At 46.0% G+C, this 288,358-nt stretch overlaps 2 protein-coding genes across 2 annotated transcripts; one reads left to right on the forward strand and one right to left on the reverse strand.

Moving 5' to 3' along the window:
* The first annotated feature begins 18,239 nt into the window (after positions 1-18,239).
* On the forward strand, positions 18,240-220,559 carry LOC146830415 (nmrA-like family domain-containing protein 1). Its single transcript, XM_085604637.1, has 5 exons — positions 18,240-18,452; positions 140,299-140,537; positions 200,033-200,282; positions 201,937-202,127; positions 219,348-220,559. The coding sequence occupies exons 1-5, from the start codon at positions 18,413-18,415 to the stop codon at positions 219,525-219,527; spliced, it is 900 nt and encodes a 299-aa protein (XP_085460763.1). The 5' UTR covers positions 18,240-18,412; the 3' UTR covers positions 219,528-220,559.
* Positions 220,560-246,323: 25,764 nt separating this feature from the next.
* LOC146830416 (fucolectin-like) lies at positions 246,324-262,702 on the reverse strand. The gene is made up of 3 exons (XM_085604043.1): positions 262,618-262,702; positions 252,912-253,188; positions 246,324-246,615 (listed from the first exon to the last, which is right to left on the reverse strand). Exons 1-3 carry the CDS (start codon positions 262,700-262,702, stop codon positions 246,456-246,458), a joined length of 522 nt encoding a protein of 173 aa, XP_085460169.1. The 3' UTR covers positions 246,324-246,455.
* Between the last annotated feature and the right edge of the window lie 25,656 nt (positions 262,703-288,358).

The raw sequence follows: 288,358 nt of genomic DNA on the forward strand, positions 1-288,358 counted from the left end.
ATGTCAGGTTGACTCCTATTGGACCAATAGTCCCGCTCTTAGATCAGGGTTCTGGTTGGTTCACAGTGTAAGAGGGGCATGATTTTGGAGCAGAGAGGTCTGGTTGTTCCAGTGTGGTTGAAGAACGCTTGTGTACTACTGTATAGCTGCAGAGCATTTTGGCATCTACGCATTTACTAAAATCCAGCGGAGAGCTTTTACTACTGATATGCTGTGGTCAACTTTAATTATCACCACCATTAAGTTTTGATATTTTTTCTAAGTTTTTCTGTTGTCTTTTGGTTTATGCGTTTTTGCTGTTTTAAGTTGGGATTGGACTTTTGTTCTCACTAGACCAACCTTTTTTTGGGGCACAAAGAAGGAGCACAGTATCTCAAACCACCACAGTTGATGGTGCACTCAAAAGCACACTGCATTCATTTTTGCAAGTAAATATGATATAGAATTAAAAACAATCTGATTTCTTCTGGTGGTGACTTGCTCATCATGGCATAGGGCCACATAAATGACGAAGCACTGATGGCTTCGGAGCCTATAAGTAAGATCTGGGATTTGTCAGCATTTGTGTAGAGCCAGCTTTGGGTGGGTCTTGGAGATGCAATATAATTAAGTTTTTGTTCAGGTGTTTGCTTATTCATAGCATCTTAGTATGTGCTGGCAGGATGTGCGCAGCACATATTCTTGACATACTTAAAATGACAGAAATGTAAGGGACATCTTTGTACCTTAATGTGTTGTTTTCCTGGTGAGGAATGATTTATCTGTGCTAAGGCTGCTTTTGCTGTGGCGGTGTGAAATACCTAGGCAGCCCTAGAGTATTGTGTGTTCAGCTTTTTGAAATATAACAGGTATAGCAGGATTAGGGCTTCATTGCCCCATTGGTCTGTACCTTTCAGTACTCCCTTTTGTATGCAATAACATGTAGGATTCTGTACTGCGCCCTGCACAGATTGCGGAGTAGACTTTGTTCAGCAGTGGAGTGCCTTCTGCTCTATCTGTACATTTTGCTAAGAATGAAAGTTGGATCTAGGTTAATGGTTTGCTGTGGCGGTGTGGCCAGCTGAGATTATGTCTGATGACTGGTGCATGTTTGTTTTGTTGATTGAGGTGTCTCCTTAAAGAAGTATTTATGTGTTTCATGGTCTACTGAGAGATGCTGGGCAACGGTCAGATGGTGAAGATGATCCTTTGAATAACATGACCAGTTTATCCCTGCACAGTTCATCAAAGTGATAGACTATTGCTCAGACTAGCTGGTTGACTGATCAGTTCTAAAGTTGATTTATTGTCCCTATCCTATACAATTGAGTTCAAGGTCATGTATATAATTCTGCATGATATGAAAGGTATGTGGTGGGCATGTTGGTGATTCCAATTCCTATACTCTGATTGAGCTCTTGAGATGTATTTTTAGATGCTGAGATTAAACCTATGTAACATGTCTTTCTCTAATTTGGCGCTTACTTTCTGGCATCTCATAGCTTTTGCATGAAGTTTACCTGTTTCCTTTTGTGATTATATTTTTTTTCTTCAGCAATATCCCCTGCGGTGCCATAAGTAGATCTGTGGGTTCACATGTGATCAAGTTTTTTTGCTAACTCAATTTGAGAGGATGTTTCAAGGTTATTAATTTTAATACTTTCTTAGTCAGTCCTTTGGTTTCTCCGCTGGATCCTCGTCAAAGAGAGATTCAAATCCAAGACTCTCTGCATAGTTTGCATGTCCTCTCCGCTGCCTCCCCATAGTTCACCATTAAAACCTTTCGGGCCTACGAATCAATTCCCCCCCCCGAATAGACTCTATTACCCTATCAGCTTGTGTAGGTTCAAAGGAACTCACCTAATTTGTCCAGTGTGTTGGGCCTAGAGACATCCGAGTAGGCAGAGAATGACCAAAACCTGGCCAGCATGTTGGTCTCCCGCAAATGTTTTCCCATTAATTGTGGAACGAAAAGTATGTATCCTGGATTTGCAGATTTTCAAACATCTGCACAATTCAGTTTCACGAAGAACCCCCATCAATGCTAATAGACTGTGCATCACTTTTTGACATCTTTCTTAAACTTCTCTCCCTCCTAGTATTCTGAGGAAGCAGAAGTAATCATGTAGTGCTTCACAAACACTCTCAATACATACATTAAATAAATACAGATGTGTCTCAATGCAGACCAGAATCTACTGGTAGTTTGGGTGTGCGGTTAATTGTTTGGGAGCTGGTAATGGGTAGGAAGTGGTTTAGGTGAGACTGACTTTGTTATTTATGAATGGGACTGCTCTTGATATATCCACTCTAGGCACTTTTTGTTTATCGTCACGTCTGAAATTGGATAATTACAGCAGAAGGATGATGGTTTTTAGTTAATAAAACACTTGTTGTACCATAGTTATGTAAATTAATCTACTAACTTGATTTGCTGCCATAGATTTTCCTTCATATATACAACTCCTTGAAATCTTATCCTTTTCCACCCCTGCTTGAATACAAGACCAAACATTCCCCCAAAAAATTACAAACAAATGTGCTGACCAGGGCAATGTTGGTTTTGGTGAAATAGTAGTTATTTATAAGTATGAGGGCAAGAGTTTTGCCCACATTGCCAATTGAGAATTATCCTTGAAGGGTGAACTATCATCCAAGCCTTGAATACAGTCTTTCATTATTTTAGGTCGAGCCTACAGCAGCGCATGCACAGTTGCTCGACTTTTAGTAAGTGGGTTTTAAAAGTGCTTCCCACCGGCTTTTGCTGGCCTAATGCTTGCGTTCACGCGAGCGTGAACGTGCACAGCTGCCAGCTTTCTGATTACTTTCGCTTTGTGCGCTGCTGCGCGCGCACCACTTGCATGTTTGCTGGAGCGCGCATGCGTGCACACAACTCCCTCTGTCTCTCTCCCGCTGCAGCCCCCATGTTTGCATTCCCCACCACCAATGCTTGTTACATTTATTTGCAGAACAATCAGTCCTTTGTTCGCCTTATTAGAGCACCGACTACTTACTTGCTGTATGTGAAATAGAAAGCAAGTAAGTAGTCGTGTACTCCTACACATGGCCTAGATTCTTATTATAGATGGAGTCACATTACAGTCTATTAAACCTAATATAAGAGGTGCTTGTGCAGCACACATCCTGAACTCAAATATTAAAAAATTAAAAAAGAAAAAGGGTCTCGATGAAATTAACATTTTTAAACATGAGCTTAGAAACGTGAATGGCTTGCACCCCCTCCAATGCCATTAGTGAACTAAGAGGTGAGTCCGTAGTCATGTGGAAACATTTTTTAGACTATTAACTCAAACATAATAGGTGCTTGCACAGTGCTCATCCTGAATTCAAGTTTTTAAAAGTGCTTTTGTGTGTGATAAAGGTAAAGGATGCTCTGTAAAATAAAATGTTTGCCTTTGTCACACAGTTTGGACAAGCAGGAACGCCAGTATTGATTCCATGTAATCTGGTTTCACATTTGCAATTTAGCCACCAAATTAATGTCTGTCTCTCTTCTGTTTTGCATCAAAGGAGACTTGTCTGGCTTTTATTCTGGAAAACAACAAGGAAAAATAACAGACTTAGCAGATCCGACTCAGGCCCAACTACGAAGCCAAGAATACATTTTTTGGGGGATTGTCACACCCCAAAAACCCCCTTTGAATCTACGCCCCTGCAGCGGTGCCATTCTTATCATTGCTCATGGTGAATGGTCAGTAAATCTCAGCTATATGGAAATTTACAAGAAACAGTGCAGTCACTAAACTTGAATTGCTAATTCTCAACTATAACATCTAGATCTGAAGCACAAGATGCAGAGGATAACACATGCAGATGCAGAGGACTACACATCATCACATTGCGTCGTTACTTTGGGTTGGTTTGCTTGATTAGGTTGTGTTGTGTTATGCGGTGACATCAGGTTATTTTGTTACTATATTTAAAGATTGGAGTGTTTTCTATCTAGTGTTTGTCTTCTGATCTCTTTTGTTCCTCCTTTGGCTTCATGCTGTACTGTGTCATGATGGGGCAGATAATGACAGGAAGTTCCACCTGAATATTTGGGGTGTGCCAATTGGAACCTGGCAAGAGCCATCAAGAGATAGACCTCTGGCTACCTATTTATTGACTTTGCAAGAAGGTTGCTTTGCTATAGTGTCCTTAATTATGATTAGAACATTGGAATGTTGGGAGCTCCACTGAAGACAATGGAGTGCTCCATGCTTCTACAGGCTGGTAAAGGCCAGCAGAGCAACATTCCAATGTGTTACATAGGCTTCTTGGAGATCGAGGGGATTTAAATCCCCTAGAGCTTCGAGAAGCCTTTATTTAATTTGTTAGAACATTCTGCCCGCTAGTAGCCTCCTGAAGGTCAGCAGGTCTTGGGTCTGTCGTAGGTTCAGTGGGAGGGTGTTCCAGGTCTTGGCGGCGAGGTGGGAGAAGGAACTCCCGCCGGTGGTTGTTCTTCGGATGCGCGGGACGGTGACGAGTGCGAGGTCGGCGGAGCTGGTGGTTGGGGGTGTAGAAGGAAAGTCGTTTGTTGATGTAGGCTGGGCCGGTCTTGTGGAGTGCCTTGTGTGCGTGGGTGAGGACCTTGAAGGTGATCCTCTTGTTGACGGGCAGCCAGTGCAGGTTTCTCAGGTGGGGGGTGATGTGGCCGTGGTGTGGTACATCGAGGATTAGTCGTGCCAAGGTGTTTTGGATGCGTTGCAGTCGTTTGATGAGCTTGGTCGGGGCTCCCGCGTAGAGGGCGTTTCCGTAGTCGAGTCTGCTGCTGACGAGGGCCTGGGTGACTGTTCTTCTTGTATCTGTCAGGATTGAGTCGAGGATGATTCCCAGGTTGCGTGTGTGGTCGGTGGGTGTCGGGGCTGTCCCCAGTGCCGTCGGCCACCAGGAGTCGTCCCAGGCTGAAGGGTTGGAGCCGAGGATGAGGACCTCCGTTTTGTCCGAGTTCAGCTTCAGTCGGCTGGTCTTCATCCAGTCGGCGATGGCCTTCATTCCTTCGTGGAGGTTGGCTTTGTTGGTGATGGGGTCCTTGGTGAGGGAGAGGATCAGTTGAGTGTCGTCGGTGTAGGAGATTATGTTGAGGTCGTGCCATCGGAGGAACCCTGGGGTACACCACAGATTATCTCAGAGGCATCGGATCGGAATGGGGGGAGGCGGACGCTCTGGGTTCTGCCGGATATGAAGGAGGTGGTCCATTCCAGGGCTTTGTCTCGGATCCCTACGGCATTGAGGCGTGCGCATAGTGTGCGGTGGCAGACGGTGTCGAAGGCGGCGGAGAGGTCCAGGAGGATGAGGGCTGCGGTCTCACCATTGTCCAGCAGTATCCTGATGTCGTCGGTGGCGACGATGAGGGCGGTCTCGGTGCTGTGGAACCCTGACTGGGAAGGGTCCAGGATTCTGTTTTCTTCAAGGTATCGGGTTAGCTGTCTGTTGACGATCTTCTCGATGACCTTGGCCAGGAACGGGAGCAGAGAGATGGGCCGGAAGTTCTTGAGGTCTCTAGGGTCTGCCTTGGGTTTTTTGAGTAGGGCGTTGATCTCGGCGTGTTTCCAGCTCTCTGGGAATGTCGCAGTCTCGAGGGAGAGATTGATGACGTTGCGCAGGTGGGATGCGATGGAGCTGCTGGCTTTGTTGAAGATGTGGTGCAGGAATGGGTCTGACGGGGAGCCGGAGTGGATTGTGCTCATGGTCTTGATGGTGTCATCGACACTCACGCAGGTCCAGGCTAGCAGGAGGTTGTGGTCGATGGTGTGCGGGGAGACTGTTGTGTTGCTGTCTGTTGAAGCTGTTGTGGATGTCTGCTATCTTGCGGTGGTAGAAAGTGGCGAGGGAGTCGCACAGGACTTGCGACGGCAGGATGTCGCTGGTGTTGGACCTGGGGTTGGAGAGTTCCTTCACGATGTTGAAGAGCTCCTTGCTTATGTGTGCATTGTTGTCGAGGCGGTTTTTGAAGGAGGTCCTCTTGGCAGTCCTGATGAGGTGAGGGTGGTTGCGGGTGGCGTCCTTGTGGGCTGCGTGGCTGTCCGGAGTCTGTTCGCTGCGCCATTTCTTCTCTAGCTTCCGGCAGGCTCGCTTTGAGGTTAGGAGTTCTGGGGTGAACCAGCTGGCCCTCTTGCTGGTGTCTCTGTGGGGGGGTTTCTTCAGTGTGGCGAGGGTGTTGGCACAGTCATCGATCCAGCGTCTGAGGTTGCGGGCAGCGTCGTCGGTGTTGGAGGGTTCGGTGGGTGGGCTGAGAGCGAGGTTTGCATGTAGTTGGTCTTCGGTGATTTTTCTCCAGCAGCGGCAAGGGATCTGTTGGGTGTGGTGGTGTATGGTGGGTTTCGGGAAGGAGAAGTGGATGCAGCAGTGGTTGGTCCAGAGGAGTTCGGTGGTGTGGCTGAAGGCGACGTGGGGGCTTGTGGAGAAGATGGGGTCAAGCGTGTGGCCTGCGGAGTGGGTAGACGTTGTGACGAGTTGCCTCAGTCTGAGATTGGCGAGGTTATCGATCAGGGTTGTCGAGTTGCTGTCGTTGTTTTCCAGGTGAAAGTTCAGGTCTCCGAGGAGGATGTAGTCAGTGGAGGTCAGGGCGTGCGTGCTGATGAAGTCGGCGATGGAGTCGCTGAACTGGGGTCGGTGTCCGGGGGGGTCTGTTGACAAGGGTGCCTCTGAGGGTGGAGTTGGGGTCTATGTGGATCTGGAAATGCATGTGTTCGGTGGTGCTGAGAGTGTCGTCGGTGCTGGTCGAGACCCTGATGCTGTTCTTGTGGACGATGGCAATTCCTCCTCCGACTCCGTTGGTGCGGTCTCTGCGGGTGATCTTGTAGCCGTCTGGGATGGCTACGTGGATGTCGGGTGCGGAAGAGTCGTTCATCCAGATCTCTGTTAGGAAGGCGATGTCCGGGGATGATGTGTCGAGCAGGTCCCAGAGCTTGACGGCATGTTTGCGTGCGGAGCGTGTGTTCAGTAGTATGCATCGGAGGTAGTTGAGGTCTTTCTTGGCGGGTTGTTCGGCGGCTCTGAGGCTGGTGTAGCTGCAGTTCCGGCAGGTGAAGGGGCCGTGTGTGCGTTTCGGGGCGACTTGAAGCAGGTGTGGGTCCGTCCGGGGTTGAGAGCGTGGATTGTGCTGGCATCGTAGCGGCGGCGGTCGTTGTGGCGGGGACCAGGGGTTCCGACGCTGGGCGCGGTCCAGGCGCGGACGGGCGCAGACAGGCTTGCCTTAGGCGCGGCCGCACAGCGGCCGCCATATATGGGGATGTGGGAGGGAGGAGCAGCTGGGAGGCAGGAGGCAGGGGCAGCGAATGGGCAGTGAGGGGGGCGGGGCTTTAGTGGACACAGCGGCGGGAACGGGAGCGGTGGGGGCACCTGAAGGCAACTGAGCACAACAGGGGCAGCGAGGGGGAAACAGAAGGCAAAACGGCACAGATCCGGGCAGCGAGGGGGAGAAAAAAGGCAAAAGGGCACAGATCAGGGCAGCGAGGGGGAGACAGAAGGCCAAAAAATGGGCACAAATCAAGGACAGCGAGGGGGAGACAGAAGGCAAAAAACGGGCACAAACCAAGAGCAGCGAGGGGGAGACAGAAGGCAAAAGGGCACAGATCATGGCAGCGAGGGGGAGACAGAAGGCAAAAGGGCACAAATCAGGGCAGCGAGGGGGAGACAGAAGGCAAAAACCGGGCACAATCAAGGGCAGCGAGGGGGAGACAGAAGGAAAAGCGGGCACAAGGATACAAACCTAGGGCCTACCACTGGCCACCAGGGATGAGGCGCAGGTGGAGGCCTGCGGGTGGAGGAGGGCCTCGACTTCAACAGCAGCGTCAGGGCACACAGGCGGAGCTGTGTGGTGGGGGAGCGACCTACCAGCAAGGTCAAGGGTCGCTCTCCTCACCGCGCAGCGGCTGCCATACATGGGGATGTGGGAGGGAGGAGCAGCTGGGAGGTGGGAGGCGGGAGGCTGGGGCAGTGAATGGGCAGTGAGGGGGCGGGGCCGCAGGGGACGCAGGGGCGGGAGCGGGAGCGGTGGGGCACCTGAAGGCAACCGGGCACAACAGGGTCAGCGAGGGGGAAACAGAAGGCAAAAGGGCACAGATCAGGGCAGCGAGGGGGAGACAGAAGGCAAAAGGGCACAGATCAGGGCAGCGAGGGAGAGACAGAAGGCAAAAAAACAGGCACAAATCAAGGGCAGCGACGGGGAGACAGAAGGCAAAAAACGGGCACAAATCAAGGGCAGCGATGGGGAGACAGAAGGCAAAAGGGCACAGATCAGGGCAGCGAGGGGGAGACAGAAGGCAAAAAACGGGCACAAATCAAGGGCAGCGAGGGGGAGACAAAAGGCAAAAGGGCACAGATCAGGGCAGCGAGGGGGAGAGAGAAGGCAAAAGGGCACAAATCAGGGTAGCAAGGGGGAGACAGAAGGCAAAAAACAAGCACAAATCTAGGGCAGTGAAGGGGAGACGGAAGGCAAAAAAACGGGCACAAATCAAGGGCAGCGACGGGGAGACGGAAGGCAAAAAACGGGCACAAATCAAGGGCAGCGATGGGGAGACAGAAGGCAAAAGCGCACAGATCAGGGCAGCGAGGGGGAGACAGAAGGCAAAAAACGGGCACAAATCAAGGGCAGCGAGGGGGAGACAAAAGGCAAAAGGGCACAGATCAGGGCAGCGAGGGGGAGAGAGAAGGCAAAAGGGCACAAATCAGGGTAGCGAGGGGGAGACAGAAGGCAAAAAACAAGCACAAATCTAGGGCAGTGAAGGGGAGACAGAAGGCAAAAACCGGGCACAATCAAGGGCAACGAGGGGGAGACAGAAGGAAAAGCGGGCACAAGGATACAAACCTAGGGCCTACCACTGGCCACCAGGGATGAGGCGCAGGTGGAGGCCTGCGGGTGGAGGAGGGCCTCGACTTCAACACCAGCGGCAGCGTCGGGGCACACAGGCGGAGCTGCGTGGTGGGGGAGCGACCTACCAGGAAGGTCAAGGGTCGCTCTTTAATAGCTTGTATAGCCCTCTACGGCGGGCTATAAGGCTATATTAGAACATTGGAATGTTGGGAGCTCCATTGAAAACAATGGAGTAGCTCTGGGCTTATAATGGCTGGCATAAGCCCGAAGCTCCAACATTCCAATGTTTCTTTGTTCACAGCTGTGGCTGTGAACAAAAGCTTCAGGGAGCCTGAGGGGATTTCAATCCCCTCGCGCTCCCTGAAGCCTTTGTTTTATTTGTTAGAACATTCTGCCCTCTAGTGGCAGAATGTTCTAATAGCCTTCTAGCCCTTTGTAGCTGGGCTATACCGGCTATTGTAGTCCCGCTCCCTTGTTAAAGGCCCATGTCTTCGGCTTGGGCCTTTAACGCTGGAGTGGGCCTTTAATAGCCAGTATAGCCCGCTACGGCGGGCTATAAGGCTATATTAAAAGGACATGTATGTATGGAATAAAGTGCACCCTGTTGTAAACTATAAGGGTATCGCAAGTCAACAAGAGTTGTATGACCATATAGAGGGACGAGGCCAAAGGCCAAATTTCTTTATAAGGTTATGGAACTCTGAGGTGACTTGCAATATCTTGACCATGTACACAGGGGCTACTTTATTCCTTATAATTAGAGCTCCCTGTTTTCCATTTTCACCGATTTTTACAGATAATACAGACAGAAAACATTTATTTTCATGTCTGTAGTTATTTTTAAATGGGGATAAAAACGGAAATTGGGTTTTTTGAGTGATTCTAAATTCTGTCTGCCTTTACTGCCAGGCCAATAGCTGTGTGGGTTGATAGGTTAGCGGGTTAATAAAGAAAAGGGATTTTAGTAAAGATAAGTAAAGAAGTAGATATATATACAAGGCTGATACTGAAATTTGCACGATTTCATATAAATACATTGATTTAACTTCAGCTGGTGTTCAAGGCACTGAAATCTGACAGGCATTCAAGCATGACTGCATATTTATCGGTTAAATAAATGTGAAAATACCCTTCATTTCAGCTTCATTTTTTCACTTACACCAAAATAAATATGGATAAATACAGATAAAATTAGCAAAAAATAAATATGGATAAATACAGACGGAAATGTCAAAAAAAGAAATACCATAAAACCGGAAGCCCTACTTATAATACATAGTCTTACCGTTACCTTTCCCACAAACCAATTAATCTCTTAGTGCACAGCTCTTTCATATGAAAGAGAGAGCACGTTTGCAAACCAGAAGAATAAAAATAGACTCTCTAGTGCAAAATTAAACACATCAAAATTCTGTTAGAAATTTATAGCAAAAAGATATTGGAGTCTGTTTATTTCAGGTCAGTAAAAAAGAAAAAAAAGGTGCTGAAGCTTTGACTGTGTGGAAACATGCAGAAAGAGTCTAACTTTTCTATAATTACCTAAGGGGTGAAAAAAAATAAACATGTCGCCATAGATAGCTACTTTCTGCTTGTCACTATACAGCTTAACAACAGAGCAGAAGAAAGAATAGCAACGTTTTGTTTTAGTTCCTCAAACAGCTGCTTTAACCGTGGTCTGTGGTCTGACCTGCCATGCCACTCGGCTGCTGGCTCTGGCAGCGGGCATGGCGACATCAGAAGCCGATTTTATGAAGCTATGACAGTGAATTAGGCAACTAGTTGCGTCACAAGTTTCCACTTGCGAAAGAAAGCCGAGACAGGTTTTTGATACAGGGATTGCAAAATCCCATTTATGATAGGGCTCTTAATGCACCAGTCATTTGTAACACCAACAGAGTCTAGAAAGGATGGTTCTCCAGGCCCTTTAACTTCACCAAGTTTGTTTCCCGTTTAATAATGTCTGAGGGTTATTCCATCAATGGACCCCACTTCCACCCTCGGCACCATGGTCTTTCTCCTCCCAGGATGCTCTATTTTTTTTAACTTGGCCCCTGATGATTGCGTTCGGGTGGGCTTGGAAGGGCTGATTTTCTGAATGATAAAATGTGGAGCAAGGGGCCCTCTTTGTGTTTAAATAGAGCTCGAAGGCATTTGGTTGTCACCCTTGCTTCGACAGGATGCCAATGGAGAGTTCCTCTTTCTCATGTCCCATATTTTCTTCTCTTAAGGGTTGCTGACAGTCACACCCCTATGTTTTGTACTTTTGGAGAAGAACTGACTTATCTATAGTCATTTCTGACACACAGCATGAATAAAATAGAGACCTGCCAATTCACATTGTGCAATACACAATATTGTCTCTTTCACTGCAGTCTGCTGGTAAAGAGCCGATATCGCACGGTGGAAGCACAGAGAGCTGGAAACCTCTCAATATTTGTTGTATGCTTCAGTGGGATGCCCTGAGTGTGACACATATGCCCACACGTGGCTCTTGTGCTCACTGTGCCACTGGAACTAAGCTGCACCGGACTGAGGATCCACAATCTGGGCACAACCGGTCCTGGGTTGCTTGTGTTATGGTTCAGGGAGGACCTGGCCTGGCATTTGGGGCTGGACTGTTCCCCTTGGTTCAGGGTCGATAATGATTTGTATACGGCTGGGTTCCCACTGCGGTGGCACGGTGTGTGCAAAGTAACGATGGACTGGGATGCCGCTCAAGTAATTGCCAGTAACTGAGATTAATTCAAGGATTCCATCCATCACTCTTTGTATATTTTAATGCAAGGCCCTAAGGGTGGCAAGTATGCCCAGACATGGGTCTGGTACTCACTAAGCTCCTAGAGCCATCATCCGTTGGTCTGCTTTAGAATTTGGAATGTTACTCTCACCCAACATAGCATACACTAGTGGGCACAGGGTGCACCCACTTCAGCCATTGGCCTACCAGGCTGTGGATTATGCCCTTGCGCCAGTGCACATACGGGCCCAAGTACAGAGGGAGAGGGTGTGAGCATGGACCAGAGCTGTCGACTCGGAAGCAGGGGTTCCGAGTTCGAGTCTCGACAAGTCGGCTCAACATCCTGTGATTCCGGACAAATCACTTCATCTCCTCCTGCCCATGCCCAGCACCTGTACATCCTTATGGGGGGGTGGGGTGAGGGAGGGATAAGCTGCACCAAATAAATATGCTAATTTATTTATTTATTTAGATAGCCCCCTTCAGTGCCCTACAAAAAATAATATTAGCCGTGGCTTTTAGACCATGCTCGTTTCACCGCAATGAAAATTAGCATTCGCAAAGTCGGCCAGCAGTCAACGCCAGACCTACTGGTTTTGCCAATGTTTGTTGCTTTTATCCCTGCAATTTGCCGGGAGATTAGAATCTGTAATAACCTCTGGGTGTAAATTGAAATATGTCGGAGGCCCGAGTGATCAGACCATATGAAAGTCCTAGATTCGAGGTTCCCTGTTCTGGAATGTGAACACAGTGTGTGTAAACCTGAACCAGGCCATGAGTTTTGGGGAATAACAACTGCTGAATAAAAGCGCCGTGCCTTTTTTTCAAGAAGACGATACACATAGGCTTGCTATGGCAGAGCAGTGTATGCTTTGCTCAATTTACTTTGACTCTGGCTGGTAGAAAGGACACTGTAATACAGTGATATTTCCAAACTTCTGTGCAAGACAAAATCACTAATTACCAGAGGATAACATTTCGTCTGGGATATGATAGCTGTAAATAATTTATTTTCGTAAGACACCTTTGTATATTATATTTGGTCCCGTCTGCATCCATTTGTGGTAAAATATCTTGATAATAAGGCCACAGAACATGTCTCATAATTGCCCCGTCATTGGTAAATATGTCCCTTTTTTAGGTCTCGCCTAGGCAGCGCGCATGCGCTGCCCTAGGAGGGCCTTTAGCCATCGGTCTTCACTTTTCAAGCACTGTACTCGTGGCAGCATCCACCTGTGGGAGCGAGCAGCGGCACGCCACAAGCACGAGTGCAGTACTTGAAAAGTGAAGACAGCTCTCCCAAGCGCGCGCGCACCACTTTATAATTAGGGACACGCGCGCACTGATATTTCAAGCGCCCCATTCCGCGCTTTAACTTGCATTCGCTGTCCGTTATTAAACTTCTCACGAAGTATACTAACTTGTCATCGGCCGCTTCGTCAGTGCTTGTTTGATGTAGCTGAACAAAATGTGTCTCAATCTTGATTTCTAGTAACTGATACAATCCTTGGTCACATTAATGAGCGTTATGTCCCTGTTGTGTGATTTAATGTTTTTTGCTAACCCGGCGCTCCCTTCCACGGTGCCATTTTGTCAACTCTGCAGTCAAGAACAGTTGTGCTACCCTACTGCGTCATTACCTGGCCCAGGCGATCGCACCGTGAAGCAGGGGACGGAGTCCATCAAGGACCTACAGCTCATGCAGATCACACCAGATGTCCCTCACTGGAAGGGCATATAGACGCAGCCGAGTAGGCAGCGCCCACTTCGTTAAAAAAATGTGCTTCTGACCGAGGCCCTGGACAGCGAACAGCCTCAGTAAGTAGCAGACATAATGATGCCTGCAGATGGCGCTCCATGGGCTTCTCAACAGGAGGCGCTGTTTTCAAAAGATCATCTCATATTACAACATAGACTTAGAATAGGTTCGAAATCTTAAATGCACTTTGACAGAAATTGAAACATTTCTTGTTTTATTTTCTTAGGCCTGCTTTCTGTCGGTTAAAAATAGATAATGATAAAATGTGTGACCAGTCAACAAGCGTTCCAGAGTCCTCAAAATATTACTAGTTGTTTAATTAATAATGACTACGTAGAATTTACTCTAGCCTAGAAGTACTTCTTTTAGTGAGAAATCATCTGTAGTATCTTAATGTCCTTTATTGAGTTTGGGATACTGTTTGTAAAACTTCTAACTTTTGACACTTAAAAATTCTGTAAATTGCAACTCATGCACAAAGTGACGTAAATGTGTCAACAAACCTCAAGAAATACGGTGAAACTGCGGAGCTTTTCTCCTCCTTTGCATTTTAATTCTCCAAACGACGAGGCGGGGGCATGCAGTGAGTTCAGTGTTTACCCCGGGCGAGCAGCCAGTGACCTGCGTTTCAATGCCTTTTGCAGTATCTGGACACACATTATACCATAGGGAGCGGTAACAATATCATAACCATGCAAATAAAAGAGATCGTTTTGATCGCTTAAAACCCAGCAAAGGATTCCTCCGCATTAACCTTGATTTTAATGGCTCTAGCTGAGTGGGAAAATCACAATTTGGATGGGTCTGATTATTTACTAAATACAATGCTTTAATGCGAGGGGGTTTAACACCCTTTGCTCTCTGGCGTTATCGCATTGCTGCCAGCCTTTGTTGCCTTGCAAACAGGAATATGAAAGCAATCTGTCCTGTAGTGAGACTGGCTCCAGAAGCATTTCTCTGATAAGAAGACCCCCTGCCCTTTGGTAGTGTCTCGTCCAGCAGGCGTAGCCATGTGCCTAATCCCCAGAAAGTGCTTCGATTATTGCTGACCAGCAATGGCGAGATATATATTTATATATATTTTTTCCCCTTGGCTATCAACCTCTCGCTAATTCCTTCAGCAGGAATGCGCTGCAATCTATATTTTGCAGTGGCAAGTGTCACCCAGATGGCGCTGCTCATGTTTTCAAATTACCACATTCCAAAAGCATATACTTTGAATGATACATTCTGCAAATCCATCCCAAGCAGGAGAGGCGCACTTTTGTACAACTGCTTAAATGCGCATGATGCATTTGCTCATCCATATTAACCAAAATGAGAAAATAGTCCACTACAATGTGCAAATTTCTGTCTGCGAGTAACCAAGTTAGCAAGCAAAATAAACACATTGACCAGCGGTGGTAAATGTGCTTTGCCATGTTTTTTTAATATCCGGTTCTTTGTTTCAGGTGGTGGGGTTTCTGTAGCTGCTTGATGTTGCCTGACATTTAATGTGTCTGGTCTTAAAGCCCGTACATGGGTCACTGCTGTCAGGAAAGCATGACTGTACATGTTGATATTGATAGCAATCATTGAAGCAAGCCCTTATTAAAAAGAGAAAATAATCTTTTTCTCTTTGCCCATTCCGTTAGGCACTGTGCTTGGGTGTTTTCGAGAGCCAGGGAGCCCAGGTGGAAATGTATTCATCTGTGGCACTGACCTGACAACCCATGCTTGCTAGTAAAGCTATCAAATACCAATTGTGTGTGTCGTGATATGAATTTTGTATGAACTATTGATTTTGCACCTTGTTTTAAGGTGGTTTAGTGGGTTATGGTGTCTCCTATGAGATCTGTTTAACTTAAAGTCGCCTGTTTGAGCCAATAAAGGAACGCGATTGAGTTGGGTAAAAGTAAACGCTGTTAATTACGGCCGCATGAAACAGCAGACTCCAAGTTAGCAAACTGTAATTTAAAAGAGCAAGATAGTGATATTGAGTTAGATGTATCCACCTGATAACCGTTTACCGTACAATTACAACATCACAATCATATTGACATCAGAGCAGTACTGTTCTGTGACACCACAGCAACAAGCATTGGCATAGCCAATAGGTCTCGCGTTTGGGACCTTATAATTGTTTAGCCATGCAACAGTTGATGTTTTTGCATCAAGGATATTGTGCTGCATAACTAAACACTTATAAGGTCCCAAAGGCGAGACCCATTGGCTATGTAAAAGATTGTTTCTTTTGATACAGTGCTGCCACATAATTTAGACCTCCATTACCGCATCATTCCAGCGGCTCTCCATTTTTATTGCACAGTGCGGACAGAATTACTTCTAGGCACTCTCGTTTTTAGGTCGAGACTAGAGCAGCGCGCATGCGCTCCTTGCAAAACTTTTAGTAAGGGGCTTTAGAAAGCTCACCAAGCTCACCACACGCTCGTGCGTGTGTGTTTTTTCCGCACAGGCTATTGGGCTTTGCGTGCGTCCTTCTAAGAAAGACAGCACGCAATTGGGAAAAGGCGGGTGCATGTCCCGCCTTTGCTCCACCCACAGCCTATTGCTTGCAGTTACCTGCATAGGCCACATCTGTTTTCAATTATCGTGCACAGCACACACCGCCAAAGCAAACGCAATCTCCAGATGATGATGTGACCCATAACCGAAGCAAACCCCCAGCTCCCAGAGAAGCCCTTTATTAGACTACAGTGAGTGCGTACAAACAAAGGGCTGTACTCCGCACAAAATCACCACAAAGGCGGGCATAGCCCCAAAATCAGAATTGTGCCACACAACACAAGGCGGGGAACAAGGTGGCACTTGCAGGTACACACCTGGCCCCACATATGCTTCTTTTGACAGCAAATACTGCCCAAATAAAGTGAAGACAGTGCAATCTAAACGTGGAGGTCTGAATCATGCCTCCTGAAGCAACGACAACATTGTAATGTGACCTTTGTCCTTCCGGGACCCTTAATGAAAGAAGCAGATTCCGCAACGCGGATCCAGCGCACACCTCATTTGAGAATCATAATGTGCATGCGTTTTGTAGGGTTCCTACTATCCCATAGATGCTCACAGTTTCTTTGATCTCATCATAATTTATTGTATCTACGCCTTAATCCCATGATTTGGTTTCTCCTTCTCTTGTTTCACTAAAATAATCCCACCTATGACCCCGGCGCAAAACGCTCATTGGGTTCAAAGGGCTTCAGCCCCCCCCCCCCCCCCCCCCCCCCCTCCACGTCATGTGTGGGTCAGCCCGGGCTGAAACAGCTTCCCGGGCACACACACAGCCGCACCCGAGTACTTCACAGGTCTTTAAAAGACCATTTAATTGTTAACAAGGCTTTGTTCTTCACCCCTTCTTAAAGCCCCAGCATCTCCACTCTGCCTAATGCTGGAAGAATCAGCCCCCCCGAAAATTGGCTTTAGTTGCGCCTCTGCGTATGACCCCACCAGTGTTCGAAACGCTCGCCGTTATGCAGGTTTCCAGGATGAGCTTTTCACGTTTCGGTGCAGCGTGCTGACACGAATCATGTTCTAAGTAGGCGTCAGTTGTCTGTACTTAAAGTTGGATGGGTAAACCCTGGGAGCAAGCTGCCTGTACTGCAAAGAGCCCTCCATTAAATTCAATATCTGTTTGTTGCACAAAACTCCATTAGAAGCAGTGTCAAGAAGTGCCAATTTCCAATCTAGCGCCATAAGAAGGTTGCAGCCAGTACTTGGCGCATTGCTTCATCCAAAGTATTTGCTGTCTTTTGTGAAGCAAGCAGTCTGCATTATGAGAATCCATACACCCAAAGCAGGCATATGGAAGTGCACTAGTTCCCCTCGCGCCAGCAAGATATTGGTATAGTGCACCTGGCTTCATCAGAAGCAAGTGGCCTGCACAGGGCTCCATCTGCGCCAAGAAGCCTGTTATATTGTACGTCACTCTAGTCCAAGCAAGAGGCCTGCATTGTGCACATCATTCCCCTCCACTAGAGGCCTGCATTGTGCACATCATTCCCCTCCACTAGAGGTCTGCATTATGCACATCATTCCCCTCCACTAGAGGCCTGCATTGTGCACATCATTCCCCTCCACTAGAGGCCTGCATTGTGCACATCATTCCCCTCCACTAGAGGCCTGCATTGTGCACATCATTCCCCTCCACTAGAGGTCTGCATTATGCACATCATTCCCCTCCACCAGAGGCCTGCATTGTGCACAATGCTCTATCTCGTGCAAGTTGTCTGCGCTATGTAATAGGAACAACCTGCCTCCTTCACACACAATTTGTGGCAACTTGCCCCACTGCCACTAGGGTGTTTGTAATGTGGACTCCTCAGAGTGACCATCTTCTGTCAGTCACCTGTTCATCTCTCTCCCCGCTGAGGCGTGTGAAGAAGAACCAACAATGGGTCAGGGCCCTTTCTTGCAGGAGTTGGAGGAGGCCAGGGAGGAGGCGGCTAACAGTATCCATTTGCACATTATAATAGTGTGACGTGTCCTTGAACACAATTACAAATGCATAGCATGTGTCTAGTGGATCACAGCACAACATAAAAACAAGCATTGGCATAGCCAATAGGTCTTGTCTTTGGGACCTTATAAGTGTTTATAGCCATGAAACAGTTGATGTTGTTGCACCAAGGATGTTGTGCTGGATAACCAAACACTTATAAGGTCCCAAAGGCGAGACCTATTGGCTATGCCAATGCTTGTTTGGTTTATAATGTAAAGTAACCAAGGTAGGGGGACATAAAATCTGCCAAGGAGCAGACAGCTTGCTCCTGAGGAAAAGCCAGGATTTGAATCCCCGGTGCACGGTGTCTGAAACCTGCGGATTATGCGCCGCCGCATAATCTCAGCAGATGCTTTTTACAGATATATCCAGCAAGCATGATTCTAGGCAGTGGTCCAGGAGCGGGGAGGGGCTGGGCTCAGTTAAATACACACACGCTGCTGCCAGAGTCCGCGGTGACGGTGCTTCGCCAGGGTGATAACATTGAATCCGAGCCTCGCAGGCGGGAGGGAGCAGGGCAGCTCGCTTTGGAAAATACATGACCAAGGCAGCTCCGACCGCAGCACCCATCTCTGCCCTTCCTGAATTTGGGGGCTCGGTCAGGGTCGAACAGGCAGGATGGCGAGCAGGAAGCTGATTACAGTGTTTGGGGCGACAGGTAAGCAGCCGAGAGGGGCTGACAGCGGAGCAGAGGCACCTACAAGTTTTATAGCAGAGACGCGTCGGACACTTCTATGCAAACAATACTTGGCGGCGGGAGAGGGGGTGCGTAGCAGAGACGTCAATCCACCAAAATGTTAGGGGTAGCGGAAGTGACAGCACACGCTGTATGACCTTTACTTTCACTCAAACACATGCTTATACATACACACGATCACACACACACACACACACACACACACCCTCTTTAACATGTGGACACTCACCCTCAAGCACACACACAACATACATTTAAAAGCATTGTTTATGACCTCCGCTGCCAGATAGGGTCACATTCCAGCTCACTGTGCTCCATTTTTTTTACTACACTAATAGTAAATAATGTGCTATTATTCACTATTAGTGTAATACATTTTTTTACTGAAAATAAGGAATGTGCGGCTTCGACCAACATCCATAAGGCCGATCTGCCTCTGAGGTCAGGGGTCGCAAAGGCGGTGGCAGAGGGAAGCCAGGGGTCGCAGATGCAACCCTTAGCGACCGCTAAATGACGTCCATGGGGCGTAGGGCTGTATCCGAGAGTATATCTTTTGGGGAGTCTGGCCCCAGCAATACCATTATAAAGACGAGTTTCATTGCTTAGTTTTTGATCCTTTTAATGAAGCTTTAGATTAATCGGAAATGCAATTGGACGCCAGTAGCCAGATTTTAAACACAATCTCGTTTGTCCTTCCCTCGTTACTCATTGCTCTGTCCTGCATTTCAAGCGCTGTATATTTCCAGCACTTGGAGGTGAGCAGTCGCTTATATTTAAGCGCTATACACGGTACACTATAATACACATCTCCGCAGACCGTTTGGAAAAGAGATGCTGAACATTTTGTGAGATTTTACATCACCCACTCCATTTTCTTTGGCATTATTCCTGCGATGACATTTTTCAACTGCGGACTTTTGAGGAAAATCTGTGCCAAATAGCAGATTGTGAAACCCATAGACTGAAAATCCATATGCTTTAAATATAATGCACGGGGGCCTCTTCAGCAGGAATTTTTGCAAAAATGAGTGTCCGGTTGTGCTTATTGGGTTCTAAACTTGGGTCTAAATTCAGCAGTGGATAAAAATAGCTTAAAAGAGAATTAGCGGATTTCCCCCATTTAATACATGAAATTTCTGGATTCCCCTATGGAAGGATTGAGAAAATTCACAGTAACTGCTACTTCTGAAACTATAGTGGAGAACGAATGGTAATAATTGTATGGGAACGAAATACAGGCCATAGGAGGCGTCTGGTGGTTCTGACCCAGAGGGATGTGTGGGGAAATACTGGAAAGCAAGGCCTTTTGAAGTCTGTTTAGCAACAAGCACTGATCAAACTGGTGCAGGCTTCAACATCAATTGTGAAGGGGGCTTGGCCTTGAAAAAGAACTATTTTTGTAAATGGTGCGCATTAGTAATAGCCAGGCCCACTGAAATGATGCGATTATACGTCCGCCGCATTTTTAGCATAATCATAGACTTGCCGCATTTGCCACATATTCCACCATCTGCTGAATAATCTGCAGAGTTTAACAACAAAAAAGAATTTTCTAGCTTAAATGGTTCAAAAGTTACTAAAAGTGCAGTGCTATTTCCAAACACATACACTGCCTGCACACACACTTACCATGTGCATGCTGCACAACGCTTCACCCTTCATGTATTGTACTTCATGCAAGCACACATACACTCAGCACACGCCACAGAATTCCGATAAGTCTAACCACTGGCAATGGCTCAGGCAGCGTTCCAACCCATTTTTTGTTATTGCACAAAACCAAGCAAAATGTTGTAGCGTCACTCCATGTACGCCCTACATCTCCATGGAAACAACCTCTGGTATGACTCCTGGGGCTGATGTGTCATATATGTTTGGCTCTTGCTTTCATACTTACCCCAACCACCCTGCTACTGCCTAATCCTTTGCTTTCCCCCTCCCAGGTGACACCTTTGTAATCCTTCATTTTATGGACTGGCTTGACAGCGTAGCCGTCACCAGACAATCATGTGAGCATCACTGCACGGGACTGGCCCCGCGCACATGTGGGGAGCCAGGGGTACATGTTTTGATTGGGCAGACGTGGGCTTCCACATTAAAAGCTTTCCCTACACGCATCTGTGATCATTTTGTTTATTATCGAGCTACCTGAGCTTCAACTTTTAGCACACGCATGACATTGTAAAGCTATTAAAGTGTCTTAGATAACTAGAAAATTAATGTTTGTTTCTCCGGCAGCAGCACAGATGGGAGTTGGGCAGTCATGAACCTATACAGATGTTTACGTCTGGCTTGAAAGTTCAACTGTCACCTGACCTTTTAACCTTAACCAATATTATTCTACAGTTCTTTGCTTCTACACATATCAATTCCCATGTTATTTACTTGTAATGCTTCACACTACCATAAAACAGCCAGCCCTAGTGGCATTGCCAATGCTTGTCTTTCTTCCACCTCTGGGACTGCAGATTTCTCTATTTTCTACAGAGTCCGCTCCTTTGTGATTTTATTTTAAGCCACTGAAATGCAGCGCTCCTTGCCTTGAGCCCTCAGCAAATGTTTATCTTAGTGTGTTCCCTTCCCCCCAGTTTGTTAACTCCCCTCTTCCATGAACTCGTTTTCTGGGACTTTTTAAAAACTATCTGTGGCACGCCCCTTATGGCCTTTTTGCCTTGTTGTTGTCACATGCTGGCGCTGAACCGCTCTTAGAATTGGCTGCACTCACTGCTCACAAAGGCGCTCGCCAAGCCTGTCCCAAACTGTCAATTCCCTAATCCTCCCTCACCCCTTAAATTGACCATGGCTGCCAAGATTTCAGATGACTTATGTGTGACATTTCTGTGTGTTCGTCGTGCTCATGTGTGACAGTTCATTGGCTCTGAGTGCAGTCGCGTAATACAGGCCCCCGCAGGAGCGGTGGGTGGGAGGGGGCAAGCTCCAGGATCCTCCCTGAGTACAGAACTCTGTCCGAAGAGCTCCCGATTTAGTCCTGAGGGGGCGCCTCTACGTACCTTTCAAAGGGTCCCTTCAAGTTTCATCATGCCCAGGGCTTTAAGTGGGATGAAAATCTGGGGGGGGGGGGGGTCTCAAAAAGGCGTGGCCAATGTAATTAAGGGCGTGGCTTAAAACACGTAAGCTAAAAATCTGTGTTTAGCATAGTGGGCCGTCCGACTTGTATTTTGCTGTTTTGGTCATTGCATCCAGATATATGATACAACAAGTAACATCATACCTACAACAAGTCAGGACTATTGGCTTTGTCAATGGTTGTTAGTTGCATAAGATAAATAAGCAGCAACTATGGCTTGTGGTATATAATATTGAAATAGCTTCCACTTAAAGCCCTGGTGACACCACCACAATGTTGCTGTTCCTGACTTTCAAAAAGAGAAGGGGAACCCAGAGCGAAAATGACTGTCTTTAAAGGATTTCCCTTCCCATATAACGCTCACCTGACATAACGTCATGCCGTAACGTCTCCACTAGTGAGAAGTGAGCAGTGTGAGCAGGTGCACATCGATGTGCCTGATGTCACTACAGTCCGGAAAAAAACGGACCTCCTGTGCCAGGGCACAAAACAGAACCTTATAGGGACCCGTTTCGAGGCCTTCTTAAAACAAGCATTTGCAATGCAATAGGTCTCGCATTTACGTGAGTTTGAGCTATTGGCATTGTAAATGACAATGCCTTTATTTATGTTTTGGTTTTTAAAACATAAATAAAAGGCATTGTCATTTACAATGCTAATAGCTTAAACTCGCATAAATGCGAGACCTATTGCATTGTAAATGCTTTTTCTAAACAGCTGTGGTTTCCCTTATCAGGTGTTGTGGACCCAGGAATCACTGTGCAACATATAAAATACCTTACATTAATTCGCCCTGACCAACCACCCTGTAGCAAGGCAACTAAGGGCTGAAGAACATATAGCTGGAACCTGCGCGACAGTTGCACAGACCGTCCAGGCAGGTCCTGACCAACAGAGCACTCTCAACCAATCTTCGACATCCCAGAGACACATGAAGGGTGACTGTAACGCAGATCATCTAGGTAGAGCCAACCAGCAGAGCGTTGTGGACCAATCTTAGATATCGCATAGCCACATGAAGGGTGACTGTAACGCAGTCCATCTAGATAGAGCCGACCAGCAGAGCATTCTGGACCAATCTAAGACATCTCATAGCCACATAAAGGGTGATGTCATGCAGTCTGTCCTGGCAGGTCCAAACCAGCACAGAGCTCTCAACCTATTTTATGTAACTCATAAATAATCCCATGAAGGATGAGTGTCATACAGACCACCAAGTAGGTACCCACCAACACAGCACTTTCAACCAATCTAGGACCTCCCATAGTCACATGATGGATGACTGTAACACAGTCCATCCAGGTAGGTCCCGACCAGCAGAGCGCTCCCAACCAATCTTAGATCTGCATAGTCACATGATGGACAATTTCACACTTCTAAGCCCTGTGTACCCAAGACAAGGTAAAAACACCTCTCTGGTCACTCCCACACGATACCATGAGATAGGATCACAACAAATACAACACTTTGAAAACCACGTGCTACTCCAGGGTGTAGCCTGCTACACACACACATCAGCACCCTGTAATGGGATACGAAGTGAGATTTTATTATATATATATACACCACTATACAATGTAATAATTGCTAGTACCTGGAGTGTTATGAAGCCCTACTTTTCCTACAGAAAAGCAGAAATCTTATCGTTGGGGAAATGAAACTACAGGATCGAAAATGGCCTGTCCTAGCATTTTACGCCTACAGGAACACGTCTAAAACTATTGTTTTCTCCACTGCTTAAAGCAATACGTTAATTCAGATTGGTGCAAGCAATGATCTAGAAAATGTCTTTGGAGAGACACGTATGGACTGTCCTCATCTAAGGTAGCTAAATTCAAGCAGCCCTTCTTTAATTGGGAGACATTTTGTAATGGTTTGAGAGCCTTTTCTTTCAGATGCTAAAAGCTGAGCAAAGCTCCGTTTAATACTTATCGAGGAAGGGGCCGAATGCCCAGATTCCTGGTTAGATGGGCACTTTAATGCACAATTTGGCAATGTAATGTTGGTGAAACATCCAACTCTATAATATTTCATCACCAGTTAAAACCAATATACGTCTTAGTCCTAAACAAAGCCTCCTAAAAGTCAACATTCAGGCGTATTAAACATACAAGGAAAGCAAATATCTCTGGATCTCACCTGCGGCCGCTTGGGACTAAGTGAATTTGTGGCATAATTCTCACCAACTGGTGCAGAAGAATGATTGTTAGGGTTATTTTCCATATAATGTACTTTTTTTTCAGTCTTTCTCAGTTTTGGTCCCATAGAGCCCGCAGTGGTGCAAGACTGGATTCTAGAAGCATTTACTCATCGGTTTGAGAGATCCCAACAGGAAGCCCGCCCCTGAAACACACAAACAAGAAAATACATAGTTTAAGTGTCCACCCTGTCCCTGTGATGTCACCACTCTCCTGCTGCCACACATCAACAATAAGCTGGGATGCCACAAGGTCTGAGGACAAAGCACGTGGCAGCTTCACCCTTTAGCTATGTTATGTGTATCTGTAAAGTGCATTGTCATCCGTGAAAACTAGGAGGCCGCTCCAGGCTGTAGGAACAATGCAAGGGAATGCCCATCCTCCTGATCTGGTTCTGTTTATGCTTTGGATGTGTGCAATTAGGAGTCCTGCGAAGTGGAGGTGCCTGGGAGGTTGGTGGAATTAAATGCAACTGTTCAGATGGGTGGGGCCCAAGGTGCGTGTTGAAGGGCCGTAGCACAGGCCCCCGCAGCCCCCACGGTGCAGGGGGGCCCCCAGGTACCCTAGTTCTGGAGGGGGCCCCCTATTCTCGCAAAGGCTGCAAGAAAAAACAGACAGCTGCTGCCTGGCTGAAGCGGTGAAGCCTGCTGTACGGGATGGGATATCCCAGCACAGTGAAACACAAAAAACAAACTTGCAAAATGAATTAATGTTGGCAGAGGAGGCCCCCCCGGGAAAACGCCCCTCCATGTCTCTGTGTCAGTGAGGAGGGAAATATCTGCAGAGCCCAGGGTGAGAGAGGGTAAAAACAACACAGGAAAGGAGAAAGACAAACAAAAATTAGTGGACACTAAAAAGGCACAGGTGAGAGGGGGAAGAGAGAGAAGTGCGAGAAGTAGTGTGAGGTAACAAAGAACAGATTTCATACAGAGAGAGGTGGAGACGTGAGAGAGGTGAGAAAAAGGCAGATGAGAGACGAGACAGGTGTGAGACAGAAATAGGCGAGAGACAGCTGCCAGAGAATTAGAGTAGAGAGGTGATAAATAAGGAGGCAGGTGAGAAATGAACAGGGTATAGAGACAGAGAAGAGACAGGTGTGTGAGCGATAGAGAGGTGAAACACCATGGGGATCGATAGAGGAGAGGCCAGTTAAAAAGGTACAAAAGAGACTGCGGGAAGAAAAGAAATAGTTGAGAGAAAGAAAGAGAGACAGAGAGTGAGTGAGTGAGATGGCGGATGGTAAACAGACAGCAATGTTATAAAGGACAACTGAGGATAACAGTGTGGAGGAGACAAATGTGAGAGAGATAGCAGACAAGTGAGAGACAGATATAGATAGAATGGGAGAGAAGTAATAGGGCCAGAACAGTAACAAAGAAAGACAATTGAGAAAGAGACAGGTCGTTTTTGGAGGGAGATAAGTTAAACACAGGTGAGAGATATGGAAGGAGAGATTTGTGTGAGAGAGGTGATAAAGACAGAGGAATATGAGAAATAGACAGCTTAAAGGACACACAGGGGGGCATGGGAGAGGAAGAAAGGTGAGCGAGGTAGAGTGGGTAATTAAGAGAGAGAAGTGAAAAAGGGCTGCACAGTAAAGAGCCAGAGATAGGGAAGAGACAGGCGTTTTAGAGAGATGAAGAAAGGTGAAAGACAATTGAGAGAGGTAAAAAGGGTGGCAGGTGAGAGAGGTTATAAAGAGACAGCCAAGAAAGCTATTGCCTTGAAAGAGCATAAGAAGTCACAAAAGAGAGGGATGAGAAAAAGACATACAGGTTAGAGAGAGAGGTAAGAAAGGGACAAGCTAAAAGAAGTGATTAAGCTGCAAATAGGTGAGAGTGGAGCAGCGCAGAGAGAGAAACAGGGGAGAAGTGATGGTGGACATGATCAAGAGACAGGTGACAGACAGTGGGTAGAAAGAGTAGGGTAAATCAAGAGACAGATACAGATGAGAAAGAACTGCGAGAGGCAGAGAGAGTGTGGAGATAAGAGAGAGCCTGGTGATACAGAGACAGGTTAGAAAGAGAGCAGAGGGTGTGGGGAGAGATAGCGAGTTGAAAAAGGGACAGGCATGATATGAAGAGACAGGTATGGAGAATATATAGAAAAGATGTAATTAAATGATAATTATGTGAGTGAGAGATAGCTGAGCAAGAGTGGGGAGAAGGGTGGAAGAGGTAATAAAGAGACATACATGTAATCAAGAAACAACTGATAGGAAAAAGTAGCGGTGATAAAGAGACATGAAAAGGGGGGTTGAGAGAGGAAAACAGGTGGCACAGAGATGAGCAATATGGAATGGGTAAAAGACAGACGACCCAGTGGAGGGGAGATGACAAAAAAAAGCATGGAAGAGAAGGCAGAGGAGAGAAGTGAGATAACAGACAGAGAAAGGGAGGGGCGAACCATAGGGCAGGGAAGATGTGAAGGAGAGAGTAAAAAGAGAAGGCCACATGAGGTAGAATATTAGTAGGAGAAGACACAGGTGGGTAGAATAGCTACGGGAAGGGGAAACTTGCAGAGGAGTACAACACAAAGGAGAAAAGTAACCGTGTCCTATTACAAATATAGATTAACATTCTAGTGTTATATCATGGAGAATATGTATGTATTTAGAGTGTTGGCCACTGTACAAAGAACAGCATCACCCAGTAGAGCAGTAACTAGCTATACATGTTCTAGAAATAGTTGCTTTTTAACAGTTTCTCAGTTGCCTGGTTATTGTAACATAGGGAAACCACAAAGATGACAAAGAAGGCTCCACTGGAATGACCTTTATAGTATCTCAGAGAGATAGGTCTCATTGGAGCTGAATATCTCAAATGTCTTCCGGGGCAGTATATTCTAATGACTTTTTAAGGCACAAATCGCCTTTGTTATAAATAGCTCTATGGGCTGGACATTGTACCTTTAATTCTATGGAGAGCAACAAATGTGGTTTCTTCACTCTGTAAATCAATCACATAGCTTGGTCTTGTGCCATCTGGAACATGTAAATCTGTCTAGCAGTTATATTGACATGAAGGACGTTGTTATAGGCCATACAAAATAAAATGATAACCCTCATAAATGTAGCCCTTTTCATTGAGCCCAAGAATGGAAGAAGATTTCTGGCCAGTCTGGACTAAACCAGTGGCGTAGCTAGGGTGGGGCGGTGGGGGCGGTCCGCCCCAGGCGGCACTATTTTGGGGGCGGACAAAGGCATTCAGATAAGGCTCGGCTTGCTTTCGTGGACGTTCGGGGACGGGCAGAGAAGGAATAGGACTCGGGCAATGACCTCTTCTCTTTTGTGCTGGCAGCTGCCCCCCCCCCTCTCTTTCTATTATTCCCTCTCTTTCTGTCTTGCTCCTCACTTACTGAAAACCGTGACTTGAAGAAACGGGTCACAACCTCTCTTTCCTTCTTTCATTTAGTTACTTCCCTGTGAAATGGATGCAAATAAAGAAAAACACTCTTGTGAGAAATGCCCTTTTTCTAACATTTTTCTATTCCAAAGTGCAGCGGGATGGAGAGAAATAGAAGGTTTTAAATATGAAAAATAAAAACATAACTAAATAAAGCAAGACAGAGTGGTTGCAAAGTGGCCAGATTGGTTTGATTCACATCCAAATACATCAGCCTCACTTTACAGAGTTTGCCAGTGAAGTGCTACTTTTGTTTTCTCGTCTTTCTTTGAACAGCATTGTTGTTCCCAGGTGGGAAAGTGCACCATTCCTGGAGGTACTGCAATACCTTGTTGATGGGTGGATTGGAAAACAAAATGTGTACCATGGCTCTGTGTTTATGGATGTGGTCTTTTTAGACCATACTGCTTATTTTGTAAGGATATAAGCAATGGCCATTGAAACGGTTCCCTTCAGGGCCCTCTAGTCATGTCCTTAACTTTTCAGGTAAAACCACTCGCTGATTTCTGAATAGTGAGTGAGAGATCGTTAAGGTAACCATGTTGTTTCTGCTTACATTTCACATGCTTTACTTAATCTTGCATTCCTTATAAGTGGTTGCTTTTACTTTTTTTTTTAGGCAGCATATTACTCTTATCAAGTGTATAATTTGAATTGAGCCACATCCAAGTGTTTATAGCGGGCACAATTAGGTTATAGCTGAAGGCAGTGCGAGTTTCTCTCAGTGGGGACGTATAGTGTTCAGTGGGGGAGAGGATGTGGCACTATGGCCAGAGCTGTTGAATTTGGAACTGAGGAACCGGGTTCAGCCTTCATGACCAGTCCACCAGACCACTCTACTGAGAGAGCACATTCCCATGCCCCACTAAACCTTAGAAGGCTTGATGTCTTAGCACAAGCAGGTGTACCCTAGTGGTGTCAATTGTGGGTTAACCTTGAAGGCCTGTCCACCATAATCCATACTGAAGTTCATCTCCAGTCTTGGGGCAGGCCTACGAAGCAGCACACCCAGGGCCGGACGGGCCATAGCGTGCACCGGGCAATCCCCCGGTGCGCTGCATGGGCGTGGGCCGGTTTTGGGCCCCTGGGGGCCGATTTTGTTACAGGGCCGTTTTTGCAGCATAGCTGCAAAATCGGCCCTGTAACAAAATCGGCCGAAAACCGGCCCTCGCAAAGAGCTCGGCGGCACCCCCAAGGCCCAGGGAACCGGCCGAGCACTTTGCCAGGGCCGGTTTTGGTTCCCAGTCCGGCCCTGAGCACACCCTAAAGCAACAGTGATCCAGTCGCTGTGACTCTGTCACTGAGGTCACATGAACCTTGAGCTGCTTAGGGCGATGCGAACGGTGTGACCGCACTAGTTACCTATTTCGGGTGGGTGCGTAGTGTTTGCAAGTATATTATGGTTTAAAAAAAACTTGCTGCCTCCAGTAATTTTCAGAAACAATAAAAATGTCATGATAACTTCGGTGATTAATGCTCTTCCTAGAGAGAGATCGGAGTTTTGTCTAGTGGAAGGGTTGACTCCTGGAAAGGTAGCACAGAGGGTTAATGTGCCTGCTGCAAAGAACATGTACCATGCAGATCACAAAGTGTACTGCTTTAATGGGGGGACCATGATGAATAGTCATTTAATGTCGGCTGTAGACGATGGATCCCTGAACAGTGTCATGTATGTGCATGTTTGCATTGTGCTGAGGGGATTACCAGGTAATTATTCACGCAGCTCTCTGATGGATGTCACATGCGGTTTTTCTGAGTCCCCAGATAGATCATGCAGTCTGTGTGTTGTCTTTTGTACTGCCAGTCACTGCCAGTCACCGGTGTATTCAACTGTATAGCCTTGGACCGTGTCATGTATGTGCATGTAACTTGCATGATCGAGGTAACTATTAGTGGCGATACTACGTGTCTCTCGGACCTCTTTCAAGTGCTCGCCGTCCTTTTTCCCCAGCAACCCCCCCTCCCCAGGGGCGGCAATCCGAGGGATAGCCCTGGGCGCCACAAGCTCTAGCTACGCCTCTGGACTAAACCTTTCACTTCTGTCCTAATGATGGGAACTAAAGAGCGTTGATGGACAGCATAGACTCTCAGGTTCTTAACGGTAGAGCTGGTTCATGGTGCTGCCGTAAGGAACTCTGGCCAAGAAAACAGAGATTACAATGGATTAGCCACTCCATTTTGTGATAATTCATTTTTTCCACCACTGAAAGTTGATTCACTTGCTCTTATCCCCACAAGAAGCTGTTATTAGGTCTCTTTCTATTGTCAGACATGAGGGGGTAGAATACAACTATCACCCTAAAATGGTGCACGCCTCCTGATTTGAAAGAAGAGGCAGAACCAAGCCTCAGGATTATCGCAGTCTAAATTCTCCTTTCAAGATTGTGTCTTCGAACTTGCCACTACAAATGGTTCTGGAGTGAAATGGTAATCAGCAGTAGAGTTGACCAGCTGTACACTTGACAGAGATGGCAAAGAAACCAGAAGCCTGGAGTGATGCACTGCTAGTTGAAATTCTGATCTGAAAATAAAGGTATCTGTCTGACCCGAGCTAAATATAGTAGGCAAGTAGAAAAGTTGCACAGTGGCACTGAAAAGGCAAAGAGGATCATTTGGAACTGGAAGACTGTAGGAAATCTGGAAGAGTGAGAGAGTACATGCTAAGGGGTAGGGAAGGAGAAGAACGTGGAGCAGTGGTGAGCAGGAGGATGCATAGATGAGCTGGCGAGGTTCTGTACTGCAACGAAACGCTGCGGAAAACTGACAGTTGGAGCTAAACTCCTTTTTAAGTGTACCGATACTTGAGCATGTTCAAGTGATCAGAGTTTTCTTAAAGACATTTGCTGTATTCCGTTTACTGACAAGAAGGCATGTGCAAAACAACAGCTAATTCTGTGCTTGGTGTGGTTGCTGATGAAGGCACTTGGATGAAGGTAATGATTCTGTGATTAAATGTTGCCATCAAGAGGCCACAATCTCTGTGAGCCAGAAAGAATGTGGGAACAGAGAACTACCTTTCCTCCAGATGAACCCTTATTTGGGTGTCATCTATTTAGTGCTGAAAGTCCAGTCCAGTTGAAAGGACAGCCATATATCCTTTAAATAACAATGGATAAACTGGAGAACCCTGTGGAAGCTCAAGAACAAAGCTCCCTTGCCATGGAATAATTATCTTAATCACAAAACCCAGTCTAAAGCTGATTACAGCCAAGCTATGTACCTCAAATCTGTCGGGAACAGTTTTCCCTTTCCAGAAGAACAGATGGATCTATTGGAGCATAGGACACGGACAGGTTCAATCAAAAAAATGACTGTCTCTTTACCATGCCCCAGTTGAAACCCTAATTAACATTTACTGTGTAAGTAAAACTTACAAACATGCTGTTGGATCATTTCATATACCACTCCCTCTGACACTTGGTCAATAACGGCAAATAAGAACTTGGTCTAAAATTGGCAGTCATCCTTGGGAAGACCTCCTTTTTAGGTCTCGCCTACGCAGCGGGCATGCGCTGCGTAGGCAAAAGACCTTTAGCAATCGCTTCAGCTTTTCAGCCAAAAACGTGCACGCGTTCCATTGCCTTCAATGGCAACGCCTGCACTTTGGCGATTCACTTGCGGGAGCGAGCGGCGCCATATGGTAGCAATTATCGCTCCTGGCGCCGCTCGCTCCCGCAAGTGAAACGCTTTCACTTTTGGCGACACTTTTTTTTACCTTTAGCGCGCGCGCTTGTTCTTCAAAAGCAAGAGAAAATTCACTTGTTTTACTGTGTGCTGTGTAAATGTTTATCAGTAGTAATAATATGCTGCTGTTTACTTGTTTGTGCCTAGCTTTAATTTTTCGTGGCTCTAGATTTTCTGCTAAAGAGACAAAATTGCAATGCCTTCTCTCGAAAACAATTCCCTCCCTGTGGAGAAAACCTGGAGTCGCGAATTGTATTTATAACAGGCTCATGAGCCGATTTGGAGGTCAGAGGCACACAATTATATTGCAGTGTGGCTTTCATTGACCTGATCATTAATAGAGGCACAAGCAGAAATTGATCCCGGGCTAAAATGTCAGCCACGTGCGAGACTACCAAAAGCAGATCAAAGTGTATTACAATCAAGGCCTGATCAGGAAGGGACATGTCTCGCTTCTTCCTATGACCTTTTCAAGCTCCTGCCTCGTGTTTCTCAACAGTGTTGTTGTCCTGGAGGGCTGCGTTAATAGGGTGCATTCAGAAACGGGGGCTGTGGGCGATGCGTTCCGGGGGAGGGGGGTACAAATAGCTACAAATCCATCACCATAAATATAGGCTCAAGGTGTCGGAAAGGAAAAATGGCTACTAAATTGTGAAAAATTTCGCCTGGTTACAAATGACAAGGAAGTGGCTCATTCTGTCGAATGATGCGTGGGCACTGTGCGTGATGGAGTGATGAAGAGGACCAGAGTATTAATCACGCAAACACCTTTGCTTATAGGCTCAAGGAGACACTAACTGCGCATGCGTACAAGAGGCCCAGAGCTGCTGCTATTACGCACATATGCCTGATGCAGGGCCGGCTTTAGCGCTGGTTGCGCAATTGGCAACAATCTCTTTTGATCCCGCCCTCCCCAATTTCCGTCTCCTCGTGTTCCCTTACTACCACTCTTCAACTTGCAGGCTTGTCACTTTGCCGCCATTTATTATCTGCTGGTGGAGATGCTGAATCCACACTGGAGCAGCTTCCCCATGGAGGTACGACTCGATGGCCGCCAACTTCAGCCCAGCTCAGTGGCGGAACAACGGTTGCCAAGGTAACGCACCATTAGCCCACTAATCCCATAATATCTCGCTGCCCCCACAGCCACTTCTGAGCTACACCGCTGTAGCATTCCAGCGTAACAACATGTTTGGCCTCCTATTAGCGGGTGGGGTGGTCTTTTTAAAGAATATAACCTTTACAGAATGCCCTGAAATGGAAAGCAGTGTTTTGGGAGGCGGTTGAAGTGCGTGTTCTCGGAATCCGGCGAACACTGCTCGTTCCTGCTTCATGCAGGCACCAGCAGGAGGCAAGCATACTTTTCTCTTTTTCCCGATCTGTTCTGCTATTTTCATAAAACCAAAGAATTTGACCATTTATGAAATCCTTCAATTTTCGTCAACAGAAATAAACACATTTAAAAAAAATATCAACTTGTCCGTCAAGCAAAGCAATCAAATGCATGACTTCAACACCTGATGATGACAGTTTTTTTTAGTGTGCACCTTCTGTCGACGGTTAATTGTAAAACAGAGTAGTTAAAATTGTGAGTGTCTAAAAGAAGCAAATAGGCCCACATAGCGTCCGTTTACCGTGATGTAAAGAGACATAGTGTATCTAATCAAATTAATGCACCAGCGGTTAGAAGATTATGAAGTTGAATTCTTGAGTGTCGTGGAGTTCTGTCACTAAACCGTGGCCATGGTCACTCTGCCCAATAGTGGATCTTGTTGTCATTACGACATTAGTACTTTTTACTTTTCTCTCTCCTTCCTTTCATACACCTCCTTCGTGTTGCCCCCTGTCTGTTGTTGCAGCTTCCAGCCTCCTTGGGCTGCTCTTATGTTTTGGCTTTGTTTTTAAAATTTTGGTGGGGTTTGTTTATTTATATAGTGCCATTTCGACTCCGAGGTATTGGAGCTCTTTACCTAAGCAGCTTCCTTTGCAGCCTTGTTACTAGACAGGTGTGATCCGTCTATTATTGCAGCTCTCAGCCTCTTTCGGCCTCTCTTGTGTATTGGCTTTTTTTGTTTTTATTTTGGGGGGGGGGGGGGGGGGGATTCGTTAATTTATATAGTACCAATTCGACTCAGAGGTATTGGCGCGCTTTACCTAAGCATCTCCATTTGCAGCATTGCTACTACAGCTGGCGTGATCTGGTGCTAGGGATGGGGGAGGAGGTTAAGGGCAGGCGCGATCTGGTGCTAGGGATGGGGGAGGGAGTTAAGGGAAGTTCTGCCCTTCACTAAAGAGCCCGTCAGCTCAGCTGGCTTATCGACTGTCTTTGCCAGAGCACTTTGATAACATCTTTATTTAATCACACTAGAGCCCGACGCCAAGTAAGGGGAGGAATCTTCCTCAGCTTGTTTTTGTCTCACCTCACTGAAAACACAAGCAGCTTGATTTTCTTTAGTCCATTGGCAATTAGTTGGCTTAAACTATATCGAGATGTTCTCTGTTTGTTGTACCGTTAAGGCAGGTAGACGGTTTACATCTGAATTTTCAAGATATTTTTTTGTTCATGCCCCTCTCTCCCTCCTTCCTACCCCGCGTCTCCCTCGTGGTACCCCCTATCCTCTCCCCCCCCATCTGTTGTTGCTGCTCCCAGCTTCCCCAGGCCTCTCTTGCGTTTTGGCGTCGTGTTTTTTTTAATGTTGGGGTGTTTGTTAATTATATAGTGCAAATTCGTCACAGAGTTATATTGGAGCACTTTACCTAACCCCCCACATTTGCAACCTCATTACTACAATATTATTTCAAAATCACAAATAATCATATTGTAATTAATAAAAGTGGAAAGTGGCACCCAGTGTAATGTGAGGAAAAAACAAGCTACTCTCTGTAACACTTTGTGTGGCTCTTGGCAAGGAGCTTTCATCCCACGGTCATTGCTTAGGTTGCAGTGTGTAGAATGACAAAGTTCATGTTGCACGCCCACTCTCCCAGATGCCTCCCAACCCACCATCCCACCAACAATTTAAGAAACAAGCACTGGCATAGCCAATAGGTCTCGCTTTTGGGACCTTATGAGTATTTAGTTATGCAGCACAATATCCTTGGTGCAACAACATCAACTGTTGCATGGCTGAACACTTATATGTTCCCAAAATGCGAGACCTATTGGCTATGCCAATGCTTGTTTAAGATGGGGAGTCACAGCAGCTGTTTTAATCTATTGTGAGACCACACCCTCTTGCCATAACAGGGACAGATACCACAACATGCTGCTGTGCAGGGACCCAACAGTGCCTCACCCAGTGAGATATGGAGAAGAAATTAGAATTCCTAACTAGAGAATATTCATATTTTGTGCTGGATAATAATGATCTTGTGTTGAAAGGCAAGAGTCCCAGTTCGTCATCAAACTCTGTGAAGGCAATGCCATCAGGAAGAGGCCTGAAGAATGAGTAAGCTAACTGAACCCCCCTAGAAGCTTGATGTTATGGCTTCCATCATTGTAGTTATATAATACATATGTTCGCCTTTTCCAGTTCCTAATGGAGCTGCAGGTGCTTCCTACAGCAAGCCTTCTCTTCCTCAAATTCTCTTTTCCTCCACCTTCTTTCTGCTGTTCTACACATCTGCCTTTGGTGATAAATGGACAAACTAGACCAGGGTTTAAACTAAGGGTGGGCGTAGTTCGCGAAGTAGCACTTCGCGAAGCTACGCAAAGTGAAGTTCGCACTACGCGAGCTACGCGTAGCACTTCGCGAACTGCGTAGTAACATGTTCGCACTGTGCAAGATGTTGTTTTCAATGATTGCACAGTGCGGACAAGCAACCGGCACTGTGCAATCATTGAAAATGGCATCTTGCACAGTGCGAGCTGTAGTTTTCTGCTGCTCGAGTAGATTTTTACTCGAGCGGCAGCTTTCTCAACGCGAACTGGTAGTTTCTCATCGCGAGCGGTCGCGAGCATACGCGACCCCTCGCAATGAGAAACCTGACCTCCTCGCGTTGGGAATCTCGCCGGGAGGTTTATTTTCCATGCTCGCGATCGCGAACAAGGAAAAAGTCTCGCCAGGATGTCATTTTGCTTGCTCGCGGTCGCCAACTTGATGTTGAGGACCGCGAGCAAGCAAAAAATGACCGCAGCACTACGCAACACTACGCTACGCGTGTTCGCACTGTGCTACGTGCAGTTCGCGTAGTGCGAAGTAGCGCGAACTTCGCAAACTACGCGAGCGTAGCGTAGTGCTTCGCTCAGGCCTAGTTTAAACCTATGCCTACTAGATAGACTGGCTGCCTCAGACAAATGCACCAACATCTTCAAATGTGTGTTTATTGCTTAATAAAAGCCTCAAGGCGTCTGCCTACCATGTCCCCAAATCCTGAAACAAAGTATTGAGCTCATCAGTGCTCAGTGCTTAGTGCTTTTGGCGTTTGCACTGCATAAGGCTCCCGATTGATTGATTTTCATTCTTGTCTAAAGTTGTTTGCAGTCCGGCACTGCCATTTCCTCACTTAAATAAAAGATCGTTTTAGAGCTTCTAATTTCCTCTCTGCCAGCACAAGCATTGCATGCACTAAGAACAATAGTAATTTGTCGAAGATGCCTCTCTTTCTTGTATCAGTAACATACCTACTCACCCATCTGGTTGATGCCATTTAGTGTGTGCAGCCTATAAGCCTTCTTTCACTTGAGGTACATAACAGTCTCAATCCACAGCCTGCAGATGTGTGTAATCTGGGAATAGTTCTGCTGAAAGTGTCTGTATGTTGTGTGGTTCTGAAAGGCCTTGCACAGGTGATAGGTGAGGGACATAGATTGCATGTAGGTGAGCAGGGCCCCTTCATCACACCTTGCAGGGGGACCTCCTAAGGTTTTGTTACGCCACTGGCGTGGTGCATTAAAATGCTTTTAAGTGAGTGTGTTTTTGTGTGTCTCGGGAGCTTCCGGATCCGGGATCAGCTGATCCCCCTCGTCTACAGCACCGAGCAGCTTGAAGCGCAGCGCACAGCCTCGAGGGATGAGAGGGCCCTGTACAGAGCTTCCGAGCAGAACAGAACACATGCCAGTGAAGGCTGCCTCAGCCGTCCATCCTTACGAGGCCGGGACACTGAGCACCATCCCATTGTGTGCCCGTACAAGAATCCTTCAGAGCACTTGGAGAGGCAGAGCGAGGGCAGGAAGTGCTGTGTAAACACATTATTATATGGTCCTTGTGTGCAGGCCTTCTGCCCCGTCACTCAGCCCTCATCACAGATGCCATCTCCACTCCTTCACTCTTCTGAGAATTCTACAGGACCTGCCCGGAGTGGGGGAGAGAGGCTGAGCTAGGCTGCCTAGGAACCCCGAAAATTAACAAAGAGAGGGAGTGTAGAGGATTCCTAGTAGAACCTACCTCCTATATCAGACTTTAAATAAACAATGTGGTTCTACTTAATGTGATGTAAAAAATATTTTTCTATGTTTTGTTGTTTTTCAATCGTGAATAAACAAGGCAGTGCCTTATTTGAATAAAGGCACTAAGTGTTTTTAAAATACCCCTCACACACTATGAATTCCCATAGTGTCATGCTTCATCATGGGGGTCTTCCCGTCCCTCTACGGGGCGGGGCGTGCTTCGACCAATATATATATATGGGAGCACTGTTGTTAGATGATGGAAGAAGACTATGTGTAAGGTGATGGTGAGTGTGATAGGGTAAGTGAGTGAATACAAAATACTAAAAATCCCCTGGCTAGTGGAAAAAACAGACTTTATTCTATTCCCTAGCTGAGAATGTTAAAAATTGGGGTTGCGTAGGGGGTGTATGTCAATTAAATACTCCCTACTGGGTCAACATGTTTCGTAAGCAGTCCCCACTGCTTTACTCATCAGGACCTAAAAAATATATATGTCCCTACTACACTCAAAATTATGATAGGATTGTATGCCTATTCAAAATCTTCCAAAAATTGGGGAATAATTAAAGGTACATTGACCTTTGTTGATTGAAAATAGCATTTCCATTGGTATCTGTAAAGATAAAAGTGTTAATGAAAAAGACATCCGTGAATTTTTCATGTCACCACAACTTCATACTGTGAAATTTTTTTGGCTGAAAGGAAAAATAGTGATATATTTTTCTATTATCCAATGTTTCAATATTCATTGGTTATTCTGACTTTTTGTGTGGCCAGCATACGTGTTTACACATTTGCATTCCTTTCCTTCTTTTACACAAAGAGTGATATATTATTCGTGGATAAATACTGGATATATTTCACCAGCAAATTATCATTGACCAAATAACGATGTGCAAAAATATACTCGTTTTTTTCTTATTCGCAGCCAACCCTCTCATTCATTCATCTACTTGTGGCAAAGCTTGTCGTCATGCTGTCTACTGGTAACCATGTGATTCAATTGTGGTAAAGATGACGGTTACCTTGGAAACTGTTAGACTATACGAGCACACATAGAGACCCATCTGGACATTTATGCAGTACTTGATAAAACTTGTAATAGCCTGTTACGTGTGATCTATTAACGTAGCAAAAAAGTATACATACTTCCTTCGGGATGATTATCCAAATCCATGAGCTGGTATCAGAGAAAGGGGGCTTTCTACCAATTAATTTTGGTGATTCAAGTCTCACCTCAGCTTTCTGCCGATCCGCTCCGTTACGCGCCTTCTGGCTACCGAGATGTATTTCAACTAAACTCGTTGCCGGAAGCGAGGCGAGGAACAGCAAAATAAGCTAGTGCGCGTTATATTTTCAAAATGGCTACTTGTATTGGAATGCTTGTTTTTCCAAAGGTATACTCACTTCCTGGTCTATTTCATTCACTGGAACTTGGTTCAATAACCCGTTCCTTCATGTCACATCCACACAAACTGATGTTATATGTGAATATTGGTGGGTGAAGATATATTCCTACAGATAATTCGATTACCTTAGCTGTAAATCTTCTCAGATAGTTCATTTATAGAAAAAAACTGGCTTTTGCGAATGTGACCGAATTGTTGTCATCCGGCTGAGAAATCTTTGGAATGAGAAACCAGCCGATTATGATGAGGTAGTAAATTGTGAATCTTACTTTTGTGTTCATTTGATGTGATGATTTTACAACGATAGTAATTGTGAATTCATTCTTTCGTATTTATGTTATTCATGTGAAGAAGTCATAGCTGGATTGGAGAAATCACTTAGGGGTTAAATTCTTTTTACAGTTGGCCCCAGGGGATATCATCATTCAATCCTTTGACGTTAGTTTTAAGGCGGAACACCCATCTTTGTTCTTTTTCTAGAAGGTATTTTTCATTTGTTATCTGTTCAATTACTGTCCAGGTTATGTCATCTGGTGTATGACCCAGTTCCAGGAAATGTGATGCCATTTTCGTTGTTCCTCTCTTGCACTTTATATTACTCTTGTGTTCACCAATCCTTACTTTAATTGGTCTGGTTGTCATGCCTATGTATTCAAGCATGCATGGACATGAAATGAGATACACTACATTGTTACTATTACATGTAGTAAATTTTCTCTGTTCCCATTTAGTTCCATTTTGAAAAATGATTTCTTTGCTTTTTTTGGTGAGAGGGCATACCTTGCATTTACCACATGGATGGTGTCCGTGTATATTAGCCACATCAAATATGGATAAATTCTTGTTATGCAAAGAGATACAAGAATTTATAAGGAGATTAAAATTACAAATCTTCTTCAAAAACAAAGAGACTTCCACCATACAAGAAGGAGATACAGGCTTGAAACTAAAATCCAGCTTTACACCACCAAACTGTACCCTTCCAATCGAATTACTTGCTTTTGAAAAAGCAGTTATGAAAGATCTCGATAATCTTGACACCACTACAAATAAAACCTTTCAAAACATAACAAAAGAAGAAAGACATGCAATACGAGAATTTAGTAACAACGACAATCTGGTGATAAAACCTGCGGATAAGGGAGGAGCCATTGTCATACAATCCACGGAACAATACGATAAAGAATGCAGACGTCTCCTTCAAGATAGGAGAAATTACGAGGTCCTAAACCAGGATCCCACCGAAAAAATCAAAACCAAAATAATGAATATGGTAGAAGAGGCTCTCACACACGGATGGATAACGAAAAAAGAGGGGGATTTTTTAGTTCAAGAATCACCTATAACACCATACTTTTATACCATCCCTAAGATACATAAGAAATTGGAGAACCCCCCAGGTCGTCCAATTGTATCGGGAATCGGATCAATTCTGGAACCAGTTTCCAAATTTGCAGATGCATTCCTAAGACCCATGGTACAGAAAACATCCACCTACTTGAGAGACACTAAAGATGTGCTGATATTATTGGAAAATCTCACATTTGATCCACAACAACAACTACTTATTAGTTGTGATGTTGAAAGTCTATACACCAGTCTCCCCCACACCGAAACTTTGGACATCATTGAAGAAGTCCTTTTTGAGGTAGATTGGGAATATCAAACACCTAGAAATGTCATCATGGAGTGCTGCAGTTTAGCACTGAGAGAAAACTTCTTTGAGTATAAGGGTACTCTCTACCTTCAGAAGCACGGGACCAGCATGGGGAGCGTTTTTGCTCCCAGCATAGCTGGTCTCTATGTGCACCATCTCGAGACCACTAAGATCTTACATCAAAGTAACCCCTTTTGCAAACAAATTAATACCTGGAAGCGATATATCGACGACATCCTTATCATTTGGGAAGGTGACGAAAGCACAGCAAAAAGTTTCATTACATGGTTAAATCTCCAAGATGATTTCTTGAAGTTCACGAGCACCATCTCCAACAATGAACTAGTATTCCTGGATCTCAACATATCACCAAAGGATGGCAGACTTATGACCACCACGCATTTCAAAACGACATCTAAAAATGGTCTCCTTTTGTACAAGAGCTTCCACCCTAGACATCTACGTGACAATCTTCCGTATGGTCAGTTCCTGCGACTCCGACGAAATTGCACAGAAATCGGCGATTTTAAAACCCAATCAAAGGCTCTAACTGACAAACTTGAGAAAAGACAGTATCCGGAAAAAATTATACAAAATGCCTATAAAAGAGCACGTAATAACTGCAGGGAAAGCCTTCTTGAACCCATCCATCCTAAATCTGAAGAACAAGAAAAAAGACCTTTTTGTATTACAACATACAATACCAACTCCAATCAGGTCACCAAGATCATCAATAAACATTGGCGTATCTTGAATAGTGCAGATCTGAACCTACCAAAACCAATGTTCTCGCATAGAAGAGGAAAGAGCATTCGAGACATGATCGTCCACACTAGACCCCGCAGAATCGAGAATATACAACAATCCACTGCAATGGCTAATATACACGGACACCATCCATGTGGTAAATGCAAGGTATGCCCTCTCACCAAAAAAAGCAAAGAAATCATTTTTCAAAATGGAACTAAATGGGAACAGAGAAAATTTACTACATGTAATAGTAACAATGTAGTGTATCTCATTTCATGTCCATGCATGCTTGAATACATAGGCATGACAACCAGACCAATTAAAGTAAGGATTGGTGAACACAAGAGTAATATAAAGTGCAAGAGAGGAACAACGAAAATGGCATCACATTTCCTGGAACTGGGTCATACACCAGATGACATAACCTGGACAGTAATTGAACAGATAACAAATGAAAAATACCTTCTAGAAAAAGAACAAAGATGGGTGTTCCGCCTTAAAACTAACGTCAAAGGATTGAATGATGATATCCCCTGGGGCCAACTGTAAAAAGAATTTAACCCCTAAGTGATTTCTCCAATCCAGCTATGACTTCTTCACATGAATAACATAAATACGAAAGAATGAATTCGCAATTACTATCGTTGTAAAATCATCACATCAAATGAACACAAAAGTAAGATTCACAATTTACTACCTCATCATAATCGGCTGGTTTCTCATTCCAAAGATTTCTCAGCCGGATGACAACAATTCGGTCACATTCGCAAAAGCCAGTTTTTTTCTATAAATGAACTATCTGAGAAGATTTACAGCTAAGGTAATCGAATTATCTGTAGGAATATATCTTCACCCACCAATATTCACATATAACATCAGTTTGTGTGGATGTGACATGAAGGAACGGGTTATTGAACCAAGTTCCAGTGAATGAAATAGACCAGGAAGTGAGTATACCTTTGGAAAAACAAGCATTCCAATACGAGTAGCCATTTTGAAAATATAACGCGCACTAGCTTATTTTGCTGTTCCTCGCCTCGCTTCCGGCAACGAGTTTAGTTGAAATACATCTCGGTAACCAGAAGGCGCGTAACGGAGCGGATCGGCAGAAAGCTGAGGTGAGACTTGAATCACCAAAATTAATTGGTAGAAAGCCCCCTTTCTCTGATACCAGCTCATGGATTTGGATAATCATCCCGAAGGAAGTATGTATACTTTTTTGCTACGTTAATAGATCACACGTAACAGGCTATTACAAGTTTTATCAAGTACTGCATAAATGTCCAGATGGGTCTCTATGTGTGCTCGTATAGTCTAACAGTTTCCAAGGTAACCGTCATCTTTACCACAATTGAATCACATGGTTACCAGTAGACAGCATGACGACAAGCTTTGCCACAAGTAGATGAATGAATGAGAGGGTTGGCTGCGAATAAGAAAAAAACGAGTATATTTTTGCACATCGTTATTTGGTCAATGATAATTTGCTGGTGAAATATATCCAGCATTTATCCACGAATAATATATCACTCTTTGTGTAAAAGAAGGAAAGGAATGCAAATGTGTAAACACGTATGCTGGCCATACAAAAAGTCAGAATAACCAATGAATATTGAAACATTGGATAATAGAAAAATATATCACTATTTTTCCTTTCAGCCAAAAAAATTTCACAGTATGAAGTTGTGGTGACATGAAAAATTCACGGATGTCTTTTTCATTAACACTTTTATCTTTACAGATACCAATGGAAATGCTATTTTCAATCAACAAAGGTCAATGTACCTTTAATTATTCCCCAATTTTTGGAAGATTTTGAATAGGCATACAATCCTATCATAATTTTGAGTGTAGTAGGGACATATATATTTTTTAGGTCCTGATGAGTAAAGCAGTGGGGACTGCTTACGAAACATGTTGACCCAGTAGGGAGTATTTAATTGACATACACCCCCTACGCAACCCCAATTTTTAACATTCTCAGCTAGGGAATAGAATAAAGTCTGTTTTTTCCACTAGCCAGGGGATTTTTAGTATTTTGTATTCACTCACTTACCCTATCACACTCACCATCACCTTACACATAGTCTTCTTCCATCATCTAACAACAGTGCTCCCATATATATATATTGGTCGAAGCACGCCCCGCCCCGTAGAGGGACGGGAAGACCCCCATGATGAAGCATGACACTATGGGAATTCATAGTGTGTGAGGGGTATTTTAAAAACACTTAGTGCCTTTATTCAAATAAGGCACTGCCTTGTTTATTCACGATTGAAAAACAACAAAACATAGAAAAATATTTTTTACATCACATTAAGTAGAACCACATTGTTTATTTAATGCCTAGGAACCCCTTCTAAAGTCTAGGAGGGAATTACACATGGGAGAGAGGAACCCAGCAGAAGGCGAGGGAGGGGGAGGCAGGGGGCAATAGGGAATGCACAGTTAACTCCATAAAACAAACATAATTCAAGCAGGTAGAATATCACAGTGGGTTCATGCATGCACTGCAGGTGCCTCTTATCTGCAGGTCACAGCTCTGACTCAAACTAGGAAAGACTGGCTTGTTCCTTCTCAAAACGAAAATAAGAGCATCGTCGACAGGTCAAGGGTCACCAGCAGCCAATCAAAGTGTGCAGTGCCAGGGTAGACACCCTTGTTCATGCTGAAAGAGTATAAACCCTGCTGTGCCAGCCAGCCGGGGCTTGGCATCCCCGTCACACCACACCTCCCTTCCCTTTTATATGTATTCACTGCCTTAAGGTATTTAAATGCCCCGTCACACCTCCCTTCTCTTTTGTATGTATTCACTGCCTTTAGGTATTTAAATGCCCCATCACACCTCCCTTCTATGTATTCATTGCTCTGGGGTATTTAAATGCCCCGTCACACCTCCCTTCCCTTTTGTATGTATTCACTGCCTTAAGGTATTTAAATGCCCCATCACACCTCGCTTCTCATTTGTATGTATTCACTGCCTTAAGGTATTTAAACGCCCCGTCACACCGTCCTTCTCTTTATGGTCTGGGACTACCGAATTTCCCCCTCCCCTGCGCGTAAAACACATTTCTAATGAGGGACATGAGAAGGTAATTACTTTTTGGAGGCGGGGGTCGTACAACCCCCGGCCGTATTTATTAAAAATATGAAAACAAAATTAAAATTTTGAAATAAACAATATTTACACAATTATACGCAGAAACATAACACAACATTTGATTACAATTCCTATGCACAGATATCAGATGGCTAACTTTAAACTATCACTAATACATAGTTTTTCTATCCGAATCTAACATCTGGACATAATCATACATTAATTATTTTCTGCGTATCCTATTTGGGCCTACGGCAAGGTCGCTAACCGGTGTCAGATCCTTATCAATTAACCACGCCCTCCCGTAGGAGTTGCGCATGCGCAGAGGGCCCGCTTACCGAGAGGGTACTTTCCCCCCCCGGTTACCCCCATACGTTCCCTGAACTCCATTCCAATTTGTGGGGTCTTGCACTCTGCGCCATTTAATGACGTCCATACCAGTGCGGGGTGGCCAACCAGCCCAAAGAAAGCGTGACTCCCCTCTTTCCCCGCACCCATCCATCCAACCGGATGTACCGCCCCTGGAGTTCTAGGAGAGACCCCTTGTCCCTCCTCCTGGGCGACCCCATCCGTGAATGGCGCCGCCCCCTAAGGACCATAAATTAACTGCTCACCAGTCATGACCTTACCGCCTGACCAAGGAATAGCAATAAATACGACGATAGATGACCTGTAAACGGGAAACCTAAGGAACAAAACACCACACCGTAATTCATTACCCAATGACCATATTGCAACAGGGGATGGTGGGTGGGCAAACAAATAGTTAGCAGCCTCCCAGGGGCTGCATCCGAATGCGTGCGAGCGCGGGACCAAGAGACCGCGTCTCGCGCTCCCCGGCCTTTTATGCTAACACTGAGGGGCAGGCCAGTTCTAACTGGCCTGTCCCCCGCCGCCCCCTTGACCCGGAAGCACCTTAATTGCTTCCGGGCCAAGGGTACCCTGCCGCCACCCAATCCCGGCCGAGGCGCGCCCACCGCGTCACACTGACGCGGTAAACGCGCCGGGCCGGGTGGACAGGCGAGGGGGGGGGAGGGGGTCGGTGCCCCGCCATATCCGCGGCGGGGCCGATACCGGCCCCGCCTTTCTATATGGTCTGGGACTACCGAATTTCCCCCTCCCCCTGCGCGTAAAACACATTTCTAATGAGGGACATGAGAAGGTAATTACTTTTTGGAGGCGGGGGTCGTACAACCCCCGGCCGTATTTATTAAAAATATGAAAACAAAATTAAAATTTTGAAATAAACAATATTTACACAATTATACGCAGAAACATAACACAACATTTGATTACAATTCCTATGCACAGATATCAGATGGCTAACTTTAAACTATCACTAATACATAGTTTTTCTATCCGAATCTAACATCTGGACATAATCATACATTAATTATTTTCTGCGTATCCTATTTGGGCCTACGGCAAGGTCGCTAACCGGTGTCAGATCCTTATCAATTAACCACGCCCTCCCGTAGGAGTTGCGCATGCGCAGAGGGCCCGCTTACCGAGAGGGTACTTTCCCCCCCCGGTTACCCCCATACGTTCCCTGAACTCCATTCCAATTTGTGGGGTCTTGCACTCTGCGCCATTTAATGACGTCCATACCAGTGCGGGGTGGCCAACCAGCCCAAAGAAAGCGTGACTCCCCTCTTTCCCCGCACCCATCCATCCAACCGGATGTACCGCCCCTGGAGTTCTAGGAGAGACCCCTTGTCCCTCCTCCTGGGCGACCCCATCCGTGAATGGCGCCGCCCCCTAAGGACCATAAATTAACTGCTCACCAGTCATGACCTTACCGCCACAGGCCAGCATAGTTGACCGACTATCTGGCCCCCCCCAATCCTACAACTCAGAAAGGTCATGCCCCTGCCTCAATTCCCTGACCACACCTATGAAAATTTTTGCACACTATCCCATCACCTAACCTAGTCGAGTGCACCACGACTTCTATAAAGCACAATTCGCCCTGACACCCCATGTGACCCGACTATGCTGCAGCCCAGTTACTCCTGTGCTAACCGGCCAACCTCGAAGATTACCTCCTCCCGCAAGACCCTTCTACCTAGGGGTATCAAGTCATTCCCCCACTAACTATAGGAACTATTGCGGCAAAGGACTGTATCTCTTCAGAAGATCAGTCCTAAAGAAAACCCCGAAACTGACTGAGGCCAAGGACATATACTTGAAAACCACCCTGTTCTCAGCTCTGTCTGTCTAGTCTGCAGGTGTAAAAACGCTAGCTAGCCTTCTCCCTACAGGAATCTCTGCACTCCGTGCCGAAGTGTACCTCGGCATATTCATGTCGCATTCCCAATCCCATGCAAAGTATTCCCCCCGTTCTACCCAGGGGTAAGGTACGCAACCCCATACCTAGTGTAAGGCAACACAAATCCCAGAGCTGACTGAATCTGACAAAATTGACATACCGTCAAGGAGCCACAAAATGGTCTTGCTTGACGCATCGTGATGTACCACGTTGCAACCCAAACCCCTAGCATTATTAGCACCATGCTCTAAACCGACAGAGTTGACCAGCCACTCACATAACCCGGTACTCATTCCCGATGTAATTGTACAATTTGTGATACAACCCAGAATAGTGCCCCACAGGGTCCCGGATAATTCCCATGAGCATCCCCCTGGGCCTCATGAACCACTGAAACTGAACCACTATGCTCTAAGCTAGGTTCTGTGTTGGCTGCTGCCCCTACTCAGGAGCCTCCCAACCCGCCCAGTGACTAATGTAATTACAAGGTGCGTTGAGGGATAATTCCACACCCGGGCACTCCCATTAGCAGGACAATAATGCAATGGTGCTGGATTCATCATAGGGAGTGAACCTGCCATTTAGGACCCCTAAACCGTGAACTATCTGCATCCAAGCACAATGTTCTGAGATAGGCCCCGTGCCTGCCTATCCCCCTACACGGAGCATCCAAACACTACTCCATGTCCGCATCGAAAGGCGCCTGCGTGCACATGCGCCGTAATGGCAGTTAACCGTTCCATGACACAGGAGTTATGTGTCGCCTCTGCCCCTGATACTTGTGTTTTTTACCATTGGTAAAGGTATATACTTACAAAGCAGCGCACTGCCGTCAGAACTCGTGTGGCAAAATTAAATGGGTGACAACCATACCCTCTCACTAGAATGCATCAGCAGATCTGCAGGTACACACCTGCCAGACAGACGTACTGCCGACTTTCCACGAATGGCAACCACAAACGAATGACAGCTATACAGTCCATTATGAAGCATATGAAGCGCCATCCAGGCTAGCACCACTTGAACCACTGGGTTGATCACCCATCCAACTTGACGGCGCCGCTTGCCCCTCGCGTTCCGGATCCACCTGTCCCCTTGACTGTCCGCCTTTTGTAGTCATAGCGGTACGTAGCGCTTCCAGGCACCAGGCGTGGATCCAGGTATACATAAACGAAAATCAAAGACAAATGATTAGTGCCTTACGCCGAGAGGTGCCCAACAACGATGTTTTACTGCCTTGCTACTCAGCGAGACTATACTCTCCCCCTCTTACCCCTACACCCCACAGGCTTTAAACGTGTATCGCGGCTATTCTTAAGCCCGCAGGACCCATCATTTGTACGCCAAAAAAGGATGCGTTGATACTGCCGATACCTCTCACCTCTATCGGTGTGACACTGCCAGGGCCGTGCGTTGATACTGAGTGGGTCTGACAACGTAGGCCCCCCCAAGCACCCCAGATGTGAACCAGCCCCCAGAGAGTGGGGCCAGCGCCACACCACCCAAGAATAACCTGCTTATGTTACCAGTCCATTGTACCCTAATAATGTGTGACCCCACACCTACGTTACACTGTGTGAGTGCCCGGGCAATGGTGCATATATACAACCTGACACACCCCAGGCCTATAATGACGCCGTGTATACGTACTAGGGGAGCGACGGTACCATGTGCTGCCATACGACGTACAAATAACAAGTGCACAAGCCCATAAATGCAGGGATCCCGTGTGATACCATACATCATTGTGCACAAATGTGTTCCCTGGACTCCAGTGTACAGACACTGAGCAGACATCGGACTCCAGTCCCTACATGTATAATTGGACCAGGCGCAGAGGCGCCGTGTGACTGAACGCCCTCCTGCAGCTACTTCCCCTGCACATAGCGCCTAGGGCTTCCTTACCCCTCCTTCCTACGCACCCCCCCCACTGCACATATGGATACCCTTGCCGATGTGACGACAAGGCCTATACCTGTTCAGATTTACCTAAATGACCCTGACCTCCCGCCAGTGCCTAGTGGGCCGCACCCCATAATCATTTAAAGACATTAGTTAACATGCTGAGCCTCACCTGCCAACTAAAAAATTGTAGCACACTGTGCAACCCAGTCACCTACCATAAAGGTACTTCATATGTAACAGAGCGAAGGCTTGCTCCAACCTGGCGAATTACCAACTGTTTGAGCAGATCCTACAATGATAGGTCTGACATACCGTGTTAACAAAAAAGGTGGGCCACCCCGGCGGGTGGCAATGCTGGTGGTACAGACCCACCATGTGTACTTGGCTTACATGCCATGGCTCCCACCTCTTGTATTCTTAACGATATTCCTCAATAGACCTGGTACCTCCCCCCTAGGACGCCGTCCTAGGCAATATTGACCCGCTTTGCAGGAACAAAACACAGACTCCTATTCTACATTTCCTATTCCTGCCCACTTTATTTCCTTTATCTATAGCTAATCCCCTTAACACTGCTTATTACAATGTTACCTAATAAATTTGACCTGCAGGCCAAGGCATTGGCTCCCGCCATCTAAAGAATCTCCAAACTGCCTGGATTAGCCCCCAAAAGCAAATGCTGACTGATTACTGACTAGCATATATCACCCATATGTGTTCCCCAGTGACCCGAAGCCTGGTGATGTTGTAAACTAACAAACGGCGGTCAACATCAGCCGCCTTCCTCAACTGTGCTCACCCGTAGGTGAGACCTACACAATCCAGGAACCTTCGCCATGGGCATCGCCCGCAATTGTTAGTCGGACTCAGAAAACGTCCCCTATGGATCATTCTAAGTAAAATCTCATGGCAAAAGGAACATTGATAACAGACAATAAAAATTAAAATGACGCTTATCATAACGCCAGGTGCCCCACCTCTGGGACACTAGATTCAGACTTCCAATAGGGAGAGTCTTGCATAGCACTGGTCACAGCCCCTCTGAGGATTTGTTAGTATGCCAGCCCTTCCTCATACAACTAACAGATTGTGTCCCGCTAAGGGACATAACACGTGAGTGTTCGTAACCCTGTGACGCTTTCTGCAAGTGTCACCCAGTTTTGGTTCTCAGTCGCACCGGCGCACATAAATTGCATTTTATGATAAACGAATGTATTGCATCCTCTAGCATGAAACCCTGCTTCCTGAAAAACAAGCATTGGTCAGTACACATGTACAAATAGTAAACCCATGCAAACGCTCTGGGACCCACTCACCAGCACTCCGCAACATTTGTGACGCCCACCTGCCTGCAATCTGTGGCCCCTTTCCACTTCCCCATCTGGAAAGCTATCAAGGGTGCTTCCCTTCCTTTTCTTTAAAAAATTGTCTAAAGTCCGCCAAAGCACAAAATTGGACCACAACCACTGCACCGGTGTGACTCATATACAGAGCAAAAAGGAGTCTGTACGTGGCCCCACGTGGATGTGAACTGATGCATGCACAGTGCAATACTTTCACGCGTAGGCCCAGCCAAAAACACTCACTGCTTAACACGAAAGACCGTGACTCACAAGGTTATACAAGGGGTGAAATGGCCAAATGGGTGTGCCAGGCACAACGCTACAAATACACCAACTACAGAACAATACATGGGCAAGCACAACGAGAAACCCAAGGCATGACATGTGCAGGTCCCCTAGAATGGCAATGTACCAAATGCAATCAGAGGCAACCGCCCATCCCCGTTCTATACTCTGGTCGAGAGGTTAAAATGCACAAAGGCAATGGAGCAACGACGAGGGAAACCAATGAGTGAAATGCATAACCACTGTACAACGCAACACTACCGCATATTACGAAGAGATCCTCGCGGATCAAAGGCAACCCTGATCTACGGAACCCAAAACACAATCCTTCGTCAACAAGCAGAAACACAAACCGTTCTCAACTGTGCAGCTGCGTCTGTGCACAATCCGGCACAAACTCAAAATCACTGCAACTGAGCTCAAATCCACGCAACCTTCATAAAAGAGAATGCGGGCACCGATCACGCCACCTCTCGCATGCCAAGCAATCGCCCCATTCCCCCAGCCAATCCCGCTGCGTGCTGCTAGCGCACCAATCAATCACACTGACCACCATAAAACATCCTGAGAAGAAATGGAAGCATCGACTCCCAAACCAGAAAAACAGTGCCTCCGTGAAAAAGCCCTTCACAGCATGTGGACGCGACCTCGCGTCTCAATTATTACCTAAAGACTGTGATGATGCGTACACGTCTAGCGCATACTTGTACCGTTGGCGGCGCTGTAAATAACGAGCCCACCTTTCATCAACGTCATAAGGATGAAAGGCAGAGCAGGCAGGGATCGAACCTGCCGACTCCCCTCAGATCTGTGCAGAGGGCGCATTAACCCCCCGAGCCGTGGTATTGGCTGCCGAGATACCGTCAAGCCACAGCGACTCCGTATTGCCAGAGCCCCTTGAACCCGTGTGCAAAATGTACTTTGCATTTGCTACAAAGGAGCCAGACCACAGAAGGGACTCGAACCCACAAACCTTCTCATTGGAAGTCGGCCACCGTAACGAGCAAGCTACACAGTCACGTACGCTTGTTATTCGCGCCAAATATATTCGCGCTGCACACGATGGCCACATTAAGGACAGAGCTACCCAGTCACGGACGCTTGTTATTCGCGCCAAATATATTCGCGCTGCACACGATAGCCACATTATCACTACCCCTTTTCTCTTCTGGCACCGGGAGATTAAGAATCACAGCGTGCGTGCGCGATATGCGCCAATAATTCAAGACCCCCCCCCCTCCCGAAGCCAGATTACGCTGCAAGCTCCCATTTCAGCTGCATGCTCACCAAACAATTTTTTCCCGGGCGGAAAGGCAGCCCCCCACATCACGGCCGGCCGGCACAGCCTCTCCCTTCGCATTCAACGCTCTTCTCGCTGACGTGCCCGACACCGGCTCTGGCCATCTCTCGAGTCCAGCGACGGAAACCTCCATCGACGATGCCACCAATGAGCCCTTGCCGCTCCAACTCTTCGTCGCCAGCCTGCTCCAGAATCATTGAGCTATAGCGCCTGGTCCTGAAAAAAGAAAGCAAACAAATAGTTAGCAGCCTCCCAGGGGCTGCATCCGAATGCGTGCGAGCGCGGGACCAAGAGACCGCGTCTCGCGCTCCCCGACCTTTTATGCTAACACTGAGGGGCAGGCCAGTTCTAACTGGCCTGTCCCCCGCCGCCCCCTTGACCCGGAAGCACCTTAATTGCTTCCGGGCCAAGGGTACCCTGCCGCCACCCAATCCCGGCCGAGGCGCGCCCACCGCGTCACACTGACGCGGTAAACGCGCCGGGCCGGGTGGACAGGCGAGGGGGGGGGGAGGGGGTCGGTGCCCCGCCATATCCGCGGCGGGGCCGATACCGGCCCCGCCTTTCTATGCTATGTATTCATTGCTCTGAGGTATTTAAATGCCCCGTCACACGCCCTTCTCTTTTCTATGTATTCATTGCTCTGAGGTATTTAAACGCCCCGTCACACCGCCCTTCTCTTTTCTATGTATTCATTGCTCTGAGGTATTTAAATGCCCCGTCACACCTCCCTTCTATGTATTCACTGCTCTGAGGTATGTAAATGCCCCGTCACACCCCCTTCTCTCTTCTATGCAATAATTCCCCTGAGGTCTTTAAATGTGTCCATCATGTTTCCTCTGCCTTTCACCTCTAGACCTGCGTCCTTGCATCTCACCGCACAGGTTTCAAATTCACCCCTTGTAGCGCCTCAGCACCTCCTCAGTGGCTGTTCTACAATCTCTCTTAATCCTTCTAGGGTGTGGACCCACTGCTGGACACAGGGGGCAGGCGACAGTCACTCAGACGTGACCTCCAAAATATATCACAATGTTCCAGAGCTGGACACAGAGCCTCCTGTGGGACCTGCTGATGTGGACACGAGACCCCAAACGTGGCCTTCAGCTCCAGCCGTGCATCCACCCCGAGTGAGCCATCAATGGTAAAACAAACAGCCCCCGCTGTCCACTGGCTAAACCTTCCCCTTGCACCCCAACATGATCCGGCTCACAGCCCCGCCCGAGCACAGCTTAGACATTGGCAATAGAAGTTACCGAATTCCCTCGGGGAACTGATGTCTGTTAACGAAGGTGTGAGCAAAGTGAGGGGCTGGCAGCGCCCCTTAAAATCCATACTTAGTCCAACAATTCTGCGTCAGAGATTGGCCTTAGGAGGGCAGAGAGAGCCCCGCAGTTAGCAGGCAGACATCTACGTCACAGAATCAGTGCTTCCTGAACAATGCAGTGCCGTTCTAACCCCTCCATCCTCCGCACTGTGTGCGTGACCCCATCCAACCCGGCGGGGGTGATTCCGAAGCAGCATTCGGCGCTGTGCTCAGCTGTTTGGCTTCTCTCCTACGGACTGTCCACGAACCATGTTAGGTTATGTTATTTCCATGTAGGATAGCGCAACGACTCACACCCGAAGGTGCTTCTGGGCGCTTCGCAAACACGTAACCCACAGCAGACTAGAACAGCCAGGCATTCGGATGTTTTTCATATTTAGGAAAATATGGGCAAGTACGAGATATATAGCGCTCTCTGTGGAGAGTCTATGCGCTCCACAATGTGGAGTTTAAGGGGTGCCCAACAACTAATATCACCCAACAGACTTTACACTCGTTTACCCTTCAGGAGACAGCTGCTTTGGTTTATGTTGTAAAGGATGCTACAGAGTCCATCAGTTCATGTAGGTTACTTCTTTATTGGTAGCTTGGTTCCATCATAGGTGGTCAGGATAACAGGAGGAAGTTAGATAGTACAAGGATAGCCCCACCAGGAGCAAGCTCCTTACAGCTCAGCCTGAGTACACCAACTGACATTCTCACCTAGAGAGGCACACAGGCATTCTATGATGTCATGAACATTCTAAGAGAGCAGTACAGTGGAGAATAGCAAACAAGTAATTTACCACACATCCTCTTTCCTTAGGGAACAAAAGAAGTAAAAGTAAGATACCCCAATAAACCTTTGGCAAGAAGGTGCAGCAATGGGGTGCCGCTCGAGGATTTGGACCTGGCTGCTGGACTCTGGGGCTCGTCTCCTACACTGGATATTGCATTTTGAAGGACGCTGCGCTGCCTGCTGCTATCTGCCAAAGGGGAGAGTTTGCCATCTGTTACTCACGCACTCGGGACTGCGAGGACCAGGGTGCTGTGCGCGCTGCACATCGGCTGTACCTGGCCCTCTTCCCGACTCCTCCCCCGCAGACCTTATCACGACTCGCGGCCCCCGCTTCGCGGGAGCCGCTCGAGGATTTGGACCTGGCTGCTGGACTCTGGGGCTCGTCTCCTACACTGGATATTGCATTTTGAAGGACGCTGCGCTGCCTGCTGCTATCTGCCAAAGGGGAGAGTTTGCCATCTGTTACTCACGCACTCGGGACTGCGAGGACCAGGGTGCTGTGCGCGCTGCACATCGGCTGTACCTGGCCCTCTTCCCGACTCCTCCCCCTCAGACCTTATCACGACTCGCGGCCCCCGCTTCGCGGGAGCCGCTCGAGGAATTGGACCTGGCTGCTGGACTCTGGGGCTCGTCTCCTACACTGGATATTGCATTTTGAAGGACGCTGCGCTGCCTGCTGCTATCTGCCAAAGGGGAGAGTTTGCCATCTGTTACTCACGCACTCGGGACTGCGAGGACCAGGGTGCTGTGCGCGCTGCACATCGGCTGTACCTGGCCCTCTTCCCGACTCCTCCCCCGCAGACCTTATCACGACTCGCGGCCCCCGCTTCGCGGGAGCCGCTCGAGGAGTTGGACCTGGCTGCTGGACTCTGGGGCTCGTCTCCTACACTGGATATTGCATTTTGAAGGACGCTGCGCTGCCTGCTGCTATCTGCCAAAGGGGAGAGTTTGCCATCTGTTACTCACGCACTCGGGACTGCGAGGACCAGGGTGCTCTGCGCGCTGCACATCGGCTGTACCTGGCCCTCTTCCCGACTCCTCCCCCGCAGACCTTATCACGACTCGCGGCCCCCGCTTCGCGGGAGCCGCTCGAGGATTTGGACCTGGCTGCTGGGCTCTGGGGCTCGTCTCCTACACTGGATATTGCATTTTGAAGGACGCTGCGCTGCCTGCTGCTATCTGCCAAAGGGGAGAGTTTGCCATCTGTTACTCACGCACTCGGGACTGCGAGGAACAGGGTGCTGTGCGCGCTGCACATCGGCTGTACCTGGCCCTCTTCCCGACTCCTCCCCCGCAGACCTTATCACGACTCGCGGCCCCCGCTTCGCGGGAGCCGCTCGAGGATTTGGACCTGGCTGCTGGGCTCTGGGGCTCGTCTCCTACACTGGATATTGCATTTTGAAGGACGCTGCGCTGCCTGCTGCTGTCTGCCAAAGGGGAGAGTTTGCCATCTGTTACTCACGCACTCGGGACTGCGAGGACCAGGGTGCTGTGCGCGCTGCACATCGGCTGTACCTGGCCCTCTTCCCGACTCCTCCCCCGCAGACCTTATCACGACTCGCGGCCCCCGCTTCGCGGGAGCCGCTCGAGGAGTTGGACCTGGCTGCTGGACTCTGGGGCTCGTCTCCTACACTGGATATTGCATTTTGAAGGACGCTGCGCTGCCTGCTGCTATCTGCCAAAGGGGAGAGTTTGCCATCTGTTACTCACGCACTCGGGACTGCGAGGACCAGGGTGCTCTGCGCGCTGCACATCGGCTGTACCTGGCCCTCTTCCCGACTCCTCCCCCGCAGACCTTATCACGACTCGCGGCCCCCGCTTCGCGGGAGCCGCTCGAGGATTTGGACCTGGCTGCTGGGCTCTGGGGCTCGTCTCCTACACTGGATATTGCATTTTGAAGGACGCTGCGCTGCCTGCTGCTATCTGCCAAAGGGGAGAGTTTGCCATCTGTTACTCACGCACTCGGGACTGCGAGGAACAGGGTGCTGTGCGCGCTGCACATCGGCTGTACCTGGCCCTCTTCCCGACTCCTCCCCCGCAGACCTTATCACGACTCGCGGCCCCCGCTTCGCGGGAGCCGCTCGAGGATTTGGACCTGGCTGCTGGGCTCTGGGGCTCGTCTCCTACACTGGATATTGCATTTTGAAGGACGCTGCGCTGCCTGCTGCTGTCTGCCAAAGGGGAGAGTTTGCCATCTGTTACTCACGCACTCGGGACTGCGAGGACCAGGGTGCTGTGCGCGCTGCACATCGGCTGTACCTGGCCCTCTTCCCGACTCCTCCCCCGCAGACCTTATCACGACTCGCGGCCCCCGCTTCGCGGGAGCCGCTCGAGGAGTTGGACCTGGCTGCTGGACTCTGGGGCTCGTCTCCTACACTGGATATTGCATTTTGAAGGACGCTGCGCTGCCTGCTGCTATCTGCCAAAGGGGAGAGTTTGCCATCTGTTACTCACGCACTCGGGACTGCGAGGACCAGGGTGCTCTGCGCGCTGCACATCGGCTGTACCTGGCCCTCTTCCCGACTCCTCCCCCGCAGACCTTATCACGACTCGCGGCCCCCGCTTCGCGGGAGCCGCTCGAGGATTTGGACCTGGCTGCTGGGCTCTGGGGCTCGTCTCCTACACTGGATATTGCATTTTGAAGGACGCTGCGCTGCCTGCTGCTATCTGCCAAAGGGGAGAGTTTGCCATCTGTTACTCACGCACTCGGGACTGCGAGGAACAGGGTGCTGTGCGCGCTGCACATCGGCTGTACCTGGCCCTCTTCCCGACTCCTCCCCCGCAGACCTTATCACGACTCGCGGCCCCCGCTTCGCGGGAGCCGCTCGAGGATTTGGACCTGGCTGCTGGGCTCTGGGGCTCGTCTCCTACACTGGATATTGCATTTTGAAGGACGCTGCGCTGCCTGCTGCTGTCTGCCAAAGGGGAGAGTTTGCCATCTGTTACTCACGCACTCGGGACTGCGAGGACCAGGGTGCTGTGCGCGCTGCACATCGGCTGCACCTGGCCCTCTTCCCGACTCCTCCCCTATCTCCGCCCCCTTCTTCTTCATTACCATACTACCGCTCACACGCGTTAGCGGGACGCGTGCGGGACGAGAGCCGGGGCGAAGACCGGGCAAAGAGCGGGCCGTTTGAGGCCGTTCGAGTCTGGAGACGCTGGGCTGGGCCACCCCCCGTGCACGTTTCTAATTCATTTGCCAGAGGTAATCATGACGAAAACTGCGGGAGGAATGCCTAGGACCAAGAGTACCGTTGTTGGCACTTCTATGGCAGGAACTCTAGACAATTTCATTGTAAGAGCTACTAACTTATTAGAACGTGAAATTGATCTTACAGAGCGTCGTCTCTCGTTGGATCCTCTTAACGCCAAACGTTCCTCGTTAGGGAAAATTGCTCTAGTTGTTACACCTGTGGTTAATAATACAAATTCTATCTCAACTAATTGCACGATTAGTGAGGGGGAAAGTACTGACTCTTCTATGGACTTAATTTCGGAAAGGAAAAGGGATATAGGCACTAGAAGCACCAACAGGACTGAATCTATTTCTGCTGATGTTGTAACTAATCAACCAGAAGGTGTACTTACTCGAGCTCAAACACATGCAACATCTGAGGTTATTCCATCCTCCCCTGCCCCAATTTTAGGGGCTAAGCCAAAACAGAAGGCTGCCCCGCGTGGGAAAAAGGGGAATCAGCTAAGATCGACTAAATCAAAAAGTGCCAAACTTCCACTTAATCACATTCTGGGAGCTGCTGACCTACCATTGACCGAAGTCACTTCAGATCTACCTAGACAACTAGATGATGGTTTTTATTTAAAAATAAGGGAAGTCTTTGAATATTCAACCCGTCCGATTTTGGATAGACTCACTAAGATAGAGGAGCGTCTTAAGAAATTAGAACAAACTGCTCTAACAAATCTCGAACTTAATCAACTGATGAAAACAATTACATATAGAGAGCATTGTAAACACCCCCCTCTTGTTAACACTGTAAGCAATCCTAAAGAGAAAATTTCCTCCCCCCTGTTAGGAATATCTCGGGGTAAAGGTGAGGCTACTGCTTGTAATGATAACGTCACAAATACTAGCGGTTCTCAAAACCCACACACAGGAGTTATGTCCCCGCAGAAATCCTCTAATGCCAATGCCAAAGCTGACCATGTTTTGCCACAGAATATAAATGTAAAGGTGAACAGATCTGATTTCTCCCATGGTAACGCTTACAATTTACCTACCATAGATCTTCCACCAGAATCTGCACCATACGTAGTTGTATTGACGGGGGTACCTAGTCTTGAAGGAAAAAATACTGAGTCATACTATGAGTTAAAGAACAAAACAATGCATTGGCTCAATACCAACCGACCACTCCCTCCCTGTACCCACGCTAAGATCTTGTTTGCCCGGAGAGTTAGCTGGGTGGGCAGAAGTAATAAAGACTCATCGGGGGACTGTATTGTTGTTAATTTTAACGACATGCAGGCTGTAAAATACATCCTACAGGCACGATCTTCTCTGCATTACACCAATATTACCCCATTACCCCTTGCTCACTTTTATCCTTATCAAGCAAATAATGACATGTGGATCAAGGTAGGGAGAGGCAATTTTAACACTAACTGTGCAAGAGGTGGGCCTGTCCCAACAGAACAGGGCTGGTTGGAGTCCTTTCCAAGAACAAATAGGTATAGCTGCCTAGATATGGTCGACTGACTATCCCCAAAACCCCATGTATCTGATTTTGTAGGGGAGGTTGCAAATGATGACGTTTTACTACCATTGTCTGATCAATGGCCTGCACAATTGCTAGACTCCCCTAGGGACAATCCTGAAACTACCATTATAAATACTGTGGGCGAAGAGATACTAATCAATTCTACTCGGCCTAATATAGAAATATCAGAAAGGGCCGTCCCCTGTGAAACTACTCTTGCTCCTTCTTTGCCAGAGGGTGATATAGGTTCTGTCCTTACATTCTCGTCCTGGAACATTGCAGGCCTGTCTTCTAGGCTAAGAGATATAAATTGTACTTCTTTCCTAAAAAAGTATTCGATCATCTGCCTTCAGGAATGCTGGACTGTAGAACCCATTCATATGAATGGTTATCGCACTTACCATACGCCAGCAATACACACTTTAAGAGGGAGAAACAAAGGGGGCTTATGCACCTATGTTTCAAATTGTTTAAAGGAAGCAAAGATATCCTTTTTACCAGTTTCTGCTTTTTATCAAGTTTTGCACATAACGTTTGGGGGTAAACAACACATAAACTTGATTAACTTCTATAATAATATCCCAAAAGACCTATGGGCCTCAACCTTAAAAGAACTACACGAGACCCTAAATGATATAGTTGAAAACGAACCTTCAGATATTTGTGTGATTTGGCTTGGCAATTTTAACTACTTTTTATGTCCATTTAGCGATCAAAATATATGTGATTTGGGGGAAGAGGAAAGGCTTTCCTTCAGCACATTTTTCTCATACTTCCCTGGGAAACCAATTAAATGATATATTGTTTTCCCTGGACTTAGGCTTTGCAAATGAACTCTGCTCACCACCAGTTTCCTTTAATTCTACTTTTGTAGGAAGGGGCTGTAATTCAGTCATTGACTTCCTCCTAGTATCTAAACGATACTCTCATCGTATTTGTGCGTTTGAACTATGCGAGGTAGCAATGAGTGACCACTTACCACTTAGTATGTCCTTTGCTATTCCGATGGGCAAAAGTACCACTGACTCTACAGTTCAGAACCTATATAATTATAGACTAGAACTTGCCAGGAAGAATGGTTATACCTTAAAATGGGACAAAGTGGAACCAGCGACCTTCCTAGGAAATTTAATTCGATCCAAGGAAGTGGAATTTAATATTTGCCTCACTGAGAATGTAGAATTTCCCAAAGTGATCGATGCATTCCTTAGTATTACTGAGGAAATTGGAAAGTTACTTACAAAACCTTTGCACTCTGGGGCTAATAGAAGTAAGAGATGGTTTGATAGAGAGTGCAGTAAGACTCATGCCCTTCTAATGACCCAACTTAAGCGAGCTCCCAGGGAAATGGTTGAAGTCAGATCCGCCAGATTAGCCTACCAACAGGCAGTCAAAAAAAGAAAAAAACAAATTAAACAAGATGCTTGGCACACCCTCTGGGAAGCATGCCATTCCAAAAATAATACTGCTTTTTGGAAAGCAGTAAATGCCCCTTTCTTCACTGATAACGAATCAGCATCCATTGAAATAGCCATTACAGAAGAGACTTGGGTGACCTATTTCCGGGAGCTCTATCAAGAAGACCCTGAGGTAGTCATAGAAGGGGGGCTAAACTTAAGATCTCAGGATGTACTGCCCTATCCAATTAATGTAGACTTTTCTTTAGAAGAAGTCTCGACAGCCATTGACAAGAGCCCAGCAGGAAAGGCACCGGGACCGGATGGAATACCCGTGGACATATTTAAGGCTAAAAATAAGTTATGGGCTCCTCTTTTAACCAACGTTCTTAACAGCTTTACAAAATTGGGCTTTCCACAGACATGGCAAGAAGCCATCGTGGTGCCCATATTCAAGAAAGGAGATCGCAACGCACCTAAGTGTTATAGACCGATCTCCTTACTTGATTCATTCATGAAGATCGCGGGGAGAGTTATACTCAGTAAACTGCAAACTTGGGCAGATGAAAGAGGTATTCTCTCCCAGTTCCAATATGGTTTTAGGGAAGGTTTGGGAACAACGGAGCAAGGTTTGAACCTAGCATTATTAGTAGCCAAATATGTCGAGGCCAAAAATGAGAACTTATTTCTCACATTTGTGGACTTAAGTTCGGCTTTTGACTGTATTAATCACAATAAACTATGGCTAATTATGCAGGACATGGGAGTGGACCCAAACCTTTTACTATTCATCAGAGAATTATATTGAGATGCAGGTGCCAGGGTCCGTTTTGGGGATAGGGGGGACTGCACCTCCAAATTCCCCATAGGAAAGGGAGTGAGACAAGGCTGTATTTCAGCTCCTTTTTTGTTTAATTTATATATTAACTCAGCTGCATCTCACCTTTTGGAAGACAAGCAGGATTATCCTAAAATCGGCAACTCCTATATCCCCATTCTTTTGTATGCAGATGATGCTGTAATTATGGCTCGGACTCAAATTGGCCTCCAAAGATCGATTAGTAATTTCTCGGAATATATGGGTAATAGGGGCCTAAAGATTAACATAAGTAAAACTTTTACTATGTGTTGCACAAAAAAGAAGAACCTCTACTGCAACTCCTTTTTGTCCAAAAAAAAGTATGACTGTTAACACCTTTTCCTATTTGGGTATTAACTTTGACAAAAAGGGCTCTTGGATAGCAGCAGGGGAATCACGAAAACTAGCACTTTCACAAGCTATAGGGGCTGTCAAGCATTTCTCAAATAAGGTAGGAGGCCGTCCAGTACCAGTGTTGTTAGATATATACAGATCTAAATGTGTATCTACAGCACTGTACGGTGCAGGAATCTGGGGGATTGTGAATACCTCGAGGATTCAGACTTGCCAGAACGCCTTCCTTCGCTTTCTACTGGCAGTGCCCAGGACTACCTCTTCTTATGTCTGTCACCAAGAGTTGGGTGTACTATATATTTCGGACCTTATCAAGTTGGAGCCCATTCTGCTGTGGCACAAAGTCTGGACTGGAACCGAGACAGGCTTGAACAGGGATATAATCAAGGATTGTTTAAGTCTTGATGGGGCCTCAAAAAATTTCCTGGTTTAATTATCTCAAAACATTTTCTATCGAGATGGGCCATCCAGAATTCTTTGACTCCCCAGAAAATTTAGCGGATTTGTCAAGAAAGAACCTTAAGAAATCCTGCCTGCACTTTCTAACAGAGAAACGCTGGCACACAGAGAAATGTAAGAGCTCCGTTATGGCTAATCAATTACTTATTCAAAATCAAGGCATACAGCCATACTTGAAACTAGTCCCCAGCTGTTATTCTCGAATGCTTTTGACCCGTTTTAGGATAAATGTCTTTTTTAGATTAGTCACATTTCCCGAGATAAACTGTTGGACAAAGGACCTCATTCCTTGCCCCTGTGATCAGGTCTCTGCCCAATCATCCCTCCATTCCATCATTTTCTGCAAATACTACTCTGCACCAAGGAAAAGCTTGCTCCGACCCGTTTAAAAAAAATTAGGGCTGAGGCAATGTAGAGTGGCATTGGTCAAATTGCAAATGCTAGATGATGAATTTCTCATTTCCTCTGTGTCATTGTTTCTTAAAACCATCTTAAGATTTAGGATCTCCATGAATTAGATTATTTCTTAAAGGTACGAACCTTGTATTTTTAAAATTCATTGTCTTTTTGCCAAGAATGTATTATTATATATGTATGCTTTTATGGTTTTGTTTTTAAAATCGAATAAAGCTGTTTCTGACTCTGAGGTGCACCTAGCCTCAGGTGTAATGCAAGAGGTATCATGAATATGACTGGCATGAACAGAAAAGTGTTAAAAATCACAAACAACATTACTACACGCCCCATCCCCCTCCCTTAGGGAAAACAATGCATGGCACAGATGAAAAACACAATGCAACCAAGAAGGGCGGACACCCACCCAACCTCCCCAAAAGCGGGTACACCCAGGGTAAACACCCTGTTAACCAGGTGGATGTAAATACAGACCCTTGGGAGAAAACAACATCCCCAATAAAAGATACAACAAGGATTAGAATCACTCTAGTTAGCCCAAAGAGAGCAACCACAACCGGAAAGACGCTAGAGAGAAACCATGTTGGAAAGACACAAAGATTCCCCTGCTTAGGCTAGAAGGCATGCTGACGCTTAAGATCCACTAGGAGTAACAAAAGAGATCTAAACACAAAAACTGCACATTCAAAGTCCTCCAAACATGAAACCCTTGGCCACGAGTTCCATGGAGGCGGACTTCGACCAGAACACAGTGTCAACTCGAAAAGAAGACCCATTGATAGCGCTGGAAATTAATCAAGCACGCCAAAAATACAGGGTACTAATCCTTGAAAATAGAAAAACCTCCACTAGACAGGGTAGATATCTTGAAAACAGCATCACCTCACCTAGAGTACACCACAGAGTAATCACCCTGGAAACTAACATGAGGCATTGACTACCTACAAACGCAACCTGAACCACATCCCCTAACTAGTTTACACCTAGAAGGGTACACCACAGGGTACTTACCCTGGAAAAATAGCTCATAGGCATTGACTACCCAGAAACAACGCCACCTCCCCTACATAGTGTAGGGTACACCACAGGGTACACACCCCGGAAACAACCTCCACTAAAAATAGAGTACAATGCAGGGAAATAACCCTGAAAAATAAAACACAACAAAACTACCACCTCCCCTACATAGGGTACACCACAGGGTACTAACCCTGGAAAACTGAAAACTAAATTGGAAGCATTGACTACCCCCACAACCTCCCCATTAGCAGGTCCACTATACGTACGAAGACAAACAAGAGACACACACAGTCCAAAGGTACACTACACCTGTGAAGTGTACGTAACGCTCGCTGTCTCACCCCACACTGGGAAGAGAAAAACAAACAAAACTGAATCAGAACACAGACTTTCTCTGAACCTCCCCATGGCTGGGTACAACACCCCCAAAACCTCTCCATAAATGAGTACACACAACACTAATAAACATTACAACTGTTAAGGATCCTAAAAACAAAAACAAAAAAAACCCACACACTAATATAGTATAGAACATGCACCACGATGACCAGTAATGTAATGAACGAAAAAGTCAAAAAGTCTGGTGAGCGATCTCTCACCCGAAGTCCTCTCACGAAGATCGGTAGTTGTTCGCATCAAACACAGTGTAGCGCAGTGACTCTCTCAAGGAAAATGTTCAGTGACCTTCCCAAGTCCAGTTGCTGTGGTTCGTGAAATAAGAGTTACTTTCAGCGCAAACAGCACAACAAAACGAGATCGCAGGCAGAAAGAAGACCGCAAAGTACTGTGACGACATGGATGAACTTTGAAGGAAACGTGGTTGGCAAAAGATTGCACGAACATCATACGGTGCCAATTCCAAGATGGCGGGACGCTGCATTACGCTGAGCCGAGTGGCTCACGGCGCGCTGCTGCAGGCAGGCGTCACTGATCAGCAAAGGTGCCGTTCTTCAAGACACCAATCGCTCGTCAGTTTCTCCAGAAAGGCTCCGAGGACGATTCAATGCCGTCACTGTCTCCACAAAACACCAAGAGCGAAACACCACCAAAGTGTTCAGTGTCTGACTGTCAGATATAGCCCGCAGATGGGTACACTGCTGCTCACAGCCACAGAACCAGTTTAGATCCACAATCAATCAGTCTTTAAAGAAGACGCTGTTTGAGCACACTGCGAAGCCCTGTTGGAAGCTCTAGATAAATCCGTGGTTCACTGCTGTGCCTGTTGTACCTCATAGGGAGTGGCTGAAGTCTTTCAGAAGCCAGCAGTGAACTTTAGAAACTAACGCCCCGGCTGCAGGCTGTCCAGATGGTACAGGACACTGGTGGGGCTGACCAGGGCGTTACTTTTAAGTTTAAATTGACGTCTTGAAAGTCCTTAAAGTCCTTAGTTCCTTGTCTTTTGGTTCCTTAGTTCCTAGTAGTCCTTACTCCTTAGTGCACGCGTCAGTCCTTAAGATCGTCGCCAAAATGTTGTAAAGGATGCTACAGAGTCCATCAGTTCATGTAGGTTACTTCTTTATTGGTAGCTTGGTTCCATCATAGGTGGTCAGGATAACAGGAGGAAGTTAGATAGTACAAGGATAGCCCCACCAGGAGCAAGCTCCTTACAGCTCAGCCTGAGTACACCAACTGACAATCTCACCTAGAGAGGCACACAGGCATTCTATGATGTCATGAACATTCTAAGAGAGCAGTACAGTGGAGAATAGCAAACAAGTAATTTACCACAGTTTACAGAATATATATATGAAGAAACAGTGGTTCCAGTGGATAATAAGAAAAGATGATTTAAGCAGTGAATCTGCACAATCGCGATGATTGTGTAAGGACTGATAATGTCAGGGGGCAAAATTAAATCTCTACACAGTGTATTCAAGATGATATTTTATAAAAAAACAGCAAATAGTATATACACTTCTTTAAATCAAAAGCGCAAAACTTTGTGCATGGTGTCCCCGAGTGAACGATGGACCCAAACAATGACTATACATTGTGAAACAAACACATTTTTAGTACAGGGTTTCCATCAATTCATAAAGAACGGCCATTTAAATGCATTTTAACAACAGTCCACATATACAATTATGCAGGCTGGGTAATAGTCCGTCCTATGTACTGGTCGACGGCGTTTCGACCCTTCTGTGAATGTAGGGTCTCTTCAGGACCAACGGTGTAGGGACATCTAAAATAAATTAATAGGAATTAGCAAAAGGCCCATATACCGGCACAGATGCGAGAAACTATAAGAAGGACTTAAATATACAGTAGTTACCTGGATTATAAAAAGGGCGCAGCCTTAGTTAAGGTGTGGTGCCTCAGTGAAAAGTGAAGAATGAAGAAAAGAACTCACGTGAGGACTCAGCCGGGTTCTTCAATGGTGTGTTCAAGGAGAGGAAAACAGGGAATGATATTGCTGCGTGAATATATGGTGGCAAGTGATTTAAATACTGGGCGCAATATCGATGGTACTCGATGTAAATGATAAAGATACCTCACGTGGTGGAGGGCTGGCTCTACGATGATAAGAGTAGGTCACTGATATCTTCAAAAATGTTGCTACCGCTGTGGCGCTCTGTTTTTCATTAATGAGCTCCAATCAATATTGCCACATATTCACAATTGGTGGAATCGCAATAGGATAACTGTAAAAGTTAAAGAATTGTGTAAGGGAGAGCAGTTGAAATAGAGGGGAATTAGGGCTGACACAGACGCCTGTAGCGCGTTATTACTTGCGTTGGCCAATGCGAGCGGACGAGTCTCCGCGAGTAACGCTGTTATTCCCTGGATCTGGCTTTGTTCCTGGTGCGATGACCATGAGTAAGTGCACTGCCGTGTTAATATACACGGAGTCCCGCCTTTTCCGCTTATCGGTCGGCAGATAGAGCAGCGGAGCGCCGAAATTACGAGTGATCCGTTGATCAGGGTGCCACGGGAATGGAAACTGAAAACAGACTAGTTCCTTTACAGAGGTGATACAGGACGATGGTAATAATACAATGATTGCATTTCCTGACGTGAATTAGTAATCTAATTAATATATTAGTCTATGCATATAGTAAGGAAGAGAAACATGCAACGATAAGCATTTCACAGCTCTGCCTGATCAGAACAAAATTAAGGTGTGTACACAGTGCTTCCACGCGCCTTAATAGGTATGTTACGCATTGCACATGATAGACTTCTGTTTTCAACCTTATGTCTGTCATATATCCTCGTATAGTGGATATTTGCTCACATTCTATGGACCCTCATTACTACAGGGTGCAAACAGTAATAAAAATGATGTTATACATGCTTTAATACAGGTATCAGTATGAAGGATACCTGGATAGGGACTGGTTTGTTTAACATGGGCTACATATATGTGGCATCTGAACTATTATGTTGGTGGTATATACAGAATAATGGTGTGTAACTAATAGTAGGAGCATTTGGTTGCAGAAACGTTCTAGGGTAGGGTATGAGATAGATGGTACTCAATTCACTTATTGGTCTTAGTGTAAGGCCTCTCCATTCCTCAGCGGTATTTAGGCCCTGTTCGATTGAATTAATCCTATCTATCCATCTGCATTCAGTGCGTTGCAGTATGTTTGTGATATCACCTCCTCTCTCTGGTAGCCAGGTCATGTCAATCACCTGCCATTTGAAATCGTTGGCAGTATGATTTTTCTCAATGTAGTGAGAGACCAGGGGAGTATTGGGAACTGATCTCCGAATGCGGCTTCAATGCTGGCCAATCCTTGCTTTGATAGGTTGTTGAGTCTGGCCTATGTATGGGAGGTTACAAGGGCACCAGATACAGTACACGACATTTTTTGTGTTGCAATTAGAAAAACTTTCTAAAGTGTATTTGAGATTGCCATGTTCAAAGATGGAGGTGTTGAATGTGAACTCACAAGACACGCAATCGACACATTTATGGTGTCCTTTAATTTTGGGTAAACCCCATGCATTAATGAGAGTATTGGGTGAGTTCACTTTTTTATCAGTGGCAGATCTTACAAGATGGTCTTTTATATTTTTCCCTCGTTTATAGGCAAAAAGTGGTGTGTCAAAAGCCAGATCTATACTCCTGATAATATTCCAGTTGCTTATTATGAGGTTACGTACTTGATTTGTATGTGTTCCAAACGTGGTGACGCATACTATTTTGTCCATGTCTGGTTTCTCTTTGGTCTTCAATAGTTCTTCCCTTGGACAATACCAGGCCCGTTTGAGTGATCTTTTTACAAGTCTGTTTGGGTATCCTCTATTGACTAGTTTGACTTTGAGTATCTCTACTTCTCTCATATAGTCTGCTTTGTGAGTACAGTTGCGGCGGATTCTGAGAAACTGCCCGAATGGTAGACCATCTCTCAAGGCTCGTGGATGGTGGCTACGATATGATAGCAGCGTGTTCTTTTCTGTGATCTTTCTATGAAGGGAGGTATAAAGTGCCCCATTTTGATGATTAATATTGAGATCTAGGAATGCTACGGAGGATGAATGAACGGTGGATATAAATGTAAGATGTGTTTGAACAGTGTTCAAATGTGTGACAAAGTTATTGAAATCTGTGACCGTACCTGTCCAAATGATAAAGATGTCGTCGATGTTTTGCTTCCAATATTTAATGTTGGAGCGATACACATTGTCATTGTTGAGGGCAAATTTGTGCTCTACGTGGTCCATGTAAATATTCGCTAAATTTGGAGCGAAAATTGCTCCCATACTGGTGCCAGAACACTGTTGGTAATAGTGACCATCTGAAATGAAATAATTGCTCTATAGAGCAATTCGTAAGAGACTGATGATGAAGCTAGTAGGTACTTGTATAGGCCTGGGTCTTTTTTCTAGGAGACTCTCTATAACCTCTATGCTTTCTTTCTGAGGTATATTAGTGTACAGTGAACTGATGTCTAGGGTAGCTAATAGGTCACTGCCTAGATTGAATGGCATACCATCCACTAGATTTATCATGTACATAGTGTCTTTGACATATGTGTCTTGCAGAGGGACAAAATCTCTGATGAAATAGTCTATGTATGAGCCTAAGGGTTCCAACACGGAACCACAACCTGATAGTATAGGTCGGCCTGGGGGATTGGTGGTACTCTTATGTATTTTTGGTATGGTATAAAGGACCGGGGTCCTGGGATTATCAGCATTAAGAAATTCAAATTCTTTTTTGGTGATATACCCATCTTCTTTTGCAACTGTGGTGATTTGCAGGATATCTTTGCAAATTTGGGGGAGAGGATTGCTACTTAGCTTCCTGTAATGTTTTTCCTCATTTATTTGTTTGCGAATTTCTGCCTCATAATCTTCGCGGTTTTGCACTACAATACCACCCCCCTTATCTGCAGGTTTCAGAATTATAGAGTCATCACTTTTTAGTGCCTGAAGAGCTTGGCGCTCAAGTAATGTGATGTTACATGGAGTATACGGTTTCTTAGTTTTCATGTTGTCAATTCCTTGTATAACCAATTTTTCGAAGGCCAATAATTCTGGTGGCATCATACCATTGGTGGGGTAGAAATTAGACTGGGGTCTGAGTCCTGTGCATGAGTCTCGAACAGAGAGTTCCTTATCTTTGAAAAATAGTTTCAACCTTATTTTCCTAAAAAATTGAAAAAAATTGTGCTTTCTGTGATCACAAAGGAAAGACCCTTGCTGAGCAGTGATATTTCTGCTGATGACAATATATGTTGAGATAGATTGAAAATAGGGATAGTTTCTGGTTGATTATTATTGAGTGTTAGTATGGCTGTGGGCCCCATTGGTAATGCGTCCTGCGAGTCTGGTTCTCTCCTGGGTGTCGGTACCATGTTTTGGTTTTCACTTTGCCTCCTCGACCTAAAAAAGACTGACCAGGGTGATTGTCAGTGCGACTGGGGCCTGCCTGAGCATCTGAGTCGTCTGACCCTCCAGAAGATTCAGAGAATGTAACTGGTTGGTTCCTTCGAAATCTCCCCCCGGGTATTCTGTCTATTTTGATTTCAAATGGTTGAGTAATAGCCCTTTCTGAGAAAAGGGTATGCCCTTTATTTTGAATAATTTTTTATGTCTTTGGACACCTTGTCTGCTTTTTTCTTAAGCTCGAATGTATTGAAGTCTTCAATGGTTTTATTAAGTTTACAGAGTAGGCCCGGGTTCTCCAGCCTTCTCTGCAACAGGGGCTTCTGAGGGCCAATGTAAATGAGCCTGGGCCACTAATGTGAGTGCTTCAATAGTGACCACAGCCCAGACTCCATTAGTGGCCACTGTATACAAAGCCACCAGCAGAGACCACCTCAGTGCACCAGACACGGTACCAGTGCCAATGTTAATAACAAGCACCCAGAGTCTGCCGGAATCCCTTGTCCTACCCGTGACCTGGTGTGCCTCTGAGCGCCGTACCTGCTTCACAGCTATTGTGAAGACTTTTCTTATCTGCTTGTTAAATAAACAAGCAGATAAGAAAAGTCTTCACGACAGCCATGAAGCAGGCGAGCCAGTCCGGGTGGGCCGGACAAAAAAGCGAAAAGGAGGCACACCAGAAAGCTTATTCCCAATGGCAGGCCACCGTTTACCGTAAACGGTGAGCATGTGCAAAGTAACGCTAGGCGAGACCTAAAAACTGCCAGTGCTCAGACCAGGTGAGACCCGGCCCACTTAAAGCCATGATCATGCCAGAGTTTGAGTGACATTGTAGAGAGTAGAGACAGGCAGTTCTTATGCCTTGCACCATTGTGCACACACACCTCATAAGCTGTGTATAAACGGAGAGCTGGCTTTGCTTATATGGAAGCTAGAAGTTACAGGCTGGAAGACATAATGCTACTTTAGAAACGCATTTTTCTTTACTGACGATAATAAGGGATGCGATCACATAAACATTGTGCTGATAACTATATGATCGGAGTTGAGGCCTTTTATACAGCTGCCCGAGCTAGCATTGGCCTGATGTGGTTTACAGCCAGTTCACCCGTGGGAAAAGTGCAAATACAGGCCCCAGAAAGTAAAATGCGATTGGCTATAAAGCGAGGCAGCTGGACGGTATTAGTAACACAAGATACTGCATGAAAAATAAGGATTCTGATTGACTTTCCCCATAGTCAGACAGACAAAAACGTGAAATGTGCAAGCTTCTCAATTTACTTCATTTAACTTTTGAAAATGCATTTGTACCTACAAACATCAAATGTATTGTCCTGCTTCTGTGAAGTGTGTTTTACTGCTTGACTCTGACTCACCAAGAAGGGACTCAGGCGTGATGTATTGCCTGATCTTTATGCTTGGGACTCTTCACAGCTCTCTTTCTCTGGCACTGAAAGGCATCTTGGGCCAAAAGTTTTTCGACCAGGCTGGGGGGGTGCTGTAGAGGGGGGCGTGGCAATGGGCTGCAGCGGCGGGCTGCAATAATAGGCTTTGTCCGAGAAGACGGGAATCACAGTCCGCAATCCTCTCCTCGCTCTGGGGTGTCTTACTTTGGCTAGCAGGAGGCAGTGTTGCTAAATATTTAAATACTTTGTGTAAATACCCCACATCGCATTCCTTTTTGCACGCTCGGCGGCTGCCCTCACCTACCAGAGACTACAGGAAACATACCCGACTTACAATAGCAGCTCGCTTGTGTCGGAGGATCCAGCCGCTGCACGTGTGTCTCAGAGGCCAGGCAGGGCTAACTCAGGGAGCACAATCTGTTTTTGGGCCCCGGGAAAGATACAATATATCCCGTATGTAGTGTCACGTTCTTCTGGCCCACCAGCAGGGTAAATTGCTTTGCAGGCAGAGAAGCAGTGCAGAACATGCAGTTTTTTGGAGCGCTTCATGAGCCCCAAAGTGTGTCGGAGAGCTATATATGCGTGACCAATGCATTTTAATGCGGTGTTACGGACAGCAGCATTAAAATGCGTTAGTCTAACCCCTGATGCATGTTAACTTTAATGTTAATGTTAGATTGTATTTATAGAGCGCCAATCACCAAAGGTCTCAAGGCGCTTGTAGCGTGGACAGGAGTCCCCTGGTCCCAAGGGTAGTCAGCGCACTATAGATGGATTTAGCTGAATGCCTCAGTAAACAGGATGGTTTTAAGTTTTTTTCCTGAACGGAAGTAGCATGGGTTCCCTGCACATATTGTCCGGAAGCTTGTTCCAGATCATGGGAATCACCACTGAGAAGGCCCACCACCCCAATGTAGCTCTATTAAAGCGAGGGCAGGCCAACAGATTGGCCTCAGATGACCGGAGGTAGCGTCCAGGCACATAGGACTTCAGGCGATCTTTAATGTATTTGGGTGCAGCTCCATGTTTAGCTTTATGCTCAATGCACAAACCCTTGAACCTGACCCTCTGCTTGATAGGGAGCCAGTGTAGCTGTTTTAGTAGGGGGTAGCATGTGTTCTTCTTGGTAATTTAAAGATCAGTCTTGCCGCATCATTTAAAACCACGTGCTACTTGGAACTTCCCATTCTGGAAGCAGACAATTGAATCCTGTTGGACTGAAGCAGCAACCATTGCCCACTATAGCACACTCGTGGGCGAGCCATCAAATTAACAGGAAGAGATGAGCCAAGCCAAGCCTAAGTTCGGCTCTGGCCCTACTAACCTATCACGAGCTGAGTCTTGAAACTATTTGACATGTAATTCTTGCAACAAAAATTATGCGATAAATGAGACAGTCCCTTCAAAATGCAAAACGTGTGTTTCTTTTACACCCGGAAGATGTTTTACCTTAGTACATCAGCTTTGGGAAGTATATATTAAAAGTGCGAGTTTTTAAACATGCACTGAGGAACATTCCTGCCATGTGTAACCTATATGTAGCCTAGATCCTTATTATAGACGGGGTTATATTATAAGTTAATAAATTGATCACAGGTTTTTGTAAAGCACACACCCTGAACGCACGTATTTGAAGGTGCTCTCATATGTGATAATGAACAAAAAGAGCGCTCGGAGAAATAAAGTATCCTAGGATCAGACAATTTGGTCAAGCTGGGAAGCCGGGATGTATACCTGATTTTCCAGTTTCAAACAGTTCAATTCAGACACCGACTGGGTGTCTCTTTCTGATATCAAAGGTTAATGCTTTGTTCTTATTTCTTTGAGGATGAGATTAGTGTGGGCTACCGTCAGAATCCATGTTTTATTTTTGGCAGTTTTACATAGCACTAACTTTGCGCTCGACAACAGACACCGACAACGGTGCACCTTTTATTTTTGTAGAGGGAGATTTGTCAGGATCCACAGGATGCTGAGCCAGGATTTGAACCTGGTTCCCCATCTTGCATGGTCGGCAGCTTTAGCCACTAGGCCACATCGCCTCACAGGAAAACTCTGCTCATTATGGGCTCGGGGTTCCAAAAGGACCTCGAGCTGTGCCAGAGTCTGGCCTCTAGCTCGAGCTTTTAGTGGCTTGTCCTCCTCAAACATACATGCCAACATTTTCAAACTAGAAAGAGGGAGGTTTTGAAAAAGAATTGGGATTGGGGGACTTTATTTTAAGTGCAATATGTTGAAGCAAAGGACATTTTAGGCATTTGAGACTGCTAAAATAGACCCATTTTTGGCTTAAAAAATGTGGGAGTCTCCCTCCTGAATTCGGTCTGTTCTCATGTATGATCTACTATAGCATGGGTAAGTAATCCAGGGTTTAACCCAAATAGGGAAGCCACCTAGCATGTCTTTTATGGGCATAAAAAGTATTTTTTAATGTACTGGCTGGTACAAAAATTAGGAAAACACCTAAAGCCTGTACTTTTCCACTAACATTAATTATAAGAAGAAAGCACTTTAAAATATGTTCTGCCGATGTTGTGATGACCCCTTACTTATAATTCAAATAAACAAACACAGAAAGGCCATGCTAACAATGAAAATACTATTGAATTTAAAGTCCCATTTAAGTTCATTCGTTCATTAAAGACCAATTAAGTTTACATTCAAAACGCGAACAAACGGATGGTATTTTTCTCCGGGAAAGGTGGCAACCTTGCATTCATATGGAATATTGTTAGTTGCAACTGGATTGTGCATTGTTCTTTATGAGTGTGGCTGTAAGGAGAAAACGACAGGGGCGGCTTCTCCGTTTGAGCGGAGGATTGTAGCTCCAGAGCCAAAAAATAAATTGGTAATAACGTTTATTTAGTACAATTTTCTTTTCAGCAACCCTCAGGACAGGGAGTGCTGCTGAGTGGCAGCAGCAAGGAGCATGTCTCTTCGGCCGGCCGTCTTGGGACGGTCAGCCAGACATGCGCATTTTAAAGTTCTCTAACCCAGTTGTCTTAGACAGCTAGATTAGAGAAAGTGCAGGCCTCCAGTGTTCTTTGGAGTGCCGAGCGAGGCCGCTCTATCCAATCCTGGCACTGCTTTCATGCTGTGAGAGCAGCGCCAGGATTGGGTAGTGCAGTTTGCTGCATCAGGAGCTTCCTAGAAGACACCCCAGGGAGGAGGACGCTGCGCAACGAAGGATGGTTAGTGATTTTCTTTTGTGTGCCTCCCGCCTCAGCACTGTCAGCACAAGCCAACCACCACTGGAGAGCATGCTGGGGAATCCAAGCTTCCGTCAGCTGATCATGTGACTTGGCACCAGCGTGCTCGTGATGTCAGAGTAGAATGTCATACATGCCAGAACTTTGAAACTGGAAATAGGGTGATATAAAAAAATCAGGGACATTTTTCCCTGTTGATTTATAGTGAAGAGGAAGCAGTGTTAGGCGGGGAGAGTTAATGAAGGCTATTTAGGCCTTAAAATCGGGTCTGTTGGCATGTATGGAATGTTCAGCCTGTCTAGGACTGGTTTCCTGGTTAGAAAGCAAGAGCAGTTAGAGGTTGCAGCTGGAGGCAGGAGCAGGACCTGACATCCTGCCCACTCAGAGTTCTCTGAAATGCTACAATTGTTTTATAATTAAGCCCAGCTACAGGACAACCTGAGCATACCCCAGTACCAGTGCCAGGTAGGACTTAGGACACCTAAAGCATGCAGAAGTGTTTGGGCAGAGAAGGTGTGCCCAGCTGGTGTTACTTGTCCCAATAAATACCCATGAAGAGACTCTGCGGGTAGGAGCCCACTCGGGACCCAACGGGTGATCGAAATAGCAGGATCGGTCTGTACAGAACCGCGGTGGAGCAAGGAGCGTGTTCTTGTCATAGATCCACTTTGTGAGTAACGGAGGAGGATGGCTCTACCCATTCTCAGATATAATGTAGGTGAAGTGGAGGCCCGTAGGTGTAAACTGAGAGTAGCACTGGGGGTGGTCACCAGCCTGACGCAAGTCTAGAAGAGCACAAACTGTATACGAAGGACTTACCCTGGAACCCAGGAGCTCTTTTGCAGAAAATAATTCAGGTCTCTTATCCCCACCTTGCTGGGAGAGTTGAGACCACCGCTCCTGTTTACATCGCACTGCACCAATGTCTAGGTCTAGTGTCCTAAAAATGGGCTATTGATCCTCTGCGGCAGCCGGTACCTTGTTCTGCTCCTCAGACTCGCAGCTCTCTTCTTGGACCTGCTTCTTTCCCCTGAGGTTTTGTGCCTTAGATGCTTTTTAAAAAAAATAGAAAACAAAAGATAAATCAGGAAAAGACACATAGAAGGAAAGATATCTTCTATAACAAACCTACAGACTCTCCTGCCCTTCAAAGATTGCTGGCTTTCTGTACATTTTTTGTTTTTAACCTGTTTAGAGCCAATACATATTTATTAACCAATACTTTTCTTCCCTAACAGTGACATAAGTAGTATTTGACTTCTAGTAAGTGATGATGAAGCTATGAGGTCTCACCCACCTCCTGCTGCCTCATACTAGGGCACTATTTGGCTAAGCTACAGAGTTCACAGCACATCTTCGGGAATGTTGAATTCAGCCATCCAGAAATTGACAGTGGCCTGACACCCCACTCTTTTGGACACCTTGCCTACTCCTTCTGGCTCAGTGCTCCAGGTGAAACATCCTTTTGGACACCAGTTTTCTTGCAACTTCAAGCGCCTTCAGCATCCCTCCCAAAATACAGGGGGTCACTGACTTCTGGTAAGGTGTTTCCTAAAAAGCTCCAGTGTAGAGTTTCCACAGTGATTGTGATAATCTCACCTTCTGAGGCCCTCACTGTGGAGGATGATGATGGCGATGAAGGAGATGGAAGGAAAGATGCCTATGAGCAGTAATGATGTCGATGACCTCCTTTCCGTTATCTCCTGTTCGGTTTCTCCATTCTTGGCAACCCATCCCTTACTCCAGACACACACCCAAACCATCCATTTAAGATCTCCAGGAAGAGCCAATGTTTATTTCGTCAGAGTATAGAATCCCAAAATCTTGCAATCAATTGTCCTTTGTGAATTTCACCGAGTTCACCCGTTGCTGGTTTTCCGCCACACTCAAGACGGACGAACGTAACACGCTGCACTTGGAGTGTCTTCGTGCCTTCATCATGAAATAGATATTCTCAGTTTCAGAGGTTGGATCCTCTCCTTCCTCCAAGGCTGTGTCCCAAACCCATAGAAGGGCATGAACCACACACTACAGTGCTACCAGGACCGTGTTCTGGGCAACTCAGGATCTCTCATATGCCTTTGACCAATACAGTGCGACTGCCTTCACCGACCTACTCCTAGTGATGCTGGTTTCCAAAAGGTCACGAGGTGCAAGAAGGCACTGGTATTGCCTTGTTTGGGGCTCTCTTGACGTGTGGTGAGATGGGCTCCAAATACTACTCTCCTGGCTCGAGATTCAAGGACACCCTCAGAGCCAGGGATCGGCCCACGCTGCTACATTCAGGGCTTTCTAGCTGACGCCCACAAATACCATGGGCGAAAGAATCCTAGATGGGCCATCAAAATGCACTTAATGCCTCCTTCTTGTCATGCCTTAAAATGGGGGGTTTCCAAGCTTAATTTCAGAGTTAATCTGAGATTTTATTAAAGACAAGGAGGTGACTATTAGATACACATATTTTCATAGGGTCTACTCTAATCCTACTCAATGCCTGCCTGCTGTTTATACATTGCCACGGTTGACTAACTTCAGTCATTTGATGTGAATTTGTCTGTCGTTCTTTTGGTTCTTCTTGGCCATCTTCTCATACTTTGTTCCTTGCAGAAACTTCCTGATTTCTGGTCGATTCTCCTGGCACAACTGACTTTAACTTCCATTGGCCTGGACTTGAATGTCACTGTATTTGCTGTTATTTCTCAATTCTTAATTTTCCCAATAAAATAATTGAAACACAAACAAAAAAACCTCTATTGGCCTTTGTCTGAATTCTTTTTGCATTGAAAGATATCATGGTGTTGAGGATAAAGAACCTGTCTCCTGGGAGCTTTGGGGCGTGGACGTAAAGTGATGTCACAATATTTTCCTTTTTTAGGTCGAGCCTGGGCAGCGCATGCTGTATCCAGGTATGGACCTAAAGCTCCACCCCCTCTCCGCCCATATTTTTCATTGGCTTGTGTTATTATCCTTTGGAAACTGTGAATTTTTATTGGTCAATAGGCTTAGTAGTCCCTCCTTTGTACCACCTTGTCTCACTTTGTAACCTCCCATGAGGACACCCCTTTTCACATGTGTCTTTGCTCAGTAGGCTTTAACAACAGCCTCCGAGCACTATTTCGTTTAATGGTTTTAACGTGCTCTCTCGCAACACCTTATTATTATTATTTTTTTTTTACATAGCACAGCACGCCATGCTGACACTGGCGGCCTTGCCTTTGCTTTATTTGCTGTGGCAAACGCTGCATGTTTCTTTTTTTACTGCTTAGTAAATTCTTTTTTTTTTTTTTAATTGCCCCATGCCACACTTACACTGTAATGGCGGCCGTGCCCTTTTCCTTAAATGAGCTGAGTCTAAGGAAAGGGGCGCGGCCACCATTAAAGTGAAAGTGTGGCATTTGGCGCTTTTACAAAAAAAAACATTTGTTTGTCAACTTGACAGACTAATGCTTTTTTTTTTTGTAAAAGTGCCCCATACCGTGCTTTCACTTTAATGCCGGCCACATCCCTTTCTCTAGAGACGGCTCATCTAAATAAAGGGGCGCAGTCGAAATTAAAGTTAAAGTTGAAGCACCGCATGGGCGTTTTTACAAACAAACATTTGCAATGCATACGTGTTGTATTCACGAAACTCGGAAATGTGAGACCTATTGCATTGCAAATGCTTGTTATTTATTACTTGTAGAAGTGAGTACGTAGACAAGTTTTAAAGCACCGTTTTCGCAACCTACTTTTCTTCCTTGTCTTGATTTTCTCTCTCTCTCTCTCTTTCTCTCTCTCTCTCTCTCTCTCTCTCTCTCTCTCTCTCTCTCTCTCTCTCTCTCTCTCTCCATCTGACTTTTACTTTCTGACCTTCTAATAATATAACATTGAAAAACGAAGGTATTTTGGTCGTCAGAAAGGCGACAGGTTTCAAATAGAAATGTTGCACTGAATTAAAGTCAAGACCGGCGAGACAAAAACATTCGAAGTGAGTAATTCTAGGTCACCCACAATCATTATTCAGTTTAGAAATAAGCTCTTTTATGTAAGATCAGGGTGGGACATAATAGCATATAGGGAAGCAACAGTATAAAGATGGCGACCATGCCTAACTGTAAGGGTGAGCATCCTGCAACCATCTCTGCTCCACTGTCTGATCACTTCACCATCGAAGTCCCTGCTAAGAAGAATAACCGTCCCCCCTGTTTTATTGGGACCTGAACCAAAATACTGCCTTGGGAACCATTTGGAGTGGATTCTATGACAATCTCTCATGACTAGGTGTGCTTCTTGCAATAAGCGATCCTCTCCCTACAGCGAGTGCAATTGGTTCAGAATCAATAGCCGCTTTGTTGGCGAGTTTAAAACTCTGATGTTGCAGTTGATTAAACTGGTCATTGGTTGATTGACCTGGTGTTGCCTGCGTTATCGTACTGTGTTAGCCCAGTGGTGTCGGTGCCCCCCCCCCCTTCTTATAACCTGCTCCAAATCTCAACATCTCAACATATCTCCTCCTCAACTAACAACAGAAACATAGATGCCAAGTTTTCAGTTTGCTTATGTGTAAGATTGCCATGTGTGCAGTGAGCTTATCTGTGGTATTTCAAGGCCTTTTGTGTGACACTTTGAATGACACTTTATTGTGAGTGAAATATGACAGTTGCATCCATGTCAAGAGATTATTTTTAGTAATGGCATCCTTTTCTCATATGTAATGGTCCTTAATGGGACTTTAAAGAAGCCGCAACAGTCTGAAACCATTAGACACAGGCAACATGGGCAGCAGGATAGCAGACCGGATCCTGTGAGAGACAGAGGATTATTAGGCGAAAATTGGGAGCCTTTCCTGTTGCATCTCAGACTGTTAAGAGGCAAGAACGGGGAGCAGTAGGCAAGACTCCTTGCCTACTGGCACAAAGAACCATCCGTGAATAAACTGTCAGCCTGATAGTTGAAGTACACAGGTGGAATTAATACTATGGTGCAGGAAATCCTACTTGGGGAATTCTCTTTTAGATTTAGCACTTCCTCCAAGAACTGTGGAATTATCCATCAGTGCCTACCTCTAAATCAAGTCCTGAGACTGCTAGACAACAGCAAAAAGAACAATTGCTGGACAGAATGCAATGTCATACATTCACCCCAGTACAGAGATCTGGGCCTGAATCCATCGTTGTTTTGCTCACCATGCCATTCCTGTTTGGACCCAGCTATATGCAAATCAGTTTTGACCCTGCACCCAATAGGAACAGTCCAGCCCGAACTGCCAGGCCAGGTCCTCCCTGGACTGGAAACAAGCATCCTAGGACCGGTTTCGGGCTTTCAGCCCTCATCAGCCAGGATTGCTTCCCTTGCTCACTTTGCCACTGGTTTCAAGCTAGCCTGGCTGATGAAAGGTGTTACCCAGAAACCGGTCCCAGGATGCTTGTTTCTGGTTCAGGGAAGACCTGGCTTGGCAGTTCGGGCTGGACTGTTCCCATGAGGCACAGGGTCAAGACTGATTTGCATATGGCTTGGTCTGAACTGAGGTGGCGAAGTGAGCTAAAGAATGATGATGGATTCAACCCAGATCTGTGACTGGGGTTGAGTGTGTGAAAAGTTTCAGCACTCCGTCCATCATCTCCTTGTGTTTGCTTTGTTTGCCCTAAGTTGGCAGGATATGCCCAGATGTGTGTCCCTTGCTCACTTTGCCACTGGATTCAATCTAGCCTGGCTGATGAAGGGTGTCACCCAGAAACCGCTCCCAGGATGCTTGTTTCTGGTTCAGGAAAGACCTGGCTTGACAGTTCGGGCTGGACTGTTCCCATGAGGCACAGGGTCAAGACTGATTTGCATATAGCTGGGTCTAAACTGAGATGGCGAAGTAAGCTAAAGAATGATGATGGATTCAACCCAGATCTGTGACTGGGGGTGAGTGTCTGAAAAGTTTCAGTGCTCCGTCCATCATCTCCTTGTGTTTGCTTTACTACAAGACAACAGGCAAGCTGAGGTGGTGCTTGTGAGGACCTGTTCTTCCCTTTTTACAGAGCAGGAGGTTGCTACCACCCCATCTCTTTCCTCCTCTGTCTGTTCTTTGATTTGGTCTTCACTCATTCCAATCGCCTTTTACCCTTTTCTCCACTTTTGCTTCCTGCCCTCCTCTTCACTTTCTGCTTCCATGACTCCCCCCTACTCTGTCACAATCGTTTTTATTCTCATTCCTTCCACGTTCTATCCTTTTCTCTATCCTTCATATTCCCCCATCATTCCTTCACCCATCTCCTGGCTTTCACTTCTTCCTTCATCCCAACTTCATCTTTCTCACATTTACAATTTCTTTTCTTCCCTCCTGTTTTCCCTGTCTTCTCTCCTTCTTATTGTCTTTCTATCTTCTCATGCCTTTCATCCAGTGCTTAATTTGAGCCAGTGGTTTCCGGTGCTCGGCTCCGGCACTTAGTTGTCAACACCGGCGCTTGGGACAGTCTGCCACAAGGTGGTGCAGTCTGGCTAATGCTATAAAATGGCATGGGATAGTCTGAATGGCCAATTTAAATATATATCGAATTATTAAACAATGCTGTTTTGCTCATCTCAAAATTAGACAAACAACGCCATCATGCGCTGTACTGCCTGTCATTAGTGCTGGTGTTGAGAATGAAGTACCCGTGTCGAGCACCTGAAATCACCGGCTCAAATGAAGCTCTGGGATCTGGTCTAGCGACACGTCATTATTGAGTGCTGGAACTTTGAATCCTGTTGTTACAAGGAGGGTAGGGTCCAGTAGCTCCAGTGAAACATTTGATAAGGAACGCCCATCACCTCTGACAACCTTGTGCTCGTTATAAACCGAGGAAGAGAGAGAACAGGTGCGGGCGTTGGCTGTGGCAAGGCACTTAGGGACACTGTTTAACGCACAGCTTAATCTCACCAGATGTGCAAGATCTGCAAGATGAAATGCTTTTGTGTGACAATCTCAGGCATGGCAGTAATGCGGGGACATTTCCGAAAATGAGTCTGACACGAGAAGCTGGGCACTTGGCAGGGCTGCAGAAACAGGCATCACTTACCCAAATATTAGAGGACTCGATGCCAGATGTGTGACGGACAAAATAGCGCCTCGCAAATTGTGAGTCTTTTGCAACTCACAATTTGCGAGGCACTATTTAGGATGTACAACAGTGTGTAACACACTTTTAACGATTCCCAATGGGGTCGCAAATAGAGGGGCTCAGGAATATTAATGAGCCTATCGCAATTTGCGACCCCATTTGGAATGGCAGCCCTCCCAGGTATGGTGCCCTGCTGGGCTCAGAAGACAACCATGTCTGGGACTGCTTATAAATAAAACAGTTTTTTCCCAAATGCAGCCTGTTGTCCTTAAAGGAAAATGGGATGCATTTAAAAAAAAGATGAAACGTTTTCGTTTCATTTTTTAAGGGCAGGCAGTGGTCCCTGGGACCACTGCCTGCCCTTAAAAAATATTTTCCCCTACGTTTGTAAAGGGGAAGGGGTCCCCTGTGGACCCCTTCCCTTTTGCGACCCCATTACCACCCTCTTGAAGAGGGTGGTAATTTGCGAGTGTTTTGCTCCCGCAATTGCGGACATAAAACATCTGTACATAGGGTTGCGCACCCTATTAGGAAGGGAACGCCCCTTCCTAATAGCGAGTCATAAAACCCTATTTTGCGAGTCACAAAGAAATGTGACTCGCAAAATAGGGTTTGTACATACTACCATGCCATTTTTGCATGCGCAAACAGGTTCACAAACCGGTTGGCGCATGCAAAAATGGTCGTACATCTGGCCCTCTGACTCTAATTTAAATATAAGATTTCCAACGGTGAAAGGACGAGTAGTATCCTTAAATGTTCTCACTCGGCCATGTTTAAGCTCGCATTCTTCCTGCCATCTGCTCTCTTTTCCATTGGGCCATCCAACGTATTACTTTATTTGCTCCACAGGACCCCCCCTCCAAGAGCCCGGAAGTACTTGTCCAGCTATCCCCCAGCCACCAGTTCAGTACTGTATAAAAGTCTGGATATTCCTAGTTCCCATCTGCTTGGCATAAAATCGTGAGATTCAACTTGGAGTTTCTACTCGGAGTGCGCAACTGTGGCTCTGTGCGATGGTTGTGAAGGGGCAGCCTGCCGTGCTGAGTTCAGATACTCAAGCAAGTCCTTCTTCTCTTCTTCTGTCACAACGCCATTTGGCTTACGGCTTGCCCTGGATCAGTCTTCATGATGACTCTTCTGACAGCTGCGGTCAGGCATGCCTGGCGTACAGGGTGGTCGGTGTATTTTGATGACACCAGTAGCGGTTCCTCAACGGGAGCGGGGAAGCCCTACCACCCCCGCCCCCACACACACACACACACACACTGCTGAGCAGAAAGCTGGAAAAATAAAATGGTAATAAAAGGATTTTATTACCATTTTATTTTTCCAGTTTTCTGCCAAACGGAGAGGGCAGAGTGCGTCATTGCTGCGGAGTGACAGCAATGACAAGTGGTCCCTCCAGTATGAATTGCGCATGTCAGTTTGGTCGGCTACCTTGCTACGGCCAAATCGCGATTCACAATTCAAACTACAGCCGGGTTGGAGAGCAGGCACAGGCCTTCAGTGCTCTTTGGAGCGCTGAGGCATCCTGCCCCAGCCAATTCAGATGCTTCACTCATGCAGCATGAGAGCAGTGTTTGGATTGGATAAGGAGCTGTGAGAACTCGCGCAGGAGGAGTCTGGAGGCGGGGTCGGAGCACACCGAGGACGTGCTGCAGGCTAAGGTAAGTGAAACTTGTTTTTTTTCATTTTTAAATGTTTGTTTATTTGTACTTTTTTTATTGTATTTATTTTTGTGGGTAACCAACTGCCACTGGATGACACCTCCCCATCCGCTGGCTCATTCGGGAGTTGAAGCAAGGCTTTTTCATTGTTTTGGGAAGAAATCTGCATTGATCTTCTTTACCTTTCAAAAATGAAGCAGAAGGGGCGGCCTCCATATGCATACGATTTGTTAAGTGTGAAGAAGTCAAGTACAAGGCAGAGATGATTATAACTCTGCTCTACTCTCACCGCCTGTGACAGTCACAAAATTCATCATGGCCCAGGATTGCAAACATTTCATGCAACACAGTGCAGCAAGTGAAGCTGAGGGAGAGAGCAGAATTGAGCCATATTTTATAAGAAATAGTGTTGTTCTGCTGTCCTCCTGCACTGGCGCTCACCGGGCCGCCTTGGGCCAATGCAGGCACCCTTGCACTGGCGCTCACCGGGCCGCCTTGGGTCAATGCAGGCACCCTTGCACTGGCGCTCACCGGGCCGCCTTGGGCCAATGCTGGCACCCTTGCACTGGCGCTCACCGGGCCGCCTTGGGCCAATGCAGGCACCCTTGCACTGGCGCTCACCGGGCCGCCTTGGGCCAATGCAGGCACCCTTGCACTGGCGCTCACCCGGCCGCCTTGGGCCAATGCAGGCACCCTTGCACTGGCGCTCACCCGGCCGCCTTGGGCCAATGCAGGCACCCTTGCACGATCGTGCGAGGGAACCTGCTATATGGTCAGGATAGTTTTTTTGCAGGAATGAGTACCTTCCTGCACAACAAAATAACCATGGAGGCTTTTTCCTCTTTGTATGTGTGCTGCACAATGCCTCCACCATGAATAATAACAATAACTTTTTTACACAATGCTACATTTCTAAACGCCATTACCCAATTTAACGGTAATCAATGCACTGACCTCAGATTGATGAAAGTCAGAGGTGGGGTTGTAGGAACTGAACTTGTGACGAGCAGATTAGAGAAGTAACCAGCAGCAAACTGTCATTCCACTGAGATGGTAAGATGTAGAAGTGAGTTGGCACGGACGCCTTCTGAAACCTGACAAGGTCAACTCAGCCTTCAATGCTTCCAGGGTTGGTAAATTGAGTTTCATCCCAGTCGATAACAATAGCAGCTGTTATGTGCAGTGCTTAAAAAAGGCAGAAATATGGTACTACGCACTGGCTAAAAAAGCTATTTTTCATTTATTATTTCTAGAGAAACATTTAATTTACGTACATGTACAGCAGGTGCACTTATACACAGGGCCCCCACCACATTTGGAACATGCTACAGCCGTGCATGTATGTGCAGGTACAGACCCGAGACCAGCTGCTCACTTAGCAGACATGTTATGAAATCCCTTTTCATAAAGCTCTTTAACAAAAACAGTGTTTACCAAAGACACAGAGAGCCAGAAAATAACCCAGGCGACCTCAAACTGTGTGCCAGCCGACAACACGTGACTTTGTGTGCACGGAATAGACAGGGAGAGAGCAGAAAGTAGAACGCTGGGCCGTAGAGTGGGAGGGGAAGACAGCAGATTACAGAGCAAGAAACACAGCAGGGGTTAGTAGGAAACCAGGGGAGAGAGGCTGATGGAAGGAGAGAGATGTGGAGGGGAGGAGGAAAGGAGGCCATGTTTGTCACAGCACATGTACAGGATCTGCTCCTGTCCGGCCAGTGGGTGACGTCACACATCTTATACCCTGGGAGCCCTGCTTCCTGTTGTAAATCAGTTCTTCATGTAACATGGCTGACAGTGGTCATCATGGGCGTCCGCAGGGGGGGGGGCAAGGAGGGGCGCTTGCCCCCCCCTGGACGCTCCTCCTTGCCCCCCCTGTGGCCAGAGGCGTAGCTAGAGCTTGTGGCGCCCGGGGCTATCTCGCAGATTGCCGCCCCTGGGGGGGGGGGGGTTGCTGGGGAAAAAAAGACAGCGACCACTTGAAAGAGGTCCAAGAGACACGTAGTATCTCCGCTAATAGTTACCTCGATCATGCAAGTTACATGCACATACATGACACGGTCCAAGGCTACACAGTTGAATACACCGGTGACTGGCAGTACAAAAGAGAACACACAGACTGCATGATCTATCTGGGGGCTCAGAAAAACCACATGTGACATCCATCAGAGAGCTGCGTGAATAATTATCTGGTTATCCCCTCAGCACAATGCAAACATGCACATACATGACACTGTTCAGGGATCTATCATCTACAGCGGACATTAAATGACCATTCACCATGGCCCCCCCATTAAAGCAGTGCACTTTGTGATCTGCATGGTACATGTTCTTTGCAGCGGGCACATTAACCCTTTGTGCTACCTTTCCAGGAGTCAACCCTTCCACTAGACAAAACTCCATCTCTCTCTAGGAAGAACATTAATCACCAAAGTTATCATTACATTTTTATTGTTTCTGAAAATTGCTGGAGGCCAGGAAGGAGGCAGCAAATTTTTTTCAAAACATAATATACTTGCAAACACTACGCACCCACCCAAAATAGGTACCCAGTGAGGTCACACCGTTCGCATCGCCCTAATCTGCTCAAGGTTCATGTGACCTCAGTGACAGAGTCACAGCGACTGGATCACTGTTGCTGTAGGGTGCGCTGCTTTGTAGGCCTGCCCGCAAGACTGGAGATGGATTGTGGTGGACAAGCCTTCAAGGGTAACCCACAATAGACACCACTAGGGTACACCTGCTTGTGCTAAGACATCAAGCCTTCTAAGGTCTAGTGGGGCCTTCTACGGTCTAGCATGGGAATGTGATCCCTCAGTAGAGTGGTCTGGTGGACTGGTCATGAAGGTTGAACCCGGTTCCCCAGTTCCAAATTCGACAGCTCTGGCCATAGTGCCACATCCTCTCCCCCACTGAACACCATACTTCCCCACTGAGAGAAACTCGCACTGCCTTCAGCTACAAACTAATTGTGCCCGCTATAAACACTTGGGTGTGGCTCAAAACAGATTATGCACTTGATAAGAGTAATATACTGCCTAAAAAAAAAAGTTAAAGCAACCACTCATAGGGAATGCAAGATTAAGTACAGCATGTGAAATGTAAGCAGAAACAACATGGTTACCTTAACGATCTCTCACTCACTATTCAGAAATCAGCGAGTGGTTTCACCTGAAAAGTTATGGACCTGACTAGAGGGCCCTGAAGGGAACAATTTCAATGTCCATTGCTTATATCCTTACAAAACGTAAGCAGTATGGTATAAAAAGACCACATCCATAAACACAGAGCCATGGTACACATTGTGATTTCCAATCCAACCAACAACCAGGTATTGCAGTACCTCCAGGAATGGTACACTCTCCCAACCTGGGAACAACAATGCTGTTCAAAGAAAGAAGGGAAAACAAAAGTAGCGCTTCACTGGCAAACTCTGTGATTCTGGTGTATTTGGATGTAAATAAAATCAATCTGGCCGCTTTGCAACCCCTCTGTCTTACTTTATTTCGCACCCCCCACCTCCCTTTCCCACGCTAGCAGCACCCCTCAGAGAGAAAACGAGAGAAAAAGGGCATCTCTCGCAAGCGTGTTTGTTTTTTGGATCCATTTCACATGAAAGCAACTGCAATTAGTACGAACCAAGCGCACGAACCAAGCGGAGCCTAAAATAAAACATTTCTCCTCCCCCCAACATTGTGCCCCCACCCTACCTAACCCACCGATCGCAAAATACCCCCCTCCCCAGCCCCAAAACTCACCTTTCCTCTCCGACGCGCAGGAAGCAAATGGCTTCCTGCGCCTCGGAGAACAAAGGGGAAACCTCCATGACGTCAGCGCGGCTCGCGCGCTGACGTTATTGATGACGCGGGGGCGGGGGGAGGCAGGGGAAGGTCTTCCCCTGCCTTCCCAGTAAAAAAAAAAAAAAAAATCAACCACTCACGGGGGGAGCGCCAGCGCTTTCCCCGTGGGTGGGTGTCATGACGTGCTGGACAAGTCATGGGCACAGCGCGACTGTGCTCCATGACGTGTCCAGCACCTCATGGGCACACAAGGGGTTAATGGTTGAATTTTGGATTATTGCGAGGAAGAAGATTTTTTCCAAAGGTTGTGTGACTGATAGTTGGCGCAAGAGTACGTGCAACACATTTTGAGCATTACACACTTGTGCCGTTTGGGGCAGACACCCCTCAGCTCCAGTCACAACATTGGGCAGAGGCATCAGGGTAAGCTCCGCACTCTCTTAGTGGTGTTGCAGCCACCATATCAGGCTGATTCGCCAGGATGTTTACTGGGCTGGAGCGAAGCTATCGGCTTAAGCCTCCGCCTTCTTCAACGTTGTTGCCACGCCCCTGCTTTCAACTTATCTGGGTCAGGAGTCATTCCCCATCAGAGAATATGTGCCCAGAGAATTTGCTTGGTCTTGTGAAACTCACACTTAGCTGCATTCAGAGTGAGGCCTGCATCAGCAAGTAACTGACACACTTGTGTGAGAGCCTTGCCATGCGCTCCTTTCGTGTTGTCCCAAATTCCAGTATGTCATCACTGTAATGCAAAGTATGTTCAACAGGTTGAATTACTTGGTGCATTACATCCTGAAATATTTCAGCAGCCGAAGACACTCCAAAACTCTGTCCTTTGTATCTGATCAAACCAACATGAGTCGAAAAATTGGTAATGTACCTTAAATTCTCTTCCAGCTCGAGTTGATGGAATCCCTTGTTCAAGTCAAGACTTTGGCTCCATTTAATTGCATAATCATGTCCGCTATTTGGGGACCAGGATGTCTTTCTCTTGATTGTTTTGCTGGTCTGTCGCATATAAACACTAATGTGCACTGCACCTCCACTGTCCTTTTTTGAAAACCACCACTATGGACGAAATCCATTGCATAGGACCAGTGGATTGCTCAATTATTTCGTGCTTCAAAAGCATTTTCTTGAGTTTTCCTAAACCATGAAACAACAACAGGAACTCACTTACAATTTCAGACTAAGTTAGAAGGTTGTAACTGAGAGATATCAGTCCCATGTCAGCAGCAGTGGCAAAACTGAGCAGGCATGCAGTGGATGAAGTTCCTTGGAGGACATGGACAGACACTTGCATTGATGTAATTTTGTGTCGCATGGTTGCTGTGAAGGACCCTTGGCTTTGCAGTGGTTCGGAAACAGCCCAAGTGTATACCTGTGTGCCTGATTGAATGGGATGAGGCACAGGGGACAGGCTGTTAAACGTTTACACAGGCATGATGTTCATTGAGGCACCACTGTCTATGATAAAAGTTACTGGTTGATCATTCACTTTCAGTGTGATTTTGTGATACATCCAAATGAAGTTTGTTGTTTTGTTTGGTGAACTTCTTTTGAATTGTAGTCTTCTGTACAAGCAACTAATCCTGCATGTTCATGCCGCACTTTGTAGCTACCATTAACACACACCCATCTTCTTCATCGTTACTCAACTGCGATGTCGAGGATCCTTTGTACGATGAGCTTATCAACCATTCATCTAGTCTTGTTCCCATTAGTTTAAGTTGATGTTGCTTTTTTGATTTTGCGGGCATGGCAAGAATGTTTCTGGAATCTTTGGGCACCCATTTTCTCTTCTCGCGATGACAGCATGGTGGTGACCCCTTTTATAAATCTAGCCATCTTCCTCGGGGTCAGGTAGAGTCTATGCAACGTAAATAAGTGATTCCTCCTTATGGCAGCCAGCTTAACTGTGAAGTAGAGAAGAAACTGAGAGAGATGCCCTACCTCCGGATGCTCCTCTACTGGTGACTAGCCCTCCCATGGGTGGAGAGGGATTTTACTCTCTGTTGCCTTCCTTTGCCAATTCCCAATACCATACAGAAACTTCCTTTCTTAAGGGCTTTAAGTCCAACATCTTCTCATCGAATTTCTGAATCCACTGACTAACCCACCTCTGCTTTGACCCCCATGAAACTATTTGCAAGTATTTTTACCCAGAGAGAGCGCCTTTAGTTTTCTCCTGTATGGCCTCACAGGAAATCATACAAGTGCCTATCCTTAATTCTTCCCAGCGCCTAATACCCTCGTTGGTCAATGGTAGGCTTAGCTTATCCTTAAGTAAGGGAGAACCAGGCAATTCCCAAAATAGGGGCATACCCAGAATAGTACTCAATACCTAAGATGTTTTAGATTGAGTACCAAACCCCTGAGAAAGCCCACAGCCCATTCAATCTCACCTTCTTGAAACATCTGGAATCACCAAATTCATAGAGGAAACCATCCTTCCCTACAGAGCTCAGCATAGTTGTATATAGCACCCCCCCTGCTGAAGTCATCCGGACAAGATAACAACATTCTAGAGTTACCAAATTGAAAGGACATATAGTGCAATAGAAGATCTGAGAATGAAACCCCACTCTTTTCTAATTTTCTTCTCAGTTTCTTCCAACTGAGTCTGGCTCCCTTGGAGGCTCAAATTAAATTTGCTAGTCTGACTTGTATCCTTGCTAGACATTCCTTAGGGAATAGAAGAGGGACATTATTGTATAGGCATGTTACCTTGGGCAGGATCTTCATCTTAACCAGATTCGTCCTACCGTATAGGGGTAGTAAAAGATGGTCCCATCTTGCTAAAAGTCTGTCAATTTCCTTAATCACCCTATCTAAACTATGCTTCGGCACCTGATCTAATTCCTGCACAACTTTAATACCCAGATAGCTGATCTTAGTCTGAGGAAACACAGTGCCACTTTTCTGATTCCAAAACATCACCTCTGTTTTATTCTTATTGATAGAGTAGGCTGTGAAATCACCGAAGGCATCAGTAATTTCTTTCATTCGTGTGACTGTCCTGCTGGGAAAACTCATGTACAAAATAATGTCATCTGCATACAAAGCAACCTTATTTTCAAATCCCAGAAACTCAAAGGAAAGAATGTCAATGTCTGTTCTGAAAGCCTGAGCTAGGGGCTCCATGTATAGATCGAAAAGTAAAGGGGATAGTGGACATCCATGTTGGGTTCCCCTCCAGATGTTTATTCTCCTAGTCAGATTATGAATGCGGGTTGAATGCCAGCCACTGCTAAAGCTTTCCACAAGTAAGCTCAAAAGACCCTATCAAATACGTAAGCCGCATCTATTGTGACTATAGCCAAAGGGTCTGAGTTTGCAATAGATATGTCTCTTGATGAAATTAACAAACGGGTTAGGACAAACAACTGCCTTCCTGGCACAAATCACTTCTCGTCTGGATGTCTTATACCTGCTACCCTAGCTAGTCTTCTTGATAAGATACCAGTAAAAAATGTTATATTCATAGTTCAACAGGGAATTTGACCTATATGAATCCACCTTCTTTGGGTTCTTATTCAGCTTTAGGAGTAAGGTGATTATGACTTCATTCCACAACAGGGGGTATGTGATCTCCTAGACAACAACTCTCTCAATATAGCAACTATAACCTCTTTCAAAGCTTTATTGAACTGTCCCGGGAGTGCATCAGTGCCTGCTGCTTTCCCACTCTGGGTTCTATTTATTTGTGGAAGGATTTCTTCCTCTAAGATGGGGCTCAAGAGGGCTGTTGTTCCTTTACAGAGAAAACTGGGAGCTGCACCCTCCTTAACCACTCTTAACTTTGCTTGCTTACAGTTAGTTGTCTCTGTGTAAAGGTCTTCAAACAACTTTACTATACACACTTCTATCTGATCTTGATCTTCTGAAGTATTTCCCTCTTCATTCACGATTAGTGCCTCAATGTGGTTCCATCCTCTGTCTATTCTTGCCTTCCAGGCAAGCAATCTTCCTCTCCTCTTCCTGTATTTAAAGTGTACCAACTTGCTCGCTTGCCACTTTTCTCTGTTCCTCCTCTCTATTACCTGACCGAAACCCTCAAGTTTCTCAAGCAGCAGCCTATGCTCAGCTGCTTCCACCTCCTCCTCTGACTACTGTAGGTCCATTTCTAACATGCTAATTTCTTCCTCAAACCTTTTGTCCTCCTGCACTTTTCTTCCTTTCCAAGCCCCCTGCTTGCATGGAATACCTCAGACAATTGCTTTGTATACATCCCATATCATTTTCAGGGAAGCAGTGTCAAGATTACTTCCAAAATACTGCTGACTCCTCCCTTAATATCTTAAGTATGTCTGTATCTAAAAGTAGTGTTCTATTCAATGTCCACCTAAGTTTGACCTGAATTTCTGGCAAACCTATCGCCAAAACACTGCTAAATGATCTCAGCAATACAAAGGAATGTGCTTAATCTCTTTGACATTGTGTAATACTTATTTTTCTTCCTTAAAAGAATCTATCCTAGCATAACTGCAATATCTTTAATTAAAAAAGTGTACCCCAGTTGTGGCTAGTGACATTTGAAAGTGGTGAGGAGTAAAAGTTTGTGATGAGTCCCCAGTGGCAAGCGAGCGAACCCGACCATCATAAGGGCGGTTCGGGGGAGTTCTCGCCCGAAGTGTTTTTGAAAAAAAAAGAATGGGCAAATGGTGTATTTCCAAGCAAATTTGAGAAAGCCAGAAGCTTAATAAAGCAATAGTAAAAGTGTAGTTATGACATCAAAAAAGAGATTTCATATGATAATGAAGTAGGTAGCTGCTTATTCAGCATAACCACAGAACTTCATAGCAGACTTTGAGATAACAATGCTGAGTACCTCACAGATTTCTTTATTTATTGATATACCTTTACAAATGAAGGGTCTCATTTATGAGAAGTGACGCATTGCTGCGTGAAAGCAGTGATGCGTCACTTCTCAGTGCGCCCTCCTTGCGACATGATGGATGCGTCATATTTACTGTATGACGCATCATGTCGCAAGGAGTTACAGATACGTCAGTATTTCTGAAGTATTCGTAGATTTTGCTGCGTCACTTCTACAAGGCTTACTGATGTGGGAACGCCCACCCGGCATACATTATACCTGACGCAGGTATAACATAGCGCAGGGGTTTACAAAGTGACGCATCTGCTTAAATGCGTCACTTTGTAAATAGGGTGCAACAGGAGGCATGTTTTACTCTGCCGATGCGTCACAAAAAGTGACGCAACGAAAGTGCAAAACTGTCGCAAGGCCTCATAAATAAGGCCCATTATACCTGACTTGGGTAGAATGTAGCGCAGGGGTTTGCAAAGTGACGCATCTGCTTAGATGCGTCACTTTGTAAATAGGGCGCAACAGGAGGCATGTTTTACTCTGCCGATGCGTCACAAAAAGTGACGCAACGGAAGTGCAAAACTGTCACAAGGCCTCATAAATAAGGCCCATTATACCTGACTCGGGTAGAATGTAGCGCAGGGGTTTGCAAAGTGACGCATCTGCTTAGATGCGTCACTTTGTAAATAGGGCGCAACAGGAGGCATGTTTTATGCCGCCGATGCGTCACAAAAAGTGACGCAACGGAAGCGCAAAACTGTCGCAAGGCCTCATAAATAAGGCCCGAAATCTACTTAGGAAATACAAGTTGTGATTTGTCAGACTGAACACGAGAAGGCAAGGAATAAACTTCCTTGCTGTCTCATTGTGTCCAGTCCGACAAATCACAATAAAGGCGCATTGGCTGCCAGCTCAAGTATATTGAACTATACAGCTTATTTTTGCAGACTTGATATTACTTCTAGTCTTTATTTGGGCCTATTGCAGACACCTGTGTCTGCACTGAAGCAAGAAACAAGTTGGAGTTTTGAAAGTCTGCCAATTAGCCCTGCCAAAGGAGCACAAAGGCTAGAGACATGCAGCTCCTTTCGATTACAGGCACGTGACAATACCGAGTCAGCAATTAAATTACATGCAACTTCAAAATCCCACAAACATACTGGCACTTTACAGAAAGATGGGACCTGGAGATGGCAGCAGCCATGCATGTTGTTGCGTTCCATGTCATCAAGCAGCCTCTGTGTTGACATTAAACGGGACGTGCCTCAGTAATGAGCATTGAAATCGCCCTTTGCTCGTCACATTTATTTCATGGATGGTGGGAAACCATAGCGAAGAAGAGATTTCAAAGGCACACAGACTTTTCTTAATGCCAGGTTTCCCTCAACAGTTGCATGCGTAGTGTCTAGAATTTCGAATATGCGTTTAAAATATGGGGTCATAAACAGGCAAACAGTCAGACAAAGCTGTGCATCGGTTTTGAAACTTGAAGCTGATCTAGTTTACTTTAACAGCATTTGCTAAGTCACGTATAGATTATGCGTTAATAAGTTTAAAAACGGGTACAGGTGAGCGTTAACAATAAATTAATTATATCATACCAGGACTGGTACTGTTAAGAGTATGCAAATACGGGAAGGTTCCAGGGGCACGACACAACTAGAGAGGTGCTGTTCTGAAAAGCAATAAAGGCAACTCATGAAGGTATGACCAAAAGTAATTTAAACCTAAAGAAATTTAAAGCAAAAAGGGTCTTTCATAACCTCTGTACATAGTACTTATTTTACAACGAGGGAAAAACTCCTTGACTTGTCCCGAGTGAAAACATTCACTGGCTGTCCCATTTTAATTGCTCCACTAATCACAAGCACGGAAGTTGTACTTGCTTCCCGTGTTAATTATTCCGAACGGGGTTATCTGAAAAGGGAAACAGAATAGGCCGGGGTGTCAGAGTTAAAACGGCTGGACTTCTATCTGTGAAAACACAGAAAATTATGTAAAAGTTCGGCTTACCGGGAGATTAATTCAATGGCTGCATAACCTCGACATCCGTGGAGACTGGCGCCAACAATGCGTAAAGCGAAAGTAAACGTGCTGCATGAAGCGTAACCTACGTGATGGCCATAAACAACAGATATTACGGGCAGATATCTATCAGGTCAAAAAATGCTCCAAAGTGCGAACAGACTCGGACCCGTCTGTCTAATTAATGGTAATTCCGGGACAGCTGAATGAAGCCGGGGACAGCAAATAAAATAAACTAGCGACTAAATCGAAGAAATAATATAGCAAAGAACCACTACAAAAGGCCGCTACCGCCCCTGAAATAGTGCCGCCTGGGGCGGGCCGCCCCCACCGCCCCCCCCTAGCTACGCCACTGCCTGTGGCCACTTATGCTTTTACGGACGCCTTTTGTCCGGGAATACGGGCCCTGCAGGGAGCAGAGGTGTTCCCTGCCAGAGGCCTCAACTCTCTGATGGGGCGCCTTGCACTCCTCCTCGCAGCCCCTCCCGCCCATTGTCATTCTGTCTGCGGCTGATTGCCACAAACAGAATGACAATGGCCGGTTTGAGCTGCGCGCCACAAGCACAAGTGGTTAGGTCTGGACACAAAGACCTCCTTTTAACACTCTCAGGGCCGGCTTTAGGGCGGTGCAACCGGTGCCACCGCACTGGGTGCTGACTCTTCGAGGGGGCGCCTATTTGGAAGTATTTTATGGTTTTAAAAGCACCTGCTGCATTGCCGGCCTCCGAAATTGTCATACAAAAATAAAAATGTCAAGATAACTTGGTGATTAATGTTCTTCCTGGAGAGAAAAGGAGTTTTGTCAAGTGGTATTTTTAACTCATTTTATGTATCACAGAGGGTTAATGTGTGTGCTGCAAAGAATGTGTACCATGCAGATCACAAAATGCATATAGTTTAAATAGGTCAGTGCTTTTGTCAGAGAGATCCTTTCGGTAAAAAAAAATCATCATTATGAAATGTAACCTCCAACCATCGGGTTCTGATTTACTTTCTGAGTCTGTGCTTCTCCAGACCAAGCACTCTTAAACTATACTGCCTACCGGTATGGATGACTTGTGAATACTACACCTTGTAGTCCTCTGTATTATGTAACATTTCCTATACACTGATTTACACAACTATGATTGATTGCATCTGAGTAGTGTTTGCGATGTAAAGTGCTCTGACACCCTAAACTGGTACAGGTGGCACTATTAAATACATCTGAGAGAGAGTGGTTATGGAGACTTGAGGGGGTACTGTACTGTTAAAGGGTAGTAGTGTGGGAGTCTGTGGGGAGCGCCCGTGGGGGGCGCCAACAAACTTTGTCGCACAGGGCGCCACCAGCGCTAAAGCCGGCCCTGAACACTCTGTAGCCTGAGAGCAAGGGGTCTTCTGAATGAAGTTCGGGGGGGGGGGGGGTCGATGCATTATTCTCCCAAGTCAAAAACTGAGGTTGCAGCATAGACCGGATTTCAGATCCCACTAAAACGTACACAGACTTGTGTCAATAACATATCTATCTGCCAGTATGCACCCTATCATGTCTGGCAGGACGTCCCGACCCTGTGTTTCACTACCTCATATCCCTCTGCACCCCACTCCCCACGCTCACTGCCTCATATCCCCCTGTATCCCACTCCCCGTGTTCAGGGCCGGCTCTAGGGCGGTGCGACCGGTGCCACCGCACCGGCTGCTGACTTCGTGTAGGGGGCCCTAATATGATGATTTTAAAAGCACCTGCTTCTTTCCTGGACTCCTAGAAACTTTCAGCCACCTATAAAAATGTCTAAATGACGGCAGTGATTAATGCACTTCCTTAGAGAGAGGGAGAGATCAAAGTTTTGTGTAGTGGAAGTTTCTACTCATCCTAAGGTAGCGCAGAGGGTTACTATGCTTGCTGCAAAGAACGTGCAGCTCACAAAGTGCGTATAATGTAATGTAAATAGGTCAGTGGGTCACACTTTTGTCAGAGAGACCATATTGTTGATAACTCTTTATGAGTTAAAAACCTAATGTGGAACAGTTAGCAAGTAACTTATCAAAGATGCAAACTGGGCTAGAGCGTTATGATTTCCCCCCAGTTTTTCATTATCCTAATGTGGCAAAATGGGTTAATTTGGGTAGAAATCAATTCTTATTAATAAAGAGAACCCCCCATCCATGGTGCTAGGTTTTAAATTCTAGGTTTCTGATTCTCCTGACCAAGCACTCTTAAACTATCCTGCCTACCTGTATGGATGACATGTGACTCCTACACCTTCTTGTCCTCTCTCTTATGTAACATTTCCTATGCACTGATTTACACACCTATGATTGATTGTCTCTATGTAATCTGTGTGATGTAAAGTGTTGTGACACCTTACACTGATAGGAGCGGCGCTATAAAATGAATTAAATGCACCTGAGACTGAATGGTTACGGAGGCTTGAGGGGCGCTGTGAAAGGATGGTTATGAAGAACCTGTAGTGGAGGTGGTCATTGGGGGTGCCAAAAAGCATTGTCGCACTGGGCCCCACGAGCGCTAAAGTCGGCCCTGCCCACGCTCACTGCCTTATATCCCTCTGTACCCCACACCTCGCGCTAACTGCCACGACATATCCCTCTGTACCCCACACCTTGCGCTAATTGCCACAACATATCCCTCTGTACCCCGCACTTCGCGCTCACTGCCACATATGCCTCTGTATCCCACTCCTCACACTCACTGCCTGATCGCTCATTTTACCCTGCCATTCATCTTCTACGTGTTCTCTCCCCTTCCACTCGTTCTACCTCTGTTCACCCCTTACTTCTTTTTGTGCCTTAATTCTTTCTCAATATCTCTACTTCTTTTCCTCTTCAGTAACATCTGTGACACATCTCTGCACTTCCTTTATATCAACGCACCCCTCTACCTCGCCTGTCTACCTCAGTCGTTATTATTCCCTCTTCCTCAGCTGTCTCTACCCGTCTCTGACACACCTCTCCCTCTCTCTACCTGGCCCTCTCTGGTTCTACGACTGCGTTATTCTCCCCTCTCCAGCTTTGATTTACCTGTCTCTGCTCCTGAATCTTTTACTTCTACACCTCACTTCTTTGTCTACCCTTCACCCCTCGCTACCCTTCTGTTTGCCTCACTACGGTCTTTACCCGACCCACCTTCATTGCCTCTTCCCATTTCGCCTCACTCCCTCACAGCGCTCTCCTAGCATGCATCTGTTTTTCCCCTCACCACCATGCCTGCCTCTACCCCTCCTTACCTTTCTAACCAGCCTAACTTTCTACTTTCCTGTTATTCCTGGTAGTGAACCTTTCATTTCACCCCTCCGGTTGTATTATCTACGCATTCAAATTGAGTAGGTCATTGCTGTGCTCCCAACCTGACATCGAGACCCAGTCCCCTAGCCTCTCAACATGCCCAGATATAACAACAAGCATTGGCATAGCCAATTGGTCTCGCCTTTGGGACCTGCTGCAGAACTAAATACTTATACTGCCGGCATCATACTTACCCAGCGCCAAGACGCCTTGGCAGAAGTGCGCTATATAAGTTCTTCAGTCAGTGAGTCAGTCATAAGGTCCCAAAGGCGAGACCTATTGGCTATGCCAATGCTTGTTTTTCTCAGGTTGGCCTGAACATTACCCGATCCGGATTGTCTGCCATTTTAGCCCCGCCCCCATTAACATTAGCCACGCCCCTTCATTTGCCAGGTTCGCCCCCCCCTGGAAAAATTTCTGCGGACGCCCATGGTGGTCATTAGTCCTTGTGTCCTGAGATTCATCTTCAACACTTCCTTGTCCTGTTCGACCTCTCCGTGGCATTCCGTGGTCAGATCGCGTGGTGCAGTCAGCAGTCCGCAGCCCTCCAGCCGTGCTGACCTCGCTGCCCTCCCGGTGCCCATCTTCATTTCTATCCCTAAGTAGCCGAGTGAAATCCAGGTCACCTGACGACCCTATTAATCCTGATCTTTTTATCAAGCTACAGGATTTTCTGCTCCCGACTTGGGTAGAGACTGTTAACCTTTCTCTGTCATCCGCCTATGTGCCCGGCTCATGGAAGCACGGCAAAGTTACCCCCCTTCTGAAAAAGCCATCCCTGGATGCCTCAAAGTCAATTTCTGCCCCATTTCCCTCCTGCCTTTCTTAGCCAAGTTACAGAGAAACACGTCAATGACATTCTCACTAAGTCACTGGAAGAAAATCATAATTTGGACACATCCCAAAACAGCTTCAGGCCTCCGCACAGCACGGAACCTGCTCTCCTTGCATTAACAGAGAAACTGTGCAGTGCCGTGGCCGGAGGCAGATCCGCAGCCCTGATCCTGCTTGATTTTAGCGCCACATTCGACACGGCATCTCACAAACTTCTACTCCAGCGCTTACAAGATATCGGTATAGGTGGGTCCGCATTGTCCTTGTTCTCCTCTTTTCTATCTGGGCACTCATTTCAGGTCATTTCTCCACCTCATGGCCCAATCGCATGCCTTACACTATGGCGTCCCCCAGGGCTCTTCTTTGAGCCGTAACCTATTTCACATATCCATTCAACCATTGGCACAGGTCATTAAATCCTTGTGGCGTGTGCTGGTGTCGTATACTGATGATACCCAGCTCATTTTTTCACTGTCTGAAAACTCTATGAAAGACATGGCGGGCCATTTTCAACAAGCATTTGCAATGCAATAGGTCTCGCATTAGTGAAAACCAGAGCAATTGGTGTTGCACATTTTTTTTGTTTATTTTTTTATGTGCAGTGGACTGATTATTCAACCTATCTAAAGAGATAGGAAGGAAACGGGATGGAGTGGGCACAGCAGAAAGCAGAGGTGGTACTAGTAGTGCCTACACCGCTGCCATTGCGGTTGCACCGTACTAATCCAGGATGTGTCCCATTATTAACACTGGGTGAATGCAGCATGTAGTTTTCCCACAATGACACAATTTGGAAACACAGGTGTGCCAATGGCCCAGTTTGCCTGGTTCAACAGTTGCCAATTGAACCTCTCAGCAGTCCCCTCTAACACTGTTCAGTGTTGCGTACGTTCTAAAATGCCCATGCCCAAGTTTTATTTTTTGTATCATAAAGTCGAGAAAGACTGTCACATAATTTGGCCTTCAGGGGTTACAGAGCCATCACAAAAAAGTGCACTTTGAAGCAACAAAATCTTTTTTTAAATGTACCGGATGAGAAAGGAGGATGGGTCATTCTAGTGTACCACCATAGAGCTGTGATGAAAGATGCGTTTCAGCAGCAAAGAAACAAGCGAACATAGCGGGAAGGCAACCGATGGGCACAGCTGGCCAAGTGAAACAATGGAGCAGCCTGTTGGGGTACGGGAACAATATATGTAAGCGGGTGCGGTGCTGAAAGCTAAAGAGTGGCACATGGGCATATTTGTTTGTGTAGGAGGGCGGGACGGTGAGGGATGTTTTAAGGGTGTGGAGTGTGGTGTGTTGCGGGGAGAGGGTGCAGTGGCTCTTTGTACAGTAAGCATGCAATGGTGTACAAGTATTCAGTACAGGTGGTAAATAGTGCACACCTCACAAGTAATACATCACAGGAAGGCTAGACTGGTCCTCAATCTAAGCAGGCACAGTGTGATGACTGACCCCTGTCCCGCCACCCTGTGCTCTGGATCCACAACTCGTGCCTTGTGTTTTTCATCCCTTACTTATGAACTGCTAACTCGATAGTGTGTAAAGAGGATCGATCATTTGTGCACATGGCATGGTGTGGGGGCATTGTTGCAGGCAAAGCACCTGCTTGCTATGCAGTGCAGGCTGTGCCGAAGAGTTCCTGTGCATGATCCCAGGCACTCCGGACCACAGACTGAAGGGCACTGAGAGAGACGCCACCCCCTCAAATCTGTCTGTGCTTTCCTGATTCAGAGACTGGGCTTTTAAAGAAGCGTAGTACAGAAGGCTAAAAGCGCTCGTACAAGGGCCAGCCAAAGGAAAAAATAAATAAAGAGAGCGCCAAAAACGCCATAAATAAACAAAAATGTAGGGGGATACGTAACAGAGGGAGTCTCTGAAAGACCAAAAGGCGGGACTAATTAACCATGCCCAACAATGAAAATCAGGCATTTGCTGTGGCACTAACAAGAGCCAATCAAAAAGATGGGAAGTCTTTGAAGTCATATTCTGAATGCAGCATGCTTTGTAGGGCAGCGCATGTGCGCTGACTCTAGGCTCAACCTAAAAAGGAATGTTTTCGGTGGTAGAGTGGATGAACAACAACTGTCTTCGTATGAACATGAATAAAACAGAAATACTGCTATTAGGCCTCCCCTTAAGCCTAAATCAGCCATCAAAAATGTAGGAGTCTGGATGGATAGCCCCTTGGCTTTTGAGGCAGAAGGCAAAACTGTAGCTGGTACTTGCTTTGGACTCTTGAGAAGCCTCAAGCCCATCCCGGGCCTTTTCGACTTATTATTATTATTATTTATTTTTATAGAGCGCGTAGTCACCCGTAAGTATCCCAGCGCTAAGATCAGTACAACTGGGGAGTCAGCGGAGGCAGGGAGGGAGGTCGGTTAAGGGAAAAGGTGGGTTTTCAATTGCTTCCTGAACCGTAGGTAATTAGGTTCAGTTCTCAGGAGGTGAGGTAGGGCGTTCCAGAGACGTGCGGTGTGAACCGAGAAGCGTCTTCCTCCTGTTCGTGCCTTCTTCACTCTGGGAGTGAAGATAAGATGTTCCTGATCGGAACGGAGGGATCTAGGAGCTTTGTAGGGTTTGATAAATTTTTCCAGGCTTGGGGGGCCATTGTTTTGAAGCAGTCTATATGCCAGGCAGAGGGCCTTGAACGTCACACGTTCTCTCACCGGGAGCCAGTGGAGACGCTTCAGAGCTGGTTTGACCGAAGCTCTGGCAGGGGTGTTAGTGAGGATCCGGGCAGCTGCATTTTGGACCCTTTGTAGTTTGTTCATGGTTGCCTCTGGGGCCCCTAAGTAGATGGAATTACTAAAGTCGAGCCTGGAGAGTATCAGGCCTTGAATCAACAGTTTCTGGGATTTGTGAGGGAGCAGGGGCAAGATCTTTCGAATTGACCTAAGCAGCCCAAAGCACGTCCCGGCTACCTTTTTTGCTTGTGTTACGAATGAGAGGTCCTTATCTAGCCAAACACCCAGGCTTTTTACCTCTGGTTTCGGGTCTGGGGGCGGGCCTAAGCTGGGTGGCCAGATGTTTTGTAGTGGAGAGGGTCCCTTTTGACCAAGGAGGAGAATGTCAGTCTTTGAACCGTTAAGTTTCAGAGACGATCTGTTCATCCATCCTTGTATCTGTGTCAGACAGTTGTACAGGTCCGCAGGTTGTTGTCTGGGATGTGAAAGGGACACCACTAACTGTGTGTCGTCAGCATAACTAACGATGCTCACTCCGAACGGAGTAATAACCTCCTCCAATGGGGACATGTAGATGTTAAATAATGTGGGGCTAAGGGAGGAGCCCTGAGGCACGCCACATTGGAGGGGAGTGTCGGAGGAGCGGGTGTTATTCTCCCAGATTTGAAAGGAGCGTTGACTCAGAAAGGACGATAGCCAGGACAGGGCAGTTCCTTCAACACCGACACTCATGAGTCGTTGGATAAGAAGTTGGTGATTGACGGTGTCAAAGGCCGCACTCAGGTCGAGGAGGATCACTGCCACTGATCCTCCTTCGTCTAGGAGTGCTCTGGCCTCTTCCACCGCCATGAGGAGGGCGATGTCGGTGCCCTGCCCGGGGCGGAATCCCATCTGCGAACTTTTTAGACGGTTGTTGTTCTCCAGAAATTGTGAAAGTTTTCTGTTCACAAGCTTTTCCGCGATCTTACTAGTTCCCGGGAGGAGGGAGATTGGTCTGTAATTTGCTAGGTCGGCAGGGTCAAGGGAGTTTTTTTTTAAAAGTGCCTTGACGACTGCCGCCTTCCAGCTGGGAGGGACGACTCCTTGTTGAAGGGAGGCGTTAATAAGGTGGGTAAGGGGGGGAACGATCGTGGGCGCTACCTTTTTGAGAATACGTAAGGGGGCCGGATCCCTGGGAGACCCGCTTTTAATGATGTTCAGCGTATCTTTAACCTCATCTGCCGTCACTTGTCCCCAGGAAGTGAGACATGGGGGGGTAGGAAAGTTGTAGGCTTCTTTTTCCTCGCTCGGACTTATGGATGGAATAGAGTCCCGGATTTTTTGGATTTTCTCCTTGAAGAAATTCGCTAACTTGTAGCACTTTTCCTCATCACCTTTGGGGTTTGGGGGTCTCTCGGTCTCGGGTCCGGGATTTTGAGGAGTTCGTTTAAGATGGTGAAAGATTCCTTACTGGAGCTAGCGGATTGTTCTATTCTTTCTTGGAAGAATAGAGTTTTGGTATTGCGGAGGGTGGTTTTATAGTTTTGTAAGGCGGTGTGATAGGCAGCCTTCTTTTCATTAGATTTATCCTTTCTCCAGGAGCGTTCTGTTCTCTTACATTCCTGTCGAAGGGATTTGAGTGCCGGAGTATACCAGGGGGCAGGAGTTAATCTTTTGGTATGTTTATGCACCCCACAAACCATTATTCAGGCAGTAATCCTGTCCCGGCAAGATTACTGCATTGTTCTTTATCTGGGAGCCAACAAATTGCCCACTAGAAGACTCTACCTGTGCCAAAACGCTGCTGCTAGGCGGCTATTCTCCCTCCCCAAATTCCGCTCAGTCTCTGGTCTTCTTTGCAAGCTGCTCTGGCTCCCTGTGGATGGACGCATTCACTTCAAGACCCTGTGCATCGCTGATAAGACCCTGAACTCCCTGAACTTATATCACCACACCAGCCTCAACACCCTTGGACTCTGCCCATCTCAACTTGTCCATCGTTCCCCAAGTCAGGAAAGCAAGAGCGGGTGGTCGCTCTTTTCGTGCGGTGGCTCCTTCTCTCTGGAACTCTCTCCCTCAGGAAAACCCAGAATTGCCCGCTTTTCAGGAAATCTCTTAAGACTTGGCTCTTCTCCATCTAGCCCTCGCCTCACCCCATGAGGTGGTGGCAGCTGTAGCTCATATGTCTTCTAGGAAGACCCCATGCTGGGACAACTATGCTCTTTACAAGCCCCTTAACCTAACATCACATAAAGGAACCACAATACACTAGAACCACAATATCCTGCAAAGCATGCTTGTCATTGGGGACGTTGTGTTGTTCCTATCCTTTCCGTGCACAGAAAATGAAAGTTCACATGAACAACCACTGCACTTGCCTCTTACACCATGCCCAGTCAGTGTTTAATTTGTGCCGGTGGTCGCAGGTGCTGGGTGCCAGCAATCACTTTTGGGAATAGGGACTTACTTTTCATCATCAGACTTTGATACAGAGCAAGAGATAGAACAGACAGGCAGAAAGATAGCAAAGCAGCAACAAAGGGAGACAAAAAGGAGGAAGAGAAATATAGTAAAACAGCGACAAAGGAAAGAAGCAGGGTAAAAAAAGAACCAGCGAGAATGAGATCAAGACAAAGTGTAGGGTGTAGGAAGAAAGGGGCATGAGCTGAAAGCAAGACAACGGAGCCTTGGTATTCAGCAACTGCAGCATTCAGTGGCAGGCTCCTTGGTTCTCTGCACTTATATTATTATTACAAATGAAACACTCTTAATGCTGCCAGCTTCTAGCCTCACTCCCCAGCTGTTTAATTATTAGAGGCCCAGGGAGAACCATCTAAAACGAATGACTGACTGGCAACAGCACTCTGACAATACTGAGCTCTGCCTTAAGGTAAACTCGGTCAACGCTGTGTCATTTCTAACCACAAGCCTAGAACCAATGCATTCTTGGACACACTTGTTTCCCTTGCCCCTTAACATGTTAAACCCATTTTGGTTAAAACAAGCAGCCTTTGCTATTCTATTCATCCAAGATACCAGACTCCATGTAGAAAAACACATAAAACAACTGACCAACCCATAAACATAAAAAACGTATCAAACCACTGCCCAACCCACAAACATAACAAGCATTGGCATAGCCAATAGGTCTCGCCTTTGGGACCTTATAAGTATTTACTTATGCAGCACAGTATCATTGGTACAGTAGCATCAACTGTTGCAAGGCTAAACACTTATAAGGTCCCAAAGGCAAGACCTATTGGCTATGCCAATGCTTGTTTTGTTGTGGGGCGGCATAAATAACAGGAGGGTGAAGGTCTGTCAGTCAGTTAGTCAGTGAGAGTGAGTGAGAGAGTCAGTCAGTGAGAGAGATTCAAGTCAGTGAGAGAGTGAGAGAGATAGTTAGTGAGAGTGAGAGAGTCAATCAGTCAGTGAAAGAGTGAGAGTCAGTCAGTCAGTGAGAGAGTGAGAGTCAGTGAGAGAGTGAGAGAGTCAGTCAGTGAGAGTGAGAGTCAGTCAGTGAGAGTGAGGGAGTCAATCAGTCAGTGAGAGTGAGAGAGTCAGTCACTCAATGAGAGTGAGAGAATCAGTCAGTGAGAGTGAGAGTCAGACAGTGAAAGTGAATGAGAGTGAGAGAGTTAGTCAGTTAGTGAGTGAAAGAGAGTGAGTCAGTGGGATAGTCAGTCAGTGAGGGTGAGTCAGTCTTTTAGCGAGAGTCAGTCAGTCTTTTAGCGAGAGTCAGTCAGTCTTTTAACGAAAGTCAGTCAGTTAGTGAGAGAGAGTCAGTCAGTGAGAGAGAGTCAGTCAGTGAGATAGAGTCAGTCAGTGAGAGAGAGTCGGCGAGAGAGAGTCAGTGAGAGAGAGTCAGTGAGAGAGAGTCAGTCAGTGCGAGAGAGGCAGTCAGTGAGAGAGTCACTCAGTGAGAGAGAGTCAATCAGTCAGTGAGAGTGAGCCGGTCAGTCAGTGAGAGAGAGTGGGAGAGTCAGTCAGTGAGAGAGTGAGGGTCTGTCAGTGAGAGTCTGTCAGTGAGAGTGAGTGAGTCAGTCATTGAGAGTGAGTCAGTTAGTCAGTCAGTGAGAGAGAGTGGGTGGGTGTCAGTGAGAGTCTGTCAATGAGAGTGAGTCAGTGAGAGTGAGTCAGTCAGTCAGTGTGAGTGAGTGAGTGAGTGAGAGAGAGCGGGAGAGTCAGTCAATGAGTGAGAGAGTGGGAGAGTCTGCCAGTGAGAGTCTATCAGTGAGAGTCTGTCAGTGAGAGTGAGTGAGTCAGTATGTCAGTGAGAGTCTGTCAGTGAGAGAGAGTGAGTAGGAGTGTCTGTCAGTGAGAGTGAGAGTCAGTGTGAGTCAGAGAGTCAGAGAGTCAGTGAGAGTGTGAGTGTGAGGGAGTGTCAGTGAGAGTGTGAGAGTCTGTAAAAGTGTCAGTGAGAGAGTGAGAGTCTGTGAGAGTGTCAGTGAGAGTGTGATAGTCAGTGAGAGTGAGTCAGCCATTAATGCAAGGCATTTGCAGTTAGGGTGAGTACTCTAAAGCTCAACTTTCATTGTGACAATGGTTCGAATATAAAACCCATACATGTTTGCAGAGTTTAACGATTTGTGGCTATTTCTAATGTTCTGAGGATACTACATTATTATATGCAAATAAATACATGCAGAACAAATAAAAGAAACAATTATAGCGAAGACTTAAATCCGCATGTTCTGAAAACCTGTAATTTCCCATCTTTCAAAAGAGCACACGCAGCAGCTGTTTTAAAGCACTCGTGCTCGTCATTGCTAATTTTTATTAATCAATTTCATTTCAAGAAGGACAGAGAGACAGCACATCAGGTAAGGATTACAACGCACCTGAGAAAACACGTTAAACTCTTATCTTATCAAGCCCGGAAGTGGTGCGTGCGTGCGCATGCATGCGCGCAGTCTTCACTTTTTCAAGCACTGCACTCGTGCTTGTGGCGCGCCACTGCGCACTACCGCAAGGTGGACGCCGCCAAAAGCACGAGTGCAGTGCTTGAAAAAGTGAAGAACGACGGCTAAAGGTCCTAGCTGCGTAGGCGAGACCTATAAAGGGTAACATCTGGTTCTCTTGTGAAGTGCTCATACAGTCTAGCCAGGTTTGTGCTATGAAAACAAAACTGCAACACAATCCAAATGAAGCAAATAAAGTGATAAGCAGTTATTCGGCATCACATACCCCTCCCTAGGAATCCAGAAGGGCAGTGAAGTTAAGTAGAGGACATGGCCAGCATACGTCAGCAAAAGTGAGGGGGTTTAAGGTCTGAAACACCTCTGATGGTGTTTACGCAGCTTATATATTCGAACAGAAACAGGAAAACTTGATCTCCGGTAAACAACCCATAGAAGCTCGTGCTCCATGAGATGCACAGACCAGCCACAAGTGAATTCCAGGAGGTCCCCAGGAGTAAAATACTGTTCTGGCTAAACGAGAAGTTGGGCTGTACACTCGTGTGGCCTCTGGAATTAAAGGATGCAAGCAGAATATCTGTGGAACATTCAAAATAAATTGTAAATGGGTGCAGGAACAGTAATTTTCCAGTGCTTCTGAGAAGATGGGATATCTATTTATTTCCATTTGCGACCTGAAGCTGTGGTGTGTACATGGAGGCACATGCTGGCCTAACGCAGTGCCCCCTCCTATTATTTTCTTGGTTTCTCCCCCACAAAATGGTGCCTCTTTAATTTCCTTAAAATCTGTTGAGGTGTTTTTATTCAACCCTCTTGAACAGACGCCAAATACAATGCTATCATGATTTTCAACTTACTCGTTATTTTTAAATTTTGTTTAGCAGCGCAAGTGAAATATGGTGTGTACATGTGGCGAGGGCTCCAACGACATTGTTACAGTGTGGAGGGTTCTGGTTTATGTCACATAAACAACGAAAACATTTTTGTATCCCTTGCTCAAAAACATTCTTGAGTTGTTTGCTGTACGTGCATCATTTGTCGCGACGAGAGATCACTCTGTGGCCTATGAGAGGCAGCATTTCTTTCTCCACACGCCGCACTTCTTTCCAGCACACGCTGCAAATCGCACACAGTGACTGATTCCCTCGAAATGTTGCCAGATCAGCCTCGCACCATATGCGGCCGGTTTCCAAGCATGTTGGAACAAGGAAAGCAGCGTCCCGCGAGTGGTGCGCGCGAGAGCGAGCACCAGGCCATATGTTTTGAATTATCGTGCCCGTGTCTGGGCACGATAATTCAAAACATATGGCGCCCTTGCGGATAACCGCAAGCAATAGACCACGCTCGTGCGTGTATGGCCTATTGCTTGCGGTTAACCGCGTGTGGTGAGCTTTTGAAAGCTCCTTACAATAAGTCTCGCAGAGTAGCGCATGCACACTGCTAGGCGAGACCTAAAAACACATAAAACAACTGCCCAACCCATAAGCATAAAAACATATAAAACCACCGCCCAACCCATAAACATAAAAACATATAAAACAACTGCTCAACCCATAAGTATTAAAACATATTAAAAAACTGCCCAACCCATAAGCATAAAAACATATTAAAAATAATTGCCCAACCCTTAAACATAAAAACATATAAAACAACTGCCCAACCTTGAAAGATAAAAACACATAAAAACAACTGCCCAACCCATAAGCATACAAATATATAAAAATCTGTCTGACCTATAAAAATATAACATATAAAAACATATAAAAAGCTGCCTAACCTATATACATATAAAAGATTACATTTAAAAAGCTGCCAGAACATATAAAACAAAACATATAAAACGCTGTCTAACCTATAAACATGTAAACGTATAAAACCTAATGCACAAAAACGCCCGTCTGTAATTAACCTATGAACTATGTGCTCTTGTGCTTAGCAATCAATAATCAAATACTCCTTTTTGAAGGGTCTTGTGGGAGCCGGCCTCGTGGCGTGGTCCTATTCCCCCTCGCTAAGCTGCACGAGGTCCCATGCACCTCGGGGCTCCTCCATTTTGGATTATACGTCACTCCACGTGACCACCTGCGTGACCCCGCTTCACCCGGCCTCTGTCCCAGCGAGGCCCGACATCGAGGCGCCAACCCCTGGCCCGGGGGATACCACGTGAACCCTTCCCACTCCCGGCAGAGGGCAGTATCGATGGGACCCCCAACCGTCCTTCCACACCTAGGTGCGATCGCCCCACAGCTCTCTGGGGCCTGGCGCCTCTCCTGCTGGGCGTCTGGCCGCCCCCCACCCGGCCTCTCCGCCCCCTCCGGGCGCAAGGGTCCGGACATCAAAGGGCTCCAGTCCTATATCTGGGGCGACCCGACAACAGGACAGTAGTTGTATCCCGGAGTCAAGAACCCTGCTGATCTGATCGCGGCTGACCCTACCGAAGAAGACTCATCCTGAACCCACAATCTGAGCCCTGCTGATGACGTCGCGGCTCCACCGTGCTTAAAGACCTTCACGAACCTTTGGGGCCCTGCTGACGCCGTCGCGGCCCGACCTTGTTGAACCTTACCATCAGAGCCCAGCTGACCTCGTCGCGGCTCGACCGAAGCGGACCTACCACCGGAGCCCTGCTGACTGTGTCGCGGCTCGACCCAAGCGGAACTACCACCCGAGCCCTGCAGACGCCGTCGCGGCTCCCCACGTCCGAGCCGCTCTGAGACCAGCACTCAAGGTCTGGCGTAGAGCCTTTCCGTACCTGGCTGGTACTAAGACTGTCCCGCTACCCTATCCCTCTAAAGACATTGAGACTCTTACTGGATCCCTCGATCCCACTGTAAATATTGAACGTACTACTGTTGATAAAGAACCAAGTTAAGCAACTGATACGGAGTCCTGTGTGGTGGTATTACTGGGCCTAGTACGATCATAGGAGAAGGACCTCCCCTAGGGGGTTCTCAGCGGCGCTCGGCTATAACTTTGCGGTAGGAAGGTGCCCCGGAGTAGTCTCCCCGACTCCCTGGTGGTCCTCCCTCCAACATTTGGTGGCCAGCGACGGGATCCGAGCCAGACGCAATCGTACAGGCAAAGTAACGCACCCACTACCTAACCAGACGGAAAAAGAAAAGGGAACCATGGAAGGCCAAGAGGCAACCGTGGCCGCAACCTTCCAGCCGGAAAGGTTGGAAGAATACACCCACAAAGAACTGAAACAATTCTGCAAGGACAAAGGGATCCCAACCACAGGATTGGGCACCAAGGAAGAAATGCAGAAAGCCCTGAAAGCCTGGACATAACCCGAGACCACTCCACCCCGAGCCGAAGGGACCTCGGCCCGGGACGGAAACCTCCCAACCCCGACAGACGGGGGGCGAACCGTCCCAGAAACCAGCCTTTCCCACGAAGAAATGCGAGAACGGGAGAGGGTCCGGACCCACGAAATGGACCTCGCCCGACTCCGGCTGGACGGTGAGCTCCTACTGGCGGAGAAGAAAATAGCCTTGGAGCAACTACGGCTGCAAGAGGAAATCGAGGAAAAGAAACGGCATCGGGAACTAGAGGAGAGACGGCTAACCCTCGAGCACGAGAGGAGCCTTAAGGAACTTGAACTAAAAGCTAAAACGGGGGAGACCAGCAACCCCGGAGCCCGGGACGCTCTGCCCCTGACCGAGCCAAAGGTTCACATCCCCAAGGATGTCGTCAAGGAGTACTATAAAAATGACGACATCCAGCAATGGTTCCGAGCGTACGAAGTAGCCATGACCTCCCATCGGGTACCCCGGAAGGATTGGGGTGCCGGCCTATGGGGGAGGTTCCTCAGCGAGGGCCGGGATACCCTGCTGCAACTCCCCGACGCGGTGATGACATCATACGACCACATGAAAGAAGCCCTACTCACACGCTACGGACTATCAGCCGAGATGTACCGGCAGCGCTTCCGGGACTGCAAGAAGCTCCCCGGTACCACATGGGTCGAATACGTGGACTTCTTCAGCTGAGCGTTGGAAGGATGGATAAAAGGAAGCAAGGTCACCTCATACAATGAACTGTTCGACCTCATTGTCTGGGAGCACCTCGCCAACAACTGCTTTGTTGAACTAAGGCAACACCTCCTGGACAGTAAACTGACCGAGCCCCGGAAGCTCGCCGCCGAAGCAGACCGATGGGTCAACACCCGGGTCCCCCGGAACCCAGTGGGGGACTACCAACGGAGTACCACGGGACCTCCCCGCCAGCGAGGCGGAGGAGGGGGGTCCCACCGCAGTCGAGAATTCCCGGCCGGGCCGCCCAGAAGCCCGCCACGAGGCCAAGCCACCAACCACACTTCCCCGACCCTGGGCCGAAGGGGGACCCCTATCGCACGGCCTGGACCACGACCGACAGTGACCTGCTTCGGCTGTCAGCAGACCGACCACTATGCGAGCGACCCGGCCTGCCCCATGAACCGACGGAACGGGACCGCTGGGCCCCCTCCCCGACAAATAGCCGCCGCGGCCCTGGGGGAGGGAGAAGACGAGGAGGAAAACCACGACGACGGGTCCCCCGAGTGGGAACCAGCTGCCATGTCGCTTGTATGCCTGGGCTCCCGAGAAATGGTGCCCCGAGCTGCCATCCCAAGCAACACCCAGAAGTACCAACAGTGGGTCACCATCAATGGACGACGGGCCGAGGCCCTCCGGGACACTGGGGCCAGTGTGACCGCTGTCCGCTGCCACCTGGTGGCCCCCGAACAAATCCTGCAGCATGTCCTATGCCCTGTCTGGACCGCGGACAACACCGAGAGCATGTGCCGGATGGCCAGGATCCCCTTCGAGTGGGGAGGAGTGTCCGGCACCCTAAAAGTAACTGTCCGCGACGATGCCCCAGTGGACTGCCTCCTGGGGAACGACCTAGAGAGCTCACCCTGGGCCCAGGTGGAACGCCGAGAGCATCTGGGGATGCTGGGACTGCCCGAGTGGGCCTGCGCCACCACCCGGTCCATGACCGCCCAACCAGCTGCTGCCGCGGCCCCTGACAAGCCGACGGGCCCCGAACTCTCACCCTCCTCCGGCACGGAGGAACCTGACGAGGAGACCGGGCCATCCAAACTTTCTCCCGACGAGGCCGCCTCCCTCAGCGAGATCCCCGAGCTGGCCCAGTGGCGCCACGACGGGGGCCCCACCCGCAAACAATTCCAGCAAGAGCAGAAGGCCTGCCCGTCCCTCGAGGGGGCCCGACAGCAAGCGGCCGCCCAGGCTGCAGGGGACACCACGGGAACCCACTGGGTCTATTGGGACAATGACTTATTGTATAGCGAGCAGAAAGTCGCCGAACTAGGGGCCGGCCGGGTGCTGGTGGTCCCCCTCCGATTTCGAGAGTTCCTCCTGAACCTGGCGCATGACGTGCCCCTCGCCGGACACCTCGGGCGGGACAAAACTTACAGCCGCCTAGTGACCCATTTCTATTGGCCCCGAATGAGAAGAGACGTGGACCATCACTGTCGGTCCTGCCCGACCTGCCAAGCTAGCGGGAAGACTGGGGGGCGAGTGAAAGCCCCCCTCCAACCATTTCCAGCCGTCCACACCCCGTTCGAACGAGTGGGCATCGACATCGTGGGGCCCCTCGACCCCCGAACCGGCCAGTGGTGGGCCGGGCCCTGATGGGCATCTTCTCCAGGGTGGGGTTCCCCCGAGAAGTGGTGAGCGACAGGGGTACGAACTTTATTTCAAAGTACATGAGATCCCTCTGGCAACAATGTGGGGTCACCTATAAATTCACCACCCATTACCACCCCCAGGGGAACGGACTGGTCGAGCGGTTCAACAGAACCCTGAAGGGGATGATCAAGGGCCTGGAAGAGCCCCTGAGGAGGAGATGGAATGTCCTGCTGCCCTGCCTCCTGTTCGCCTATCGGGAGGTACCACAGAAATCCCTGGGCTTCAGCCCCTTCGAACTGTTGTATGGGCACCCCGTCCGAGGGCCCCTCAGCCTGGTCAAGGAGGGCTGGGAGGCGCAAGTCCAAGATGCCCCTCCTGACGTCTTCCGGTACCTCCTGACCCTGCGGAACCAGACTCGTAAGTTCCGGGCCCTGGCAGAAGCCAACCTTGAAGCCAGCCAAGAAGACATGAAACGCTGGTATGACGAAAATGCCTCAGCCATAGAGTTCGAGCCGGGCCAGCAAGTCTGGGTCATGTCACCCGTGGACCCCTGCGCCCTGCAGGACAAGTGGACCGGGCCCTTCAAGGTAGTTGAGAGGAAGAGCCCCGTCACATACCTGGTCGACATGGAGTCCCCGAGGAACCCCCTCCGGGTCCTACACGCCAACCGGCTCAAGCCCCACTTTGCCCGAACTGAACTAAGCCTACTGCTGGCTACCGACGATGGGGGCGAAAGTGACTCTGAGCCCCTACCAGACCTCCTGGGATCCTCGGGCCAAGACGGCTCCTTGGAGGGCGTCCGCCTCTCCGCCACCCTGACACCAGAACAGCGCCATGACTGCCAGAAGCTGCTGCAACCCTTCGCCGCCCTCTTCTCTCTCACGCCCGGGGTGACCCCCTGGTGCGTCCACGACGTGGATACTGGGGACAGCCCCCCTGTGCGACACCGCGCTTACAGAGTACCTGACCGAGTCCGAGCCTGCATACAGACCGAGGTCGCCAAGATGCTCGCCCTCGGAGTCATCGAGCCTTCCGACAGCCCGTGGGCCAGCCCGGTAGTATTGGTGCCGAAGGCCGCCGCCCCCGGCACTGCCCCGGAACTCAGATTTTGTGTCGACTACCGGGGCCTGAACGCAGTCACCAAGACCGATGCCCACCCCTTGCCACGAGCAGACGAGCTGATCGATCGCTTAGGGGCCGCCCGCTACCTAAGCACCTTTGATCTCACCGCTGGGTACTGGCAGATCAAGCTCACTCCCGGCGCCCAGGAACGATCCGCCTTTTCCACCCCCGATGGGCACTACCACTTTCGGGTAATGCCCTTCGGTATGAAGAACGCCCCAGCGACCTTTCAGAGGCTCGTGAACAAGGTCCTGGCCGGACTAGAAGCCTTCAGCGCGGCCTACCTCGACGACATTGCAGTCTTCAGCGACCACTGGGCCGCGCACCTAGGACACCTCGGGGAAGTCCTGGCCGCTCTCCAAAGAGCCGGGCTCACCATTAAGGCCAGTAAATGCCAGATCGGTCAAGGATCTGTGACCTATCTGGGCCACCAGGTGGGGAGTGGCCAGGTGGCACCCCTCCAGTTAAAGGTCGACGCCATCCAGGCGTGGGAGCCCCCCACAACCCAAACCGCTGTCCGGGCCTTCCTAGGCCTCACAGGCTACTACCGACGATTCATCAAGGATTATGGCAGAATTGTGGGCCCCCTTACGGAGCTCACTTCCAAGAAACAGCCCAAGGCGGTGCACTGGACGCCCCGCTGTCAGACCGCTTTTGAGGCCCTCAAAGCGGCCATGTGCGCGGCCCCTGTGCTACAGGCCCCTGACTACAGCAAGGAATTTGTAGTCCAGACCGATGCCTCGGAGTACGGGGTCGGGGCGGTCCTCTCCCAGATGGACGCCAAGGGCCTCGACCGACCTGTGGCCTTTATCAGCCGCCGACTGCTGCCGCGAGAACAGAGGTGGAGCACCATCGAGCGGGAGGCCTTCGCCATGGTATGGGCTCTCAAGAAGCTCCGGCCCTACCTTTTCGGCACCCACTTCAGAGTCCAAACTGACCACCGGCCCTTGCGGTGGCTAATGCAAATGCGGGGCGAGAACCCCAAGTTGTTGCGATGGTCCATCTCGCTGCAAGGGATGGACTTCACCGTGGAACACCGGCCCGGCAACGACCACGCCAATGCTGACGGCCTGTCCCGATTCTTCCGCCTCGGCGAGGAGAACCCCCAAGGAGATGGGTGACTCTCCCTGCCTTCAGCTGGGGGGGACGCATGTGGGAGCCGGCCTCGTGGCGTGGTCCTATTCCCCCTCGCTAAGCCGCACGAGGTCCCATGCACCTCGGGGCTCCTCCATTTTGGATTATACGTCACTCCACGTGACCACCTGCGTGACCCCGCTTCACCCGGCCTCTGTCCCAGCGAGGCCCGACATCGAGGCGCCAACCCCTGGCCCGGGGGATACCACGTGAACCCTTCCCACTCCCGGCGGAGGGCAGTATCGATGGGACCCCCAACCGTCCTTCCACACCTAGGTGCGATCGCCCCACAGCTCTCTGGGGCCTGGCGCCTCTCCTGCTGGGCGTCTGGCCGCCCCCCACCCGGCCTCTCCGCCCCCTCCGGGCGCAAGGGTCCGGACATCAAAGGGCTCCAGTCCTATATCTGGGGCGACCCGACAACAGGACAGTAGTTGTATCCCGGAGTCAAGAGCCCTGCTGATCTGATCGTGGCTGACCCTACGGAAGAAGACTCATCCTGAACCCACAATCTGAGCCCTGCTGACGACGTCGCGGCTCCACCGTGCTTAAAGACCTTCACGAACCTTTGGGGCCCTGCTGACGCCTTTGCGGCCCGACCTTGTTGAACCTTACCATCAGAGCCCAGCTGACCTCGTCGCGGCTCGACCGAAGCGGACCTACCACCGGAGCCCTGCTGACTGTGTCGCGGCTCGACCCAAGCGGAACTACCACCCGAGCCCTGCAGACGCCGTCGCGGCTCCCCACGTCCGAGCCGCTCTGAGACCAGCACTCAAGGTCTGGCGCAGAGCCTTTCCGTACCTGGCTGGTACTAAGACTGTCCCGCTACCCTATCCCTCTAAAGACATTGAGACTCTTACTGGATCCCTCGATCCCACTGTAAATATTGAACGTACTACTGTTGATAAAGAACCAAGTTAAGCAACTGATACGGAGTCCTGTGTGGTGGTATTACTGGGCCTAGTACGATCATAGGAGAAGGACCTCCCCTAGGGGGCTTCTCAGCGGCGCTCGGCTATAACTTTGCGGTAGGAAGGTGCCCCGGAGTAGTCTCCACGACTCCCCGGTGGTCCTCCCTCCAACAGGTCTCTAATGCCCTTTTTTCACAGAAAGGCTGAGAAATGACAGCAACATCAGCAGAACGGAGAACAAAGTCTTTTACTAATGTACGTTAAATTATTGTAGCTTCCCATTTTTAGGTTTCACCTGCAAAGTGCTTGCCAAATCTCTTGTAAAGAAAATAAAATCTTAAAAGGGGCTCCCCCAGTCATTTCTTTAGCTTTGGGGACCTGGAATAATCTGGACTGTTGCACTTGCAGGCGAGAGAGATGGGTAGAAGTTGTTTTGGCAGCAATGACCGGGGCGATGGGTGGTGCAAGCAGCAGTGGTCTCATGGTCAGGGCCCTGGCACTTATTATTTTAGAAAGTAAGCGCTGGGTCACAGCGTACATCTCATGTTACAACCAGTGCTTTAAATGAACCGGTACTGAGTACCGGCACTTTTTTATTTTGAGAGGGAGAGTATGCACTTCTCAAGAGTGACGTAATACTTTTAATGGGGGAGTACCGGCACTTCTCAGAAACAAGCAGGTACTCTGGCACAGAGTACCCACACTACTATTTTTCCATTTCAGGCACTGGTTACAACGCACACAGTGCAATAAAAGCCATGAGTGACACAATGTGGTTTATAATCAATTGTATGAAGCAGATTTAATGAGACAAACAATTTTGTGTGAAAAGCCGAGCAGGAGATTAACCCGGCCCAGACACACAAGGCCTTACTGCCCGATGTAACTACGCACCAGACACTCACTTTTCAAGCGCACACCGATACTGTATGAGAGGGGAAAACACATGGGCCTTATTGGAGTTGGGTGGGTCCAACCACAAAAACTCTAGAGCGTAACTTGGGAAGAGAGCGGAGACACCTCTATACCGGCTCCCCTTTCTTTCACTGGGAGCTCTGGGGACGGAGAAGTCTCCACGCCATGTTTTCTGACCTGCAGCTAGTTTTTAGGTCTGGGCGTGACGTAAGCAGCGCATGCGCTGCACTCGTCTTACGAGGCTTCTTGGAATCAATACGATTCCAGAAGCCTTGTCCCAGCTCCACCTTCAGTTTTGATTTGTACGCGTCGTTTGGCGTCACGAATTATGCCGTAGGCAGTGCAATGACTGCATGCAAGGCATGTCAATCGCTGCTTGTTGCCACCCTGTCTCCTTTTAGCCACGCCCAGCGGGATTGGATCTCTTACCGCGGCTTGACACAGAAGGTTTAGTATTAGCTTGCCGCACTTTCTTTTGTGTGCTTGTTTTTGTTGGTCCTTATTGCGCGCGCACACCACTCGCGGGCTTAACTACACGCCCGCTTTCATTTTCACCGTTGCGGTTTTATTATTTTAATTTGGAGTCCACGCGTCTTTTAACTAAAAGCCCGCATTCATTTTAAATTAAAAACATGTTCCTGAGTACGTGTTGCGTGCCAAGGCCATAAATAAAAAGACCGGCATGCAAGTGGAACCCGAGTCGGAATTCATCATTAAAATCCATGACATCAATGACAATGAGCCAAAATTTACAAAGGATATTTACACCGCAAGTGTTCCCGAAATGTCTGAAGTCGGCACCTCTGTTATCCTGGTAACAGCTATTGACGCAGATGATTCTTCATATGGAAACAGTGCCAAGGTTGTCTACAGTATTCTTCAAGGACAGCCATATTTTTCTGTGGACCCAGATACAGGCATAATCAAAACCGCTTTGACCAACATGAGCTGCGAGAACAGGGAAGAGTACCAAGTGGTCATCCAGGCCAAGGACATGGGCTGCCAGATGGGGGGATTATCCGGCACCACGACTGTGAACATCACGCTGACCGACGTCAACGACAACCCGCCTCGGTTGCCCCAGAGTAAGCCTGTTTAATAGTCCTACTGCGTGCCAAGCCACGTTCGAAGCAGTAGCTCGGCCAGACGCCATCTGTGGCACTCTTTCAAAAACACGGAGGTGCAGCAATTCATGTTTACAGACGAATGCTGAGGAAAGGCATACTCCAGCAACTGTGCTCAAACAATGCCTGGATAATTCGTATGTATTTAGGGAAAATGCCCGAAATTTGTATTAATCGCAGTTATTGATGATTTGCGTTTTGGCCGTTTGGAAATGGAAGGCAATTTAATTGGCTGGATGTATGTTGTTAAGGTGGCATGATTACTATTTTTCTTTTCGCTATGTATTTTACAGTTCGTTGAAGGCCTGGCAGGGAAATGTTTAGCTATCATTTAAGGTGGTTTCTATGACAACAGCATGTCGAGATTGACTTCACGATACACTGTTTGCAGCTTTTATTCTGGCAACAACTATTTTCAAATACGTTCCTTTTTATATAGTCTGTACACTTGATATCTGTTTACACATCTTTCAGTGCATAGATGACTTTCAATGTCATTGTGCATCACTCCATAGACACTTTGAAAGCATAGGTATGCCATATCTGAGCACTTGGTGGCTCACTTTCCACACCCAAGTGGCACAGGACTAGTTCTGTAAGAAAACTCTGTGCAATAAGCGAGACAGAATGTTATTCTGATTTAAAAAGCGACTGAGTTTTATCAAGAACATATTATGAGGGTGTCTCTTGTCTGCTTAAAAAAATCAGTATGAAATAAAGGGCACGCTCTAGCTATGCATTTCCCCCCCACAAAAAAACGTGTTCCTGCATTGTGATTCCGTACTTTCTAGCGCGCGCACACCACTTGTGGGCTTAACTACATGCCCGCTTTCATTTTCACCGTTGCAGTTTTATTATTTTAATTTGGAGGCCACGCGTCGAGAGTTAATTTTGACGCAGAGAGAGTTAAGGCAGAGAGAAAAGTTTCTTTTGAGATTGAACTCCCCTGTGAGATGCTGACTTCCCACCCTTGCCTTTCTCTTTGCTGGTGGCAGCTTTGTTTTTTAGGTCTCGACCTTGCTATTGCGTAAGCGATCGCAAAGCGAGACTATTGTAAGGGGGTTTGAAAAGTGCTCCCAAAAAGCGGATTGCATGGCTAGCACGCGCACAATCACGCGCATCGTGCCGCCATGCAATCCGCCTTTTGGGAGCACTTCAAAGGGTCCGCTCCCCCGCCCCCAAGCGCGCGCGCGCCACGCTCCGCCGGGCTTGTGTTTTTTTGGCGCATGCGTGCACACACATCTCCCAGGCTTGTAACTGTTGCTCGCACTTCTTGTTCTACATTTATGTTGAGCGCGGCGTCCACTTCAGGGACACGGCGCTCTGTTTATTTTTTTTCATGTTATTTTAGGCGGAGCTGCATCTAGGTGCCTTACTCAGTGACTGGCTGCTTTTCAAATGCAGAAACTTCGAAGGCAAGGGCGAGTGTCTGCCCAGTTTAGCTGCTGCCCAACCCCCCGCAATTACAGACACTGTGCGGGAAAACTCCCTCAGTGTAATCAAGAGTATGAGATTCCTGTGTAAGTAGTTTATCGGACCCGTGTTTTTGCTTTCCATTCTGGGACTTCCCTGGACATCCTATTTAGCGCACGATAAAATCAAGACTAAAAATATCCGAATGCAACGATAAAACCTCCTGGGCGAGTTACTCCACCGCAGAGATAGGAAATCCAGGCGTTCTGCTCAGTCTCATGACTAGCGCTCAGAAGATGGCATGCCAGCGCTACACAAAACGTCAGTGAGAAAGATATGGGAGGCGTCTCTTACCCTCCCAGTCCGCTGCTCTTGTGTGCCAGCACAAGCCCCCCTTCTCTCCTTCATTCATACTGTTTTTCTCCGCTGCCTCGTTCCTTTTCCTTCTTGCTTGCTGTCTTTCGCCTTTCCTCCAAAAGTCTCTTTTCCCACTGGTTCTCCTCTAGTGCTGGGCTGTTTGTCACTTCCCCCCCCTTTACCTTTTTTCTTTCCCTCTCTCGGTACCGTCTTTCTTCCCCCTGCTATCTTCTTACTTTCTTTTTCATGTTGTAATTATCGTCTTTTTCTCCTTACTTTTTGCGTCCGCGCCCTTTTCTTGTTCTGCCCTACTTTCTCTTTCAATATAAATTTCGCATCAGTTTATTTTTCTTTGCGCCTATACTCTCTCTGCCCACTTCTCTATCTCTCTTTCTATACCCTCCGTTACTCTTGCCTCCCCTGTTCTCTCGTCCTCCCGTCTCTCCGCCCGCCAATCGGTCTTCTTTCCTGAACTGTGGCGTTTGTCTGAGACTCACCTGACCCCTCCCTCTTTCACCACCCTATCTTGAAGAGAAAACTTTTTCACGCATTGCTGCGCCAGCTTGTCGTCTTTCTCCTCCTCTTTCGTAGCCAGGGGGAAGTCACTTCCTTAACAATGCATTGTAAAGTATCCAGCCGTCGACGCAGATAGCTTGGTGGGTTAATTCACCTGGTGCAGGGATTTTACTTTAAAGTGAGTTGATAGGGAGGAATCGCACCTGCAGTACAGATGTGATACGAAGATTACATTTTCAATCATTTTCAATCATTAGTTTGATATGTCAGAAGGATAACGTGCCTCCTGCAAAACACTGTGAATTGTGTGTGTACCATCTATGGGCCTCTGTTGGTGCCGAGCTCCTCAACCATCTGAGGTCGAGAAAATTAATGTCATGTAAATATAAAGTGCATTTATAGAGCGTCAGGTCAGCTAAAAGAGCTTCTAGGCGCTAGATACCTCAGGTTACCAGATCTGGGGTATTGGGAGAAGGGATTAAAAAAAAAAACAGACGACTAAATTTGATAAAAAAAATAATTGTTCATATTTAAGACTCGCGAGCTGTCCTAATTGAGTAGCACAAACCTCTCGAAGCAGCGTGTTCTATAATTTAGCACCAATAAAAGGTAGATTCAGAAGCAACCTAGCCGCCGAGGTTTGATCCAACGGAAGTTTCCTATTTAGGCAGAACCAGGTACAAATGAGCTAGCGTTGTCAAGTCTGGAGGTGATTAGAGCATGGATTGCAGGTTTTCTTTTCTGTGGCTAAAGGCAGAAACCCCAAGATTTAGGTTGGTTAGCAGTGTTCTTCCCGGTTAGGTAGTTGAGTGTGGTCATGGTATGACAGAAGCCCAAATCACTGGTGCCAGAGAGCTCATATAAACGTTAAGGAGCCAGAGGCGTAGTTTACTCAGTAAGATTCGGGAAGGGGGCTCACATTTCTCAACTAAAACAGTGGGCAACAGGGTGAGAATGTGTGGGGTGACCACGTTGTGGGATGGACTAGTCTCATGAGGAACAATGGTCAGTTCTGATTTGCAGAATGCGGGCCTCTGGGACTAATTTAGAGTTTGGCAGACCTGTACTCTGTCTCACATTTACACGAGTTTGAGCTATTGACTTTGCAAATAACAATGCCTTTTATTTTTGATTAATTTTTAAAACATAAATAAAAGGCATTGTCATTTATAAAAACCAATAGCTTAAACTCGTGTAAATGCGAGACCTATTGCATTGCAAATGCTTGTTTGTAGATTTATATGGCAGCTCTGACCGTAAGTTCCCCCCCCCCCCATGGCAATCTCGGAGAAGAATCTTCGGGTTATGTTAAGCGTCTGGTGGTGACTCGCTTCAAATACCAACCAACGGGAAAGGCGATAACGTCTTCAAAATATGGGGCCTGCAGCATCTGTGCCAGGCGATCTCTATGGTCTGCAAGCCATGCTGTGCTCTGAAGCCACCTCCGATGCCTGCCTCTGGCTCCAGCCGCAGCATCCGTGGTGAGCTGGCGCTCCGAGATGCGCTGAGGTAAGCCAGGAGTTTACGCTCTTTTTTATCTCTTACTGTTTGCTATACCACCATGAAACTTCATGGGGACGTGTGATCTTTACTGTTAGACAGTTTAGGGCAATACATTCCCTGTTTTTATTTTTATGGAGGCATTTGAGGCTGAGCAGTACAAAAGGGGTTGGTGATGGACGGAGCATCAGAACCAATCAAACACTCACACCCAGTCAACAGATCTGGGTTTGATCCATCACCGTTCTTTAGCCCACTCTGCCACCCCAGTTCAGACATGGCCATATGCAAATCAGTCTGACCCTGTGCCTCATGGGAACAGTCCAGCCCGAACTGCCAAGCCATGCCTTCCCTGGACCGGAAACAAGCTTCCTAGGACTGGTTTCTGGCATTTCAGCCGTCTTCAGCCAGGCTTGCTTGAATCCAGTGGCAAAGTGAGCAAGGGACTCACGGCTGAGACTGATTTTGCTCGGGTGAAATGCTCAGGGCTGTTTTTAGGTCTCGCTAGAGCCAGCGCATGCGCTGCTCTGCGAGACATTTAGTAGGGGCTTTAAAAAGTGCTACCACAAGCTGCTTTGGCTGGCCTAGCGCTTGCGTTCACGTGCGCATCCGCCAGCTTTCAGCGCCCGATCAGGCGCCATCTGTCTTTCCTCTCACTTGATTGCTTTCATGCTCCTCCACCCCTTCCCCGCCGCGTCGCGCTGCTTTCACTTTCGTGCACGGCCAATGCTTGTTGATCTTATCTTTGGCTTAAGATATGAGACACATGCCGTGTAATGGATGAGAAATATAGTTGTGCCATAACAAATGTTTATATTTTTAGTCGTAACCATAACGTCCCTTCAGCTGGAGTTGTTTATAGGATTTTCCGTATTTTTTTTTCATAACAAACCTTTTTCTTGTCAGAGTGCCTAACAGTAATTTCCCTGTAACAAAGTGTTTTATTGATTTTTCCTAGATTCTTTAACGATATCTTTCTTTGTCCAGCCCATGTTCCCCTGAGAAATTACTGCATTTTGCTGTGTGCAGCAGGGTGTAGTTGCCGGGCATGACTGCAGTCATGCAAGGTGGGCAGGTGAAACCTTTGCCCAGTAATTGCTTAGTTATGTACCCCGTCCCCTGCCCCACCCCTCACCCAGCCTCAGGCAAGGCGGGACAGATTTTGGTTTCTCCACTCTCCACTGACATCAGCATTGATTTATCTGAAGGTTATGAATCAAAATCCTGGCAAGACAGACTCAGACTTCACTACTTCCAATGTCAGTAAACAGAAAACTTAGTAATAGCATTTGTTATTCACAGTTCTTTGAAATGGCAGAAATGCAGGTATTAAACGCTGCAGGAAGTGGGGCTCAATGATTAGAGCGGCAGACCCTGATGCAGAGGTCTAGCCCGGGACCAGGGTTCAATTCCCCGCCTCGGCGGGTCTTGGGCTCAAAAATTTCACGGACCTGATAATTCTCGCCTCGGTGCCATTCCAATCATGGAGTCCCACTCTGCAACTCTGGGCAATAGCTTGCTTAATCTCCACAACGGCCCCCACAACGCTAAGGATGCCTGGCCTCCACCTTGGGGGTGCCCAGGAGTGGACGCCTCACAGGGAAAGCCAGGATGGGTTCCACAGCGGTATTTGTACAAGCGCCTTGAGACCCTTGCGGGTGAGTAGTGCGCTATACAAGTATCAATTTACATTACATTTACATTTACAGGAAAACAAAATGTCATCGCAATAGCACTACCTGTACACTACCAGGTGCCAGGTTGAAACTTTAGTGAGATAGCTCGGTGGGTGCATGTGGTTATTGCAAATATTCTTCTGCCCTCGCACGTCACACTTTGCAGTCATGGAAATACTTCTGGTTGGAATTTGTTTGAATCCTTACAGAAATATTTTAATCCAGAATTCCTAGACAATTGATAAAATGAATCTCATTGCTCTGGGTAACAAAGCACACTTTTCAACATGGGGTATATTGAATATTATTGAATGGGCATGTTATGTTTCAAGAAGACAGGATGCAACACATATACCTATTTTAAACTGAGTCCGTCTTTGTTTTCCGTAATGTACTCCTGAGTCTTCCAGTAGGATGTGAGTACCAAGCTGTGGCCCCTTTGAATTTCGACCCCTACTTACTGACCTTCCACGCCACGCAAATTATAAAGTAAACAGAATGAAAGGCTAACCTAAGGGCTATCAAGGTGGAATCAAGCAGACCAAATAGCCCCTGCAGCTCTCAATGTGGGCTACGCCCAGTGACAGCACCTTTCTCCCAGTAGGTCCCAGGTGTAAACCATTTTACTCCGCCTGCCTGGACTGTTCTAGTGACGTGCGTCTTGGCGTCCCTTGGAAGTGTAGTGACGTCTACAGTGGCATCAGAATGCTGCGGCTTCAATTCTTCTGACATTTTTCCACGGAGATTACATCTCTCTGGCATTGTTCAGCTCCCATCTGCTGCCAGTGTCCAGTGCGGTTAAATTCAATAGCACCAGCAGTAGGCAACACTCCCCACCCCAACACAATAGCATGCATGTTCTACGCATAAATAAAACACAGCACCCAATTTGTTTTGGGAAAAACCTGCTGCAGGTTTATTAAAAACACCGTTATGTAATATGGTGGATTATCTTAGGGGCGATCGAAGGGCAGGCAACCATCTGGCCGCCTGCACGCCTGATGAGCCAAGCAGCACTGGGGTGAACCCCATCAGTGCTGCCCCTTCGGTGATCCTCTTCCCGAATCACGGTCCCTTATTACTCACGCTCCTTTCAGGGCGGAGCGTAGCAAGGCAAGCCCCCGGTTGTTCAGGCCCACAACCACCCGAATGACTAACGGGGCGCTGACACGGTTTTCCAGGACCCTCCCATGAGGCTCCTGGGCTCTGGCACCCCCTATGGTGCCGCGCAGAGGTACCCTTTGGGACCCATTTGCTTCCAGATCGCCCTGTAACTCCGCCACAGCTCTGGAGGCAGCCACCATCGCTGCCGGAGCCCCCCACCAAAATAGCTATAGTCTTGCCTGGTAACTCTCCTGTCGAGAGCCTCTTGCAAATCTAGATGAAAGAGAACATCCCTACTGGTTATCGATGCCCCATCTATATCCCAATATCCCTAGACGTTAGCTTGGATCAGCTAGTGTCTGCTGAAACAAAAATGCCCTTTATGCCTGTGAAGTTTGTGCCAAGCACTATTCACCTCACGCCGCAAAGTTCCACTGCGTCACATGACTCAGCCCCCTCCCGCTCTGGGCCGGACAGTTTCAGACACCCTGGCACCCGATGCCCCACCTATTTGCTGATCACACTGGCAGCCGCCCATCTAGCACAGTGTGTAACTGGGCACATGTGTCTCCCATCTCTGGGACAGCAGCTCACATGTTAGAAGACTGTTCCTACCTCCGCTTGCCAGCTTGGTCTATACGGGCGATTGAGATTATGCTTAACCCTGGCACGGTCCCTTTACTTGCTAAATCCATGCGCACAGGAATGTCCATAACAGGCGTATGAGACAATGAGCACGGCTGCCCTCCAACACTCAGCTCCCACTGGTGAAGCCCCCTAGGCATACCCGCTCAGAGAATCTGTCTGATTCCATACAGGGCGCACTGCCCGAAATCCTGTGCCTAACACTTGATGTGGGAGATGCCACACACTGCCTAGGTCATGGGAACCTTAAGGAGCACACCATTAACACCCGGGCGTACCACTAAATGGGACTGGCTCCACCCAGCTGTACCGCTCCTGCTGGGCTGAGTAACTACGGCCCAGGATGACCCTTAAACAATCTGTGTGCTGCCACAAACCGTATTGGTAATAAGGACCTCAAGAAGCACACAATTACCACCTGGGCGTACCCCTCAATGAGACCGGCTCCACACAGCTGGAGGCCAGAGAGACACAATACTCAACCTATTTACTGGATTCTGCCACTTGGTACCCTACTGGTTGCAGCTCTGTGTTTATGTGAAGCGCGCGTGCCCGCGGGGCATGCAGTCACTGATAACCGGGTATATTACCCATTTGCTGATGTATCGCTAACTGCCCTTATTTGGATAGTAGGAAAGCTGGATGATTCCTAAGGACTGCGGTCTGAATACTCCAACCCAGTGTGACCCCAAAACTTGGGACAGGCCAAGAACAAATCATGCCCTTCACGGTACATCTACCCCAGCAATGACTATCAACATATTTGGGACACCGGTCACAGAAGGTGCCCCATCTAGTCTCAGGTTCTAGCCCCTAGAAGGATAACCAGAGCGGACAAGTCTGTGGGAGCAAGGGGGGGGGCACATACTGTGCAAAACCTGCCCTTTCCTGAATATTGGGACGCCAAAAGGTCTATGATACACTGTCGCCCTTTGGCACTAACGCAGTGTTAACCAAACTTTACTGCGCCACAGCACACTTATTAGCTGACAACTACCACCACCCGCCTGCTGCCCTGGTTAAAGCACGGGTGAATATATCTTAACTGTAGCGACCTGATACCTGCCCTTGGCTGCAGCCGAATGCCCACCCCGTGAGCATGGTACCTTATTCTATAAGGTGCCCGCAGGTGTTCCCCATGAAGGCCCTCGTTGCCAATTGCACAATGCAAACATTATTTTGTAAGTGCCTCTCTCTGCGTTGAAATTTCCTGAGTAAGTGTAAAATTATACTTTCCCACCATTGGGCAGGAAACTGGTGGCAAAGGCTGGCTGTTAATTAGTGGCTTCTGACATTGCCGCTGTGTAACTACTACAAAACCACAGTACACCTACAACACGCCAGTACCATTGGCTTTAACAATGCTTGTTAGTTGCATAAGGTAACTGAAGTCACAATTCCGGCTTCACTGCGTAGCATATTGAACATGCCTCCATTCAGAACTGGTGGGACTGTCACCTTAACGTGTTGAACAAGCATGAATTGTCTCCCTGTGATGAGTAGTGAGCTTACCCGCAATTGGGACCATTCCACTAATCAACTTCCACAACAGCCAGACAGATCACCTGCACGTGAGCCAGGTACCGAAAGCGGGAGCCCTTTGGAAACAGAATAGTGGCGCACAATCCCCGCGTTGGAGACACAAATGACCTCGTTGTACTGCGAAAGAGGCACATGCGGAGACAAAATAACTATTCTTAGCAAAACAGAGCCTGTCCATATCTTTTGCCTAAATAGGCACAAAAGATGAACCATGCTATTCTCACTGCCCAAGTCTGTGATGTCCTTTTTGCTACCTCTGGCATGTTTCTCATAATTCGCCATATATGACTGACACCGCACTCTCAGCCTGCGCTTAGTGTGATCTTGGCCCACTTTGGTGTGACCAGAGCCCCGTGAAGTATACTTGGGTTCTAGGCCGGTAATGCACAAGTGATAGGTGTGGAAGATGAAACCATACTTGCCGAGCTCCGGCCAGGACCGAAAACCATTTTACCATTTGTCATCCGTAGCACATTAATCAATAGGACATTGGTAAGGGCCACATGCATAACTCCTGGTGGCCAAAGGACATTGCTGGCCCAGCGACGAAATATTCGTTCAATGCAACAATACGAAACAGACTCCTCACGGCGCATGCCACCCAGTCGCCAAGCAGGACACCGAGGTTTACCCTAACATCACAACTCCAAAGAAAAGGCACCCCAAACCAAACCCCTGCGCGAGTCACTCACCGAGGCACCGCTGAAGGATCCACCCCTGAACAACGCCTTCGATGAATAGCAATCTCAACCGCAAATGGGGACCATTACACTAAGCAACACCACCAATCAACGTAAATCAACCATACCCCCCTGTAAAACTGGTAAAATGTGTGTGAACCCAGCCATAGCCAGACGAAACCATAGACGTAGTTTGTCTGGGGCATTGTAGAGAAGTAACCGATACCAGGCAACCTGTCCCTTCCATCTGAGAATCGATAATCATTAACAGAATGCCTGGTGACCTAAAAGAGGCACTGTGCAGCTCCCCGCGGTGCAAAGGCTCATGCTGTAAGAGGGAACCTCAAATAAGGTGCTTTCTTTACCTGCCTTTGCATCATCTGTGGTCATGCGACCTTGGCTGGTGGCGTGCTATACCTGAACCTAACGGAAAATGAAAAAACTCTGGACTGCAGCCAAGAAAGCTAAATAAATGAATTAGCCCCACCCCATGCACTCTGTCCAATTACCACCAATGAAGGCGCACCGCAATGCCAATTGAAGGCAGACTTAGACTTTGTTCAGAGAAATGTGTTTGTTTCATGCAACATCCATGCATATTTTTTTTTTTTCTGGTCAAAACAGGACCTCACCTTTGAAACAGGGTGTAAAATACATTTTTTGCAGTAATATTGGGGTGCTGCTGGTGTTTCCAAATTGTAAACATACCTCGCTATGCCTGGATATTAACTGTAGACACATTAGGAATTTGGACAAGTGTGCCTGTGCACTGTCAGTGTCCTGGCCGCAGGGGGCATGGATCACCAATTCAGAGCTGTTCCGAACACGTGCCCCCTAATATGTTTGGCCCTGGGCCCCCAACACCCTTAAGATGTCCCTGGTCGCACCGCAACGCCAACTGAAGGCAGCATAGCAAGTTCTGGCGGTGACGCCTACATAGACGCCCAATATTGCGCGAAACTAGAATCAGCATACGCTTGCGCTACCTTACAGCAAGGCAGTGCAACAGACATTAGTGCCACTATATGCCTTGACTCATGTCAGGCGGCCACTTCCTTTGCACCATACCTTGCTCTTGCCGTGCTGCCCCTCCTATTATCACCACAACTACTAACCCTGACACCTGTGCAAGCGTGACAAGTCCGCCTATTCCAAGGCCCTCGAAGCTATAAGAATGGCTTGGGCAGCAGGCCATAGTGATGTTAATGTAAATTGAATTGAACAATCCTGTTGCGGTCATCTCTAAGATAGACAGACAGTGCCAATTTGTGGCAGGCTGTCACAAGCGCCGGTGTGACAGTTAAGTATGTATGTATGTATTTATTTCTTATTAAGCGCAGCTGTCACCCGAAAGGGTATCCTGGCGCTGAGACCTTATCAAGCCATCAGGAAGGATGTAATTACATTGCTCTTGGGAACAGGTAGGTCTTAAGATCCCTTTTAAAGGAGAGCAGATCTTGACTACTCCTTAGTGCTAGAGGTAGGGAATTCCATAATGTGGCGGCCGTGTAACTAAAAGCATGGCCACCTATCTTTACTCTAGTAATCCTGGGAATCCTCACCAGGAACGCCAACGAAGATCTCAGAGGTCGGGCACCTTGATACCAAGAGAAGAGATTCTGAAGTGGAATTGGTCCTAGTCCATGCAGCGCTCTGAAAACAAGGCATGACGCCTTGAAAGCGATCCTCTGCTGCACCGGCAGCCAATGTAGATCAGCTAATGCTGCAGAAGAGGAGGCAGAGCGTGGTCACGACAGAGCCAATTTCGCGGCCATGTTCTGGATCCTCTGCAACTTTAGGATCAAGATTTTAGGAGCTCCCAGAAGTAGTGCGTTGCAGTAGTCTAACCTACTGAGAATAGAACTACGCACTACTTCTGCTCTAGCACTTCGAGGGAGTATTGGTAGAATTTTGCGCAGGGCACGAAGCAGGCCCATGCAGGTCGCTGCAGTCTTATTTACTGAGACATCCAACTGTAGACCGGGTTCAAACAGGACTCCTAAATTGCGAGCCGATTCAGCGGCTTCCACAGAGCCCGGGATAGAAGTTGGCCAGAAGTCATCAGGTAGCGCGCGAGGAAGACGATCAGGCGAACAATGGAGAACCTCCGTTTTCGACCCATTGAATTGGCGTGAGTTAGCTCGTAACCATTCTGCTGAGGCCGACATACAACGGTGAAAGGTGTCCTTCGAGACCGCCTCAGTGCCCTCAAATGAGAATATCAATTGAGTGTCATCGGCATAATTGATGACTGATATGCCGAATGACTTAATTAGGTCTATCAGAGGACGGAGATATAGATTAAACAGGATCGGACTAATCGCAGACCCTTGAGGGACACCATAATTCACCTGTCGTGTGGCTGACCGAAATGGCGGTAATGCCACAGCTTGCTGTCTGTTACAAAGATAAGATGTTAACCAGCTTAGAGCCAGACCGTTTACTCCCACGCTTTGAAGACGATCTAGGAGAACCTCATGGTCCACCTTGTCGAACGCGGCCGACATGTCAAGCAGCACTAAAAAAGCTGACCTATCCCTGTCGACACGCGTTCGTAGATCATCCAACACGGTGACCAATGCGGTCTCAGTACCGTGGGCCGGTCTAAAACCAAATTGGGCTGCATCCAGACAGGAGTTTGTTTCCAGGAAGTTAGACAAGGCTCTCGTGACCCATCTCTCAAAAACTTTTATCGCAAAAGGTAAAAGTGAGATGGGTCTATAGTTGGCCGAGCATAAAGGATCTAGAGAAGCCTTTTTTAGTAATGGAGTTACTACTGCCAACTTCCAACTATCAGGAACTATCGCTGTCATCAGTGACTGACAGCAGATGGAGTGGAGTGAAAGAAACAACTCATCTTGAAATGCCTTCCAGATCTTATGAGGCATTGGGTCAAGAGGTGAACCCGAGGATACTCCATTGGCCAAAACACAGAATTCCTCTAACGAGAAAATAGGGAAACAAGGCAACTGAGGGGGGTCTACCTTGTTGTTATCCCATACAGGCGTCAAATAGCAAGGGGATTTCACGGGGAGAGGAAGAGACGACACCGGCTGTCCGGGCACTGAAAGTCCATTCAGAATGGTCCTAATTTTCTCCTCAAACGCAAGGGCCAGAGAATCACACAGATCTTGAGAAGCCGGAATGGCTGGGACTGTACAGGACGGATTAGATAAGTTGTTAACCAACTTGAATAGGGTCTGCGATTTATTGGTGGCCTTCCCCAAGGTATCTTCTAAGAACTTTGCCTTAGCACCTCTTAGCTGGGTCTTATATACCTGCAGGGCCACTTTATATGCTACCCTATCCAACTCCTTATATCCTCTCCTCCAAGTACGCTCAGCCTGTTTACAACGGTTCTTGTGCTGTCTAAGATCGTCATTAAACCAAGCATTATCTCCTCTAGGTCTATCCCTCACCCTCCGCAAAGGGGCCAACTCATCTAGAGATGTCAAAATTTGCTGACAGCGGGCAGCATAGCTCTTGTCCACACTATCCTCCACCAAAAATCCCTAGGCAATAGAGTAGGGCGGATCGGCTCCCTAAGAAGGCGAGCCCATTGACGATTAAGCTTAAAGCCACTTGAATTATTTGATTTTAACGGAGCAGGCAAAGCAATGGTCATATTAATCAATGAATGATCTGTCCAACACTGATCCAAGACTTCTTTTACTACGACCAATGCCCTCTCGGCGAATATCAGGTCTAACGTGTGCCCCTTAATATGGGTGGGTACCAGAACCAGCTGTGTAAGTTGAATGTTATTACACGCTTGGCAGAGTTCCCTATAGGCCAGATCTTGAGGGCCAGAGGTTAAAATCTCCCAATACTAAAAATTTAGCATGGGAGTTTGAGAGGTCGTAGATCACAGGTGCAAATTCCTTTTATTCTTCTTAGTGTGAGAGGCAAATAATCAAACGGTCGCACTACCGACCCACAGCGCTCCGCTTACCGACCCCGGTGTGCCTACCTGCAAAGCTTCACCCTACGCTGCTAGGGCCATGAGTTCCACAGTTACCACATCACTAAAATGTTTCTTGTAGCTCGAGTCAGAACCTCCTATCTGCTAAGGGGTGGAGTCACCTATTATTTCCAGTGATATTAGTGAGCTGTTGCTGTGTTACTGTGAAAAAATACGTCACCATTCCCCAAAATTGTATGCAAACACATTTAGAAATTGGAAGGGTATGTCCATGCACCAACCGTAACTTACCCCAAGGAGGCAAGAAAGGGCTGGACTGTTCACATTCAAGGCTGTTCCAAAAGCCTTTCATTTATGCCACGCGTTTTATTATAATTATTTATGAAGGAGACAAAAATAAATCACTGCCAAACCAAGCACTATTACTTGCAGACAGCTACAGCGTTACAATGTCACTTAAACATTTCATTCCATCAACTTTAAAAAGAAGTACAATTATTCACCATCTACTAGACAGTTAACGTTCATGCAAAATTTAGCCAATATTTAAGGTTAATATAAAATTCTAAATTAAATAAAGTACATGTTGAACTAGCATTGTCATTGAAGAGAGAGGAACTATTCTAAGGCATATGTGAACAATGTGCACGGACTTTGTCCGGTCACCCAAGGTGAGGGAGCCAGTGGGAAAAATTGGTTTACCCATTGCCCCATGCAGTATGCTGCAAGTGGGTGGAGCCAGAATGAGTGACACATTAGCAGACCAATGGATGAAGCCCACTGACCAAAAGCCCCTCTTTTTGTGTGTGTATATTTATAATATATGTTTTTTTTTGTTTTGTTTTTTGGGGGGGGGAAGCACTAGCCTGACAAGATAGCTAAAGCTGTGCCAAATGCCATACCTAAAAGGTTTGTCCATCTGAGTGCACCATAACCCATTGAATCCTGAGTAATTTTGAGAACATTTTGGCTCAGACATCTCAAATCTGGAAGTCGGTCCCACTCATGGCCAGTCTCAGCAATCTCATAGGCCTTAATTATGAGTGTGTTGGAGAGTTGGTGCTGTTTATCGCACTCAATAAAATTAGACTCCCCAGTGTTCAAAATGCATTTGGTGCAATAAATGGCACCTATTCTGAGTTTTGGGGAATAATGTGGATTTTTGTGCTGACTGCACCAAAATGTGCATGTAACAGTAAATACTGCACTATTTTCCTTATTAAATCCTGGTAGGTTTGATGTGCCGAAATTTAATATAAGGTGAGGTTATGAACACTCTCAGTAATTAACAAGATGTGATAAATACTGCATAACTCTGAATGTCAACCCCTGCACAAAAAATCGTTTGTACAGAAGTCGAAAAATACCAACCCACTCATAATGTCCCGGTTTTCCACCCTCCTCAGAAACTCTGCCAGATTTTACTTCACTGTTGATAGCAGGTGCGCAGTGTCGGCAGACATAATATTAAACGGGAACGAATGCTAAATCAGAAGACCACGTGTGCTGTGAAAAGTTGCGTTTGAGGGCTTCCCGTCACGTGAACGTACCATCCCCTTTAATTATTTTACCGTTAGGATGGCTGAGGGAGTTAAGTTGCCAATTATTTCATCCTGTTTACCTAAAGCGAGGAGACTCTTTTGTTCACTCTAGGGTTCAGGCCGTGCCGTACTGCACTTCCGCCTTCAATTTCAGCACGAAAATTATTTCATACATTTTCTAATGCCAATTTCGTGATATAAAAAAAAACAAGCAAGCTGCATGAAAACACCCAGAGAGGTGTTTACTCAAAGGAAGGAAACGGTCCTAACAGAGCTAAAAATAGAGTCGTTGGCTTTCCTGCCTTCCAGAAAGGCGCTACAAGGAAATTTGATAAAAAGCTGCAAAACACAGAAATGGGGATTGTAATATCTGATGTGTCTGCTGGCCCCACAAGGGAGGGCTTCAGACCGTTTGTTATTCTACCAGAAATACCTGGGCTTCTCTTGGGAATTTTTGTTTTTAAATTTATATCTCTGTCAATGCCGAAAAAAGCGCTCCAACACCCCATCAGAGGTAAAAGGCGCTATATAAATGTAAACCTTTTTTCCCTCTTCTACCCCTCCACCGCTCAAATTACTTTAATCTTTCACTATACTAATTCAACCCTAATCCTTTATGTGTTCCAGAGTAGCGTGCTACTCGCCAAAAAAGCGCTTTGACGCCTCGCCCGGGGGTAGTAAGCGCTATATAAATGCAATTACACTACAATACAACGACTGTTGCTACCATGGTGACAACCGGAAACACCAAAGTACCTGCACAATTGCCTCCCCCTACCCTTTCTCTATCCACCAGTGTTCTCGAGAATCATCTGAAGAGGCTTCCAGGGAGTGGAAAACTTTGTATCAGGTATTTGTAGAGTGTAGGACCCTGTAGTGATTCTCAGCGCTAGCCCATAAAGTCAAAGATAGTCCAGTATAGCTGCCGATGTGGCGGGAGCTGGCCCCGGCCCACCCCCAACTCCCTCATCACCAACTGAAACCGAAACTTGCGCGGGAGCAGAAAGACAGAGGTGGGGAGGTGGAGGGGGCGTATAGGCCGTGCTGAGAAGGAGGGGGAGAGGAGCGAACGCTCCTCTACAGGGGGCACTGAAGCCCCTCCTGCTGACCACGACCAGGGGAGCGGGCCGCTGCCCTGTGCACCCCGGGAGCTGCCCTACGCACCTCGTGAGCTGCCCTGCCCCCCCTGGCGGACCGCAGCCACGGCAATGGCTGGGCTTTGCGATCGTGCCTGAGAAACAAGAAGGGGGGGCAGTAGCACACTCACCGCGGCACAGCTCCTGGGGATCCCGCGAAGAAATCTGAATGGCGTGGACGGCAGCAACCAGACCACACAGACGGCGTGTCCAGGGCGCCAAAGAGGAAAGCCAGTGGGTGGGGGAGGCCTATATACCCCCCCCCCCCCCGTTCCTAGCGCCCCGGAAATGACGTGTCCTGCGCGCCGCAGCCCCTGGCTGCCAGGGTAGGGGGACTCCTCCCCGAGGGGTCCCCACACTTAGAAGAAGGGGGGTGGGCTGGTGCCTTGCTGGCACTAGAGGCCCGCCCTCCTGAGGGCAGCCGCATTAACAATGCATGGCTCACCAAGCTTTTAGTGGAGGCAGTCCTTCTTTTATGTCTACACAATGTCGTGGTCTTAGTGCAAAAAAGTATACGAACATGTGATGTGATGTAGGACAGAAAGTAGTGGGCGTGGGAAAAGGGATAACAAGGTGTGGGCGGGGTGGTTGTAAAGAGCAGTGATCCTAAGTAAATATTCACCAATTAATTAGCAATACCATAAAAATGATCAAGTGCCAGAATGCAAAGCTCTGTTAGCAAAAAATCCAGATCTGAAATAAGGTGTCACTCAAAGAATGGGGCCTTCTGTGTTGATTTTGCAGGAGAAATAGGCAGTCGCCATGTTTGAAATGGCAAGATCACATTCTTGAAGGTATCAAAGGTGCTTCACAGTAATGGGGAGGTAACAGAGAAGTTCTTTCAAGCCAAGACCTATGCATTAAAAATGCTAATGCTAATAGTCAAACATTTACACTATTCTGTAAGAAAGGTTCTTACATACAGTGCTTAATTTGTAAAAAAAAAATCATTAGGGGCCACCGCAGCTTGCACCGCACACTGCCCCTGCCATATTGCCAATTATAGTAAAAACACAGCTACTAACCCTCACACTCCTACAAGAGTGTCAATCCAGACTATTCCAGGCCCCCACAGCTAGATCAATGGCTTGGGAGGCAGGTATTAGTCATTGTTAATGTATATTGAATTAATTTTTAACTGTTGTTGTGGACTTCTTTAAATTAGCCAGACTGACATAAGCGCCGGTGTTGGCAATTAAGATCCAATGCCGAGGACTGGTAACCACCGGCTCAAATTAAGCACTGCTTACATACAAGCTAAAGTGCCCGCTACAGTGAGAGCTCTCAGGGGGACTGGGTCCTATTATAAGAGATGCTTGTAGATTGGCACCTCCTGTGATAATGTCTGCAGCAGAAGCAGTGTGTGTGTGTGAAAAGGAATCCTCTGTCTGGGGCTCCTCCTGCCAGCTGCTACTCTGGCTCCCTTCTCCAGGTGCCCTGGCACATTGGCCCCAAGGTCGTCCTGATTGGTTGATCTAAGCTGGGCTGACCAATCAAAATCCGCTGAGGTTCACCCCCTTCATTTGAATGAAGTTCATGGTACTCTTTTGATGGGCATCATGGTGCTCCCAATCTCTATTTCTGGCTGCGGCCCCTTCCTCTGCTGTCTCTTTTTCACGGATGTGCTCCACCTGAGCTTCTAGGCACCATGCCAGGTTGCAGCCTCCGATGCCCCCTATGTGGGCAGGCTGGTTAGGTGTGAGGACGATCTAACAATTCTTCGGTGTAGGCATGATCACCTGCTGTGACTCGAGCTGTGCCATGGCCCCATCTCTCTTGGTTTTATCAAACAGAAACTTTCAACATGTTTCTTTCTGTGAGGCACGTAAGTTTGTGAGAAAATGACACATTGAAACTGTTTACACTAAAGATGCTGGCACAGTACATTAATGTGCACCTACACGAACTGTCTTTAAAGTGCACGTGTCTTCAAAAGTACCACGTCTCGTAGTTTGCAAGTGATTCCACTTACAAGCCTAATATCCACCCCACTGTTCTATTCTGTACCTTTTCTCTCATGTAACGTAACTGGTTCTATTGTACAGCGCTCTGAAACCTTCAGCTAAAGTCCGCGCTATATAAAAATGCATTCAATAAATAAATAAACTGTGTACCGCTGTCCCTCTCTCGGCATGCAACAAGAACTATTGATGGACAGAATGCAGAACAATGTCATACATTCACCCCAGTACAGATATCTGGGCCTAAATCCATCGTTTTTTTGCTCACCATGCCATTCCAGTTTGGACCCAGCCATATGCAAATCAGTCTTGACCCTGTGTCCAATGGGAACAGTCCAGCCCGAACTGCCTGGCCAGGTCCTCCCTGGACTGGAAACAAGCATCCTAGGACCGGTTTCGGGGTTTCACCCCTCTTCAGCCAGGATAGCTTGATTCCAGTGGCATGGAGTGCACGGGACTCACGTCTGAGCATACCCGTCCCACCCGGTCCTAGAATGCTTGTTTCCGGCGCTATGCCCAGGCGTGGGTCCTGGGCTCACTGTGCCACTGGAATTAAGCTATCCTGGCTGAAGAGGGGGGAAACCCCGAAACCGGTCCTAGGATGCTTGTTTCCAGTCCAGGGAGGACCTGGCCAGGCAGTTCGGGCTGGACTGTTCCCATTGGGCACAGGGTCAAGACTGATTTGCATATGGCTGGGTCCAAACTGGAATGGCATGGTGAGCAAACAAACGATGGATTTAGGCCCAGATATCTGTACTGGGGTGAATGTATGACATTGTTCTGCATTCTGTCCATCAATAGTTTTTTTTGCATTTGTCACCCCGAGTGGGACGGGTATGCTCAGACGTGGGTCCGTGGCTCACTGTGCCACTGGAATCAAGCTATCCTGGCTGAAGAGGGGGGAAACCTCGAAGCCGGTCCTAGGATGCTTGTTTCCAGTCCAGGTAGGACCTGGCTAGGCGGTTCGGGCTGGACTGTTCCCATGAGGCACAGGGTCAAGACAGATTTGCATATGGCCAGGTCTAAACTGGGATGTCATGGTGAGCAAAAGAATGATGGCTTTAACTCAGATCTCTTGAGTGGGGGTGAATGTTTTGATATGTTCTGCATTCCGTCCATCAATTGTGTGTCTTTTCCTCTCTCGGGATGCCAGAGTCTGGTTGCCATGCCGACGTTTTAGTTTTGTTAGCAGTAGTGTCTGCCGAGAAGAGCATCAGGAGCAGGGTGTCTGTCTGTCTGTCTTCCTGCCACACATAAGCAACTATAACCTTGTAGATGTCGTGTAAATATGGATGATGTTGATGGCACATTGTAGGCTCTTGCTCACCTCATGGGAATTCTTAGGGCAAGGGAAGCATTTTCAAAGTGCATTGATGTCGTTTCTACATTAAGTAAACAGTGCAGCACAGGACACGAAGAAGGGTACTAACAGTCCCCCAAACTCTGATTTTGGGATCATTTCCTCCCAATTGTACAGACTTTACGATAACGCCTTCAAAATGTGGGGCCTGTGGCGTCTGTGTCCTTTCAACCAGAAAAATATGGGTTACGTCTATTCTGAAAGACCACACAAAATACAATGAAATGCCAACAAATGAACTAATTTCTTTTCGAATCAAAGTAACTCCAAAAAAATCTTCGCAGCCTAGCGCAGCAGTTATACTTCAAGTAGTGCGACGTAGAACAGAGAAGAATGATGCACCCCGAAAGAGTAAAATATGAGGGGGAGCGGAGAAGTCAAAACCAGGAGGATTGTGGGCCTTTCTTTCAACAGCACCGCATTCCTCATAAATTGTCTGTGAAATCGACTGTTTACAGTTATTAAAGATCCAACCAGCCCATGGCAGTAAAGTGTGTTCTCAGCAAGGGAATCTATTACCGACACTAAGCTGCAAAAGCAGGTTATTCATCCCAGGCCCGCCCCTCTCGTCAGAACAGATTGCAAAACCATCTTTCGCAAGAACATTGACTTCGCTGCACAGAGTGGCAGAATCCTGATCTTGCCCACATATTTCCCTACAAACAATTCGACGTCTATTTAATGTTTTAATCCAGCCAAACTCATTTCCCCATATGGTAGGTCTTGTTTAATTTACTCTCCCTGTTCAAATCCCAGCATATTTTCAGACTTGCGCTTGATAAGTGCAGGTCGATTTTTTTTGTGCACGGTCTGTTTTCGAGTCTTTCTTTTTGCAAAGGTTGTTTTCAAGTGACGTAGTCCATTAAAAGCTACAAACATGGCTACACACCACTGTGCCCTGCATGGTGCCGGCTAGGAGATGCCCCCTCGGGCTTGCAGCACTGCCCACGCCTGCCTGGGCATTACCTTCTTAAAGAAAGGGATGCGCTTGGCACTGGAGGCGGGGGTGGTGACGCTGCTAACGCTACTGAGAGGGGAGCGGGGGCTGCCCGGCCCCTCCTCTTCCTCTAGCTCGAGGGGCTCGAGCTCCTCCCTCAAGTGGGTGATATCCAGGGGACCTGGTGGGGGGGATAGAAGCGAAGAGAAGGGAAGTGAAGGGTGAGGGGGACAGGAAAGAAAGGGAGTACGTGATTTGGGGAAGGAAGGGCCAGGGGAAGAGTAGAAGGAAGAAAAGAGTGAAGGAAGCATGAGACGCGTGAAGGGAGGGCGGGCAAAAGGTGTTAGAAATAAGGGAGAGGAGAGAGAACAAGCATTACAAATGCAAAATGGTCTCGCCTTTTATTAAGTTAAAGCAATTTGCTTTGCTATACAATACCATTAGCAAAGCAAATGTCTTTGACTTAGTTAAAGGCGAGACCTATTGCATTTTCAATGCTTGTTCAAACCTTGACTCGAACAATGCTAAAATGCAAATTAAACTTTATTGAGAGCTATCTACTGTCAAGAGGAAGATTGACCTGCTGCCCCCTCTGTTATGGCATTGGCAATCCAACCTGTCCCTTCTGCCCTGATCAGACACAAAGAGTTGTAAAGCAACAACACTTCCATTCATTGGTTACTTGATACAGACAGCCATCTTCTGAAACTGCTTTTTTTGAGCGCACATGATTATTTAGCCGTTTTAAATAACGCTTTCAGAAAGTGGACCCGCCCCCTCACACACATTTATCCTTGCTTTTAACTTATTCACTTTTTTCCTTCATTAAAAAGACCCTGCCAAATCCAATAGATTTTGCATAGGCGAAACCTATTGGCTTTGCCAGTGCTTGCTTTGCTTCTGTGTGATCTTGTTTGCTCTTCAAACAAGCATGTACGCATTTCATACTGTGCGCGATAGTCAACTAGCACTGGTTTGTTACTTATTGACAAGCTTCGGTAGGTCATAAATTGGCCATTGTGTGTGTGTCTGTTTGGGAAGCTGCACTCGGCAGCACGTGGGACCGCAGTTGGGGTGCAGCAAATGGCCTGGTTAATTTCTTAAGTGGAGTTTTGAGGGCCAGGAATCTTAGCATTGCTTCCTTTTTAGTTTGAGTGATTTCAGTCTCCTTTATAGAAGTTGTATCTAGTGCCAGAATGTAATGCCAGGTCTCCCGGCCAAGGACCTCCTTTTTGAGACATGACTTTTGGGGTGTGGAGAGGTTGAACAGACAAGGATTACTCTTGTGGGTTAGGACCATCATAAAAGCAGCACAAAGACAGCACGCAATAATGGTAGTGTCAGGTCAATGTTATATATTTTTCGCTTGGGGCCCTCTGGCTTCCCTTCATGGGCAGAGCTACAAAAACTAGTGTGCACAAGAAAGTCAGGAACAGGGGAAACCTGCGTGCTCCGGGGTTGTGGGCTAGTGTGCTGTGCATCTGGTGTGTGGGCCAAGACAAAGTTCTCTACATGGCCCATTCCCAGTCAGCACACTGAGATTCAGATGGGCTGTGAACGAAGAACTTTGTGGTTGGCCCATGACGTAAGAGGCTGTTAACAATAAGGATCAGTGAAAAATAGGAAGGGGACCTCAGGCAAGCCTTTGTCTTACATTGTGTTGACACAGCACCACAAGGCAGCAAGGGGCATATTATCAAAAAACAGGCGTTAAAATTATCGCCGCTTTAGCGGCAAAAAACTGCAGCTAAAGCGGCGATAATGGGCTTGATAATATGCCCTTGAGAATTCCCATAGAAGCCCATGTTCTGGTGTCAACATGGGCTTCTATTGGAATTCTCTGCGGCATATTATCAAGCCCATTATCGCCGCTTTAGTGGCAGTTTTCTGCCGCTAAAGCAGAGATAATTTTAACGCCGTGCTTGATAATATGCCCCCAAGTTTCTTCATCAAGGAACCATAGAGTCAGGTAGTGGCATGGAATGTCTTCCAGTTGATGGGTCTCTTTATCATGGAACCATAGAGTCAGAGAGCGACAGTGAATATCCACCAGGTGATGGGTCTCTTTTTTCTTTTGTAAACATATTTTATTGGGTTTTGGTATGATACACATTCTCATGCGGTCATCAATTTATCCAGGTGATGGGTCTCTTTATCATGGAACCATAGAGTCGGGGAGTGACAGTGAATGTCTGCCAGGTGATGGGTCTCTTTATCATGGAACCATAGAGTCGGGTAGTGGCATGGAATGTCCACCAGGTGGTGGGTCTCTTAATCATGGAACCATAGAGTCAGGTAGTGGCATGGAATGTCCGCCAGGTAATGGGTCTCTTTATCATGGAACCATAGAGTCAGGTAGTGGCATGGAATATCCACCAGGTGATGGGTCTCTTTATCATGGAACCATAGAGTCAGAGAGCGACAGTAAATGTCCACCAGGTGGTGGGTCTCTTAATCATGGAACGATAGAGTCAGGTAGTGGCATGGAATGTCCGCCAGGTAATGGGTCTCTTTATCATGGAACCATAGAGTCAGGTAGTGGCATGGAATATCCACCAGGTGATGGGTCTCTTTATCATGGAACCATAGAGTCAGAGAGCGACAGTGAATGTCCACCAGGTGATGGGTCTCTTTATCATGGAACCATAGAGTCAGAGAGCAACAGTGAATGTACACCAGGTGACGGGTCTCTTCATCATGGAACCATAGAGTCGGGGAGTGACAGTGAATGTCCACCAGGTGATGGGTCTCTTTATCATGGAACCATAGAGTCAGAGAGCGACAGTGAATATCCACCAGGTGATGGGTCTCTTTATCATGGAACCATAGAGTCGGGGAGTGACAGTGAATGTCTGCCAGGTGATGGGTCTCTTTATCATGGAACCATAGAGTCGGGTAGTGGCATGGAATGTCCACCAGGTGGTGGGTCTCTTTATCATGGAACCATAGAGTCAGGTAGTGGCATTGAATGTCCGCCAGGTAATGGGTCTCTTTATCATGGAACCATAGAGTCAGGTAGTGGCATGGAATATCCACCAGGTGATGGGTCTCTTTATCATGGAACCATAGAGTCAGAGAGCGACAGTGATTGTCCACCAGGTGGTGGGTCTCTTAATCATGGAACCATAGAGTCAGGTAGTGGCATGGAATGTCCACCAGGTGATGGGTCTCTTTATCATGGAACCATAGAGTCAGAGAGCGACAGTGAATGTCCACCAGGTGATGGGTCTCTTTATCATGGAACCATAGAGTCAGAGAGCAACAGTGAATGTACACCAGGTGACGGGTCTCTTCATCATGGAACCATAGAGTCGGGGAGTGACAGTGAATGTCCACCAGGTGATGGGTCTCTTTATCATGGAACCATAGAGTCAGGTAGTGGCATGGAATGTCCGCCAGGTGATGGGTCTCTTTATCATGGAACCATAGAGTCAGGTAGTGGCATGGAATATCCACCAGGTAATGGGTTTCTTTATCATGGAACCATAGAGTCAGAGAGTGACAGTGAATGTCCACCAGGTGATGGGTCTCTTTATCATGGAACCATAGAGTCAGAGAGCAACAGTGAATGTACACCAGGTGACGGGTCTCTTCATCATGGAACCATAGAGTCAGGGAGTGACAGTGAATGTCCACCAGGTGATGGGTCTCTTTATCATGGAACCATAGAGTCAGGTAGTGGCAGTGAATGTCCACCAGGTGATGGGTCTCTTTATCATGGAACCATAGAGTCAGGTAGTGGCATGGAATGTCCGCCAGGTAATGGGTCTCTTTTTCATGGAACCACAGAGTCAGGTAGTGGCATGGAATATCCACCAGGTGATGGGTCTCTTTATCATGGAACCATAGAGTCAGAGAGCGACAGTGAATGTCCACCAGGTGATGGGTCTCTTTATCATGGAACCATAGAGTCAGAGAGCAACAGAGAATGTACACCAGGTGACGGGTCTCTTCATCATGGAACCATAGAGTCGGGGAGTGACAGTGAATGTCCACCAGGTGATGGGTCTCTTTATCATGGAACCATAGAGTCAGGTAGTGGCATGGAATGTCCGCCAGGTGATGGGTCTCTTTATCATGGAACCATAGAGTCAGGTAGTGGCATGTAATGTCCGCCAGGTAATGGGTTTCTTTATCATGGAACCATACAGTCAGAGAGCGACAGTGAATGTCCACCAGGTGATGGGTCTCTTTATCATGGAACCATAGAGTCGAGAATTGGCAGTGAATGTCCACCAGGTGATTGTTTTCTTTATCGTGGAACCATAGAGTCAGAGAGCGTCAGTGACTGCAGTTATGGTGTGTTTCTTCTTGGGGTCGAGCAGGGCAGCCCCATTGGCACTTTGGTCTTAGGTAGACTTATGTATGTCTACCCGCAGTTTTGTTTTCGCAGCAACACTCAGCTGAGCCTTTGCATTTCTTCTGGTGAATTTAGGAATATGTTTTCAGATCACGTGGCAGTGTACATACAAGCGGCAGCATCCTTCCTTCCTCAGCTCTGGGAAAAGGTCCCTACTCCTTCAGGGGAAATACCCAAGCTTCCTGTGCTCTGTATTGGTGTACAGAGAGCTGTGAAATATTTTAATAGGAATTTATCCCAGATAAAAATAAAACCACATCTGCATTTCGCATCATATTATTTCACTGAAAATGATGTCATTCCAAATTAGCAGGAACCAAAATTGTAAAGCTTACCCAAAAGGTATATTTTAGACCTAGATTCATTAAAATATTGTACCATTCCTTTGAATTCTTTAAGTTTATGTTTTCACCAATTAGCACAATATTAACTCCTCTAAAACAGGAGCAGCAACCATGAGTTTCTGGTCCTGATGTATTATTGTGAGCCTGGTTCCCCAATGGCGCTGTGTTTACAGTTTGGTTACACCTAGATGCCTGTTTATCAGGGTTGTTAACATAGGTGGATTGTGCTGAACAGTGAGAGTTGCATTCATAATTTAGCAGTTGGTTATTAATGGAAATGTACATGGACGTCATTAGGTCTTGCCTGAGACAGCGCATCCGTGTCACTTGCAAGATATTTGGATTACTTACAGGGGGCTTAGAGGCTGCCCATTGGTTGGGTTCATTGTCACTCTCATTTCCTTGCTTTTCATAAGTTGACACGCACAGCATTCACTTCCAGTTGTTGTGTTTGTCCCTCCACCGAAGCATGACCCAGTACTTGTAACCTTCCACTTCTCCCTTAATTGGGCACTACTTTTTATGTTTTTCTAAGCACTCAACTAAAGTGAGTGTCTTTTCCAGCAGCCTCTCTCGTGTACTCATCCTCCGTGGTGCCCTCTGTGCTCCTTGCTCCTCCTCCCTCTGTCCTTGTTTTTGCTTGTCCCCTCCCGCTGTCAAGATTGCTTCTTCATCTACAAGCTGTCCATTCTGTTGCTTACCTCAACCAGCTGTTTGTGTTATTGCTTGCCCCCACCTACTGTTGGGGTTGTTGCTCCCCCTCTACCCAGCCGCTGTCTGTGTTCTTGCAGTCCCTCTCTGGCTGCCTGTTGCCTGTAGTCGCTCTCCCTTCTGCCCCCCTCCCACCTGCTGTCTGTGTTGCTTCTCCCCACCCCATCCTTCCTCCCTCATTGGTGCCTCCCGCCCCCACCCTGCAATAAGCAAAAAGAAGCTCCTGTTTCACCTAGAAGAGAGACCAGCAACTCTGTCAACACTGCTACCTGCATGTCTTCATACAAAAAGTATTCCAAACAAAATAAACATTGGCAGAAGGCAGACAGCCAAGGCCAGACCTATGGGCTCTTCTGATGCTTGTTTGTAGGTGTGCTTCATTAGACGGTGCCATTTGCACATGATTCCCTAGACTGTCCCACCACCATCTGCCTCTGTTACTTTCTTCCTGTGTCCACTCCATTACACTGTAGTCTGCTGATGGTCTTTTCTCCCGCCACTTTCTGTTGTTCTGCCAGCATCCACCTCAGGTGTTGTTAGAGTGGGTCCCTTTACTATTGGAAGCATATTTTAACTCCCCGCTTACTTTCACTGCACCCTGTCTGTACTCCTAGGTGCTCAAGGTGGGTCTGTTGCTCGCGCCCTCTTGCAGAAGCCGGACTTTGTGGTGAGGGCCGTTACTCGAGATGTCAAGCGACCGGTATCGCGGGCCCTCCGTGACCTGGGAGCCACAGTAGTGCAAGGAGACCTGGACAGCGAGAAGAGCGTGGAGGAGGTCATGGGCGGAGCTCACGGGGTGTTCCTGGTGACCAACTTCTACGAGGGCTTCAGCAAAGAGAAAGAAATCCGGCAGGTGAGAAGAGAACGTCTGCCTTTAGTTAACATATAAGGTACCAATATGCAATGATTGTACTGCTGAATGTCAACACGAACAATATATGTAACAATATAATATATATAGCATACTAATATTGAGGACTCCACATCTATGTACCTTGAAGATATATGTACTGCATAGGTGCATACATATGGAGTCCGGTATAGAAAATCTAGACTTACCTGTCAATATTTTATTTTCGATACTTTGTCCTATATTCGGTCCCATCGATATTATTGATTCAATATTCAGGGGGCACACCCCTTTTCTCCTATGCACCTTTTCCCAGATTCATTTCAATTTCTCAAAATGAGTACCCAGTGTTTTTTTTGGGGGGGGAAGGGGCATCGAATGCAGCCTGGCTCAAAAATAAATACAGACATTTTCTTTGAAAGTTTACCTTTTGCAGAGTTTTTCTATGTTTAGTGCCTCTGCACAGGAAAACAACAGTGTTTTCTTTGATGTCTCTTTTTGCAAAACAATTTTCATAGTATTCGATAAGGATACATGAAACATAAGTTGTCTGATTCATGCTTAAGTTGTAGGTTTGAAAAACTCCGAAACCTTCTTGAATTTGCAAAGATTTCCTGAACCTTCGAAAAGGGCAACCTTTGCGCACGCGTGCCTGATATTATTCTTATACAGATGTGTTGTCATCATGGTAAGTGTCCACAGACTGGGATAACCAATAGGAAGGGTGCCTCTACTGCTTTAAGTGTTAGCTTGAGTAACAACTGGGGGTGAGTGTCTGAAAAGTTTCAGCGCTTCGTCCATCATCTCCTAGTGTTTGTATTGTTCGCCCTAAGTTGGCAGGGTATGCCCAGACGTGGGTCCCTTGCTCACTTTGCCACTGGATTCAAGCTAGCCTGGCTGATAAGGGCTTTGATCCCGAAACTGGTCCTAGGATGCTTGTTTCCGGTCCAGGGAAGACATGGCTTGGCATTTCGGGCTGGACTGTTCCCATGAGGCACAGGGTCAAGACTGATTTGCATATAGCTGAGTCTGAACTGGGGTGGTGAAGTGAGCTAAAGAATGATAATGGATTCAACCCAGATGTCAGACTGGGGGAGAGTGTCTGAAAAGTTTCAGCGCTCCGTTCATCATCTCCTTGTGCTAGCTTGAGTAACAACACATGTTGTGATTTACAATGGGGACACATACAGTATTTAATAAACAGCGCCTGACTGCAGGTTTATCCTGGGAGAAGGGGCAATGCCTGACAAGCTCGCGGCATGCTGTGGACAGATTTTGATTCTGAGGTCATGGATATGGTGAAATAAAGGGGGCTATTTTAGGGTCACTGGGGCAGCTGTACTCATACATAACCTCAGCACTCTGTCCACCATTTAGTAAGGTTGATGTCATTTACAGAAAGCAGAATGTTTAGTTTTGCATAAGGAGTTTGGAGAACTGCTGAGCAGGTTCCATAAGACTCCCCAACAACTGCCCTCTCAAGTGGGTTTACAGCCTGCTTTGATGCATGGATTGTGCCACATCTAGGCCTGGGTGAAATTTCAAATGTAAATCTACTGAAATCAGGAATTTTGCGTTATGAGATGTTTGAGCTATTGGCATTCCAAATAACACTGCCTTTTATTTATATATTGTTTTTAACACATAAATAAAAGGCATTATCATTTACAATGCCAATAGCTTAATCTCTTGCAAATGAGAGACCTACTACATTGCAAATGCTTGTTATAATTTTTTTTAAAGGTGTTAGGAGAGAGCGTGTCCTGCCTGTAAAAGCAGGCAGGACAAAGCTATTTGAGAAAATAGTGCTTGGAGGCTGTAATTAGAGCCTACCGAGCCATAACACATGTACTAGGGGTGTCGCCTTTTGAGGTTAGAAAATGAGACAAGGTGGTATTTAGGAGGGACAACTAAGCCTTTTGACCAATGAATGACCACAGTTTACAGTGGACAATGACACAAGCCAATAGAAAATGTGGGCGGAGAGTGAGCAGAGCTTCAATTCCCTACCTCAATACAGCATGCCTCGCAGAGCAGCGCATTCGCTGCCCAGGCTCGACCTAAAAATGGTGTGTCAATGTGGAATGCCTTTACATGGGTAATACGTGACAGTCAGTGCTGCAATGACAGTAGCACCAAGTTAATATTATTAGGAATAAGTCTCCTCAACACCTCACTCAATTATCAACCAATATATTTTGGAAATGTAACCGTTTTTCTCCAAACATCAGCTTATGAGCTCTGAAAATACACAGATATTCACCTCGACTACATGCTTTTTAATTTTTGCATACATATATAAATCAACTAAGGAAAAGCTTCTAATTTTGTAAACCGGGCTGCGCACAGGAGAGCTTCTTACAGGTACCTGGAGAGCTACCAGTAGCTCACAAGCTACTCGTTGGAGAAGCCTGCTGTAATGGGACCTATGTTCGTGGAGTAGGCGCTGTACTTGCGGGTCACCGAGGTGCTCCATTCTTGTGTTTGAGTCTTGACATTGAGTTTATGGGGGTGGAATGGTAGTGAGTGGGAAAATAGACCAGGGTGGGGAGGATCCAAGAACCACAGGATGACCTCAAGAAAAAGGCAGGAGTACTCGATAATATGACATACAAAGCTCTTTTTTTTAATAACTATGCATAACAATAAATCATTCATTCATTCACATACAAATATACATACAAGAGAGTGAATACAGGCTGGCGGACAAATCTCTGTTCAATAGCACCAGTGCCAGATATAACGGTGAATCACATTGCAGCTGAGGTAAAACAGGATGGTGCAAACCTTTGTCAAGCACCATCAGTGCCCGAAGCACAGAGACGTTTTAAGGCATGGGCAGAGTGGGCTCTGGCCCAGGGCCCCAGCCTTTCAGGGGGACCCCTGATAGTGCCAGCTCTGTTCTGCAGAGAGTCTTGTCCTAATGACCTTGAATAATTCTTAAACAGATTGTTTTAAATACTGTTTTCCTTTCATTTGCTTTTAATGCGGGTGATGTGTGAGAGTCCAGTACGGACATTTTGCAGAGAAATGTTGTGTTTATGTTTCATGCAACATCCATAAAAAGTTTCCTTTAGATTAAAACAGGCCCTCACATATGAGAAATGGGAGGGTGACCTAGAGATTATTTGCAGTAATATTCGTCAGCTGCTGCTGTGGTACAATATTGAAAACGCAAGCCACTATCCCTGAATATTCGATGTAAACACATTTAGAATGTGGATAAGAGTGCCTGTGCACTGTGAGTGACCAGACCAAAGAGGGCATGGAAGAGCTGAAACTGGATCATAAATTAAAAGCTGTTCTGAACAGGGGCACCCAAAATAAGCCTGGCCCGGGGCCCCCCAAATCCTTAGGACGTCCCTGCCGAGGCACCCGCCAGCAGGGCGGTATCAGTAGTCTGGCATAGGGGGAAAGCTTCTGGCACTTGCCCTGCAGGAGACCGGGGAGTGGGAGACCCAGGGGGCTGGAAAGATGTCCATGGGAGGACAATAATTAAAAACATAATGTGGAGCAAGACTGTATAATCGATGATCAGAAGAACAAACCACCACCAACCTCTGATGATACCGATGCGACAAGGTTCAGCAGAACCTTGCTTAAACCTCTAGGATTGAACAATTACATTTCTGAGTGATATTCTGTATATTTATGGGGAATAATGTTTTACTTAGTATTTTTATTAATATTACACAGTATAAAAAATCTTTGTGGAATTTCAACTAAATTTAGTTTTTTGTGAAAAGAGGGGGATGTGTCGTAATGCAGTTATTTCGTAAGCATATCATAGGAATACCTATAGACTAAGCTGTATGTTATAGCATGTGTAATATTGTACTTTTAGGACACCATGCTATACTCCCCTTCCTTGTGATATAAGTAAGAACCTTAGAAAAGTTAGCAGTCTGAGGATAGGAAGGCAGTAGTAGCATTGCGACGAGCAAGCTCGAGTATGTTTGAAGTAACAAGATTATTGCGCAATTAAAGTTATATCTTTCAACATATCCTTTGTGTGCATCGTTACACACAGCAAGTGAAAATAAGAGCACTAAGTGATATTAATGAACGTCTCGGCAGCTTGTTACCACAACGCTAAGCAGCATGTTACTGTACAATATTTTATAATGGAGGTGGCTGTCCGGATGAAGGCATTGCTTTGCCGAAACACGTTTAGATAAATGACTCAGGATAATTGAGAATCCAAGCCACAGCTGGTACATCCACAACGAGTATTAGGTGAAATAAAGGGTATTGTATAGTCACTGAGCAAAGATTTGTGTGCTATCCAATGAACTACAGTGATGTACTGTTGAGAAAGTATTACTTCAAATTAAGCATTATCGATGTTAGGTATCATGCATGGCCATTGCAATAAGACTTAATATGTAATATCAAGGGTGATACCAATGAATGATGGTGTGAATGTATTGATGATTATAGAATGAATATATATTTTAATGCACATTGTTGTATTAATGCCTGATGCACAGCTGTAAAACAATAACATTCCACTTACCTGTATTATTAAACAATTTTTTAATGTTGTTTGCCAATAAAAGTTCGAACTAGCACTAAATTCACGTTCTTTAGGCCCTCAAATTAGAAAGGACGAAATTTAGAAAGTAAGAAGTTACTGGGGTTCTTTATACATTATTGCTATTTTCACTGCCCTAGGAGCTCCCCTTTATTACACTTCTTGAGCAATAACTGCCCATGCCTAGAAAGGATGGCAGCATGGTAACATCTTGAGGGGGGGACAAATGGATAACAGAGCTTACACCGTGTCTGAAGTAATTCCCCCATCAGAGAATACGTGCTAAAAAAACGTACGTTTGTTTTTGTACAAATCCCATTTCACTGCATTGACGCTAGACCTGCATCAGCGAGTTATTGGCATACTTGGGATATATCATATTCTTTTTTAGTTCTACCAAAAACCAGCATTTCATCACTGTAATTGAAAGCGTGTGTAACAGGCTGGATGACTGCAGATAACATCCTGAAATATTTCAGCAGCTAAGGATACTGCACAGCTCAGTCTCTCTTGTATCTGAACAACCCAACATGGGTAGAAAAAGTAAAAGTGGTAATATATTGGCAGTTCTCTTTCAGCTCGTGTTGGTGGTACCCTTTGTTTAGGTCAAAACGGGAGAAGACTTTAGCCCCTTTCAGTTGTATGATCATGCGGCAATACGTGGACCTTTCAATGGCTCGGTTTGGTCGGTGCATATCAACACAAGTGTGCAACACTGCACTACTGTCCTTTTTTGGTACAACTCCTATGGGTAAAACCCAGGGCGTAGGGCCTGTAGAGCGTTCAATAATGTTGGGTTGCAAAAATATTGCCAACTCTTTCTCTACCACTTCTTGCATGGGAAAAGCGACTCTACGGTGTTGCCGGGCAACAAAATTTAGTTTGTCCCACTGTCACTATATGGTTGCATGTAAGGTGGCCTTATGTGTGGTGTTTTGTGTTGGAAAGCTACCAGATGGTCGTCCGACCATGTGACTGGAGTAATCATTTGAAAGGTAACTAGTTCTGGATTTGCAAAAGTGACCTCTAGGATGTGTCCAGCGCTGTGTGTGGGTTTGTAGATCATTTGATGTAGGCTCAGTGTGTCTTCCCCTGTGATGGCCATATTGGGCTTGTCAAACCATGTGTTTAGATCACCAAGGATGCATAGATTGTAGCGTAGTTCCATAAGGCTTTAAACTGTGTCTAAAACGTGTTTGGGAATGTTGCATTGCTAGGTGGTAGTCTGTGAAAAAGGAGGAAGTTACTGGGGGAAGTTGGTGTAGGGTCGCATCTGGTGATGAGGACCTCACAACCTTGTATGGAAATATCATCAGCTTTGGTGAGATTTATTGTTTCTTTGAAAATATAATAGTTAGTCCACCTCCTCTTTTGCCTATGCTATTTTGTTTGACAGTTTGGTAGACTGAAGGAACAGGTTCATGCAACACTGGAGCTATGTCATCTCCCAACCATGGATAAGTTTTCAATCAATCAATATATTTCTTTATTCGGCACTTATAAAGATACCATAAAAGTTCATAAAACAGTTACAACGCATTAAAAAACATTAAAAAGACAGTTCAAATCATGGCATTTCTTTTCATTTTCCCAGATCTCTATATACAGGGCATTGCAATCAACCCATCTCTCTCGAGTTCCTTATCCTTACCGCCATCTTAATAAAACTCATAATACAGGACAAGGTATATGCATCATTGGCCTTTTGCAAAAACAATAAGGCAATCTTGGCATGTCTAAACTTAGCTCTTTTCAAAATTCCCACCAGGAACTTACGCCTAGGTGATGTATAAAATGAGCATAACAAAACAAAATGAAGGGTATCCTGCGGAGACTTATTGTCGCAGCCGCAGGTACCCTTCTGCTCCACCGTTAAGGTAAAACCAAGAGGATCAGATAATAAATGATGCAAGAGGTTGAACCTAAAGCGAGTCATGTAAAATCTGTCTTGTGCATTATGAATCAGTGAAAGATAAGGCTCCCTTCCACTCTCCCATTTCAGTAATCTATAGGCCACAACTGTAGATTTACACTGCTCAGTGGCCGCCCTGCTGGCAGTTGTCCATTCCCCAAACTTTTTCTTAACTAACGTTTTATTCTGGGCAATGAGGGATTCAGGCTCGGTGAAGAGGTTCTTACAACCAATGGCCTCCAAAGTACACTTTACATAGTTTAGCCATGGGATAGAGCTCCCTTTGTCTCGATTCAGACAATCTATAATAATTTGTCTACTGAGGCCTGCCTCGGGGTTAGACCAAATCCTCACCCAGGACAGAAGCGGCCTGACCTTGATTTGATCTTCAATAACCGGTTCTCCCAGTTCTTCATGTATCCTTCTAAAAAAATTATTTTCCTCTATCTGGACCTGATGTATATCCGCAAAGCCCCAAACTTCAGCCCCATAAACTGCCTTAGCGCAGCATATTGATCTATACAAATTCATCACTTGCTCGGGGGACCATCTTCCCAGCCTTCTCCCATAACCCATTATAGCCCCAGATGAGGCCACCAATTTTGAGCAGTGTTTGTCCACTAAAGGTCTAAACTTTAGAAGCCCGTCAAACAATACTCATAGGTAGGAAAAGGACTGGACCCGACCAATTTTGTGAGTTCCTATCTTATAAAAAAATTAATTGTCTGGTCTGGCCCCCGCAAGCATGATATACGATTTATCTAGGTTTGCTGATAGATCAAGTGAGGACATAAAAGTTACAAATCCATCAATCAGCCTCTGTAATCCCAGCGGAGTCCGTGCTAGGAGCACCGTGTCGTCCGCATAGAGCAGGACAGGGACTGGGCGGGTGCCTACCTGAGGAGAATCCCCTCCGAGTTTACACAGTTCACTATCTAAGTTATTTATGTAAAGTGAAAACAAAAAGGGAGCTAGGATGCAGCCCTGCCGCACTCCACTAGTGCATGGGAATGATGGAGTCTTGCTTCCGTCTTGATTAAAACGAACAGACGCAGTTGTATTCCAGTGCAGTGCCTTGAGGATATTGACTAGGTCCTGGTCCGCCCCAAGACCTGTAATCAGGGCCCATAGCTTTTCCCTATTCACGTGATCAAACGCCGCTGAAAGGTCCATGAACCCCAAATAAACCGCCTCCTTACTAGCTATAGTGGACTTGGCGACCAGCAAATAGAGGTTCAGGCACTGGTCCGTGGTTGACCTTCCTTCTCTAAACCCATATTGGGTGTCCGTTATTAACTGGTGGGTGTCTGTCCAATCCGTTAGACGATTTAGGACAACACGACCCAGCAACTTCGCCGTAACATCGATCAAGGATATCGGGCGATAACATTGTGGGTCATCCCTATTTCCTTTTTTAAATATTGGAACTATTGTTGCCGAGGACCAAGAACGCGGCAGACCTGCCACCACCGCCGCGTTCAGGACCCTCGTGAGGATGGGTGCCCACAACTCCACTTTTCCGAGATAAAGGTCTGGAGGAATCCCATCCGGGCCAGGCGCCTTATTTTTTGTTAGGCCCAGGATGGCCCCCTCCACTTCTACCACGGTGATATCAGGCCTTGCAGTCAGTTTTAACCTCTGCCCCTCATCGTTATTAATTTCACCAGTGTGATTATATAGATTTTTGAAATGGGAATGCCACTGCTCCGGCAAAATAATATTTAAAATCTGTGGGGCATTGGAGTCCTGAAAACATGGTGTGTTTATAATTTTCCAGAACTCAGTCAAGTCTCTTCTATCCGCCGCCTCCCTTAAGTCCTCCCAGGCTTGCATTTGGAGACTAGTTTTACGTTTTTTTTGTTCCTTTTTATATATCAGCCTACATTGGGCTATGTACAAATTATCCCTGGGTAGAAGTTTTAGGCTAGACTTAAGCTCTTTATGTGCTTTTGAGCAATCTCTATCAAACCATCTGGGTGTGGTAGGCAATGTCCTAGTCTTGGTGGTCTTTAATAATCCATCAATGAGGTGCGCTATCTTTTCGAAAGCGGTTACTACCGTGGCCCCCTCAATGTTGGGGTCGAGGCATGCATGAAATGCGTCTTCCCCTCTGTTTATTAAGCTTTTGTAAAAGCTATCTCCGTCTATTTTAGACCATCTAAGCCTCCTTCCTTGGTCTGATATCGTCTCCACGGCACCTACCCCTCGTGATACGTATTTAATGATTGGTCCTTTTAGCTCTAACACCAGAGGGTTGTGGTCACTGAAAATGCTCCTTTCTATGTCTGCCCTACTGACCCAGGTTTTAAGTATGGGTGAAACCATAATGTAGTCGATATAAGATCGACATCCTCTACCCTTAAAGGTGGGATTAGGCTCCCCACCTCTGCCTATTCCTACCAGGTCCATGGTATGGACCAGGTTGTGGCCTTTCAACACCTTATCTAAATGCGCCCCGTCCAGTGAATTAAAAAAGTGTGGCCCTTTCTCCACTTTGCACCGTGACCAGTCCTTCGTAAGTGTTCTGAGGTTCGCGCACAGATGACAATTGAAATCACCTACGAGAACTACAGATGGAACTGCTCCCGACTTCACAACCGACAGCTGGGCATTTAGGTGAGAGTCCAATTCTTTTGTTATATTTTCCTTCCCATTTGCTCCCACCGCATTATACCAGTTAACTAGGGTAATGTTTACCCTTTTTTAGCCGAGACCTACAGCTTGCATGTTGTATGATGCCCAATTTAGGTTAGACCAAACCCCTTCGATAAGAAGATCTACGTATATAAACAACCCTCCCATGGCTCTCCCTGAAGCTGACCTTTGTGCGGGGACTGCGAAGCACTTGAACCCCTCCAGGGAGAAACGGTTACAATCAATCAACCAGGTCTCCTGAAGACATAGAACATGAAACCTGGTGATGCATTGCCTCCATTCCTGATCCTCATATTTGGCAGCAAGTCCTGCTACGTTCCAGGATACTAGTTTTAATCCGTCCTGCTTGACAGGATTTCTTGCCCCAGCCATGGGGGGATGAGTACCCACATTTCCCTCCATTATAAAAGTTTTATTTTGGTAGGCCAAAGTATGTAGGTGTTTTGATTGGGTGTCTAAAGCACCACTATCAGGCCCCATTATCTCGATCTCTACTACAATGGATGGTTGTAATATCGCTGCAATAGTTACCCCCTTATCTTCCCCTCTCTGACTTAAATCATGTCTCGATGTTTCCATCGGGGGTACCTTATTCTGTTCTGGACTCTTGTCTCTATCTTGGTTCTGCCTGGGGTTTATATCTGTCCCTCGTCAATCCTGTTCTTCTAAATTCGTCAGGGGTTCAAATCTATTCTGAAGATTAATCCCATCCTGGTTCCTCATGGCTACAGAGAGAGGTCTACGATTGTGCCCAACCAGGTTCCACTCCCTGCCTCTTAGACCATCCGTAGCATGCCCCCCGTTATAGGCCCCCTTCGGGTAAAAAATGCTAAGGGGCATCGACCAAATGTCACTTGAATCCGTGGTTGGGCCCCACCTTAATATCTGGTCAACAGTCAGTTTTAACCTCTGCCCCTCATCGTTATTAATTTCACCAGTGTGATTATATAGATTTTTGAAATAGGAATGCCACTGCTCCGGCAAAATAATATTTAAAATCTGTGGGGCATTGGAGTCCTGAAAACATGGTGTGTTTATAATTTTCCAGAACTCAGTCAAGTCTCTTCTATCCGCCGCCTCCCTTAAGTCCTCCCAGGCTTGCATTTGGAGACTAGTTTTACGTTTTTTTTGTTCCTTTTTATATATCAGCCTACATTGGGCTATGTACAAATTATCCCTGGGTAGAAGTTTTAGGCTAGACTTAAGCTCTTTATGTGCTTTTGAGCAATCTCTATCAAACCATCTGGGTGTGGTAGGCAATGTCCTAGTCTTGGTGGTCTTTAATAATCCATCAATGAGGTGCGCTATCTTTTCGAAAGCGGTTACTACCGTGGCCCCCTCAATGTTGGGGTCGAGGCATGCATGAAATGCGTCTTCCCCTCTGTTTATTAAGCTTTTGTAAAAGCTATCTCCGTCTATTTTAGACCATCTAAGCCTCCTTCCTTGGTCTGATATCGTCTCCACGGCACCTACCCCTCGTGATACGTATTTAATGATTGGTCCTTTTAGCTCTAACACCAGAGGGTTGTGGTCACTGAAAATGCTCCTTTCTATGTCTGCCCTACTGACCCAGGTTTTAAGTATGGGTGAAACCATAATGTAGTCGATATAAGATCGACATCCTCTACCCTTAAAGGTGGGATTAGGCTCCCCACCTCTGCCTATTCCTACCAGGTCCATGGTATGGACCAGGTTGTGGCCTTTCAACACCTTATCTAAATGCGCCCCGTCCGGTGAATTAAAAAAGTGTGGCCCTTTCTCCACTTTGCACCGTGACCAGTCCTTCGTAAGTGTTCTGAGGTTCGCGCACAGATGACAATTGAAATCACCTACGAGAACTACAGATGGAACTGCTCCCGACTTCACAACCGACAGCTGGGCATTTAGGTGAGAGTCCAATTCTTTTGTTATATTTTCCTTCCCATTTGCTCCCACCGCATTATACCAGTTAACTAGGGTAATGTTTACCCTTTTTTAGCCGAGACCTACAGCTTGCATGTTGTATGATGCCCAATTTAGGTTAGACCAAACCCCTTCGATAAGAAGATCTACGTATATAAACAACCCTCCCATGGCTCTCCCTGAAGCTGACCTTTGTGCGGGGACTGCGAAGCACTTGAACCCCTCCAGGGAGAAACGGTTACAATCAATCAACCAGGTCTCCTGAAGACATAGAACATGAAACCTGGTGATGCATTGCCTCCATTCCTGATCCTCATATTTGGCAGCAAGTCCTGCTACGTTCCAGGATACTAGTTTTAATCCGTCCTGCTTGACAGGATTTCTTGCCCCAGCCATGGGGGGATGAGTACCCACATTTCCCTCCATTATAAAAGTTTTATTTTGGTAGGCCAAAGTATGTAGGTGTTTTGATTGGGTGTCTAAAGCACCACTATCAGGCCCCATTATCTCGATCTCTACTACAATGGATGGTTGTAATATCGCTGCAATAGTTACCCCCTTATCTTCCCCTCTCTGACTTAAATCATGTCTCGATGTTTCCATCGGGGGTACCTTATTCTGTTCTGGACTCTTGTCTCTATCTTGGTTCTGCCTGGGGTTTATATCTGTCCCTCGTCAATCCTGTTCTTCTAAATTCGTCAGGGGTTCAAATCTATTCTGAAGATTAATCCCATCCTGGTTCCTCATGGCTACAGAGAGAGGTCTACGATTGTGCCCAACCAGGTTCCACTCCCTGCCTCTTAGACCATCCGTAGCATGCCCCCCGTTATAGGCCCCCTTCGGGTAAAAAATGCTAAGGGGCATCGACCAAATGTCACTTGAATCCGTGGTTGGGCCCCACCTTAATATCTGGTCAACAATCTGGTATTTCTAAAATTTACAACCACACAATCCCCGATGTTATCCTTGGACCTAGTTCCCAACCAATTCACCCTTCTAACCATTAATATTTCCCCTTGTTCCATGCCTACTAGGGGCCTATGCTTATTTAACCAAAACATAGTTTTGTTTTTGAGCTCATCATAGGTCTCCAACTGGTCTCGTCTCAGCATTGGGACTCCTTTAAGTATAATCACATAAGGGGCTGCGTCAGGGGGTAGGTTGAGAGTTACTGACATGTTTAAGTGCCCCTTCGTGACTCAATTCTCTAATTGTCCCCGGCTAGCAGGGAGGATGAAACTTCTCTATGGACCATCACCATGTGTATGCCTTTTGGTACTCCCTGGGGAGCTTCCCTGCTAATGATGGACAAACTCGGGGGGGGGGCCTGTGTCAAGCCTACAGATTGTGTGTTCGATGGTGTCAAGAGATGTGTGGTTGTGTTGGTTTGATCATTTTGGGTGCTATTTGTGGTTGATGTTTCTATGCCACTGCTAATACCCTCCCCCATTGCATTATTACCCAGGGAGGGGGGATTGCTACCGCCAACCGACCCCTTTGTCTTAACCAGGGTTAATATTTTATCCAACCTACTGAGGATCACTTTGGTTTGGTTAGCAACAAGTTGCTCGAGGTGGATCTGTAGGTTAGATATTATTTGGGATACCCACATTGGGGGCGATTGTGTGTTTAAATCGTCCTCTCCAGGAGACCTTGCTTCTGTAGAGCAGGTGTCTAGTACGCCCTTGTTCATGTTGACCCTCTTGCGCCTAGACTTTTTTCCATTAGTATTTCTAATGTTACCCTTTGGTGGTGATCCCCCCCCTTGATGTTATGTCCTGTGCCAGTGAGGTCCCCCCTTGAGCACATGGGATATCAAATGTCCCGCAGTCAGGGGATGCCAATGCTAATATTTGGGCATCTAAGTCCTGCTCCTGGTTTGATGAAACAGGTTGGGGGGTTAGTGAGAGACGTCTCTCTGTGCGCTCAATCGCAGATGCTACTTCCCCTAATACTTTACCTAGCATTCTGTCGATGGCAGTTGGTTTCACGGTTCAAAGTGGGCATTCCTTTTAATTTACTGCTTTTTTAATTTATCCGGGGCTATAGACTTAGTGAGTTTTGACGACCTAGTTTGGACTGCATTTGCAATGTCTGTATGCTTAATCCAATTCGCCAAGTGATACCACTAAGTGGTTACCCCGAGTTGAAAACACTAGACTCAAATTAGGTGTCCAAACAATTTCAGCTGCTCACTATCACTCCAAAGCGTCTCTAGTCCCAGTGGTGGCTTACAGGATCGCCCTTTACTTAAATAAAGAACATTATGCCATGTACTGACCCAATGCTTGTCCAATGGCGTTTACAGGTGTTTCCCAATCCACAGTAGTTAAAGACCGGGCCCGATCCGTCCTCCTCCGTCCCCGGACGGCCACAGACAGCCTGCCCTTTGCCCGGGTTTAGCCAGGCGCACTCCTGTGCGCGTCCCACCTATCGATAAAGCACTTGGTGTCAAGGGCCCCTCAGGCTCCTGGGGCGTGTAGTGCACTGTCCTCAGCGCTCCACTGCCCCCACAGATATCTCGGTGCGTCTCCTGTGGAGGTAGAGTCTAAGGCCCCGGTGTCAGGGGGGCGTGTCCGCTGGCGCTGCCCATCAGGCTCCCGGGGCATATACTTTCCTCAGTGCTCCGCTGCCCCCACAGATAACTCGGTGCGTCTCCCCTAAGAGAGTGAAAAGGGAGACTTGCCTGTAGCCACATCCCTCCCACAATGCGACGGAGGGCACACCGGCAAGTCTCCTGCTCAGCAGCCTCAGCGGCAGTCGGAGCACCCCTCAGCGTCCCCCTCCCAGAGGGCGGCAGAGATGTGCTCTGGGCTCCTCCGCAGAGGTTTTCGTCACTCTCGGTCTCTCTCTCTAGCTCTTCTGATACCCCCGGAACTGAGTCGACTCACTCTGGCATTCCGTGCTCCGTATTCACCTATGTTCAATATATTCTATCAAGGGGGGTCCCAAATGTCCAGTCTTGGATCCACATCACATCTCCCTGTGGGCTCCGCCTGTCCGAGTGCCGGGGGCCTCCTGGTGTTCGCGAGTGCCTACAGCCAGCGGACTATCCCAAGCCATGGATAAGTTATGAAGAGTAAGTCAGGCTGTTTGTCAGTGAGTAATTGGTAGATGGGGTGCTTGTATTTAGAAAATAATTGAGCATGTATTAGTAGGTAGTCTAGAGATTGTATTTTGGTGGTGGTGTGATTGTTAGTGTTGGTATAGCTCAGCACACAGCACGTCAAGACAAACTTGCATTGTGTAAGATCAGTGAGTGTCTCCGTACTAAAAAGCTGAGCACATAGCGTGTCAAGCTAAGCTAAGGACCATGATGTGAAATCTGTGGATGTTTCAGTACTACAATAGCACAGCACAGAGCACGTGAGCATACTGCCATCAATACTAGGATACTGCAGTGCACAGAAGGAGGTGATGAGGAGCATAGTGCACGTTCTGGGATGGCTCAGTACTGGGATGACAGTGAATACTAGAGGTCAAAGCAGATGTGCATTGCAAGATGTTATCAAATGCTGCAGAGCTGGGAGTGTTATGCTGGTCAGTACAGAGGTGCACTGGGAGAGGTTACTTCATGCCTTTGTGCCACAAGTCAGGAAAGCAGTGACTCGTGAGAGCTTTACGGGTGTCTGAGCGCTCGGATGCCAGTGGGTGCTGCAAGTCGCGATTGCGGTACTTTGTGCGGGCTCGGCACTTATCTCAGTGCTAGCCCGGCCAGGCCGGGTAAGAGGCGCATGAGTTGTCTGTGAATGTGTAAGAATGGCAAAGCAGGGTATTTTGAAACCACTATAGAGGAGCATAGTGCAGCTCTGTGAATGGCTGAGTACTGGGGCAGCGGACGTCACGCAGGCCATTGTGGAAGCGCTGTGTCTTTCTTGGCACTGCGCATGGCTGCATGGTAGGGTCAGGGTAAAGGTGCACTGTGAGGGGTCTGCAGGTGTCTCAGTACTGGGTGGCACTGGTCGTCGCAGTTCAGGCCAACAGTGTCTGCGCTCTAGGGACACCCCAGTACTAGGATGGCACTGCGTGGCCCATTGGGAGAATTATTACAGGAAGCACTGAAAGGTTTTAGGAAGAAACCATCGCCATAAATAAGCACATTTCAAAACATTCAATGTTACTGCTTACTACACAAGATGAAAAATATCAAAATGACTCCAATTGTCAAAAATAAAATACTGCTGTATATTTAGGAGTCTATTTTGCACAGTTAGTTTCGCTTACTCACTAGTAACTTAATTAGTAGTGCTAAAGTTTTCTAATCTTAGGTAGTTGGCTTTCTTCCTTTTAAGCACAGATGTAACAATTTGACGTTTTTTGAGCCAGTTTCAAATTGTTCCTTAAAATGTAGTCTCGCACATCCAAATTATAATCTTTCCAAGAAAGGCATGTGTCCCTAAAATCCAATGCTTTGGATTGCAGCCAGCCGACACGTGTTTCGTTAGATCACTTTTCTCACTTTCTTTTTGCTGAGATAAATTGTGTTGCTACCATATACTTTAATTATTTTGGCAATTTCTTTTGTCTTATTAGTAGACACGATCTCAGATTGTGGAAAAAATTCCAACTTTCAAGCGAAGCATCAAAAGCGATGTTTCCATAGGAAAAATAGACTTAATTTGGAATGGCAGACATGATAGGTCTCGGTCACCAGAGGTGCATCGTGTTCTGTGAGTGCATCAGAAGTGGATGCCAGAGCACTGTGCATGGAGAGAGGTCTCATTGGCTTAGGAGTTGTGAACCATTGCACGGTGCAGTGTGCATCGTGACAGCACGAGGCAGACCTCCAGCATGTAGCGGGTTTGGGATTTTCAGTAAATCAGCATTAATAAGTTCTATTAATAGCTCCCACACCAGGGCCGTTTCTAGGTGTTTTGCCGCCCTAGGCGAGATTTGGAAAATGCCGCCCCCTCCCTTTTACTACCATCACTCTCTCCCCCTGTCATCCAGGTGTTGGGGAATAGAGGCCTGCGTTGGTGCCTCTCTATCTAGTCTGGACTGTCAAAACCATATTAAAGATTTCATCCCACATACTACACCTTTCACTCATTCTCCCACCTCTCCAGGTCCACTTCGTGCCACGCTCGAACACGATCCAGCGCTCAGATGGTCATACGTCTACCTTCTTAGATGGTCTAAGCCCACGCTCTGCATACCACCGCCTTTACAAAACTTCCCTCGCTTTACAAAGACAGTTTCCTATACCGCATTCTTAAACACTCCTAAATTAGTCTCGTGAGATCAATATATGAAACACCTTCCCAGGGAATTATGTTTCTCTATCTGACGTAGCTGTGTCCGCACCGGTTGTCCCGGGGTCATCTTTGGTAGAACTGAAAACAATATGAAGTTCAGTGACGTCGTCAGACCCCTGCTACCTGTCCTGAAGGCCTGGCTGATGATCTGTGACTGACCAACAATGTCGTACATCAAAGGGGAGAGAGTGGGTTGACAACAGCAGAGGAGACGGGCAGCAGGGTACCGCGGTCACACTGTTATTTTGATGCACACTGTACCATCCCATCCGTTGACACATACATTGCATGGTGCTTGTTGCCAAACACCAGTTAGCCCACGGCCCTCTCCCGTCTCCAGCCCACAGCGCTATTAGGGCAGACATCTCTGCAGCCCCCGATGGAGCTGCCGCCCTCTCACCTTCATGTGATGTGCGCAGTCATGAGGAGATGTCTCCTAACGGCCAGAGCTCTCCACTACCTTTGAAGAATTGATCCGACCTTGTGTAATGTACTCTCTGGTGCTCGTGTAAAGCGCTGAATGCCCTTGATCCAAGTTTGCGCTCAATAAAACTGCAACAGCAAAAAAGACTTGGATATATTTACTGGGGTTCTGGTGGTCTCCTTTCTCACGGGCCAGAGTTTTCTTCACATTTAAATTGTTTGAGTTTAACGGACTCGTGAGAGCTTTGCACACGTGGGAATACAAAATACGTGATTTGGACACCTGGTGAGATTGTTTAATGGCGTGCGTGACAGAGTCTAGTCCCAAAGCATGTGCTGGGTACCCGTGCGTCACGCGCTTTCTGCGCCCTGAAGCCCTGCCCTTTGCTTTGCTAACAGGCCGTGAAAACTTGTGAACGCTTGGGAGCTGCGGTGACTTCAATGTCTCAAAGTATTATTCAAGGGGAAAGAATACAAAAGAATAGTCTAGAAACACAATCCATTTCATCATTATGTGACACTATGGTTTGGATTAGGAACCTGGAGTAAATACATTCTGCAGCACAACTCCCTTGACCCCGGAAACGAAACACAAATACGTGACGTACTGAAATACAATGTTATAAAACTGACGCTTGCTTGAAAATGTTTCTTCTGTGCTGACCTCAGAGGGCCGACCGCTTAGGTCCTCATTACAATGTGCAAGTCATTTCAGTGCCGTAACACCGCCCGTGAAGAACAAAACTTCACCAGAGGAAGAAACTCCAGTGCCATATCTACAGCCATTTCGGAGATTCCGAGGTCGGTCATTTTCTTGCTGACCTCGTCCCCCGTGGAAATCTAACCAGGTTTTATCTGCCAGTTTTTTCATAAAAAATAACTCTGAAGATCAAAATGACCATATTTCTTGGAGTACTGCGATCGTGCGCATCGCTTCTGATGACGGTACTGCCGAAGAACTCAGAATCAGGAAGACGCCCCCCGGAACATCAAGCTTCCTCAACCCAGTCTCTGTCGTGACGTTTAGAATGCATCACACGCAAGGGGTGTGGCTCCTCCCACGACGTCATGGGCTAATGGCGCGTCTTCAATGGGCATAGGGCAGTGTGTTTGGAAGGACAGCAGGTACTTGCACCAGCAGGGTGCCTTGCCTACTTGAGTGTCCCCGGGGCTAGGTGAGAAATGAGGCCATGCATGCTTGAAGGTGGAATGTCAGTGACACAGGAGCACCCCCTTACCGTGTCCTTCTGAAAGCGTAGGGACCCTTGAAGGAGCAATGTCTTTTTCAAAGTGCTAATGCGTTCATGAGCTGCCAGATTGGCCAATAGGCCAGTGCGACCCTGCTTCTTATGTACGATTACCCAGGCCAGCGTATCCAATCAGTTTGGAAAAGTGAGAAAGAAAAAGGTGAACTCGTCCGCTTCATGCCAGTGGACACAGAGGCCAATGGACTCACAAGAAAAGAGGCACAGCAATTATTGCTTCCGAAGTGTCTATCGACTGGTCCAACGCATGATACACATTTCCAATAGCAGACAACAACTGAAATGCAACGGTTCATAAAGTGCCCCCTCCCACGTATATGATGTTTTTTGCCACCCTCCCCCTTTTGCCGCCCTGGGCGGCCGCCTAGACTTGCCTAATGGTAGAAACGTCCCTGTCCCACACTTTTCACAGAAGCCCCCATCAAATTAACAATAATTTGTAAAAATCGCCACTGATTGAACCTCTTGGGTCCTTGATGTATGTGTGGATTGGTCCTTATGTAGCACAAACCGAGCTAGGAAGCTGCACTTTACATGGGCGTTCGGGAGATGATCAGATAGTGTACATCAAGTGGGGATGAAACACATTTATTCCACTCATTGCATGTGCATTGGTTGTCGCACAGGGAGATCAACTGACCTGACCAGAATCACACGATGTGGAGTCAAGAGTCATGGCCAGGATTCAACCCTCGGTCCCCAGGTTCCAAAGTCAGCATCTCTAACAACTCTTTCCAAAAATTGAGGTTTAGATGCTCAATCTAAAGGTCAAAAGAGTGTTGTGCAAGTCAAGTCTTCACACATGACTCATCGGCCAGATTCTAACTAGAATGCGTTTTTATATAGTGCTACATATCTTCCTTTTGCTTAAGCGCTGTAATAAATTGGTTTTCTTCAGCAGCAAGTTGCCACTAGAAGCTTTGCATGTTTTTATTTTTTTATTTATTTCTGTTCTATTAGCGGTTAATGCCCACCTCGGCATTCTATTTGTAGTTACCCTGCATCTAGAAAGATGTCAGTTTACTTGTTCAGTCAAAGGCATCCGTAGATAGGAGATGCCCCAGGCCCAGACTGACAGCCACTGTCCAAAGGGCTCGATTGTGTGAGATCAGCTGCCAGAGACTTAAAAGCGAGCCGCCTGCCCCTTTAGTAAGAAAACCTACTGTTTGCTTTAGTTACTAATTCTAGACTCCTAAATGGCTAACTTTAAAGTGTACCACGGCACAGTGAACAAGCACTGGGAAAGACAATAGGACTGGTCTGGATTTAACATTCTAACTGATACCGCATATTCAAGCGAGGCACATAGGAGAGAGCCTGTGGGAGCAGTCAGTTAGAGCTATAGTTGTAAAGTAGTCCCTCACACATTCCAGTGCAAGCACTCGAGGGAGGCAGCAGGATACATCCAAACAGCCAATAGCATTGGTGAGAGATCACTACTCCACTGGTCAGAGCCAAGACATGATTGACAAAGCCTCAAGCCAATGGCTGAAAGAGGCTGGTCGAAGTAAGCTTGTGGTTGTAAAGGGCGGACCCAAAGTCCACTCCTTGTGTATTGTTAGCAATCAGGCGCGCAACTACCATTGGGCTGAGAGGGCTTTAGCCCCCCCCCCCCCGTCATTTTCCGTGGGCTGGGCTGGCCGGGCTGGAGTTGCTGGTCTGACCTTTAGCCACAACAACATAGGGGCAGATTTATGAGGCCCGTTGCGCCATCGGAACGTCACTTTTTGTGACATTCCGTGGCGCAGAAGCCTGCGTGATATTTATCAGGCAGCACTGAGCCACTTTTTTTGGCTTAATGCTGCCTCATAAATATCAGTCCTTTTAACGCAGTGTTCTGCGTTAAAGGGGCATGCAATGGGTGTTGCTGGGGCCGTTCCCAGCAACACCCATGGCCTTTTGACACTGCCCCAGATTTACAAGAAATCGTAAATCTGAGGCAGCGCCAAAAGCTTCCGCCTCCCCAGGGGAGGCGTAAGGGAGGCGCAACGGGGAGAAATATCTTTATTTCTCCTCGTTTTTCCTTTTTCTATGTGTGCTGCATTCTGCAGCATCCATACAAAGAGGAAAAACCTCTTGTGATTATTTTTGTACAGCAAGGTTTCCCTTCCTGTACACAAATAATCATCCCCGCAACGCAGGCACCCTTGCACCATGGTGCAGAGGTGCCTGCGTTGGCGCAGGCAGCCCATTGTGCGCCGGCGCAGAGGAAAAGGACAGGAATGCGCCGCATTTTTTTAGATACGGCGCATCCCTGCCCTTTTCTTTTGCCGTAGGGAAGCGCAGCAGGAAGGCCTGCTGCGCTCCCCTACGGCAAAACCTCATAAATCTGCCCCATAGTATTCCTGTGAGGACAGTTGCTGCCCTGACAGTCCTCAGTGTGTCTTTTTTGCTTTATACAATCTCCGCTGCCTTCCAGTCTCAGAAAATACAATTGCATGTTATTATATTACATGATTGTTTAATATCAATATTAAAGAATTGTGACCTGCTGTGTAAAGTAAACAGATGAAATGAGTCAAAACTGCAATTATTGCATCGCGCGCTCACCAACAAATAACAGCAGGGTTCCGAGCAGCACTTTCACTCCAGCCAAAGAGTTAGAATAAGTTCGCATCAAATGGGGGTAAAGTGACAGACGGTGCCATGCCAGGAGAATGTTGCCTTTGATATAGGTTTATAGTTAGCCTAGTATATTAAAGTATAACATACATTTGAATAGCATTTTGTCTTATATTGTTATGCTGTTGTAAAGACATCGGTATTGAGAAACACTATTTAACATGAAGTGTACAAAGGATATATGGCATCTTGATACAAAGGGGACAAGCATGCTCCCTTCTGTTTAGTGCACATTGTAGGCAACTGTAGATCATTCGAAATATGGACCATTATTGGGCCAACTGCAGACATCTACACACAACCTGCATAAATGTTGCATTCCAGTAGGGCTGTCTCAAACTTTCATCTTTCTGAGATTGATAAAATGGATATCACTTAGTTAAGGACAGCCCTCGTCATTTGCAGTGATTCAAAATTGGACAAGTACCCAGGCTGATTTGCATATCGCAGGTTCCTGTCTGAGGGCACCTGCTGGGCAAAAACCAATGGACTAGACTGCAGCTCGGAGTAATTACCAGTGGCTGAGATTAATTTAAGGAATCCAGCCATCCTTTTTTTCTTTTCTTTGATGTGAAACTCAAGTGGTGCGTGTGCCTTGACCTGGGTCCTACGCTGAATGTCCTATAGGACTCAAGCTGCATCCAACTGCCGAGGCCTTAAAAGTTCGAAACTGGTTTAGGGTTACTTGTGCTCCCAATAATAGGGTTCTTGGCCTGGACTATTCCTATATAAGCAGGACTAAGGCTGATGCGCATCTTTCTCATTCCTGTCTGAGATGGCATGGTGGGCAACAAAAAATAAATAAAACAATGGACTGGAACATGGTCTCAAGTAATTACAAGTGACTTATACAAGTCAAACATTCTACCCATCACTTTTTTCTTTCTGCAAAATCTGCAGTAGAAAGGATTTGTGAAATGAAGAAAAAGTTCCATGAATTTTAGTGGAGTTTGCAATTGGTCTAGTTGGTGGTTTTGGAAATGTTGTGAAATTCCAGCGTTTTACATGTTTGGAGGGTGGAGTAGGGTGATGTATCAGAAAATATAATGTTTGTCCTCCTATATTTGATTTTAGTCCAATCAAGTACCCTAAAATTCGAATGTGAAACATCTACAGTAATCATTGTGCACTGTTAAATATCTTAGCAGGCTACATCACAGGGGCACGGGAGGGGGCAGGGGGAGGTTGTACCAAATTATTTTTAACTCAAGTGTGACTCGGCATAAAAAGTTTGAAAACTACTGCAATGAAATGTGTGTCCCTGGCCACATTAAACAAATATTCAAATTCTCATGCTTTTGGAGCAGCACTGCCAAAGAAATAGCCAGAAAATATCAAAATGGGGTAACCCAGTATCCCTCAGAACCTGGGCGGATAATCAAAATAATTACAAACGGTTCTGTCGGGTAAACAATATTGCTTCAAGAAAAATCATCATTTTTATGCATATATGAACACACATAGAGACCATAAGTAATTTTTAAAGAGGCTTTATGAATTGCATCATTCATAAACAACTAAAGGCAATGGCTGTCAATTGTAAAACGTAATTGCGACAAAGTGGCATGAAGTGACATAAAGTGCTCAGTGCTCTGGTGAAAAGTGCGTAATATATACAGTGTAATTTTTGCAGGATACGAATAATTTGCAAAGGTCAGTCTGAGCGAATGATCAAAACAAACTGCAAGTCGATTAAATCAGTCTTTTGTGCAGAGTATTTCAACTGATCCTTCAATAAGTGTCGACGTTTCAACCCAAGATAGCGTGGTTCGCTAGTCAAAGCGGGTCTTCTTCAGGACGGGGATAGACAGCCTATGAAATAGTAATGCATATGGTCAGGTGCGTTTTAAGAGACTGAATGGCGTCTATGAATGCGCAAGCAGGGTGAGGACTCACCAAATTACGCAAACCCAATGTTCCTTGAGGGGCGATGTGAAATGGAGAGGCAAGAGCAGAGGTATCCTGTTCTCCCTGATTAAAAAATAATAAAATGGTATAAGTAGCCCTATCGTGGCTAAGAGAATGATCAAATGAGTGTGATAATATGGAAGGACTTACTTGGAAGTCTGCGTGAGTTCCGTTCAAAATTGGAACGTGTCCGCGTAGGGAAAAGGATCGTCCTTTGCGGGAGTTTGGTATTCAGGGGAATTATTATTTTTTGTATTGTTTACCATTCCAAAAATTTTTTAGTATGTCTGAAAGAGAAACTCTATCATACACGGAAGACTATATAGCTAAACTGATACAAGATCAAGGTGCTTCTAGCTTTCTTCTAGGCTCTGACAGAGTGTCAGCAGACTCAGGTCTCAACGAGAAACTAGCCAAAATCGAAAGACTTGAAAAGAAACTAATTAGAGCCCGCCTTCATGGACATGTCCTAACCAAGTATTTGTCCTCAAATATAATTCCCAAGGGATTGCAAGTACGCAACGAACCAGCAATCTTTATAGATATCCCCAAGTTTAGGGAAGGATTCAGCTAGGTGGCCAATAACTGCTCCAGACACTGGATGGTTCTAGGTGTAGAGACAGCTATTGAGTACGTCAAAAAACTTACACAAGAAATCGCTGACCTTAAGAAGGAGATTCTTGAGGACAGAGCTCTTACTAATGCTAGAGAAGCTCTAGAGCGGGCAGAGAAAACATTGGCAGAATTTAACACAGTCACACTGAATAGGAAGTTGGATAAACTAGCAAAGGATATAAGAGGCTACGATAAGAACAACACATATCCTTACCTATCTGACGATTACTATCAGCAAGACAGCCAAGGCTTCTTCTCAAACAAAAGCAGACAGGGCCCTAGGAGATTTAAAACCTTCTCAGATTCCTCCTTTGGTAGTGGCTCTGATACCGACATTGATAGACCCTCCACCAGCTATCAAGGTAACCAAGTCAATCAAGGCCCCAATTTTTTAGGGGAAGGCTACCGCCAAACCAACAGGGGCGGTGGCAGAGCACAGAATTGGGAAAGACCAAGAGGTTGGAACAGAGGCAGGAATACGCAACAAGGGACATCACGGGTACGCTTCTACCAACCAGAAACACACGGGGAAATATCTACCCGGAGACAAACATACAGGTGGTAAACAGTTGTAGCCCGAGGGTAGACCTCCTTACACAGAATACGACAACCACTATTCAGATATACAGCATTCCAACCACCACTGAAAACCAGAGAAATAGTGCCAACACTCAGACACAGAGTAACACTGATAACATGAACAGCGAAATATTGCTACCGAACTCTGACAATACCAATCCCAGAACACTGATTGATGGGACATATCAGAGTATGATAAGTATAGACATGGAACAGAGTACTGACAGCGGATCACATGAGACAGTTGCAGCCAACAATGCCGACACAGAAGACACCACAGCACCACCGAGAGCCTTAATTGACAATATTGGAGCAACAGATCAGATCGGGGTTTCAAATAATCTCATTGTAACCAATCAGAAAGAACCCATAATAAATTTGTCCACACATAACTTGACTGATGCTGAGAGAAATGTTCTCATTAAAGGACTATCTTTTGTGCCTACTGTCATACCTGATTCCTTTCAAGTGAAACTAGAGCTCCAGCAATTCTTTCGCAAAATCAGGCTGAAATATTACTTCAGTAAAAATTCCTTCAATCCAACACCGGCAGCGACAAATTTTAGGCCAGCTTCAACTTTCACCCCAAATGCTTACCAAATGAGTGAAAAAATTCTAGCATTTGAAAAGATTGTTCTTCATGAAACAATGCAAATTTTGGATAAAAGGAAATACATCCAATTTAACATTGACAAGGAAGAAAAACAGGCATTACGTTCCCTAAGCAGCAACGACTCAATCATCATAAAAGCAGCTGATAAGGGTGGAGCCGTGGTCTTACAGAACATTCGAGACTATGTGGATGAAATTGAACTACAACTGGGAGATCCAGAAAGTTATCAATTAACAAGAAAAGATCCAACACCAACTCTACAATCAATGATACAACAGGCAACCAAACATGGACTTGACTGCGGCTTCCTGAGCAAACATGAACATGACTTCTTAAACAACAAAGAACCCCGTATACCAACAATTTACACGCTACCCAAGGTGCATAAACGACTATTGAAACCACCAGGCAGACCGATTGTTTCTGGTTGTGGCTCAATCTTGGAACCACTGAATAAATTCATAGATTATTTCTTGCAACCATTGGTACCCAAAACGAAATCCTATGTAAGAGATACTATGCATATTATCCAATTGCTGGAGGGGCAGGAATTTGATCCACAAACACAACTGCTGGTCACATTGGATGTCTCCTCACTATATACCTCAATCCCCCAAGACAAAGCCTTGGAAGTTATTAGAACCGTCCTGGATGAACGAGAGAGACCCCATTGGATCCCGACCGATTTCTTGATTATACTCTTGGAGATCGCAATGAAAAAGAATTATTTTATCTTTCAGAAACATTTCTACTACCAGTGCAAAGGAGTGGCGATGGGAGCCACATATGCGCCGAGCCTGGCAAATATCTTTATGGATAACTACGAGGAGGAACATCTGTACAGTCTCCAAAACCCATTCCTAAACCAGATTACCATTTGGAAACGTTACATTGACGATGTCATCATGGTATGGTCCGGTGATAGAATGGAACTTAATAACTTCCATGAGTGGCTCAATGCTAGGTCAAATGATATACAATTCACTATGACCACCAACAACGAGTCAATCGACTTCCTGGATCTCACCTTTCGAGTGGAGGAAGGACTCATCTACTGTGACCTCTACCGCAAAGCCTTGGAGCGAAACACACTATTAAGATACAACTCGCATCATCCCCGCAATCTGAGAGACAACTTACCCTACGGACAGTACCTGAGACTAAGAAGAAATTGCACCCGTAGAGTGGATTACTTCAAAGAATCAGATGTCCTCATAAACCGATTGAGGGAGAGAGGCTACCCCATGGGTCTTCTGAAAAGAGCGAAGAAACGTGCCTGGTACTGTCCAAGAGAACAGCTGTTAGAGGTCAAAGCTAAAAACACCATTGACAACAATATCGTTTGTGTCACAACATTCAACACAAGGAGCAATGACATCAAAAGAATCGTGAAAAAGTACTGGAATCTGGTAGCGAGTGAATTGTTGATCCAGCAAGACCCTATCTTTGCATTCAAGCGGGGTAAAAACATTAAAGACTCACTAGTACGAGCCTTCCTTGAACCACCCAAACAACTAGACCTGAGAAACTATTTTGGACTGCCACCATTGTCGGGACACCACAAGTGTGGGCAATGCAAAGCATGCGACCTCTGCCAGGAGGGGAACTGTTTTAGTTATGGCAATAAAACGTACAAATTGCCCCAATTCACCAACTGTAATAGCTCGCAAGTTATCTACGCCATCATTTGTCCCTGTGGCCTTATTTATGTAGGTCAAACAATTCAGAAAGCGAAAGCCAGAATCCTCCAACATACTAGCAGGATTAGGTGTAAAGTACAAGGGGCACCTATGGTTGAGCATTTTGTGACACACAATCACCCCCCGGACAGCATCAAATGGTGGATCCTAGAGAAAGTTAGCCCCAATGTTAGGGGTGGTGCGATTTCTGGGACCCTAAACTATAAAGAATGTAGGTGGATCCATTTGCTTAACTCTGTACAAACCGGGTTGAACGAAATTGAAGAGACGGCAAAACAGATGGGGCAACTTTAGTCTATATCTCCAGTACCATGGGGCAACTTTAGTCTATATCTCCAGTACCATGGGTAGAACTGTAACATGAATCCCGCGCACATACCCCCATGTTTTGGTCACACAGGACACAGACCAGGATGTGCCACACTTAAGGCATTCAGATATGTCTCTATACTTAGCTAAGCTTTATTGAAACACATCCAATACCTTGAGATGGTGGGCACACCTTTTGACAAGAATTGTATTTATTAATTTTTTACCTTTCCATGTATACCAGTCAGATGCGTCATAACCACCTGTATATCTGTGGAATTTTTGATATGTACATAATCCCACATTGCCAAATGCTCACATGAACCAAATGTTAGCCAGATAGCCATTTGTGTGTAATTAATTTATTGTATCATCTCCACCAATGCCTCCCAAACACCAAATGTATGTATACATTTTGAATACTTACAGCAAAATCCGCTTTGTGCCCGCATGTTTTGCTTGATTCATATACATTTCCAATGCACGATTTGATTATCGCCTTATTTGCTATGAATGTCATCACAAGACCGCTCCTAATCACTGTTCAAGCTCCAATTCAATTCCTTTATTGACATCGCCCCATTCTGATTACACACACCGGGGCTATCATTATCCTGAGTTTGACGTTACCACGTCCATCTTAGCCAATCGAGATCTGCCACCTCACAATGACTCAGAGCGTTTCCTAGTATTAGACACATGTTGGACGTTACCATAACAACGTTCATTCTAGCCCATCATGATCCGCCATTTAACCCTATTAGGACTCTGAGTCAAGCGCGTTTCTAAGCAACCGACGGATGACGCGGCCCCACGTGTCTAATCCGGTGCATTTCCTTGCCCATCCAATTGACAGCGCTAGTAACTAGTTGGACGTTACCATAACAACGTTCACTTTAGCCTATCAAGACCCGCCATTAAAACCAATCAGGACTCAGCTTTCCGAGTCACGAGCGTTTCCAAAGCAACCGAAAGATGACGCGGCTTCACGCGCCAAATTCGGTGCATTTCCCTGCTTATTTAATTGACAGTGCTTGTCACATTCACTGACAGACCTCGCGAATGACAGGACGTTTGCCTGCGCGCCTCTGATCGTACATGAATTACAGAAACTAGATGGTGAGTGCACGCCTTCTCCTCCCTCTTGATGAGTCAGCCGCCTGTTTGTGCTGACTCGAACTCCTGAATAAGTTTAACCTTAATTTTTTATAGTAAATCATTCACTCTGAATACCAAACTCCCGCAAAGGACGATCCTTTTCCCTACGCGGACACGTTCCAATTTTGAACGGAACTCACGCAGACTTCCAAGTAAGTCCTTCCATATTATCACACTCATTTGATCATTCTCTTAGCCACGATAGGGCTACTTATACCATTTTATTATTTTTTAATCAGGGAGAACAGGATACCTCTGCTCTTGCCTCTCCATTTCACATCGCCCCTCAAGGAACATTGGGTTTGCGTAATTTGGTGAGTCCTCACCCTGCTTGCGCATTCATAGACGCCATTCAGTCTCTTAAAACGCACCTGACCATATGCATTACTATTTCATAGGCTGTCTATCCCCGTCCTGAAGAAGACCCGCTTTGACTAGCGAACCACGCTATCTTGGGTTGAAACGTCGACACTTATTGAAGGATCAGTTGAAATACTCTGCACAAAAGACTGATTTAATCGACTTGCAGTTTGTTTTGATCATTCGCTCAGACTGACCTTTGCAAATTATTCGTATCCTGCAAAAATTACACTGTATATATTACGCACTTTTCACCAGAGCACTGAGCACTTTATGTCACTTCATGCCACTTTGTCGCAATTACGTTTTACAATTGACAGCCATTGCCTTTAGTTGTTTATGAATGATGCAATTCATAAAGCCTCTTTAAAAATTACTTATGGTCTCTATGTGTGTTCATATATGCATAAAAATGATGATTTTTCTTGAAGCAATATTGTTTACCCGACAGAACCGTTTGTAATTATTTTAAAGAAATAGCCAGGGCATTGACAAATTCTAGACCTATGAGTCCCACCAGCCAAAAAAAACGTGCAGCTATTCAAGGACTGGTGGCAGCAAATATGGTGGCCATCTAGTGGCGAGTATTTCCTCCGGTTGGGGGGTCAAGTGTCCGACGTTGTGCTGTCTGCGTTTGATGTAGAGATCTCTTGTAGCTCACCAACGAGATCCCCTTTACCCGGATGAGGATGGAGACCGAATGAAGCCTAGAAATAGAGATACAGAAAGAGTGACAAAAACCAAGGTGACATTTTAAGATCGAAGTGAAGAAACTATTAACTGCACCAGTTGCGTTACATGAGGACACATTCATTTTTGTTAGGCACGGGGAGATGAAGTGATTTGCCCAGAATCACAGAATGTTGAGCGTCGTTGCCAAAACACGAACCCGGATCCCCCATTTTTTTTTTTTTAGGTCGACTGCCCCAGCTGTTAGGCATCATCCTCTCCCCAAATAATAACGTATAATTTTAGAACGATGGACTTCAGTTGTTGTCTCCGTCTTAAGATGTGTTGTTGCTTATTTGTATAGCTATTCAAGCTGTCATAAGATCACCTAACAGCACAAAGGGAATGGGAAAGAGAACACATGGGCAAGGCAGAGAGAATGAGAAAGGGAGATTGAGTATGTAGCGGTTATTGACCATGATATTGGTACCCCGCTGGCTGTTATTGACCATGATATTGGTACCCCACTGGCTGTTATTGACCATGATATTGGTACCCCACTGGCTGTTATTGACCATGATATTGGTACCCCACTGGCGGTTATTGACCATGATATTGGTACCCCACTGGCGGTTATTGACCATGATATTGGTACCCCACTGGCTGTTATTGACCATGATATTGGTACCCCACTGGCTGTTATTGACCATGATATTGGTACCCCACTGGCGGTTATTGACCATGATATTGTCACTATCCCAATGGATGGTTACAGTTCCTACAAAAAGAAAGAAAGTGATAGCCAAAGGATAAGCTATAGAAAGCAGGGGATGTCTCCAAATGCAAGGTGAGTGTGCAGAGTGAGGAGAGGGTACTCCTTGGTGTGGTACTTGGTGCCCTCACACACCCTTACGGATGTTTGGCATCATCATTGGGCACAGTTGCTCCTCGTGGGGGTGGCGCTGCAGTCCCTCACGGGCCCTTGGTTAGGGGCTCTCTGGCGGAGTTCTTTTAAGAGTTGCCGCATTTGTGAGTGTGGGTGTGTGGGTAATAGTGTGCTAGTGAGTGCAGGTAATAAAATTGAAACAGGGTCCAAACGAAGTTTAATTGGGAGGTCCCTGGTTCAAATTAAAACATGGACGGGGATGGAGATGCACGGTAGTGCTAATATGAGAGGGGAAACTGAACCAAATAAAGTCCCACTTCTCTCAACCCGTGTAGTGTATTAACAAAAAGTGCTCTAAAAAAAGTCAGGTCAACATGTTTCGCGCTATCTGATGGTCCCTATTGGATCCAGGAGCGCTTCGTCAGGACCAAAAGAAGAATAATATAAGAAACAAGGGTTCGGGAAAAGACAACCCGTAATCCCTTTCGTTACCTAGGTCTGGTATGCTTGACAGATCGTGTCCAGAATCTGTTTTTATACGAAAATCCTGTATCACAGCCTGAAAGGAGACATAACAAAAAAAGGGGGGAGCGAGGAAGGGGGGAGGGGGGGAAAAGGAAAAACATATCAAGGGTGCCGTAATAATGTGGACACTTTTGCACAGTCTGTGCTAAGGTGCCCAGTGCATGTAGACCACCGGTGATTGATACGTGGTGATCATGCTTACTACGCGGCAGGGTACCGGGATACTACCCAGCATAAGCAGAAAAGGTGTGAGGGTGATGATTAATAATAGGAATTACGTGTGACACACGAGACGTTCGTGACTGACTGGAATGCAACACTGCAATGGTGCTGAGAAGACATCGGTATATTGGTGTTTCATAGCGACCCCTAAGAGTTGGTGCTGTGAAGGCTCTCCACATCAAAAGAGTACGAGATAAAACTGTTAACAAGCCTGTATCTCCGCTGAATATGGTGGGGAGTGACTACCCATAGCAGGGCGGTGCAAGTGCCGGTCGTATAGTAACTATGGTGTCCTCTCCTGTGAATAAACTTGCACGGTATAATCTTAGTGCTAAGTACACGTGAGGAGGTCACGTGCAAAACAACAGTGCATATCAAATTAAGCAGACACAAAAAATGGGAGCACACGCCTACCCTCTCCAACTTGGTGATTGGCTCCGTCAGCTAGAGCCGCGTTGTAAGGCTGTAATTAGTAGAGGTATTAATAGGTAAGAGAGACTTGACAATACCTGAATCGAGGATACTGCTCGGGCGTCCCGTGATAAGGTGCCGGTACTTACTAGACGTGTGGCCTTACGTTGCGGGGTGACCTACCCGAGCGTTGCTCTGCCGGTGACATCAGGGTGCATAAACCAGTAGGTTATGTAGTGCTGCCGGGCAGGAAGCAGGCTCCGACTAATGACGTCCTATCGGAATGTGCCCGTCAGTCAACATGTACGACGGAGGACAGTAAAGGGCTGGGTTGTTGGCTCTGGCGGCCATGTTGGAGTGGTAAAACGGTCCATAGGGGACTCAGTGAATGGAGCTGGTTACGGATACCGTGGGGTCAGGGGGTGGGAGGTATAGAGCAATACCTCAACACACAAATCACTATGGTAAATGTGTGTACACTGGAAAATAACATCAATAAATGGAGTTAGCGGAAATTATAATTAATAACTGTTAAAGATGGTATTCTCAGATAAGAAAAATAGACGTATTAAAAACGATCATGTTCCCACTCGGGGGTAGGATCACAGCGTTATAAGCCTCGAAAGGAATGTCACATGATGTGCCTATGGCGGTTCAGTAAGTGTGGCAATAATGGTAATACATACTGGGGCTAAGTAATATAAGCAGCAGAGGTATGTTGGAATAATATTGCGCTTGCTTTTCAGGGGATTATACCAAGTTATATCATAATTGTATCCGTAGCTGGATGGTGCCTCAAAACAATGTTAGTGATAATAAGCAGCACCCCAGGCTACAGATACAGCAGTGGTCATTACGAGAAATGTCATTACGAGAAATGTCAGCGGGGACCTGCCAGATTCATGTGTTATTATCCCAACTATCCCTGATAGTTTGGTAGTGTAATCGGGCTGGTGGCCTAAAGTGAAGTATCTAGCTGGGTTGCAAAATAGTGGTGCTTGTTGTAACAAACTACCTGATATCATCTCGTCATCTACCATTAATAAGATAATTCAACCCAGGGGATATCTTCATTCAGTCCCCCTTTGTTGCTTCTCAATCTAAACACCCATCGTTGTTCTTGCCTAAACAGAGTGGATGCCGACCATTGGGGATTAGATTCGATGATGGTCCATCGTAAGCTTTCTGGGGAGTGATTTTTATCCAAGAAATGACTTTGTAGTCTGGTTGCTGTACGTTTGCACCGAATCGTGCTTTTATGCTCCCCAATTCGTGTTTTGATTGGTCTCATAGTCATGCCAATGTATCGTGAACCACAAGGGCAGGTGATCATGTACACACAATTTTTTGTGTTACAGTTGGTATGGCGTATTTGTTTCCAAGGTTTTGCAAGTCCTAGATCAAGTTCCTTAGTGCTGCTAGTCAGTGTGCATACTGAGCACGATCCGCATGGGTAATGGCCAGTTACCGGGGGAAGATTCCATAAAGTTGGTTGTGTCTTGATAATGTTCCTAGGGCGTGTGTGGACTAGCATGTCTCTCAGATTTTGTGTTCTCTTGAATGCAAAGAGAGGTTTAGGTCCTGGTTGGAACTCTCCCATCTCCAAGATCTTCCAGTGTTTCATGATTATTCTCTGGATTTTGTTGGAGTTCGGGGTAAAAGATGTCACACATGTTAGTATATCTGAGGTAGTTTTTTCTTTGATTTCCAATAGGGCCTCTCTGTGGTTATTTCTTGCTCTTTTACGTGCCTGCTTTATGATTTTCTTTGGGTATTCTCTTTGTATCAAGTTCTCTGTTAGAGTGTCTGCCTCTTTTTCGAATTCAATGATCGTATTACAGTTGCGGCGTAGGCGGAGGAATTGCCCAACCGGTAAGTTGTTTCTTAGTGCCTTCGGGTGGTGACTTTGGAATAGGAGTAAACTGTTCCTATCTGTGGGCTTTTTATAGTTGGTGGTCATCAGACGTCCTTCTTCCAGGGATATCAGAAGGTCAAGAAATGGTACTGCATCAGATGACAGTGTGCCTGCAAATTTAAGGTATGGATTTAGTGTATTCATCCACGTAAAAAATGTCTGGCATGTCTCTTTATCCCCTTTCCAGAAGATGATTATGTCGTCGATGTACCTGCGCCATAACAAGATATTGTTGTTATATGGGTTGGTGTCTGAGAGAATGTGTTCTTCTTCGAAGTTCGCCATGTATAGACAGGCCAGACTCGGCGCAAAGGTGCTCCCCATGCTGGTGCCCTGTGTTTGGTGATAGAGGTTGTTCTCAAAGGCGAAGAAGTTCTCTTTGAGTGCTATCGCCGCACAGTCACAGATGAAGGTAATCGGGGTAGGTGACGTCCATGGGTCGATATTGCGGAGGGCTCGTTCAAGGACCGCCAACGTGGCATCTTGAGGAATATTAGTGTACAACGATTCCACGTCTAAGGTGACCAACAGGTTAATGGACTCTGGTGCGGCGAATCCCTCAATGAGGTTGAGTACCTCTGTGGTGTCTCTCAGGTACGTCGGGGTCTCGGTCACCAGGGGGCGTAGGAACACATCACAGAATTTACTCAGGGGTTCCAAAAGGGAGTTGATCCCGGACACAATCGGTCTACCTGGTGGGGGGGAGACACCCTTATGAATTTTAGGGAGGCAGTAGAAGTAGGGTGTACGTGGCTTGCTGTTCAGAAGGAATAGAGCCTCTTCCCTGGTAATCCATCCCTCTGCCTCTGCTTCAGACGTCAAGTGTTGTATCATGGTCGAGAGGCGTGTGGTGGGATCTTCATTGATGGATTCGTAGTATCTGTTGTTAGATAACTGTCGTATGCATTCATCATCATAGACACATTTATCCTGGATGACGATGGCCCCTCCTTTGTCTGCAGGTTTCAATATGATGGTGTCATCCTCTGTAAGGTGTCTGAGCAGTGATCTTTCTTCATTAGAGAGATTATCAAACGGACGATCAGTGGTGATGTTATTGACCTCCTTCAAAACCGCTTGTTCAAATGTCAGTACCTCGTTTAAGGTCATGGCTGAAGTGGGTGTGAATTTTGACTGTTATTGACCATGATATTGGTACCCCACTGGCTGTTATTGACCATGATATTGGTACCCCACTGGCGTTTATTGACCATGATATTGGTACCCCACTGGCGGTTATTGACCATGATATTGGTACCCCACTGGCTGTTATTGACCATGATATTGGTACCCCACTGGCGGTTATTGACCATGATATTGGTACCCCACTGGCTGTTATTGACCATGATATTGGTACCCCGCTGGCTGTTATTGACCATGATATTGGAACCCCGCTGGCTATTATTGACCATGATATTGGTGCCCCGCTGGCTGTTATTGACCATGATATTGGTACCCCGCTGGCTGTTATTGACCATGATATTGGTACCCCGCTGGCTGTTATTGACCATGATATTGGTACCCCACTGGCTGTTATTGACCATGATATTGGTACCCCGCTGGCTGTTATTGACCATGATATTGGTACCCCGCTGGCTGTTATTGACCATGATATTGGTGCCCCGCTGGCTGTTATTGACCATGATATTGGTACCCCGCTGGCTGTTATTGACCATGATATTGGTACCCCGCTGGCGGTTATTGACCATGATATTGGTACCCCGCTGGCTGTTATTGACCATGATATTGGTACCCCGCTGGCTGTTATTGACCATGATATTGGTACCCCACTGGCGAGGCAGCAGTGATCTATAGGTAACCAGCATGAGGCATCTCAGAACAGGTAGAGAGCGAAGAAAGTCCGATACAGTGAGTGGAGGGGGAGGGAAGGAGTTTCTGGGTTGCTTTGTTAATCATGATATACTATTAAATCAATGCGAAGGTAGGTCTGAGTGTATCTCTAAGATGGGAAACTACTCAGCCGCACTGCAATATCTAAAAGCTGACCTCTTGTGTGCCTCCTCCTAATAGTACCATTTTACTGTGTACCCATCTCTGAAGATGGAGTTTTGGAGGAGTAACTGAGATCCTGGGAGGGCAGAGCGAGCATCAGGTTAGGGATTAGGTCTCTACAATTGTTTAGGGACTGGGAGCGGGAGTGAATGAGTTAGTTTAAGAGGAGGAGCAGTGCTCCTTAGTAGTGTTCACCCAAACAGTTTTCTTAAATGTTCTGACCTGGCACACATCACTGCTGTTAGAAGCCAGCCCGTCATTGTTCTATGAATACATATTTACGCTTCTACTGAACATTACCCTAACCCCAAGATGTCATATTTCATGATTCTTTTACCCCACGCAAGGATTCCAGGTAAACATATGCACCACACCATCTATAAAACTTAAGTGAATTTCCAGAGATGTACGATTATAAGTTGTAGCATTTTTTCTCCATGAACTGTTGCTGCATATTTCTTTATAGTATTTTTATTCAAAACTCTCCTGGTAATATTCATGTATGACATGCATGCTTAGACAATGATTCTGTGCTGCCATGGAATTCAAATGACTAAAATAGAAAAGTGGAAGTGACATGAAACACTCTCATCATAAATGGCAATTCACGGTGGACCCCTCCACCCACCTTGAGTTCCGCAACAGACTCTCACTGACTCTTCAGTCTAGCTGGAAGAAAAGGAGTGTGAACCACAGAACATTGGAACTAGGGTTAATATCTGACCCTGCCACTGTGTAAATGGACCCCAAAACCAGCAGCTGGCAGGACAGTGCCATGCTAGGAAAGGGCATAATAGAGTTTACCTGGTGATATCCTAGTTAAGACTCATCTGTGTGAGAGGCGTCATTGATAATCACACTTTATGCCCCCTTTCTACACTCCAGTTGCTGTTGAAGACAAAATCTGTCCAAATGATAAATGCATTTCAGGCTATGGTGCTAGCCAAGTGTATCAAAACAATGTATACTTGATGGGAAATGAAACTCAGGATTACCATGCACTACGACTGAATATGGATTCACTGTTTGCTGAGTTACAGTGTCTGGGCATAAGTCATCCTTCTAAGGACTAGCAAGAAAGTGGTTGATTCTAATAGGCGTGTATTCTAACATAAACGTATTGTGTGCTGAGAAATGCGCTATGAAACGAAACAACGACAAAACACATGCATTTAAACTGAACCACTTGCTACACATTTTAAAAAATCTTGTTTGTGAAAGTATACCTAAATATCTTTCATTGTTTTGAATCCCACTATGTTAAGGCCCATTCAACTGGCCTGGTGCATTTTGTAATACACTATTTGCCAATTATGGTTCCTGAAATTCCACATCCTACTTGCTCTACTGACCCAATGTACATTTAAATGCAGCATTCACTGTTCATTCTTCTAAAATTCCTTGATAGAGAATCCTGAAATCCCACTAAAGGATAATACATTGAGACCGATGCTGTTGACCCAGTATGCTTCAAAATGCACCAATGTCCACATATTGTCCAGAAAAATGCTCCCCATATTATTTAGCATACAACAACAGTAAAGAGAGCCCCTACAAAACTTTTTGACACAGGTTGTGCCTATGCCCTGCCCAAAATGTTCAAAGTGTGAGCCCCCCCCCCCCCCCCCCCGAAGTTTGAAGCTAGTGGCGCCCCTGTTAGCAATAGATGTGTTTGAAAGCTGCTCTAAAAAGGCCTCTGCAGGGTTTGTTAGTGAGTGCAGGAAACGCAGATGTGCTGCAGATTTGAGCATCAAAAACATATGTGAGCGGCAGGGAATGGTTTAGTTGAATCTCCAGGTGGGTATATCCTCCCTCGAGCTTATTTTATTAGTTATACTATAGCCAGTGCTTAATTTGTAAAAGAATATGTGTTGGGGCCCAAAGTTTTGCTCATAAGTCAGTTTTCAGAGGGCAGGGTACTAAACACCAAGGCTGCGTGGTCTTGATTCCATCTTGTGCCTCTTTAATCCTCCACCAAACACTCCCTGCCTCTTTCACTTGCTCTTGTAGGTTACTGCGTTCTTCCTATGCGACTGCTTTTCCATCGCTCTCTCCCCCCCTTGTGTGTTTTTCACTCCCTTGATTAAGGTCAATTTATGCAAAATAAGTGGCTGGTCCCCAAAAAGGAGTCCCGGTCCCCATAAATAAGTGCTGGTGAACCCTTCCTGCAACCACTGCCTCAAATTAAGCGCTACAGGCTGCCAATCAGACCAGAGGTGCGCTGTCAGAGCAAAGGAGGGCTGAGCCCAGAGTGGCTACTATAGTGTGTGGAAGTGGTTTTCTTTGACAAAGTGTCATTTTTTTTGTTGCGTTCTTAATTCGTGGAGGTTTAAGCAGTTCTGATGTTGATTGGAATGTTGTTCCAGATCCCAGGTGTATAAGCGGAGAAGACCCAAGGAAGATCTGTCCGTTTTGAGCTCACTTGGGAAGATTCTGTTTTTTAGAGGGAGGAATTGCCAATGCTTCTATGAATGGATTTTACTATGGAAGATCTTTCAATGTCGCCTTTGGGGAGTTGAGAACATTTGGGATTCAGTGGGTGAGAGGAAGGTTGTCCTCTCAGGGGGTAGCATGATGGGATCGTAGATAGTGTGGTTGCCTCTGTGTAATCCACTTGGGTTCTGATCTTTTTTATTTTCTCTGTGAATGATGGAGTGTGAGATTGGAGGATCCAGTAGGGAACAGACACCGCGCTTGAATGCCTTGAAGGTTGCATTGCCTTCTGGTTGTTGCTTTGTTGATGGTTGCTCATGGTACATGTTCTGGTGCTTGGGGTTCATGCGCGGTACCATCCATGTGGAGGGCCCATAGCACTTTTCTCGTTCAGCATCATTGAAAGCGACCAGTAGTCATCTATGGTCTGCTAATTTAGGCCTGTTCCTGTAAGGCTTTTTAACAGAAGAACAATGACAAAATCATCTCAATCGATGGTCCTGCATGGCAAAATTAGAAGTCTTACTGCTGACTAACCACTGATCATAATTAGGGCTCCCGGTTTTATGGTATTTATTTTTTCAAGTTTTCCATCTGTATTTATTCATAATTATTTTTTGCTAATTTTATCTGTATACATTCATATTTATTTTTGGTTTTGTGAAAAAATTAAGCTGAAACTGGTATATTTCCACATGTAATAAACTGATAAATGTGCACTCATGCTTCAATGCCTGAGAGGTTTCGATGATATGAAAACTCACAGATGATAAATCAATGCACTCAACCTTGTGCATATATACTGCTGTTTAAGCCTCTTTACTAAAAATATTTTCTGTTTTATCTTGTACCCCCTTGCCTGTCAATCCTCATAGCTATTCGCTTGGCAGCAATGACTTACAGCTTTAAGAATCACTAAAAAAAAAACAATTTATGTTTTTATCCACATTTAAAAATAAGTACAGACAGGAAAATACATAGATTTCTGTCGTATTGATCTGTAAAAATCAGTAAAAACAGAAAACAGGGAGCCTTAATAATAATCTATTGAAATACAACCTCACCTTTTCAGAGATGACCAATGGGCTTTAGAGAGACAAGTGCCTCATATGCTTGGTCTAGGCACTCCATAAAATGTTTCATTTATATTTTATGTTAATATGAAGTTTGTAGCTCTGTTTGTATTTGTGGTGGTGTGTTTTGTCTTGAATTGGTGAGTGAAGTGTGTATGGAGAGATGATTCATGCACTGCAGATTTTGTGGAGTTCCTTTTTAGGTCTCGCTGGCGTTGCAGCGCAAAGCGCTGCCGCCAACGAGAACTATTGTTGCCGTGATGCCTCTCAAGGGAGACAGACCGGGGCACGTGCAGCGATCGGGGTCTGTGGACGCGCTTGCGCAGACGCACACGCACACACACACGTGCGCGCACACACCCCGCCGCTGCCGACCCCCCTCACCGCATCCGCGGCTTTTTTTCTTGGCGCCTACCCACGATGCCTCGAAGGCAGAGAGGGTCTTAGTTAAACGAATTCCTACGGTGCTTCGCTGTACTTTAAAGTGTTTATTAAATCTCTGCACATAGCTGTAATTCGCTGCTTCGGCTGTATTTTAATGTCAAGAGGAGTTCAAAAATGTGTCATTGAGAAGGCTACAATAAAAAAATAGAAATGGCAACAATATGCGTGGCCTGAGGCACATGTACTAAGCATAAAGTCAGCAGGGAGCGCTGAAATCTAATCCGATACCGTCCTTTACCGGATCGCCCACACTGACAGGGAAAAAAATGCTCTCTACATAGAGCCAACCTTCCTGCACATCAAACATTGCAAACTAATCAAGAACAATATGGAACTGCTAGCAGCTAAAATAAACATCGTACCGTTTCAGGAGTCGCAAACCAGATCCAATAATCAAAGAACTAGCAGATTTTATTCCAGCCAATCCCACGAGAAGAAGCATAGAACCAATCTAAAGACACCACACTTTCTCCGCCCCGATAGAATACGTGACCACTTTTTTGATTGGTTACGAGTGCTAGCGTAAACGGCTGTGCCTCTCCTTCGATATAGGCAATTTTGCATGCGCACTGACAGACTGGCGTACAGCATGCACAGAATCACCCGTTGTTATGTTCGTTACCTTGGTGATTGCGTACCGGAAGAAGATGCCTAGGGGCAGGTACAGTATATTTTCTCTCCCCAGTCACTCGCTCCATTGCACGTTATTGTCGCATATTCGTTCTGATTTTTATTTTTTGTTAAATATCCAGTCCTTATTAGATCCCAGATGTTGGCATGCATATTGGTGTAACTGGAGTCCCTCCAACCTGCGTGTGCTCGCAAATCTCAAGTGATATTTGTAAGAATGTACTTAAGGGTCGAAAATTGTAGGAGGGGTACAAAATGACCATAAGAGGAACAGCACACCAATACCTAATTACCGTTTTTGAGTTCCCTCAGCGGACCCTGTCTCTGCCCGTTTTTATTCGGTCTTGCTGATGCCTCTCAAGGGAGACAGACTGGGGCGATTGGAGGTTGTGAACGCGCTTGTGAAGACGCGCTAGCATCAAATGTATAAGATCTGCACATGTACGGCTGGCGCCGCGTTAATTAGCCCCATGTGTGCTTCTTTAATTAACAAACACACGAGAAATGCATGCTCGCTTTAGCTATGGGCTATTGCAATATACCTCCTCTCTACTTGTGTTTGTTGTTTTACTTACTTATGGTTGCTGCGTCCTGTTTGTTTGATCAACAAATTAAAAAATTTGCCAAATGCATACAAGAGTTTTTGCACACGTTTTTTATTGCGCACGCGAGCTCCAAGCGCGGCGCGCTTTACATGTACAGCATGCCTCACCCCACTTACCGGCTCTTGTGGGGACTCTGCGCTGCTCCTCGGCTGGTCTCCGTCTTCAGCCGGTCACTGCAGCAACATGCGGTGCTCCCTCTTGCTCACAGGAGCCCCGTCTGAAATCCTGCTTTGGCAGCACCATGCGGCATTCACGAACGCTGGGTGGGCTCCCGCCGGACTTTCTCTACTGTCTACCTCCCTGGGCCGCACGAGCCGCGCAGCACTTATTTAAGTAAGTACGGCGAAGTCCGTAGGCGCTGCCACTGGGCACGAGCCGCAGAAGACGCCGATGTGCACGCTCACGGCGTGCATACAACGCGCGCATGGCGTTCTTTCACTTTCCCTTGTTTGACAATAGCGATCGCGATGCAATCGCTGTCAGTGCCGCTTGTTTAGATTATCTCTTTGTAACACAATACACGTTGTGAGTACACCCTGTCATCTTTGCATGCTTCCGTGATAACAGTAAATTGCCATGCATGTATTTCTGCGTTTATTCACAACGTTACTTTTGTCAAGTAGTCTAGGCCGTGAATATCAGCGAATTCCCAAATATTTGCTTGTTAGTTAACAGTCAGATGCCCTTTAGCGAATAACATTGGCTACACAAAGTAACAGAGGAAAATGACTGAATTGCACTGCACGGGTCACTCCTGTGCAGTGAGATAATACAGTGCATCAGGGCGGTTACCGTGTGTGCAGTACTTCTGTGTACAGACTTGCATGAGGTGCTGAAGTACCGAGAGCTGCAGCTCACCCCTCCTGACCCCAGAACTGCACAGTAGAGAAGCCTGTGCCCTGGACAGTGGGTAGCGTTAATGTCCGGTCCGTGAGTGAGTCAGGAGATAATTTGGCGCTGGACGGGCGGGCCGGCCCGGAGCATCCATGAAGCTGAAACCACTGCCCTTGTGTCGCGCGGTATTGTTAGCGCGCACTGGGTACAGCAGACATCTGAGACCCTGGTGATTTGACCCCTGAGGCACTGATGTTGCAGCATTCCTTTCAGTTGCTGTTCTGCCGCCACCCGGTCTCCAGACAGCAGGTCAGTATATGGGATAGTTATTTGTGTCGGTTTATGTGGCTGTGCTAGGTTAAACTGATGTTTTTTCCGCTAAAAAATAATTCCTGCAGCAAGCTTAATTGGGCAGTGTGACATATGCAAACATGTCTTCTTCAGCGCTGTGGTGCGGTTTTCACAGCAAGTCTATACTCGCTGATGCAGCCGAGTTACTTACTGTTTTAATCGAGATGAACAATGGAGCCTCGACTGTTTTATATAATGGTCATCTTAGAAAGCGGTTTTGAGGAGTTTTGCATTAGTTCCAAGTAATTTTTAACCCTTCTCACTGCTCAACAGTTTGAAGTTTCTTCTTAATTTAGCTTTTTCGATGTCACTCTCAGTTTCACTCATTTGCAGTTAAATGCCACTCAGAAGTGCATTGAAACAATGGAAATATAAACATAACCAATCTGAAAACGTGGCAGCGATGTAAGTCAAGCTCACGTACTGGTCCACTGACTCTTATGCTATGTTAAAATGTGATTTTCCTGGCGCAGTCACGTTGCACGAATGGGTGTAATTTGTGATAATTTTTTATATGTTTCCCTCGTCTTCATTGCTTGATTTTGCTCTGAAGAAAGTGTCACTCATAGGTGCTGAAATGCCACTCATAATTACACTCAAATGATGCAAATATCACACATAGCAATCTGAAACCTTGGCAGCTATGCATGATATATAGTCCTTTTCCCGCGCCCTCAAACCGTATCCTACTATAAATACAAGATTAGACTGATATAAGCAGGCACACAATGAGCGTGCACGCGTCTCTCCAGGGCACAAGCCGGGTCCTCCTTGAGGGCTCCCGTGCACTTTGTGCACTCTCTGGTGCCCCCGGTGCCAAACCATCCACATGCATGTGCCTTGTTTCTTTATCGAGCTTTGAACACATGCAGCAAGCAGGGAAGGGTGTGTTTTCTTGGGCAGCATCCCTTTCACACCTTGGGCTGCAGTTCAGAAAGGCAATCAAGGCTGTGTATTACATTGGCTTTGAACTTCAGTGCCGCAAAGTAGTGGGAAAGTGGATTTAGTACATTAAATCAGTGTGATCCCTGCCACTGACAGCTTCAGTGCTATTCCATGACAAATCAATACAGTCTCCTTATTTACACTCTCATCCGCTCCTAGTCGTACCGACAGCCAGTTTCAGTAGCTCTTTATTTTTCAATTTCTAACTTTTTTTGTTACTCTTGAGAATGGCATATAATGTATGCTGCAAACGGTCATTATTTATGATAATGTTTTTGTTCATGTGTATTGTGCAACTCTTTTCTTGGTTTTAAAGTCTCCGCTTGTTCAGTTTACTCGTTTCACTGGTGCCTGGTACATAAATTCCCCTGTGGAGGAAAAAAACGGTGTGTTCCATTCTGTAATGCAGAGGCCTCAACAATGCTGAGAATGGTACTGCCCTACTTTTTGGTACCAGTAAAAAACAAGCATTTGCAATGCAATAGGTCTCGCATTTGGGAGAGTTTAAGCTATTGGCAATGTAAATAACAATGCATTTTATTTATGTTTTAAAAATCAACAAGTAAATAAAAGGCATTGTCATTTACAACGCCAATAGCTCAAACTCTAGTAAATGCGAGACCTATTGCATTGCAAATGCCTGTTATAGGACTGTGGTGCTGGTGCCTGAATTGCCTGCAGAGATTATTATGCATGTGGGGCTGTGGAAATTGCTGCTGTATTTTTTGTGCAGTTGTCTGTTTGCCTGGTGCTGGTGACTGTAGAGGTCATTGGGCATGTAGAGTTGTGGGCGTTGCTGCCTTATTTTTGTGCAGGGGTGTGTTTTTGCCAGGTTCTGGTGCCTGTGGAGGTCATTGGGCATGTAGGGTTGTGGACGTTGCTTCCTTATTTTTTGTGCAGGGGTGTCTGTTTGCCTGGTGCAGGTGCCTCCTGGAGAGGTCATTGTGCATGTCGGGCTGTGGGCGTTGCTGCCTTATTTTTTGTGCAGGGGTGTCTGTTTGTCTGGTGACAGAAGTACCTCTAGAGTTTATTGTGCATGAAGGGCTTTGGGGATTGCTGCCTTTCTGTTAGCTTGTTTTATAGGCGTGTCTGCTGTTGGTGCCCCAAAGTGCCTGCAGAGATTATTATTCATGTAGGGCTGTGGGAGTTTCTGCTGTATTGTTCACTGGGTTTGTTTAGGGGTATTTGTTTCGTCTGTTGCTGGTGCATGAAGTATCTGCAGGGATAACTGTGCATGTAGGGCTATGGAAGTTGTTGCCTTATTGTTCATTGGGTTTGTTTAGGGGTGTTTGTTTTGTCTGTTGCTGGTGCCTGAAGTACCTGCAGAGATTATTATGCATGTAGAGCTGGTGCCTTGTTGTTTGCTGTGTTTTCAGCGGAGGCGATGTGCAGTATCTTGTCTTGGTGGTGGAGTGTTTTAAGAGATGCGTGCTGGGCTGATGCTTTAGAGCTTATGCTTTGTTGTGTGCTGCGTTGTTATAGTGGGAGGTGTGTTCTCTTGTAGTGCTGCTTTCAGGTGTCAGAAGAGATGGCCAGGATTCATATAGTGCTACTGTTCCAGGGCTGCTGCCTTTTTATTTGCTGTATTGGTATAGTGGCAGGTGTGTTGTTGTTTGTGTTGGTTCACAGAATCTCTGCTTAGATGATGATGATGCATGTAGTGCTGGAGCTAATGAATTGCTTGAACACACCTAAAGGAGTAGAGAGTGAAAAAATATCTGTCTCTGTGGTGGCACTTGCTCTGTGTCGAAATACTGCCCTCGCTTGCACAATTGTGTGACATGCTTCATCATAGGGCTGCTTCAGTACACCCCTGCACAGACCAACACCTAGGGTGGAGCAATAGGGTAGGGCAAGACAAGACACAACATATAAAGATATATAGAAACAGTTTGACTGGGATCACTGAAAGTGCAGTGTGAGTTAAAACTAGCTTGGAGGTGTCGCTATGCGTAAAATTTATTCCTGGACCCTCCGGCCAGTATTAAAAACGTGAAGGATGGTGGTGACTGGAAGAGATTATGAACTCCTTACACCCCTCCTTACTGGCAATTTGTCGACATGTTTCAGCCGCATTGATGTGCCCACAGTATAGGGTCAAGCGGGCCTTCGTCAGGACCTTTCCAATCCCAAGACCACGGTCACCTCGTTACCTAGAGTGCGGTTGTACATGACCCAATTGTTCCTGCACCGAGGTATCCACTAAGTAACACTCTTCCGTAATACTATATGGAAGAGAAACAAAAAACAACAAACAAGAGAGGTCACTATTAATCATTCTCTCTCGTAGTTTAGCTTATCACAGCGCATCAATCATTGTCAATCCACCACAACACGGGTATAATGCCCATAACAGTATCCTTGATTTAAAGATAACATGACGTTGTTCAATAATGTGAAACTTATGTAGATTCACCTGCTAGAATCGTATGCGTAGATCGCTATGCTTATGTACTGTTTCTCGCATCTCTCACTCCTTATCAAAAGGTCATATTATGCCTTGTCACTTACCAAGTTTACATTAGAACATTGCTAGAACTGGCGAGAGACAAGGAGAGACCCCATGTAGTCACACTCTGGGGGGGGGGGGGGGGGGGGCGGGGGGACAAATCAACAAGGATACATATATAGTGGTTAGATGGTAATGCACCTCAAAATAACCCTGCAACCAGGATTACCCCTACGGGTGTATAAATATCAATGCTCGTTTAAGTCCATAATGCCTAGAGATCACTATCCTTAGTGCCCTCTATAGGCGGGTAATGTAGCGTTTGTCCCACAATCTCCTAGAGTGCCCCTACTACCACACCACTGTCACCTACAAATGCGGAGATATAGGCTCTAGCCCCAGGTATCGTTCCATGTTCGATCCTCGAGGGCGTTTCCCTTTAATGTGATTCCTAACTTCGTCCTCAGTCGGGTTCTGCACCCGCCCCCCTCTCTCCTTACTTCTTCAAGGTGGGTGCTCCTCCCTCTGACCGCTCGTCCGCTCTCGCCGTGAAGGTGAGCGGGAGCGGTGATTTTCCATTCTGAAATACCCGACCAGGCACACAGCTTCCCGTCACGTGGGAGCCGGGTTGTGGTCATCGTAAGTTACGTCGGTGACGTTTGCCCGCAGAATGCTACGTTGCTATGGCAATACAGACGCTCCTTGCTGTTTCTTTCTCTCTACCTGGTTGCATGAAACTGTATTGCAACGCGGGTGGAGAAAGCACTTTGACTATCTTTTCCTAAGTTAAGTATATCCCCAGCGGCCCACCTATGTTTCGCATATGCACGCACTGCTTGACATTATCATGCAATGCTTATGAGGTGCTCATGAATTTCATAAGGCAACTGCGGCCAGAAAATGTGATCATTTCCGCCCGCTCATTGTAATGAAAAGTGGAGACAGGAGGATGGGGGCTGTTTTTCTTATATATACATCTAAATATATATGTGGGGGGTTTCCCTATTAGGTGTCCTTTTTCAAGAAAAGGTGTCGGAGCAGATAGACAGCAAGGCAGAGGGGCAATGTCATTGATAGAGGGGGTTGTTTTGCCACCAGACTCCATTGTACACCCCCATGTGTTTTAGCAAAACTGAAAAGGGGGGATTTTATTCTTTCTTTTCACAGAGTGTCCTGTGTCCAATGGTGGTGAGAGTCCACTGTTAAGGTTATCACTCCTTCAATAATAAGTCCAGCAGTGGATTTAAATAAGCTGAAGTTTATTCAAGCAAAGGCAAAAGACCACCAGTCCAAACAACAGTCTCCTCCAACTGTCCCACTTCACATTCTCTTAGTCCCCACAGCATTCTGTTGCTATGCTATGACCACACAGTAGGTGAGGCACAACCTAGCAACAGTAGTAGAAAATAAGACAGAATTATACATAAGTAACAAATGAAAATAAACCCACAACACATCTCCCTCCCAAACAAATATGAGAAATAATCTATACAATCCCTCATATGCAATAAACACAATATTAACAAAAAGAAAAACTACTAAACATTTTTTTACCAAAACAAACTAACTTGACATTACATAATCCTTGTGCCAAGATGGTTTAAATCTCAACCTTCGTTGACCATCCCCATTTGGAACAATGGGAACACTGTCTTGAGTTTCAGAATTATGACTGTCACGACCAAAACCAGGTGTCCACTCAACCAGCCGTGACATACTCCAAACCTCACCAGAATCAAGAACAACCACATTCCTCCTGACCTCCACAATAGTGAACGGGCCAGTGAAACGCGATTGACCTTTCCTCAATAGACCTGGCTTTTTGATCAACACTTCATCACCCACCTTCCAATTCTTGAGAAAAGAAGAATGACGTGAATCAAAGCGTTCTTTATATCTATCTTGGTACAAATTCCTATGCAAAACCACTTGATCATCCATCCGTACACCCACATCCAAGTCTAACCAGACGGGGCTCAATTTGTCATGCGGCTTCCTGCCTCTCAAAATAGAGAAAGGCGACACCGAAGTCACACAATTAGGAGTGTTGCGATGTGCCCACCACGTTTCTCTAAGCGTTTTCTTCAGCGAGGATCTCGTTTGCAAAGCTCTTTGAGCACACGACTTCACAATCCTATTCATCCTCTCCGCTAATCCATTTGCTTGTGGAGAATATAAAGCTGTCTTAAGATGTATAATAGACAACTCCCTCAAGAACTCTTTCATTTCTTGGGATACAAATTGAACCCCATTATCCGTAATGAGATGCTTAGGGATTCCTTCCCTTGAGAACTCCTCCGACAGAAACTCTATAACGGTTCTGGAGTTCACCGCAGGCACACACTTCGTAACAACCCACTTGGACGTATAATCCACAAGCAAAAGCACATAGCGTTCATCATAACCAAACAGCTCAAATGGACCTGCAATATCCAAACCTAATTTGGTCCATGGCTCAATAGGAATTTCAACAGGTGAAAGTGGTGCGGTGCGAGTTTTCTTACTCTTATCATTGTTGGCACATTCCAAACAGTCTTTCACAACCTCCTCTACTTGTCCATCCATAGAGGGCCACCAATACCACTCTCGTACCCTAGCCTTAGTTAAATTCCTCCCCAGATGACCTTCATGGGCTAAGTTTATAATCTTTCCTCTAAGTTTACACGGAGGAATCACACGACAACCCCTCAGCACCTTTTCCTCCACAACACACAATTCATCCTTTACATTGAGAAAACCCCTCATACTTTCAGGTAAATCCTTCTCAGCTGGCCACCCTTCAACAATAAATTTTTTACACATGTCCAAATCCTTATCACCTTGAGATGCTAACGACCATTCATCCAACTCAACAGCCGATTCATGTATCCATCCAACCAAGGAATTCTCTACATCCACACCTGTCTGTTCCAACGGTAATCTCGAGAGACAATCCGCAACCACATTCGCTGACCCCGGAACATATTCAACAATGAAATTGAATTCCGTTAAACCATCAATCCAACGCTTGATTCTGGGCGAAACATTATCTACATCTCTACATGAGAAAACCTGACACAAAGGACGATGATCTGTCCTCACTACAACAGGCAAACCCCAAAGATAAAACTTAAAGTGATGAACAGCCCAGTAAACCGCCAACGCCTCCCTCTCAATCACTGAATACCGTTCTTCTGCCCCCCTCAATGACCTCGAGGCAAACGCAACAATCTTGGACTCTCCATCCACTATTTGAGACAACACTGCCCCTAGTCCTAACATACTGGCATCAGTAGACAGAATCGTTTTTCTCTTTGTGTCAAAATGTCCCAATGTGGGCATTTTACCAATAACTTCCTTGATCGAACTGAAAGCTAACGAACACTCATCTGACCATGAAAATGACGTACCCTTCTTGAGCAGAACTCTCAGTGGAGAAGAAACACTTGCAAAGTTAGGAATGAATTTCGAACAAAATTCAGCCAAGCCCAAAAACGAGCGAACCTGATCCTTACTCACCGGTGCAGGAGCTTTTACGATGCTTTCCACAATGTCAAGTTTCGGACTAATCCCATCCGCAGAAATGGTGTGCCCCAGATAATCCACAGATGACACACGAAATTTGCACTTCTCCTTCTTAATCACTAAACCAACTTCCTCTAACCGCTGCAGAACTCTCCATAACCCATCGTCATGATCCTGTACATCCTTCCCATACACTAATATGTCATCTTGAAAGATCAACACCTTAGGCAAACCAATCAAAACTTTATTCATAACCCTCTGAAAACAAGCTGCTGCAGAGGCCAACCCAAAGGGCATACGAATAAATCTAAAAGCTCCCAAAGGTGTTACAAATGAAGTTAAATGTCTGGAATCAGGATGCAACAGGATCTGATGGTAAGCAGCAGATAAATCCATCACACTAAAACATTTGGCATCTTTGATCAATGAAAGCGTTTGAGTAATGTTTGGTAGTGGCTGTCTGTCAATCCAGATGTGCTTATTTAACCCACGCAAGTCCACACACATGCGAATCGCCTTCCCACCATCCTTGGGTGCCAAAACTATGGGAGCCAACCATTCCGAGCACTCAATCTCTTCAATCACACCAGCACCAAGCAATCTCTTAAGTTCTGCATCCAGAGGTTCCATTAGCATGTGTGGAACTTTCCTAACTTTACTAACAAAAGGCTGAGCATTGTTTTTCAGAATAATCTTATGCTGAAAATCTTTCAACAACCCTAATTGCTCCCCAAAAACTTTTGGAAACTGTGAGTATACATCCAATGACAAACTTGGAGAGATCAGTAGAACCTTCTGCGGTGAATTCGGATCCAACTTGATCCCCATATCCCTCTGATGTCTCCACCCAAGCAGATTATCTCCCCTCCTAGCCACATACACCTTGCCTATAGTCTCCCTATCCTTAAACTGAATTTTCCTTACAACAAATCCCAACACATCAATCTTGACGCCCCCATAACCCACCGGATTAATATCCGGGGGAAACAATTCAGTCTCATCCAATCCATAGGCAGCATCCCAATTCGCATCCCCCACCATTGTATACGGTGAGCCCGAGTCTGCAAGGACAGTAAACTGCTCCCCGCCAATCAACACCTCACACTCCGGCATCACCAACTCATCACCATCCACAATGCCATCATGCTTAATACTACAAATAAACTTTTTTTCCTGCTCAATGAGCTGGACAGGATGCACCTTCCCCTCACGACACACCCGTGCATAGTGCCCTCTCTTCCCACACTTATTGCACACTACAGACCTCGCAAAACAATTTGGACTGTTCGATAAATGTTTCTCACTCCCACATCTAAAACATTTGAGATCATTCCTACTGTGCCTGAACCCTGACTGTTCAGCATGTGAAGACGTAGATCTAGCATGAACTTGTTCAGGCCCTGAATTTTTCTTCTCACTGTCAGTTAAACTCGTTTTCGACATACTACTTGAGTCATCCCTTTTGATATCATTCCTTTTTATCTCATGAACAGTTTTCTCTACATTACTAGTGTCCGTACTTTTCTCAACCCTCATCTCTTGTACCCACATATTGGTATTCTCCATACCCTCGACAATTGATATTGTATCCCTTAAGTCAGGATTCTTGGCTAACAACTTTTGCTGAACTTTTGGGTCATTGGTACATCTAACAACTTGATCCCTGATAAGAGAATCAGTGAGTTGTTCAAATTCGCATGTGCGAGCTAAGGTTTTCAAAGTTGCTACATAACTGGTAATCTTCTCTTGTTTACCCTGGACCCTGGAGAAAAATTTATGTCGCTCCAACACAACATTAATTTTTGAACCAAAATGAGTCTCCAACATCAAGACCGTCATGTCATATATGTTCTCTGGTTCACCATTTCCCCGCCCTAGTGGAATCTCATCTAAACTGTCATAGACATGCCTACCCTCTACTCCCAAATTATGTAAGAGCGTGGCTTGTTTGCGTAAAGCTGAAAATTTTTCCCCCCCAATAGCTATGAGGTAAGAATCAAATAATGGTTTCCACCTCTTCCAAGGTAAAGCAGGATCACCCACATCAGTTAGGAATTGTGGTGGCTGAGACATTCCAGAGGAAGCCATAATTAAATGAGACCCCAACCAACCCTCTTAAGATAGTTGTAAAAGAACAATCATAAAACTTTAACAAAATTCAGCTTAATAAAATTTTTGGCCAAGGAAAAACATGACAAGAGAAGAAAGAAAAATAGATAAATAAATAGAACAACTAATGAAAAGAAATGTCAAAGTCACTCGAAAATCACTTGAATATTGTTTCCATACTCCAAATTCTTCAATATTGTCCCAACGAAGTCAATTCCACTCAGGTGTGTGTATCACCGATACACAATTGCCGTCAAAACACTGCTTTCTGGACCACGATCACTCTCTATGGTTCCAAAATGGAGGCACGCTGCGTGAGGTCATTACGTAAACACCACCGGGTGGCTCACGGCTCGCTAATGCTGTTATGCAGATGCAGGAACGAGAGTCATCACGCTCCAGCGCTCGAGCTCGGTAAGAATGCTTGCCGCTTTTAAAATGTCACCGCTTGGTATCACAGTACACGACGTTGTTATTAGCCCGTAGCCAGTCCGTTCAAAGTACTCGATGACTTCCAACACAGCTAAACTCCTCACACACCACCTGCGCCGCCTCCTTTCCTCACAGTGCGTCACCGTTCACGGTGACAGTATTCACAGCCCAAGACTCACAACAGCTTCCAGCCGATGAACAGTTAATTCGTGTCAGACCACCTGTACGGCTCTGCGTCGCTCCACTCCATAAGCAGAGTCCAAATACGTTCAATGCGTTACCAATGCTCCAACTACGAAACACTTATCACCATCAGCTGCTCGACACCATAAAGTCTCCCACGCAGTCCTCTCAGTAGGTCGCCGCCTTCATGCAACTTGACACTTTATACAGCCAGAGGATTGACAAAACTCCAACGTAACTCCAACGGGTTCGTCTATGGGGAAACTGGTGGTCAAGTCCTGTCCCCAGCGCAGGTCAACTCGTCGCCAGTGTTAAGGTTATCACTCCTTCAATAATAAGTCCAGCAGTGGATTTAAATAAGCTGAAGTTTATTCAAGCAAAGGCAAAAGACCACCAGTCCAAACAACAGTCTCCTCCAACTGTCCCACTTCACATTCTCTTAGTCCCCACAGCATTCTGTTGCTATGCTATGACCACACAGTAGGTGAGGCACAACCTAGCAACAGTAGTAGAAAATAAGACAGAATTATACATAAGTAACAAATGAAAATAAACCCACAACATCCACTCCACGAGACAGGTGTAAATGTCCCAAGTAAAGCATAATGCAACCCAAGTTAAGCGTAATGTGATCATCTATCTGTTTAGGGTTTGCCACGGGATGTCATTATTAAGGCCCACAAGGTGACTCTTAAGACGATAAACCCATTCTTGTTCCCTTAGGAGCAGAGCCCTCATTTTGACTCCTGTGTTTAGACTCAATCTAGGTTTGTCCACCACTGTCCACACTATGGGCCCGATTCACAGAACTAACTTAAGACAAAATCCTAAACTTACTACCATTTTGGTATTCACAGAAGGCACTTACTCATTTTGGTATTCACAGAAGGCACTTACTCATTTTGGTATTCACAGAAGGCACTTACTCATTTCGGTATTCACAGAAGTTAGGAGTCCTAACTTTAGGACTCTTAAATGCCTTCTGTGAATACCGAAAGTCTTAAAGTTAGGATTTTTCTCAGTTTAGGAGTCCTAAAGTTAGGAGTCCTAACTTTACTACTCCTAAACTGAGAAAAATCCTAACTTTAAGACTTTCGGTGTTCGCAGAAGGCATTTAGGAGTCCTAAAGTTAGGAGTACTAACTTTACTACTCCTAAACTGAGAAAAATCCTAACTTTACGACTTTCGGTATTCACAGAAGGCATTTAGGAGTCCTAAAGTTAGGCGTCCTAACTTCTGTGAATACCGTAAGTGACTTTTGTATGTACTCTCTCCCCTCCTCTTGGGCCTAAAAGTAATTAGGGGAACCCTTTTTTACACACACAGACAGGTGCAATGCAAGCCATAAGTTCAGCATCTGCATCGCACCTCCACAACAGACTCTCTGCCTTGAACAGGTGCAACGCATGCCATAGGACCAGCATCGGCAACGCACCTCCACAACAGCCTCTGTGCCCTGAACTGCTGCAAAGTATGCCATATGTCCAGCATCTGCAATGCACCTCCACAACAGACTCTGCCTTGAACAGGTGCAACGCATGCCATAGGTCCAGCATCTGCAACGCACCTTCACAACAGACTCTGCCTTGAACAGGTGCAACGCATGCCATACGTCCAGCATCTTTAACGCACCTCCACAACAGAGTCTCTGCCTTGCACAGGTGCAACACATGCCATAGGTCCAGCATCTGCAACGCACCTTCACAACAGACTCTGCCTTGAACAGGTGCAACGCATGCCATACGTCCAGCATCTTTAACGCACCTCCACAACAGAGTCTCTGCCTTGCACAGGTGCAACACATGCCATAGGTTCAGCAGCTGCAACGCACCTCCACAACAGGCTCTCTGCCTTGAACAGGTGCAGTGCATGCCATAAGTCCACCAGCTGCAAAGCACCTCAACAACAGACTCTCTGTCTTGAACAGGCGCAACGCATGCCATAAGTCCAGCAGCTGCAACGCACCTCTACAGCAGACTCTCTTCCTTGAACAGGTGCAACACATGCCTTAGGCTCAGCAACTGCAACACACCTCCACAACAGGCTCTCTGCCTTGAACAGGTGCAACACATGCCATAGGTTCAGCAGCTGCAACGCACCTCCACAACAGCGCTCTGCCTTGAACAGGTGCAGTGCATGCCATAAGTCCACCAGCTGCAAAGCACCTCAACAACAGACTCTCTGCCTTGAACAGGTGCAACGTATGCCATAAGTACAGTCACTGCACCTTCACAACAGACTCTCTGTTTTGAACAGGTGCAACGCATACCATAAGCCCAGCAGCTGCAACGCACCTCCACAACAGACTTTCTGCCTTGAACAGGTGCAATGCATGCCATAAGTCCACCAGCTGCAACACACCTCCACAACAGACTCTCTGCCTTGAACAGGTGCAATGCATGCCATAGGTTCAGCAGCTTCAATGCACCTCCACAATAGACTCTCTTCCTTAAACAGGTGCAATGCATGCCATAAGTCCGGCAACTGCAACGTACCTCTACAACAGACTCTCTGTCTTGAACAGGTGCAACGCATGTTATAGGTCCAGCAGCTGCAACGCACATCCACAACAGACTTGCTGCCTTGAACAGCTGCAACGCATGCCATAGGTTCAGCATCTGCAACGCACCTCCACAGCAGACTCCCTGCCTTGAACAGGTGCATCGCATGCCATAGGTGCAACATCTGCAACGCACCTCCACAACAGACTCTCTGCCTTGAACAGGTGCAACGTATGCCATAAGTACAGTCACTGCACCTTCACAACAGACTCTCTGTTTTGAACAGGTGCAACGCATACCATAAGCCCAGCAGCTGCAACGCACCTCCACAACAGACTTTCTGCCTTGAACAGGTGCAACGCATGCCTTAAGTCCAGCAACTGCATCGCACCTCCACAACAGACTCTCTGCCTTGAACAGGTGCAACGCATGCCATAGGTACAGCATCGGCAACATACCTCCACAACAGACTCTGTGCCTTGAACAGGTGCAACGCATGCCATTGGTCCAGCATCTGCAACGCACCTTCAAAACAGACTGCCTTGAACAGGTGCAACGCATGCCATAGGTCCAGCATCTATAACGCACCTCCACAACAGAGTCTCTGCCTTGAACAGGTGCAACACATGCCATAAGAACAACAGCCACAATGCACCTCCACAACAGACTCTCTGCCTTGAACAGGTGCAACGCATGCCATAAGTCTAACAGCTGCAACGCACCTCCACAACAGGCTCTCTGCCCTGAACAGGTGCAATGCATGCCATAGGTCCAGCAGCTGGAACGCACCTCCACAACAGACTCTCTTCCTTGAACAGGTGCAACACATGCCATAGGTTCAGCAGCTGCAACGCACCTCCACAACAGACTTTCTGCCTTGAACAGGTGCAACGCATGCCATAAGTTCACCAGATGCAACGCAGCTCCACAACAGACTCTCTGCCTTGAACAGGTGCAACTCATGTCATAGGTTCAGGAGCTGCAACACACATCCCCCTCAGACTTTCTGGCTTGAGCAGGTACAACGCATGCCATAGGTTCTTCAGCTACAACACACCTCCACAATAGACACTCTGCTATGAACAGGTGCAACGCATGCCATACGTCCAGCTGCTGCAAAGCGCCTCCACAACAGACCCTCTGCCATGAACAGGTGCAGAGCATGCCATAAATCCAGCAGCTGCAACGCACCTCCACAACAGACTCTGTGCCTTGAATAGGTGCAAAGTATGCCATATGTTCAGCATCTGCAACGCACCTTCACAACAGACTCTGCATTGAACTGGTGCAATACATGCTATAGGTCCAGCATCTGTAACGCACCTCCACAACAGAGTCTCTGCCTTGAACAGGTGCAACACATGCCATAGGTACAGCAGCTGCAGCGCACCTCCACAACAGACTCTCTGCCCTGAACAGGTGCAATGCATGCCATAGGTCCAGCAGCTGCAACGCACCACCACAACAGACTGTCTTGAACAGGTGCAACGCATGTCATAGGTCCAGCAGCTGCAACACACATCCACAACAGACTTGCTGCCTTGAACAGGTGCAACGCATGCCATAGGTTCAGCATCTGCAATGCGCCTCCACAGCAGACTCCCTGCCTTGAACAGGTGCAACTCAAGCCATAGGTTCAGCATCCGTAACGCACATCCACAACAGACACTCTGCCTTGAACATGTGCAACGCATGCCATAGGTTCAGCATCTGCAACGCACCTCCACAACAGACTTTCTGCCTTGAACAGGTGCAACGCATGCCTTAAGTCCAGCAGCTGCACTGCACCTTCACAAGAGACTATCTGCCTTGAACAGGTGCAATGCATGCCATAGTTACAGCATCGGAAACACACCTCCTCAACAGACTCTGTGCCTTGAACAGGTGCAAAGTATGTCATATGTTCAGCATCTCCAATGCACCTCTACAACAGACTCTGCCTTGAACAGGTGCAATGCATGCCATAGGTCCAGCATCTGCAACGCACCTTCACAACAGACTGCCTTGAACAGGTGCAACGCATGCCATAGGTCCAGCATCTGTAACGCACCTCCACAACAGAGTCTCTGCCTTGAACAGGTGAAACACATGCCATTAGTACAGCAGCTGCAATGCACCTCCACAACAGACTCGCTGCCTTGAACAGGCGCAACGCATGCCATAAGTCTAGCAGCTGCAACGCCCCTCTACAACAGACTCTCTGCCCTGAACAGGTGCAATGCATGCCATAGGTCCAGCAGCTGCAACGCACCTCCATAACAGACTCTCTGCCCTGAACAGGTGCAATGCATGCCATAGGTCCAGCAGCTGCAACGCACCTCCACAACAGACTCTCTTCCTTGAACAGGTGCAACACATGCCATAGGTACAGCAGCTGCAACGCACCTCCACAACAGACTCTCTGCCTTAAACAGGTGCAATGCATGCCATAAGTTCACCAGCTGCAATGCACCTCCACAACAGACTCTCTGCCTTGAACAGGTGCAACGCATGCCATAGGTTCCGCAGCTTCAACGCACCTCCACAACAGACTCTCTTCCTTGATCTGGTGCAACACATGCCATAAGTCCAGCAGCTGCAATGCACCTCCACAACAGACTCTCTGCCTTTAACAGGTGCAACTCATGTCATAGGTCCAGGAGCTGCAACACACATCCCCCGCAGACTCTCCGGCTTGAGCAGGTACAACGCACGCCATAGGTTCTGCAGCTACAACACACCTCCACAATAGACTCTCTGCTATGAACAGGTGCAACACATGCCATAATTCCAGCTGCTGCACCACACCTCCACAGCAGACCCTCTGCCATGAACAGGTGCAACGCAGGCCATAGGTCCGGCAGCTGCAATGCACCTTCACAAAAGACTCTCTGCCTTGAACATGTGCAACGCATGCCATAGTTTCAGCATCTGCAACGCACCTCTACAGCAGTCTCTCTGCATTGAACAGGTGCAATGCAAGCCATAGGTTCAGCATCTGCAACGCACCTCCACAACAGGCTCTCTGCCATGAACAGGTGCAACACAGGCCAAAGGTCCAGCATCTGCAACGCACCTCTACAGCAGTCTCTCTGCATTGAACAGGTGCAGTGCAAGCCATAGGTTCAGCATCTGCAACGCACCTCCACAACAGACTCTCTGCCATGAACAGGTGCAACACAGGCCAAAGGTCCAGCAGCTGCAACACACCTCCACAACAGACTCTCTGCCTTGAACAGGTGCAACGCATGCCATAAGTCCAGCAGCTGTATCGCACCTCCACAACAGACTCTCTGCTTTGAACAGGTGCAACGCATGCAATAGGTACAGCATCGGCAACACACCTCCACAACAGACTCTGTGCCTTGAACAGGTGCAAAGTATGCCATATGTTCAGTATCTGCAATGCACCTCCACAACAGACTGCCTTGAACAGGTGCAACGCATGCCATAGTTCCAGCATCTGTAACGCACCTCCACAACAGAGTCTCTGCCTTCAACAGGCGCAACGCATGCCTTAAGTCTAGCAGCTGCAACGCACCTCTACAACAGAGTCTCTGCCCTGAACGGGTGCAATGCATGCCATAGGTCCAGCAGCTGCAACGCACCTCCACAACAGTCTCTCTTCCTTGAACAGCTGCAACACATGCCATAGGTCCAGCAGCTGCAACGCACCTCCACAACAGTCTCTCTTCCTTGAACAGGTGCAACACATGCCATAGGTTCAGCAGCTGCAACGCACCTCCACAACAGACTCTCTTCCTTGAACAGGTGCAACGCATGCCATAAGTTCACCTGCTGCAACGCACCTCCACAACAGACTCTCTGCCTTGAACAGGTGCAATGCATGCCATAGGTTCAGTAGCCTCAACGCACCTCCGCAACAGACTCTCTTCCTTGATCAGGTTTAATGCATGCCATAAGTCCAGCAGCTGCAACGCACCTCCACAACAGACTCTATGCCTTGAACAGGTGCAACTCATGTCATAGGTTCAGGAGCTGCAACACACATCCCCCGCAGACTCTCTGGCTTGAGCAGGTACAACGCATACCATAGGTTCTGCAGCTACAACGCACCTCCACACCAGACTCTCTGCTAAGAACAGGTGCAACGCATGCCATACGTCCAGCTGCTGCAACGCACCTCCACAACAGACTCTCTGCCATGAACAGGTGCAACGCATGCCATAAGTGTAGCAGCTGCAACGCACCTTCACAAAAGACTCTCTGCATTGAACAGGTGCAACGCATGCCATAGGTTCAGCATCTGCAACGCATCTCTACAGCAGTCTCTCTGCAGTGAACAGGTGCAGTGCAAGCCATAGGTTCAGCATCCGCAACGCACCTTCACAACAGACTCTCAGCCTTGAACAGGCGCAACACATGCCATAAGTCCAGCAGCTGCAACGCACCTCCACAACAGACTCTCTGCCTTGAACGAGTGCTACACGTCATAGGTTCTGTACCGCGTGGGCCCCCAGTGGGACAAAGGACAGTGAGTGTTCCTGCCTTATTGCTTGCTGTGGTTGCATAGGGGAAGTGTATGTTTGTCATGTGTTGGTGTGTAGAGTGTTTGCAGAGGTGATGTTAATGTGTAGAGTGTTTGCAGAGGTGATGTTAATGTGTAGAGTGTTTGCAGAGGTGGTGATACATGTAGTGCCGAGCCTCTTGAGTTGCTGCGTTCTTGTTGGCTGTGTTTGCAAATGGTGAGGCATAGTTTATCTTGTGTTGGTGCAGTAGGTGTCTGCACAAATGATGATGCTGTAGTGCAGCAGAGGAAGGTATGATGTGCTTTGTGCTGCTGCACTGAGTGTCTGCAATGCTAGTGTGCTGACTAGATTCAGGAATGGTGTACTGAGTGTCTGCAGAATAGCTGCATTAAATGTCTGCAGAGGTGGTGATACATGTAGTGCCGAGCCTCTTGAGTTGCTGCGTTCTTGTTGGCTGTGTTTGCAAATGGTGAGGCATAGTTTATCTTGTGTTGGTGCAGTAGGTGTCTGCACAAATGATGATGCTGTAGTGCAGCAGAGGAAGGTATGATGTGCTTTGTGCTGTTGCACTGAGTGTCTGCAATGCTAGTGTGCTGACTAGATTCAGGAATGGTGTACTGAGTGTCTGCAGAATAGCTGCATTAAATGTCTGCAGAGGTGGTGATACATGTAGTGCCGAGCCTCTTGAGTTGCTGCGTTCTTGTTGGCTGTGTTTGCAAATGGTGAGGCATAGTTTATCTTGTGTTGGTGCAGTAGGTGTCTGCACAGGTGATGATGCTGTAGTGCAGTAGAGGAAGGTAAGATGTGCCTTGTGCTGCTGCACTGAGTGTGTGCAATGCTCGTGTGCTGACTAGATTCAAGAATGGTGTACTGAGTGTCTGCAGAATAGCTGCATTAAATGTCTGCAGAGGTGGTGCACCAAGTGTCTGCAGTGCTGATGCATTAAGTACCTGCAGGATTGGTGCTTCGAGTGCCTGCAGTAGTGGTGCGGGGGCCAGTAGCACCCTCAAAATAACCATGCTAGAGTTCAGAAGGTGATTGAGCAATAAAGATGTCTGTACATTTTGTCTTGTCTTTGTTTTGTGATATTTGATGTGTGTTCAAAGATGGGAGGTCAAGTGTCAGGCCATATCTTCTCGCAAATAGCTGCTTATTATTTTAACATGGTAATTAGTGTTTACCTTTCCTGCTCGACTCTCAATGTAAATTGAGAGACTTTTGCGAAGTGAACTTAGTGCCAATCATGCCCCGCGTACAGTGGGTATGAGAGGAAAGGCTGTAGGGTGTCAATTTGTTTAACACAACAAAACGTCAGTATCTGTTAATGAATCAGCAGTTAAGAAAGCACACATTAAACACCTTTTTTGTAATTCTGAAGTATAATGAAAATAAAGATTTTAATAGGATCAGAACAAATCAAGACCCTGCACTTTGTGATGCTCACATGCCAAATATGCCCTGGAACCCTGTTTCCCCACATTATAATTATTTACGTCATATAGTCTGTGCAAATGTAGTGCCCATTTCAAAGGACAATCTCCTGTCTGTAAATGTCAGTGCACTACCACATCATGCTTTAGTAATATATTTGCAACAATGTGCTTCGGAATGCACCACCGGCTACAAAGGACACCTCTACCACCCTCCTGCTGAAGGGGCGTGACTCATTTGCAATACTTGTTCAATGTTGACTCTTGGATTTATCACAGTCCCTATGAGTTAAGCGATGTTCCTCTGATGGCTGCACCCCACTCTGAAAATAGCTCCAGCACCACTGTTGCAGAGCGAGTTGGCGACTCTCCGCCGTGTTTGTGTAAGGAAAGTTGCGCCCTGTCAGTGTGCTAGGGGTCTGCAAAGGTGCTGTTAGACACATCACACAGATGTTATGGGAGATCCTGTAGTATGTATCACTCTGAATGCGGTTGAGGTTTGGAGACTGCGAGTTGCTTGTGGTAGCTGTGAAGCTAGTGTGGTGTGCAGTGTGTGGGAATCATCTATCTTAAATTTTATGTCACTTGAATAAAGAAGAGCCTCCTTGTAAATATCCATCTTGGAGCTAAGAGACGCCCTCTATCTTTTCCACAGGGTAAGACGGTGGCTGACGTAGCGAAGCGGCTGGGCACGAAGCACGTGGTCTACAGCGGGCTGGAGAACGTGAGCGCCGTTACTGGTGGGAAGCTGGAAGTGCTGCACTTCGATGGCAAGGGAGAGGTGGAGCAGTATTTCTGGAACCAGGGGGTGCCCATGACCAGCGTCCGCATCCCCTTCTACTATGAGAACTTCCTCACCATCATAAGGCCACTCAAGGCGCCAGTTTCAGACGATTACTTCCTGTGTACGTGGTGCTCGCTCTCCAGATAGCAGCATCTATGTGGGCTAGGTGTTCCTACCTCTTACGCTCTCTACCCAGTAATGCTAACCTGAACCGCCACCTTTTCCGACTCAAGGCACCTCTTGTAATATGTTGATGATTTACCCCCAATGTGGTTTTAGATCATGCTTGCTACTCCAGGATTTGCAGGGCTTTTAAATTCGATTCTTTCAAAGCCCAACTTAATGGTACTTGTTTTATCTAAACAAGTACTTCGATTACCCAACACAGTGGTACTTAGTTTGTCAAAACAAACGTTTCTATCCCCCAACTCATTGGTACAAATTTAATTGACAAGTAGTGATTGAGTTGTGGCTTTTAGTTTACACACATCTCTGCAGAGGGCACATGAACCCACTAGGTTATCCTAACTAGCATATATAAGAGCCTTAATGCCCACAGTAGGAGGAATCTAGGCCTTTTGAGACATAGACTACGAAAGGTTACCTTCTCAGGATGAGTTGTGTTCTCCGTGTGATCATGAGGAATGTGTGGTTTCAGCACTTAAAGGCCTTGTTGCATTCATTGACACTAAATGACAGTATCGTTGTTCTAAATTCCACACTTCCAAGGCACTTCTTAGGCCAAACCACATATGCTCTATGCTATCTCACTTCAAGAATGAAAGTATGAATTGACCCTGCAGTTGGTGCCTTAACCAAGTCAACTATCCACTGCCAGTACTCTGCAGAAGAAGGGAGAGTGATTGTGAACTAGGAGTATCAGCTGCTACCCCTGACATCCCGTTTCCCCTAATTTAACCGAAGTTTGAGGAAGCAGGGTATTTTATGAAGGCACACTCAGTTGCAGCTCCCTAATATTATCTGAACCTTTACCACTATGCGTGGGTGTTCTCTATAGAAAGCGATTCTAATGAATCAACAATTCCCTGTCTCCTATATATTCCACAGGGAAAAATTATGGCTTTTTGATACTCTTTGGTGCTTTTCTTTTTAAAAAAGAGGTTGCAACCCGCACTCTCATTAGGTGGCATGCTTCATCATCTGGATGCTCCTCCCCAACATCAAGATGCTGTATTCTGGGGCTCATCCTGAGTTCTTTTTTTTTCTTGAAGGAAATTTTTGTGAAACATAAAAGGTTGTGAGCTATAGGTTAAAACTGTATTGGGACACAAGCTATTACAGTTTGTTTATTATGGGATGACCCTATCTGATATAAGATTATAATCAGGGAAGAATTGGAGTATGGTAGCCTTTATGGTACCTTCCACCCTGCCTTGTTTTGCTCGACACGTTTCAGCCCGTGTCAATGTGCTGTCACATCTATGGGTATTCTTCAGGACTAGACGACCCCTCTAGAATATGTCTTGCCTAATTAATTACATCTATGTGAGAAGACAAGATCCTTGTTTTCCTACATGTTAATGCTTGCTTGTTACTGTTGGGCCAAAAGTACTAAATAAACTTTCAAACTTTCCATGAGCTCCCAGAAAATGCAACATGTCAGAGATTTATGGAGATTTGTGATGAGGGTTATTTGAAGGAAGTAGGTGGAACAATAATAGTTAAAAATGATAAAGTCACCCACTGAATTAGGCCATGTTGTTTTACCCCAACATTTGACTTCCTTATTCCTCTCTTCTTCCTTTCTACATTAGTGCTTCCCATGGGTGATATCCCAATGGATGGTATATCCGTTGCAGACATTGGACCAGCAGTGGCTAAACTCTTTGAGTGCCCACAAGGTTTCCTGGGGAAGCCCGTTGGGCTGACCGCTCAACGTCTGACGGTCAAGCAGTACGCGGAGATACTATCCAAGCATTTGGGGAAGAAAGTGCTGGAATCCAAGGTGAGTCACGTGATTGTACAATTAAAATGGGAGAAACAAACAGTGTTTCCCACAACCAACAGAATTACTTTTATATCTGTTTTATTTACTGGTCTAAAAATGTCCCTGTACAAATTGTATGTTTTTTTAGCCACCCCGATGGTAAAAAATAAATAAATTGGCAGTAACTTCCATACATGCTATTTCTGCCCATTCTGCACGTGCGAAACCCCTTTTGTGTGGGCAGTTGCAGCCAGCTACACCCTGGTGGTAAGTACCTTGGTGCGTTTCTCTCTCCTCTAGCTCTCAAATGCCCCTTCTTCTATGCCCGCATGACCAGAACCAACCAAAATCAATTTTTTCAAGGCATCTATCTGTAGACTTGCATTAATAGTACTCATTGTTTGGAATGAGGCATGTGACAACTACTTTGGTAAAGTTGTGCAATAGAACAATGTTAAATAAATAAATACAAATGGATGTGTGCTCAGCTCCTTAAAGGCATTAGTGCTTAAATAATCACTGGTCTCATTTGTGAGTATTATGTTCCTACTGCTTGGGTATACATGACCCTATAAGTGTGCAGCCACTTATAAAAAATAAGAAATTGTAAAACTCAAGAGTTTCAGGAGAGGGGCAATGGTGTTGGATGAGCGTGTGGTCTCATGGCGTAAATGTTGGCTGCGTGAATTGGATCTGGATGAAGAAATTATATCTCACCAGTTCTTTGCTCCTCCGTAAGGGGAACGGCATTCCTCAATGCCATCACCTGCTGCCTTCTGACCTGTCACCGGCCGTGAGGGAAGCGGCTGGGTGACTGTTTGCCCTGCCAACTGGGTCCCGTCGTGAGGGGAACGGCATTGCTGGACTCCAAGCCCCAGCAGGCATTGCTGGACGCCTGCTGAGGGCATCATCGAAGCGCCAGGAGGCACAGTAAATTGAGAGCGGCCCTCCCGCAGCGCGGGACGCGCTCACCAGTTCTTTGCTCCGCCGTGAGGGGGACAGCATTCCTCAACGCCATCACCCGCTGCCTTCTGACCTGTCACCGGCCGTGAGAGAAGCGGCTGGGTGACTGCTTGCCCTGCCAACTGGGTCCCGCCATGAGGGGAACAGCATTGCTGCACTCCAAGCCACAGTAGGCATTGCTGGACGCCTGCTGAGAGCGTCATCGAAGTGCCAGGAGGTGTGGTAAATTGAGAGCGGCCCTCCCACAGCGCAGGACACGCGCGGGCGCTGCCCGGGCAAAGCCCGGGCCATGGGTGGGACCGTCCGCGCCCGTCAGAGGCCGGAGGAGGCTGGGCTGGGCCACCCCCCTTGGCAGATTCCACAGGTTCCAGCGTGGCGTAGAAGATAGTGGGTAAGACTTTTAACACTACTCCCACCTCTATGGATCCGACGGCATACGGCATAGAGTCTGAGACATTAACCAGCTGGTCTGACCTAGTGCTGTGTGACTGAGACGGTGATAGGCAACTACAGTATTGCTCCACCCATTGTTCAGATTGCAGTGGGCCAGGTCCACAAAGCTACCAAAATCCCCGGATTTAGGAGGGATGCTAGGCAAATGGCAGTGTAATAAAGCGCCAGGTTTAGACAAACTACCCGGGGATCTCTTCCGGATGGAACCCAACATTTGGGTTCCCTATCTGTGTGCCCTATTTAATGCCATCTTGAAGGGCATGGATCCCCCGGATACCTGGCGCGGGGCAGAGATAGTCCCCATACACAAAAAAGGTTGCACTCTCCTACCCTCAAACTATAGACCCATCAGTTTAATTGACATCACCCAAAAACTGATGGGACGGGTCCTTTTGGACTGAGTACAGGGTTGGGTAGAGGAGGAGGAGATCCTAAGCCCGTATACGGTCAGCTTCAGAACGAATACGTCAACCGTTTACTAGATATTCAGATTGCAACCACTTTTCTTGAAAACGGTGACCATGGAGGGTGGCAGCCTCTACCTTATATTCGTTGATCTGAAGTCCGCCTTTGACTTGGTTCCAAGGGAGAAACTCTGGAAAGTACTACACGACCTCAGGATTCCACCATACCTCCTAAATGTGCTAGTGAGGCTACATGCAGGGAACTATGCACAAGTAAGATGTGGAAAATATGGGGAACTCTCTGCACGCTTCCCTGTCAAAAAGGGGGTACGCCAGGGATGTGTGCTCGCCCCCACTCTATTTAGTCTCTATATTAAAGGGCTCATTGACCATCTCAATAACATCAAGGATAATGACGCCCCAAAGCTAGTCTCGGGGAAGGTTCCCGCGTTGATGTTTGCGGACGATACTTTATTATTGTCCAAATCACCAACGAGTATACAACACACCCTGGACGGCTTTGCGGAGTGCTGTAACATGAGGGGCTTGGAGATCAATTTAACTAAGACCAAATATATGGTCTTCAATCCCCCCCAAAACCACCCGCTCAAAATCCTCCCTAAATGGTACACCTCTGGATAGGGTGAGGATATTTGAGTACCTGGGTATCACACTATCAGAACACTTTGAGTGGGATTCCCAACTGGCCAAGGCAAGGCTCAAGTTAACACAGATGGTGGGGGGGATTATGAAAATGTACAGATCCTCCACGTTCAAGCCAGTTGCCCCCGTTGTTGAAATGTATAAAGCCCAAGCAAGGGGGGCCACCTTATATGGGGCTGAACTGTGGGGGCACTGTTCTTCCTCTCATCTCATGAAAACAGAGAACAACTTCATGTGGCAGTTACTGGGTCTTCCTTGTAGCACCCCCCTAGTTCCCCTTCGTATGGACCTGGGCATGAGGCCCATTGATGAAGAGATTGCCCTCAGGCCCATTACATTCTGGCATAGGGCATGTGTGACACCGGAATTGTCCTGCTACAGAGCCGAGCTCAGGGAGATCCTTTCTATTCCAACGAATAAGAAAATACCGTGGCTTTCCCACAAAAGGGATCTCTCTGTTAGGCTAGGAAGGCAGGACCTCTGGAAAATGCCCGAGTCATCGTGCCCATTAATATCCAGGCTAGATCTAGTGCAAGCACTATAGGCAATTAAACCTATCATCCCTCCAGGAAAGTACTACTAGCGGTCGGATGACAGCAGAGTTGCTCCAAGTAAAGGCTGTATATAGGAAAGAATCCTTCCTGGATGTGATTTACCACCCCCCCCCCCCACATCCCCCCAGCCAGGAATTTGTATATGCAATTTAGACTGGGGAACCTTCCACTAATGAGTTTTACCAGCAGATGGACCACAGACAACAAGGAAGATTGTCCTGCGGGCAACTACAGGGTAGAGTCTGAAATTCAGGTATTGTTTTTCTGCCCTACATACCACCTGCCACGCAAACGTTGGTTAATTCAAATATGTAGAAATCTAGGGTTTAGGTGCTGCTTCGAGGCCTATCGAATACTAAAATATGATATCCACCCCCCAATCGTATTTGCTGTATGACGCTTTTTAAATAGCATGTGGCACAGGCGGAGGGGCTTTTTAAAGTGACATTGTGGGTTGTACCATGAAATGTTATTTTAACAGGCCATATGTGGGTCTAGCTAACAGGGAACTTTGTTCCAGTCTTCTGCTTCATCTACTGTTTTTTATACTGATAATTTTAGCTTGTAATCAACTCGACGAGCGTCTTAACTGATTTTAAGATAATGGAATGATACTATTTTATATCTGTAATGATTGTAGATACATGATTGTGAGTGCATTCGCTTTTTATCTTTCTTAATGTGGCTGTGATTTTTTGTAATGATGTACTTTTATGGTCCTAACGGCCGAAATAAAGTTACTGACTGACTGATATCTAGAAGAAAAGATACCATTGCTGTAACAAATGTAAGAACAAGTGCCAATCAGAAGGAAGGAGCATTTAGTTCACATCCACCAGAGCTCAGAGTTTGATATGTATTCCTTGTTGGCCAGAATTGTATCACGAGGCAGTTTCCATCTCATGTTTACACAAAGGTACATTAGAACATTAGAATGTTGGGAGTTCCACGGAAGACAGTGGAGTGGCTCAGGGCCAACAATGAATGGTGTAGAACTTCTGGTCAAAAATTCCAATACTTGTCTTCTCTTTTCTCCCTGTTTAGTTTAGAACATTCTATCTTCAGTGAATGGAATGTTCTAATAGCCTTATAGCCCCTCTACCTCAGGCTATAATAGTTGGCCCTCTCCCTTGTTATAGGCCCCCGCCTGTGCCTCAGGCCTATAACTTGGGTTCAGGGCCTTTAACAATTGGTATATCACTTGGCAGCGCGCTAATGCTATTTAACAGAACGCATGGTTAATAATTGCCTACATTCAGCTTTGGAAACCATCAATGGGTTCAGGAGGATCAACGCATTGCACTACAATATGTAGATGTGATGACTGGGAAAATGTATACACTAAAGAATACAAAAAAGTGATGGATGGAATGCTTGGATTAGTCTCAGCCACTGATAATTACTTGGGCCGCATCCCCGTCCACCGTGCCACCTCAGTTTGAACCCAGCCATATGAAAATCAGTCTTCACCCTGCTCAAGTGGGTACATTCCGGCCCGAACTATGGTTGGAATGCTACCCAAGTGATTGCCAGGGGTTAGACTTATTGTGAGCAGCCTCCCATCAGCTTTTGTATGTTTGAAGTAATGGCCTAAGTGGCCAAGGGTCTCTTGTTCACTGTGCCACTGGAACCAAGCTACACCTGACTGAAGAGACACAAACAGGCCAAAACCAGTCTTGGGTTGCTTATGCTGTGGTTCAGAGAGGACCTGGCCTGCAGTTTGGGATGGACTGTGCCTATTGGAGCAGGGTCAAAGCTATTTTTCATATGGCCGGGTCTAATCGGAAGTTGCATGGTGGGCAAAACAGCGATGGATTGGAATGCTATCCAGAGCAACCGCTGCTGTTTAAGGTTATTGCAAGCACCCTGCCATCAGCTTTTGTGTTTGGAGTAATTTACATTCATGAATTTTTAACCCTGATACCATGTGATGTAAGTAAAGTTTGATGGAAGTACCTGATGCAGTTAAAAATTGTATACTGTTGTGAATGCCGAATCATCATAGTTACAGGGATGCTATTACTCGTGGTGTGGCAATTCCAGTGTGTATCAAAACAGTGTTCAGGAGAATCAGCTCCCTGATGGTAATTTGGAGGGTGGGCTTATTTTTTGTGGCCCAGTTGGGACAGCGAGGATGTACTCCCTCAGTAAAATGCCTCTCTCTCCCTTTGTGCTGTGAAAGTGTGACTCAGTTGCTGGCAAAAGCTTGTTTTAAAAAAACTGTGGCCCGGATTTATTATGATTTTGCATTGAGTTTGTGTCACTCAACTTTGTAAATATGGAGCCTTTCTGCTCTCTCCTCTCTCCTTCTATGCACTGCAGCACAGCAAGCTCCCTTGCTGTGCTGTGTGGCGTGAAATAAAGTAAATGTGTCTCTGAGGGTCATATTATCAAGACAGGCAATAAAATTATCACCGCTTTAGCAGCAGAAAACTACCGCTAAAACGGCGATAATGGGCTTGATAATATGCTCTATGGAATTCCACTAGAAGCCCAGGCTAGATGTGCATGACATGTAACCTGGGCTTCTATTGGAATTCTATAACGCATATTAGCAAGCCCATTATCGCCGTTTTAGCAGCAGTTTCCTGCCGCTAAAACGGCGATAATTTTATCGCTGATCTTGCTAGTATGCCCCCTGGTGCGGTGCTGAGCATCACTCATGCCATAGAAGACATAATGCACCCTGCCAAGGGGCCCTTCTCCTCAGGTGTGGAGGTGTCACCCACACTGGCTCTATGCAAGTGGTGTCGGTAACTCCACCGAAGGTGAAAGTACCTAAGGAGACAGTTTAAAATCTGCAAACAGCAAAAAAGCAGGGTAGGACATCTTACACCATGATAATTGGAAATTAGCAGAAGGAATTTGCACCTGGACATATTCTGCATAAACAGATATCATTCTATGTTGCCTATGTGTACTGAAGATGAACGGAGCAAAATGAATTGGCTGACAGTCAGTCGTAGCATTCAGTTTACGGCTCTCCACTTGGTCTGAAAAAAACAAGGGGGGAGTAGAGAGGTACTACTTAACAACAGTAGTGGAGGTGGATACGTCCTCCTTCAGTAATTTACAAACCATAAAGATCCACCCTCAGAACAGGTTTAAGAAAGAATATCTTAATGTCCTCCCAGGTAATGTGTGTTTCCTACAATGGTGGTAAAAGAACACACAGTGTTGTTAAGATGCACCTCACACACCAAAAGGGCCCTTGGTGTCATGCTTCATCATAGGGGTCTTCCCGCCCCTCTACGGGACGGGGCGTGCTACAGCCTACGAATACGTCGGAGCACCTTTTGGTTGTGAAAACGACGAATGTGTTTCGTAGAGGAGTGAGTGCAAGGGTCAGGAGTGGATGGGTGGGTGAGGTTAAAAAATACCTGGCTCGTTGGTTTAGAAAAATCTTTAATATACCTGTGAGCTGGTATTGGTAAAAATAAGGGGGCGGAGGTAGATATGCCTCAATGAGCTGTGCCTCCTAGGTGTGTCAACATGTTTCGAAGCTCCCCAAGCTTCTTCGTCAGGACTAGAATGATCCCTGTCTACACTCACGAATATATGTGGACTGCAGAATTATGCTAATAGTCACATGGATATACGTGCATGTCGATTCCCAATGCACTTGCTGGATACCTGATTAAGTATCATGAATCGGTTCATTCGAATTGAAAGGTAAAAATGTCCCATGAGCCTGTAACGGGGTGCCTGTCTTCGCAACTGTTACTGGGTCACTGCCCCGCTGTGTCTGGCCTCCCCGCGGCTCCGCTGGACCAATTGGTCTACTATGCTTTTCAAGACTAAACCCCAGCCTTCATATATTGGAAAGTACCCTATGTATGATTCCCATAACTGGATGGCCCAGATTGAAAAAGCACACTGACTCGCGAACATAGAGCCGGATCTATATTAAGATATGCCAAAGGGCAGATTCATACCCAATCTCTCCTACACTAGAGATATACAAGGCCCAAGCGTGTGAGGCAGCTCTATATGGGGCTGAATTGTGGAGTTGCTGTAACCTTGACCAGCTTGACAGAACCGAAAATGTCTTTATTAAATCCTTGTTGAGGCTCCCATAAAGCACCACACTACTACCACTGAGGTGTGATTTAAATCTCAGACAAATCTCAGACAGAGCCTCTTTAAAACCCCTCTATATAGGATTAGGCACTGGACAACACAGGATTTGCCTCATATAAAGACCCCTTCCACTAGGTAGTGGTCAGTCGTACGGCTACAATGATTTCCTGGGTCACCCGTGTAAAAACCTGGTTGACCAGGCTAGGGTTAATTGAATATTGGCTGAACCCCGCCTCTGTACCTAAAGACGCCAGAGAATTAGTTAAATTGTCCTACTGGGATGTTGTTAACTGTAGCAGAATATCTACTGTATCCTCTGGAAGTCTGACTGATGTATACTTGTCCCACAAATGTGCACCAAAATTTGAGGAATTTATGGATTATGTAAACATCCCATGCACAGGAGCCCTATTTTTTAAATTTAGGCTAGTGGCCTTGCCAATTGCTTTGTTTACTTGCTCATGGAGCAAAAGCAATGGTATTCCAAACAACCTATGTCCCATGGGTTGTCCAACTGGGGAAACAAAGGGGCATATTATCAAGCATGGCGTAAAAATTATCGCCGCTTTAGCGGCAGCAAACTGCCGCTAAAGCGGCGATAATGGGCTTGATAATATGCCGCAGAGACTTCCAATAGAAGCCCATGTTGACACCAGAACCTGGGCTTCTATGGGAATTCTCAAGGGCATTTTATCAAGCCCATTATTGCCGCTTTAGCGGCAGTTTTCTGCCGCTAAAGCGGCGATCATTTTAACCCCGTTTCTTGATAATATGCCCCAAAGAACTTGTTTTATTCTTTTGCCATGCATATGCTTATCAGCGCTGGATTGTACCTCTATGTCGGCTCCTTGAGATTAATAACCAACATACAGCCCTAAGCATCTGTAAGGTGCATCGTGTATTCAGTCTCCAATTTCTTACTCTCAATTTGGCATAAAAGAGCTAAGGTTGGGCTAAATATCTCACTCTGTGGGCAATCTCCAATGACTGAATGTTGTAATGATTTTAGAGGCTTTTTATTACATGCACTTTCATCCACATCAGATAGTGCTTGATCACCCCCAAACTAATGTGTACTGCTAGATCCCACAGTTGGCATAGTAGACATCTTACAGCTCGTTTTTAGGTTCTTTCTGAAGTTTTTTCTTTGCGGGAAGATGTTATAGCACGATGGTACTCCAAAGTGCTCTATCATAAACAGATGTATCATGATCTTAACTTATTTTAAATTACTTTATTTGAAATTATTTGTGTATCTATCTTGGGTAACTGTCTCTGAGTGGAGGTACTTTACTATAGCCTTATAGCTCGCGGTAGCGGGCTATACCGGCTAATAAAGGCCCGCTCCAGCGTTAAAGGCCCGAGCTGAAGGCGAGGGGCTTTAACAAGAGAGCGGGACTTTAATAGCCGGTATAGCCCAACTATAAGGCTATTAGAACATTCTGCCACTAGAGGGCAGAATGTTCTAACAAATAAAACAAAGGCCTCTCAGAGCCCAAGGGGGTTAAAGACCCCTCGGGCTCTGAGAGGCCTTTGTGAAAACAACATTGGAATGTTGCTTTGCGGGCCTTTGCCGGCCCGTAGAAGCTCGGAGCACTGCATTGTATTCAATGGAGTACTCCACAATCCAATGTTCGGCAATACAGAGCCCAAGAGAGATTGCAGTTCATTCAAGATTTAGACTAATACAACTCAAGATATTTCACCTTACCTACTATCAACGTATGCACCTGTATAAATGGGGCAGGGAACCAACAGCGCTGTGTGTCAGGGGTTGCCAGCAGGAACGAACTTTCTTTCATATTCTATGGGAGTGACAAGAAATTGCCTGGTTTTGGCAAAAAGTCACAGACGTTTTGACAGGCGTGACAGGAGTGATGGTTCCAATGGATGCTAAATGGGTTCTTCTGATGATTTGAGGGAACGCTGATTGGCCCAGACATGTAGGAATATTGTTGGCCCTTGCAGCTGGGATTGCCAAAAGAAACATTGCCAGAGGGTGGGGAGTGTCTTTGCCACGGTCACTGGGAGAGTGGGAAAGGGATCTCGATTGGTGCCAGCAAGCTGAAGAAACTGTATAAGAGTAGGGGATGTGTTAAAAAATGGGAGAAAATATGGACACCATGGCAACGATACCGAGCGACGCTGGGGGTAGAGTGAAATGTTTAATCTGCACCAGGGCGGAGTGGTGGATGGGATGGATAAACCGAGCTTCTGCCTATTTTGTGGGAACATGTTCTGTTGTGAATGTACGCCCTGGGAGCCACTGGTGATTCACAGTATCTTACCTCTTTCGCATATTATTGCTGTAATATTGAAACCTCACCATGTACAAACACAAGTAATTCATGTATACTATGGGTTTTTTAAACAAAGTTCATAAAAATATTTGGAAAATAAAAAAAAGAGTAAGAACTTTATAGATATTTCCCAGCTATAAAAACTTTATCTATAGATATGTTCTATCTATAAAAACTTTATCTATAGATATGTTCTATCTATAAGACTTTATCTATAGATATTTCCTAGCTATAAGAACTTTATCTATAGAAATGCTTTATCGATAAGAACTTTATCTATCTTTCTGCATCTCCATCCCTTTGGTTGAAGATCATTAGACAATCCTATGACATAGAAGTGTGGATCATGAGACTGTGTGGTGCTATTTGAATTGGGAGTCACCTGAAGGGAATCAGGTGGACATTTTAGAGAATCTTTGTTGCTTTTACCTTTGAGCTTCCTTGTTTGCACTGGCTATTGACCCATGCTTGCTACACTTTCTCTTTTAAAACTAGTGCCTGAGCTATCTCAGCTGGGTTTTGATTGGTCCTTTCTTTATCCTGAGTCAACTTTTAGGCATATCAGGTGCTTACAGGACTCAATAAACAGAGCATAGATTAGGACCAGCAATGTCAAAAAAAGTTTTTTCTCTGCTTCAGTTTTCGATCCATCATTCCTTGGCTGTTTCTTAGCTAGATGGACCTTTCTGATCTCCTTACTCTTGAATCTTCACCACTAACACTCTTTGCTACTCTTAAATCATGTTCCTCTTCAAGATGGCTTGCTTATTTAAGGTGGTGGAGTATCATACTGACACATTCCTATCAATTTCTGTACAGCTTATCTCAAAGACTACAGAGAGGTTGATTCATTTTCACCTCTTCTGTTATCTTAGTTTGACAGAAGCCTCAACTGGCCCCAGTGAATCCATGGAATTTTAAGCCCTATTTAGTGCACTGCTTACTTCAGTCAGTGCATAGTGACTCCTGTCCAGACTGATCTCTTCATTGGCCTACGTCATCAAAATTGAACTGATGTATAATGGACCCACGTGTATGATCTCCTGTAGACATGGCATTAGATGTGGTCTTCTTAGGTACGGAGGCTGCCTCTGCATTAGCCAGAGAACAGTACTTCTTATAATCCCTTGCATTCACTTACTACTCGCAAGCCTGTTCTCCTTTCCTTGATGACGCTTTTTGTCGATGAGTGACACTGTGGCAACATCCATACTCCCCAGCTTAAGAGGTCACATCCTTGTGCAACGGGTCAACAGGAGATTCCATCAGGGATCTTCCATCTACTGGGTTCCTCAGTTTTGGCAGAGAGACTTCATGAAACATGCCTGGTATGAGTGTCCAAAAAAATCAACCTCTTGGTTCAATGTCTTTGGCTCTACGTTCCTGAACACACGTGTCAGTGGCTGTTTCCTCATGTGAATTCTGGATGAACGTTCCTCCTTGTCCATGTCTTTTCCACCTTGACCTGGCCAACAGGGATCTAGGACTTTGTCGATTCGGAATTTTAAAGTATAGCTAAATGGTTTCTAAAACCCCCAGAATCTTCTGCTACTTGGCTCAACCAGTGTCATCTGCCGGGTGTGTTTGATTGTCTCATTGGTTGATTCGCTACCTCTTTATCCTTCTACTGTTGTGGGAGTCATCAATTGCTTATCGGTTATCGCAGTTAGTCATTGGCAGAAAGGGGAGTTTGTGGCAACCACTGTTATTTGAATGGTGAACTCAGCATTGAAATGATCATATATATTTGGAGAATGGTTTATTTTTATATTATTTTATTTAAAGGTTCTCTAAAGGGCCAAATGGGTCCAAAGGTACTATACAATAAAATGTCTGTAGCACTACGCGTGGACTTAAGTTCAATAGAAAAGTATAGACGCTAAAAAAATATTAATGGAATTGTGCAAACGATTGGAAAAAAAATACAAAACATAGAAAATAAACTGGTGGACAAAATCCAACTTTATAAGGGCAACAAAACAATCTGGGAATCCAGTTTTTTTGGAAAGTTATTAGATAATTCTTCCATCTCAAGGATGTTGCAGCAAATTGCACACCTTTGCTGCAATAGACGTGAACAACTTTAATAGTTGTAGGTAGTTTAATTCTATGAATCTGCAGCCTCTTTTCCTAAGTTGTACCATGATAAAGAACAGTCAACACAATGAAGATTTGTCTCCAGAACAAAGATTCTACAAAAACAAGCTTTCGCTATAGGATAAAGATTCTACACAAGGAAGTTTCGCCTTCACAATGAAGATTTGTCTTCCTTCCTAGCACTGCACTTCTCACAGCATTGCAATAATTTCTCTTTCAGTCCCTTTCTATCTTACAAGGGTGAAACTCTGACACGCAGCTGGAACAAGCACCTGGATTTGTGTCTCAATTTTGCAGCCTTTAATTGAAGGACTTTCTATTTAGTTACTTTTGTGGGTGTCAGCTGTGTTAGCTATTGCGTCCTGCTGTGCACTTTTGATACCATGTGACACATCGTTCATAAATGTCACACCCACCTTATCTCTTGACCCTTGTGCATGGTTTATGTTTTTAACACTTTGGACTCAGAGTTTGATTGGAACCCTTGCTCTGCCCACTCTCCACTCACAAGTGCCGCAAAGTTCACTCGGGGTGATCGGCTCACCAGTCTCATACGAGTTTAAAAACACAGCAGAAGGCGGGGCATTAAGAATGATGAGGGGCATTAAAAAAAGAAATGATGACTATAAAAGCCGCGATACGGGTCCAAACTGTCTCAATGTCTAAAGGTAAGTAACAGATATCTTTTTTTTTTATTCATAGCTTGGGTTCACTGCAAGATTACTGGATTGTGACTGCAGGTCATTCAGAAGTCAACTACACTTGGGATTGTTACGTTTCCGTCAGTTAATCAAAAGCCAGACTAGAATTGCATGAAATTCAGTCACGCCATTATGGCCTTTCCAGTCTGAGTTCCCATGACTACTCCAGGCCTGTCCTCAATGTAAATCAGTGGCTCCAGCTAAAACTGTGGAGCTCTCCTCGGTCACACCCCCAAATGTGGGTGACTGTGGTAGGCAAAGGAGTACCATGGAAGAACTGGAAATGTGGGTGCCCGGTGTGTCAGAGCCTTCTGACTCCCAGTACTAGAAGGAGGGCTCATCTAACACAGTTCAAGAGGGCGCAGTTCACTGGCACAAGAATCAAGTGTCCTGGTTCAGGATGCCAGGGGATGGAGGCTGATGGAGTAACCCCTCTCAGCTGGACCGGAGGAGGGTATTATCCAACATCAGGAGTGCTTGCATCAGGGGTACGCCTGCTATGGATTGCACACACCAGGAGTACAGAGGATCCTGATGTAGGTTCACTGAAACACTAAAACTTTAATCATGGTGAGAGGAGAAGTTCTGATGAGATGATGAAGAGAAGTTCTAATAATATGAGAGGGTGATGATGAGCGGATGATGACATGAGATGTGCTGATGATATGAGATGAGAAGTGCTGATGATATGAGATGGTGAGATGTGCTGATGATTTGAGATGATGAGATGTGCTGATGATATGAGATGAGAAGTGCTGATGAGATGATGAGATGAGAAGTTCTAATTATACAAAAGTATGATGATGAGCAGATGATGAGATGAGATGTGCTGATGATGTTGAGATGAGAAATACTAATATTATGAGATGATGAGATGTGCTGATGAGATGTGCTGATGAGATGTGCTGATGATATGAGATGATGAGATGTGCTGATGCTATGAGATGAGATGTGCTGATGATATAAGATGAGAAGTGCTGATGTTATGATATGAGAAGTGCTGATGCTATGATATGAGAAGTGCTGATGATATGAGATGAGAAGTGCTGATGATATGATGATGAGATTAGGTGGTGCTCACTTTCAAATAGAATCATCCCTACAGGCACAGGTTTATGTACTTGAACTGTTTTAGACTCCTCAGATCTCTTGTGGAAGAAAGCACAGAGCAAAATGTTATAATTAGATTGATCCTGTGAGTTGGAAGGTGAGACACAAAGATGCTTTGGTACCTGAGCATAGGAAAATGGCAGAGCAACCTAACATGATAAACTGATATCATTTGTTTCTCTACGCAGGGCGTAGCGTAGTCAGTATTGTTAGACGAAGCGAGTGTGAGGTTTCCCAACAAGCAATGATGTCTACCCAATTAAATAGGACAGGAGAGGCTGGAGCCACTGGATGGTGTGAATGGACAGGGATGATGGTTTGTGCTTTCACTGATTTTAAAGTAAGTCCAGTCAGTGTAGGCCCTCAGTGAAATAGTCTGGCCTATGTTGTCCTATGTTGTCCACTGTAGTCCAGTACTTCCTCACATCAATATAAGGCAGAGAAGCCAAGGAAGGGCAGGCTAGTATGAGCTCGTACCTAAGACCAGCATACCAGGCTTAGAGTAGATAGTGAGAGCTGCGCTTTTAGTAGCCCAGGACAAGCAGCAGACCTTGCTTGGAAGAAGAGAGGAATGAGGCGGTGCACTCTAGGTGAACACTACGAAATAGTAAAAAGGCTTCAGATTACCTTGTATAATGAGATAATTCACGTTAAACCCCTGGAAAGGAAAGTTTGAAGCTACCTGGACCTTAGAACCCTTGACCACTGTGGTGATCCATACAGTAAGGAACCAACGATCCTGGTTTCCTAATTTTTAACAGAAAGTATAGAAATAGTATCACAAATCTGAAGATATGAAGTTTATATGCGTGGATTTGTGTGCTGAAGGGAACTGCACTTGTTTTTGTTCTACTAAGATGTGCGACTGTTCATCGTTCGGCTTTCAAATTATTGTTACCTTTGAACTACCTTTTCAACTACCTTTCCTAATTATGTGGCTGTGATGTCATTCTAAGTGTTTGTGGATTAGACTACAAATGTGATATCTAACATTGCATGTAATACTCTGGTATGCATATATAACCATCCAGGCCATTTTAAGAGGGTTGTAACTGCGAGTATTGGTCGGGCCTGTATTTTAATGCCAATTCAGATTAAAAAAATTATCACAAAAATCATCACCATACATTGTTTCCCCCTCTGAAATATAAAATAAAAGCAGCATCTACCTGACGAAAATACGTCAAAAGTATTTTAGAGCTGTCTAGACTATCCCTAAATAATTTGTTAATAGACAGAGGATGAATGCTATGTTAAAGAAAACGGATATAGATAGTTTTACACAACATGCTGGTTCAGTGCCATCTCCTGGCCATTCTATAACCTAGGCATGCATAGAAATGCCCAATATCATTCTCTGCTAAAGGTGGCATCCATTCCTGTAAGTCTTTAAAGAGGACGGGCACAGCTGGGTATTAGCAGTGCAAGCTTCCCTCTCTCACAGAACAGATATACAATATGGCTCAGTTGACGAGCTTCCCATCTTCACAGAATGACACCACAGCATCGCTCAAGCAGCAGTTACAGGTGGGCATCAGCAGTCCCCCTGGAACAGGTAGAGCCTTGAAAGAAGTGCAAGCTTCCCTTCTTTACAAAAAAGGTACAGCGCACTAGTTCCAGTGGAAGCTTAACTTCTTGACTCTATAGAAGAACTAGCTTTCTACTGTAACAGAACAGGTAAAGTCACTGAATCTTCCTCTATCCATTAACAGGTACAGCAGCAGTAGTGCAAACACCTTGCCTATTTGATGCAAACGTTTCAGTATAGTTGTGTGGATTGGTAAGTGCATCGATGGTTGAGCAAGTAAAATGTTTAAGTATGTACGGTTGAATATAAACATCTGTTAATTCAGAGCCATGATGCCCCAAGAGGTGAACGTGCGCTTAAAAGTCCATATGTCATGTTATGTTACGTTATGTGTGGAGGGATGAATGGCTGTATTGATACAGGAGTAAATTAATGGAATAGTGGATGGTGGTATGAGGAGGTGGCCAACTGGGTGAGTTGGGAGGCTGGATTGCTGTGAATTAATGTTTTGATAAATGCTGAAATTGTGTGACTAGATAGATGAGTAGATGAATAGAGAATGTGAATGGAGAATGTCTGAGAAGTGCTGGGTATTTGTGCAAGGACGGGGGATGGTCAGTGTGTGAGCATGGGAAGATTAAAGATCACTTTGTATTTATTTTACATGTATGCCTGTAATGTGTGTATGAATGTATGTACGCATAGACAGATCTTGTCTGTGAGTGTATGCCTGTGCCCAGATGGATGGATATATCATATGTGGCTGGATGTGTGTAAATGACCGGGATGCTGCTGCATTTGGAGCTACTCTCATTGTGCAAATGATGATCTGTGCAAAGGGGTAGGGCCGTTACATCTACCTGCTGGGCAACAAAGTACAATACATCACTGTGATGGTAAAGCACCATTTCCAAATTTCATTAAGACTTTTGATACTGTACAGTGACGGGGAGTTGTCTTACATTCACTTAAGAGTCAGAGCCCAGTAATAGAAGATTCTATAGTTAAAAATATTATGGGGCAGATTTACAAGCCCCTTGCGATACTTTTGCGCCACCATTGCTTCACTTTTGTGACGCAATGGCGGCATAAACAATGTGGCCAATTTACAACGTGGCGCATCTAGGGAGATGCGTCACGTTGTAAAGCCCTGCATCACATTATACCAGCGTCAGGTATAATGTATGCAGGGTGGGCGTTCCCACGCAGGAAAGCCTTGTAAAAGTGACGCAGTGAAGTCTGCAAGATTTTACTGTGTTACTTCTAGGACACCATTGCGTCAAAACCTTTGAAGCAGTCGTAAGGAGTGACGCAGCACAATGAGGATAGGCCTCCCCATGCATTGCTAGAGTTACGTAGTACTTGCACACGACTCCAGCAATGCGTGACTGTTGGACCAACAGATGCGTCAGAATTTCTGACGCATCTGTCAATCCTTGCGCCATGGTGCGCTGTATTGTAAATACGGCGCATCCATGGTGGTGCAAGGGTATCGCAGGCTGGCGAAGGGAAACTGACGCATCTCTATGACTGTGGCTTGACCTCCTCTGGCTGTAAGAGAATCTTATAACAAAGAATAGCAGTGAGTCACCCTAGGGTGATGTAGAACATGTTGTTTGCGTGTGCATTCCAGTTCTAAGGTCACACATGCAATTATGACTCCAGCAATTGTGTTAATCATGAACCCCGATTTATCAGAACATTTAAAATTTACAGCGCTTCAGAAAGCCACAGCATGAAGCAGTCCCCTAACCTTTTAGTGCAGCCGCACCTTCACCCACGCCGAAACACCAGCAAATATTTTATTTCCCTGAGCCTCCTTTTTCTTCATTATCACACGTGAGAGCCCCTTCCAGTACGTGGGCTCAGGATTCGTGCAGCAGTCTCTTGTGTTTGGTTTCACATGCCATAATGTTGCTTCATATGGAATAAAAAGCTGGGCCACATATAGGATACACATGAGTTCAATAGTGGCATTGTTGTCAGGTGTTGTTGGGGGGGAGAAAGTTTCTAAGTTCATGTTTGAAAGTTATCACCTTTAATAAATCCGCCCTCATTGCAGTGCTATAATCTCATGTACTAAACTGAAATTGCAAATGAAAAAAATGTATATGTGTAAGCCCAACCTTTTGAGAATGTTGTGTCCTTTGCATAGTCTTCCTAGTTTTTGTGAGAAATAACTCTGTTTACAAGACTTTGTTTGCACTTTTGCAAACCCCTGGTTTACTCTTCCTTTCTGTTGAAATGAGCAGCTCTCCGTTGAGGTAGAGCCTGTTTTCCACACGGTCCATGTTGCTGTCAAGCATTTACTGAAAATGATATGATGGTAATTGAACTTGAGGGTTATGATAATTTTATGCTTTTGTCTCTCTAACCTTTCACTAGATTACTCCTGATATGTATGAGAAGTTGGGATTCCCAGGAGCCAAGGAACTTGCTGACATGTTCCGTTACAAGTGGACGAAGCCCTACCGCGATATCGAACTAACCCGCCGGCTCAACCCGAATGTCAGGAGCTTTGACCAGTTCCTCTCTGAGAATAAAGAAGGTTTGAAAGATTTATAAAAAGGAACCTTTTTGTGGAAACCAGGTGAGTATAACTCACGAGCCTGGTCAATACAGGACCTTTCCCAACCATCACAAACGCGGAAGTGCCTTTCCTGACCTCAAGCGAGGTTTAACGCAGCTTACATGCAGTACTCTTGGGCAGTTCCACCCATACCCAACGCTTCTCAGTTTATGCTTACCAGAATCTCTGTACCAACTGACAGACTATTTAGAGCTCAACGATATTCCTCAACCTTGAAAAAGCCACAGGCCTGCACGCCACGATGGGGGAAACACGTCTTGACTTTACATCAAAAGAAAAGATCTGGAATAATCGAAAAGGAGTAAAGAAGCTATATTCTCTTCACTACTGTACCTATGTTTTCGCTTACAATCATTCTCACAGAGTTAACTACTTTTAAAGTATTATATATAATAACTTGGTGGCTTCCAAAATCTTACAAATAATATTGTTGCTGTTGGACTCAGCCATCTGGGAGTCCTGAGGGGCCAATCCAGTCCTGGGCCTCAGAAATGGGTTCTGCAGCTGTTTTACTTCAAAATTGACTTACTGACAAAATTGAATCGGAACCGATGCAGTGTCATTCGATGCCAACGCAGTGGCGATCTAGGGACACATTCCTGTGTGGCTCAACAACGGTCCAGGACCAGACTGCGAGGTTCAACGATGACACAGCGCTTGCATCGTAAGGGGTTCAACGCCAACGGAGGACCTGACTGTGAGGCTGGATGACGACGCTTTGACCCGACTTTGTGAATCAGAACCGACTCATCGACGGCGACGCTTGCTCCATCCAAGGTACTTTTTCAGCAGACCCTTCATGGGTCTTAAAGCCAGCCTGCACTCCATCGCGGTCGGCCTGAACTTTGGCTTTGCACCGGTCCAGCGCATCCTCAAGTAACCTTTTAGCACTATTGACTACTTTTTGATGATAAATATTTTTTAATTCATCCCTCTGGTTCTACTTATTGGATTTTCTGTCGTTTTGGTCTTGATTTTCTCATAAAGATATAACCTATTTTACGAAATCTGTGTGGGGTATTTTAATTGTGTTACTGTGTGTGTGTGTTACACAAATACTTTGCACATTGCCTCTTTAGATAAGGCTGACTGCTCTGTGCCAAGCTACAAGAGTATGAGCACAGATTATCTTTTAGTGTGTATCTAGCTTATCCTGACTAGGATTTAGGGGGCATATCAGCAAGAACCGGCGATAATTATCGCTAAGCGCACTTAGCGCTAGGATAATTATCGCCGGCTAGAGTGGATTTTTATCACTGAGATAGCGTGCTATTAGCAACGCTTATCTCAAAAGCAATAAAAATCCTCGCGCTAACTGCCTAACGTGAGATTATCGCTGGAAACCCAGCGATAATCTCACGCAATGTGGCGTTAGCTTGTTGATAGAGCCCCACAAACTTAGCCGTGATATCCACCTTCCATAGGATATCATGCCTAAGTCAGTCCTGAAGCAGGCGTAAGGAAAGTAGTGATAACAGGGGTTATCGCTACTTTTCTTGCCGCTATGCTTCATAGCGTGGGGCTTGATGATAGGAGAAATGTCGCTTAGCGACATTTCTCCTGTCATGTCATGTCAGGTCAGGAACGCCCACTTTGCATCTCATTAGAGATGCAAAGCTGGGCGTTAGGAATTCCTGCACTAACGCAAGTTTTCACGCGTTAGCGTGAGCTTGCTAATTAGGCGATAAAATTATCGCCGCTTTTCGGCCGAAAACAGCCACAAAAGCGGCGATAATTCTATCGCCTCGCCTTGCTGATATGCCCCTCGGTTCCTACTTGGACAGGGTGTAAACCATTGCCAACTAGAGACCCAGGGGCTTAATTATGAGCCCATGCATCACTTTTGCACTGCCGGTGCATCACTTTTTGTGACTCACCAGCAGCGTAAAAAATGTGCCATGTTGCGTCATATATTCACAAAGTGACGCATCTAGGTAGCTGCATCACTTTGTAAACCCCTGCACCACATTATACCTGCGCCAGGTATTATGTATGCAGGGTGGTCGTTCCGACGCAAGTAAGCCTCGTAGAAGTGCCGCAGTGTAATCTATGAGATTTCACTGTGCCACTTCTAGGACGCAAATGCGTCAATATCTTACGCCTGCCTCACAGCAGACGTAAAACTGATGCAGGCACATTTGAAATGGGACTTGCCCATGTGAAATGGCCCATTGCTTAAGTTGCGTCACTTTTGTGACACACTTCAGCAATGCATCATTTTTGCGTCTACAGATAGGTCAGAAATACTGACGTATCTGTAACTCCCTGCGACATGATGCGTCATACTGTAAATATGACACATCCAACATGTCCCAAGGAGGGCATAATGAGAAGTGATGCATAGCTGTTTTCACGCAGCGATGCATCACTTTTCATAAATGAGGCCCTCAATTTCTAACACCCATAATTTGGAAGCATATTAATATGCACCAATCTGAACAATGTTTATTGTACTAAGGAAAAACAACAACTGAAGACTTCAATTGACATGAACTGTCGGTGACGTTCACAGTGTGTGGGTCTCTTGCACAGAAGGGAGAGAGAAGAGGGAAAGGATTGACAAGAAGGAGTACATGGTTACATTAGGGCTGGATAGAAACGCCATTTTACACGCTCACATTCTTAAGTTGCCTTCTCTCCTTAAACACAATGACATTTTATACACATTCATTTGCATACAAATACCAGATAATATTCTTCAAACTTAGCTTTGCTTCCACTTCGTAGGTATCAGATACCTTGAATATTCAAGACATGGGCTAAATTCTTCACGCAAACTGTTGTTATTTGTTTCGGCCGTTTGGCGACAGACCTATCACAATAGCAAAAACAATAGCGGCTTGACTGGGATTTCGGCATGGTAATGTGAATGCTGTTTATTATATAAATTATATCAATCCTTTGTTTAGACAGAGGAGCATTTCGCTGGCACTAAGAGGCCGACCCATGCCGGAATTCCAGACCAGCTGATTCCTGTTTACCTCAAGTGAGGAATGCTGCCCAGCTCCCCACCAAGACGGGCATCCTGATGACACTTACCCACAGGTAACGGGGAGTTAGATCACCCTTGACACACTAGGTTAGGAAGCGCTAGGTAGGCGTAAAATATATTACAGTACTTCTATGCAAACATATTTTCTCTGTAATCAGCAAAATGCTTGAACTGTTTATCTTTTTCACCATTCTCATAATGCTAATCGCATTATTCTGTTTCCTCCTATTGATTATTGCAGCCCACGTATTTTGCTCAAGAATCACAATACTTCAATAAATATTGAAACTGCATGTTGTGTATTTCTTGTGTCTCTCTTTGGATATGCATAAGTAACTAAGCAAAGGTGTTCTAGATATGTTACCATGCTTTCCTTGGGGAATCAGGGTTTTCATGTTCTGAGGTTACACATTCATTTGTTAGCCTGTCAGGTTAGGGGTACAGATGGTGCACTGTGAGCTAGCAGGACTTAGGCCAACATATCTGGATGGTGTGGTGGAGTCAGTCTCACATGGTTCTGATGTTTATGTTGTCTAACAAATGCACCGTTTTACTTAGAAAAATATAAACCGTATGACAGTGTGTGATTTTCTACATTCATTTAATTCCCCAGCCATCCTGGAGTGTGGTGTGTTTGGGGAGAGGAGTTGGCCTAATAGCTAGGGCGGTCGACCTCAAATCTGGGGAACTGGGTTCGAGTCTCTGCAATGACCCTGAACATCCTGTGATTCTGGGTAAAGTTAATCTCCCCGTGCCCAACAAAAATGAATGTGTTCTCATGTAACGCAACTGGTGCTATGTAAAGCGCTCGGATACCTGATACCTTCGGTTCAAGTACGCGCTATATAAGACTCCGTAAAATAAAAATAAAATAATAATGTCCTAGGCTGATTTAATGCCCCTGCCTTCCTTGTGTATGGGGTCTGATTTTCTACATTCATTCCATTGCCTGCCTTCCTATGGTGCGTGTGATTTACTTTGTTCCTTTCATTCTTCTGCTTTCCAGAGATGTGGTGGGTGACGTCCTAGGTTAATTTCATTCTTCTGCCTTACTTATGTGTGGTGTCCTATGTTCATTCCATTCCACTACCTTCATAGAGTGTAGTGTGTGGTGTGCTTTCTTCATTCCATTCCTCGGCCTTCCTAGAATATAGTGTGTGATGTACTATATTAATTTCATTCTTCTACCTTCTTGAGGTATTGTGTGTTACGTCCTAAGCTCATTCCATTCCCCTGTCTTTGTGAGGTTTGGTGTGTGATGTTCTGAGTTCATTCCATTCCTCTGTCATCCTGGGGCGTGGCATGATACCCTATGTTCATTCCATTCCTCTATCATCCTGGTGTGCGGCGTGATACCCTGTGTTCATTCCATTCCTGTGCCTTCCTCGACTGTGGCAGGTGATGTCCTATATTCTTTTCTCCATCTTGACATACGCACTCATTTTTCCTTCTATATTGACTATCATCCTATAGTTTCATTGTTTCTTTATTCTCCTGTATTTTGTGTTACTATCACTCCTTCCTTATTATTTGCTACACTTGTATACTATTGACAGTTGTGACTTAAAGCTGCTTCTGTTCTTATGTGGTTTACTTTTTCTTTTCAGTGCGCAGATCTTTAGGTTTTAGTCTGCCTTTTCACTGAAGAGCCAGATGTAGGGCCTGCGACTTGGCCGGGAGCTGTAGGACCACGTTGCCTTTTGCCTTCAAGCAGATGCCACCACGTGGGATACAGGAGCAGCAGAAATATCGAGGGGCCTGCTGCCTGATAAACAGGCCCTCAGGCAGGAGCCGCAGGCCTTGAAGCGGCGACGAGAGGCGCGTGGGCTGGGCTGGTGCACGGGCGGCCGGAGCGTAATTGCCATGAGGAGAACCAAACAAGGCGCGTGGGGCAGCCGCACGCGCAAGGTTCGGCGCTGCCCACGCGATGAGCGCCGACCTAGGCGCAGAACCAATCAGGGTCTATAGTGGCCAGGTGGCTCACGACAAAAGAGAGAGCCGAGCGCTCTGTGTGTGGGAATGGATCAGATAGGTGTAACGGGAACACTTTCTTCTGAGCTTGGTGAAAACAATGATCAGTGTGGAAGAGGAAGAACGGGAAATATGGGGTGCATTAGAAAACCCAAACGGTTAGAGGCTAACGCATGACTCGTGCATCCTCCTGGCTGCAGGACAAAATAGCTGAGTTGAACCATGTGGTCACACAGCTGTTTTACTTTTCACATATTCTGTTTCTATCAAACCACCCTAGTTTTCGTTTTTAGGTTTTAGTTGCATTTCTCTTGCCAGGTTCAGCTTTCATGTGTTTCACTATACAGCTGACTAGTCCCACTCCCTGCTGCTCCTGTACTCACCATGTCTGAATAAAGCCTCACCTTCTGGCATCTCTGCCTGACTCCCATCTCATCGCAAGTTTATTAACAACTGCGCAAATAATAGAAGAATGGGTGTAGACCTAGAAATGTGTACACATTTTCAAACCATGTATTGAAAATTGCATTAAACCGTGTTATGATTAGGCGTTGCCGTCCTGCGCCAGCCACCTCAGCTTCTAGATGACTCCCGCTCCCGCCGTCCTCCTGCGTTTTCGAATCCAATTCCTGCAACACCAGCGTCATCATCAAGGAAAGGCAGCCTCCCTCACCTCTGCCAATCACAACGCTGCAATGGCAGCGTTGTGATTGGTGACCCGCATCGGAGAGCGCCCCACAGGCGGGCCATTTTCTCTACATAGAGAAAAAGGGAGAGTGGGGGGTCCTGCTCGAGGGCAGGGGGGGGGAGTGGCTTGCCCACTGTTGTGGGTATTGACTGTTTGGTCGGCCCCAGGGCAGACCAAACAGCCAGTACCTACAACAGTGGGCAAGCCACTCCCCCTTGCCTTCGAGCAGGACCGCCCACCCCCAACAAGGCACTTCTGCTTTCTCGACGTGCGAGAAGCAGAAACATAAATGGTGGTAGCTATTACCATTTATGTTTCTGCCTTGTCGCACTGCGAGAAAGCAGTGGGGCGACGCCCCCGCGCCCCAATGGGGGAGCCGCCACTGTATCTCGTCAGAGGTAGTAAGCACAATATAAATACAATTACAATATCCTACAACCATTTCCTTCCTCTGCCTAACACAGTTGGGTATCTTCCAATTTGAGTCTTGAAAATGCATCATGTACTAGAGTTTCCTTTGCCTTGTTCGCGGCCCCATCTCTATGGTGCTGTTAGGGTTTTCAGTACGTTTGAATCACTGTTGTGACTGTGTATTATGGTGTTTGATGGGTGGTTCAGAGGTCTTATCAAATTGATAAGGTGGCACCTGGTTTATTTGACATGGATAGTTAGGCGAGTGAGATATTGGGAGGTAGTTTTTGCTGTTGGGGAAATTATAATAACCATCTAGTGTTGGATGAGTGGTAGGTGTTAGGAGTTCTCTCTAATGTGTTCTGCAATAGATCTGTGTGTGGAGTGTTAAGTAGACCAGATTTTAAATATTAAGAAAGAGTCTTGGAAGGTCTTGAGGGCCAACTCTTGGAGAAAATGGGAAAGAGAGAGGTGTGTCTTGTCTTCACCAATCCTACTCATGTTTCCGGATCCACTGCATTACAGGGACCTACTGATACTGAAGTTTGTACATGTGCATCAAGGCTTATCCAATTTGTAGAGGAAGCCAGAAGAAGCCTTCAGTGGTGGCTGGACCACATGGGGAAAAACAAGGAAGTGATGCGTGGAGTGCTTGAATTAACCTCTGAGACTGGTAACTACTTGGGTTGCATTAAAGTACATTATTATTTGGGCACTTTAATTTTCAGGCTTTCCACTCAACAATTTTTTGTTTTTCTGACTGGCACATCTTAAATGGGATGGATATGCTCAGACATGAGCTCTGTGTCATAGAATTTAAGATGCACATCAACGAAGAGGTTCAAGAATGGCGAAAAGGTTCTTGGGTTGCATGGGGCATGGGGATTGGTGTTTTGGGCTGGACTGTTTATATTGGAGCATGGTCAAGACTGATTTGAATAAGGTTGGTCTTTATCTCGTGTAACACAGTGAGCAAAACAAAAAAACAATTTAATGGAATGCAGCCACGAGAGACTGAGATCAGTTCAAGCTTTCCACCCATCATTGATTGTGTTTGTTAGTAAGGCACTACATGGAAGTCATGGCATTGTCATTTTCAGCTCAACACTGGACGTAATTATAGAGTTAGATGCTTGGAGCCTGGACTGGGTATCCATATGTGGCCATGCCAGGCAAGGAGTTGACTTAACACATAAATGCCTGGAACTACTGGTGAGCTTGTTTGCATTAAGATACTTCTTGAAGAACAAACCTGGATGCTGCATTCTTCTGAGGTACATCAATCATCTAGGTGAGCCACACATCTGGCAGAATTGTGAATGCCCGGGCCAGGACATATCGCCTCGAATGATAGATATCAGTGAAGGTGGAATATGTTGTGGCGACGAACAATGCAGGAGAGGGAGAGAACTCCCACCATCTCAAGTATTCCAGTGGTTGGATGGTGGATTCCAGGTGGGGAGTCAGAGAAAAATATGAGGCATTTGTTGAGGTTTTCTAAGAGTGCCAGCAGCTGGTTACTGAAGAAGATTGTGTGTAAATCTTCGATATTGCTTTTAGCATGGTGATTCTGTCTCTGTTTAATGTAATAACCATGTGTAAACAGTTGAGACAGATCTAAAATACTTTAAAGAGCGTTCTTTTGTGTTACGGGTACGTTTCAAAGCAGGTAGAAATTCTGGACTTGGCTGAATTTTTCAATTTTTTTAAGACTCCTTGACAGGAAAATAAATGCAACACTGGTCACATGGCCACTCTATTCACAGGCTGTTTACAATCTTGATTATCTGATGGCAACCTTGTGCCAAGGATCTATTTGTCTCAACGGCTGAACATGCGGCACCCACACCTCTTGCCCTAAAAGCCAGACGCCTTCCTTGCAGACGTTTGGAGGGAAGATCAACTAAGTCCGGCTTCCATTCGTCATGATTCGGAGGGTGATGCGCAGGTCAGACAGCACAAGGTGGAACTACTGGTGACAGCAAAATGGAGATCAAAAGTTTTAATTCCAGTTCTTCTGTGGTTTTCTTGGGCTTGTCCATTCTGTCTGCCCCAGTTCCAGAGGAGTCTGATGGACCCCAGGGGATTGATGATAAGGATTTCAAGGGACAGTGGCAGGTTCAAGACCTAGCAATACAAACTACCCATTAATTTGGCAAATATGGGCTGCAGGCACCAGTAAAATATACTGATCAATGTGGAAAAGACACCCTGTTAGTATTAGAAACAGAGGCCACATCCCGTGGAGACAGACTGCGTTGTCAGAAGATAGCTTGAATAAAATGTTGGTATATTTGTTCATATCAGCAATCTCAGCGGCCATTTTCCTACTGAGGTTTCACCTACTGGAGAACAGCGACTGATCTCCTAGTTACTTGAGGAAACCAGATCAGCCAAGACTCCGGAACCAATCCATGGGAGTTGAATAAGGTTTTTACGCCTATTCAACAGTTGGGCACCTGAGCATTAGTCTCAGAGGGAACTCTCAGCTAAGCAGGCAATGTTACTTCCCTTTGCGCCTTGCAAGAGTTTAGGCTTATGTATCTTGATTTGAAAGGAGAAGGCTTCACACAGATGGGGTATATTTTCCAATCTTAAGGAGGACAAAATCAAACACTGGCTTGGTGTCATACCTGTATTTACCTGAGATCCTGATATGTGTTCGGGGGGATGCCTTCAGGTTTATGAGATCACAAGAGAGTTTAGACCCAGAGGCGATTGGCAATTACTCATTTCATTTAGGAACCTTGCTCTGGTCTGCTCTGCTCCTGTAGATGTCTGGTGGCATTGGATTATTTAATAAGCAGATTTTGAGACAGATTTGGGGCACACTTAGTTTGAGGTGCCATGGCATTAAAGGCCATTGGGGTGCACCATGGGATACGTTTAAGGATATTATGCAGTCAGCTGATTTATCAATATAACTTATCATAGACGTCAATTGGAGATTGCCAGGGGTAGTAGTTGCTACCCCGGCTTACCCTTTGCAAGCCCTGCCACTATGCTTGCGACACCTGGCCTTAGAAGTAGCATGAGAGGGATTAGAACAAACATAAGTTAGCCATTCGTGAAAAATAAGCACTTCTGATATGATGAAAACACTCATAAACCTTTAGGGCCTTATTTATGTGAAGTGACGCAGTGCGTGAAAGCAGCGATACGTCACTTCTCAGTCCGCCCTCCTTGCGACACCAATGATGCGTCATATTTATAATATGACGCATCATGTCACAAGGAAGGACAGGTACGTCAGTATAACTGACGTATCTGTCGGCGCAAAAACTGGCACATTGCTGGAGTTGTGTCGGAAGCCTGATGCAACTCCAGCAATGTTCCTTTCACATGGGGCGAGCCCCATGTGAAAGGGCCTGTGTCACCCTTACGCCTGCCATGAGGCAGGCGTAAGGTTTTGACGCATTGGCGTCCTAGTAGTGGCAGAGCAAAATCTCATAGATTTCGCTGCGCCACTCCTACGACCCTCTTGCGGGGGTACGCCCACCCTGCATAAATTATACCTGGCGCAGGTATTATGTAGTGCAGGGGTTTACGAAGTGACGCATCTACCTAGATGCGTCACTTCGTAAATATGGCGTGACATGGCGCATGTTTTACGCCACTGGTGCGTCACAAAAAGTGACGCACCGGTGGCGCAAAAGTGACGCAGGGGCTCATAAATGAGCCCTTTAGTGTTTATAATTAATGAGAAACAGGTGATCCTAGATTGTCATTTATAAGTCCTCAGCACACGTAACTAGCATATATTTTGCAGTCTATATACTGTAAGGAAAACATAAATACAGTGAGAACAAAACACGAATTTTATACAGAATCTTCTTCTTGTCTTCTTTATTTTTTAAGAAGTGATCAAGCGAAACATCATAGTCACAGCCAACACGTGTTTCGTCGTATTGGGAATGTAGTCCCACGACTTCCTCAAGGCTGTGTGAATAAAACAAATGAATATCACCCAATGACATGAACTGTGAATGAGAGGGGTTGTACATCAATAATAGGCAGCAGATACTTTTTGAAAGAAAGAGAAAATGCAGAAAGTCAGGTGTTCCAAAATTAAATTTTACAAGTCTATGTAAAATGTGAAAGAGCACTAAAAGAAAGCGTTAAGATAGAGTCTTGGAATACAGGACCCAAAAGAATGGAGAGAGAAGAAGACGAAACCGTGAATCTTGTATGTGATGCCTACGCGACGTCCAAAATCAAATGCAATGAAACCTATGATCAAAATCATTGTGAGAGAGTGAGCCTTACACCGCATGCCAACCGGTGCTGATTCACAACACAAATCTAGGCACCATGGCCAAATATTTACCTATCTTCTTACTAGAAATGTTCTGTTATATAGAAAAGGAGATAAAATAACACGATCCCGTATTAGACCTCGGACTATAAATATCAGTGCTACCGTCACACATCTAAGCGAAGAAAACCTACTTGTAATGTGGTTATAATTCCGGCCCACATGGGGGTCTGAATTCTGGGCGAGGAACGGGGAGTTTCACATTACTGTAACCACAGGGCGCAAGTGTGACAAAATCTGAAATAATAAAAGGTATGCGCATCAGTACTCATCCAAGGTATCCGTGGCCTTAAGGGTTCAGACACTCAGGATGTATATCAATGGGTCAATATCTCGTGGCGGGGATAAAATACACATTCCAAAATGCACTGGAATCCAACATCCTGCATAACTCGATTTCAAATTTAAAGTCCTCATTCAGTATCCACTCATGACACCTCTGTCATTACACATAACCGACCGTCCCCTTACCTACGATATCAATCCGTATCCCGTGCCCTCGTCCTCGTATATCCAGAAGTGGTGTGGGTTCGCCAAGTGCAGCAGCCCGTAGCTCGAGTGTGAGTTGAGCTCAATGTACGCCACGCAATAATAAACTTCCGGGTGGCGCGTCACGTGGGGCGTTACGTTCCTAAACATAGGAACAAGACTCCACGGTGTCTCCCTACTATCCAATCATTGTTATGTACATATTATATATTACGTATATCATTTGAATTCAGAACTCCCGAAACAGCTATGAAAGTGCGTTCCGTTTTCCGCACATGCCAAACCATAATGGATACCTCCTGTCTATATTCCAATATTCTCATAAACTCAAAACCAAGCCACCTAATATCTGTTGACGCCAAATGTATATAGAATTGGTTCCCAAGTTGTTGTGTTCCAAACCGAGGTTCGATTGGTGAGATTTAAGTGAACGCGTACGTGTCTTAAATTAGCCAAGCCGGTAATTAGGTGACTATATCATGAATTCAACGAATACGACATTTAGATGCATTCATACCGATCGTTTCATCATAATACAGTGCCTATGGTGTGTCCTCGAGCCTCTCCATCGGTTAGGTCAAACAGTACCAGACAGCCTGACTATCACTCTATACACAAGTGATAATATAAGCTATATATGAAACTAAACAGTCGAACAACATAGCATTATAACCGTACAATCGCTAATATAATCTCTATGTAAAATTATACAATCCAAAGACATATACATTAGAGTCATTTGTGATACATATAGTACCTTCATTCTTAAACACCAAGGTTGATGTCATCCTGTTCATCAATATACATAATGGTCCACATTAGATTCAGTGTATTTTTTATAGTATATTATTTACATTCGGTGCAATTCTCATTTCTCATGTAGGAGAACATACAACTTATCTACCTAGGAAATAGTGTAGCTCGTGATCGATATTCAAGCCACATTCTGTGCTCCTCAATTTTAAAATCCAAAGTGCCTCCTTGCGTCTCAGAGTCAATTCACGATTTCCACCCCTGGGGTGTCTGGGTATATGGTCAATTCCGTAGAATTGAAAGCATTTGTTGGTGGTCTGTTCTGTGCAGATAGATACGTGTGCTGCTATAGGGTATCTCATATCCCCATTTTTGACTGCTCGTATGTGTTCCCTGATCCTGTCTCGTAGTGGCCTAATAGTACTGCCAATATATCTCTTCCGGCATTTGCACTCTATAGCATAAATTACAAATTTGGTGAGACATGTAATGTTAGTCCTAATCTTGTAAGTCCTCCCACCTGGGCCTTGAAATCCTGTAATTCTAGGGTGTGCCCACTTACAAGCCGTGCATTGTCCACAGCCAGAAAAGCCGCAAGAGTGTGGGTTAGCCAATTTTCTCTATTCTTGGGTGTGGGATAACATGGGCTCAGAATATTTTTCAGTGAGATGCCTCGTCTAAAGGTGATGTCTGGATTGTCAGTGATATATTCACTAAGGGATTTGTCTGCTTTCAATAGGTGCCAATGTTTGTTGAGACTTCGTCTCAGAATCCCAGACCAGTCGCTCAAACTAGTAACCAGTCTTATCTTATTGTCATCTTTGATAGTCACTGTTCTCTCTTTTAGAGTATCTACCCTTTCGACCGCATCAATTCTCCTCTCGGCCCTCCCCAAGGTCTCATGACTGTAACCTCTATTTCTGAATCTGTTGAGGGTGCTCCTCTTGTGCAATTCAAAGTCACTCTTCGTACTACAATTGCGTCTCACCCTCACTAATTCTCCATATGGGATGGACCTAATCTGATGTTGTGGGTGTGAGCTGGACGCGTGTAGTAAAGAATTACAAGCTGTTTCTTTCCTGAACAATCTGCTCTGTAGACATCCGTTTTGTACATAAAATTCCACGTCCAGAAATTAGATTTTATCTTTACTCTGCTCAGAGGTAAAATGGATATTGTGATCATTAGAATTTAGATGTTTAATGAATTCTGTGAGTTTGGTTTGGGATCCTGTCCATATCATGAAACAATCATCTATGTACCTCCCCCAGTATAATATCGAGTCATTCCATTCCGTGCCCAATGGGCCCCAGATCCTCGTCGCCTCGAACCAAACCATAAAGAGATTCGCGTACGAGGGAGAAAATCTGGAGCCCATTGCGACACCCTGTTTTTGTCTATACCATTCTCCCTGAAATAGGAATACATTGTTGTCAAGTAGTAATGTCACCATTTCCATTAGCATCTCAGAATGTTCCCAAGTGTCCGCTGATCTATTATATAGCATCCTTCTAACCGCCAACATTCCTGCCTCTCTCTTGATGCTAGTATAAAGTGCCGTAACATCAAGGGTCACCATAATCATGTCATCTTCCCAGGTGAAATCCACCAAGGTGCTAAGAATGTGTTTTGTGTCTCTGATGTAAGATGGAAGGTTGACTACCATGGGTTTCAAGAATGTATCTACGTATTCTGAAATTCTTTCAGTGGGACCCCCAATGCCCGATATAATGGGTCTTCTAGGGGGAAAAGGTAATGCCTTGTGGATTTTAGGCAGTGTATATAGGCATGGAAACCTTGGCCTGTCCGCTCTCAGAAAAGTCAGTTCGTCTTCATCAATCAAGCCCTGTCCATGCCAACGCTTGAGGTGTGTGTTAATGTGGTCTGTAAGGACCCAGATCGGATTAGTTTGTAGTGGCTCGTAGCATTCTAGGTTAGCAAGTTGTGACCGGATTTCGTTATTATAGTCTATACTTCGCATAACCACCATATTGCCCCCCTTGTCAGCTTCGCGTATAATGAGGTCATTATTGTTACTTAGATCTTTCAAAGCTGTGCGTTCCCTCATAGATAGATTATCTAACTTGGGGTTAGAAAAAGTTTTCTTATCCTCGTGTTTGTCTAAGTCTGCCAATACTAATCTGTGAAATACATTAACATTGTTACCAGCAATCAGTATCGGAGTCCACTTGGACTTGTCCTTTAAATTACTAGATATATTTTAATCAGTGGTGATGCCTAGGTCCCTCATAATAGCATCTGCAGTTATTACTTCGTCTTCACAATCACTTATTGACAGAAGTAGTCTAGTATCTAAGATGTCTTGTATAGAATTCTCACTCAGTGGAGACATGCCCAAATGCTTATTCATACTTTTATTGGCATTATTCGTGGATTCAAAATGTTTCTTCAATTTGATGCGTCTTACGAATTTAAACAAATCAATCTTTACATCACATACATTACCAACAGTTTTGGGACAAAAGCTCATTCCTCTGGTTAATACTGAAATGGCATCATTAGACAGTTGTGTGTCACTTATGTTGATTATATTTATGTCTTCTATTTTCTCCGGAAAACACTCATAAACCTTTAGGGCGTGAAAGCAGCGATGCGTCACTTCTCAGTCCGCCCTCCTTGCTACACCAATGATGCGTCATATTTATAATATGACGCATCATGTCACAAGGAAGGACAGGTACGTCAGTATAACTGACGTATCTGTCGGCGCAAAAACTGGCACATTGCTGGAGTTGTGTCGGAAGCCTGATGCAACTCCAGCAATGTTCCTTTCACATGGGGCAAGCCCCATGTGAAAGGGCCTGTGTCACCCTTACGCCTGCCATGAGGCAGGCGTAAGGTTTTGACGCATTGGCGTCCTAGTAGTGGCAGAGCAAAATCTCATAGGTTTCGCTGCGCCACTCCTACGACCCTTTCTAGCGGGGGTACGCCCACCCTGCATAAATTATACCTGGCGCAGGTATAATGTAGTACAGGGGTTTACGAAGTGACGCATCTACCTAGATGCGTCACTTCGTAAATATGGCGCGACATGGCGCATGTTTTACGCCACTGGTGCGTCACAAAAAGTGACGCACCGGTGGCGCAAAAGTGACGCAGGGGCTCATAAATGAGCCCTTTAGTGTGTATAATTAATGACAAACAGGTGATCCTAGATTGTCACAGTTTTTTCTTAAGAAACAAATATATCAAAAAAAGGCCATGTTAAAAGCTTAAAATACATATAACTACCATCTTCAGCAACGTTCTTATCATTTTATTGGAATTGTAATCTATATTACTTGATTGCGGTCACTTTCTGTGATGTTTGCAAGGGCAAAGGTCATGTGACATCACTTTTTGTGATGTCGAAGAGGAATAGGTTGTGTGATGTCACTTTTTGTGATATCATCAGAGTGTGAATAGACATGTAATGTCACTTCCGCTACCTCTGGTATTTTGGTGAATTGACATTGATGAAAAATATGACTATATGATTTTAGCCAAAGCCTTTGGTGGATAAAGGGCTTTGGTGCTTAAGGGGCGTACTCCCTTCCTCTGGTCATCATAAAGAGTCAAAAAAAGAGTTTCAGGGGAGGAGCTTCGCGCGCATCCAAGATGGTCGCGTGAGCACAGGGCTCCCCGGACCCTTGCCGCTCCTCGTAACTTATCCTGACATTATCCTGGATTTGTGGACTGATTCTGGAAGATGAACCTTGGCTGAACCCATAACTCTTCTCAGAACGAAAATCGGACCGGGCAGACCTGAAATACAGCGTCTTGCATTTTGGAGGCCCACCTGGGAGCTGTGCCCGGTGCTTTGGTGAACCGTGGGGCCGGGGGGTAGTTGAACAACAACGGCATCGGAGCCTTGCCAATGACCGCGCCCCCACTTTCAGTTTCGCTTTTGCACTTCTGCATGTCCTGATCGAGGAGCCACTTTGCACGGCTGGGGCGTCCTCCGGCCTTGGTACTGGACTGATTTGTGCCTTTTTCTCAACTCTCCCGAGCGGGCTCTCGGACAGTCTGTGTCTGATCTGCTGGTGCCCCTTTGCTATCGGTCCCCACCGGTGAACATCGCCCAACATGGGGGGCAAGGGGGATCCTGAGAAACGGAAGACCAAGAAATCCCTGCGTGGAGGACCGGTCCAGAGTAACATCATGGATCGCTATACCCAGGGTAAAGGGACCCCCGGGCCGGCGGGTGCCGTCATGGAGGACTCCGGTGGGGGCCCGTCCGTCCCCACGGAATTGTCGCTGCAGGACGTTATGGGCGCCATCAACGACATAAGGGAGACCATCGCCCAGCAGTACGAGGCTCTGGCCCGTAAAATTGACACAGTTGCCGTTGATGTTACGTTAATCCGGGCGGATCTCTCTAAGACTAACGAGAGGGTTCAATCGCTGGACTTGAGGACATCCACTCTTGTCACGGATGTATCAGACCTCCAGGCAACTCTTGGCGATCTAAAGTCTGCAAACGACGCGATGTCCCGGCGGCTGGAGGATTTCGAAGGTCGGGCACGACGCAATAATATCCGTGTCATAGGTGTACCGGAGACTTCCAACAATCGTCCGGTGGACCTTATGGTCGAGGATCTCATCCTCAATCATCTTGCCCCTTCCGGCCTGAGCAAGTTCTTCGCCGTGGAGCGTGCCCATCGGGTCCCGGGCGGTAGGCCTCGACCAGGCGCTCCCCCGAGGCCTATCATTGCAAAACTTTTTCATTACAGAGACCGGGATGCGATCCTGCAGGCCTCGAGGATACACGGCCCAGTCAAATATGAGAATTCCTCCGTCAACCTCTTCCCGGACTTCACCCAACTCGTTCAGAAACAGAGAATGAGCTTTCAGGGGGTGAAGCGCCGTCTTCGAGATCTGGACATCAAATACTCTATGCTTTTCCCTGCCAGGCTTCGTGTGGAATATGAAGAGCGGACTCTCTTCTTTGAACGGCCCGACACAGTGAGTGACTGGTTGGATTCCCTGCCGGAACTGGGAGACCGAACTGGGCGTGCTGGCGGTGCCGAGGGCGGTGGGTCTCTGCAGGAATAATTCTTGGTCCTCCACTTTGACAATTCCTTCTGTGCTCGGCCAGGTTCTACTTCACTTGTATATTTTGTCTATTAATGTTTCGTCTGGGTGCGGGCGGGGACGGGTCCCTTTCCTCCTCTAGGGTCTTTTTGTAGCATGGGATTGTTAGGGCGACAGGCACACTGCAAGTTGGGGGGGGCTGTATAGTCCCCAGGGGTGCAGGGTGGGGGGGGGTGGCAATGGTGTGGGGGTGGGAGGGTGGCAGTGGTGGATGGGTTGTGTGTTTTTTCTTTTCAAGGCGGTGTTATTGTTTTCTTTCAGTTTCAGGTGTCTGGCTGCGTGCACGGGGGTTCCAGCTTCTTGTGTTGGGATGGGGGGGGACGGGTTGAAACTGATGTCTTGGAGCGTCAACGGATTGGGGGACCGTATCAAACGTGGGGTTGTGTTGCAATATTTGCGTCGATTTGCCCCTGATGTGGTATTTCTTCAAGAGACGCACTTGGTGGGAAATGTATGTCATGCTATGAACGGGGGGGGCTACCGACTGGTCGCACACTCTGGCTTCACCACTGGCTCCAGAGGGGTGGGCATCTTACTGCGCTCTTCCCTCCCGCTTGAGATTGACAAAGTTACTCTTGATGATAGAGGGCGCTATGCGTCTTTGACTGGGCGGTGGGAGGGGCAAACTCTTTCATTGGTTTCGGTCTATGTTCCCCCGGGCCTCCAGACCTCCACATTCTCTGATGTGGGTCGTATGTTACTTGAACTTCCTGATAGTCTCCTGATTGTGGGTGGGGATTTTAATTCCGTGATTTCTGGCGAGTTAGATCGTTACCCTCCCAGGGCCCTCTCTGCCGCCCAGGCGTGGCTCGGCGGGTTCTTGGACACTTTCGGTCTGGTGGACTGCTGGAGGTTGATACATCCGACACAGGGTCAGTACACATTCCACTCCGGGGCCCACGGGAGTCTTTCCAGACTAGATTATTTTCTAATGCCCGCGGCCCAGACCACCCGGGTCCGGGAGGTTAAGCACCTGGCCCGGGGCATCTCCGATCATTCCCCATTGTGGCTCCTCTTCGACACCGGGATGCGATCCGCTGGGCGGATCGCCCCCATTAACCCCTGGTACGTGCGTGACCCCAAGATTCGCAAGGGTCTCATTAAGTCGCTTGATCAGTATTTTCTGGAGAATGAGGGGTCCGTTGTGTCCTCAGTGTCCCTGTGGGAGGCCTTCAAAACGGTCCTCAGAGGACACGCCCTATCCCTGATCGTGGAGGCCAAGAAAGCTAAGAACGGGGAGGTGGTTGCATTGGAGGCTGAGATATCGGGGTTGGAGGCTGCCTTGGAGATGGGTGTCACTCAGGACGGGCTCCATTCTCTCAGCCTGAAGCAGTTCGAATATAAGTCCCTTGTTACGGATGCTGCTCGGACAATGTATAGGGAACAGCAGGGTAGACTGTATGATGCTGGGGATAAGGCGGGAAAATTGATTGCTTGGCTTGATAAGAAGGAGAGAGTGAATCGAGTGGTCCCCGTGCTTCAGACCTCGGAGGGAGGGAGTGTGACTGACCCTGGTGAGATTGTGGAGTGTTTTGCGGACTACTTCTGTGCTGTGTACTCCCCTGTGTCTACTAGAGATGAGGCTGACTCTCGTCACTTGTTGAAGGATATCGCTTTGCCCTGCTTGTCGGTGGAGGAGCGTGAGCAGATGGATGCCCCACTTTCGGTTGACGAGATTGCAACCGCGATTCGTTCCCTTCGCTCAGGCAGGGCTATGGGCCCCAACGGACTCCCGATTGAACTCTATAAATTGCAACCGGATAAACTTGCGCCATTTCTCCTTCGTATGTTCTCGGAGTCGCTTGAACTCGGCTCTCTCCCTGATGACCAACGCTTGGCCACTATCGTCGTGATTCCCAAGGACGGTAAGCCTCGGGACCGTTGCGCCTCGTATAGGCCTATTTCTCTGCTGAACGCAGAGCCGCAAATCCTTGCCAAGGTTCTTGCGAACCGCCTGCTTACTGTTATTTGTGATTTGGTGCATCCGGACCAATCCGGTTTTATCCCGCACCGGAATACGGCCCTTAACTTGCGGCGCCTACATGGCGTACTTGCAAGGGCGGAATATCTTTCAGAGCCGGCCATCTTGGTTTCCTTGGACGCCACGATGGCCTTTGATACGATAGAATGGCCGTATCTTTGGGCCGCCCTGGCAAAGTTTGGCTTCGGGGCGGGATTTATTAATTGGGTTAAACTCTTATACGCTGCCCCGCTGGCACAGGTGGTCGTTAATGGGAGGGTTTCCCGGCCCTTCGTTCTTGGGAGGGGCACTAGGCAGGGGTGTCCGTTGTCTCCCCTGCTCTTCGCGTTAGCTTTGGAACCGCTCGCTGCTTGGCTCCGTTGGGAACCGTCGATAAGAGGGATCCAGTGGGCCCCTGGCTTCGAGGATCGTGTTTCGTTGTACGCGGACGACATTCTCTTGTACCTCACCTCACCACGTAAGTCACTCAATGTGCTCTTTGACATCCTCACTTCCTTTGGCAAGAACTCTGGTTTGATCATTAACTGGTCCAAATCTTGTGTCTATGCTATATCCGGTGGCTTTCCTCTCTTGCCTTCTCGTTTTCCCATTAAGGCGTCCAGCGCCGGCTTTACGTACCTGGGGGTGTACGTCTCATTGGATCCTGCTGTCCGCTACGAGCATAATCTCCTCTCTCCACTTCGGAGATTGAGGTTAGACGTGGCCCGTTGGCGTAAGCTTCCCTTGACTCCCCTCGGTCGCGCGACACTTTTTAAAATGATGTCTCTTCCCCGATTTCTTTACGCACTTCAGAACTCCTTTGATATTATTCCGGCGGCCTACTTCCGGGAAGTAGAGAGCCTACAAAGGAGACTTGTTTGGGGCGATCGTGCACGTATTGCTCTTGCAAAACTGACTCTCCCCTGGTATGACGGGGGCATCGCGCTCCCGGACATCAGGAGGTACTATTGGGCTTCCCAGCTATCTGCTATTAACCATGCCACGTACTCACCTGGTCCGAATCCGGCCTTCGAAATGGATAGATTTTTGCTGCCTGGCGGCAACTTTAACAGAGCACTTTACTCTCGATCGGCTGGGAGGACCTTAACCGGTCCCACTAAGATTGCAGTACGCTTGTGGAAGGCTGCGAATGTGGCCATGGGCTGGAATGATCGCTTGACGGGCGCGACCCCCTTGTTTGCGTCTGACAGATTGGGAAGCCTCTGGACGACGAAGGGATTCGAGCGTTGGGACACGATTGGCATCAGCAGAGTAGGTGACCTTTGGGTGAAGGGTGCGGTTAAATCCTTTGCTGCGCTGCAGAGTGAGTACGAATTGAGTGAGAGGGAGTTCTTTCGGTACGTTCAGGTTCACCACGCTTTGCTCTCGGCCATCGGGGCGGGGACTGCAGTTCCTGTGTCTTCGCCACTCGAGGACCGCATACTCGACGGTCACTTGCCCGACAGTACTATTTCCCTTATCTATAAAAAACTAATAAACATTCGGGCGGATCTCCTCGTGCGTCTGCGGGAGGCGTGGATCAGGGATGGGGTGGAACTGGACAACGAGGACTGGCAGTCTGCGCTGTCCTCCCCTAAGGAGGTGGCTATACCCGCGCGTCTCCGTCTTGTCCAGCTTAAAATTCTCCACCGTATCTACGTGACGGGCCCTCGTTTAGTTCTGATGGGTTTCTCTGAAGACGGGCTCTGTAGGTGCGGCTGTGGGCTCAGCGCCACTTTTCTCCATGTTCTCTGGGAGTGCCGTAAGGTTGCGGAGTATTGGCGCCGGGTGCATGCGGTCATGGAATGTGTCACTGGGGTCGCCCTGTTGCCTGAGGTTCGCCGATGTGTGCTGAACGTGTGGGAGCCTAACGATTATAATGCGGCTCAGACTCGGTGGGCGGCCCTTGGGAACATGGTTGTTAAGAGGGACATCGCACAGCTTTGGGGTTCCCGGCGGCCTCCCACTGTGTCAGTATGGAAGGAGAACATGGACTGGTGCATGTGCAGAGAGAAGACTGTGTATGTGGCCCGGGGCAAGCCGGGGGCGTGGGGTAGAATTTGGGGCCAGTGGAACGCGTACCGTGGGAACATCTGCACACCCCCCCCTCGTGGACTCATCTGATGATGCCTTGTCCCCCTGATCCTGAGGTTCCCGGACTATTGCATTTCACCTGTAGATGGTTGTGGCTCTCCCGTCGCCCCCACCTCCCCCTTGATCATCCTCATTGACCACCCGAGGGTGGAGTTGGTACTGTGTGGTCCCCCAGCCGTGGTTAGACGCCTCTTTTTCGATGATTTCCGCCTTGTCTTTTGGTGTTATTTTATTTTTCCTTTTTGTTTGTATTTCTAAAATTTATGTCTCCGGATAACTTCTGAGGTGCACTCAGTACTTTGTCAATTCGGCTGAGCCCCAGGGGGCCCATTGCTTCCTTGATGTTGTTGAACATGTACATATTAGCGGCCGGCCCTGGTGGTTGTAGGCCCATGTTTGTATTGATTTTTATGTGCAATAAAGGTTTTTCAAAAAAAAAAAAAAAAAGAGTTTCAGTTCTATGAAGGAAACGGAGGGCAGGATTATCCCACCTAGGGTTATGAATTATCAAAAAGCAACGGAAGAGGCCAAGATGGAAGCCAGATGGGGGCCAGATGGGACATTGGAGAGGCTATCGTTCATGGAGATTAGCTCATGTAGAAATACGTTTATAAATCTGATTCTAGGAAGTCTCTGTACAATAGTGTTCCATATGTATTGTTTTTAACACTGCTGAGAATGTCAGTTTTGAACACAGATATCGGTGTTGAATATTTCTCAAGATACTAAGACAGGCGTTATATTCTTTAAACGTTGACGTTTCGTTGTGGTTACTTGCCAATAAGCGACTAGGGTTGCAAATGTGCTACAGTTTTTATCCCACCAGACATTAGATACTAAGGTAGTTTCTTTTTTGATCACAGACTGTTTATGTCTAGGACAATCCCGAGGATACCCCACTCTTCGTGGATCGATTTAGTGTATTCACTCTGAAATCCACGCACTCAGTTATTTAAAGGTATGCTTTCCAGGCACTGTTTTTTTTAGCTCAGATTTATTAGCCTTATACGCGCGTTGCCTATTATACTTTTCCATTCCTGTCCTGGTGGTTGGACTCATAGCACGGTGTCAATCTATTCTAAACGGATTCTCTGTGTTTGCACGGGTGCAGGTATTCATTATAATGTCATGCTATTTTTTAAGTCTGTGTGTCTTAAGAGTAGTGGGACTTTATTACGGTGGACCCCATCTTCCTTTTGGTGGAACTTTCAAAATATATCAACCCCTGATTTCTGCTGAGTCCTTTATAACAATAGTTTATCATTGTAGGCATGTTCTCGTATTTAAACATTTAAATATATTTCAATTGGTTATTGTTTATTTCCGTAGATCCCCCTGATGAAGGGCTTAATCTATAGCCCGAAATGCATTGGGACTTTTTGCTAATATGTAAAGCTTTCATTACATATCATTGCTGACTACAAGCAACGTTTTGTTTACTCTGCATGAGAAGCTATCTGCATTCTTCAACAATAAAGGCAGAAGACTTCAACTAACGTTGGAATCATTTGCATTATTGTATCTTCATTTCAGAGTGTCGCTTGTCACAGCTTATTGGTTCTAAATCTGATAATATTTTGTATAAATGGTTTCGAAAATTGACTGTTGACTAATTGTTAAATGTGAGCACGCCCCTTTTGGGCATCCTGTAGTGCACTCGGTATTTCTAGACATTGATCTAGAATTTTAAACAAATTCAGTTTTGAAAGTTGAGCATAATCCCAACCTCCGTGTCCGTAATAGAATTTAAACTTTTCTTTATGATAGCTAGAAATGTATTTCAATTATTGGACCTGCGAGGGTGAAATACATTACTCTGCGTTTATAGCAGTCCTTTGTTGAGTTTTAACCAAGGAGCCCTCCGCTGCTATCAGTAGAGAGGCCACATGAACCCAGCTACTCACCTGGGACATATACCTCAATATAGGAAGGCTGAAATGGTGGAGAGGCTGACATCAGATAAATAGGCATTTGATCATCTCAAGTATGCTGTTTAATAATATAGGGTGTGTCAATTCGGTTCTATGTATGGACTCAAGGCTTTCTAGATTTTATTTTGACAAGTGTCAGTTCCTCTCTGGGACTCCCTTGGTCAGCCCATTTGAGTTTGCAGGTTTGCATTCTGGTGCACAGATTTCTTTGTCTCCTGATGTGGATGCGGTGTCTGCTTGATATCCCAGAGGGTTTATTTATCTTTGATGAATTCAGCACCATTATGTATTATATGTTTTTACTGTGTGTGTGTGTATAAATATATATATATTTCCCAAAAGATTGCTTCAGCAAATTAAGGCCGCACTCCACTGAAGGTGAGGAAACATCCTTTATTTATTCAAAACAGGCAGCTTCCCTTCCCGTGTCTTTGTCCTCCTGGCCTGACGCGTTTCAATGAAATCCCTTCATCTTCATCCGAGGCCACAGTAAGCACTTGAGAGATTACGTGCGTGATCACAGGCCCCCTGCATGCTCCTTAAATCTGTTCAATCGGCCTCCGGTGTGCCGTAATTAATTAAACATCCGCTTTGCATGCTGGAGTCTGCAGTCTTTATTCTGCACAGTTTCCCCCTCCATTGGGTTCAAATGTTCACTTTAAAATACAAGGACAGTTTATGCAGCCCCCATTGAGCCTCTGGATGAGACTCTGCCTGTTTGGCTTAAGAACCTTCAGCGCCACATCCACGGAGAAGTTTCCCCTCGGGTGGCCCCTTCACATTTGCAGCGGGCGGTGCGTTGCCTCCACGGCCGGAAGCAGCCGTGTAACATGTCCCACAAGATTGCTTCAGCAAATTAAGGCCGCACTCCACTGAAGGTGAGGAAACATCCTTTATTTATTCAAAACAGTGGAGTGCGGCCTTAATTTGCTGAAGCAATCTTGTGGGACATGTTACACGGCTGCTTCCGGCCGTGGAGGCAACGCACCGCCCGCTGCAAATGTGAAGGGGCCACCCGAGGGGAAACTTCTCCGTGGATGTGGCGCTGAAGGTTCTTAAGCCAAACAGGCAGAGTCTCATCCAGAGGCTCAATGGGGGCTGCATAAACTGTCCTTGTATTTTAAAGTGAACATTTGAACCCAATGGAGGGGGAAACTGTGCAGAATAAAGACTGCAGACTCCAGCATGCAAAGCGGATGTTTAATTAATTACGGCACACCGGAAGCCGATTGAACAGATTTAAGGAGCATGCAGGGGGCCTGTGATCACGCACGTAATCTCTCAAGTGCTTACTGTGGCCTCGGATGAAGATGAAGGGATTTCATTGAAACGCGTCAGGCCAGGAGGACAAAGACACGGGAAGGGAAGCTGCCTGTTTTGAATAAATAAAGGATGTTTCCTCACCTTCAGTGGAGTGCGGCCTTAATTTGCTGAAGCAATCTTTTGGGAAATATATATATATATATATATATATTATAATTCATACACTCAACACCACCGAGTCTGAGTTGTGCAAACCAGCCTTTTATTAGCGCCTGAGGAACCAATGACATCGAGTGGTGACGTTTGAAAAAATCTGGAGCTGCGCAGTTTTATAGCGTTCATGCAACGCATTGCTGCAATTTTCACGCAGTGCTCCTTTGTAAGAGCAATAGTCAATCTAGGCTTCAATTAATTGCAGAATGATGTAAAAATATACAATGAATAATGGTGCTACGTTCAAGTTTCAATCTTTATTTGAGTGTATGAATTATAAGTGAGGGACACTTTTATGTACAAATTCTCTTGCGAAAACAACCACAGACGGGTTAGAAGCATGAGATGCCTGTGTTACCATAAAGCACACATATCATGTGTAGGTTCCACAAGTGGAGTACCACTTTGAGCCCCGCATGCACCAGGTTTCACTTGGTACTAGGTTTTGAGGTAAAGCTGGGTGAGACCATGATAGCTGATCAGGCTTTGCATCGAAACCTATTGATGTTTGCGCAGGTCCGCCACAGACACGCACTCTCCTATGCATGCATTAGCAGGAGGTCAGCCCTTCGTGGCGCAAAGCAGTTTTGGCGTGTTGCAATGGTTACTTTTCGAAGCTCTAGCACTCGACTCAATGTTGTCGTTTGCACATTGCTGCATTCATACAAAACTTTAGTTGACATAGCACTAAATATTCCTAAGGGTTATAGGTGAATAAATATCTGTTTTTAATATTAGAATCATGCAACATATATAACAAGGTGGAAATTGGTGTTTCATAGTTCTTGTATGTCTTCAGGCACCTCTGCATTGCATACATGTCATGTTATATTGAGTTATATAACACTAATCACACCCAAGAGGGTATCCAGGCACTTGGGCAGGTGTGTAGGTGTGTGTCCCAAGGAGCTTATATGAAGAGCTGGGTCTTCAGCCTCTTGCAGAACTCAAGAAGTGAGGAGGAGGCTCCGATGTGTTGACGGAGGTCGTTCCATGTCTTGGGTGCGATGTAGGAGAATGAGCGACCTCCAGTTTTGCTTTTGTGGATGCGGGGAGTGTGTGTGAGTAAAAGTGAGGCAGAGCGTAGATGTCAGGTGAGTTGGTGAAATTGTAATGTGCTATTTAGTTATTCAAAATATGATTAAACGCTGCCATTTCGAGTAACAGTCCTTTTATCCTAAATCTCAACCTTTCCATTATATGAAATTGACCACGGGTCTTGAATAATCTACTGGGAAGAAAAAGCTGAATTAGGCAGTGAGTTACAAGTTGATATCTGACAAGAAATCACTGCTTTTTCTGGAAAAAATGGGTGTTGGAACTGACAAAGTTGCTACATTTTTGACACTTGAAGAAGACCACAGAGAACACTTTGGGATTTATCGCGGAGAAAGCCTACTGAACACAACAATCTCCAACTGCAACCAATGCAAGTAGAAATCAGCGATGGGAAGCAGAAACAAGTGTACACTCAAAAGCGAGAGACCACCCAAGGGAAAGATGGAGAGAAAAAGAGAGTATGAGAACCATAGGCGCAGGAAGTAGGGGTGTGGGTTGTTGTAGAACCTCCAAAATAACCATGCTGGAGGTCAGAAGGTGAATGGGCAATAAAGAGGCCTTTAGGGTTTGTTTTTATCTCCTCCCGTTTGCTGTGCTTCAAAGACAAAGGTAAAATTGTCAGGCTATGGATTTTGATAAATTACTGCTTATTCTTTTAACATGGAGATTGGTGTTTACTTTTCTTTCTCAGGCTGCAAAATGAGAGGATATTGTAAAGTGAACTAAGTGACAATCTAGCTGTAGTACAGGGAATGTGAAAAGAAAGGCTGCAGGATGCCTATTCTATTGTAGCGCAACAATATATAAATACCTGTAAATGAACTGTACAAACATTCCGAAATATAGCAGCCATTAGCAAAGTACACACAAGGCACATTTTTTGTAATTCTACATTGTGACCGAAACAAAGATTTAATAGGATCAAAACAAGTCTAGACACTTTTTTTGGTGATGTGAAAATTATAAATATTTGCCTAAACCTGATTTTCAAATTTTATCGTTTGTGCACTATCGAGTTATATAAGCATAACTGAATCGTTGTTCAAATTTAGTAGCCATGTAAATGTAAAATGTGCTGTCTGTAAATGACAATGTGCTACCACACTTTAGTGATATATTTGCGACAGTCTGCTCCAAAATGCACTACGACCTATCTACCACACGCTTACCACTCTCTTGATGAATGGGCGCGGCTCATTTGCAACACATGTTCTTTGTGTGACACTTGGATTTCTCACAATCTAGAAATATATAATGGTGGCAGTACCAACGCTCTAACAACTGTTCCAGCACATCAGATGAGAACCATAAAAAGGGACTGTTTGTGTGAGCGATAAACAGCAAGGGAGTGTAGAAAACAGGAATAGGAAACGAAAAGATAATCACAAAGTAAGTACTAAGCCTATGCTAAAAGAGACTTTATTTCAAAATAGATCAATAAATAGTTGGAGCAGTGCTACAAAAATAACGACACCATGAAAAAGAATAAAAGAGTAATTGAATAAAAGTGAGAAAACATAAAAGAGTACACACGAAAAACTAGAGCATCTAGTTAGAAAGTTCAACCTTTTTCCTGGTTGTTCGGGAAAAATGATATAGTTATAAAGTTATCCTGGCATCTCATTTCCTTTTCCTCAATCCGGCTATGCAGCTACCAGGTTGTCCTCCAGCTAGCACCGCTGTGCAGTCTCAGCAGCATGGATCTCCACTTCACAGAGTGTGAGGTATTCCTGGCGCCCCGGGATGACCACGCTGATGTACCGGCCCTCCATGCCACCACAGCAGAGTGTGATCACAGGTTTAGTTGTGATATTCGTGATAGTGCCACATCTGCAGGTAAGCAAAAAAGGGAGAATGAAGAAACAGATACAGAGTGTAGATCAAGGCAAGTTTTACCTAAAGCAGCCTCCCTAGGGTAGGGGTCTTGAGTAGTCTAACTCAGGGGAGTAACTGTTTCCTTTTCCACCTCTACTCCGCTGCCATTCCCCTTTGTGCTTGTCAGGCCAGTTCTCCTGGACCTATAGCACTCAAGGGCACCTAGCCATTCTTTGTGACGGGTGTTGCCATTGTGCTTGAAACCACTGGGGCCAAGTACTACTGCGATCTCACATAATTTGCAAGTACCTCCTTTTTCGGCTTTGACTTTCACGGGGTGGCAAGATTGAATCCAAGGTTTAATCTTGAAAGTCGGTTGTGGAGTAGACCTGTAGATCCGCTGGGATGTCCATAGCTTACATTATTTGTATCACCCGTGCACTGTTATATTTATATGTAAGAAAATAAGACTTTGAGCCTTATTCATATTTCGGCGGACAGACACCTCAGAATCTTACTTGAAAAAACAAAACTTAAAAATAATGAATTAATAACAGCCATCAGTTAATATGTGTTATGGTTAGAAAATAGTTTGAAAACATCATGATGCAAAATACTGCCATTAGAAATGCTCAGTAGAAGTCATCCCATTAGTGGTAATGCATAGCGGGATAAATGTCCATAGTCTCAGGACACCGGACAATGGTCCTCAGATACTGGGCCCAGGCAATGCCCTGGGATTTATGGGCCAGTGAATACACCCCTGCAAGGTTGTACACACGAATACCATCCTCGTCCTGTTCTTTGGCTTAAAGATAGTGTTATGTCAGCACTTGTAGCATAAATCGTGACAGGCCATACCTATAATCTGAAAGCAGTTACAATAAAACTGAAGATAGGCATTATTGGTGAGACGATCCACAACCACAGCTAGCACAACCAACTGTGAGGACTTCAACCTCCAAAAAATTGTTTCTGGCCCAACTCATTCCAATCTAGATGTCATATTTGCACCCTTGGGACAAGCCACAGTTACAGACAATTCCCCCTCAAGCCGCATTGACCACAACATTGGCAATCTCACGATCAACAAACCTATCAATGACAACACTTCAAGGACACCAAAAAGCAACAACAAACCCTCATACACAGAATGACAAAACTAGACAACCACAAACTCAACTCCCCTCTTAAAAGAACCCCATTAATATTCACCCAAAAGAAATGCACATCTTCTACAACTGGACTTCACTGCATTGGAAAAACAGACACCAATAAGGTCCACGTCCAGGGTTGACCACAAAACAAACACCACATAAGATTGATGACAACATTAAAAGAATTAAAACAGAACAAAACATTTTACAACTCAAGCGAAGAAATCCAAGGAATGAAACAGACAAAAGTACACTACAGCACTATAGGAGAGCCTGCAGAACAGCCATCAAAACCACAAAAAGGCAGCACTGCTCCACAACCATGACTGAAGCTGGCTGCTCTTCTTAAGAATTTCACAATCCAGAGTTCAAAAACACAGCAACACCGCAATTTCAAGACTTCTCTGGCAAAATCCCGTATAAAATCGATCTCAAAAGTGAGAAAGATAGAAAATTTCATAAAGGATAACTCAGACAACACCACACTAAAACCTAACCAAACAAAATTTAAAGAGTTGAAAGAACACATTCACTACTACATTCTTTAATACCTTTTTAGAAAAAGATTTCCTCAACTTTATCATTGCAAACAGACCACCAGGATCACCTTCAGATTCAACACCTCCAAAAATCTTTAAAGAATATCCTTTGCTCAATCTGTGCAAGTGAGGTAGCTGGATACCTACTCAACAACTTCCCAGAACTAGGCTCATTTCCACCTAGGAGGAACACCCCTTACGTTAGACCACTACAGGTCTGTATCAAATGCACCTTTCTTAGGACAAATATTTGCAAGAGCAGTGTTAAGTCAACTGTCAAACTTTTAAGAAGATAAAGGCAATGTCAGACCAACAGTCCGGTTTCAGACTAGTTAACGGCACAGAATCAGCCATCATATCCATTTGGGATGATATAAAACTCACAGTGGAAAGAATACAGTGGGAGCCCTGTTGCTTCTGGATTTATCAGCTGCATTTGACTCTGTCCACTACCACACGCTACTACAAAGACTCCATCATCCCGGAGTACTTGAAAATGATCTAAAATGGATTGCTTCTTATCTCAGAGACAACCAAAGTGTAGTTTACCTGCCACCTTCCATATTTGCTCCTCACACCAAACATTGTGGCGTCCCTCAAGCAACCATTATATCCCTTCTGGTATTCAACATTTACCTAACCCCCTCACTAAACCTGATTAAAATTGTTCAAACTCATATGTTACAACTATGCCGATAACATCCAAGCCATTTTAAAAATGGATGGCCTGGAAGACCTCTACAACCCAAAACTTGAGGACTGCCTTCACTCCATAAATACATGGATAATGAATAAACATCTAAAGCTCAACATAACAAAGGCAGCTATCATGACTTGCGGGCAGTGGCCCAAACCCCAGCCAAGTGAGGAATTCGCTCAGGGCTGCCGAAGGATTAGTTGCTGATTGATTCGCATCCTTATAAAGGCTTACTACAAGATTGAGAACTCCCTATGCCGTGGCTCTATATCGCAACGCTAGTGAGGATGGTGATCAACTCCCCTACTACTCATATGGACTCATGAGGTTTAAATTGATTTCGGATCACTAACAAACCGCAACTGGTGGCCACCCCGGGAGCCAGATCTAATCACCTTGAACAGGTTGCTTCTCCCTTGCCCCTCGTCCTGAACAAGACCTGCAGGCTGAGGATATAGTTACCCTCTATGCCCCCAAGTTTGGTCGAAACGTCGACGCATATTCCCTACAGGCCTGGACCACTTGGAATGTTGCCACTTTCGCTCACTGGAGACAACACTTTGGTTCATTCACATGGAATCCACTGTGTAGCCTTTACCTCAACCAAGCAGTTGATCTTTTTCAGAACAGTGTATAAATTGTACCAATTATCCACCAAAGCACAAAGACTAATTGACTGAAGTATCAAAATATCCTGACCCTCTATGCCACCTGGTCATGCGACTTCCTCAGAAGTGCTTTATTGGTCTTAAGGTAGTCCTTCATCTTTTTGTACTAATTAAGTTATCTTTCTCCTGTGGTCCTTGCACTGAGTGAGGGGCTCATGTTTCGTCCCCAATCCTTGTTCGTTCGGTAAAGCGAGAGGGCCATGGATTTGGTGATCTTAAACAAGTTCAAATGGGCTGAAACTAACTCCATGCTGTGCCACCTCCAGATAAGCTTTCAAAGCACTGATCATGCTCTTCAGAGTTTTGTTAGACAGCTCCATTGACCCATTTGTCTGGGGGTGATATGAGATAGTAAAATTTTAATTCAGCCAATAATCATCTCACATGGAATTCATGTAAAACGATTAAAATTAGTGTCTTGGCCACTACAGAAATGGTGGTGCTCTTCAAAGACACAGGCACAGGGTACCTTTTGCCATGGTTTATACCAACAAACCCTACAACAAAGTACAGGACTTTCATCATTCTGAGCCTTTATTTCATAAATACATGTAATAGTTGTATACTTGGTCCATCATCTGTAAGCAAATATATATCTGCTCCCTGAGGTTATAGGAAATTCTAATGGACCAACAATGTTGATAAACTGAATGGCAGTGGAACAAGACATCCCGGGTCTGTCCTCCTAATTTGCCAAATCAAACAGGTAGGGAAAAACCACACTATATCTTCTCCCACGCTGGGCCAACTGAACAGGGCATATACTATTTCCCATGTTTTCTTGACCCTAAGGCCAAGGGTGTGAACCATAAAGAAACCCTTGGTTGCACATTACAAAAAGGAATAGTTTACTGTCCTCCTGTTCAGAGGTCTCTTCCATTCTAGTTGCATTCTACATTTTTATCTGGAGTGAATAAGTGATGTTCGCTCTGGTGACTGCATCTTTGTTAATGTTCACTGTACAGATAGAGGCAAGTCCGCAACCGTGGTTTAGAAAGGGTGCCATGGGCCCTAGTGCAAGCAAGGAAAACGGGCCCCTCGTCTAAAGCCTGGGTAGTAAAATATAGCCAATTTCAGTTGGCCCCTCAAACCCCTGGGCTCTGGTGCCACTGCACCTGCTGCATTATTGATAGCTATACCGCTGATCCACTATCTCCATTGCTAGATGGTTTGCCTCTTGCATCTTCCATTGTTGGGTTCTCTTCCGCAGAATGTCTGAGCGCATCTCACTGGCGCACGGGTGGCATCCATGGTATGATCCAAACACTTTTCTGTCAGAGAGATTTGCAGGGCAGGATTTGTGCCTCATCTTACGAGTTCTGCAATCACAGGAATGCTAATCCTTCGTCCAGGGGCAATGGATAATTTGTTAAGGAGGCCTTCAGAAACCTTATTAGCTCATTCTCTGGGTACCCAAGAGTTTCTTTCATCCTACAGTTGAGTTTGCACTTGATATGAAATGTATTCATTTGCAGTTTTATATAGTGCCAACCAGAACCAACAGGTGCCAGAGCACTTTACATAAGACATTGTACAAAATAATTACAGATGTATCATTTGACAGTGAACTGCAAACTTTTACCGATACACATGCACATAATCTGTAATAAATATCCAGTTACTAACCTGAAAATAGTATTAGATGTCTGGTTACAACAAATCATAAAATTAAACAAATTGGTATAAAGGAAGAGTATAAACACTTTTATCATTCCAATAGGGCTTTGTAAAATTATACGAGTACTAAAGAAAAGTTGGTTTAGGATGCGGGACCAGGTAGCCGGAGATGAAGCAAAGATGTAGTTTCTAAAGCAAGAAGTCATAATTGGAAGAGTCTGTTGGAAGAGGGGTGATGCTTGATTTATTTTGCAAAAACCAAATAGAAATGATTTGTTTAGCGAGAAGGAGGTAAAAAGTACCACATTTTTCGAGCATTACCTGAAAGGGACTGTGTAACAGTATGTTTGCTTTTGAAGGATGGGGATTAAAGGAGAAGTCAGAGGTTCCTAAGGAACACAGTTGTCTTGAAACCATTAGTTTCTGCACCAGAAATCCAGGAGAACCAAAGTGTAAGACTTTGTGAACTAGGAAGGCCATCTTGTAGATGCTACAGATTTCCACTGGAAGCTATTGAAGGGTTAAAAAAAAGTATATGTTCAAAGCTCCTGGTTGTTGTGGAAAACCTATTTGTAGCATAAAGGTATGCTTATGGGGGACAAGGTGAACTTTTAAAATCAATTTCTGCAATGAAGTCTGGATAAGGCTAGGAACATTACCACATCCTTGAAGTAAGTTTCTGGGTGAAAAGATGTTATCTGTCCTAGAAATTGTAAATGAGGCTGGCCTTTGTTGGCCAGCTTATTTACAGACTTAACCTCTCATCTGGAATAAGTCCTTGAGTTTTCATGCAATCAATGAGGGATGGCTTGCAGACAAGGATATCTACCCCCAGGTTGTAAATAGGGGAAATCAAGGCCACAGAATATGGCTACCTTTATCACAACTCCCCAACTCCATGTCCTTAGGCGTTGTCCTGTTCCCAGAATGCGCCTATTTGATCTTCAGCATAGGAAGGCTTTTGAAAGAAAGGGAACAGGCAAGGGTGCACACCAACCAGGAGAAAGGACCATACGCATGACTACACCAGGGCTTCCCAATGTTTCCAATGCCCTGCACCCCTAGGAAATGTTTGATTAATGTTCGCACCCCCTACACATTCTCACCGGATTCCTATTATGCATATAGTACATACATTCCCTCTTTGTCGCACTACCGGAAATTCTATCTCGCACCCCCTGGGAGTGGGGGCACCCCAGGTTGCAAACCCCTGGTCTACACCATCATGCATACATGGTACCAGCTATATCAATCTTTAAACTGAAAAACTTTGAAAAGCAAATTTGAGTTTTCCACTAGGTGACAGGTCTGTCAGTAAGACTTACCCTAGAGACCAGAAGTAATGGACTCATCATGTATGTAAATGCATCCTGTGACTCCACCATCCCAAGATCTTTGGCCAAAATGGGCGGACAGTGAAAAATGGGAAGAGCTATTGTGCTGTGATAAACCATGCACCACTGCTACTGCTACTGCAAAATGCTTAAATGTTGTCTAGAATCGACAGACATAGGTCAAAACGATATCGGACCTTGTTGCGTTTCAGAGAGTTGCTCCCTATAACCAGAGAAAAGGGTTGTATTTAGGGTAACCAGCACGGCACTAACAGATATAAATGTGCTCTGTAACTCACACAGGATTGCAGTTGTCTGGCGAGTATCCGATTCGCACTTCGGCCCCCAAAAGGCGCTCTCGGCAGCAGTCAACCCTGTTGACCAGGACGATAGAAGATATTCTGTGCAGTTCCTGAAGGTCCACCTGCCACCAGGGGGACATGTCAAACGAGGTGTGGGAGCAAGAGCCGGACGAGTATGTGGAGTTGCGATTCCCATCAATGGCCGCCTGTGAATTGCCATGGACCTGGTAGTTGGAGCTTTGACTAGCTTTTCCTCCTGGCGCTAAATTCTTCTCTGAAAAGAAAACCCAAGAAATGTGAGACTTTTCAAGCACATTTCTTTGGGGTGCAACAGGTCAGTGTCGGCAGAGCCCTAGAGGCTGCCGCAGATCTTCTCTGTTAAAGACTGGCCGCTCCTCTACCTGTAACCAAGGGCCGGACGCATCAAAGGGTTTTACCCATTCTGGGGCAGATTTATGTTAACTGGCGCATCCCTGCATATCAGCAGGGATGCGCCAATTATTATGCGCCACAGCTGCGCCACCATGGATGCGCCGCATTGTACAATGCTGCGTCAATCCTTACGCCTGCTTCAGGGTTTTGACGCAGCATGGGCCTAAAAGTGACTGAGTGAAATCTTGTAGATTTCACTCAGCCACTTTTAGGAGGCGTTCCTGCGCCGGAACGCCCCCACCTGCCCTGGAACGCCTACATGTGGTGCAGGGCTTTACAACGTGACGCATCTCCCAGATGCGTCACGTTATAAATACCCCGCACCATGGCGCAGGATTTGCGCCGCTGCTGCGTCACAAAAGTGACGCAACGGCAGCGTAAATGAGGCGCAAGGGCTTCATAAATCTGCCCCTCTGTGTCTATGGGGAAATGTGATGACACAAGAAGAATTATATGCCATGTTCGAAAACCATAAACAATAGCTGGGTGAAACTGCCAGGCGGCGAAGAAGAGCTGGGGCGAGGCATGCCCAGAAGCTGATTTATGCCCGAGTCTAGTGTGCCCCTTTAATGCACATGTGCAGTGTTGGCCAGAGTGTTGCACCAACATCAAGACCATCTTCTGCAGTCTGCATACAGAAGTGGACAAGTAGCGTCTGCATATCGGTAGAGCGTCCATTCTTGTCACACAAAGAATACATTGTTACCTAATTTTATGACATTTCCATCTATAATTATCATTTTTATTTTTAAATATTTATCTGCATTTATTTTATTTGCTGGGCAAAGACGGTGCTGCAGCTGGGGATTTTCCACATTTATTTAAATAGACAATGCACACTTGCACTTGGTTGTATAGAGTTAGATTTATTTATATGTGCACAAGATGCAGTAACACCATCCTCATCTGAAAACCTTAAATAACTGTACATGGATAGCAAGGGACTTTACAGGCATTGAGGGTCTTTCTGATTTGTTCACGCATTGAAGGCCTCTGAAACCCTGCTCACAATTTGCAGATTATTCTGCTAGGGCCATGACACTCAAAGAAACATTATACAATGTTGACTATCCCTGCTTCTGAGGATGCCAGAATGTCAGCTATGAATACTGTGCATTGTGCATTTGTTGAACTTTTTAATGACATTCATAATGTCCGTTTTTTGTATCTTATAAAAAAGCTACACATTTTGTAGGACATACATATCAGCATGAACAGAATCATAATATATAACTTTCTATGAATGTTCAACGCAGTTGGGATTCCAGAAGAAAGCAAATTGTAGCACTCACTCCGAAGCAACCCTTCAGTTTACTTTCCTTCTAAGTACACCTGAGCAGACAACACCTTTCATGAAGTGATTGAAAAATAATTGCGCCATTCCATGAAATTGGACAAATAGGTGTTCCTATTAACAGTCTCAGCGGTACTTGTGGCATCCGCCTGGCCAATGATGAAAGGCCAAGTTTGCCCTGCTTGTTTTTCTCAATCTATGAACTGAATACAGACCTTGACACCAGGTGCCTCGCCCAGTCGTGCTTTGCTCAAGATCTGTGATAAGCTGGAGGCAGAGCCCCTTCTGCTTCGCACACATCCCTGGGCTGAGCTTGTGCTAAGATTATGTCAGAGTTTCACCTTCAGGAGACAGATCTAGACCCAGCAGGGCCGACTATGCATTGCCTTATTTTTATTAAAGCGATTGGCACTGTTTTATAGGAGTGGCATCAGGGTCACAAGAAACTTTCACATGCAAATGTAACTGTATTTCTTTTTTGTTGCAAATAATACATTGAGACAGGCCTTGCTTTTGCATCACAAATTGCTGTGAATAAGTGTGTATTATGACACTTGCTGCCCCAACCCTTCTGGACTCCCTAAAAGAATTAGTTTGAATGTCCCTTTACATTAGCCCTTACCCACTTGCTACAAAGCCTTGCAGATGCTCAGAAGCAGCAGAGAGGCCAGAGGGGCTCGGGCAGGGAGGCTAATTCCAGCAAGGGTCTTCCCTTTTAAAACTAAGGGCCTGATTTAGATCTTGGCAGACGGGCGTCACACCGATCACGGATATCTCGTCCACCGAAACAATAAAATCCTATAGGATATCATGGGATTTATATTTCGATGGACGGACAGAGTATTCATCGAGGTTGCGATGGTGTAACCCGTCCAAAAAGATCTAAATCAAGCCCTACTTTGTCTGAGTACATTTAAGGTGATGTTATTGTTAGGCTCAAGTTATATTTACAACAGTTAACTATTACTAGTAAATATCAGTGGGTTTCTTTGTTTAAAATTGTATTTTGAACAGACATTTTCACCTAACTATAACACCCGTTTAACCTTTTGTCTTTTCCAATTTCTAGATAAATAAGATTTTATCACTGTACCTAGTTATCCCAACCTCCGCACCTCGCGCTCTAAACAGTGGCGGTCACCACTGTGTAGTTATAGTTAGGACATAGTTTTCATAGGAAATGTATTTTTTGCTTTACTAATTATTTTGGCACTGTTTGACAAATTTTTATAAAACTTTCCTAAAAAAAAAAAAGGCTCATCCACCTCAGTTCCTGCCTGGAAAGGTTTGGGGTGATCTGTCAAGCGGGACAGAGAAAAAGAGGGTGTCACAAAACATAAACATATTTTCCCCATGTAATTTCCCATAGGAATTTTACACAAGGCTACAGCCAAAATGGCTGAATAGATTAACACCAAATTTGGGAAAAACCCACGGGGGCAGATTTACAAGCCCCTTGCGACATCTTTACGACACCGTTGCGTCACTTCTGTGACGCAGCGGCATCATAAACAATGCGCCACTATGCGACATATTTACAATGTGACGCATCTAGGGAGATGTGTCACATTGTAAAGCCCTGCGCTACATTATACCTGCATCAGGTATAATGTATTCAGGGTGGGCGTTCCTACGCAAGGAAGCCTCGTACAAGATTTCACTGAGTCACTTTTCCGACCGAGCTGTGTCAAAACCCTACACCTGCTTGTAGCAGGCGTAATGAGTGACGCAGCACAGCAAGTACAGGCCACCCCTGAGCAGTGCTGGAGCTGTGTCACGCTTGCGACACGACTCCAGCACTGCGTCACCTTTATGCCGACAGATGCATGACGCATCTGTCTATCCTTGTGACACGGTGCGCCACATTGTAAATGCGGCGCATCCATGATGGTGCTAGGGTTTTTAACGTCACGCAAAATATGCAGGGATGCGCCAGTTATTGTAAATCTGCCCCAAAATCTTTAGCCAAAAAGTGGGCTTTTTGTGATTTGGTGAAAATCCTTTCAGCCGTTTGAGAGAACTTAAGCTTCAAAAAGCAGAGATATCTAACCACACAGCACTACTGAGGGGAAAACGAAATGAAAAGTAAAGCATTTTGATTGGCTAGACCAAGCAATGTAATTGGCTGACTGCAACGTGAAGATAAATATCACGGCTGCCATTTTAGGACTCAGGGACTCAGTCCCGTTTCTGAAAAGTTAAAATAAAACATTATATAAGGAGACAAGTTAGGGGGTACCCTAACCTCTTGACCCCTAGAGGGCCAGCCTGCCTCCGGGGATCAAAATACAAAACTCAGAGTACTCAGCATGGCCCCACATGAAAATTCGCAAGAGTACAATGAGATTACCCTGGAAACAAAGAAAAATACAGTTTGGTGGGTGTCTATTAGTGTTGTATGACTGTGGGAGACTGGGCCAGCAATGGGGGTGCTGGCCATCTGCTGGGGGTTCGGTACAAAGCCATGCCACATGTCAGTCCCTCCGCCAACTCCATGCCAGTCCCTACACTCAACCCCATGCCACACAGCAGAAGACCATTGATATTCACCCATTATTGTTAACTGAAGTAGCTATATCTTGTGTACTTGCTATGCACTGCTTATGATCTTGGATACTCTAGCTTCTGCTTCAGTGATTCTGATCTTGCGGTCTTTTAAGTCTTTTCTGTCTTCCTGCTACTGCCACCTGAAGCTGTGTTAGCCTTAGTGCACTGTGCAATGTCGTGGACCATCCATGTTGAGTTTCTTTAAGATTGCGTCTGAAGTAGTATTTTACTCAAAGGCTACTGAACTCATTAAATCTCCTAGAGAGCTTTTTAATGTTATTAATTTGCTTGTTTCTCCTCTTGTCTCTGATCTGATAGACACATCTCAGGAGCTCTGCGATAAAATGGCAGATTTTTTCCGCACTAAAATTAGGGATGTATACTTCTAGTTGGAGATTGCTAATGTTGATAGGGCCCCATCTGTTGTCATAAATCCCTCTCACCTTTATCCGCTTAACCGCGGTGCGAATTCCGCCGTGGTGCGGAGGTTTGAAAAAGTGGGCGGGGCGCGTCGGCCAACGGACGTACACAGCACTAGCCAGGTAGTGCTCGCGACAGCCGTTGGCCAACGGGAGCACGGACCACTCTGCAACGACAGAGGAGTTACCCAAGCTTCTCACCTTCCCCCCGTCTCCAAAACTTACGGAGCACTTGTTAGGGGGGATTACTTCTGGGTCCCCGATGGAGTCATGCCCTTTGAAGATCCTGAAAATGGGAAGGGAAGCTATTTTTCCCCACCTTCCTTAGCACTTAATACAGCTATTTCAGTGGGGCAGTACCCCATCCCCTGGAAGACTGCAGTGGTTAAACCTCTTCTAAAAAATCCTTCTCCGGATTCAGTGGAACTAAAGAATTATCGCCCCATCTCCCTGTACCAGATCCAGCTAAAGTTTTAGAGAAATATTTTAATTTTCACCTGAGTTGCTCCCTAAGGATCTACCAGCTGCTTGACGGCTTGCAGCATGGCTTTAGAGGTGAGCACAGTAAGGAGACAGCGCTAACTTTGGTATTTGACAACACTGGTCTTCAGGTTGATGTAGGACACGCCTCGCTGATGGTTCTCCTTGACCTGACCGCAGCCTTTGATACCTTATCTCCTTTGAGACTGGTGGAACGGCTCAAGGAGATAGGGTTTGGGGGCATGGCCCTCAAGCTACTTACCTCCTTTCTCTGTGATCGTGCTCAGATTGTAAAAATGGGTCAATTCTACTCGGCCCCCAATCATCTGGTATGTGGAGTCCCGCAAGGCTTCCTCTCTGAGCCCAACCCTTTTTAATATCTATGTTGCCCCACTGGCAAGGGTTGTAAGATCATTTGGATTGGAGGTATTGTCCTATGCCGATGACATGCAAATTATGGTGTCTATTACGTCCAGCATTAGGGAATCTGCTATGAATTTTAAAAATTGCATGCAGGCGGTCTCCTCTTGGATGGTTGAGAACTACCTTAAACTTAATGGGGAAAAAACTGAGGTCCTGATCTTTGGAAACCAGCAGAATATCTGGTGGCCATATACGCTTGGTTGTTGTCCGCACCCTGTATCCCATGGTAAGAATCTAGGGATCATAGTGAACAACTCCCTCTCTTTGAATCGGCAGGTTAATAGAACGGTTTCCACATGCTTTGGGATCATTAGGATTCTCAGGAAAATCTCCCCTTTCCTCTCTCTTGCCTCACGAAAGCAGGTGGTGATTGCCTTAGTGATGTCCAGACTGGACTCTGGTAATGCCCTTTATTTGGGCATTAACAAGAGCCTGGTTCGTTGTATGCAACTCGTGCAGAACGCAGCAGCCAGGCTGGTGATGGATCTTTCAAAATACCACTCAGTCTCAGCCTCCTTGCGCAAGCTGCATTGGCTTCCTTTAAATCGAAGAATTCACCACCCACAAGGATTTTTATGGCCTAGGCCCGGACTCTATTAAAAGGCATTTCCGGCGCTATGTCCCTGCCAAGCAGCTTATGTCAGCTAGTAAGAATCTGCGGGTAGTCCCAAGGTTCAAGAAGACTAGATGGGGAGGTAGGGCTTTTGCCAGTGCCGCTGCTAAGCTATGGAACTCCCTCCCTGGCGATCTCTCTGGACAAATGTCTCACTCTCTTTTCCGCAAGGCTCTTAAGACATGGCTCTTTACAGAGACGTCAGTTTGAGCTCTTCCTTTCTTTCCGTATGACAGTCCCTGCTGTAGCGCCTTGACGCCTATGGGCTAAGTTTGCGCTTTAGAAATCTAATATTCATTCATTCATTCACATTGATGAGTTGTCTGGTTTATCTGTGATCGCTGATTCATGTACCAAAGGGTCTTGGATTGTTTTCTTTAGGTTAGCTTATTTTGGTCTGCTTTTTGCCAGTAAATTGACTATATGACTGGGAGAGGATGACTCGAAGAAGAACCTGGTAAGCGGTGCAGAACGTAATCACATACAGATCTGGTATCCTGAGAATCGATGTTCAGTTGCCCATTTGCTCGTGATTATTTAGGCATGTTCACCACATCTCTTATTCTAGACTTTAAGCTTGTGATTGCAGCACAAATGCAGGTCATAACATGTCCACTAATTTGTTACCAAATCATTGATGGTGCAAAACGTTCTTAATAGATAATTTGAGAACATGTAGCTAACCTCGGGTGGAGGTAGATGTCAGCACGGTTTACATACAGCCAAAAAGGTTACAGCAGCATTAGAGCCTCCAAACTACCTCTTTTTAGGTCTTGCCTGCAACAGCTCATGACTCTCACTTGCAAGAAATATCGTATACAACAAGGGGCTTGCAGCCCACCCACTGCTTAACATTCACTGGCTTCATTGTAACGCTTATCTGCTGCCTTCTAATTGGCCAGCGCTGTCTGGCTTCACTTCTTTCGACTGGAGATGGACCAAGTACTGATTGTTTCAGCTTGATTACTGTCCTTTCGCTGGTTGCACTGTTATTTCGGTACTACTTTATTTTTTTTATTTTTCCCTGCCTTCTTTGTTGAACCTTTTACTGTTTGTAACTGTGCTTTACTATGCCATAGATTTCATAAAAGCCCTATTCTCATTTGAAATGGATGTTTTTTGTGACAAGAGAAGTTACCTGCTGCCAAATGTATTTTAAATAAGACATGGGTGAAATTGCTTTCATTATGTATCAGGATTTTTTTGCCAAATGTCATATATTTTTTTTTCCATACATGGGGAGATTAACTGATTTGCTCAGAACCACGAGGGTTTTGTGCCAAGAACTTACCATTATTGTCAAAGCCAATAGGTCTCGCCTTTGAGCTATTGGCTCTGCCATTGCCACTTGTGCATGCTGCAGAGCCATATTCTGGACTTTGGCAAAGATTTGCAGTCATGCTATATAGCAGTGTGGCTAAAAATTAAAATTAAAAAAGGACTATGCTGCATCCTACGCTAATGCGCTTAAAAAAATTGCATTATCCCTGTCTCTATCATAGCTCGGTTTTTTTGGTTTTACCCACACTGCAAAGCATCTGTGTTGCTGCACAGCATGGCTACAAAACAATGCCAAAACCAATAGCTCTCATAGGCTAGACATTTGGCTTTGCCAATGCTTGTTGGTGGTTGCACTCGAGACAGGCAGCAGTATATTCAAAGAGCAAAAGCCATCAAGCCTTTACAAAGTGGCTAGCCTCAGAGACTCACCAGCTGGACTGCGGCATCAGACGGGACTGAAGCAGAATCACACTAGTTTGTGGGGATCGCTTACCTCATTCAGGTGCTACGTTGTACAGCGTTGTGCAGCATCATTCAGAAAAATACTGAACTCCATCAAGCTAGTGGTCAGACTGAGTTCATGAAGTGAGGAAGTCTATGAAGGGGGCACCACCATTTTGGAAGCTGGCAGCGCAAGGGGGAACACCGCATCTAGTCTTGAATTGGATGTAATCTCGAAAGGGCAAAACAGATTGGCCCAAAGAATAAAAGTGTTCACCCAAATTCTATGTGCAGAAGGCCAATTTCCGATCTAGTCACAGCTTGAGTAGGCCTGGGTGGAGTCTTTGGGCGTTCCGCTACGTGGAACTCCGGGAAGTGACCAAAAAACTCTGCTGCGCTACGCGGAGTTCCACAAGCGGCGCAGTGCGTTAGGTTGTGCCTTTTGTGCTGTTTTTAAGCTCTGCGTATTTGTCCCGCACTGGAAAATCAGCACGAACGACAACATGCGCAGCGCAAGAGGGTGCTGCTGCTTTCTGCCACTCGAGTATTTATTCTACTCGAGCAGCATCTTCCTCAAAGCGGACGGAAGGTTGCTAGGAGGAGGTCTGGAGTAGGATTTTCTTTGCTCGTGCTGGCGAGCAAGGAAAAAGCTCTGCTCTGTAGAACAGTGTTTTTCGGAACTCTGGGTGCTCCGCGGAGTGCGTTGAACTCTGTAAACGGAGAAGAGTTCACCACCCAGGCCTAATTTTGAGAGCATTGATCCCATGGTTGACCAGCCAGAGCTCAACTCTGAGCCGCCCTCTCTCATGGGCTCCACGCCACCACAACCCCCTGGGGTAAGCAGTTGTAGTTTTATCCTGCCCTCCCTTCTTTTGTCAAATAGCTACATTTTAGTTTCATTAATGCTTAGTTTTTTGTGGGGTTTTTTTGCACTCTGCTAATTACTTTCACTGCATTACTAAGGGCATGGTCAAAATACCCTACTTTATTGTACTTGAAATACACTTTCCCAAAAGGTGGGCAATTTTTTTCTAGTTGCAAAATAGTTTTTAGACATTGGGGTTTTGATTGATTTGATGTCAATCAGAGCCTATCAGTGAAAAACTGCACCCTTACTCACTGTTACCCATCTATAATTCTGTATATTATTATTATTCACAACATCTCTAAAAGGGAGTATTTTTATGGGTATTAAGTTACCCGAATAAAGTTTATGAACTGAACTGAACTGAAAGGGAGTATTTTGGGCGACAAGGTGAACATTAAAACGAAGGATAGAAGACATCTTTGAAAATCTAAAATCCATATTAGATTTCTTAAATCACAAAATGTTGGAAATGCAGGAAAAATATATATATATTTTTAAAATGTCACCTAGCTATGTGGAACAGAGGGTAGAATTACAAGATGCCCCACAATGATGCAGGCATACAGCTGCGGAGAAATAGAAAAGGGGAGGGAGGAGAATGGAGAAGTGGGAGAGTAAGGAAGTTGGATACGGGGGGGGGGAAGGAGTGTTTAAAAAGCAAGATGCAAACGAATTAAGGCATTTAGTACAAAACTAATTTATAATTTAAACATCTGAAATAATTATTTCTGTTGTTTGCGTCGTCCGTCGATTTCGAACTGATCATATAGATTCGGTTAGGATTCAGGATTGAATGATCTCATCCCACTAGACGACCCCGTTACAGACTTGAGTGGAGACCACCCATAGAGAACAGACGCAGGGAGATGCAAAACAGCAGTCAAACTCGAAAAGCTACTACTCACCGGTAACTACTGCATTACAGACGAATTGCAGGCGTACCCCTTCGAAGACCCCGAAGAGAAGCAGCAGCGTCGGGGTGAGTTCCATTGCTCTAGGTGAAGAAAGAAGACCCCTTAATGTACCCAGGTGGGAGACAGAATGGTAGTCTTACCACATATTTCAGGACCATGCGTTAGTAGCTCATCCAAACCAGGTGTGTTTTTTTCCAGTGAGTTCTGGGCATTGTAGTCCTGTTTAATCCATTCTAAAACCAGCACTGCACCTCCCAGGTTTCAAAAGAAAGTTCCTGGACTGAAGGAACTGCTCATGTGTGGAGCTGGGACACCCGAGAGGTTTGCAGCAGATACACAGAGCTCTGAAGTTTCCCAGGTCCAGGCGTTAGTAGCTCATCCAAGCCAGGTGTGTTTTTTCCTGTGAGTTCTTGGAGTTGTAGTCCTGTTTAACCCCTTCTAAACCCCAGCACTTCATCTCCCAGGATTTAAAGAAACTTCCTGGACTGGAGGAGCTGCTCAAGCATGGAACTGGGGCACCCGAGGGGCCTGCAGCAGATACACAGAGCTCTGAAGTTTCCCAGGTCCATGCGTTAGTAGCTCATCCAAGCCAGGTGTGTTTTTTCCTGTGAGTTCTTGGAGTTGTAGTCCTGTTTAACCCCTTCTAAACCCCAGCACTTCATCTCCCAGGATTTAAAGAAACTTCCTGGACTGGAGGAGCTGCTCAAGCATGGAACTGGGGCACCCGAGGGGCCTGCAGCAGATACACAGAGCTCTGAAGTTTCCCAGGTCCAGGCGTTAGTAGCTCATCCAAGCCAGGTGTGTTTTTTCCTGTGAGTTCTTGGAGTTGTAGTCCTGTTTAACCCCTTCTAAACCCCAGCACTTCATCTCCCAGGATTTAAAGAAACTTCCTAACCTGGAGGAGCTGCTCAAGCATGGAACTGGGGCACCCGAGGGGCCTGCAGCAGATACACAGAGCTCTGAAGTTTCCCAGGTCCAGGCGTTAGTAGCTCATCCAAGCCAGGTGTGTTTTTTCCTGTGAGTTCTTGGAGTTGTAGTCCTGTTTAACCCCTTCTAAACCCCAGCACTTCATCTCCCAGGATTTAAAGAAACTCCCTGGACTGGAGGAGCTGCTCAAGCATGGAACTGGGGCACCCGAGGGGCCTGCAGCAGATACACAGAGCTCTGAAGCTTCCCAGGTCCAGGCGTTAGTAGCTCATCCAAGCCAGGTGTGTTTTTTCCTGTGAGTTCTTGGAGTTGTAGTCCTGTTTAACCCCTTCTAAACCCCAGCACTTCATCTCCCAGGATTTAAAGAAACTCCCTGGACTGGAGGAGCTGCTCAAGCATGGAACTGGGGCACCCGAGGGGCCTGCAGCAGATACACAGAGCTCTGAAGCTTCCCAGGTCCATGCTTTGGAGGTTCAACCAGTCCAAGTGTGTTTCCCCTCTGCATTCAGGCATAAGTAGACCTTAATGTACGAAGGATAAAGCAGGACTGCAAGTTCCAGGATATGTAGAGCATTCCCGACTGCATAGACGTATGCATGCATGCAGTGAAGTAGTAGATATGAAATTGTTTCAAAAATAAATAGATACAATAATGACAATCTAGGTAAATCTATTTTGAGAAAAGTAAAAATAAGCACCAGAAATGTACATCATATATAAATATTTAACCATACAGACATGAGAAAAAATATCTTGTGCTACGGTAGAAAAGTGATATTATGGTAAAGAACAATATTCTAAGATGAGCACATAGCTCCTTGTCACTGGAACACAGTTTTTCGAGTTCTGGGCTTTCATTTAAATAAGAAACAAAAACAAGAGCATTCTGGGAGTCTTGCTCTTCTTCAATTGCACTAACACGCCTGGCAACAACGACTACTAAAAAGAAAGCCCGGGTGGGCGTGTTCACACTGAAGTAAATTCTTCCTTGGGGGTCCAACACCCCAGGTGCCTTTTGTACAGAAGCCTCCTTAACCAAGACATCCCCCAAGGAGAAACCATGGAAATATAATTGTTTATATTTGAGCTTTTTACTGGGGTACCCTGGGCCATATTTATGGCTTTAGTGGTGCAGGGCAGCGCCGCAAGTCACCTTGTGGCGCGGTCCTGCATCACAGGTAAAGGGCCGGAACGCGCCGTATTTATCCAATATGGCACATTCCTGCCCTTTTCCCTTGCGCTGGTGCCGTTTTGGCAGCCTAGCGCCAACGCAGGCACCCTTGTACCATGGTGCAAGGGTGCCTGTGTTGTAGGCAGGATCGTTTTTGAGCGGGAAGGGACTAGACTATGGAAACGCACTCTACGCAGGCGCCCCGGCCAAACTCCTGAAACGGGTTGAACGCATCCAGAACGCCTCTGCACACCTGATCCTCGACATCCCTCGCCGCAGCCACATCACACCCCACCTGAAAGACCTACACTGGCTCCCTGTCAACAAGAGGATAACCTTCAAACTCCTCCCCCACGCACACAAAGCACTCCCCAACACCGGACCAACGTACCTCAACAACCGACTCAGCCTCTACACCCCCGCCCGCCAGCTCCGCTCCGCAGACCTCGCCCTTGCCACCGTCCCCCGCATCCGAAGAGTGACCGCCGGGGGCAGATCATTCTCCCACCTTGCCGCCAAGACATGGAACACCCTCCCCATCCACCAGCGGCAGACCCAGGACCTGCTGACCTTCAGAAGACTTCTCAAGACCTGGCTCTTTGAACCGTAGCAGCTCCCCCCACCCCCTCCCCTAGCGCCTTGAGACCCTCGCGGGTATGTAGTGCGCTTTACAAATGCCATGATTGATTGATTGATTGATTGATTCCTGCACAAAAACAATCACTAGAGGTGATTTCATCTTTCCATGCATGCTGCCGAATGCAGCACACATAGAAAGAGGAAATAACGAGGAGAAAGGGAAGCAGCAAATACAACGACCACCAAACAACACGTTGCCTTTGCAATGCGGGCAGAATAACGAATGAGTCTGAACAACGCATTACATTTACGACATAAGTTAGGACAAGCACCGTTGGACTTTAAAGTCCAACAACTTCCCTACTGCTACGGTGACTGGAGTTTGTATAGTAAATTATACTGTCCCAAAGTCCAGCACCCCCTAAGGCAAGTCATTGTAACGACTTGCGTTGAAAATGGAATGTGTGGCTCAGACACATTTGTTGTTCCGCCCACGTTGTTTAGGAACACTTGGAAAATGAATGCATGGTTGTGTCATACAGCCGAGGAGAAAAAAGATATTTCTCCTTGTTACGCCTCCCCTGTGCAGGTATATCTTTCTGTCGCATTCTGAGGTTCATAAGGTCTTGTAAATCTGGGAATGTGTCAAAAACCATGGGAGGTGTGTGGGAACACCCACGCAATGCACATGGAACACCTACTTAGGGCAGAGTAATGCAAAACCGCGATTTGCACTGCGTTGCATTATTCCATATTTTTGGAGCCACGCAAAGTGGCTTTATGTGGCTTCCAAAACATGACTAAAGGCTTAGCAACACAAACAAGGTCATAAATATGCCCCACCCACCCCCGTTTCTGAGGGGCATATTATCAAGCACGGCGTTAAAATTATCGTCGCTTTAGCGGCAGAAAACCGCCACTAAAGCGGCGATAATGGGCTTGATAATATGCCGCAGAGAATTCCCATAGAAGCCCATGTTGACACCAGAACATGGGCTTCTATGGGAATTCTCAGGGGCATATTATCAAGCCCATTATCGCCGCTTTCTGCCGCTAAAGCGGCGATAATTGTAACCCCGTTTCTTGATCATATGCCCCAGAGTTCTTTAAACATTGCGCTTAGGAAGAAGGTGTATTAAAGGGTCAATGTTGCATCGCGCCCCTGCCTCTGGTCTCACTTTTACAGATGAGATGTTACACAGGTTTTAACTGATGAAATGCTGGTAATGTTCCTTCTAAATGTTTATGTTTTTATTAACTTAAATAAGAAATGAATGTTTTACACAATAAATGAGTCTTCAGGTAAGAGATATTTTGGGCATTTACAAAGACCTAGTCATTTACACAGTGTGCAATCAGGCTGATGTGCACATAGGAATTCAGAGTTTAAGAGGGCAAGGGCTGTTAATGCCGTCATTTAGACAGAGTCGGAATAAGGGATAACATAGGAAGTCAAAGGCAATTACTTATTGAACATATTAAAAAATATAACATTGCACAGTAAGATTTTCGGCCATGGGTATGGTTTATCAGCGCTTCGAATCGCTTTATTAAAATAATGTAATCCCAAAGAAGTGCGGGGAAAAAAACATTTCTGTTTTACTTTTTTTTGTAGGTGTTTTTTCACCAGTACAAAACGGCTCGCTTTTTCCGGCTATGGGGATCGGATGTTCTTTATTTAAAAATATAGGGGTGTACTACGTCAACCATCGCCCACCCCTAAACCCTGCCTACTTGTACCCACCCACCCACATCTATTCATTCCCGTCAGACAACCAATGTGCAGCGTTATGACCACGCGACAGTGAGACTGGACCATATGAAGTAAACTCAGGTGTATGACTGCGGCTGTACATATTTCCTCGCACAATGTCCGTTGAAAGCTAAGTCGCTTCAGGGCGCTCTTTTTTTTAATCAGCAAATCAGAGGAGAGAACTGAGGAACAAGTATAAAATAGCATGTGCCCAAGATCACACCAATTGATCGTGTATAGCAGAAAGGATTCAAACCCAGATTTCTTTAGTTACAAAGTCTGCAATGAATCCGTAAATCCAATCTAATTTCATTCAAAGCATATACTGTGAACATTCGAATAACTACATAGTGCGATTCTGTTGTGTTTTTATTTACAAGTTCCTCTTGCTGTTTTAGTGTGTATAAAAACACAGAAATTCCACAATGGCAAATTATTTTTTCTCCAACGGTTCACTTCTCAGTAGAAAATGCTCACCTATTTTTCTACAATTTGTTTCCTCAAGCTTCCTTAGTAGGCGAGTTCTTTTATATGGAAATTACTACTTTTATTCGAAAGAGTTGACTCCTGGAAAGGGAAAAAACTCTCTCTCTTACAAGAAGGACACCCAGCCACAAGTGGGGCTGCTGGGGCGTGTGAAGGCCACAGCTCTGCGATGCAAGATGGAAATCACCTGTCAACAGACTCACCTGGAAGGGAAATGTTCCTCTCTGGCTGGTGTGCGCTGGTCTGTGAGATGGTGCAAAGTGGGACAGGGGTTTTCACTCACTTGTGATCCACTCCCCTTTCACCACATGTGTTCAGTCTCCCAGCTCGGTGGCCCAGAGGGAGGGCATTGCACCCTCCAGGGAACACAGATGCCATGGGCTTGATACACAGAGATTTTGCTGTTAGAAGGAGTGACTCATCCTTTTTGTAGGAAATGCTAAATAAAAAGATTTCATTGTTTTCATAAACCATAATCGTTTTCTTCATAAACTAAAATATAGGAGCATGGACACATCCAGAAGTATCGTGTACGACTCATAACAGAATACAACATTGTTTCCTGTAATTTATTGCTGTAACCCTCCTCCCCCACCCCTCACTCCTTCCGCCTCAGTCTGTCTGTCCACGCCGCCTCGTCCATATCTGATGGACTTTTCGTGGGCAACCTCTCACTTTGTGCGCTGCTCATTCTGCTGCTGCTCAGATGTCCAATCCGCGTGTCCACTCCTCTAGGGCGGGGCTGGTGGTGCAATCCAGGGATGGGCTTTCCTCTTCTGGCAACCCACAAACCCACCGCCACGAGACGTCTGGCGCCAGCAGTTCTACTGCTTCTCGTTCCATCCCCAAGAGCGCATGGGCAGGGCCAGGGGGTCAGCGGGTACCAGTGCTTACTGGAAAACACCGGCTCAAATTAAGCACTGAGTATATCACCCTTTACCCAACATGGAGTATATCTCAAACCAGAAGTAAATAATTTGGGGCTTTTTTAAGTCATGGGGAATGCTTGCTCTCAGTACAGCGTGGCATGAGGGGTCCCTTCGCCTGTCCATGCGCCAAAGTTTGCTCGGTTTGTAATAAGTGCAGTGGAAGTATTTAACTTGTATTAGTCTCAGTGTGATTGAGTCGACCAATGACCTAGCTGGCATTTTCACCTCCACCCATTCATCGTCCTCCCTCAGTTGCATGACGAGGTTAGGGGAATGTATGAGTAAAGATCTATATATAATCAAAAGGCCTCCCTTAGTGGAAAGGCTCTCATAGAGGTCTCTCCTTTGTGCAAATTCTGGTGCAGACAAAGGTTCATGAAAAGCTCTCCGATGAACCTTTCGTTCCGACTGAGGCTCACATCAGATTTCAATACATTACAATAATGTGAAGCACATTAGGCGCTACAACGAAAACAGAGAATGGTTAAGTTTCAAACCATAAAGGTTTTTTTTCAAAGGGTTAGCAAAGTTACGAACTCAAAACATCAAATTAGTTGAAATCAATAATCAATACATGAATGCGTTATTCAATATGTTCAAAGCAATTCAAAAGATCATAAAACAAAGACAAACTATTATAAAGTTGTCTCAAAAGGAAAAATGTATTAAAATTAATTCTCCCATAACGAAAGCACCCTACTCTCCTTAATTAGGGAAAGGTTCTGCTAGTAAGTCAGGAAAGGAGGGGTCTGATTTCGTCACTACATTGCAGTCGTTTAAATCCCACAGTTCTGACATTTGAAACACCTACACACGGTTCCCAAATAATAAATCAGAGTTAAGGCGCAAGTAAGTACCTTTGCTCATTATTTTCTGAAGCCACTGCACAATGAGGCCACTTTAAGCATTCTTCAAACTCACAGTTATCTGCAACAACACCAGATACATTAGACCCAGCTGTACCCTGCCTGTGCATTGCATCAGCTTGTTAACACATTCTAACAGTATTGCATAAAGAAAACATTTCACATGAGAGCGGGACACATTGAAATAAAACGTTTAGAGTCTGCTTCTCCTGGAAAACAAAAAAGACACATCAAACAAAGCAAGATGACAGCCAGATTTTAGCTCTATAAAATAGATGCCTATACTAGCTATGGCCTGTCAAAACGTGAAAAATACACACGACGTACATTTGCTTGTTACCTGTTAATGTCAATATGAATGAAAAACTATCATATGAAAAATATCTCCATCAGCTCCAAGACAATTTTTGGCTCGAGCCTGAAGGAGGGACGGTAGGGGTAAATAGCATGCTGGAGTTGAAGGTAATGAAAAAATTGGGAAGGGAGTAAGTACTATTCGGTGGTAGTTGAGCAAATGTTTTGGGATTTGTCTTTTCCCAAATGTCCACCACTTTGGAGATGCCAATGCAGTTCCAGCGGTCAAATCCGGCGAGGCCTGAAATCAGTGGCAGCCATGCACTCTGCCACAGGGGTAGGGGGTGGGGGTGTCTCCCCCGTGACCTTCTTAAACCAGTCAATGTGTCTCAGGGCTACGTACCAGCGGGTCAGCTGTATTCTAGATAGGTCGGCAAGCCCCCCCCCCCACCAAAGAGCATACAAGAGCACCTCTGTTGCCCAGGGGTGTGACTTGGAATGTGATTTAGAGCCTGTCGGACTTGTGATACGGCGGACGGAATATCTGTCACGTTTGTGATGGAGTAACATGTGCGTTCTATTCTATGGCACTTGTAATAAGTTGGACAGGATATCCGTCATGTTTGTGACATAGTAACCAGTTTACCCAACTTTAAATTAAATCAGGCCCCTAGACTTGCCGATCCCCTTAGGCCTAAGAATGGCACCAGAAACGGGCATCGAGGGCTAGGGCGCACTCACAAATTAAAATCTCGAGATTTGCTGAAATTTAAAGATTAAAAACAACATTCCAAAGGTTCTAGAACACGAGCCGGTGGTAGAGAAAAGCAGAACTGACTGCAGCAAGCTCCCTGGAAGCCGTCTCAATAGGCTGCTATGTATGGGCTGGATTACATATAGTCCGGGGGGCGGCAACAGGCGTGTGCACCCATTTCCTGTTCCCCCGGGGCACTATACTTTTACAGACGGGGCAGTAGACACTCGTGCGGCCTTCTGTCATACACATAGCACTTGTGCACCGGAGCACTGGTGACTCAGTAGGGGGTTAGTAACTGACATTCTTCAGATGTTGATTAAGACCACGACCAGAGCCCGCAATTGTGTAGAGTGGTATGCCACTATTTCGTCCACCACAGTTTCAGATGAACCTTATTTTGGCTTTTTTTTAAAGTCAGATGGCCATCATTTTGATCCAGTAAATACTTTTACAATTATTTCAGATTTGTGTTTTTTATTTTAAACATTTAATTAAAAATTGAGCAATGAGTCTTACAATACCAACAACATACAAATCATCTTCTTCATAAGTCTTTGAGGAAACAGAGTAAAAAGAGACCAACCTAACTTCTCTCTGCTACCTGCACCCCCCGCACAGACAACTGGAGTTTACCCGCTCAGTGGTGTGTGTTGTGCCAAAATGGCTCGCACTGTGTTTCATCTCATCTCTAATCTTGGGGCACAAGATGGATTCTGCAAACCACACACCAGATTTCCTATTCGTTGAAGCAAAGGCAAAGCTGCCCCTAAGTTGTGCTGCCTTGTATCAGAAGTGACTCAAACCCTATGCCGAGTATTTATTAATCTTGGCCCTTGCCTTCAAGGGTTATGCACATCTGATCCAGCGAAAGGGCAGGATAAACATTTCACAATCAACAATTTCCTCAATCATGGGCCCATCTACACATTCAAGTTTCCTGACTGTTTCGCTGGGGGTCAAGTTTTATTTTCACCTTGATCTGCGCCCGTCCGCGACCCGGGAGAGACCAGAGCCAGAAAACATGCCGGATTAGACTCAGTTAATGCCGCGACCTGTCGTCGCGTTTTAGCGTATAGTCGGCAGCAACTGAGGGAGCTGGATAAGGAGGGATGCCAATGCCCCCGTCACTTCTTAGCGGCTGACTCGAGCACATTGTTTTGCAACATCTGCTTTCGGAATTTTAGTATCCAGCCTAGGGACCAGGATTACCAACCCGGAAGGGAGTGTGTTGGTGAGCCAGGTGAGCCGGGTGCGGCGGAACTAATGCAAGATAGATTAAAAATTGCTTTACTGAATGTAAGGTCGATGAATAAACATGAACTTCAGCTGTATGATCTCCTTCTAGAGAGTCAGCCGGAGATAATGTTTCTTACTGAAACATGGCAACATGAAGGATCGAACCCTACAGTTGCTAGTGCTCTCCCCCCTGGCTACAGGATACTGAGGAAGGACAGAGAGGGAGGCAGAGGTGGAGGGATTGCGATTGTTTATAAACAGCCTTTGGTTTGTCAACAAATATCGTTGACCGAACCTATGGGAGCTGAGTGTCTTGGCTTTAGTCTAACAGTGTCCCCCCATCAAACGATTGCTGGGGTTTTGGTTTACCGCCCACCTGGGCCTGCCGGAAGTTTTCTAGCAGCTATTGGTCCTGCTATCACACCAATTATGACCAAATTTGGACAGTGTCTGATATTAGGGGACTTCAATATTCATTTTGACCAAGTCATGGATGCAGATTCTGTAAAACTTCAGGAGTTATTTAACATTTTTATGTTGGCTCCTTATGTAACACACCCCACGCATGAAAAAGGCCATATTCTAGACCAGATTTTTTCCTCTACAAAGTTGGGAGTAGAGGCCCCTGAGCATATTATCTGGTCTGATCATTTTCTGATCAATTTTACAATAGCTAAAACTCTAACCAAACCATTGAGATATTGTAATCCTCGATCAGAGACTTTTAGGTCTTTTAATCAAATAACCCCTGAAACAATTGCTTATCTGCTTAATAAATTTCCCCTGGTGGTCAAAAACAATCTGGAGCAAGACGCTCTAGCATTGGAAAATTGGCTCCAGGAGTATAACATGCAATTGGCCCCTTTTAAATTACGAGTAGCCAAACAGGGCCGAAATTCGGCTCCATGGTTCACTGAGTCTCTGAGAAAGAGTAAAAGTGCGTGTAAGGTCCTTGAAAGGCGTTGGAGAAGGAATTTCGACCCAGAGGAAAAAATAATATATAAAGGTGCTCTGAAGGCTTACTATGCAAAAGTCCGTGAGGGTAAAAAGCAATTCCTGGCCAAGAAAATTGAGCAAGCAGAGAACTGTGCGAAGGAATTGTTCAAAATTGTTAAAGACTTCACGATTCCCCTTGCCTCAAAGAGCCCTTTCTCTCCTACGGCCACCTGGGCTAATGAAATGGCACAATTTTTTTTTTTTTTAATAACAAAATCCAAAAAATCCAAGATTTATTCGGGAGTTCTGGGACTAGTAGCATGCCCAGCTCTTCTCCTATAAATCCTTCTAGCGGGAACTCTTTGTCGGAGTTTATTCCTATGACTAAGGAAGCCTCCCTAAAGATTATGTCAGCTTTAAAATCTGGATCACCTACTGACCCTATTCCGGCAAAAATATTGGCAACAATTGCCGAAGTCATAATTCCTGCTGTCAATAAAATATTAAACCTGTCGTTGTCTGAGGGAAGGCTTCCTGAAATCTGGAAACATGGAAAAATTCTCCCTCTTTTAAAAAAAAACAACTGCGGACCCGCTGGTAGTCAGTAACTATAGGCCGATATCTCTCCTACCGTTTTTTTCTAAAGTGGTGGAGAAGTATGTAAACGCAACCCTGACTGATTTTATTGAAGAAAACCAGATGCTCCACCCCAGTCAATCAGGCTTCAGGTCGAATTTCAGTACCGAAACGGCCCTGTTAGAAGTTGTTGAAACCATAAAAAATTCACTCGATACTGGAGGCAAAGCTGTACTGATATTACTAGATTTATCAGCATCCTTTGATACCGTGCCCCATGATAGGCTCCTCCTTAGGTTGAGGGAGAGTAATATCGGGGGCACGGTTCTCAGATGGTTCTCCTCCTTCTTAAGTAATCGTCAGCAGACAATTTGGGCCCCGCCTTTTTCCAGTCCCATTCAAGCCTTAAATGTAGGGGTTCCACAGGGCTCGGTGTTGAGTCCTACCCTCTTTAATATCTATATGGCCCCTTTAGGCCTATTGGCCGAAAAATATGGGGCAAAAATGATTTCGTATGCGGACGATACACAACTGCTTTTTACCTGTGGAAAGAAGGAGTCGTTCGACGGAAATAAAATCAACATCTGTCTAACTGAGGTGTTTAACTGGTTTAGCCAAAATCAGTTACTCTGTAATTCAGATAAATCTGAAATTATCTTTTTTGGACATACCCCAGACAATGAATGGCGCCAATGGTGGCCAACAAATTGCGCCCCCCCAGCAAAGCCGGCATGTACGGCAAAAAATTTGGGAATAAAAATTGATTCCGATCTGACGATGAAAACCCAGGTCCAATCTACGGCTGGTACATGTTTTGGACTGCTGAAAACTATGCGAAATTTCCTCCCTCTTCTCCCAATTGCGCATAAGAAAACAGTGGTCCAGGCTTTGATCATGTCCAGACTGGATTATGTTAACGTACTGTATCTGGGTCTTCCAGACTATCTGTTGAATCGTTTACAGGTGGCTCAAAATGCTGCGGCCAGGGCAGTTTTGACAGTGGGGCTAAGAGACCATATGTCCTCACACCTGAGTACCTTACATTGGCTGCCAGTAAGACAAAGGATATGTTTTAAATCCTTGGTCTTAACGTTTAAAGCCATAAATAAGATTGGTGCGCCATATCTTAGAAATAGGATTCAGCTATATAAAACCTTCATAACACTTCGCTAATCCTCACAACATTTAATAAATGTGCCCAAATTTCTCCTTTCTCGTAAAGGTGGTCGCTCCTTTCAGGTGGTGGCAGCAAAGCTATGGAATAGCCTTCCTTTTAAGCTGCGACAGGAATGCGACCTTTTAAACTTTCGTAAGGGTGTGAAAACTTGGCTCTTTCAGAACTAGAATGGGAGTGGATGATAGTTTGCTTTCTGTGTCTGGGTTAAATCAGCGCTGGGACACTCCTTGGAGTAGCTGTGCGCTTAATAAATGCCCCATAACATAACATCTTAATTAGCCAATGTCTAACTAACATGCACAGATCAAGACTCTTCCTTTGGTCAATGGACTATTAGTCAAGTAGTGGATGGTGATAGTAACAAATTCATAAATCTATTTTATAGCTTTCAATAAAATATTCACAGACTCCGGGTAATATTCAATGAATTTTATCTAATAACTCATTCAAATGAACGCTCATTTGTACAGCTTCACAGGGCAAACTCCATCAACTTTCATGGGAGAGAAAAATTAATTTATCAAATTACAGACACATTCAACAATTTTAATGCATTAAGAGTGATAGATGAAGAGACAAACGACATAATAACTCATACTGCGCAAAAGATATGCAAATTTTAAGACAGAATAATGTTTACGAAATGGTGAAACGGGGAAACCCAACCCCTCGCCAAAAGGACTGGTGGAGGTTACCTGATTAAGAGTCAGGAGACAAAGACTATAGGACAGGTACAGGATAGGATGATACTTACTACACTTCTCTAGAACCCCGACGCACGGAGTGCATCCCTCTCTTACACTCTCTCCCTTCTCGATATTCTTCCACAAATCTTCAATCTAATCAGGCTGTCTTCCAGGATTGAATCTTCCCAGTCTGTTCTCTTCCAGCCACAGCGCTCGCCTACACCTCACTCAGCGTCGACGTCAACCACTTCCTTAACTTAAATCACTCCAGTTATAGTCTTTATTTTGGCATGTCCCACCCTCAAAAGTTGCAAGTCTCAATGGATCACGGATTTTGATTGGGCAGGGGAGTTGTCATCACCTCATACTGTCATTCTCGATTTCTTAATGAACTTTTTGTCTAACTAACTCTTCCCATTTAATGTATTAAATTTTCGGTGCCATTTCCTTTCAGACACATTCACAGAAACAGTTTAGATACAAATGTTTATATAATTCTACAGTTGAAGAGCGTTCCCAGGCTTCTGTCCTTGGCTTTTGGCAGCCTGTCAATGGTCCGGTCAGCAGGTCACTTCAAAACTTCAGTGCACAGACTCAATTCGTGTTATGTTTCAGCCGCCATCTTTTCCCTTGGCTTAGCACATCAGGCCCAAACACACACTATTAATAAAGGAATCATAAACAGATGTTATTTTCTCAAATATGTTATTATCACTGTTCACCACCCACTTCTACTCTATCCCATGTTATTTTCTTCTTTGCTAAGTAAAAAAACATTAGCAGCGACAGCTCTTTTTAAATTCAGGCAAGCATTGCCTCGAGACCAACAGTTGGTAACTCTTTGCGCATGTGTGCGAATTTCCCTCTCACATGGGTTAATCACATAGTTATTTTCACGGTTCTGGTTCGCACATGCGCACAACAATTTTCGGTTTCAAGCGGGATTTCAGCTATGTAGCAATTATTCTTTGTTATTTAAGCACACATAAAAGCTCTTTTCCCCATATGTAAATGTTGTGTGTATGTTAGTTTTCTTTTATCTACTATTTCTTATGATGAGTACCGGTTAATGAGAGGTTGATCCAAGCAAGTTTCCTTTCCTCGAATCCTTGCTCTGTCACTTCCAGCACCTGGAAATAAATAAAATAAGCCAGGGTCAGCTGCACCTAAGAGTTATTAGAAACAGTGGTGTAGTTGCTCCCAAACAAATCTTTTGTCTTCTTTATTTTAAGCTGTGTCCCTCTGAGTGAGGCTAGGTAGTCGATGCCTCTTCTTGATTCATTTCGTTTTTGGCACTTTGTATTCTGTTTTCTGTCCTTACTTTTCATTGTTATCAGTTATTTGTTCATTTTGAAGTTTTATAAAGCACTGCACGTCCCCTTCCACTTACTTCATAGCACTGAAGGTTGGTAAAGCTGGTTTAGGCAAAGATGGAGAAAGTTTTAGCCTGAGTGGGTGTGGTGGGCAGAATGTCTGATGTTCTTTAGTTGCTGCTCCAGTTTCCATGAAGTTCAACTTAGCGCTTAAAAAGTTTGGTTTTCAAATATTTCCCGAACCGCGAGTATTTCTTTTGCCCCTCAGGTTTGGGTTGGAGCCCACACCTGAGGCCCTGGACCCTTAGGGACATGCCTCCATGTTCCAGTTGTTTGAATTTTGTGGGTTGATTGTGTGTGCTGCTGCTGAATGTAGGTTTCTGATCTGAGAATAATGGTGGGCAAGTTATGAAGGTGCCCTGTGCTTCTGTGATCCTTACATCTCCAGGAACCTAGTTAGGTGATTTGGGGGCTGTAATGCAGTGGTGTTTGCAGAGGTTCAAGCATGTTCACCTTTCAACCTTGGCAACCCACTGTGTGTAGATTATGTTGCAGTAGTCAAGGCATGCCAAGTCCAGGGCTCTTGAGAGTGCCACCTGGTGGTCAATTTGCAGTAGCTGGAGAATTTTTCAGAGAAAGAAGAGATGCATGTTTGTCCCCTAGTCATTCCAATTCTTGGCATGAGGGTCAACAATTCTTTAAGCTCATCAGCGAAATACAGCAGTTTCATACACTGACTTTCACGCAGAAGAGTATTGCAAATGTACGGCTCCAGTGCAGGTTAGCAGGGCACAGATGTCCTCCAAGCGTTCCTGCCTGGCCACATACCTTAAAAACAAGCAATAACAAAGCAACTAGGTCTCGGCTATGCGAGAGCTATTTGCTTTGTCGATATATTTCATCCATGCTGTACAGCAGCATGGTTGCTGGGCAGCATGGCTGAAAGTTAAGGGAAAAAAGCACTATAATGCAGCCAGCATGGACCGTGAGGGGCAGTGATCCGTTTTCTTTGTATGGTATTATTCTATACCACAGAGTAGAGAAGGGAATGCAGTGCCACTTGTATGTTTGTAGCAGCTTGACACCTGTTGGCAAGACTTTTGGGTGCTTTTTTCTGGTAGGACAGAGAGGGCAAGCAACGGAGAGAGAGGGGGTGAAGTGTGGACGGGGCAACAAACAGGACAAGCAACAACGCAGAAGGCGCTGTCCAAAGAGAAGCAAGGAAATGAGAGTGACGTAAGTAAATAAAAATGTCTCTCAAGCGACAGTGCATGCACTGTCTAAGGTGAGACCTACAGTATAGGGTGTAAGGGGGAGGTGGTAAATCTGTCAAAGAGGCAAAGGTGTCTGGCAAACATACTGAAGGGCATAAAACAGCAGAGAGTGCCCAGAACACATTTTTGTCCTGCCTGTGGAGAAACAGATTTAACCTCGCAGCCTTTACCACACAGGTAAGTATTTGTACCTTTACCTTGCAGGGAAATACTTTTTTAAAATAACATACTTTTTATATGATTTAAAAAAAAGGATTTTAGGGAAGGGTAGAAGTAAAGGGACGTTAGTTTGACCTAAGTGTTCATCGGTGGTTAGAGGTAAAGGGATGTGAGGGTGACTTGAGGATTTAGGGGTGAGCAGAGGTTGAAGGAGGTGAGGGAGACTTCATAGGATAACATGATATGTTATGACCTGTCATTGTAGAGTATCGAATGGCATGTAAATTCATAGTATGGATTGTCATGATATTGTATGGTATGGCATGTTAGTGTACAGTATGCTATGTTATGGTTTGTTATTGTACAGTGTGGTGTGTTAGGTCTGTTATTGCAGAGGTCTTCAAACGTTTTTGCTCTGAGCCTTCCCTAGCAAAATGTTTTGAGTTTGGGCCGCCCTCTAAAACTTTATGTATAGATTGGAGGAGCGGGAGGGACATGGCTGCATTCAAGGGGCATCCCCCACAGAGCTAAAGAAGCCATATTCACAATAGTTGTGCCCCAGTAGGTACTGGTACTCTAACAAAACAATGGCACTCCTACGTACCATTCAGAAAAAAACATTCAAATACTAAAAGAGATAATTAGCCACCATATACAATTAATGCTGTCCACAATGAGTCACAAATATATCCACTATATGTGTTTCTGAGAAAATGTATCAATTTGCTTAGTGCACAATAACAGACACATGAAACACTTGATTCACTGAACATAATAAAAAATGAGCAAAGTGTCCCCACTGAAACAGAACCACAAGGAAAAGAAAACACATTTTTTGACGTAACAAGCAAAATAACAATGTGGGGACATTGAAACTAACAACGTGGGTGTGATATGGGAGCATCGGGGGACGGGACCTCCGGGAACTTCAAGATGGCGCCCATCTATTTTCAGCAGGTGGAGGAGGTCCGCGGTTGAGAGGTGGCTGTCGACCCCGTGATGACGTCATCGGGCGGCGAGGACAAGTAGGAGAGACCGGCATGGAAGGGAGAGGCGAGCACGAACCACGAGGAGGAAAGGGGAGAACACCAGTGGGGAATGCTGACGGCAGGGGCAACGAAGGACGCAAGCGGAGAACCAATGAAGGAGCCGTCCAGCGAGAAGACCCCGCGGAGCCCAGAGGAAGAAGAAGCAGCGCCGAAGAGGGAGGTTTCCCCAACACCAGCTGTCTTTGTATCCAGACGTACCCAGGAGAAGCAGGACGCCGCGATACCCCACGCTATGGTCCCGGGGGACCGTAGCCCCAGGCAAGTGCCGTTCCTACATTCCTGGAGGAGGTTGGCTGGGAGGGGAGGAAAAGGGGACTCTGCGTGAGAAATAGGCACAGTCTAGGACCGTTCCCTCAACCCCCTCTTCCCTCACATACTGCGGTGATTGCTCTACGTAGTTGGAGGGATAGCACACTAATCCTAGCCAAGTATAAAAGGGCTGACTTGTGGTTGTTTGTGTTTTCTGTTTACTTTTGGGGACCCCGGGACCCCCCTTTTTGTGGGGAAAGACCAGGACTAGAGGAGCGCTGACCTGGAGAAGAAGGATTCCCCAGTGACTGCTGAGAACCAGAGACGTTTATTTTGCTTATGTACAGTTCCGCCTTGCTCATGTGTTTTCCCTGCATGTGGAGACTAACAGACTCGTGGGACACATCATAGGTGTTTCAACACCTTTTCCTAACCAATTACAGTAACCACCTTCATATCAAGAGGTAGAAATATACTAAATAATTCATAGCTAAATATTATGATCAATGATGACGGTACCCGAAAAAGGAAAAAGGGGGAAAAAGGAGAGAAAATAGGCATAAAAGACAGCTTTTCTAATTATATTTACCTATTGGTCTGAGATGAACCCAACTCCGTAGATAGGGGCCAGATAGAATCTCCAGAACAGGTTACAGGTAGACGATCAAGCAGATTCAGATCTGTAAGGGTAACCTCCTCTATTGTACAACGCCAGCATTGCACCCCTCTCTGGCACTACTCTCCTCAGATATCCCAGTTCCGCGATCCCTCTAGGTGATCAGATAGTCGATAGATCTCTCGAACTTTCGCACAGAGTTTCAAGCAGCAGCAAAGTCTGAGACAGCGTCTTGGACAGAATCTGGAGCAGCATACGCGTTGGGTCAGTGACAAGTCGGAATAACAGGTCGGACGAGGTCTCTAGCTATCTTACCTCAATTATACTGTTCTTCATTCATGTGCCACCCCCAAATGTTGCATTTTATGTTTTACCCCATTCTAATTGGTTGGTGAGTTCATCACACCATTTATAATTTTAACATTTTCTTCATGAACCATTGTCTATGTGCCCGCCCCTTAATTTTCTTTTCCCATAGATTTATTCCCACTTGCATTTCAGATTACTCAGTAAATTAAACAATTTTATTCAACATTTTTGCTTTCGCTGGGGTTGTGAGTTAAACTTCCCAGGCTTCTTCATTCAAGGTGTCCTTGGCTGAGTGACATGGGTGCCGTCATTGTTTTTGGCCAGTCTTTAAGAGCATGCGTGTAGTAGAGATTCCAATCGCCCTTCGAGGCCCCAATAAGAACTATTGACAAAGTCAGAAAAAGACACATTAGAACACAGAACCAAATGATTTCACTGTACACCACTTATCTATACTCTATCCCCATTTACTTATTTTAAACCTTTTGCATTAGTGTTTAATAAGCTTACAAGTTTTAGTTTATCATCAGCAGGTGCATTAGTATGTGAGTTTGAAGCGGTCATTTTTAGTGCCATTGGGCAGCTGCAAAGGTTTCCCACCAAAAGCGACAGAGTCATACTACGTAGATGCAGTAGACGCATGCGCAATAGAATTTCCACGTTTTGTCGGCCATTTTAGAACATTCAAGTTACGGGTTAGTAATACACATAGACGAGCTTCCCCTGGATAAAAAGTGTTCGTGATATTTTGCAGTTTTAGTATTCACAAAACAGATTGATTACATCGTTACATGTTATTTGAGAGGATTGAATCCAAGCAAGTTTCTTTTAAGAATCCCTGCTCCATCAGTGGAAAGCACTGCTTTGCGTTGCTTTGCGTTACTTTGCGCCGAGGGGGCGTTACATGGGTGGTACATCGGTGTTCCCATGCAACAACCTATGCCTATTGATGCAAAACCATATTTACAAATATTTGTAAACATGGTTTTGCGCCAAAAGTTAACACCCCTTCAAATGAGGCACTAACAGGAGAAATGCTTTTATTTGTCCATGCTTTTCCGACTTTCTATGCGTGCTGCACTATGCAGCACGTATGCAAAGTGGGAAAAGCTTTGCATCGTGCCTTCCATAGTATTTTGTACAGGAAGGGTATCCTTTCTGAACAAAACATATGCTAAACTCATGCACACACCCTAGTGCTACAGCGTTAATATGTGTTCATGGCGCACGGCAGCTGTAATCAGTGCCGGCGCAAGGGAAAGGGGAGGAGAGAGCCATATCTCTGAAGATATGGCGCTCTCCTCCTCCCTCCCTGTCGCGCAATGCGGCGCAGGCTCACGGGAAGCTGCGCTGCATTGCGCAACTTTTTTGATAATCTCCCCCATAGAACTGGTTTCTGCCCTTGCTGGTGGCACACATTCTAGCTTAATGAACTTCCTATGGACCCCTTATCCTAAACCCCATATTCCCAAAATTCCTTTTTTAGTAGAGCTTGTTTATAAATTGTCTTTTATTAAATTGATTGTATTGATTATGAATTACTCTAAATCTGTAATTTGAAGTGTAGTTTCATACTACTGCTATAATATGCCAAAGTCTGACTAAATTGCAAAAACCGATATTAACTGATGTGTCTGAATTTAATACAAATACTTACTTAAATCATAATTGACTTAGTCTCAAATGTATCAATGTTTTCCTCTCAGAGACTGTGTACAGATTAAACCCAGATCTCTTGACCGGGGGTGAGTGGTTGAAAAGGCTCATCACTCTGTCCATCATCTTGGTTATGCCCAGACGTGGGTCCCATGCTCACTGCGCCACTGGATTCAAGCTAGCCTGGCTGATGAGGAATTATACCCCGGTCCCAGGATGCTTGTTTCCTGTTCCAGGAAGGACCCAGCTTGGATGTTTGGGCTGGACTGTTCCCATCAGGAGAAGGGGCAAGACTGATTTGTTTATGGCTGGGCCAAACTGGGGTGGCCTGGTGAACAAAAAAACGATGGATTAAGCCCAGATCCTTGTGACGGGGTGAATGTTTGCATTTTTCACCATTCCCTGCACTTGTTCACTCGCTAGGTTCTTGCAGACCTAGCGCTGGAGCACGCAGGTGCTCCTCGCTCTGCGAGGCTTATTGTAATCGGTACAATTTCAGAAGGGGACTTGAAGCCCCGCCCATAATTCCAATTGGCTTGTGTCATCGTTCATGCTAAACCGTGGTTTTTCATTGTAAAGAAGGTTTCTTAGTCCCTCCTTGTTACTGCCCTGTCTCCTCTTGGCCCCGCCCAACTGGACTGGATCGTTTACTTGTCCCGTTACACGGTCTCCTTCATAAGTCTGTAAACACTCTTTTTTAAAAAAATTTCAGTGCGGTCCGCTTCGGCTGCGCTTGTTATTTGTATGCTTCATGCTTGTGTAAGTGCGCGATGCACGTGTGTGTCGCGCTCCCCCATCGTCCTCCACACCGCTACCCACCCTCTGTGTCGTCCGCCACCCACGCCTTATGCTTTTTTACTTTACTTTAATAAGCGCGGCGCCCGCTTTAGGGACATCGCGCTCACTTTATTTATTTATTTCCCACTCCACTTTTCTCGTCAAGCCCAACGCTCCATTCCTCTCCCTTCGCAACATATTATTGCACAACACCTCCTTCCCAACCCCCCTCTTTCTCTCCTCGTTTGTCCACAGCCCTCCACTTCCAGTTCTTTGGAAAGATGTGTTCCTGCGCTTGTGAGGGGTCTCAGTTCTCCAAGCACAGGAGTTCTTCTCGTGGGTGCATCCCTGCTGGTGGCCTGCGCCCCTCTCTCGGAGTTGGATGGGTTCTGAGATGCCCAGCTTCTCACTGTAAGGCGCTTGAGGGTAGACGTGATTTTGGCGAGGCACTCGTTGCTGATTAGAGGCACCAGGGGTAACTACTGTACGACGTGCGGATGCCCTGCAGTACCTCTGTGTCGTCTGTTGTTAAGTCTGGTGCTCTTGGCTGGGCAGGTCGTGCCGCTCTTTATACCATAGATGTATGTCTGGATCCTCAACTTACCTGGTGGAGGGAGATTTCTATTATTTCTGATTCAAGAAGTTTGTGTCACGAGGTACAAACATAAAAGAAAGCATGCACGCCCGCTCGTATCCCCAGACTCTGCCCCCAACCCATCAACATCTCGGCTCCAGGGGTGAAGCTTGGTCAGTAGGATGGGGGAGGGACTGGTGACGAGATACAGGCCATGATGTGAACTTAAGGAGCAGTAGGAAGGGATGGGAGTGCAGATTGTGAGGAATACTTAAACTCCAAATATTTTGTTAAGTAATTTTTTAAGATCTTTAAAACAGAGACGCAAGTATTAAACAGATTAGCTGAGAATCGCTGGGGACCAGCAGACCAGCAGGCCGGTCTGGGGCAGTGAGACAGTAACACACTTTTTTGGAAGATGCAATAAAGAACTCTGCGAAAAAAAACTATTATTTCAAACACTGCACAGCTCTACAAGTAAATCTGAAACCGGGAACTTCACTACCCACCACAAACACTCCATAACATATGGTCAAAAGACATTGTCATTTACAAAGCCATTTACAACGCCAATAGCTCTAACTTAAGCAAATGCGAAACCTAGTGCATTTGCAATGTTTGTTGCTTTTGTCGCCCTAAGTGGGAAGGGTATGCCCAGATGTGGGTCCCATGCTCACTGCATCACTGGATTCAAGCTAGCCTGGCTGATGAAGGGTGATGCCCTGAAACCGGTCCCAGGATGCTGGTTTCCGGTCCAGGAAGGACCTGACTTGGCAGCTCAGGGTGGACTGTTGCAATGAGGAACAGGGTCAAGACTGATTTGCATATGGCTGGGTCTAAACTGGGGTGGGCATAAAAATGAAGGAATAAACCCAGATGTTTGTGACGGGGTGTGAATGTTTGTATTGTTCATCATTCCGTTAAGCTTTTGTTCTCTTTGCTGTCATTTTATATATCTACAGTCTTGTTCTGAGGATTGTATACATAACATTTGGTTTCCAATAAATAGATTGGTTACTGTTGTAATGTGCTGATTCTCAATGCACTCTCCCTACACTGGTTCTCTGCCTGCCTGCTCAGCCTATGATGAGGTCAGATAGAATGTTGAGGGTGGTTGGGATTCTAGGATGGATCAGTTGGTGAGAAGGGGCTGAGCAGTGAGGACGCTGCTCCTGGTGGGGTATTAATAAGGACCTGAACATCTTCCTGTAACATGTAACAAATGATTTGGACTGAAGAATAAATCATCAATCGTTATATACAAGACCATGTCTGCGCACCATCATACATTGTAACACTGGCGACGATTTAAAAGAACCTGCGTGTATTTTGGACTGGAGAACACTTAAGAGCCTACCTTGGATGAACTTGTAACTGAAGAAGCGCATTGAAAAGAAGTAATCTTGCACTCCACAAGCCCCACCAGTGACCAAAAGACCGGTCAGCCCTATCGTGGACGTGCCAGATGATGGACTTGGGTGAGTGATTCCCCAAAAGACTAGATTGACTGTGGTTTTGGACATTTCTGACTATCTCGGAACGGTCAGCTCTAGCCTGGGCCTGCCGATTTCTGAAGTTAAAGCCTGCTCCTGTTCTGGGGTATTTGGAGTTTGCCCCTGTAAAAGAAATAGTCAAAAGCTGTATTGAATTCCAACCTGCTTTGGTGTTGTACTGCCTTTACCCTTGCCGGTTTAATGGAGAAAAGCCGCTATGTTGCTGTGGAGACTGGCTTTTGATCTAAATTGAAAGTAGCGACTGGTGTTGGAGAATTGACAGCAATTAACAGTTGTGAAGAACCGACACCCCTGGTGAGCGTTACGAGGATGCAGGGGTTGGTGTTGCCTCTAAACCTACGGCCGGTGTGAAGGTGGAGGTGTCCCAATGTTTGATGTGTTGGGTGATTTGGAGCACAATTCCTAACATGCAAGGGACAGTGTCAGGTGAGATTTGGGCTGTCAGTCATTTTCGTGTCTACACGGAGGGTTTGTCAGGGCACCGTTTTTTTTAAATTTAAACATGCCACGAGATCAGCTTGAGCGTGCGCGCATTTACTTACATCGTGACGTGTCCAGCATTCAGCAATCCTCTGTGACGACGTTCCGACTTCGTAGGATGTTATGCCCAGTGATGCTGCCCAGTGACGCCTGTATGCAGATATGCGCCGTTTGCCACCCGGCGTGGCGTCATGAAGCGTGCTGCCATTTTGAGTTTGGCCATAGCGCAGCGATTTTGAAGGGTTGATTGGAGTTCCTGTTTATCAACAACGTCTTTCACTTTTTGCCAACCACGTTTTTTTTTTGTGTTTTGGTTCCGGAATAAAGTGTGAACAAAACCAGATGGAGTTGGGAGACAACGCTGTCCAATTGTGCCGCAATATGGAAAAGACATTGGAGGAACTGGTTTCAAGGCTTTGTCGAGCAAACAGAGACACATTGAAGTTTTCTTTTCGTCTTTGCTTGTCAAGAAGTGGACTTTTAATTGTAGCAAGCATCTGTTTTTCTGAGGCATCGTGGGACAGAGGTGGCCCTCGGGTGAGAAGTCGCTCACTGGTCACTCTTGTAATAATTTACTATTGCATGTTGTTATTTTTTTTATTGCTGTGATTGCTTCCCATGCCTATGAAGCTGTGTTTTGTTGTGATATTTGAGTGGCGGGTTTTGTTTCCCTAGGACGTGGGGTTGGTCATTGTTTACAGTTTATTATTGGGGGATTTCTGTCATTGGTGTATGACTGTGTGTATTTTTTTTTGCTGAATTCCTTGTTGTGGCCAGTTTTTCTTGGGTTCAAAGATACCCATGATGTCTTTAGTCTTTAGTTTCCCATGAAATATTTATGGGTGTATTTTCAGTTAATTTTATGGTGGTTTGGCCAGTATGTTTTGGGTTTAAGGACACCCTGAATTTGCTTAGGGTTAAAGGATACCCTAAATGGTCATGGGTTATAAATACCCATAGTATATTGCGAGTGTGTTTTAGGGTTAAGGGATACCCTAAATTTGTCATGGGTTATGGTTACTCATAGTTTATTGCGAGAGTGTTTTAGGGTTAAGGGATACCCTGATTTGCTAGTTATAGTTACCCATAAGAGATTTTGGGTGTGTTTTGGGGTTTAAGGTTACCCTGTGTTTGGTTAGGGTTAAAGGATACCCTAAATGGTTTTGGGTTATGGATTACCCATAGTTTGTGCGAGAGGGTCTTGAGGTTTAGACTGCCTTGCATTTTGTCTTGGGTTATGAGTACCCGTTTTGAAGTAAGCCTGGACTTACTTAGTTTCAGTCTTAGATCTGTCTTAGTGGTAGATCTGTCTTGCCTTAGTTTGTGCAGCTTAGGGTTGTAGATCCCTGTTCTGCCGCAGTCTTGTGCCTTAGTATGAGGCACAATGGGTACGTTGTGGGGTGTAGTGTTTTGTACCCATAGTTGTAGTTTGAGTTTTCATGCTAGTTTTGCGATTTGTTTTTGATCATTATCAGGGGGAAGGATGGTGTTTAATGTTTTGGTTATGCATCTTCCATTTTTTCTACCAAATGTGTGTTAAATTATCTCCATGCATTTTGGAATGTATTTGATCATTATAGTAGGGGGGGGGTGATGTTTAATTAGTTTGCTATTAATGCATCCTCCTATGCTGAGTGTGTGTTGTATCACCATAACACATTTTGATTGTTTTCAATTGTTATAAGGGGGGAGATGTGTTGTAATGTGCTGATTCTCAATGCACTCTCCCTACACTGGTTCTCTGCCTGCCTGCTCAGCCTATGATGAGGTCAGATAGAATGTTGAGGGTGGTTGGGATTCTAGGATGGTGCAGTTGGTGAGAAGGGGCTGAGCAGTGAGGACGCTGCTCCTGGTGTGGTATTAATAAGGACCTGAACATCTTCCTGTAACATGTAACAAATGATTTGGACTGAAGAATAAATCATCAATCGTTATATACAAGACCATGTCTGCGCACCATCATACATTGTAACAGTTACCAATTCCTGGTCCTCATTGGGTAACCAATAGTGAGCATCCACAGTCCCTTCCACTTAATGCGACAAGGAAGATCCATCAGAGGACCACGCTGGTCGTATGAATTATAAGTAGAATAAAAATCATATTGTGGGTCCAAAACTGATGATGTGAACGAGTTGGCAGCAGAGAATAGAGAAAGTAAATTAAAGGAAAGATTGGCTTCCGCTGCAACACTAACCATCAAGCAAAGGACCATTCTAGAATGCTGATTATGTCAGCTGAGGTTTTGAAACCTATTGTGACATCATTCACTAGATTCCCCCTCTAATCTAGGAGTGGTAGAGTGTTTGGAAATCTGGTTCGGCACGACACTTGTAAAATACTCAATAAAATAAGTACAGTCAAAGATAGAACCTTAAAAAGGAATAAGAATTTGATTTACGTATCGGAAACTAAGGCAGTTGGGATTGGGAATAACAGAAAAGCCAGAAGGTCGTAGTACCTTCCAGGGTTGAAACAGGACCCTCACCATATGTAGAGTCCAACGCCACAAAGCAACAGTGTTATAGCAAGAAGGGATTTGGCGTCCATGATTAAATGTGGAGCTTACTGGCCTGAAGTCAAGGGGCAGCAGTTCCCAAGCACTGCTGGGCCTGGAGAGGGAATCTGCAGAGAGGGAGTGGGAAGTGAATGCTTGATCTGTATAGGTATGGAGTGTATAGCAAGCCAGCTGCTGATATGGGAGCCACAGTGGCGATGAGAGCAATCTCTGTACAGAGAGGAATCACCTGGGATGGTGGTGGCCACTGGGTGCCAAGGTCCTTGGAAAGGAAGAACGGGCGGAAGCGCTGATTCGGAGGGAGGGGAGTGTTGTTGGAGGAGTGGGTCAGAAGATGCCGGAGGTTTGGCTAATTTTCTACCAATTTTTATACTTGGCAAACCTACTGGTTTAGGCGATAGGGCATTGTTTTTTTAACGGTTCATCCTTTGCAACACATTCTCACAGCTTTTTAGTGCCTGCCGACCGGTCTGATAAGATTATCTTCCAAGCACATGCTATTAATTCCTCCAGGTTGCAAACATGCTTATTTTAAGCAGTTTGCCTTTGTGCCGTATTTCAATTAAAATGTTTGCTTCTGAATGTTCCAGTTTTCAAAAACTGACCCTTTTAAACTTTTTCTTCTGACCATTTTGAAAATTCCTAGACTAGTTTCACAGTCTTGTAGTTGCCGCTGGTGGTAGTAACTGAACCAGCGTAAGGATGTAAGGCTGGCCACAGGAATCAAAGTTGACTCGCAGCGTATAATTTACATTTTGTGATGTCATCTGGCTCAGACGTCACGTTATCATTCCCTCCGCTCTAGATACAATTTGATATCATCTCATTTCCTGTGAGGTCATTGTCTGCACAATGGTTTAGTGATGTAATT

The sequence above is a fragment of the Triturus cristatus genome, chromosome 5_1 (genome assembly GCF_964204655.1).
Source record: "Triturus cristatus chromosome 5_1, aTriCri1.1, whole genome shotgun sequence".
NCBI classification, from domain to species: Eukaryota; Metazoa; Chordata; class Amphibia; order Caudata; family Salamandridae; genus Triturus; species Triturus cristatus.

Bases quoted from the DNA above. Each gene is read 5' to 3' on its own strand.
- LOC146830416 (XM_085604043.1), bottom strand. From the start codon at position 262,702: ATGGAACTCACCCCGACGCTGCTGCTTCTCTTCGGGGTCTTCGAAGGG. The intron at 253,189-262,617 runs GTGAGTAGTAGC...TTTTCTTTTCAG, and splicing joins CTGTAATGCAGTAGTTACCG to AGAAGAATTTAGCGCCAGGA. The intron at 246,616-252,911 runs GTGAGTTACAGA...GCTTACCTGCAG, and splicing joins CCAGACAACTGCAATCCTGT to ATGTGGCACTATCACGAATA.
- LOC146830415 (XM_085604637.1), top strand. From the start codon at position 18,413: ATGGCGAGCAGGAAGCTGATTACAGTGTTTGGGGCGACAG. The intron at 200,283-201,936 runs GTACGTGGTGCT...TTTCTACATTAG, and splicing joins TTCAGACGATTACTTCCTGT to TGCTTCCCATGGGTGATATC. The intron at 202,128-219,347 runs GTGAGTCACGTG...ACCTTTCACTAG, and splicing joins AGAAAGTGCTGGAATCCAAG to ATTACTCCTGATATGTATGA.